Source organism: Mugil cephalus, chromosome 2, assembly GCF_022458985.1.
Source record: "Mugil cephalus isolate CIBA_MC_2020 chromosome 2, CIBA_Mcephalus_1.1, whole genome shotgun sequence".
Lineage (NCBI taxonomy): Eukaryota > Metazoa > Chordata > Actinopteri > Mugiliformes > Mugilidae > Mugil > Mugil cephalus.
Genome location: NC_061771.1, coordinates 10,225,587 through 10,510,555, shown reverse-complemented (window position 1 = coordinate 10,510,555; position 284,969 = coordinate 10,225,587). Strand labels below are relative to the sequence as shown.

Genomic DNA, 284,969 nt, shown 5'->3' with positions numbered 1-284,969 from the left:
CATATAATAGCTGCAACTACTTATTATTTACAAAGAAGTCGTTTTAAAGCTAAGTGTGGTGCCAATGAGCTTCGCCACCTTGGCAGTGCATAACTTCACCTAACTTTAACTCAGGAGTGGCCAAAGTGGTGGAGCTTGAGTGAAGGTAGCAAACAACCCCTGCAATTTGGAACAACACTGCACTGGTTTCATTTTTGTGCCTGGCTGTGGCCATCTCTTTTTAGTGCGCTCTTTAGGCTGTTGTGTATTGGTCTGCAGCACAGTTATAGGCGTAATGCAAGATACTTCAAAACCTTAAGCAAAACCCTCATTACGCTTCTTGAGAACTTGATTTCTGAAAACAAAAAACCCATCACCTGTTTAGTTAAATCCAATCTGGTTATTAATTTGCTACTTTGTGCATTTACCTCAGGACTTTTCTGTTCTTCAAGAGGAAACCTCATCTGCAAGACCGAGCCATGATTCTCCAGAATCTTGAGCAGATCGTAAAGACTTTTTTTTTTATTGAAGTGGTTATTCCATAATTTTTTTATATTTTCTGTACTTGCAGCTGTTTTTGATGTTCTGTTGGATTTTCTGAATTTGCTGCTCGAGTCAGTATCAGCCTTTTGTTGCCTTTTTCTGTACTTTCATCTTGTTGCAGGACTTTGTTTCACTGTATTGTTGTGTTTCTATTTATAGCTCGTTTCTGTATATTGTTGCATGTTTTCTTTACTTGCACCTAGTTTGCATATTTTCATGTACTTGCCGCTTTTTTTGTACTTTATTGTAGACAGACCTATTTTCTGTACTTGCATGTTATTGCAGTTTGCTTGTATTTATAACTCGTGTCTGCAACTCTGTATTTGGTTTTTAACTGATGCGTCTGCATTTTTTTTTTATAAACACCGATAAATGTTGTTTTCTTCACAATTGCCGTGCTCTCTGCGTGTGTTTTCTCTGAACCCTGCCTGCCAACCCGCGGAGCTCTCAGAGGTCGCAGGTGGAGGCCGCCCGGTCCTCTCCGGGAAGCTCCACTCCGTGTTTTCCGGGCGATTTTAGCGAGCTCCTCACAGCCTCTAGCTGGTTTTTACTCAACTCCTGTCCTGATATCACTCCGCTGCCATGGTGGAGAAGCGGACCTGATTATTGTGATGGTGGCAGGCGGCAGCCAGTGACTACAGACTTCCGCCACCGCTTCCCATATCCGCGTTTTGCGCCGTCTGCGCTTCTCTAGTTGCCTCACAACCGGACTACCGAGGGCGCTTGTGCTCTTTCCCCAACTCAACAACATCTTCACCGGGATTTCTTTCAAACCAAAACCATATGAGATGCAAGTTCACTGGGAAACTCCGGAACCCGTTCGGTTTAGGCAGCAAAACTTTTTCTCAAAGGACAACACGGTAAAACGGCGACCGGACTGTCGCTGCCGCCGCCGCCGCTGCTCCTCCGCGGGACGGGTGGTGTGTATATGACCGCTGGGTGCCTGCTATCGGTCATACCTTCCGCCGTGTATTGTTGTTTTTTTTTTTTTTTTTTTTTTTTTTTCTCAACCCGAGGAGTTGTTGTTGTTAGCAGCGTGGCAGCGGCTTTATAGTTGAATCCGGCCCGGGTCTCGGTCGGGCTGCGAGTTATTTTGTGTTTGTTTGGTGGCGAGGAAAGGAGCAGAGACGGTCAGCCGCGACCCCTGAGCCTCATGACCGCCGGGCTCGCAGCCCTTTAAACCTCCCCCGGTTGTCACAGCAGCTGCTCTCGGTCGCACCTTCCGCCCGCTGCCCGGCTGCTCGGGACCTTTCCCCGAGGAGGACGCACACACAGAGAGGACACTAGGTGGTGGAGGTGGAGGTGGCTGCAGGAGGAGGTGGTGGTGGTGGTGGTGGAGGTGGCGGCGGTGGCGGTGACTGGGAGAAAAGTTCTTCCAAAATAGCAGCCACTCGGCCCAGTGATGGGGGACTTCGCCTCCCCCGCTGCCGGACCCAACGGCAGTATCTGCATCAACAACAGCATGAACCCGGCCGCCGGGAGCGTGGTGCCCGCCGGGGCGGTGGGCATACCTAAACACAGCACGGTGGTGGAGAGGCTGAGGCAGCGGATAGAGGGCTGCAGGAGGCACCACGTAAACTGCGAGAGCAGGTACCAGCAAGCCCACGCCGAGCAGCTGGAGATAGAGCGCAGGGAGACGGTCAGCCTGTACCAGCGGAGTCTGGAGCAGAGGGCCAAGAAGTCCGCCGGCGGCAGCAGCAAGCAGCCGCAGAGCAAGCAGCCGGACCCGGACTCAGCCTCGTCCACGGAGCAGAGGAATAACACGCTCATAGCGGTAAGGACGAGCCCTCGCGGGCACACTTCACCACACATTAGCCGTCCATCCATTCTGCACAACTCCTCCAATGCCGATCAGCGTGAAAACTTGTTGAGAGCACTTCGCTGCGTGCTGGCGACTGCTTGGAGAAACGCACACTTGTTATGGGAGAGTGCCAACTAGTGCTTTTGTTTACAAAGAAGTTCAGCCGCTCGTCGGGGGCGACGGGCTTCTGGTTGGAGCTCGAGTTGTGCAGGATATGGAAATGACAGCTACTAATCGAGCTTTTTTTTTTTTTTTTTTTTTTACATTACAAGTTAGATCAATGCAGCTTTACGCACAAAGGAAAGTTTTTGAAGCCACTGCTCGTGGTGAGGTTGTGATTTCAGAAACTTGTAACCAACTTCTGGAGTATGGTCCATATTTTGCACCAAAAAACAACTTCTCCTTTTGTCACGCTTTGTGTTTTTGTGTGTGGAAATGTCTCTGCAAGACAGACAGGCAGGCATTGGCGTTGCAACACTGCTTCCTCGCTGTCAGCAGCAGTTTGTGTTCCAGCCGGCACTGTAACCTTTGTAACATACTGTGAGAATCAACAGTCGGTGCCTACAGTGTTGCAAACATCTAATCTCAGCCACCTACTTTCTGAGACAACCTGCCTTCAGACGACTGCAGCCGGCAGTAGTTCCTGAACATTTCTAGCCCCCTGCTTCATTCTTCAGATTCACTCCACACATCACATGACACATTTTACAAGAGGGCGCCACCGCTACCAAAGAGAAATACTACCAAAAGAATAAAAAATAAAAAATAAAACTACATGTCCCGGTTGAAACCTCGCATGCATGTCTCGGGAAATAGAAATTCTCTAAGTCGACGGAGTCTCAGATGGTTTTGCAGGAATGCCACATTGATTTCCTGTTGGTAGGGGGCAGTGGTAACATATGGAGGACTGTTGAGTTTCGCATGGCTGTCCTGTGAGCTTTCTGCTGATGCACAGGTCTGCAGATTACGTTTTGATTTCCAGCGTTCGGCTGCTGGTTGCAGGAGAGAGGCAGTGTGCGGTGTCTGCCCTCCGCTCAACGCCGCGTCTCCTGTGGGCAAGCTCCAGCTTCCTTCAGAATAGACCAAAGGGATACATGTCGGGAATGTCAACATTGTTATCCCTTTTGTTGCGGCAATGAGCCCAGTTCCTCTCGCCTTTTGAAATGCAAAATCAGAGGCGTCTTTTAATTTTCCGAGGGAGCCCTGCTCGGTATTTAAGAAGACACACAAGCCGCAGCAGCTCCGGCTGGAGAGAGTGACTGTGATTTCTCTTTTCTTTTTTTTTTTTTTAATAGTGCAGGAGCTCCCAGTGGTCCTTGTGGACATTAAACTGAACCGCCCATTAGATGGCCGGCAACAAATGCTCTGAGAACGGATTAGAGCTTAAAGATATAGTGGCATCCCTCTCACTGTCCCCCTCTGCTCCTTGAAGGCGACACCTTGTATGCAAACACAGCATTCTGTAGTGTGTTTGTAGCCGTCTCATGCTACGGCGTACGGTCTTGGCGACGTGTAGGTACGAACTGTAAATGAAAGGAAAGGAGAGAACAGCGTGCCACCCGTCTCCGGTTTTTCCCCTCAGAAGAACGGAGCTGCAGCTAGATGGCTGCATGTAGTCGCTTCAGAAGTAGGCATTCTAGGAAAGCCGATGCTGCTGACGATACGTCGCGACGCAGACACGCGTGCACAAATTCCCGAAGGGCCTTAATCTGTAGGGTCTACTTTACAGGCCGTCCCTGGGTGAGGATGCCTTTGAATACAGCTTCACTTAAACGGTGCAGCGGCGGCAAATCTGCTCGTGGCCTGATTTAGACGGAGATGAAAAGTTCACGGTGCAAAACGACGCAAATAAACTCTGGCTGTGAAATGTGTGTGCTCCACTACGGGTTGTCTTTCAGTGTCAATGCGGTAATTGCCGGTTTGAAAAATGTCAGGAATGGCTGCGATGTGCTAAGAACCAAATAGATGCAATATGTAAAAAAATAAGTGTTTGCAATCAGTTCAGTACGTTCAAATGCAAATAATGTATTTCCATAGGCATAGTGCAAACTGTTACATCCTTAAACATTTTTGTATTGTCATTTGCATCCTGGTAGTGCGCTGTGCTTCGGTCCGAGGGTTCTCAGACACACCCATTTCATGTCGGGGGCAAGCCTGTAATTATGGAAAGTGTGTGTTTGTGTTTATAGGCTGACTATTAGTGAGACTGAAGCAGGACGAGACATCGAGAACGCTTTCAGTATTTCCGAACCATTTCTCTGACAGCTTTTATGGATTGTATAGCAGCCAACTGAAGCCACAGATAAAGGTGGCGACTCCGTACGTGATGGCCTGAAAAGCGAGCCTGAGAAGCAGCCATCTGTTGTGTGTCTGGAGATTCACTTTCACAAGATGGACACTTTCAAACTTATAATTATCAGACAGGTTGCTTTCTGTTGATGTGTCGTGTTTCATGAACTCTGGACTCATTTACACAATAAGAACCAGTGCGGTGTACAAACTGTACACTCAGCTGCTGTGATGGTCGAGAAACTAGACTTCGCATGTTTCGTGGAAAGGTTTCAGATCAAATGGGTAATCACACATTGAAAGTCAATAATTATAGTTTCTTGAGGAATATTGAATGTCAGGTTACAGTAGCTCTCTCTGTGGTTATTACATCAACACAAAAACACTTTCAGCTGATTGTCATCAGTATATTTACATTTATATCCTCAGCGCTCAGGTGACGCGTATGACTACATCATTGTTGGCTGTTCTGTTCGTCATCCGGGCAGATATTTGTCGGAGCCTGATCCGCTCCCAGTAGAGGTGTCCCAGACTAGGTTTGCCTCAAAAGTTTTTTTGGCAGGGATCTTCTTCTGGTGGTCTGCCTTGGGTCTACTACAAGACTGAATGAAATTTTTATTTTCGTCATGAATTCAAAATGATCTGGTCAAGAATGTTTTCCCGCTTTGAAGTGAAACCTGTAAGCTGGCGGTTACGACGAGGGAAGTTGTGTACACAAAGTGCTCGGTGTTCACGTGGTAACATCAGCCTTAAAGCTCGGTTTATACTCCAGCAAGCGGGGTACAGTGGTGCAGGCATTTATATCTCTGTGTTTTCAAGCCAGCCCGCATCATTGGCTTGTGAGCTGTGTTAGGTTTCTTTGTGTGCTTCACCTTAGCGCAGAAAAGGAAGAAGACATGTGGAGGAGGAAATGCATTTTGCATCTGTTGTGGTCTGCGCAATGTCTAGTTACGTTTCTGGGGAGGTGCGCGTCATGTTGTGGCCAGGAGTGTGACGTAGAAGTGAGGCGCAACCATAAATCAGACCTAAATCAAGAGAGAACCAGTGATAGGAGACTGTCGACATCTAGAAGCAACCAACGGCAGTAGGTAGCAAACCTACCGGCCGGGTACCCTAACGAAGGAAATGCAAAGTCATAATGAAAGGATGAAGCCATTTCCTCAACATGTTATAAAATTACAAACTATATATGACTGAATTATTTATACTTGCCAACCTCCTCCCCCACTGCACTCACACCGTACGAACTATATTAAGTTTTGTCGAACAGTGTTTTATGAAATGCCAAACATTATCTGGCTCAAGTGTCTGAAATGTGAGGATTTTCTTTTGATCACATGTGAAAATATATGGATTGTCTTTTGGTTTATGTGACTTTGCTGCAGCAGAAAGAAGATGTCACAAAGAGCATTACTTCTCCGTGTTTCTTCTGTTTGAGGTTTTGCAGGCTAAACTGTTGCTCAGCAGACTAATTGATCATGGAACTAATTGTTAGCTGCAGGCCCGGCGTACGGCAGTTACGTTTATTGAATGTCTGCGTAGGCGATTCTCGGCGTGTATAGTCAGCACATGCAGCCTATAGGGTCATACATTTTCCTACCGTCCTCTCAGGCACGAGCAGACAACGACTACTTCGACACGTAAACACATCGCTAGGGTGCAAGAGGTAACGGTAGGGTACACGCATCCGTCAGAAGACAACAGCGCTTCAAACCGTTGTTTTCATCCTGTTAAAGTAACTTGAATGTTTGATTTTTGGACCTTTGCACAGATGTTTGGGGACATTTCTGATCTGGTCTTTGCTGACTTGTGCTGACTTGAAGAAAGTGGGTCCCAATGTCCTGAATGTACCAACTTACATGTGGTTTATTTACTGGTTGTTATACTTACCACTCGGGATTAAAGCTTAGACGTCTGTTCATTGTCTTCTCCTAGAGTTTTAATTGCTAATGGTAATTATCCCCAGTCAGAATGAACTAGGTCTGGCTGTTGCTCCCGATTTCATTTCTCAAGCTCTAGATTCGATTCAGTTCAATATTAATCCATTTAGAGATAATTCAATTTTTTAAGAATTTTACTTAAACAAAACTATTGTTGTCCTTGGTTTCAGACATTTGTGGTACTTCCACAATAGTTTACTGCTGCACATCTCTCCTCTGTCATACTTTTTATATCCAATCAGGTTCCTTCATTTTTATCAGCCTCTGATGATCCCTGTGATGCCCTGTATTTGTGTGTGTTTAACCACCCACAGTGGGAACTTAAACATTACACTACCGGTGAAAAGTTTTAGAACATGCCAATATTTCATTTCTGTTAATGTTGCAGAAGTTCCCAGAAATGTGTGGCACTTGTAGGGAGCTTTGCTTTCACTCATCTGTCCAGTTCATCACAAACCAGCTCCATGGGGTTAAAGTCTAGAGACCGGGCCGTCCACTCCGTGTTTTCAAGCTTTCCATCTTGTTCCTATCCTGAGGTAGTTCTGGTAGAGCTGGGACTAAAGCTTTGGGTCATTATCTTGCTGTAGACAAACTATACCAGAGGATACTGCGTGCTGTTAAAAACTTCTGACCGGTGGTGGATATGTATTTGTGGAGAGAGAATTTGTGACGGTAATTCAGACTTGTTGATGCACATATTGGTGTGTTTTCGTCTTTACTGTTTTTTTTTTCTTGGTACTCAAAGTTGCATGCGGTTCATACTAAGCAAGCAACAGCCAAACCCGGCTTTTGATCACCTTTGTCCCAATCCAACGACTTAACACGACCTTCAGTTACTTCTAAACACACAACACAACGTGCTCCCCAGCGGCTGTCGTGATTTAACAGTGTTTTGCTGAGAGCCTCGTCGGGATTCGACCCGTCACCTTTTTGGCTGCAGGCACGTGTCTCTCGACCCACTGGGCCCGCGATGCCGCACGGGAACAGAACCGTGACCCGCGCCTCGTGTGACCAAACATCCAGTCAGGTCTGATTACCTAATAGCTAACAAGTCTAGAGCCGGGAGGCCGAGGTGCACAGCGAGGGGCTCGTTAGTTCCAGTAAAACACAGTAGCACAGGACAGTCTGTCTTCAGCTCGCTCATTGGCATCCACCTTGCAGAGGAATGTCTCGCACACACACTCTCACACTCGCGCACGCACTGTTGTCCTACTCAACTCTTGACAGGAGAGGCCGGAGTGTGGGCGGCTGAGTTTTCATGAATCTGAGGCCTTCCCTGTTCCCTCCCTTCCTCTCTTCGTCTCCCTCCTTCCCTCCCTCCCTCCCTCCCTCCCTCCTGTTTAACACTTCTCCGGTTGCAGCGTTAATACAGCGCTAATGTAGTGTGGACCGCCCTGGTAGCTATAGCATTGTTAAAGTCAGCTGGGACTGTTGCCCACTCGCTATATTTAAACCACTGGGGTGGCGTGAAACTGACACTCGGCAGCGCGCGCACGCAGAGTGTGACGTCGACGGACGCCCGTGACATCACAGGCATGCTGCTTTTGACTCATTACACACTGCTTTCACAGGCGATGCGTTCAAATATTTGTCACCCATGTCACACACACACAAACTTGTCTTCCTACCGTTAAAAGGACTTTGCGTTAATATAATGCATTCCTTAGACTCTGATCCTTAAGATCCTCAGATCCAGCTAAGCCTAACCCTAAACATTAACCTAATTTTGACATTCACCCTAAAAATGAAGTATTAACAGGTTTTAACAGTCGGAGTTGTGGCCCCGCAGCGTTGGTATTCTGTTTGGCCCCCACAACTTAACAAAAACAGGAGCGCACAGGCACACACGCACAAGCTCTGGATGTTTTTGATTTGGGGCGGCTGCGACCACATTCCCTTCCTCCCACGCTTGTTCACATGTTCTACAGGAACACACACAAACGCTCGGCTTGGACCCTCGAATGAGCGAGGGAGCAGTTTTCTCCGGCTCTTCGTGCAGCTCTGAATCTTCTGGTTGCTCGGAACAAAAGGAAGGAATTTCAAAATAAAGCTCATAGCTAATCACGCTGGTAATCAATCATTCTCAGCGAGACTTCTTCCTCTTTCATGCGCATACTCACTTGGAAAGTCGTTCGACCCGTTTCTCCTTTTTAAGGGCTTGGAAATTAACAATGTACCTTATTCATAATCTGACACAATTAAGAGAAGAAGAAGAAGACGATTAGTTGTCAATGAAAAAGTGTTGCATATACACCACCAGTCAAAAGTTTGGACACACTTTCTCACTCGGTTCAGTGAGAGGGTGTGTCCAAACGTTTGACTGGTGTATTTAACCTCCAGCTTCTCGTATTGCTGCTAGTCATCGCTATATGTAACTGAACTAAGATTGTTCGTCTGAATGCTGTAAATTTGCTCCTGCAGCCTAGTCAACAAAGTTAGCTTAGCTTTAGTCTGTTGTCCGTTTGCAACAAAAGACACACATTGGAACGGCATATGAGTCAGCCAACGCATCAAATCCCCAAAACTGGTATTTGGACGCATTAGGGATTTTTGCTTTCTTGTTGAATGGAGCCACTGTTGCAATCCCTTGTTCACTTGTCAGGCTGTGTGTGCGTCCACACCTTTAGGGTGGTAGCTCTGATTAGTGTAACTCTTGGTCTTCATCTCCTTGTAACCGTTTCATCACAACGTTTGATGGGTTTTCACTATTCCACTTGAGGATGCGTTTGAAGGATGGGAGTTTTTCTGCGCTGCCTGACCTTAATGCCTTAAAGTAATGATGGACTGTCGTTTGTCTTTACTTAGTTGAGTGGTTCTGGCCTTAATGTGGATTACGACGGCCGTAGAATAGGGCTATTCACAATCCTGCAATTGTTGCTAATTATTTTTCTCTGACTTTTCTCTGCCGGTGCCAGTGTTACACTTTAAGCCATTATCCTCTACCGGCAGAGGTTACACAACCTCACAAAGTAAGCACATGAACTACTTTAGTATCTTAGCCGTATCCTTTGTTATCTTATCCCTCTGGTCCTTCGTTATTGTTTGGATTCTTTATGAAGTCTGCTGGGCTCTTCTCCATACAACGGTTAGTGTTAAAGAACCATCTGAGTGGCAGTTTAGATTCTGCATTATTGATGGCAGAAAGGCGGGATGCCATCTTTGTTGCTTTTACCCCCTCATGTACTCGCACAAACAGTGACATGGTAAAATATAGATGAGGTAGTTATCAGAGATGCCTGGGCCCTCTCTGATCTACCTCTCACTATGTGTGAGAAATGTAATGTGCATGTTTTTTTTTTTTGTTTTTTTTTACTCCCACAGTTAAATCTGAGTGAGCAATTTTATCATCTAACATGTTGCATCTGACCTGTTAATTTCATTTACACACACACAGCAGCAGCAGCAGCAGCAGCAGCAGCAGCAGCAGCAGCAGCAGAGCTAAATTAAAAACAGTCTCTGCCAAGTGGTTGTTAATTTTGGCTGTGTTTTTTTTTTTTTCTGAAATACCAGCACTTTGCGAGGTAAGTGACCTCCAGTTAGGAAACCATTCTGCAGCAGTGCTGCTAAAATAACGACGTTCACAAGTGAGCCCGAGAAACGACCACCCGCTGTCAAAAAAACTTTAAGACATAGTGTACTTGTCCTAATGGATAGATTTGTGCGCTCATTATCCATAACATTATGACCACCTGCCTAATATTGTGAGGTCTCCCTTTTGCCAGCAAAACCTGACCCACTGAGGCAGGGACTCGTCTGGAACTCTGAAGGTGTTTGTGGTATCTGACACCAAGATGATGACAGCAGATCCTTTAAGACCTGTAAGTTGAGAGGTGAGGCCTATATGGATCAGACTAGTTTGTCCAGCACATCCCACAGATGCTGTATTGGATTGAGATCTTGGGAATCCGGGCGCCAAGTGAACTCATTGTTGTGTTCCTCAAACCATTCCTGGACCATCAGGGAATAAAATGTGTACATGGTCTCAAACGATGCTCTGGTGGTACTTGTTAAAGCATCGATATGAAATCTGGATTGAAATACTCAAGTAGCATCTCAGCATTACTTAAATCTGGGATTCAAATGTAAGGGAATTATAATTTGTCTAATTTATTTGTCTAACTTATAATTTGTCCATATGAAAAGTGCTTTATAAATCAAGTTTGATTTAACTGATCTGTTTGAAACATCTTCGTCAATATTTTGTTTGTATTTCATGAGCAGTGAGCAAAACTATTTAATTATGAGGCAGTGTCGCTTCATCTTGGACTCACACTTTTCCCGTGGTGTTCATCTGTTTAAACCCAGGGTCAGTCAGGATCAAACGCTCAAAAATCATATTTGTCCCTCCACCGTTCCTTTATTTCCACTCTAACACACATTGACCCTGGCTAATTCCTGGCTGATCCTTTTCCTGTTTTCCTTTCTGCTTCATCTTCCCTGTCCTTCTCACTAGTCGGTTCCTACCTCCATTTGACCTTTCGTTTTCCTTCACATAATCTGCCCTACCTCGTTTCCTTTCGATCATTCAGACCCAACCGCGCTTTTCTTTTCAATCCCTCCCTCCATCTCTTTGCTCCTTGTCTCCGCTGATCCCTGGTTCAGTCTCAGCTAGCAGGCTTAGCGTTCTAAAGCTCTCTCAGCGCAGGTCAGTGGCAGAGAGAAATCCTGTGCTAAGAGGGAATTACCTACCACAGTGACTCCTGCAACACACACAGCCTGGGTTTTACTGTACGTCCACGTATCTACCAACTCAACCTGATGCGTTCATTTGTATCAGTTGTTCTGCTTCGTGTTGCCTGACAGCGTCAAACCTGTATCGCCTGCCTCTTACCCCTTTTGTTAGATGACATTTGTTGTTCTTTCTAGGGCTGGCCAGATCCCCCGCACCTTCCTATTGAACCAGCGTCATGAATTTTTTATGAATGTTTGTGTGTGTGCAAGTGTGTGTGTGTGTGTGTGTGTGTGTGTGTGTGTGTGTTTGGGGGGGGGGCCCTCAGCTGCATCAATAGCCATTAGTGCAGCAGCTGGGGTAATTGTGCCACAGTGGCTGCAGTGCAGGAGGAAAAAAAAAAACACATTATCTGATAATACTGCAGAGGGCAATAAGGAGGAAAAGATGGAGCGAAGGCCCGGAGAGGGAAAGCAGGGCAGAGGGATGATGTTAACTGTGTGGTGGTAAAGTTAGCGACATGGTTGCCATGGTACTGCGTGCTAACAGTGGTGTACCAGGTGATTGTAGGCTATAAGTCTTGTACAGTGGTACAGCAGCGGGACCCACTTATACTAAATATACTCCATATATGACGTTGACAACTCAAGGTCGGATGATGTGTGTCGGCTGGTTTATAGTGTCCCACTAAATGACTGACTTGACAAAAATATCTTGTTATTTGAGCGGCATAGTAAAATAGATTTCCTACATCAAAGTAAGAATGTTTAGCTAAAGATCATGCTACTGACGTGAGACCCTGTCCTCAGAGTCTGGTCCTAAGCCTTCAGCTATGTGCTTAGACCAATCCAGTTGTCCCAAATCTTGGTAAAATGTGTTGTGATTAGGGCAATACTCACCAGGTCGACTGGTCAATTGGTCGGTCGATAAGCTCTTGTCCAACTCAAATCCTCATTGTTGCACAATCACCTGTGTTATTTTCATAAAGAGAAAAGTGTTCTCCCTGTCAATACCGGAGTACGCGTCCAGGATAAGGCTATTATTATCGGCAGCTGCCGGGATTGACACGCACCACTATGAATTTATGAAACCGAATAGAGACTGCTTGGTTTCTGGGGTATGTCGGCGAAAGCAGTTCATGTCTTAATATGAACGGATGATAATGTCTTTCAGGAGTAGTTACACAGCTGTTAAGAGTCAGTGTCTGCGTCAAGGCGAGCTGTCACTTGGTTACTTTGTGCCATTGTTTCGTAGCCTGTGTTTGTGTAACTTGGGCTAACATGTCAAGACGAGTTCCTGCTGTTTTAGTTTGGCTAGCATTAGCGTGTTTTCTGAACCTAATTGAATTAAGCTAACATGTTTTGCTAAAATGTTAGGTTCCAATCTTGTGGTTAGTTTAGTCCAACAAGTTTGGCTAGTGCACCAAAGGACCAGGACCGAAGACAAAAGAGGCTGCATCACGTCCGTGCCCTGTCTCTTGTAGTGCAACCATCTCGAACAGGGACTCCCACCCATTATGTATGGCTGGCATGGGCCCTAAATATGCCCCTGCCCCATTAGCTGACATGCAAGGACGAAAATTGGAGACAAGGTTGAGAGTACAGGTAGGCAACATACAGGACCCATGTCTGCTGACAACCTCTACCAAAGACTCCAACATTCATCACACGCAAGCCACAGGGACGTGGGAAACTGGTTTGTTGCAATTAATGTTTCTGACGCATATTTTCACTTAATTTCAGGATATTTCTCAAGTTTCCTTATAAAGACAGCCCACTAGTTTCAAAAAATCCCTATCGTTATTGTCTATCTATCATTAGCCCTAAGAGTATTCAGCGAAGGCAGCACTTGAGAAACAGTGGCATCAGAAAATTCTCATATCTAGACAAATAATTAATATGCTCCTGCTCACCGGCGCAAGCGGGCAAAGTTTCCAGTGTGGTGTTAAGTTATCTGGGATCTCAGATTCAAAATAATCTGGCAAAAAGTTGGAGTCTGCATAATACATACATTTTTTAGGGCTTAACATAAACTCTTTCTCTTATTGCATTACGCTATCGGAGAAATGAATAATGTCTTCCATGCAGTCTCAGGTTATTCATCTGGATAATGTTGGATCTTTTAGATTGTGCCTTCGCCTTCTTGGGTTCATGGCTTCAGTCATATCTGTGGTACATTTAGGTTCTTCTCACGATGAGGGGTTTTCAGCATTGGGTTGTGTCCATAATGTCGTATTACATTGCCGCTTACATTGATGGGCAAAGCAGTAAAGAGTGTTTGGTCCAAGGGGATGGCTCAATCTCACATAAATGTGTTGGAGCTACAAGTGTTTTTATTGCCTTGAGACATTTTCTGCCCTGTCTCAGCGGTTGTCATGTTTTTGTGAAGATGGACAACTCTAGTAACTCTAGTAACTGTAAGTCAACCATCAGGTTGACACGTGCTGGCCAGGGGGAACTGTATGGGCAAAGGAGACTTCATCCACAGTTTGTGGAGCAGATATGGCAGAGATTCGGTTGCCCACCCATGACCAAACGTCCTGCTTTACGCTTTCCCATCACCACCCCAGAGTGAGAGAGAAGTACTTGTTTCTGATTGTGACAGCTCCTCGATTTCCATCCAGACATTGGGTAGGTGTGTTGTATTTCCTGCAAGAGTTCATGGACAAAGGGACACAGTTAAGATCTCCTTTTAATCTAAATTTCATTTGACCGTGTGGGTGTTGGTGACGGGCTGGTTGGCCAGCACCATCTGGTTTGTTGTTTCATGAGAGACACTTTCCGTAAGCTCCCAGTTTCTTGGCTCTTGGGGCAGTGGGCATGAGATTTATCGTTCAAGACCGCTTTGCTTTTGAGCTGCCCGTAACCTAATCTGACTTTAGTTCTTAAGATGTTGGTATCATTATACAGACTCACCACCATGGACATGTTGGCCTTTCACCTTCCCTGTTCTCTTCAAAAGAACAAATAGCTTAACATGTTGTGACCCTCTTTGAAGACCAGGAATGTACACGGATAGGAGTTGTTTCCTGTTTCCTGGGATCCTCCTCACTGGGACAGACCATTGACCCACCAAATCTTGGTAAAATGGGAACGGGAATTGTGAACCGTAGTCTCAAGGGTCCACTGGTCAGTACGGTTGGTTGTTGATCATTGTTTTTAATTTCAGGAAAAGGCTACATCAGTAGGATACAGCGGTGGGAGAAACTCGTGTTCTCAAATGTTGAACTTCACCGGCCTAATGGTGACTGTGGAGTCCAACTTGCTCAACTCACTCGGAGTCTTCTTCTCTGTTGGTGCTATTGGGTAGAGTACACACTTTAGAGATAATGTAGACGTAGTCTTCCCCCTGTAACCAATCAGTTAGTTGAAGAGTAGGTACGATTTAAGTCGGCCAAGATCTTCTGTGGTTGACTCCAACCCTTGTTGTGGTTGTACATGTTTCACTCAGGTTGCTGAATGTATGCATCCCTTAGTTTCCTACCAAAACTGAGGTATTCACCAGCACGGTTTACTATAGTTCTCATGGGGTGGCAGTAGGAGTGGAACAGGGAAGACGGTATGAAATCAGTATCCAAGGTCTATAACGGTGCTGTCACAGCTTTCTCATTTAATTGTGGATATGTTTGATTCTAACTGTTCAGATGGATAACACATATCAACTCTGCTCGATCAAATGTCTGCTGATAAACAACTCGTTCTTCCAACCACTTTCACAAAGTAAAGATTAGGAAAAAATTACTGATGTGAAGGTCCAGATGTGCTGAATTCTTTTTCTGCCTTCTTCTCTCTATTGTCTCCTCGCTACATTCAGTAGTGCTTGTTTTGATTCGTGATGAGTTGAGCTTTGTTTGGTGGAGCCTGAATACTCAGTCAGCAGCCTGTCTGTAGATCACTTCCTGAATGGTTCCTAAAATAGCAGCAACAACGATCACAACCAAGGAAACATGCCAGCTGCTCTTTTCAAAACCACACTCACTTTCTGCCCCGTCTCCCCCTGTGGTTGAGTATCATTGGTATTTTATCAATAGATGCCAGTGTTCTACACGGTTAGCTAAGAATTATTCATCCATGTTTGCTTTGCCTTTTTCTTAGCTTGTTTGAATTGTGACTATTCACTTATTGGACGATTTCAGAGGAGTTTGAGGAGCTGATATCACAGAAACTGCCCACAAGTTTTGTGGTACCTTTGCAGGAAAATATGTTAAACATGACCCTTTCCAGCTCCGCTTCATAAAACTACATGGAAAATAAAGCACCCTTTTGTTTATTGCCATTGGTTTGTTGCCTTCAGACGCTCAACAAAGAACTACAGCATTTAAAACGAATAACAACTCCCAGAATAGTGATGGGTACTACAGAAAAGTGGACTTGTTTTAGCCAGAAATATCATGATTGTAGTGGCCCAAAGTCACATTATTGTTTTATCAGTTACACAGTCGGTTAGTGGTTTTGTTAAACAACTGTTTCATGCAACTCCTAGATGTAAACCAGATATTCAGTAAAACACAAGCTATTTATTGAAACTTAATATAATTTCCTCCTTGTCAATAAAGTTTGTTCAGACTTTTACATGCTTCAGTGGTTCTGTCATGATAACAATGCAGAGAATGTAAACAGACTGGTGCATAGCTGCATTCCTGATAGATACAGTGACCTGTCTGGACTGTTGTGGAGCCGCCTAATATCTTATTGTGCAGTTTAATGGCAATGAATATGACACATGGTATTGTTTGTCCTACAAGTTTTTTGTCTGATTCAGTATCTGAGAAGTTTTTGTTCTATGCTTCTTCTTCAAATAACATGACTTTTCTTCTTTGTCTTCGACACTTTTAACAATGTGTCTTTGGAGTTTCTTTTTCCAGGCTGTCATTTTTCCTCTGGGGAGCTCAGTCTTTCTGTTTTCAGCTGTTGCATATCCCACCATCTTCTACCGCTCCTCCTCCTCTTTCTGTAACCAGCTCTTTCTCCTTTTCTGCCTCCTCGTCTCCTCTGGCACAAACTGTGGACTCTGCTGCGGAGACAAGATCAGCAGATGTTTACTCTGCTCTCTGCTGTCACAAACTGTTCACTTCAGTGTGTCACGCAACTCACTGGAACTCATCGGATGAGTAGTAAAAATAGCCAAGAAAAACTGCATTTCCCTGAAGATTTGGACCAGATTTGGGTCAGATGTGGTGTGATTCTTGTCAAGCGAGCTTTATGGACTTAGCAGCTTAAAGCTCAGTTGAAACTCTTTGGTGATAATGCCCTAAGTCTTGCCCTAACGGTTTTAAAACTGCACTTCTACAGAACGCTGGGAAGAGCAGTGATTATGCTTCTTTCAAGCTTTGTAATTGTCACTTTGCGCAGTTCATGAAAACAGCAAGTCTGAGATTCTTGTTCTATTTTTGGCTTGTTGACAGTTATGGAGCCATTGAGTTTTTTAATGGATGCTTAATGACTGCAGCACAAAACATAACAAAGAAAACCCCTCGAGGATCCCAACTGTCTGCGAGGTCCCTGGAGACGCGGAAAAGACCTAATCTTTGTCATGCACATACGCTAAATATTTTGGAACATTAACAGTATATTTTCCACACCATTGCTTTTCCAGTTCATTACACCTGTGTGCTAAGCAAATGGGTTTGGGGGGGGTGGGGGGGGACAACAAAGCTTTTTGTTTCAAATGTCAAAAGCTTTAAGTGAGCAGAGAGATAAATACCAAAAGAAATGCATTCTCTTACGTTTCTCGAGCTGTGTTGGAGTCAGACTGTGAGAATAGACCTCAGGGTTTCAAACGCCGCTAAGATGTGGAGTCACAATATAAAGCGCTCTTTATATCTCAGCTGCATGTTCGCGGAGTGAATGTAAGCACGTTGGCCTCTGCTGAAGGTTTAACTACTTTGCAGTTATTCTGATACACTGTGATCCGCATTGATTTTTACTTCCTCCGTCTACCAACCAGTCTCAATTATGAGAACATTGATGATCTGATCTAACTTCAGGAGTGACACTTTTCCTGTATATAACAGAAGACGAACCCTTCGTGATGTCTCTCAGGGCTGGATATCGATACTTATTTCCTCCATCAATTCAAATCCAGTTTACAAGTTCCTGATGTGGGTGTTGTTCAGTTTGGAAGCGCATGGTTTTGGAGATTTGTGGTATTCACCCCAATATTGTGACTCTAGTTGTAGCACCTTGCATATGGCTTTGCCTTGGTCCCGCTCTGTCATCGTACTTGAAATGATCCAAAATGCTGCCACATGTCAGCGCTCAGTGGGAGCTCCGGTCATGCTTTGGGTCTTCCTCACACATGAACTAATCTCGTTTTGCTCTTGCAAAGACTAGTCATGTGAAACCAGTTTCACTAGATCACATTGAGATTTCTAAGCAGACGATGCAGAAATAGCGGAGGAGCACAAGAAGTGTTTGGCTAAAATAAAGGCTGACTTTAGCTAAACGCCGCTCGACATTCTTCATTTGGGACAGTGCACCTCATTTTGATAATACAACAACGATAACTGGTGTTCACTCCTTGTCCTCTGAGCCTTATCATTCATTACCTGTTGATCTTCTGATCTATTACGGTTTCCTGAAGCTCTATGTGACATCTTACGACTTTTGTGCAGGAACCAAAAACATTTTACTTTCAAATAAAATCAGGAAGGCTTTAATTTTTATTTTAAAAATGTCCCCCCATTAGAATTGGTTCGGTTTTCAATAATTCTTTTACAATGCTGTGTAATATTTCTTGCAAGAGTAGAGCCGTTAGAGTTGAGAATGTTTCTCCTGAAGTCTGTGCTGGGAAATACAAATTTAATTATTTGTTAATTGTCAAAGATTGTGCTGACGCGGAAAAGATGCAATGGTGCCTAAAAGTTAAAGTTTGAGTAAATGTGCAATAAAAAACACTGATGCCCTTTTATGTGGCCACAGAAACCGTAGTTGATGTTGTATGTACTGGATTGTGACACAGATGAATCAGTCTTATCTCTTAAACCTAAAGGCCAGTCGGAAGGGACCCTAATGACAACATGCACTTTTCAAAATGCGTCTCCGTGGGCATTGGCTGCCTTAGATCTCAGTGGTCAAGGCAGTCACGCTCTCTGTTATGGAGCCCTTTCACTGTGCAGCATAATCTGGACTGATTATCAGACTTGAATGCCCCAAGCATCAGAAGCATCCAGCTGATGTTTGTGCTGTGAGCCAACCCTGCACCGTGTCATGTGTGAGGCAGGGGTTGCACAACTTCAGGTTTTTTTTTTCAAGTCGACTGTTATGTGACGAAGGTCAAGCGGACGCCGACTACTCACTGATGACGCCACTAATAAAAACACAGTAGAAAGTGAAGCTCTGCAACAATTAAAATAATAAATATGGTGAGAACAGACGGCTCATGTGCTACATACTGTGTGATACAGATATGTATAGCCTGTATGAAAACAGGCAGCAACTCTGTATCAGTATCATTTAATAGTTCTGCATGTTTCAAAGGTGGTATAGTTTAACCGAGTTTTAAAAAACGCTGTATTATTCAGAAGCCTTCTCCATGTACTGCAGCTAAAGGTCTAATTAATAACTTTAATAACAACGGATAGTTGACATGCAGCCTTCATTTCTCTGTTACCACAGGTTGTTGGTGAAGTTAATTAACTATTGTCGAGAGGATTTGGATTGTTCCTCTGCTAGCGTTTTGCAGTGTGGGTTACAGTAGTACCTTTGTTGGATTTCAGGATGTATTTTGCATGTCACTGTCGTACAGGCTTCATCTTTACTGAAGTATTTCCACACGACAAATGAACCTCTGCTAGTTTGTTTGGCCCTCTGAGCTCCTCTCCTGTCTTCTAGGAGGCGTCCATCTTGTTATTGTCATGTGATCAGTGACCATTGACGATGATGCTTAATGCATCAGGCAGAGCAGTGAAGTTGACAAACTGACTAGTGGGCTAGCCGGTACAACCCCTGGTGTGGACTAGTGTAAAGTCAGAAGGGGTGTTTGTATCAGATTTGTCCTCGTTGTTATTTCGACATTTTTGCTCTCTGAACATGCTGATCTCTGACTCTCACACGCCACAGAGAAATGTTCTGGTGAGAATAAGTGCGATCCTGTTTGTGAGATGTTTTCTTTTTCCTTGCGAGGAAAGGTGGAGGAAACAGAGTTGGGAATCAGGTGGAGAAATGGCACGCAGCCGGAGCTGGTACAGCTGCATGTACACACCAGCTTCCCAGTAGCCCCCCCCTCTCCCCTTCCCTCTCTCCCTCTCTCTCTCTGTCTTTGTCTGTCTCTGTCTCTCTTTACCCCCTCCTCCCAACGAGTGGCTGTTTTTGTGGATTGTTCTCCTGCCGTTGTCATAGCGACTGTGATGCAGACAGCCCGAACAGGCTGCCTGTCTGCTTGGATATGTCAAGTGTGTGTGTGTCTGTGTGTGTGCGTGCGTGTGAGTGTGTGTGTGCGTGCCTGATAAAATGCAAGAGTGCTCTCGGCTTAGAGAGGAAGTGTTTGGAGAATTATGTAATGTCCTCTTTTTTTTTCTCTTTTATTAAAAAAAAGGGGGAAAAGAAGAAGAAGAAGTAAAAGGAAATCCTATCTGTCCATCTGTATATCTCTATCTGCCTTTGTCACCGAACCAGAGGAGAATAAATACCTCACAGATTTCTTTTCGGTGGTTACATTTTGTCTTTAGTGTCTCCGTTTCTAAGTAGAAAGCGGTTTTAAAACGCGCTGTCAGGCTGTCGGGGGGGTGACACGAGGCTCTTTCCTGTGCGTAAAGTTTCCACTGAAGCCGTGGGCTCCGTGCCAGCAGCCCCTCTGTATAGACAAAGGAGGGGAAGGGGGCAGAAAGGAGGAGGAGAACACAACGATGGGATGGGAGGAGAAAGCAAAAGAGGAGAGGGAGAGGGTGGGATGAACTTCAACGGTGAGACGGAAAGGAAAGGGAGGCAGGGAGGGAGGTTGGGCTCAGCGCCAAGTGGGAGGTGTGTGAATTGTCGTGACGCTGCCATTCTCCGGCAGAGAGCCCTGTTATTGGACATCATGGGGGGGGGGGGGGGGTCCTATAAATAGGACCCTAATCTGTGAAAGGGAGAGCTAAAAATAGAGAGACACAGAGACACAAACATTGAAAGAGAGGGATCAAGAGAGGTAACACTGAGTAGTTTAACGACAGAGATTTTAACGGGGGAGGAAAGTTTTGAAAAGTCACCAGGGACCAAGCTAGTGGCAGTTTATCTGCTAACTACCTTCCACTTTGGAAACACCCCATAGGTTTTACCGAAAACTTTTCTTGGTGGTGCATTCAAGGAAGCGCTGATATCGTAGCGTCGTTGTTTTTTCAGTGTGGTTTTATTTACTTGTTTTAATTGAACAGATTTTTTTTTTCTCTACAAACACTTTAGCTTCTAATGAGTTTAAATGAACAATAATTAAATGTGTGTAAAACGCTACACTGTTGAGGCAACAGTTGGTTCTTGTAGTTCTTTCTCTCGGAGAAGTTTTTGACTTTTATTACCCCTCTGATTATCTTTGGGGTTAATTTAATGTCTTTAAATATATAATAACATAATTTTTTTCGTATTTAATGACTTTTCCTAATTTAATGGGGACACTGACGCGGTCACCGGCTCCCACATAATGTATGTCATTATTCTTGATAATAGTTTTTCATACCAGATGTTGCAGATAACAAGAATCTGTACTTGGAAATCTTTCTCCAGAGGCATGTAACAGGTATTCTGGGTGGAGAATTGGTTTTAGTTAAAGACCGTTTTAGATATTGTTTATGTACAATGTCTAATGCATCTTTTGTTATTTTATTCCCCAGTGCTGCCTGCCCTTGTTGACCTTTTTTCTGTCCCTTCCCTGTCCAGTCACAAATAATAAAATGGTCTCCCGTCCTACGAGAATCCCACATGAATCCCACATGAATCCCATGACCTACAGGAAAACCCAGAAAGTTGTTCTTGTGTCGACCGGAACAATGTGCTGAGGAGACGCTGTCCGCGATGAAGAGGGTTTTGACGACACCCTCCTCCTCTTCGCAACTGCATTTAGATTTTCCAGCTCCACTCACAGGGCTGAACCGACCTTCTGAATCAATTTCAGGCTTTTTTCCCTCAACATACCACAGTGTAGCAAACGACACTGGCCAGCACAGACTCGTAAAACATCCACAGCCTGGTGCCACAGATGGTGGGAGGCTGCAGCCACCGCAGGGAAAAAGTAGACTGATCTTTCTTGTAGAGCGCTGCAGAGTTTCTGATACGGCCCAGTATCAAAATGGACTCCTAGTTTATTTGTATTCCTGAACCATGTCCACCATCATTCCCTAATGGAAAAAATAACAGTAGCAGTGGGTCCTGGGTCCACCACTAGACCACAAAACTCCACTCCACCACAGTCCTCTGGTAGTTCTGGAGGTGGAAGGTCTCCTTTTCGTACATAAAGGCTGAGGTGTGTGCAAAGCTGTAAGTGCTACCCATGGAAAACCATGCTAGCCATTAGCATCTGCTCTTGCATCAACGATCAGACAAAGGCCACATTTACACGGATGCCATTTTTGTGTGAAACCGTACATTTCTACTGGCCGTCCATGATGGATCCGGGTCTTTCTGTGACCGGAACCACACGTTTCTGAATCCAGGTCCCAGAGTGAAAAAGAAAAATACGGAGCCTGTGCAGGTTCTTTTTTTTTTTTTTTCAAACGTGTGGACTTCTGGGTACTAACACAATGATGTCATCGCCTCGCCCCTTGCCCACCTACACCCGTAGTCTCATAACAACAAGCCTCAACTCACTTCTTCCTTTTTTGGCTGAGTTCTGTAGCAGAAACAGCGCCACGCATTGTTCCTGGGATATGTACTGCAGCGTTTCTGCAACTAGATTTAGACGGTTTTCAGTGGATTCGTCTTTACAGAGAAATTCCCAACATGACAGCAAAGAAAACTGGAGAAGGAAAGAATTGTGTGAACATACCCTATTATTGCCGGTATAGAAAGCCGGTCACGGAGGTAAAAAGTAGGTAAACAGAGCCGGTGGAAGAACCGCCTTAGAGATGTTGTTGTTTGAAATGCTGGTCTGCCCCATGAACGACTCTTGTTTATTATATGACGTATTAGGTCAACTGGAAAGGGGGCCGTATTAACATGGTGTTAACCCACTTACAAGATGCATATCGCCACCTAGTGTGGAGGAGGAGGACTTGTTCCCGTCAGTTATTCGATTGTCTCCGTTGCATGTAAACTGGGACAAGGACTGCACTCACTGTCCGAATACCCAGATACTTTATTTAGTTTCAATTCTATAAAGCGGTAACTTCATCGTCTTTGGGGATTTCAGCAGTTTTGAGCTATTGGTCGTATTACTACCATCTGCAGGATGAAAATATGTCCAATGACGAGCCTCCCTCTAGCGTCAGGTCTCTGCTTAATGAATTTCCTCACTTTAGACATTTGAGTAATGTTTTTTTTTTCTATGAGTTTAACTTTGTGCTGCATTTGTCCCTGCCAAAGCAACGTCTTCATCAAACACCCAGCCGCGGCGATAACGATAGGAACAAGCTAATCCCTGCTTTCCATCCTTCACAAACATGTTGTGAAACCAATCATGTCGTTTAGGTATTTCCTTCAATAATAGGTTGCTCGCTCTGACAGCATCAGATGTTTATTGTGATGGATCGCCAGTGTCAAGCAAGACTCCTGTGTCCATAAGTCATGTGTGGCTCGGTTTAAATCTGAAAGCTGCTGCGAGGAAACATCGGCCCAAAAGCGAAGAGCTACAAGAAAACTGTATGAAGTTTCCTTCTATCTTTAACTCTTAAGATAAACTTTTTAAACTTCTAATCTCTTCTCCGACTTACCCCCCTCCCCCCGGTCTCCCCACTCATTCATAGCTTTCTGAAGTCTTTAATTATGTTCTCTTGCTGAGTGAGCTGGGAGGGTGGGAGAGCATGTGTGTACTCTACAGTCGCCCGCATGTTTAAGCCTGTAATTAGTGCTCTTTAAGATGACAAAAATTCTGCGAAAATGTTGAAAAGAGCAGGCCGAGGCGTGTGCACGGACATGCACACGGGCCCAGCGAAGAGAGGCTACAGTCGGGAAGGAGGGCTGCTCCACGGGCCTCTTTTAAAACAATATTTCTTCTCCAGGAAGAAGGGTCACGGAAATGTTGCAGCAGAGGGGGGGAAAAAAAAAAAAAAAAGAAATAATTTGTCATAAATTAGTGCACGCCTATGTGTTCGTCAGGACTTAAAAGGGAACGGCTGGCTGGTTACAGACAGAGTGGTGGACTCGCTGTGAATTTGAGAATAATGAGTCTATATTTAAAGTTGTGCGTGTGCGTGCTTGTGCCTGTGTGTTTTAGAAAGTGACTCATCTTTTGTATTTGTGCACGTACAGTAACCCAACACCCAACCCAACCCAGTGAAGCACCAGAGCAACACTTATTATTCTCCCTGCCTCTCACTGGGGTTGCCCTTTCCTTTTAGTGCTTATGAGTGTTCTTTTCTTGTTTTTCTTGGAACTTATAGGGCAGCCATCTTGTCTCATCTGCCATGTTTTTTTGTCTCCTTTTCTGTATTTTTTAAGCCGCGTTTTTCGTTTGCTTTTGTTCCTTGCGCTTCCTTCAGCCTCGCACTCATCAGCCTCCCGTGTGTTTTCAGAGCTGGGAGGATTGTGTATCTGCTTTATCACTGAGTGAAACCTCTTCACATCACTTCCCCCTCAGCTTCAGGTCATGTGAGGTCTCCCCGGCACCGTGTCGAGTTGCGCCGAACAAAACTCTGTAATCCCCACTAATTCAAAATGTTTTAAAAGCGGCAGTCTTACGAGGGAAATGCACCTCGTTGTCCAGCATAGAGACATTTCATGTTGGTCCTTTAGGTGTGCATTTGTTTGTTCGTTTGTCTTGAGCACACGTCTGTTTTCAACTCCATTTCCAGTTACAATAGGCTCCGGAGTCCTGTGCAGTTCACATAAGAAGAAAACAAACACATCAGTATTTGTCTGTCACCATTCATTTCACATTTTTTCCCCCTTTTTTTGTTGTGTAGCTGTTGACGGAAAGAAAGCAAACACACAATATTTCTACATTAAATGTCCAAAGAATAGAAAGAAAATTCGTTCTAGTAGAACGGTCCTAGACTAAATCCTCCTTCATGATTGTTCTAATGTTTAGCTGAATGTTGAAACAGCTTCAGAAAGCTAAAGCGTTTCTGTTTTCTAGCCTAGCCCACAATGGGTGCAGTGTTGGTGCAACACACGACGATTCAATAACAGAATAAAATTAAAAGACGCAGTTGACTCAACAGCTCTCTCAGTTGTTTTAAACCTTCATAAGAAAATCTACTAAATAGTGAATTTATTCTCACTGGTGAACCGAATAAAGTGGCAAACGACCGTATGTTTTGGTAGTTTGACGTATGACCTAGTCGGCTTTAGTCACTACGCTGCTGCTCCAAAACCAGAACGACCGTCCTCTTGTGCGTCAGGATCAAAGTCTGAACTGCCAAGTGCACAAGACCAGTGGCACGTATGACTAACACGCTGTTACTCCCACAATGACTTGGACAGGCACATTTTAATCGGAGGATAATCAGTTCCCAACGGAGCGACTCCAGACCAACTTTCCAGCACAGAAGTTTTTTGGAAGTCAGGCTGAGTTCCAGGTCTGGTTTGGCCTAAAAGTAGTCGTACATTGTGCCGTGACAAAAAATGAGATTTAGATACAAGTCTAAAACATGTTGAGGGAACATATGTTGTTTAGGTTGTTTCAGCAGCGTGTAGATAGAAGAAAAATAAAGATTTTTTTCTATGTAACGATAGAATAATACGTGGATTTGCTTTGTAATGTTGAAAAGATGACAGGTGAGGTAAGGGCAGAGGTACATTAAGATGGCCACTGCTTGTTTTTATGTAATCATTTAACCAGGAGAGACAGTCTGTGAAATGTCTCTTCCTGTCCGTCCTCCTTTCCCCCTCTCTCGCTGCTTCCCTTCTCCGACTGTCATTCCACATTTATGACCGGCTGGTGATGTGTACCCAAGACCGATGGGGCACGGCAAGATGGCCACTGTTGCCCTGGCAACAGAGTGGAGAGCAAGAGGAGAGACATTTTCTCTCTCTCTCTCTCTCTCTCTCTCTCTCTCTCTCTCTCTTTTTTTGGTTGGATGTCGAGGTTAGCGGAGGGGAGATGGAGATCATGCAAAGAGGGCAGCGGCAGCTTCAAGCAGCGCCTCCAATCGCTACCTGTTTGCATCGTAGTAAAAAATAGTTTAGTGAGTGATTGAGCGCAGGCCCTTACGTCTGGCACCGTGAGTCTGTCCGACTCCAGGAGCAGGTGTGTGTTGGTGTGGAAGGCAGCGCTGGTTGTGGTTTTCTGCTGTCTTCCTTGATGCGGCGCAGGATTAGAGGGGTTACATAATGTGCTCTGAGCTTCAAGCAGCATACGCTAAGAGGATTACCACAAGTCTACTAAAGACACTGGTCCACAAACACACTTTGCGCGCACACACACACACACACACAGCTCTAAAATATAGTGTCCACCTACAGTATGTGTGAAAGCGAGCGCACACATAAACAGAAGTCCAATCTTGTGTACACCCTGAGTCATTTGTTTGGGTGCACACGGATACAAATGGAGACAGACGCACACAGAGTACCTCGGACTGTTATGTAATCGTGGGCCTCTCATCTCACTCATCTGCTTTTTAGGGGCCAACACACTTTGGTTTATATCCACCAGCTGCAGCGACCGAAGCTTGAAACTAGAAACCACCATTTTCCCCTCACATCTGAGATAAAGCGACGGTGCATTCAAGGAACTTGTGAAAGCCAAAGTTTACCTTACCTGGTGGGTTTGATCACAATCACGCACCGCGTCTCGAACGTGTGCCATATATGGAAAGACAAACACATGTGCAAGAGAGAGGTGCGAACGCCGTAGATGTCACTGTTGCTCGCACAGTTGTCACCACGGCAACCACACCTCTGACCTTGTCTAATTGGAGTCGTCCTTCTCTCGTCAGACGGGTCTTTGCGGTGCAGGCCTTGAGAGGAGGCACAGGATGTGTCTATAAGGTGCCAACACCAGCGTTGTCTGATGATTTTTGGGACGAGGCACGGGCGCGTGTGTGAATCATTCTGATCAGAAACTTCAACTTTACTGTCTACATGGACGTTGAATAAAAGGATCTGATCAGATATTTGTGTTTACACGCCCCAGTACATTGACAGTAGTTGCGCCAGCTGTGGACCTGCCAGCTGCTCTTCTTTGCGTCTTTGTTTCCGTCCCTTCTGGAAGTCATCACCCGACGTGTAGCCTTCGTGGAACAAACATGTTCAGAAAGAGTGGATTTTATTCTCTGTAGAGAGAAACCTTCAGATCAAGTGATTACTTGGTTATTGAGAGGTCTTATTATCGTCGGCCCCGTCAATCTGTTGAATCACACCGTCTGGTCTGGTTGAGTTGGTTACATGAGGAATTTATTCTGACTATTCGTGGAAAAGTAATCCATGCTGAAGCAGCAGTTGTCAGTAGAAATCCTCTAGACACGATCTGTACTGGTTTACGTTTCTATAGTATTTTGTCTTGGTTTAAGAGGACGGTAAAGTTGATTTGAGTGTGGGATAGAGGGGGTGTTTCTAGCTTTTGATTACTGGTGCACAGTAAATCTGATTGCTGACTTGCCTCTGTGAATGTGAATGCCACTGTACATGCAGCCATGACAGGCGCTGATGTATGGAGACTATGTGCATTGAAGGTGATGGCTTGGAAAAGGGTCAGAGCGCTTGAATAGGGAAGAAGAAGAAGAAGGGGGGGGTGGGGGTCCTTGGAGCATCTCTGGCGTTTTTATAGGTGCGTAAAGAGGGACCCTGAAGGAAGGAACTAATGACAGGCCATACCTTCCCCCACCTTTGTGCATGTGAACACACTCGCTCTCCATTTCCTGCAGTAATTGACCCATCTTTCTCTTCTGTCCTTTATCCCTGCAATTAGACCATCTTTACCCACTCACGCACACACACACATATACAATCGATGACCATTCTTTGACCTGTCACCACATGCGAGCGAGAGAGGCAGACGAGAGCAAAAGAGAGATGTTGAGCGTGGGCGGGGGGGTGGAATGGGGGTAAAGAAGGCTTGAATCCCTTGAGATGAAGTACTCGGTACAGGAAGTAGAATCTGCATCACTCCTTTTGGTGAAATGTGTGAGTGTGATGTGTTGTGTGGGGGAACTTTTCATGTCTTTACATTCAAAATAGAGCTGGAAAACTACAAAGTGGCGCATTGCTGCCACCATCTGCTGAGGAGTTTGGTTCCAATATGAACCTGAGTGACAAAATAAAAAAAAAAAAACAATTATGAATTCTCTTCCTGCTCTTAGCACAGATTTGGTGTTTTTGCACAGATAGTCTCACATGATCTACAACCCTAACCCACAATCCACAGTAGAGTAGGGATTGAGGGAAGCATAGACCTGCAGAGATGGACTCACTTTTGATTTCTTTTAAAAATAAAGCATAACTTGTGTGCAAATGTATTTAGCTTGTTTGTCTGCAAAAGTCAAATGGAAGATTCTGCCACATTATGTGTGCATGTCCAACCAGTTCTGACAGTGATTGTAGTCAATTACGGCAATAAATTCCACAATGCACTGCGCTCAAGCACCAGACTCTCAACCCACAAATCCTCCTAAAAGCCAGTGAAGCTCGTGGAGGTATGCATTTCAAAACCCGTTGGCTCCGTGTTCGAAAGTAAAGGCAAATGAAATAACTCTACCACGCTGGTCATCAAAGAAGCCCCCGAAAAGACACATATTGAGTAGCGTCTGCATCTAGTTCAATTGAAACATCTTGAGAAAACGCAGCCATGTATCTCTGAACTGGCCTGCAGATATTAATTTGCATGTATCAATGGCCGAGTGAGGAGTTAAACTTTCTTGCATTTTATGGTAAGAACACCCCGGCTCCCTTGGTGCTGGCATCAGTAACCGCATCCAATAAATACAGCCGATGCTTACAGTCATGCCACTACAGTAATTCAGTTTCTGTTGGCGCTGGAGAGCAACTTGAGCAAAGGAACCACCGGTCGCTGTCTCTTCTCTGCAGCTCAGTTGCTGGACCAGGCGCATACTCTGGCACGGCTAATGCAGCTGCAGCCCTGACTGCTCTCGGTTGAATTTGTCCTTTCTCTCTACGCTGGCTGACTATCCAAGTTACCCAGTGGCACCGGAGCGGCAGATTACCAGGGGCAGAGGCTGCATAAGTACATAAAAGACATTGAGACTATTAATGAAATGACTTTATTCTTGCGTAGTCACGTATCACGGCTTATTGCCCAGGAGCCGTGAATGACTGTATACTTGCTTCGTCTTTCCCATATGAAGTGTAGCTCTGTTTAGTCACTGAGACTAAACCAAACAGGTCGTCTGATCCTCTAGTCACCTCACTTCAACTCAAATCCTCAGTCCCAGAGAGCACGAATGTAACTCTGTGATTAACGGTCATTACCCAAATTTCATGTTTGCATATTTGTTTCACCAACCCGTTAAGGTGCTTAAAACATGTTATGATGCAAAAGCCCTCACTATCAACAGATGATGTGAGGACCCATGATTAGCAGGTAATTAATACTTAACTAGTAACTTATTGGCCTTTTTGACAGCGTTCATAAATCTTTCCTCTCTGGGTTTCCATTTCTTCTCATAGTGTCCCCTTCTCGTTTGTTTCCCCCTCATTGCTTTCACCATGTGCCTATTTCAGCTAATGTAGATGTGACGAGAAAAGAAAACTTTCTTCTTGCCAGTCTGTGCCTCTCCACGTTCAGAGTTTCCCTTTTTATTTCCTTCCCTGCCTTACCTGAGGGACTCCGGCGCTAAGAAGCATCAAATAAAGCAAAAGGGAAAGTGGGTGGGTTGGAGGGTTGAACTCTAGCAGCAGGTAACGTTTGGCACTTTTGCTGTGGCTTTTCTCTCGTTAATACGTTCCCTCACTCCTGGTTTCTGTGAAGCTTTCTTGTCGTTTAATTTCCTCTGGTTGATCTCCGTCTTTATTTTCTATTTTTTTTAAACTTCTTGCAAATTACCTACAAGCTTTTGCTTTGCTCTCTGTTTCTCAGTCTCTGCTGGTCTCCTCTGTGTCTCATTCTGTCTTTCTCCCTGTCTCATTCTGTCTCGCTCTCTGTCTTTCTCTCTTTCTCTCTGTCTCTCTGTCTCTCTCGCTCTGCACCCAGCCAGCCACAGGAATGTATCTCGAGGAACGCCTGGCGAGACGAACTGGATCAAACGAGTTCAGAGCAGTGCTGGAGCCCGGCTGTCTCTTTACTCTCTCCCAGCTTCCATCTCTCCCCGTCTCCCTCCTCTGCACTCCTCCTCCCGTTCCTCGGTCTCCCGCTCCATGTTTTCCCTCCGTCTTTCTCCCCCCCTCCGCCTTCAGGTCCCCCTCTTTCCTCCTTGCTTTCCTGCAAACCCTTTTGCTGCTCTTTTTCCTCCTCTCTCTTTTTTTTTTCTCCCTTTCTCTCCTCTACTTCTCTGGCACGATAGAGGGACAAAGAGATCTTTTGAATGCCTTCGCGTGTAGGAGGTGGACCTCAAGGGAGGGGATCGTGTGGATGTTTGCCCTGTGTGTGTGTGTGTGTGTGTGCGTTAGATTCTGTTTATGTGCACATATTAGAGCCCTTTGCTCCCCTCTCATAGCGAAGGCTATTGCAATTTGACGCACACACATTCTCCACATCAGACAGCGAGCCGTGTCGCACTCTCCACCCTGTCCGTCCGTCCGTCAGTCAGTCAGTCAGTCAGTCAGTCAGTCAGTCAGTCAGTCAGGCGGCACTCATAATTGGCTTATAATGCCCTTGTTACCATTGAGGGACCCTTTTGCCCCACCCCCACTTCTGTCTGCTAGCCTGTTCAAAATAGGCCGTCAAGCATGGGGGTGGATTAATATCCGTGTGTGTTTGTGAGTGCATTCATGTGGAGGCTAAGGGGTGGGTGCAGAATCAGGTCTCCCCCAGGGGCACTCGCACAGGGATGCACTCCCATCTTTGTCTGGGGGACAATAGGGAGCTTTGCGGGTTCATTGACATCCACACGGCCGTGGTTCAGATCTCTGTTTTTTTGCGCTGCGGCTTGTGTGACGGTGTGTGTGCACACAGATAATTAGTGTCTCATTTGTGTATTAGACTGGTGACTCCTAACAGATTCCAAGGTCATTATGTGCTAGCTAAATGCTAGCAGACGTTAACTTGCTGCATCGGATAAACGGCGCGGCTGTATACGTGTGATTAAATCTGTGCCTTTGCATTGGGTAAACTTATTTAAACTGAATAACACAGCGTCAGTGATATTGATCCAAATTTATCTCTTCATAACTTCAAAACTGTGATATATGATATGTATGGTTCTGACATAAGAGAAATGTGAAAAAAAATCTGAAACAAAATAAGTGCTACCAGTACGTTCATTAATGTGGCATTCATTTCAAATCACGATGCTGTTGTGGCTTTTAACATGTTACCAAACAGTTCTCACATCTAATAGTGACAAAGAAAAGAAAATAACATAATTGCGATTCGGTCCAAGATTCAGGATGTTTTGTTGTCCACCAGGTGCTGAGTTAAGTGTCCGTCTCCGCAGTTATTGGCAGTTAAATGACAACAGTGACTTAAATACTGCAGCTTCAGGTGATAAATCACTGTGTCTTTTGAAGGATGACTACAGACTACTGCCACCTGCTGGTGTGGATGATTGTGTCCTCGTTCATAGCCGCTGACGTATGTACCTGCTGGTGGTTGGCTGTTTTCTTTGTGGTGTCTTCAGCTTTTTGGTTGAGACGCAGTTGACGTGAGACGTTGTCGATCTTTGATGGGGGTTTTTTCTGTCCATACATTGTCCTAAGGGTGCTATATATTTTGGAAAATCAAAATTTCTTTACTAAAAGAAAAGGCTTTTGCTGCATGTCTCTCCTCTGCTCTTTCTCCAGACATTTCCTGTCCATCTTTGTCTTCTATTTTGTTTAAGCTGTAATTAGAAACATTTTGCCTTTAGGTGTAAAGAGTTATACATTAAAGTGTGGTACACTTCTCAGATACATAACTGTTTATTGAGCTGGGTTAAATTAACAGATGCCCACTTGTTCAGAGCAAAGGCAGCTTTGTGTAACTGGAATATTCATGTTTTCTTTGTATGCATTTCAGTCGACCTGTTTTCCTCTCTGTGTGTAAAAGTCCGTGCCTCTTTAAACCACACGCATTTTGAAACAAGGAAGTTCCTTGCCAGCCTCTCATTGGCAGCTTTGGGCCGGATGTGGGTGGGCTTTAGTCGCTGCGACCGAGCAGGGTATAAAAGCGGAGGCAGCTTCTGAGCCGAGGCTCTGAGTTTCCAGATCATCTCCTGACGGCAGACACCCTTGAGAACATCGGTGTGATGGCGATAAGTGATCTGTGTGGGTCAACAGGCGGAAAGACAACAGAGATGAAGCAAAAATTGAACAGGGAGGGGAGGGATAGAAAGCTTGGACGCAGAGGCGGAGGGTAGCGTATGAAGAAAAACAGGGGGGCGATGATGAGAGTCAGGGAGGAGGGAAATTGGAGATGTGAATTTAAATGTGAATTGAAAGTGGAAAGGAAAGACGTCGAAGGCACTATGAAAATGAGGGAGGCATGAGGAGAGATGTCACAGCCGGAGTGAACGACAGGGAGGACAGAGGAGGAGAGGAGGAACGGCACATGTGACTGGGGAGAGAAGGAGCGATGTGGGAGGGGAGGAGGAGAAGAGCGGCGTATGTCAGCCGGAGAACAATAAGAGGCGTTCAAGACGCGTCTCCAGGGGTATCGAATCAATGGGTTCCTCCTAATAGGAGCTAAAATAATTAATAACTTCCTCTAACGCACACATCAGCTCTCTCCTCCTCTTCGCACACAGGGGTCCGTTCAGGCACCGCACATACTAACACTGCACACACTTGCACACTGGTGAGTCGAGAGCAACGTCCTGTAGTTAAGATGGAGGGACAGATACAGGGAGGGAGACTCCTGTTCTAATGTTCACTCACATGAATAAGTGATGGTGTTAAAAAGCGACAGTGTGGGTGGGTGGGAGGGCACTCGTGTGTGTGTGTGTGTGTGTCTGTGTGTGTGTCTGTGTGTGTGTGTACGCAGGCACACACTTATTTTTGTGCATGAACGGTTCCTCAGGACCTCAGAACCAACTCTCTGGAACAAAGCCCACCACTGGTGTTCCTCAGTGTCAGTGATGTGTGTGTGTGTGTGTGTGTGTGTGTGCGCGTGTGTGTGTGTGCGTGTGTGTGCGTGCTCATTGTGTTCCATGGCATGTGTGTGACATGCGGATGTTTATGGCCCGGGGGCACGAGGGGAGAGAGCGAGTAGGAGGAGGAAAAGGCAGAGCCACAGATAGAGAGGGAGGGGAGGACCAGCGAGGAGAACAGGGTGAGAGAGAGCCGAGCGTATGTAGTCATTGAGATGTTGAAAGCGAGCCGCAGGCAGTCTGTGTGCTCTCTCTCTTTAATTCTCCCCACCCCTCTCTTTTCTCTCGCTCTCTCCTCTTTGTGAGTCTGGAGAGCAGATAAAAGCTGTCCTAGTCTTGAGGACAATAACGGCCATCACGGCTCTGCAGCAGTCAGCGGCGCCTTACCTGCCTCCTCTTGTCTTTGTGGCATCAGAAAGCGTCGGCCGCGCTGCACGCAAACGCCGGGCGTCTGCCGACCGTGTACCTGAGCTCAGTCTTGTGTCACCCTAAGCTCTTCCACCCCCTTATGTTCCGCACATAAGCTCCTTGTGCTTGCAGCTGCATCGGTGCAGGAGTTAGGTCGTCTTTGTTCACACGTCGACAGTGTGGTTCCAGACAGAGGAGTCATTTTCGTTATGTTTATTTATTGTTCAGAAAGAGCAGCAGCCACCTGGAACAAACTAAATAATAGCTAACTAACTACTCATCCACTACCAATAAATATCAATGATGTGCATTAAATTCATATTTCTCTTGGGTTTAAATACTCTATTAAAGGTGTGGATACGATGAACTAACATCAACAGTGTCTGAGTCAAAAAGAACAGCCGGCTGGTACATACACCGATCAGCCACAACATTACAACCACTGACAGGAGGAGTCAATAACATTAACCCTCTTGTGACATGGACCACCCACCCAGACCCCCACCCCATAGCGATGACACTCATTAATGGCAGCAGTGATCACCAGCAGGACGCAGCCTCACACAGACACACACACAAAAACAGTTGCTCAGGTATCTGTGGGATGATCCGCAGAGGCCCCTCCCCTCAACTCAGAGAACCCAAAGAACCCACTAACAACTTTCTGTTACCAGACACCACAGGGCACCCTCAAAAGGCTCATGTCACAACTGATCTGGAGACACAAAGGCAACCTACACAATATTCGACTACAGTCTTCCATACAAAGCTGGCATCTCCTGAACCAAGAAGCACTCATCTGCTCCATCCTTTGATATCAGAACAGCCCCATTTACTTTCTTTCAGTTTCAAACAGCACCAGGTTTGAGTCGCTGTGTTTCTTCATAAAGTGGCGGTTAACGTGTATAGTCACTACAACCTTAACCAGAGGCGTACAGATGAAAAAAAGGAGCTCCCTCCTGACGACAAAAGACAACACAGCAGCAAACGAACGCGCTATCTCTTTCACCGGAATCGGTCATTACCAGAAATGTCTGTTATTCTGAGTAGCTGAATGTTGATAATGTTTCTACAGTAGACGTGTGCATGTGAAGCACGCCACTGCAGGTCTCTCCACATCAGTAACCATTAGTAAAAGCAACAGTAATTATTTGAAGTGTAACCTAATTCTGGCTTTCGACTCACCTATCAATCTGCCACCGCTGTGTTTTTGTGTTGCATTTGCCGCGCGGCATTTGCAGGTGTTTATTTTTCCTCCTATCCTCCTATCCTGCAGCATTAAACCCCATCACAACCTTCAGTGTGTGTGTGTATGTGGGGATATTTTTAAATGCTACGGTGTGTGATATGTGAGTTTTTTTTGTGTGCACAATGTGAAATTCTGATGCACATATCATATTTGCTTGTGTGTGTAGCTACATTAGCAGATGTGTTTGGGTGGAAGTCATTTATATGGTAATGATGTCATTTACCTCTGAAATGCATCTTCCTCAACGCTGCCAAATAGGGCTTATCCATACAGGCAAAGCTGTGCGAGTGTGTGTGTGTGTGTGTGTGTTTGCTTTTGGAAGGATAGTGTTTGGTTGCAACATCTGTATCGTGCAATATATCAAGATAAATTGAATCTGCATGTGTTTTGTGTGTCTGCGTGAGTGTGTGTGCGCGCGCGTGTGTTTGAGGCCGGGGTGGTTCGTTTACCGTATGTTGATAGGAATGTGAAATTGCCAGGTTTTGGGGAAATGCAGAAGTCATTTGTCCAGAGTGAGTCAAAGCCCACAGCTGTGCAGCATCACTTCCTTTTTTTTTTTTTTTTCGGTTTTCTGAGGGGCAGCAGCGTGGCCGCACATGCACAGACAAACAACACACTTATGTCTGTATCAGGCAACATGCAATCCCAGACTCCCCTCGTGAGAGTTCCTCAAATATGGCAGCCGCCGAGCGTAGATGTTTTGTACACACACTCGCACACGCCTCGACCGCCGTCCCGGGGAGATAACGAAGACGTGTGTGAGCCCGCGGACGCTCATTTTTATGACAGACAGACAGCAGGAAGCGAGCGTCTCTGCAGATTTGACCCAACGAGGCCCAGAGCAGCGCTCACCCTCATTAGAAACACCACCCTGCTGCCATCCTACCCCGTAACTCGCGTGTGTCTTGTTTGTTTGTATCCGTGTGTGTTCGGCGCTGCCAGCCTCTAGCTGGTATCCACGGGCCTGGAATAACCGCACAGAGCCTGTCACTTTGGCGATAACTATTATTAACATGCTGATTACGGGTCTGAGCGTCTTAAAATAACACACGCACACTGGGGTAGTGGATCAATACTTGCATGCTGGGGTAATGATGGGTCTGCCTGCCCTGCACAGATGAGAGAGATGATGCATTACACGGGGTGGAAGAGATGTAGAGAGACTCGGTGACGGACGGATGGAGAGGAGGCGGGGAAAGGCATTCAAAGGGATGTTAAAGGAGTGTAAAAAGTCGGTTTGATTTGGTGTAAAGAAAAAAACGCGGGGAGGGCGGACGCACAAATAAAACCGCAGAGAAACAAAAATCACAGCGCGGAGTTGTTGTTGCATTAAATGAAGATCAGTGTGCCATGAGATGGGATCAATGGGATGAAAGAGTGAGAGAGAGGGAGAGGCAGAGACGGATGAGGAGATGTATTGTAGAGGTCATGATAGATTAGTATTTCTGGCTTCTGTCTTCCCTCCTGATTTCTGCCCACACATGTCAGGCTCCAACAGAGAGATCCATTTACAGTGTACATTGGTAGAGCAATTAGTCAAAACCTTCACAAAGCAAAGCATACTGGAAGGCTATCTGAAAAATAAACAGGCATCATGTGAGCATCGCGGCCGTAACTGATGGGAAATCAATTTTCCTGAAAATTCTGTTGGTGCAAAAAAACAACAACAAACAAACAAACAAACATAGATGTGGCGGCAACAGCTAAAGACCATTATTAAAGAGCATGTAGTGCTAACAAGCAACCTTCACCTGAATAAAAATACACCCACCTCCCCACAAATGTATTAATTATTAATCTTCCTTTTTTGTTGCGGTGCATTGCTGTAGTAACGCCAAACAAGCCGCTCTAATTGTTGTCTATGGGTGTTTTCGCACCTAGTTTGTAGTACCAGAACCTGGTTCCTCTTAGCTCGTGGAGACAAGGTTTTGTTGTGGAACAAATCAACCTACCTCGCAAGCACTCCCCAAAAATGGTTTGTTTGCAGTGTGAACACACGTTGAGGATTCTGTGAATTGATCTTTCGAACGAAGATCGATTTGAGCTAGAAAACAGATTCATTCTTTTAACCCAGCCGCATTGTTCACATGCAGAGCGCCGATACCTGAACCAGTAATAAATACCAGGGTGCTCCATTTTTCATTCGATAACATCCTATTTTCCTTTAATTGAGATCGAAACGGTTTGCAAGTGTGTCGAGCTGAAGGTGCCGTCAGGACTTTGTGTCAGATTGAACAGACTAAAGTTAGATGCAATTACTCTCTGAACTGGAACAGAATATAGGTGTGAAAGTTAAAACAACAGCAATCACCTTTCCTCCAAGAGGCTTCTTGAGCTGAATCACCTTCAAGCTTTGTTTCAGATGTATGATGACCAGGATGGCCGACAGTGTTCAAACATACCACTGTAATCTGGAGTTTTCCATCATTACATTCCTCCTTCTTCCCACTCGACCTGAACTCTACATGAACATGGAATGAATTTCGACTGCATTACCTACTGTTAATTATGATGGCAGTTCTCAGACTCGGTGTTCGTACTAAAGTATAAAGAAAAATGTGAGCACACACCGTTTTGCAGGTATACTGCCTCCTCCACACACCAGCCCGTTATAAAGGGCATAAATTATCTCCGTGCTGCTTACCCACCATGTTGTTGTGCACGTACTTGGATCTTTTTTTGTTTCCTGAATGCACGCACACCGGGTTGGACTTTGTTCTTTCCAGGTCTGGTTGAAATGTGTGTTTAGGCTGTGTAAATACATGCGTACGCACACATTCAAAGAAACACAGTGGCGAGACAACAGCAGCCTACTACTGCATGACCTAGTTATGCACACAGAAAACCGAGAGAGAGAGCGGACGGGCACAACAGCGTTTTATTCGACAAACATCCTGCCCGTATCTCAACAGGTAATGTGTTTTGGCGGAAGTGATGAGGCCAGTTGATCCCCTGATTGGTCGGCCCGCAGGAAGCGAGAGTCGGGCCTCGGTTATACAAGACACCGAGGGGGGAATAAGGAGACGGGTGTCGTGACTCGAGTTAGCGGGATGTGCTCTCTTGTGGCCATCGATCTGCACGACTGAGGACATCTGGAGCACAGAGCACAAGCGCACACACACACGACGGCGGCTCAGTGGGCTCATTCCTCCCGGGGAGGCTCGCACACATCACCGCTCAGCCTGCACTCCGGTCAACACACTCGACGCACACTCACTCACGGCGATGCATGTGTGCAGCCAGTGATATTCTGGCGTTGCCGCCAAGTAACCATCAGGGCCCCTCCACTCGCTGCCACGGTGATCTGTTACCATAGCAGCCCCCCCCCCCCTCCCCCCGTCTCCTCCTCCAGCTCAGAGGCAAACAGTGTAGAGAGCGAAAACTGGTGAAAGAGAGGGAAAAAAGCCCTCGCTCCTAATACGAGTGTGTGTGTGTGTGTGTGCGCACCAGTCTGCCCTCACGACAGGCTCTGGCAGAGGCAAAAGCCGACTGGGTTTTGACGCAGCCAATCCCGCTCTCGCCTTCCGTGGCACATTGCCTGACCGAGCCAATCAGAGAATCCTCCCGCGAGACGCACACACAAAGACGCACGCGAAACGCACAACCACAGAGGTGTGCTAGCATCGCACACAAACATATCCGGAGGCCGCTGTTGTCGTCATCCTTGTGTGGGATAATGCAGCAGAGCTCTGTTTAGAGAAGGAATTGCGGCGATCTTCCCGCTGATGTCTCACCTGTCTCGCCGCACCTGTCCACTTCCTGTGGGTCACTTCCTGTCTTCTCCTCCACCCCCCCCCCCCCCCCCCCCCCCCATGTCTCTCCCCTCCTTTATGGTTCCCTCTCTGTGTGTTTGATGTCGCCCGTGTTGAGTCGAGCCGGCCTTTCTCGCTCGCCCTTTTGCCGTTGTTATCCAGGGAGGACAGGTGTTGGACACAATCTGTCCCTATCGCTCTCTCTCTCTTACACACACACACATACACACACACAGCTGTCGAGCCCATCCTGGTGACCATCTGGCCACGAAGCCAGTAGTCCCCCCCCCACACCCTACCCCCTCCTCCTAGGACTATTTCCTTCACTTCACGCTCTTCCTGGTCTTTTTTATACAGTAAATGCTGGCAGGACTCGTACTGGATCCATTACTGGGTAGTGACATATAGACAATAACTGGCAACACAGTGTGATCAGATTAAAGGGACCTGAACAGTGACTCACACGTGACATTTCTACTCTTACATGAAACAACTCACACGCCAGATTAGTGAACTCAAGTCACTTTACAGACGTCTGGCGGCTAATTAGGATCTAAACCAAGAAAATGAATATGTAATTATACAAATGGAGACGCAAGAGTCCTCCTGAGTCTCTTGTATCAAGAAAGTTTGGACGGGGTTTGTTCAGACGTGAACAAAAGCCCAAACAAAACACTCAGACTCAATTAACTGTGTTAAAAATAGAATCCTAAACTGGCTGTTCATTTTTTATCTGGAAGTCGACCAGTGAGAATGACCAGCAGCTCCCTCTGTTTGTCGGGAAACCTCTAGCTCACTCTACGCCAATCAGGCATAACATTATGACCAGTGACGAGGGAATGGCACTGATTACGCGCTCATCGTCATGAACATTTTGTCCACAAAGTTGATCGACTTTGACGAGGACCAACTCAGAGTCAGAGCGTCTCAGAAGTGGAAGTGATGCAGCCAAGAATCACTGGTGCACATGAGGAGAAAAGGCTGAGCCGTGTGCTCCGATCCAGCAGACGAGCTGCTGTGGCTCAGATTTCTAAAAAAAGTTGGTGGTGGTTCAGATTGTTCGCTCCTTCAATAGCGGGACTGCAGAATGGCTACTGCTTATCTTAGTAGTCCTATCAGTCAAATGTGAAATGGATGTGCCAACCAGTAAAACAACCAAGAGTAATCCCATAAAATAACGTTTCAGTTTCCTAGTATTAGCAGAAAGTGTTTCAGATTCTCCTGAACATCCTGTCGAGAGGCACTGGAAGAGTGTAGAGAGAACCGTTAAGCCTTTGCAGACTTTAAGTGGGCGGGTACCATGCTGAACTCATCTCAACTTTGTGGTGACGACCAGTGGGAGTGACTGATACAGTTGACTGACTTATGACGCTCAGTTTCTCAACTGTTTATCTCAAGGAGACGACGTCCATCAACTTTCTCGATGCTGATAGCAATCAACAGTCACCAAGCTGTGGTGGCGGAGGAGTTGTTGACGGCATTTACTTGTTAAAGAGACGACGCCGTTGGCAAGAAGAGCTACCTCCATCCATCCATTAGCAATGTTTGTATATAACTTAGCAATGTAGCTTGTTTCTCTCTAAAACGTTTGGTGACTAGCAACCAGTGTGAAGCATCATTAAGAACCGTCTACGCCGTTCGAATAGCAGGACTTTAAAGGTATTTTATCAAGACTAATAGCATTTGAAATAATACGTAGTCTTTTCACTCGGCAAATACACTTGTGAACAAATACAGTTCAGTGAGAAGGATGCTATGCTAACATTTAGCCGTATACTGCATGTGGTTCAAGTCCAAATACTATTAAAACGGACAAAGGTATAAAAGAAATATTTTCACACGTGGACAGTAGAGTATCTGGGACACACGTTATCCAAGTATCGTCCTCAGATCTAAAAGACTGGTGTCTTTAAGAGTTGGGTTTGTAACAGATTGGTGAGTGAAATTCACATGACGTCCAGATACTTTAGAGGAGGAATCTGTTTAGACCCGCATTTCTCTCTCTAATGAATAGTACTGAAGACTCCCTAAAAGTCCGCTTTTGCTTTTGTTTCAACTTGTTTGTCCCTTGGCCAAGGGGCTGATTGTCCACCTCTGTATCAATGAGTCTGTCCTTTTGTGTTGAATCTCAGTTTGATTTGCTGCAATGGAAAAACAAGGTCTCACTCTCACAGTTACATGTTTTTTTTTTTTTCTTTTCTTTTAGTTATTTTTTTTTTTATAAAGGTAACAGCTCAACAGTTGGTGCTTATAAGCTCTGTTATTTGTTGTCAGCAATCATCTCCACAGTTTTATGTATCATCCAGCAGCAGCAGAACTTTCAGCATGAACACACGAAAATATCCCACTAATTACGCTTTAGCGTTCTTTAGTTCTGTATCTTTCTTTCCCCGGTTCCTGCTTCTCTGGTGTGTAGTTTTGTTCGTAGCTGCTGAGCTGAGCCCATGTTGTTGAGTAAGAGAGGGAGGGGGAGGAAGAAGGGATGGGGGGAGAGGAGGGGGAGAAAGAGAGAGGGAAAGAGAGGGGTTGGATCTGTTGATTTACTAAAGACTCAAACATGACCAGTCTCCCCTCCCACACACCCACTCGCACTTCCTCCCTCTCCTCACCTCTCCCTTTCCCTCTCTCTCTCTCTCTCTCTCTCTCTCTCTCTCCGTCTCTCTCTGGGTCTCTCTCTCTCTCACCCCCACCCCCTCCTGGCGTGATGGTACAGCTCCAGAAACAGGAAGGAGCCGCAGCTCTATAAATAGAGGAGCTGCTCAGCCAGGAACCACACAAAAACACACACACACACACACACACACACACACACACACACACACACACAAATGCGTACAGTCCTTGACTCGGAAGACAATTAGTCGTGCGTTTAATGCTAATGGTTTGTAAAAGTGTCTGTTAACACACGCTGCTCCTTAGCCTCGCTCGCTCGTACCTTTTTTCCTTCCCTTCACTCCTCTTCTCTCTCTTTTTGTCTCTCTCTCTCTCTTTCTGTCTCTCTCCCTGTGTGTGTCTCTCTCTCACAAACAAACACACACACACATTAAGGTCTCTGTTATTGAGTCAGGGATGGAGGGATGGAGGAAAGGGTGGTGGATGGGGGAAAGAAAAAAAGTGATGGTTTTTCTGTGGCCTCTAGGTTTTTGTGTCAGCTCAGCAGGTTTGAAACTGCTGATGACACACGAACATGTGCACACTCTTTTCTTTATTTCTGAACGTGTGCAGGCACACACGCGACGGATCGCATGTAGGAGAAAGAGCTGCAATGAGCTGCATCGCGTAGTGTTAATTGTGTTTTGCCATATGTGTGTAACTCTTACGTCTGCAGCGGATCTCAGAATTTCCCTCAACTCGGAGTCATGTTTCACTGCTGGCTGTGTGCACAACGCAGATACAGCTAGAAGTGCATTGTTGCATTTAGTTTTTAGTTTTGCCTAAAAGCGAGAGAAGCATTATTTCCAACCAAAACAAAAAAAAAAAGTAAACCCACTGGTTGGAAAACTGGGTTCATTTGCAAAATGGGAAGAGGCCAAAATTTAAGGTGTTGTTGTTTAGAGGATTGTGTGTGTGTGTGTGTGTGTGTGTGTGTGTGTGTGTGTGTGTGTGTGTGTGTGTGTGTGTGTGTGTGTGTGTGTGTGTGTGTGTGTGTGTGTCAGGGGTGTATAAGACCCCTGTGTACAGGAGGCAGACTGGCAGGCGCTTTCTCACACATACACCCTTCTCTGGGACGGCAGCCAAATGTTTCTTTTGTTTGTACCTTCCTCTTGTCACTTGGAGTTTTCTGTCCTTCACTCCCACAGACTCTTTTGTTTTTAAGGTCTGTCCTCTTATTGCTCAATTTTCAGGGATCTGGTGAGGGAAAACGCGGGGCCGTCTGAAAAGGTTGATATTCAAGAAGGAGGTCTTACAGCTTGAAACCGACTTACCTCTTTGCCTCGATGTGAGAATACTACAGAGACGCGCGCTGGCTGTTTCCTTTCGTTTCCACTCCTCATGCTATTCTAAGCCAACTGTCTCCGGGCTACCTAACTGACATGAGAGACATCAGTCGGTTTTAAAACTTGTTCTGGGCGATCTGATTTCAACCGTCCAGCTCCACGTACCTGTGCGTTAAAATGCGTCTCCAAATGCGTCCCCAGCCACCACTTGAGATCTGATCCTAATTTTGTGCTCCGGACGCAAATAAACACTGACGCCATTTGGGGCCCGACATATTATTCTAAAATCTGCTGCCTCTAGTGTACCTACCACTGTATCAGAACCACGAACAGCTGTTTGTTGGACACATGATAACTCGAACCCTCAACGTGTCTATGTGCAGAGTAATGTCACCGCTGCACTGTTTGTGTGCGTTAGACCTGTGCTTAATGTTGGCCACTTGCGATCGGATCACAGAGAACAGATGTTAACGCGGGGCCTGAACAAGGTCTTCATCTCCCTTTCTGTCTTCTACAAGTTGGAATTCCTTTGTGGTACTAGTCCAGTAAAGACCCATTATAATGTTCCAGAGTCATACTCGAGTCCCTTACTATCGACAGGTGCTCCTCGTCTCTTGTCAGGACGCAGACCTCGCCTGTCGGCATCATTTACATAAAGGCCCTCCCGCCTCCGTGCTTCAGTGTCTTGCTCAAGGACACTTCAGCAGGATGAATGTTTGCTGACGTGTGCTCGAACCGGTCTCCTTGAGTTGAAGGACAGACTATCTGATGCTCCCCGCCTGTTTTTCTTTTTTGAGTTACAGTCAGACGTTCCTTTTCTTTGCTCTGAGACGACTTCTGCAGTAAAAAAGAAAAAAGCTGCATATCATTCAAGCTGACTGACACTATAACTGACTTTCAGCCTTGTTGCACACCAACCTCAAAACCCTTCTTCACTTTGCCTCTGGTCACACAGATCATGGGATTGTAAGATATATAGTGCACTAACTTCTTAATCATGTATTCTCCCGGTGTCTTTTAAAATCAGCCAGGGGCTACATTTAAATGGACACTGATGTTCCACTAATAATCCGAATAAAACTACCTCATGTAAGCACCGCAGTCAGAACAGACTGGCCTCATTAGACTGAGAGGTGGTTTAAACCTTTGAGAATCTCTTCAATAGTAAAATATTAGCTCCTAACAACTATGTAAAGACTTCATCTCTTTGGCTGGACTTTATCCATATGGGGTCACTGAAATGATGAGCAAAGTCAGAATCTATGTGAACAGCAACTTTTAAAACGTTCGTCTTAATGATCGATTTTGACGTTTTCCAAGACGTTGGGAAAACACGGTTGTGCGTTTTGTTCTCACAGATTTTACTCTATGGAGCATCGGAACCAGTTTGTCAGTAACGTTCTGTAGCGACTGATGTTTTGGGTCCTATAAACACATGTGTCTGATCAGACAGTTTTATTTAGCGTCCACATAAACAATTAATCTGGTTTAAAAACAACAAATAGTGAACATAGCAATACATTGAAGTCACACGAGGAATGTGAAAAACTAAACGCAGAAAAACACGACGAGATAACAAAGTCGACGGGTGCTTTTCTGTCATCATCTGTGCCGTCTCCTTCACAAGACGCCCGGGGAAATAATTCCTCACAACTAATAAACTCAAAGACATTTCCTAAACCATGATAACTAGCGGCAGCTTCTTCAACACACCTTTATATTGCTTATACGTTAGAGACCCTCAGCTATACAACAGGCAGGTTTAAATAGGTGGTCACCATCTCTACAGCCACCACCAGTCTCACAGACACACACACAGACACACACACACATTCACTTATTAAAGACCTGTTTGATTTAATTGACTCATTTCACAGTCTAGTGGGCCAGACCAAGAACAACCACACACAAAACACACACAGTATCGTACTTAGTGGCCAGCACAGAGGAAACCAAATGAAATTATGATTTTGTCTGTGTCCACGTGTTTGTGTCCGTCCCTGAATGCTTAGCTGACTGTATTTGCTTCACTTTCAGTAGTTTATCGTTGACAGAAGAAAACATTGACCCCGTCTCTGACAGATAAACTCCCTCGTTCTTTTTTGTGGCAGTGAAATTGAAATCAGTGATAATGTCGACAATCAAAGGCTTGTGGTCTAGATGGTTGATGCTGATGGTTTCACTAAAGCCACAAGCACATCTACAGGGCTGTGGTCTTCATGTTGCCATTAAACCTCTGCCCTTTGTAAATATGTTTCAATTAAACATTGTTACTTTTTTCAACCCTGCTGCTGCTGAGTTGGTAAAAGTGTTGTACCCTTTCTGTCTTTTACTTCCCGTTTGACTGATCAACAAACCAACAGTATTGGCGTACAGCATGTTATACACTATTATAAAGCTTAGTATCTTGGTGTGGGCGCTGCCATCTTGGCTAGTGAAGAATCAGGAGTCTTTATTATCATCATGAGAACATTACAAAATTGTGTAGAGATCTCCGGCTTAAAGGCACACATACATACACGGACATTTAATTAACACTTGTGAATAGAAAAGCTAGTGATGTCATTTCCCCTCCAATGTGGCTGATGCCCAGTTGGAACCAAGATCAGTCTATGCGGTAAAGTAGCTCATGTGCTGCTAGCTAGTCAGACAACTAGCAATCAAGATGGTGAAGTCCAAGGAGGGTGTGTTCATACTGTTCGTGTAGTCGCATGTCCCATCATTTCTTACCTACTGCTGGTGGCTAGGCTAATTAGCTGGATGATTCAGACTTTTGGCATCACCAAAAGAAAATGGTATCTCCCATCTCCACAGCGTTTTGGGAGTACAGGGGGAAGAAGTGATGAAGCATCGTCCATCTTTGTGTAGGGTTTATAGTAGGAAGGGTTATGGTTTAGTTTACTGAGTCAGGTTTTAACATCAAATAAAAAATACCTTTCAAATTACATAATGTGACATATTTGTCTGGTGAGAAGCCGGAAACAGTCATTTTTAAGGACGGTTGATAAATTAATCAACGTTATGGTTGAACAATTCATTCTGACAACCTGCTGAGAAACAGATGAAAAGTTACCAAATACTGATGAAAATACCTTTTAAACCGGCTTCACAAGCTATGAGGCTCAGTGTGTCAGTGTCTCCTAAAACCTTTAATTGGGGCTCTGTGATATCTGAATGACGTCTCCAGAAAAGAGTCACTTCTGTTGAACTACAGAAACTGTCAACACAATATATAAATCAGAAACCTGCACGTTGTCATCATTGGCCTTTGCCAATTAAACATGCAAAAGTTTCCCATCTCTCTCTTGAACCGTCTCGTATCTGACATCCTTCCTGTTATTGGCAGCGCTGTGCCCTGCAGTCAGAACACAGAAAAGAGTGCAGAGAAAAGGATAAAAGGAGGTAAACTGAACAGTAAAGGAGGGCATGGGGAATGGCTGCGTGGCATTGATTGATGTGTTGCCAGAATCTTTGCAGAAGACAACACTCTGTGTGTGTCTGTGTGCGTGTGTGTGTGTGTGTGTGTTGCAGGGTGTTTTCAAGCTGCACAGGATTCATTTCATAGATAAAGGCTTTCCGTGTTGGCCATTATCCTCATACTGTCGACCAGATACCCCACATGAAGTTTGCGGTGTGGAAAAAAAACTGTCTCAACACATCCCCTAGTAGTTGTATTATTCTCAACCTTTCAAGAGGCAAATAAAGGAGAGGAGGCAGAGAGGTGAAGGAGGGGAAGGGAGGAAGGGGGAGGGAGAGAAAGAAGGCAGGCAGGCAGGGTGTCGGAGAGTGAGTAAGTCAGCGAGAGGAGGAGGAGGAGGAGGAAGAGGAAGGAGAAGAAGAAGGATGCAGCGCACAAAGCAGCAGAGCAGCAGGTTGCTATAACAACAGCACCTTAGTGGTTCCGTCTCTCTTCTCTGCCTCCTTCTCCCTCTCTGATCACCCTCTCATCGTTTGCTCCCTGCTGTCATTTGGCGCGCTATGCCTTTCCATCAAGCCACCTATCTCCTCCTTCACCCCCCCCCCCCCCCCCCCACCTCCCACCTCCTCCTCCCCTCCCCTCCCCCCACCTTCTCCTCTCTCGTCCTCTTCATCTTCATGTTCTGGTAGCTCCTCCACTCAAAGGGAAAAAAGACCATCTGCCTGACAAATAAATCCCTTCTTCCTCTTTGCGCGTGTGTCTCTCCCTCACCTTTGTCTCCCTTTGTCTTTGTCGTTCCCTCTGTCTGTCTGTGTGTTGTGCTAGCAGGCAGAGGAGCAGTCAGCAGGTGTTTATGTCAAAGAATACACAGAGAGAGAGATGCAGGAGGGGAAACGAGCAGCTCTCTCTTCCATTTCCTCCCTCCTCTCCCGCTCTGCCGTCTACGCTCTTTTACATCCTCCCGTCCTCTCTGCTCTGTTCTCGCTAAGCACTCCAGCTTGATTTAACTACTTCACAACTCTTTGTCTCCCGCTCTCGTCGTCTTCTCCCCCCGTTGCCCGGCTCCGAGTCTTCGTGCCGCTTGTGCAAACACCCTCAGTTCATTTCACTTCAAATCCGCCTCGTTGCCTCGATTGTCGAAACCAATGAAAATATTGTCCGGTGCGTGACAGGTGTGTTACTGTAATTCAGAGCTGTAATTAGGTTGCTAATTGTGCTAAAAGAAACAAATGATTAATCAGCCGTCGTTTAATATAAAGTGTTTTGCAGCTGGTCACGGTTTTTGTCATTCATCCCGTCACGTTACCTTCGGGCTACGACGTGCTGACTCATGCAGCACCGAGCAGACGGAACCGCGGTCCTCCGGTCTCTCTGTCTGGGCTGCCGGTGTTTGAGAATTTTATCGGGGAAGGTTAAACGGGTAGCTTTCCTTTGCGGCGGGGCGTGCAGCCAGAACCCGTGTGGGAGGGTTCTGCAATTCACCTGGATAATTATGGGAGTTTTTATAGGTGGGCTTTGAAAGACGAGTCTGTTATTATCAACGTGAGTCACTGGCATTTGAGGGGAAAGCCTGCGCACGCACGCACACACACACACACACACACACACACACACACACACACACACACACACACAGGAGACTTGCATTATTTAAACCCATTGATTGCAGGACCACACGCACAAACACACAGGGTTGGTTGAGCCGTGTCGTGACAGTGGAGTTTTGTGGTGGTGTTGGTGGTTGAGAAGGGTTCTCACTTGTTTCTTTAAAGGCTACACGCACATAAGAGTTCAAGCCACACACACACACACACACAGACACACTGTAAGTTTGGCTGTCAATACTAATAGCGTTTATCATGTCATAAAGATAATTAGGATGGCTGTCAGTCAACTTAGAGAACAGAGAAGGAAGCCAACCTGACAGCCCCGCCCCACACGTACACACACATTCACACTCCAATAACCCAAGAAAGTAAAAAAAAAAGAAAAGAGGAGGATTTTTGAGCTGCTGTTGTACTGTGTGTGTGTGTGTGTGTGTGTGTGTGTGTGTGTTTCTGCCAGCTTGAGTGGGTCCACCTCAGGGTCAGAATACAATCTGAATATATTTTGTCGGTTGTTCCATCTGAATAACAAAGAGCCAAGTGTGCATTTGCACACATCCATGTATCTGTGGCGCTTCCTGTGTTTGTGTGTGCGTGTGCATTTGACTCTTTCACATGTGACAGCTGAGTGTGTGGATTTTACAAAATATTTCACTGCTTCCAAGCTCTTTTTCTTCTTCTTCTTCTTTTTTTTTTACGAGAGGCTGCTTGAAATGTAGATGTGCAGGAGACACGTGCTGTATAAATAACTTGGTATTGGTCCTCATCAGCGTAGATTTGTGAGACTTCTTTGCATTCGTATCGTTTCTTTGCTTGCGTTTCTTGAAGGGAGCGATCGAGGGAGGTTTCAGTGTGAGAAGGCGGCCGGTGCATTGCTTTGTGTTTTTCTTGTCTTTTGCAAATTTGCAACCACGTTATAAAACATTAGTGCAATTTGTAACATTTCACTTGATGTATTGAGGTCAACTCCTTATAGAATCTCTCGAGAATGTTTTCATCAAAGAAATTAAGCATTAAGAAATGGTTCAGGTAATTTAGCATCACACATTTTTGTCAAGGTCTTCTTACATCATCTAACAATGAAAAAAGTCATCCATCCTTTGTGCGATGGAATTAATATTTGCACTAAAAGATGATCTTTTTATTTGAATCTCGCACTTTGGCTTGGATTGGTTTTGGAGCGTAAAATTTGAACCTTTCATAAATGAGGTCCCTGCTTCCCATCAGTCTGTTTAATAGCATCTGCTATTTCTCTGCCAAATTCATTAGGGTTGGAAATTAACAGGAGTTGGAAGTGAAATTGAGCCCCAGAGTTTATTAAATCGCACAGAAATTGCACAGTAACCAAAATCATTATACACCATTTTATTTTCCCCCACCATCAAGTTGTTGCGTTGTCCCATTGTTTACCGGAGTCTCGGTAACTGCATCTACCCTTGTTATTGTTGTAATTTCGTCCAAACTTTTCTGACAGCATAAATCTACACTGGCAGTTTTTTGCATATTGCGTGGGTACATATTGTCACCAACATATTTTCAATAATAAAAGTATCATCACCGCACATGTAACGCCTTGTATCATCAGTCCGGCGTAATTGTTGGCTCTCTGTAAAGTGTTCACCTGTTTAGTGAAGCTTAAAGGTCAGATTTCCATGTTGCCATCATGTTACTAGGCTCCAATACCTATTTTCTCTCCCTCCTGTGTCCCTTGTCATGTCTTAGTGTCTGTTTGCTGTCCCTCCATACCTCCTCTCCTCTCCTGCACGGGTCTATGACAGTGATTACCTTAACTCTCAGCCAGCTTTCGTTAGTAGCCTAGTCATTATCTCGTCTCTCGCAGAGACAGCGAGACAGTTCAGCTCCGAGGACAGTGCGATGGCTGCCTAGTGTACGGCTAAGAATGGGGTGTGGATTCAGACGAGGCAGCTCATTGGCCCCTCGGCTAATGCTAATGACGGGGAGAATGCTACAGCTGTTCCTTTGATCCTTCCTTCCCTTCTTAGAATACCACATGTCCATGCTGCTGCACACATGCATGCGTGCGTAGTAGTGTACAGTATAAGATACACACAAGATGCACCTGAGAACTCTCTGGTGTGGCCATTACTTCAGCCTGATTTAATCCAGACTTCACTGGTTTGTCTTAGTGACACCTCATGACGGTCCATAGTGTAGAGAAGGAGCTGTGATTATTGGGATTATTGATTATTGTTGTTTTTGTCATTATCGCCCACACAAAGAAGACCACACAAAAGTTAATACTGCTGGCATGTTTCGTCTCTGGTATCTCCTAGTCTAAACATGTCTTTATTTTGTTGTCTGTTGCAGCTCCAGGAAACTGTTAAGAGGAAACTGGACAGTGCGCGATCGCCCCTCAATGGAGACCAGAACGGCATCTGTGACGGAGGCAGCTACTCACCGACCACCAAACGGGTACGGAAGGAAGGCTTGGACTCGCTCGCGGGACTCCCTAACAACAACAGTGGCAACAACGTGCCGCCGATCTCTCCACTGCATCACCAAATGGACATTAAACCTTTACTCGGCGGACCCAACACTTCTACCGGAAACAACACTACAAACAGCAATGGCACCCATGTAGGCCAGGCGTCGGATGATCTGGGGAAGAACGGAGGCAGCCATCTTCCAGACATGAAGCTGAATGGCTCGTTAGACTTGGAGGACAGCTTTGGCCTCTTGAAGGACCTGAAACAGGAGCCGCTGGATGACCCGGGAGGAATGGAGTCCTCCGACCCCCAATCTCTGTCCAATCAGAGACTGTTCTCCGACATCAACCTCAATGACCAGGAGTGGCAGGAGCTCATCGACGAGCTGGCAAATACTGTGCCAGAGGACGATATGCACGACCTCTTCAACGAGGACTTTGAGGACAAGAAAGAGGCAGAGTTTGGTAGACCGGCAAACAATCAGACCCCGGGCCCACAGGAAACAGCTGGGAATACGACGGCAGGTGGAGGAGGGGCAGCGCCAACGGCAGCACTGCCTCCTCCTCCACAGCCTCCCCAGGGAACTCCACAGGGTCCCATGGATTCACCACTACAGGTCAGTGATAAGAGGGTCAACATGATACCCTGTGGCAGGGGAATTTAAATCATATCCCTCCCGTTTGTAACCAGCGTAGATGATTCCATGGTATATATTTGTCGTATATTCCTCCTAATGTAATATTTGTTTGTGCTTTATTAACTTTTCATAGACCAGTTTAAATTTCTGTTTCCTTGTAACAGACACAGCTGATCAACATGGCGTTAGAAATAATTCATAAACCATTTATAATCGCAAGCACTGTAATTTACAAATCATTTTTTTGTAATTGTTTCTGATACCGTTTTCTTTGGGAGGTAGATAAATTTATGTGAATGAACCTGCAGACAATGTCCACATTAAGAAAGCGGCGTCACACTTCACACAAGCAGCTTCCAGCACACTAAATCTCTACACTTTGTTTTCTGTAGTGAGTGTCATGATGTCATTATTCTAAACAGAGGGTTATGTTTATGTAGAGTCACTCGCTACTTCAAAAACAGTCCAACTAAGTAATCACACAGAACAGTAAAGTCAAAAATATTAGTTTTGGGGAAATTATGGGCTGTTCCGGACTATTTCTTGATAAACAGTGGTTTATTTTTCTGTGTCTGTGGTAGTGAGCACAGACTTGATCGTACCAAACCTTGGGAGAACAAGACTCAAGGAACACTGGACTCCTTGTCCAGTGTTTTTTTTTTTTTTGAACTTTAAATCATACAGGATTGCAGTTTTACTGGTTCAATTATGTACGCTAAGTTAATGTAAGTCAGCATTGTGTTTTCTAAAGATTTTGTTTAGTTAAACTCTTTTGTGTTTTCTTGCCTCCTCCTAGGTGCGTCCATCATCGTCCGGCCCTCAGTTTGCCACCACTGCCAATGGAACACCTCCTCAGCAACCTTTGCAGCAGTCTCCAGCCGTTGCCATGGCGTCGGGGTCGCCACTGCACAACTGTGTGGCTCGCTCGCCTCAAACTCCGACCCAGGCTCAGACGCAAGCAGTGTCCAGGCCTGGGAACGGATACATGATGAACCCAGGCCCGGGGGTCAGTCAGGCGGGCACAGGACCTGGTGCAGCTGGGGTCGCCCCCGGAGGTCAGTCTGTAGGGCCGGTGACGAATGAACTTTCTCCAGCAGAGCAGCTAAAAGCAATGGCTCAGCAACGTGCTAAACTGATTCAGCAGAAGCAGCAGCAGCAGCAACAAGCAGCTAACTGGTCCCCTGCAGGCGCTCCAACAAGTCCCTATAACTCTGGTCCCTTTAACCAGGACAAACCCAACAGTCCCATGATGTACCCACCGCAAGCCTTTAACACACCGCAGGGCCCCCTAGTGGCTGGGATGGCCCCCAACAATGGGCCTAAGACCCCCATGAACAACTACCTCCCTCACAACCACATGGGCATGATGGGCCAGCAACAACCAAACAGCATAAACCAGAACACCCTGTCCAAACAGCAGCAGCAACAGCAGCAGCAAACGGCAGCCATGTTGTCTTACAACAACACCAAACCGCTCAGTCACTTCAGTGGCGCTGGGGTGGATCACATGGGTCAAAGGATGACGCCGCCCATGGGAGGAAACAGCCAGGTCAAGAACCCCATGATGCCTCCTTACATGGGTGGTGCGGGAGGTGGCGGCCAGGGGGCAGGGCCCGGGCAGACGCAGGGACCAATCCCAGGACAGACAGCCCATCTGAGCGAGGAGCAGAAGAGGATGTTGCTGATGAAGCAGAAAGTGTTGAACCAGAACATGCCCTACAGCACCATGCAGCCTCACGGACAGGTAAGAGAACAGTTTGGTGCTCTTGGTCAATGCTGGTTGGACGCCACCACTGTAGTTCAAGTGGAGTCCAGTCGGTGTCGTCACTTCTACGCTGTTCAAGGAAACACGTTTGTAGCTTCAGATTTTCAACAGAAAATAAAAATAAAAACAACTACCATAGCAATGAATACTTGTTCAGAGGATGGGCGTTACAGGACACTCAACCCATAACCTTGGGAGGAGTAACACCCTACAATTTTAGCTTTCAGCCAGTGGAGAGCGATATGAAACACTGGTTGTCCACTGAAGGTTGTATATTAAATTAACTCAATCTTTACCCATTGAATTTCCCAGTGGCAACGGTTCAGAAATAAAATATTGGCGGTGCGATTATTTGATGGCCGTTTTATTAGATCTTTCAGAGGAGCAGCCAGGGAAGGTAAAATGGCGGTAGTTGCCCCAGCAACAAGCCAGGGCTGGGAATAGGCATAGGAAAATGGCCTGTCGAGAGTGTATTGATGCCTCTGCAACACTAGCAGCACTGATAGCAACCCCCCCTCCCCACCATCAGCTCCTCCTCCGGACACACCAGCGCATTGCCTCACACACCACAGCAAACACCAAAGCTAAACGACTCCTTAGCTCATATCCCCAATCTGTCACAGTTGACTGATGGCTGAGATTGGACCACTAAGCCTAGCTAGCTGCTGTCATTACTAAAAGCCCACCTCAGGCAGTTTGTTTCCTGAGCCCAGCGACCAGCCCACAGCCCACTCTGAACGCTCCAGTGGTTCAGCCAGGTGTCAGGTGTCCTTAATAATCCACCGGACGGAGGACGTTACAGTGTGGGCGGACTGGTACAGTTTTGTAACAAATAAACACCCACACAAGTCAAATCTGACACTTGTGCGCTTCGGGTGTTGCTCATTATCTCAGGGCTGCTGCGCGATTGTCAATCGAAATTGCGTCCACGTGTTGATGATGCACTTGTCCTTTTCCCTTTATCTCTCCGTCTCTCTTCTTCTGCTTGCCTCGTGCTGATGATATGGCTACAGTCAGCCAGTCAGTCACCTCCTCCTCCCCTCGGGTGATCTCTGCGTCTCCTGTCCTGCTCCTCCTCCTCCCTCCCCCTCTCCTCCCTCTTTCTCTCTCTTTCTCCCTCTGCCAGAGACACTCAGCACCAATAAAGGAGCAGATTTATTAATATGAGGCCTTTGTGGCTGCTGCCTGGAGGGCTGTGTGTTTGTGTGCGCGAGCGAATGCGAGTCTGCGCACATGTATGTTTGAGTGTGTTTCATAGATTTGGGTGGGGTGGGGTGGGGTGGGGTGGGGGGGGGCGTGCGAGTGGAAGAGGAGGGTGGAGAGATTTATTTGAGTGAGCCGAGGAGAATTGGAGACCGAGAGGAGAGAGATGTGCAGAGAAGGAAAAGAAAGGAGAAAGGCAAATGCAGAAAGCAGGAGATTTATTGTAGAGTGGGGAAGGAGCATATTAAAAAGAAAGTCAAAGGCCTAGAACAAGAGGAATAAGAGAGTCAGAAACGCCAACCATTCGACATGCAGCGAGCCCAATTGTAATTACTCTGTAACTACTAAGACGGTGTATTTTTATTAAACAGTGGCAAACCATATAACATAAGGCCAGGGTTGTATTTTTACGTCTCCTTTACATCATTTTTTTTTTTTGCATGATGCAGACAACTAATTGTGCCACTTAAAGGGGAATTCCACTAATCTCACACAGTAAGATCAGTTTACATGCTCCGTGCTCACGCTCAGAGAACAGTTGTATCATATTTTGTCGTTGCCCGGGAGGAGCTTTTCTTAACGCAGCCTCCGTCAGATCACCGGATCTATCAAGAATCTCCAGAGTAATTTAATTATAATCTCTGTTGTGGAGTTGGGGTCACATTGAATTGAATGCCAAAAAACAGTCTGGCAGTCAGCTCTTTAATATTGGTGTTTTCCAACCATCTGTGTCCAAAATGTAGGCGCAGTCGACAAAAAGCTGCAAAATTCTACAGTATGTCAAGGTGAGAAATGTTGAAAATAATGACAACGTGTGCCAAATTCAACAAACAAGTGGTTTCAGAAGAGTGAGGCACTTCTTTCCCCAAATTGGGTCTGAACAATGGATGAATGGCCTTTATTGTCATTGTTGTGGAAACAATGAAAGACCTGTCAGTGCTACATACAAACTGATTAAGACAAAGTTGAGAAAATGCAGCACACGTTGGAATAGTAGTTGTCCCGTTATACTAGTTTCTATACAGCAAAGGATGTCGTGCTGTTTCTTTATAACATGATAGATATGTTATAGTTATACTCTATTAAAACAAAGCTGAAACAAAAGTAACTGAACTTGTTGAGTTTCTTCATGACATTTCCTGCAGCTTCTTCAGGTCTAACGAGTTGTGGAGAGTTGTTTCTTTTTTTTCTTTTTCTTTTTTTTTTTTTTTCAGGAACATCTGTAAATGTAGCTGAAATTCACATGACTAGGTTTTGTAACAAGTAGATACTCACCCGTAGTTGGAGGTAGTTTTGATTGATTAATGGCCAGAAACTTCAGCCTTGGGTCGGCACAGGCTGGCACTGGGCACCACCCACAGATTGTTGTTTTTTTCCTAGTAAAACTCCCCACCAGTATTTTATAACTGAAGGAGGTACTTCAATGGGTGGGAATGTGTCTTCAAGAAACTCAGTTTCTTTTGTTTCAGCTTTGTTTTTAAGTAAAAGATTAAAAAGGAAGAACGTGAAAACAAAATCTTTGGGTTCTAATACAAAACCTTAATTACCGTGTGCAGCAGGTCAGAGAGGAACAGATACTGTGGTGGTGGTGGTGCACTTTGTTCTGTTGACAACCCAACACTCACCTGTTGCTAGAGGATATTGTTGAGACTGTATTTTAACAGGCTTTAACTGATGTCTCAGAGGACCTCCGCAGTTCAGAGAGAAGGTTTTTTTTTTTCAGTTTACATAGATGGCAGTGTTTCCAACAAGATTTTGTGATTCATGTATTTTATTATTATTTATTTTTTGCATCAGGGAGGTTATACTTTCTAACATCTAATCTAATGTCTAATAAATACACTAATTATGATGCTATCCCATCTAATAAAACGAGTTATACAGTATGTGAAATGTCCGCACAATAAGATCATGTGTTTTGTTTCAGTCTGTCTCTAAACGAAGGAAATGAAGTGGATATTGAAGCAGCCAATACTAAATATAAGCTACTGAGACGTCTCATTCTATGAACAAATTGAATTTATAGCAAACGGTTGAGTTTCAGTTTAAGTTTGCTAGCTAGCTCTTATAAAGTTCGTGTTACATCTAGAGTCATTTTGACCAGCTCTCTATGAAATAAGTGTAAATCTCCCCTTTAAATAGTCTAAAAATTCAAGAGCAGAAACAGGGTTTTAAAAAGTTGCTTTAATATTTATTAGTGCACAAATAGCTGGCAACACAAATAGCTTCACATGCTACCTGAGTTGGTGAGCCGTCAGGTTAAGCAAACAACAGGCTTTCAGGACCAATAAGAAAAATGCAAAATATAGGTCTGATTCTTAATGAGACCAGAGTGGACTATGGTCTACCCCGGTGGGCTGCCATAGTGTTTGTACATTGTACGGGAAACCCTTGTCGACGTCAGTTAGCTTCAATAATCCAAAAACAAGCTGAAACACGTGCAACTGTGACCCGGATGACTGAGGACTTTCACAACAGCCCAAACACCAATTAGCCTCTGTCATTGCTGGAGGCCAAGTCTGAGACTCCTTAAAATTTTTACATGCAATGATTTACTTAAAGTTTATAGAAATAGCAGCTGGAGAAAATCTTTTTAATATAATTTCCTACAAGGGTATATTTGCTACTTCTCTCTCCAAACAGTCAATAAAATATGTAATGTGCCTCAGGGGGCCCAAACTTTTCGCATACAACTGTGTGATGTGTGATGTGTTGTGATTTTTGCTGATACGCGGGGACCTGCTCCTAAGTGTTTGTTTGTGTTTGGTGATGTGATCCTAGCTGTGTTTAAATTCAGTTGCCTTTGTCTGCATTAGCGCACGTGTACATTAGTCTTTGCCGTTGTGTGTGTGTGTGTGTGTGTGTGTGTTGTCTCACAGGTGGTGCTTAAGCATCACTGTCTCCGTGTCTCCTCTCTCTCCCTCTCTCTGTGTAGGCTAATCCAGTTAGCAGCTGCTCGGGGAAACTTCAGCCTCGCTCCTCAAAAGCTCGTTAGTCAAGCTTTAATTGTTGCTCCCTCGCTTTGCATATTGCCGTGACGCTAATTTATGCCCGTTGTCGCGGTTACTGTCGCCACGGTGGTGGATGTCTCAGTGGAAGCAGCAAGTGGGGGAGCGGAGCCTCGTGCGTGAGCCCGTGGAAGATGTTAGTGTGGTTGTCTGTGTCTGACGGCTGGTGTGGGTGCCATCCGTGTGTTTGCGCGTCTTTATCACTTTATGGGGACCAAAGTCTTGCAGAGCACTGGAGTTGGGGGGTCATCTCGTCTTTGTGGGTCCAACACGTTCTGAGGGTTAAGGCCTTTTAAGGCTTAGCTTCAGGGTGAAAGCTACAATTAGGTTATGGTTAGGCATTTGCTTGAGATGGTTAGGGTTAGGGAATGCATTATGTCAATGGAAAGTCCTTTCAAACATAGAAACGCTTGTGTGTGTGTGAGACGGAGTGATTGTGAGACGGATGTGGCTTGTTGCACAAGCGTGTGTGCAGCTGTGTGAAGCTAGTGGCTCGTGGGCGGGTCTCTGGGGCTGTCTGAGTAATGATTGGATGAGGGTGGATTGACAGGTGTTAGCCTCAGAGGAGGGCTTCTGGTGTCATACTGATAAATTGAAGCGGGAGGTTTGACTGTGCGTGTGTGGATGAGTGTGTGTGTGTGTGTGTGTGTGTGTGTGTGTGTAGGAGATCATGGTGTCGTACACTAACGGTGGTGCATGAAGGAGAAGGCTGATAGCCCTGTGAGTCACGACACCAGCCCCCTCGCAGATGCACACACACACACACACACACACACACACGGATTCAACAGATAAACAGGTTTTCAAAGACACCCACAGGCGTGCACACTCTGATGGAGCCACTCCACCCCTCTTTATTTCCAGAGGTGAAGCCTCTCTCATCATTCTCCCCGTCTCCTTTTCTTTCTCTGTCTTCTCCAACATTAATACACACACACAGCCTGATTCCCATGTGATGCCTCACGTCTGCTCAACTAGAACCCAAAGAGTGGGTCCGTGGTTATTGGCTCATTGTGTCTCACAACAAACACCTCGATCTGGCATAACTTTATGACCACCTTTCTAATATTGTCCCAACTCCACTAGACCCCTGATGGTGTGCTGTGGTGTCTGCCTCCAGAACAGTAGCAGCAGATCCATTAAGTCCAGATAAGTTGCATGAAGGCGCCTCCATAGACCAGGCTGGTTTATCGAGCACATCCCACAGATGCTAGACTGGACTGAGATCTTGGGCATTTGGAGGTCACATCAGCACCTTAAGCTCAGTGCTGTGCTCCTCAAACCATCCCTGTACATTATCCTACTGAAAGAAGATCATCATTGAGCCTTAGCTGTCTTTCTTAGAGGTGTCTATCTTAGGTTTTGTTCACTTCACCTGTCAGCGGTCATAATGTTATGACTGATTGTTGTATATTGGATCATATCTCAGGTGTTTGACAGTTCAATGTTTCTCCATTTTCCGTCGTTGGCTCGCTAAGTGAGCAGCTCTTCTGGAGGTTTGTAGCTCTTCATAGCCTCCCAGCTAATAGTTCCTGTTTCCCCTTTTGACACATGAATGCAGACTCCTGCCACCAGCCCCCACCAATACTATGATGCTATGAGTCATTTTAACTTCTACTCCAAGGTAGCCACGGTTTTGTTTCATTTTGTTCAATGACAAAGTCTAATGTTTATTTCCTCTAAGAGCCAGTTCATATGTAACAGCTGTTTGTTGGCTATATTCTTTGTTGTGTGTTTAAGGGCAACTTTGGCAGCGCCACATAAAGATCAGCCAATCAGGAAATCTTTACTGGAGCAGCATCAGTTTGAGACAGAGATAATTTATTTAACTAATTTGTAGTAGTATTTATTTTTCAAATTTTATAGAATAAATGTGGTTAATTCAGGGATTTTAGGGCGTTACGTTACACTTTAATCCTAAATATTGTTATTGGCCTAAAGACTCCAAAGATGAAAGATGGAGGGAAGGGACAAAAAGACAAGTGAAGAAGTGGGGACAGCTCCACCACATTTCACTCTCACCGCCTTTCCTCCATCTATTCCCAGGAGCAGGACATATTACCTTCCCTCCCTCCTTTTCGCTCAAATACACATTTTATCTCTCGCTCTCTCTGTCACCCCCCAACACACACACACACACACACACGCACACACACACACTCACACACACCTCACTTTCCTCCATCTCTCTCACACGTGTCAGGGCTTGAGCTGAGCTGCTCTCAGATCCTGTAGAGAGACTCTGTAGATGGGGGGGTGGTGTTGGTTGTGAAGAGGTGTTTGGGTGGAGCGTTGTGTGTGTGTTTGTCCGTGGAGCTCGGTGGAGATTTCTGTTCTGGTGTGTATTTGCTCTCTCTCTGTCCTCTGAGATGCTTCCTGTTAAGACAAACACAAGACAAACGTCTCTCTCTCTGTCTCTCTCTCCCTGCTCCTGCAGTCCATTTTTTCCTCTCGCATTTTCTCCGTCTCTCTTTCTGCTGTCACCGTTCCTCTCCCCTCCACCTCTTCCTCGCCTCCTTAAACACTCTACCTCTGCTGTGCGTGGAGGGGCCAGTTAGCGTTGAGCTCCAGTCCACTGCTGTCGATCAATAACGTGTCATCGCTGGTGTGTTATTAATATACACGTGTATGTGAGTGCATGTGGAGTTTGTGAATACAACAAAGATGGGAAGACTGCATACATACATATATATGTATATATATGTATGTCTGGCTGATAGTGAGTTTATTATGCAAATGCATCGAGATAAGTGTAGTGTGTGTGTGTGAGCAGTGGGAGAGAAAACGTTTCCCACACACCACCACAAGTGTTTGCTTCGCCTTGACAGCGCCAGAGAAAACACACTGAGACAGACCATCTCCACCCATTCGACACGCCCTGGGGGTGTGAATACAGGGCCGGGGTGGAAATATCAATACTCACCTTCACCAACAGGCTGCTTTCCTTCCAAGGAATGTCACCGCGAGGCCGCGTGTTTATTACCAGTGTGCGTCTGTAATCAGGCCGTCTCTGATATTAACCTCATCTGCAGCGCTGACCCGGAGGCCTCACTGTGAGGCAAAGCAGTCGTGACACAATGTGTCTGCAGGCACATGCTGTCTCAGTGTGTGTGACTCTAAGAGAGTGCATATGTAGTGTAACCGCAGCCAAGTGTGCGTTTGTGTGCGTGTTCATGGGGGAATAGGGTGAGGAGTGGGGGGGGGGGCATTCTTATGATGCGTCTGTGGGCCAGAGGGAGGGAGGAAGGGAGATGCAGTCAGAAGGCTGCATACTAAACAGACTGCTGTCACCCCGCCAGCACCTCACACACACACACACACACACGCACACACACACACAAACACACAAACACACACAGACATAAGTGCATGCTTGGTTGCTCTACCTCTTATACACACACACACTTGCAAACAGTCTGCACACACACACACACACACTCTCTCCTCTTGCCAGCTCAAAGTTTGGCTGCCTTGCTCGGCTGCCGGTTACCATGGCAACCGTTGCCCACAGCACTTTGCAGCCCAAATCAATGGCTTCTCCAAGATGAGGGTAGGCTTGTGCATGCGCGCGTGTGTGTGTATGCGTGTGTGCGCGCTACAGCCTGTCTGTGTCCAAACGTTTGAGGCTGTAGGCCGGTTGTACTGGTGTATAGATCTGTGATAAATGTGGCTGCAAGTTGCATCAGCAGCACACGATCGGTGTTGCTCAAACCGGATTTAAGCCCGCAAGGACACCGAATGCAGTCTTTTTCCAGACACATTAGCTCGGTGGGGAGAAAAAAAAAGAAAAAAAAATCTCTTAGAAATAGCGACGGGTCAGGTGGTTTCATTTGGAGTAAATGATGTGTTTGCCTCCCTCCGCTAATCACCTTGTTTGTGTTGATGGCTCGAAACGCGCTCTGCTGTGCCAAGCGACGCACAAAGACAAATGCGAGGGATGACACAGATGTGACCCCGCCCTTGTCCCCAAAATGCACCCTGTCCACCCCATCTGCTCCGTCAGATGCTAACGCACACACCACTTACCATTAACACAGTTCGCCACTGTTTATGACAGACTCACACGAGACACACACACACACACACACACACACAGCTAAACAGCAAGTATTGCAAAGCGCCCCCCGCCTCACCCATCCCACAGGTCTATCACGGCTCCACTCTTCATCACTTTACTCTGTTAAAAGAAGGAGGCAGAGTTGGGAGATGGCTGACAGAGGAGGTGCGGTAAGACTCTTTGAGGATTAGGTAGAGAATTCTGACTCTGTCTTACAGAGGAGGGAGGAGGTGGAGATGGTGGTGGTGGAGGTGGTGGTAGCAGCGGTAGAGGGAGAGGGGGTAGATCGACTCCTCGGAGCAATTTACCTCAAACGGCTCCGACACAGCTAATCCGCTCTTAAAGGAGCCTAATCCAACAGTCTTGTACCTGATACTGAGAAAAGAGAGTGGCAGGAGGAAGACGGGAAAACTGAGAGAAAAAGGTGGGAGGATGTCGGAGAAGCATAACTGCAGTGAGAGAGAGAGAGAGAGAGAGAGAGAGTTGTCCGTAAACTCCAAACAAACTCAGTGTTTAGTCATAAATGATGGTTAATTCGTAATTGCAACACAATGCCGGATTGATTTCATGTGGATTTGCACTGTGTGGACGACTTGGCCAGACAGACTTTAGTCAAGAGCTCTGAGCCTCTTGACTCATGGTTTATGTTTGGGTTTTGAGAGCATCTCATTCACATCTGCTACTGTGAGAGATTCTGTCTGGCACGAACACCATTCAGTAGATTTAAACACTGTATAGGCACTAACTGTCTGACTGCAGTTTACCGTTTCTGTCTCTATTTAGAGGTCTTTACAACAACACAAAGCATTTCTTAATGTGCTTTCATTCATTACTTTCCCCTAACCTCCAGCCTGTGCCAGCTGTTATTGGGCTATCACAGGGCTAACACAAAGCCTCAGCGCTAACCTGCATCCCTGTGCCGCCTTGTCTTCAGGTCTCATTGGACGACTTTAACTGGTGACTTCTCTAGTGTGGATTAACACCACAACATGTTGGTGGTCCTACGCATGGATTATCTGTGCCTTAGTTGACGGGAGTGAACAGCTGCACCCGCCCTCGTCATCCAGGTCGTAGTACATCCAAAAAACTAGCAGAAACAAAGGCAACAGAACTGGTTTCTTGAGGAAGTTTCATCCAAATAGCTTCTTCAGTTCAAAGAGATCATCTATTCAGGCGTCTTCAACCTTCATCTGCTCAGTCCCAGCTCATCATTGTTTAAAGCATCTGGATAAACTCAAGTTAAACTCAGCTTTCTTTTATAAATGAAGTCCTGAATCTTTAGGGGTCAGCCTGTATTGAACAGCCCGTGTCAAGTCAAGTAACAACTTTGATTAAATATATAAATAAAAAGTGCTGCAACTTTCTCCATTTCTCCCAACACACCAGAAGACTTGGTGTGCTGCTAGAGACTAAACTGCAAACATGTTAGCAAACCCTGCTAACGGGGATAAAGAAGACCCGATCAACTTGTTAAAAAGATGCAGGGCATTTGATTTGTGCCATTTACTCCTGCCACCTTTTGTTTAAGTAATCATTGAAAAAGCAATAACGCGGCTAATAATGTAGCTTCCACTTGCTTTGGACCTCCTGACTGTCCTTGAAGAATAAAAGCCATAGAAACATAGTGCCAAGGAAATGAAGAAAAGATGAGAGCCTTGCGTGATGCAAGTTAACACTGGGAGAGAATACACGAGCTGGATGGAAAGAAGGAATCGTGAGTCACATGCTAGTAGGGCAACAAGACACGGAGAAATGGGCTGCACTGGAAAAAGAGAACTGGATGAGAACATGGGGACGATAGACTCATGGATTGTATGTTTTTATAGGTCAGAGGAGGTAGAGAGCGATGGAAACTGATTATAAAATGAGACGCTCATACAGGGGAGGAAAATAAAGAGACAGAGTAACCTACATACAGCTGTCCAAACTGTTATGAAGTGTGACGGCAGCACAGGTGGAGAGCAGGGGGACGGAGCGGTGATTGAGGAGACGGAGGACGGAGGGAGCTCTGGTCTCTCATTAGAGCTCGGAGACGGGCTGCGGACCCAGAGGTAGAGAAAACACACACCTCCGTACGCGTCTCACTTCTCCCCCTTCTATAGATTTATGTGTTTACGTGTTAGGATTTGGGGTTAGTTAACGTTCCTGGTTTGGTCCACACACAAACCGTCTGTGCACTGTTTCTGAATGTGTTTGTGTACTCGCAGATGCATTTTTAACCCTTGTTTCTCTGTTCACAACTCTTCTCCATCTCCTTCAGTTCCCTCCCTCCTTTCCTCCCTCCTAGGTGCCTCCTCCCCTGTGCTGTTTTCCCTCCCTCTCTCTCCATCCCCCAGCTCCTCTCCCTCTGCTGTGTATATCAAAGAAAAATGAAGCCAAATAAACTTGAACCCCAAGAAGGTGATTGATGGTTGCACAAAGCTCCCTCTCTCCGTCTCTTTCCTTTCTCTCCATCTTTATTCCCACACTTCCTCACTCCTCCCCCTCCTCCCCTCCCCTCCCCTCCCCTCCCCTCCCCCCACTGGTGGCTTCATCTCATTCACTCTGAGTTTGTATAGTTTGATGAATTATTTGGGTCTACGGGGCACGGCTATGATTGTGTAAGTCATTTTTATGCACTGGAGTGTTTGCTGTGAGATGCACGCTGATTCAAGTTGTTGCTCATATTAATAATAAAAAAAAACAACAACATGCTTAGTCGGTAACCGGCTGCAATGTTTGCTCATAAATAAATGTTCGTTTTGCTGCTGCCCTCACGCGCTTAACGGTTCACGAGCAGGCAAGAGCGCCACCTACAGCCTGGACCGTAGCCTCCAGAAAAAAATATGGATTCATTCCAGCTGAGACTGGGAGACGCGTCTGGACGCCGAGTCTCCACTTAAAGCGGTTGTTGAAGTTTAGGGATTCGAACCCAAAGACAGAGAGCCCTGCTCCGTTTGCCACCATTTGTGCTGTACCTGTCCACTGGTGGCTGTGTGTGTGTGTTTGTGTGTGTGTGTGTGTGTGCGACTGGACCAGCCATCTATCAGCCGGCGTGACAGCGGCGGTGGAGGGAGGCTGTGTTATCAGGCATGGCACAGGACACCTATCAGGGGTCCTGCTGTCTCGTCTGCCGTGATAAGACACACAGAGAGAAAGATGAGGGATGGGAGAGGTTTGTTGCGGGCAAACTGTGATGCTGATGAGTCCTCTCTCACGCACGCACAGACACACACACACACACATCAGTGTCTCAAATCAGATGAGGGAGCCGTTGTTGTCTTCCTGATTTTGCTCTGATTAGGGAAAAAATGACACCCGTCCTTTATGATGATTCATGTCTGTTGCCGGTGGGACTGTTTGATCTTACAGTGCAGTTGTAGACCTTTCTTGAAGCGGTGTTATTTCCTCCTTATCAGAGGTGTGTGTATTTATTTGTGTTAGCGCCCCCCTCCCCTGTCCGTCCTCAGGGTTATATCGCTGTTTCTCAAGCTTCCCAGCATCCTTTCCATCTGCACAAATAAACACACACACACCCTCTTACCCGGAAAGATGTGCTGTCACACTAATTCCGGGACACACTGATACACAAACTTTAGCGAGCCAACACACACAGACACACACAGCGCGGCGAGGCAGCCTCAGCCAGCCAAAGATAATTCACTTTAGACAGAGAGTTTCAATTTAACGGCGCTGAGCGTCAGTCTCACATGTGTCACTCTCTGCTGCTCTTTGCAGCAGCGAAATCCATTTGCTTGCTTTTTGTGTGTGTGTGTGTGTGTGTGTGTGTGTGTTGTGGGGGAGTTAAATGGGTTTGCAGCCATGTTTGACTCATTTCAATGTGCTTGTTTGAAGTTGGAGTGGAAAATGTGACTTGCGTTTCTATACTATCTGCTGTAGATATGAATGATCGGAGGGGATAACTGTCGGTAGTTTCTCTTTTCGTTTCTCTGGTTTCCTGGTCTGTTTCTTTCATGCCAACCAGTTGCCAATTACACTTGGTCAACCATCCGCCATAGCTCTGACATTTGTGAACAGCAGTTGCACAACATTTGGTTTCGGCGGCCTGTGAAACTGCACCGACTGAATAAAAAGCAGACGTGTCTCAAACGGCGGCGACATCGAGTCCAGTGTTGGAGAGCGGCTTCGCAACTTCCGCCGCGCACTGTGACATCTCTCTGTGCGATGTGTACACTTTCACAGAACAAATCGCCGTGATTTGGATTTATTTAGATTTTTATTTTGACAGCTTTTAGCTAGCATCTTTCTAATCTGTTGAAACATGTGAAAGCGATGCTCCTCCGCGGCCCGCTAAGCACTTCATTTAAGTCTCTATCTTGTAGATTATCATATTTTATCGGCGGCTCCGTCGACTTTCAAGCCTTTGTATTGGAAATGTGAAGCGTCTTCGGACTCCGATATGCAAAGTCAAGATTTTCATAAAAGGCTGCAGTGCTTTTGTTATTCATATTTTACAAATACTGATATGTCAGTCCGCTGAATGATTTAACTCATGTTCCTTCTTTTGTTTGAGTGTGAATCCAGGACAGAGCAGAGCCTGTGTTGAGATCGGCTCAGTGCGGGCGTGTTGCTACATGATTTAGATCTACCTGTGAGTGGCATAAAGTAGAGCAGAGAGATCTCACCTTCCTCATATACTTTCTGACCTTTTTCACTCGTCTCCCATCAATTTCTTATAGGCTAGCACTAGAGCACATTGTCATTCTCCTTATTCCTCCTTTTCTCCCTCTGCCTTCCCTTTCCTCCTACTTCCGTCCTCCCCTCCCTCCTCCTCTGCTCCCTCCCACCCACTCTCCGTTATTGTAGTTTTTGCGCAAGAAGGCAGAAAATCTGCTTACCCCACACACAGGGATGTTTGCCAGTCCCACACAAAGTTCAAACTGCTTGGGAAAGCACAGCTTTACCTGCACCATCAATTGCAGACCCGTGTGTGTGTGTGTGTGTGTGTGCGCGCGCGCATGTGTGTGTGTGTTTATACTCTACGTGCATGCATGTTCTCTTCAGTGCTCGGCTCTGTGTGTGTGTGTACAGTAAACAATAGCTGTACATATTTGCCTCTGTATAAACAGAATAGGTTTCTTCTTCCTTGAGGGCATGCACCTTCAAATGGGAACATTCAATGCGCTATTAGCACATTTTCCCGGAGATCAGATTTATTCATTGACGGTGCAGCTCAGTTAACTTTCCTCTGGAACGCTGCACAGAGCATGTTGTTACATAAAGTGCTGCTGTCGTCTGTATTGTTGAGTGTGATTAGGTGAAAGTAAGAAGTAAGAATATCATGCAATAAATTAGAAAGTAGCTTCACAGAGTATATTTAACGGGACAATACTTATTAAGTTGTTCGGTTTTTGGGGTGTTTTCCTTTAATATGTGACATCTCCGAGAAGGCCAAGAGGAACAGAAAGTGTGGTGCCAAGCAAAGAAAAGTCACAATGGACAAACAACAGCAGAATTTAGTGCCGACCTTCCTAAAATAATCTCGACGCGTAGGCCAGCAAATCCCTCGACGTCGGAGATCGTGTTCTGTCATTGTTAGCAGTGGAAATCATGCCCGTCAGCATTTGTGCGGCGGCGAGCACCCCGGACAGCTCCCGCATCCCTGGTGGTCCCCGGATCAGCACCCCGGACAGCAGCTACGACGCAACGAATGAATGATCCACCTGAGCTTAACACAGACGATGGTTAGTTAACCCGCTGGAACGTGAACAAATGATATTTTAATTTAAAACGAACAAAAAAAAAGTCCAAAAGCTTAAATTGGAAAATTGGCTCGTTAACAGTTTCCATCCTGCTCTGTTGAGCAACTTTTACTGAAATGATGGTAATTAACTGTAAAACTGCTTTCTGTTCCACTGTACTGTTGTGGTGTGAAAGTGGCTGTTGTGCGATGCAACATAATCACGTAGTGGATTTATACTCAGGTAGCAAAACAGCAATTATGATCACACCACTCACTGTCCTGGTGAGTGTGTGTGTGTGTGTGTGTGTGTGTGTGTTGTGGGAGTGGTGCTACGCTGGACTCGGTGGGGGAAGAAGAGGGCGTAGCTTTAGGCACGCTGCAGAGATATGAAAGGCAAGGAACATAATGAGATACCTCTACCAGGCCACCTGATTGGAAATGATGGAGGTTAGTATTCTCTGGACCACTTGAGCAACATACCAGCCGTCAGTTTGAAATTCCTTCCTGGTACAGTGTTCGGTTTTTCTGGTGAATTTCAGAAGCACAGCGTGTTCTCCCACACTGGTTGAAAGCAGAGCAGCTGCCTTAGAAATGATAAGTACCGTACCTGCAGTACATCCTTTAATACGTGTGTGGTTATGTAGGCTAATCCACAGTCCAATGTTATATTTCTGCTCAGCGGTAGCCAGCACGCTGCCTGGCCCTTAATAGACCACAGATCACACTGACAGTATCATTCACAAGACTATTTCTGGCCATTAGAGGTTACATGTTTCTGTTTTGGGAGACACAACGCACGCACACAGGAACAAGAATGGACTACCATCCGTCTTCAGCAACCGTTTGACACCTGGGCTCTTGGCTGACTGCTATATTTTGCATCACACACAAGGGCATTTGGGTCTCTTTTGGCTCGTTTTTGGACAGTGATGTGTGGTAGAAGTACACGCACACACACACACACCCTTCAATCCATGCATCATAATTTCATCCTTAAATTCCTCAAGTAGAAATATTGCTGGAGGAAATGCTGACCAAGTGTCACATGGTTGGTGGTACAAGTAGAAAAATGGCACCAGATGTGATCTGATGTGGTATTATGCACAGACCAGTAACCAGTTTGCGTCAGATGTTGTATCAGTGAGTCGCCTTATCATCACTACACCTGCCAAAGGAAGTAGGAAGTGTGTCTCTGGGAAACCCCAAAAAGAAACAGAACTGGCTGGGAGACACTTGTTGCTCAAAGCTTTGGGAGTTACTGTGGTTTGCTTCTTGTTAGCGGTGTTGGAATTAGCTTTTATTTAGGGATCTTCAGTTAAGGTCATATGATGAAATACACATCGTTTGACCGCGTTTTAAGCATTGAGAGACAGAAGACAGCAACGTGGTTCAGTTTGTTTACCACAAAGTGGCTCTGATTGGTTGGAGGAGTTGCATACAGAGGTGTTCTCTGCTGCTGTCGAAACATGACCCACAACAAAATCCAAATGGCGCGTTACCAGTACTCTACGACACTGAATTAACCTTTATTTATTTTGACCTCCCTTTTTTAATATTTTTGTTGCTGGTGTTGTGAGTATTGTTTTGTCAAACTGAATCAGTTTTTTTTTTTTGATTGACCTGCATTTTGTCTACGTCTGTGTCGTCTCTTAAGCTGCAGTGCTTTGAGCCCTCTGAGCCACCGTATAATTGAATGTGTGTCAGAGGTAGAAGTCAAAGAGAGGTGGAGCGGGTCGCACTCAAGATTAGCAAGACATTCGAACACACACATCTACACCCTTATTGTCGCACTGATTACTGGAGGTAGATGGAAAAAAAAAATAAAATAAAATAAAGCACCCTACTGTGTGTCTCCTGACAGTTATTCAGAGTCACTGCTCACCGGACCAGTGGTTCTCTACCCGCACATCTATTTGTTTTGCTACTCCATTTCACCTTGACATGGACGGCAGCCATGGGTTTATGACATTGTGCATGCGTGTGTGTGTGTGTGTGTGTGTGTGTGTTTGTGTGGGTTATGCTGGTATATGTTTTTCTCTTGTGGAAAGCAATCTCCCAGGTTGAGCTCATAAATCAAGGTGGGGGATGGGAGTGAACACTGTGTGTGTGTGTGTGTGTGTGTGTGTGTGTGTGTGTGTGTGTGTGTGTGTGTGTGTGACTCTATGCCGAGCTCATCCCTGTCGTTAGCTTGGGACTGAGCATCTCCTCCGATGGTGTATTTGCTTTTCTTGACATTAACCTGGCGTTAGCCTCTTTGTCCATGACATGACCGATCTCTCTCGGTCCTTCCTCTGAGGTTTCCCTTTTTCCTCCACGCGGTGGGACTTGAGCACAGGGAGGCCACACTGAAAATGAACAGCTATCTAGGAAACTAATGAGCTGTAATGAACAATGTGCCCCGGTAACATCGTCACTCACAAGAAACTCCTCCCCAGCCCTCTCCTAAGGGTGAGATGAGAGCTGATGACAGTGAGGTGACCTGCCTGCTTTGTGTTTCCTCTCTCCGTCTCCACCAGCCCATGTCGTGTCCTGTTGCCTTTGCATTTCAGCCGTATATGACAGTCTGAAGTGAGCAGACGATGTGACGTGAAACTCAACAGACTAGATCAGTATATGTGCTGAAAACAAGGAGGCTGTCAGGTCGTCTGTGACCCTAGTTTTCTTTGTGTGTCTTTACATACATCGGATCACGTTATGAAAGACAAAGACCAAGCACACAGAGAAAGTCAACACAACAGGACTAGCAGCTGACTAGTGTTACTGTGTACACATGCTTGCACAGCAGTAGCCTCCTATGGTGAATCTGTCCCGACCTGACCTGTTACTGAAGTGTACTGGGTAAAGTTAGCACCAACAACTGAGGGACTGAGTTAACCTGGTGAAGTGCGTGTTATCAGATCTTGGGTCTGGATTTTATTAAGGTGCAAGTTTCAACCGATACAGAGAAAACCTCTGGATAGTCCCACAATCAATCAGGGCAACAAAGTACATGACGATAAGATGTTAAAGCATTCAGGCCTTAAATGAGGCCTGTTTCTTCACTGGACGCCATATTGTTGCAGACAAAATTCAACTCCACTGTGTTGAGGTGTGACTACATGGTTGTTACTCCTCTGTCCGATTTGATTGGCTCAGCAGATCTTTGCTGAAGTGTGATCATTTCCCAGTGGAGCGTCTTTCAGAGCAACTTTCTTCCCCAAAACATTTGCAGTAAGAGGACGGAGGTCAGACTTTGAGGCTGGGAATACAAAGCAGCAACAACGATGCTGGAAAAGAGCAACAGACAGTTACTGCTCAGTGCTAAAATTCATCCGATGTATTTATCGTGACTTCATCATCCTCGTCTTCAGAAGTGGAGCTGAAATGTAACACCCACCGTGATGTGAACCACCTGTCAGCTCATCCTGCCGCGACGTGTCAATCCAAGGAGCAAACATGATAAAGTGCTTTTCTGAAGAGCTGCGGTGTTGTCAACACCTTGAAATAGGGGCCGATGAATCCTGATCCGTGCGGCCGTTAGATAATACCACGGAGGACGTCCTGAATTTGAAGAACAATCCTCGAAGTTACAGCAACCGGCCCCCGAACACAACATCACGGAGTCGGTCTGTGACTGCATGAGACAGAAAGAGGTTACCAGACAGAAATATTGACACCACACATTTATTTGATTTACTGTTGCGAATTGTAGTTTGAATCTGACTATTTATTCAGCGCTTGTCATATTTATTTTAGGAATTTCCTTCTAGTTAATCTCCTCGCATGCTACTTTTCTGGTAACTGTCACTTAAATAGAGGCACCGTCCTGCTGCCGTGGTCCCGTGTTGTGTTCTCTCTGTTGTTTTTGGAGTCTGTGTACGGTGACCTAGCCTGACTCGACCTAATGGAAACCAGCTCTTATTGGCCCGTACCTCAGTTGGGTTTCCTTTTTTCTCCCCTGAGCTGCTGCTGCTGCTGCTGCATTCTCCAGGCTGCAGGTTAGCAGCAGCAGCAGCAGCAGCAGCTCTCAGCTTGAAGGATGCTTGTGTACGGTTTGTCTGGCTTAATACAATGTAAGCTCTCCTGTCTCACCATTGTCAAGGAGTCTTAGGAATGCTTCTTATCCAAATGCTACACCACTGAGCTGATTAGGGAGGAAGTCTGCATGAGTGTGTGTACTCGTTTGTTTGCGCAAATGCGTGTTTGTCAATCTGCCTTTACATCGTGTTAGCTTAGCGTGTGTGTGTGTGTGTGCGTGTGCGCGTGAAAAGCCTCACTCCTCTAACAACGGTGTTTCACTATGTCTCCGTGTGTGTGTGTGTGTGTACGTGTAAGTGTGCGCCTGTGTGTGTGTGTGTGTGTGTGTGTGTGTGTTTTAGTGTGTTAGTGTGCGTCTTTTGAGGCTTCTCAAAAGCTGCCTTTTCCCTCTCATGTGGCTTCTCTGGTATGTTTGGTATTTCACAAAGCCTCAGATCTGCCTCTACTCAACTGCTGGGGGAGGTGTGTGTAAGTGTGTGTGTGTGTGTGTTGTGTATTAGAGAATGAGAGAAACATGCTGGCCAACACACATCCACGCAGACCCGTAGATCTTAAGTGTCATTTCTCTGCCTTGTGTGTGAGGAGGGAGGTGGGGTTGTAAGGGGGTCTGCATGACACTGTGATTAACACACACACACACACACACACACACACACACACACACACACACACACACACAGGGGCTCCGTCGCTCCAAGTTCTTTCCTTGTTAGCGTGCATGGAAGGGATTTCTTGGTTGGCTGGAGAGACAGCGGTTGTGTGTTTATATGCGCATATGCAGCGTGTGGGTGTGAGTGTGTGTGTGCGTGTGTGGGTGCGTGGGTGTGAGTGTGTGTCTAAGGAGACCAGGATGTAATTAGACACAATGGCAGTAGCTAATGGAACAGCTGCCTCTTTGTAAATGTTGTTTGCTGCTGCCATGTGGACGCACAAACACACGCACACACACTTATGTGACCCACCAGTAGCTCAGAGCTTCTCCCTCTTCTTTATCTCTCTGTTTTTCTCTCTCTGTTTATTTATTTCTTGATCTCTTTCTTTCCGTCTTTCTTTCTTGTCCTCACCTCTCTGTCATCTCTGCGTCCACTCCCGCCATCTTTTTTATTAGCTTGTGTTTTAACATCTCTCTCTCTCTCTCTCTGAGCGTCTACACAAAGAGCACTCTCCCCTCCTTACATCCCCCTCTCCTTCCACTCTTTCGCTCCCTTTCCCTTTCTGCCCTCTTTTTTTCTCCTGGCCACCTCTCTCCTTCCCTCTCTTTGTGTCTGCCGTGTTCCTTTGTATGGTGCTATGTCTCTATCTCTGCTTCACTTTTCCTTTTCCCCTCTCGCCCTCCCTCCCTCCCTCTCTCCCTCCCTCCCTCCCTCTCTCCCTCCCTCCCTCTCTCCCTCCCTCCCTTTTTCTTGGCTATCAGACCATTTTTCCAGCAATGAGACTCGTCACCCCTCCCCCTTTCTGTCCTCTCCCTCCGTCCCCTCCCTCTCTCCTCTTGTGGCAGAGCTCCTATCAGAGAAATGATAACACTACGTCACTCTGTAATCTGGCAGAGGAGGGCTGCAGCACACACACACACACACACACACACACACACACACACACACACACACACACACACACACACACTGAGCTCCCTACTCTCCATCACTGCTCTAGCAAAGACCAAATCTGTCTTGTTTTCCATCTGTCATTCTCCCTTGTCCCCCCCCCCTGTTTTTTTTTTTTTTTTTTTTGCTCCTGTCCCACCCTATTCCTATCTTTCGCTCTCTGGACCTGAGACCTTGACGTGTGCGTCCGTGTCCGCGCCTTCGACGTCACGCTGATGTAAAGTCGCCACAGAAACGTGACCTTGCCCATCGCAGCCCTCCATCTCATCCACGTTTCCATCTTTCATCTCTCCTTCTTTCAGTCTTGCGTTCCTCTGACAAGCACCTGTCTGCTCCAATTGATACGGAGGTAAATCTCTGTTTGACCTCGTCGTGGGCGCGTCATGCGCTGCCGTCGCTCTGCCTCGGAGAGGATGAGGCTGTTTGTCCACATAACTAATAGGTCACCAGCACACGCTCGTATTATCCCACCATACTTTCACCAAACCTTCAATCAGCGCTGCCATTTAACCACGAGGGAACGAATCTCCAGACCCTGTTCAGACCTGATATTAACCACACGTGTCCAGCTTTAAGCGTGTGTCTGTGTAAACATCTGGCATTAAAATATCAGCTGCACTTCAGAGCAGATCTCAGCTTTATGCAATTAACTCGGGAGAATATTGTGCAAACACCTGCCGTCTCAAAAACAATGACCCTCTATCAACCTCTGTTTCAGAACCATGAACGGTGCCGTTTGTTGGTTGTGCGTCCCAGCGTGGGGATGTGACACAAGCTGTGGCGTATGACAAACTAAAAAACCTCTCTGTCTCAATGAAAGCACTCATTATAATTTTATTTTCCCTCCCTGATGTTAGTTATTGTGTTTCAAGGCTTCCACATGCAGAATAATGTTACTGCCGCGCTGTTGGCAGCGAACGAAAAGTCTCCACCAACAGAGGCAAATAAAGACAGTGGTGTCTTCTGAGAAAACACACAACTTAAGTCCACACGTCTACCTCACTTACATCCACGGGAACACGTCGCTAACTGACCTTATACCGACACGTTTCTCTAATCTCACACAGTGTTCTCACGTTCAGTCCTTTCATTTGTCAGGATTTATTTATTTAGACACAACAACACAATTCGTTTAATGGGCTGTCATTACTAATGAACACACGCTTTTTGCTGAAAACTGATTTTGGATTGTTTTTTTTCCTGAGCCAATGAGCAAAGCTTTCTATGAGGAGACGTTGGTCGGTGACGCAGTCCATCAGTATGGACAAGACCACCTCTAAATGTGGTTTGATCGGATCCCAAGTGAGTCCTCAGTGCATGAACCACCCAAGACGCACATCAGTCTGTGTCTCATCAGGGAAGGAGAACTGAGCCGTCATTTGATCGTGACGTCCTGGAGCTGTTGATGGTTTAATGTCTGCCACTGACATGTCACCCTGGCCTGGGAAAAAAAAAAAGCACAAACAGTTTCTCCTTGGTTTGCACAAACTTGCCCTGTACTTCATGGTTAATGGCCTTGACCATTGTCTCTTTTCCGTGTTGCTCTCTTTCTCGCCTGTTCGCACACTTGTTCTGCGCCGCTCAATGAGTTAATACAACAGTTGGCTGCATTATCTTTTTGTCACCCTACCACTTGAGCTCGGTTGTGTCGTGTTAACAGTGGATTCTTAAAGGATACTCCTTGTTCGGCGTTCAGCGAAGGCAGCAACAGTGACTTGGCAAGAATAAAGAGAAGAAATTGTCTTTTTTACTGACACGTAGATGAGGAGATTGATATCACCAGTGTTCAGTGTGTGTGCGTGTGACTCGAGCTAGAAGATGATTAGCATATGTTAGCATAAAGGCTGGAAGACGGGGGAAACAGACAGCCTGGTTATGTTGGTTGGTTAAAATAATAATAATAATAACTTTCCATTTAGTAACATAATAAATGTTATTTTTTAAATCCCTGTAAAACAGACAACCAGTGGAAATCCCTCTGAGAACACAAATAGATGTTTTTACACTTCTCAGTCCATACAGATGAAACAAATCAAATGTTCACATTTGAGCTTCAAGGCTATTGATTATTGTGTTTCTGGGCTAAGCTGGTGGCTTTAGCTGCGTGCTGTATGTTGCTTATTGTCATGACAGTGATATTGATCCTCTCTCAGGCAGAAGGCTTTTCCTATTTCTTTAAGCAAACCGCAATATATGCCACACCTAACAGATGTATGCAAAAATAGTAGCTTGCTACTTTGATCTCGTCCTAGTCATGTATTACTTTACTGACTTTCAGTTTTACCTCAGACTGAAACGGTGCTAACCCGTCCGTCCCATCTGACGCCCTGAGTGCACTTTTACCTCCCTTTAAGTTCTCTCCTTAGATTAATAAATTAATTAACCAGAATTATTAAAACAAGAGTGTGTGTTTGCGTGTAGTCAGATAATTTCAACTGGAACTGTTTGTCGGATGATGGCATCCTCTGCTTTCTCTCTTTTTTTTTTTTTTTTGGAAACCATAGATATGCAAACTTATTCGCAGACGCACGGTGACAGATAAAGGCCACTTGTAACACACCTCACCACACCTACAGCAGCTGTTCTGATGTGAGCAGATACCTGGTGGGTCACACAGCCCAAGCTGTGCGACTGGTCATGTGTGACTAGGAGGCTCAGCAGCAACATAGTGGCTCTGCTACAGTATACTTATTTCTGTGTACTCGTACAGGCAGGAATGGGAGCATGTCTTCATATTTTTAATCTTCTCCTCTGCTGCCTCCCTCCCTCCAACCCTCCCTCCTTTCCTTCTCTCCACTTTACTTCCAAGATCTTTCTCTCCGCACATTCCTCCCCCTCTCTCACCTCCCTGCCTCCCTGTGGAGAAGGTCAGGGATATGAGGACGAGCAGAGAACCACACGATGGTGTCACAGAAACTCTGAAAACTTCCTCATTCACCGGCCAAAACGGTGGACGGAAGCTCTTCATAAGGCAGCGCTGCTTCCTAACGGGAGAGAGCATCTGAGACACTCTTTGGTATCTTATTGTCTTCGGTTGAGTGCTTTATGTGTTTAAAGGCCTGTAAAATGCATAGGATCATCATCGTCCCTGCATATCCCCCTTTCCCACTCCTAATCCCTCTCCGTCTCTTCCTCCAGCAGCAGCAGCGGCACCAGCAGCAGGAGGAGGAGGAGGAGGAGGAGGAGGAAACAGTATTATTCTTCTCTGGAATGTCGCATCGGGCTAAATTTAGAGCCTTAGTTTCCGTTCTTCCTTCTCCTCCCCTGCCGCTCCTCCTCTCCTGCTCCTCCTTTTCTATCTCCTTGCAGATGAGACCGAAATAGCCGACGTTGTGTCTTGAGACTCACCTGGGAATACGAGCCCTAAACGTTCCCGCTGCCAACCTCCATATCCGCGTCCCCAGCGCGGATACTGACCTTGCCGTGTTGTCACGTTCACCTGACGCCTCGCACCGTTCCACCAAATAATTTGCTCCGTATACTGATCGTAAACACGTCTTTTAGTTTCCGTCAGGAGAAATTCGTAATCAGATTACAGGTAAATAGTCGATATATCCTCATGTAACATATCAGAATTCTGCGGCGTGAAATACAGCCTTAATGAGTTTTCTTACCTGGACGGATTAACCCAGTAAAACAATATTTTGACGAACATTTCATTTCTCTCATCCTCCTGCAAATATGTTTCAGTCATGTTCTGCTTCGGGCAGTGAAAAAATCCGTCTCCTTTTTCTGTGAGTTCAAACGCTGCATGGAAGCTGCAGCCCTCTCCTCCATTTCTCTGAGCTCTGGCACAGTGACATGCAGCCGTTTTTGTACAAAAGGTGCAAGGTCGCTTGGCAGTGAAGTTGAAATTCACCCAACTATTGTGAGTCTTGTGCAATTTCCCGTATTAAATTAGGTGGAATGTTTCTTGGTACCAGATAACCCATTGATCTTTTTACTCAAACCAGCTTTTTGGTCTGGACGCGTGTCGAGAACTACTAAGGAAAAAAAAGAAGTAAGAGGATGATCGCGGTACGGCCAACAAACTAAGTTAAAAGACGGGCAACTGGACTCGTTGGGTTAGAGATTTCACCACTAACCCAAGTAGCGTGGAAGAGGAACATCTGGTGGATGTTCCCAATCACAACCTAAACCAGTCGAACCGACTGAAGAAGCTGCTTGGATGAAGTGAAAGGAAATTCAAACGAGTCCGGCCGTCTTTGTTGCCTGGTGTCAGCTCCATGAACAGCCCTCGGAGATGCTTTGTACATGCGTGGCCTCTAATTGTATTTTTCTCCGTGCCGTGTATTTGTGTGTAGGTGCTTAAAAAAAAAAAAAAACGGGCAGCAATTCATCAATACGACCCCACTCTTGGAGCCATTACCATGGATTCATGCCTCGCTCCTAATGGTCAAATCATTAAAATTATTTAGACCACAGGCTGCTTGTAGATGTGTGTGCCTCCCTCCCTCCATGTACGCCCGTGGAGTAACGTTTGTGTGCGCGCGTTATTTATGTGTGCCATTTTGCATGTGTGTGTTTTCCGACTGTCCTTAGGCCGCTCTCGGTATCGATCCCCATATGGTCAATGAGCAAGGCTAACAACGCTACGCTACGCCCAACCCCCAATCAATCTCGGCAGCCACCGGACAAATGGGCCTCTCCGGTCTGTGAAAGGACGTGACGCATTAGCCCGGCACACATTAGCCAGCGCTAATGAACACCTCCAGGTCTGAGAGGCACTGTCACTGGTGAGGATTAGCAGATAGCTGCGCACGTTTTTTTTATAACAGTAGCAACAAATCATTGTGTTATCGCTGCGAGGAGGATGTGCAAATAACCGCCGGCTAACGTAAACATTCATAAACTTCACAAATTCGCACTGACGCCGCATGCCGCAAACCACCACATACATCGGATTTCCAAGGTAGAAGGGTAGTGTTGTCATTGATTTCTCTGCAGCAGAAACTGGAGGCATAACATTAGTCTCCCAGGACAAACTCTCACACACACATGCGCACAGAGAAATGTGGAACGTATCAATACGCCTGGTCAATAATCTGGGATATCTCATCTGTTTAAAGACGCAGCTGTTTGCGCCGTGTAGCAGGGAAAGAAGGATGGAAAGTCACAGGCGAGGAGGAGAGAGACGAGGTGCAGGGATGTCCCTTCTTCTTCCTTTTCGCCGCATGCTCCTCTCCTCCTGCGTCTCAAGAGGCTCCACGCGAGCCAGAGGAGCAGAAACGGAGTGAAATCAAGAGAATGAGAGATATTGCTCGCGCACTGGTAGCATTACCTTCCCCGTTGGTCCCTGCAGATTTCCCTATCACTCACTAACACCAGTACTGCACAGTTAAACACTTACACGCTCAGTGAGTCACTCACTGCACTTTTTTTTCTTTTTTTTTTACTCCCCCATCCCCCCCCCGCCCACTCTTTCTCTCTCTCTTTTCCTCTAACTGTTTGAGGTCTAAATCCCTCCATACTCAGCGACTTAACCCCTCTCTTTCATTGCGCCCCCTTCACTCGTGCTCAGATCTACCAGCAACCATTAGCTGCAGCGCGTGTGTATGTGATCAGTAAACTAATGCTTTGTCGAGCGCCACGTTCCCGGCACGTGGCGAGCCTCGCTGCCGGAGTAAAACTGCAAATGAGCCTCTCAGCATAAGCTGAAACACACACACTCCCTCTTCCTCTTTAACATGTCTCTTCCTCTTTTTCTCTCTCTCACACACCACCGTAAAGCCACATCTATGATTAGGTAGCAGGCACATGAGTCGAGCACTCCGCAGCCAAACTGTACTCAATACTGTACTCGGCTCGAATACCAGGCGTCAGAATCGCCGTATTTTCTGGGAATTCTCCGCAAAATCCGTCTGTCCTTCTGAGGGGAACCGTCTGTAGGAGCCCGGGGTTTGTAGCATGAGAAAGTGGACGAGGAAGTGCAAAATCCGGGAACCAAAAACTAACGGTGATACCTGTATGTCGCTGCCCTCACATGCTGAGCAGCATTCAAACATTTAAGTGCAGAAAATAGTCCCGGAGACGCAACGAAACACTTCCTCACTCCAAGAAACAACACGGCGTGATGGCTGCGTGCAGCATATGTTCCTTTGCGGCCATTGCATGCAGCATTAACTCCATTTCTGTTAAATAAAGATAGCATCAAATGGTTTGCATATGGTATTCGTCTGCCTCCAGAATTCAAGCATTAGCAGTCGTGCCAAAGCGCAGTCGGCCTGACTGAGTTCTAAACTCCCTCCAAGTTGAAGCAGTTTGTGCCAGAATTCACTGAGAATGATATTTTTTTTTTATCTCAATAGCTTGAAGTGTTTTGTCTGTTTTTAGTGCATTTCCTGAAAGTGCAAAAGTGGTGGTCAGCTAACGTAGTTCACATAGAAGAATTTGGATTACATTGGTGTAGGTTGGGACCAACAATGAGTTTCATTAAATTGTGTCTGAAAACCCAATGAAAAATAACACGACTGTGTGTCCCTGCCAATCTGCTGTTCAGAAAATAGAGGTGAAAACCAACACTGGCCTTTTGTTCTGCCACATAAGAGGCAAAACATCACTCCGTCTGATGGACAACTGCATATTTATATGCAGTACGACTCTACAGCAACGCTAACTGGTGTGGTCAGGCGATTTGAAGAAGCACCGTTTATAATCGATTATCTGCACTTCTGCGTTTAAAACTGCACGGGGAAAGCTTCTGTGTTTTCTGCGTAGCCCGTTATCAGATTACAGCCGGTGTTTAAAGACGACTTCCCCCTCGCTGACGTTCTGCTCGGCGGTGAGAGGCTGAATGAGGCTTTTTAATTGTTGGTTTATGTAAAGGCTGCTCCACGCATGGGTAAACAGACGTCACAGGTTTTTCTCCCCCGGGCTTCGGCTCCTCTTCCCTCTAAGTTGATGGAGTGGTTTTAGATAACTCCAGGCCCACATCCCTGCCACCTACTCACCCCTCTCACCCCCTCCCATCCACCTCCCTCCTCCTCCTCCGTTCTCCCGTCCATCTCCATTGATTTGTCACTGCCTCTCTCTCTCTTTCTCCCCCCTCCTCACCCTCCTCCTCCTCTCTCGCTCTCTTCTCCAGTCCCACCCACCCGGGCCGTCAGGGTAGCGCGAATCCTTTAGTAAACGTCTAGTGCCTTGCAGAGCTTGTCAGTAAAGCCAGAGCTAATTAGCGGAATCACAGAATAATTAGTTTTTCTTCTTGTCGTTTAATTCCCACCACCCCTCATCACCCCTTCCCTTCTCCTCCCATTGCGCGTTCATTCCTGCGCTGTCAACAGTCAGCGCCGTCACTAAGCTACAGGACGTTTCTGGGCTCGCGTACCTTCAATCAGCCTCGAAACAATGAGCGTTGTTGTGATTTTCATTTCTCTCGCTCATCTGTTTGTCTCCGCACCGCTCTTAATCTCTAGACGTCTCCTCTCCTCTCCTCCTCTCCGTCTCTCTCTACGTCTCACCCTGCCTGTTTCCCTTGTACATCTGTCTCCTCTCTCCCAGTGGAGTGTTTTCCCGCCCACACCTTTTTCTCTATTGAGGTTTCTCCTGCCGTTGTTGACTTTAAACACATGGTCGAGCTTGTTTTCTCGCTCCGTGCCGTCCTCCCACTCCGCTTCCATCTTCTCCTCCCTCTTTTCTTTCTCTCTCCTCCTCCTCCTCCCCGGCTCGCTCTGTTTATCCGTGCAGCCAGTATTTGTTTACACATCTATTTCTCCCTCTAGGTTGGCCGACAGTCCACTCCTTCAAAAACGATTTCCCCCTATATATCCCTCCCCCCCTGCTCCCTCCCCTTCCCTTCATCTCCTCGGGGTGGCTCTTTGCTCCCTTCCTTTATCAACAGCTTTCCTTCCATCCGTCCCCACGCCATACCACCACCCACCCTTCACTCGGCTCTCTCCCTCCCTCTCAGCCGCTCCTCGATTGCTCTTGTTTTGTTGAAACGATAAGGCGGCGGGAGGGAGAAGAGGTCTCTGGTCACAGCCGAGGTAATTGGCGCTTTATGGCTCCGGTTTAGTCTTACGTCGTGTCAGCCAAATCACAAAGAAAACCTGCTGTTGTCTGCACAGATAGACTTTCAAAAATGTAAGGAACGTGTTCGTGTAAATGAATAAAAGATGGATCCTGTTTTGATGAGTGGGTCTGGTTACACTTTGCGCTTCATCGTAGGCACAAAATGCACGATTTCAATCAATTATTCAACATAAATAACAATAGCCCATTTAACAGGTCTCCATAATCGTCTTCCAGTCTCTCACTCTGGTGCAACTTCATCTTTCAGACCTACGGCCTCAGGTCATCTTCATGCAGTGATATGATGCAGAAACCATAGTGGAGTGAATGATTGTAAGCTGACTCCATGACTGGACTGTTACTGAAGCCTAACGACTCAATCTGAGATTCATCCAGAGCATGTTATTCTAACAGGTCTGGTCTCTGCCTCCTGTTCACCAACAAACCTTTGGTCTGATGCAGCACTAGTTCTAATCTGCATTAGTTTTCATTTTTATGACAATAGTGTTTCTGCAGCATCTTCACTCTGCAGGGACAAATCCACAACAAAGTGTGTTGCTAGCTGGTGAACACAAAACAAACGAAACCAGTGTTGGGTGACTGTTTGCTAACATTTTAGCCATAGCCTTACATAGGTGCTGGTGCTATACACCGTTACCCCAGGTGAACAAAAAGATGAACAACTGATAAAGCATTTTGCTGTTATGATAGTGGGATTGTGCTATTTTTGAAAATTAAATGGGCAGTACTTCTTATTAGCATTTAAGAAAACTATGTTCAGACTTTTTTTTTTCTATTGACACAGACGACCCCGTCGGTCAAAACTTAATTGGGTTCAAGTAGGATATTTATGGTTCTGTTTCAGACCATTATTTCATACAGTACAACGAGAGGAGGTCAACGTCACCCTTTGCAAAACTTGTAAAAAGTGTGATACTTACTAAACTTACTAAAGCTAGATTTTTGCTTATTATTAGTTATATACACTGTGGCCTGACACCTCCACAGAAATGTAACTACAGCTGACTTGGTTTAGTTGACTCAGTCCCTATCAGAATATGAGGCTGATCACACGCCATTTAAATTTCATTATGCAGCATTTTTTGACCGAAGAGTTAGACAGTCAACAACCAGATACATTGTGTTGCAAACAAAACCAACTCCGCAGCACCACGAAACGACCTGATTGGTTCCCCCGATCTTTGCCACATCATCACTTCCCAGCAGGGCGACTTTAAACCAACTTTCTGCCACAAACGTTTTGTGATCGGAGGAAGTTGGGCTGGTTTCCAGGTCGGAAGCGTATGTTCCTGTTCTTGTGTCGCCTCTATGCTACCGGACAAGCGCAGAAAACTGTCCCTCCTTCTGTCTTCTTCCTTATTCTGTGCATTTTGGGAAATATAATTATGGTTTAACAATTATTAGTTCCAACTCGTACCTGAGTCTCTCAGTTTGAAGTGCAGAAAGAATCTCAACCCAGTTGCCTAGCGTTTTAGCGGCATAATTACGGGATGATGGCGGCTCATCGGAACACAAACAAAGACGCCTACAGCAGTGCAGATTCTGCAAAGATCTGTTGCAAAAGCCTAAACCAAGCTTAATGCTGTTGGTGCTGCAGGAAGAGACGAACACATGTACACTTTGTTAATGGGACTTGTTTACCAGAACAGGTCTGTTCTCACAACCTGATCAACACAGTTGTGTTCCAGGCTATGGAGAACATCTGCACAGCTGCAGGCGAGGTGGACGTGTTGGTGCAGTCTTTGAAGATACAGATGTATATAAGGAGACACCGTGATTCACAGCTTTAAAGATCACTCAGACAATATATTGGCTCTCAGCATCTTGCGTTGAACACCTACAGACATGATTACATTGGCCTTTTGTTCTATCTACTACAGTGTACCTCCCCCCCCCCCCCCCCCCCCCCCTCCTCTCTGTCCATCTGTTCTGCTGAGTCGTGCGATCGGGAGAGGGTTTATACATCACCTCTCCACCTCCCTCGGGACAACGCAGTGGAGGAGGGGAGAGAAACCGGACCGGTGCTCATTCTCTCCCTGTTTTAAACACACACACACACACACACACACACACACACCAGCAGCAGATGTTAGCAATGACTGCAAATTGTTTTCCCTGCACCTATTCGCGGCGCGCTGCTGATCACTAGGTGTGTCCGCGTGCATGCACAGTGATGCACAGTGACATCCATGTCAGTCCCTCCACATGAAGCGCACCCTTGAACAGGATTAACGTTTCAGCCGCATTAGGAAGCGACTGAGACCAACACTTAGTTTAATGGAATTTCCATTTTCTACTTTTAGAGAGCACGGTGTTATCTGCAGACGGATCGACGCGTCCGCTCATCGAGAGTCACATAGACGGCGAGAGAGAGAGAGAGAGAGAGAGCGATTAAGAGACAGAGGGAGGAAGTGAGAGACGAGGAAAACCGATAGATGGAAACAGACAGTGTGTGACTGATGGAGGGAGGGGTATCACCAAACAAGCAGGGAGAAAGAGACAAACAGAGTGAAATGAAGAGAATTTAGAGAAAGTAATGCACCGAATGTGGGAGGGAGGGCGGCAGACACGCAGAGAGATGAGTAGAATGCAATAATGTGATAAAGCAGCTGAGGAATGGAGGTTTTTCTACACTCTGACGCTTTTAGTCCCATTTCTACTTTTTACGGCAGATTTCATCATATTACCAAAGGCCATTTTGGCTCTATTGTGGATAATAGGCTGCTGTGGAATTATTGGAGATGCTGGCTTAGATAATGGTCATTCTCTCTCTCTCTCTCTCTCTCTCTCTCTTTCTCTCTCTGTCTCCCCTGCCTCTGAGAGAGGGAGAGGGAGAGAGGGAGAGGGGTAAGGCAGAGGAAGTAAAGGAGGAGGAGGTGGAGGAGGAGAGAGATTAATGGCATACAAAGATGGGCAGAGTCGGGGGGCGATGGAGATAGCAGAAGGTGCAGCACATGGAAAGGCAGCTAAATGTGTAAGACAAAAGCAGACAAAGATAGGTTGTGCTCCGTAGATAGCATTTGTGTGCGTGCTCAGACTGATTTGTGAATGTTTGCCTCTAATACAATAACTGGATAAGGAAATCGGATTAATTTGTCATTATACCTTTTATCCAGAGCAAGAAAAACACCAGAAATATCCTTCCGAAGGCTTACAGTCTGTTGAGTCTCCTTCTTGTGCTGATCTTATCCATGCAGTGTCTGTGAGGCAGCTTTCTGAGAGAGCTGTGGCGGCAAATTTGATCAAAACAAAAATAATCCGCAGACATTTTTGATGAAAAGATTAATTGTTTTGAATTTTTTCTTTTTGTGAAAAATTCAGCATGTTGGTTCATGGAAAAACCCTGCTTGTTATTAATGAGAAGATAATTTGATTATACACATTGTAAATAGAAAAAGTAAAAAATGCCTGTTTGTTTTTATAATTATTATTTATTATTATTATAACACCAAAGCCTCAAAACGTCCGTCTGGATTTTTAACAACAGTGACTTTAAAGCACAACATCTTAGAAACCATTGGAATTTTTCCAGTAGCACAAATTATGATAACCCAAAAGGCACATGCGCATTCTTGCCACCACGGACACGTTCAGTTTGAAAGAATTATGTAATAAATTAGTGGATTCAGCTTCTCCGACAACAATTTGTATCTTTCTCGATATAAGCAGTGGTCTGGATTTTTTTTTGGAGAACAAACATTATAGTTAGTGAAAAATTGGTTACACTTGAACTTCACTGCAAAAACTACAGCCAACTGGTACATGGTGGATATCGATATATCGATATGGCAATATATCGTGATATTTTTTCTTCCAATACAATATCGATTTTGAATGTTTCAATATAATAAGACAAGTCATGTTTTGGGTCGATCGTGAAAGACTTCTGCACCTCCACCACCACGTTTTTATTCAAGTAGAATATGTAGAATATTGAAATATATCGCGATCATATCATAATATCGCAATAATGTATCGTATCATGACTCAAGTATCGTGATGCATATCCTATCTAGAAGTAATACTGTCTGCATCTGTAGAAGAGGAAATAACTCTTCATCCCAGAAGGGGAAACTATAAAGAGCTACACGGCACCATACAGATCCAACCGCTCGTACAATTTATTAATTTTAGATGAACATGTGGTTGTGTATTGTATGTATTTGAATGTTGAGTTTAGATGAAGATGTAAAACAGGAAAGGTGTTGAGTGTGCTTCATCGCTTTGTTCACTTTGCCAACTAAAATTTTTCTTCTGGAGCTCTGGTTGTCTAAGTGAAACTAAATCCTATTCTGCGCCAATTCAAGGCGCTGAATTGTGGGAACAGCAGGCGTCAGGGATCCAATTTGAACCAACGGGGACCTACCAGAAAAACTAGGCCTGATACCGGAAAACTGCTGACAGCTGACTGTGTGTGCAAACTATGTGTCTGCACGAATAGCGTTGAAACCAATGGCAGGAACATTGCTCTTTAGCGCTGCTAGTGGTCAAACACTCCACGTCGTAGCTTTAAACTGAACATCTTGGGGGTTTGGTCGTAATGAACCAAACACCACAGTATGTTAATGAGTAATGAATGTAGGTTTATTGCTCTTATGTGTAGCAGCTGGTTCTAAATCGTGGAAAAGTTTACGTTCTTGAACCTGACAGTATGATTTACTGCAAATACATATCAGCGTGTGTGTGTTTCGCCGCCCCTCCACGGACCGCAATGGAGCCACAGAACAGTATATTTATACAATATAGAATATATACAAGCCTACAGCTATAGAAGTCTATCTCACTGGAATACCGTGGGATGGAGGGAAAGGTGGGGGTAGTTAGAGGGGTGGAGGAATCAAGATGGAGGTGAGGCAAAGGGAGTCGGAGGATGTGAAGTCGGGAGGAGGAGGGGGCCGCCTAAAGAAACACAGGAAAAGAGGGATGGAGAGAGTGAAGAGGAATGACAGAGGGAAGGAGGGAAGGGAAGGGGAAACCTATTGCCCTGAGACTACAGCAGAGAGTGAAAAGAGAAGGAGAGAGCAAAAGAGTGATAGCCTTACAGCAGCACCTAATGGCTTCTCTGGAGAGAGGGAGAAAGCAAGAGCGGGAGGGAGAGGGCATAATGAGGGGGCTATGACAGAGGCAGAGATAGATTTAGAGAGGTAGATGGAGGGAGAGACAAAGAGAGGTGGAGGTTATGCGGCCGTTCGGCAGGGATGGAGTCAAAGAAAACAGAAGAAGAGATTGAAAAATGGTAAACGACGGCGAGAGGGAGGAGGGGGGGTGATGATGGCCGCTGAGGCGAGGGTGGTGGGGGGGGCACGGACGCAGACGTTAAATGAGCAACGGCGAAAATAAAGATGGATGAGAGTGGATGAGGAAAAACAAATGTGGAACGGGTAGAAAAACAAATGGAAGCAGGAGAAATGGTGGAGCTGTTGAGCGAGTGAGGCAGACGAGAGAGGGGTGAACAAAGGAGGAAGGAACGAGGGGAAGATGGATGGAGATGAAGGCTGAATAGAGAACAAGGGAGGAAGGGTGGTGGAGGAGGAGGAGGAGTGTGAGAACGGTGGAAAAGCCGTCGGACGGAGGAGAGGAGATGGAGACGGAGCAGAAAGAGAGCGGAGGAAATTGAAGAGGAGGTCGTTCAGAGAGACTGGACGGATAAAAAGGCGGTTTACTGTCATAACGAGAGGCAGGGAGGGAGGGAGGGAGGGAGGTAAACAGAGATGGGAGGATGGACGGACGTGTGGAATGTCTCCTCACCTCTGTTAACAGCCGTGTAATAGCTCTGATCGCAGCTGTGAATAATTCAAAGACTCTAGTTGGGAATTCTCTGTACGCGCCATGATAGCCGTACATACACACTCGCTGCATTTCACATACGAACACATGAGTAATACAGGCTGCTGTGATATAAGGGACATAAGAGAAGGCGCCGTCCACCTGCTGTGTCTCCAACCTGTCATTCAGATGTTCCACATTCAGCCGCCATGATTAGATTACACAGAAGCACATCAGTCTCTTTACCGGTTTAGTGCGCGCACATTTACATTTACACACACACACACACACACGTCGTCGGACACAGCCGTCCTCCACCGTGCGGGCGCCTGCCCCGTTGTGTCTTTAAGGTCTCCATGGCGACCGTTACCAGGGTGATTTACTGTAGCACCTGGTCCCTCTCAGGGTGGTACACTCGTCTGCTCGCCTCAATCACTCCCCGGCCACCAATGATCTCATCCCTCCGCTCCGCTCACACTCCCTCCTCGTCTTCCTGCTCCTGCCTCGACGCCGTGGACATGATTTACTCGCGTCGTCTGTCCTCTCATCATACTCTGCTGTCCGTGACCGTTTATCCACCTTACATAAAGTGCGGTGGCGATGCGGGGCTGGTAATAGAGGCATTTCTAGGCAGGAGCTCTTCAGATTAGGTCGTTAAAATGTTTTACAGGAGCCACTAAAACCGGGCTAACACTGGAGATTTAATGCAATAATTAACTGATGAGCTGATCAACAGACTAATTAATAAAGGAGAAACACAACTAATTGCTGGTTACGTCTCCGCGGTTGTTATGGATGTTTTAGTTTTGGGATCTTTTATTGTGAAAGCTCGTACACACAGCTTCTTGATGTCAGGTGAGCAGAAGGGAAATATCCTAAACCTTTTAATTCCTTTCGAGCTTTAGACATTCAGCCGGCAAGTGGTGGCCGACTTTCACATTTAAATATTATTGATGGACATCAGGTACAGAATAGATCCTCCATCAAGATGATCAATTAGTTATACACAGGCAAAAATATCCAGGGCTGAAAATAGAAGCAAACACACACACACACACGAGTGCCTACTGCTGTTCCTCAAAAGCCATTTGAGTCTGTCTTCAAAAAGTGATTTCCATGTTAAAATGTCCAACTTAACAGAAAAAAACTGAGCTCTGAGGCTCAGCATGTCCTTCAGTTGTTTGCCTTAAAGCATCACGTAGCAGACTCCGTCCTTCTTGTTTGTTGGATCCAGAATTCCGAAACCAACACACACTTTGTAATGTTTCCCACCCCCCAAAACGACACACACCTATTACAGAGCAGTCAATCACAGTCTGGCTGAAATCTATATGCACATCTACAATCCTGCACTAAGAAGTCCTTTAGAGTGGCTACTATCAAATGTGTTGAGTTTAGTTTGGGGTATGAATGTGTATATATGATATATGCCGTGCTCACTTCCAACTGAAAGTATTTTTTGTCGCAGAAATCAGACGTTTTTTAACAATTTCACACTCCGTGATTGTAAATGAGCGTGAAGTGACATTCCCGGCTCCACGCTGTCTGTGGGTGGCATCCTGTGACTGCGGAGAAATCCCTTGGTTAATCACAGGACTCATTTACTTTAACTGATTGACTCCTTCACGGCATCGTGTCACCTCAGCTAAAGGATGATCCCAAGATATTAATCCACTCCATTTATTTTTGAGACTTTGCGGGGTCCGACTGTGTTTTGCTTTGACGTTGCCCCTCGATTTTTACTACTTGTGTGAGTGTAGATTAGATTCAGAAGATTCAGAAATAGGCCAGTTAGGTTTAGAGCAGAGAGATGTTAGAGATTAAACAGACCTCTGTGGGGAGCAAGACTCCTCTCCAGCAGTTTAAATATAACTCTCTTCTGGGAGGAACTGAGTAAGTGTGTGTTTGAGGGGGTGGGGGTGGGGTAGGTAGGTGGGTGGGTATGTTGTTCCACACATGAAAAACGTGCGGCCTCGACTCTTCAGCCTAACCGTGTTTCAGTGTGTGTGTATTTGCCTGTAATGTGGGGATTACATGCGTTTACATGGTGACATTTTGGGGAGTCTGCACTGTAAAACATTTTAGAAGGAAACTTAACGTGACTGCGTATTTATACGTGTACATTTATCTGTGTATAACTATGAGGACCAGCATGAGCTTTAGATTAAAGTGGATTCTCACACCACTTGAAAGTAGTTTCTGAAGGTTAGGAACTGGTTTTAGCATTAGATTAGGGGAAGAGTTAGAGCTGGTTCGTCGTTACTAAAGATTAATGGTTGAGTTGTTGATACACCGAGCACCCACGGTCGACCTTTTTCAAGTGTTTCAAGGTTTTTGCGTTGCGTCCTGCCCCGTTGGATTAGTCGGATCCTCGCTCTTCATCTAACCTCAGTATTTAAACACATAAATGTTTCCACGACAGCACGATTATCTAGGCTGAATAAACTGCAGGTACGGAGGTTTGTACCTCTAGTTTCCTTGCCTCCCAGCTTAGAGTAGCTCTTCCTGTTTTCCCTTTTTGAATGACGAGTAGTGACTACTGCCCCCTCCTGGAACATTATTTACATGGGTGCAGATTGTACGTTCTAGCTCCAAACACGTCGGTAGTTCTTTGACGTTGGTTTGTCTGTACTTTGAGGAGCTAGGAATTGAAATATCTTAATAAACGTCTTCACAGAGATGGGTGACGTGTTTGTGTGTGTCAAAGTAATCTCTTCTTTTCCTGTGGTGCTATGGGATAGATCTGACTCACCATCTGCTTGGAGTGTACGTATGTTTTTGGATGTGCATGTGACTTCATGAATCAGTGAGCAGGTGCTGCATCACATGCATCATACTTCTGTTTTTACTACGAGCGCCTATATACACATATGTGCGTTTGGGTTTTTCCACGACCCATCAGTGGTCACAGAGAATGAATGACTGAATGTGCTCTATCAGCCGTGGTTGAACGTATGCAGGAAGTCACTTACCTGTGTGGTGAATCCAAACAAGTTGTGAGGACTTAATTATTCCATCTGATTGTTATCATTTGGAATAAAACAGTTTCCTTTCTCCTGCATATGAACAGCTGGATGAAGCAAACAAAATTTAGCATTTGAGGTTTGATATGTGCTCTTGTAATGACGTTGTTGTTCCCCGATCTCCTGCTATGGTTAAACGGCACATGATGTTCCTGGCTCGTTACACCCATAAACCAAACATCTATTAGCACAGTGTTTTGATCCTCTGTACTGGAGTGCTCGGCACTACCAGTAATGGATCTCTATCCTGTTATTTAACTAAAACTCGGAACAAGGGAAACAACAGCACAGAGGAAGATGAAGCTGCCAAGGAGATGGATGTTCTCAGGAGTCTTATGTTCTGGTTTTAGTTTTATTCACCTGAAATTTTGAGGCGATTTAACAAAACAAAACAAACAAAGAAAATCACATTTTCTATGATCTGGGTACAGCTGAATAAAAGTGCTTTTGGGACTGAGGGCAGGAGGCTGGTGTCATATGGATGAACCTCAATGATATGTGCATTTAGGGGGATGATGTCTCTTACCTGAATCCACGTCTAAGCACATTTTGAGCTTTTTTGGAGGTTAGCGCACAATTTTAGGATTTTTAGTTACTGTCTTACTTACTTATAAAGCACACATGTCTCTGCTGTATGAGGCCATGTTCCTGGATTTTTAAACATAATTTCATCTTCTGCATCTTCCAATGGTACTTGCATCTGCGTCTCTATCCATTGAGACTGTAGCCGTTGAAAATGCCGTTGAGTGCAGCTCCATTCAAGCAACCAGACGTGCTCTGTACATACATTAGTCATGCATGTTGCATTGCATGTTTTTTACACCTCTGAAGCATCAGCTGAGGGGTCAGAGTGTGAGGTGAGCTCCGGGCTGTGAAAGGGATCCGTGACCTTCAGCCGGACATAGTTAGCAGAGACCCGGCTTAAACGCACGTCCCTGCTGCTGTACCCAGACCATCGCATCGCTCACCTGAACGCAAAACATAATGCAGACGGATTCACTTCCTGGTCACTGCCTGAGCTCGATTGTAGCGCTGTGCGCTCTGCGTCTCCTCTCTCCTCACCCTTCTCTTATACAAGTGGGCACACAGACGCCCGGCGCTCTGCCGCCAGGCGCCACTGCTCTTATAGACTCTGTGTGCTAATGTTTGTGTTTCTTTCTGCTGTAACAGTGTGTCTGTCTGTGTTTGTCTTTCCAGTGTGGCTGTATGCATTTAGCCGTATGTGTGTTGTTTCATAGTAGCAAGTGCAGCCTTTAATCTCGCTGCGGCGCAGTCACAGATGGGAGAGCGGATGATCAAACCGATGTATGCAGATGAACCTTTAAAGATAAAATTAATACAGTTAACACGTGCAGTTAGGTCCACATGCATTTGGACACTGACACAAGTTTTGTCATATTAGCTGTTAAAGGTACAGTTATATGCTCAGTATGGGCTTAAAGTGCAGACTCCCAGCTGTAATTTGAGGGTATTTACATCCAAATTAGAGGAAGGGTTTAGGAATTAAAACTCTTTAATATGTAGCTGCCTCTTTTTCAAGGGACATTATTACATGGGCTGCATGGGCTATTCCCTTATTAGTCCTTCATCATTTATGCAGGTAAAAAGCCTGGAGTTGATTCCAGGTGTGGCATTTGCAGTTGGAAGCTTTAACTGTGAACCAACAACATGGAGTCAAAGGAGATCTCAATGAAAGTGTAACAGACGATCCTTCGGTTGAAAAAAAAAAGACGAGATCCGTCAGAGAGATAGCTGTCAAAAAAAAAAAAACCTGGACGTCTAGAGAAGACAACAGTGGTGGCTAAGGCTAAGAGGTGGAATATTCTGCAATGATATGGTCAACCAGATCTCAACCCAGTCGAGCATGCATTCGACTTTCTTAACACAAGGCAGAAAGACCAACAAACGAGCAACAACTGAGACAGGAGCTGCGAAGGATTAAAAAAATGCACATTTTATTCATCGTAACGTTAATTTGTCCAGTTACCTTTTGAGCCCCTGAAACGAGGAGACTTTAAAATGGTTGTAATTCCTAAACATTTCATAGGATATTTTCCTTTAACCACTTGAATTAAACCTGAAAGTCTGCTCTTCCACTGCATCTCAGTCGCTTAATTTCAAATCCAGTGTGGTGGCATGCGGAGCCCAAATCATGAAGATTGTCTCACTGTCCAAATATTTCGGGGCCTAACTGTATTTCTGTTACATGAGTCACGGACCGTCCCTCTGACCATCCCTCTGTCTCACTGTCTCTGTCTCTCCCTCTCCCTCTCTCGCTCTTACATGCACGCACACATTTCCGCTGGCTTCACGTGTAATGTAATCACCTGGGCTCTCCATGCCTCTTAACCCAATAAAGCTGACAGTGTCCAACACACACGCATGGACATTCACACACAAATACAAACACACACATCCTCTGGAGCGACCTGTAATGCATTCAGCTCTCCTTTCATTTATTCCTCTCTTTCCTGCCACAGGTCGGCCGAGTATTAACTTACAGCTGCTGTTGCAGTGTCAGACTGCAGCCACTGACGGAGTCCTTGCAGTAGAACAGCAGCAAAGCGTCGCGGCTCTTTAGCTGCTGACCCATTTCTCTGTCAGTTTGGGGAGGGACTCAAGCCGGTCCGAGATGCCAGAATAAAGACAGTGAGAGCTGGACGGACAGGGGTAGAAGAGAAGACTCTGGATGCTCTTTGTTACATTCTTAAACAGCGTTCGTCCATGAGGACAGAGAGAACGGACGATAGGCTGGTGAACAGACAGAGGAAAGGTCTTATAAATATTGTGCGCTCTACACTATATGTGCGATGCGCTCGGGTCTGCCCGGTGTTGCGGAGGGTGACCATGCGCGGCGGCCATGACTGCCATCTGCTCCTCGCCGCAGCAACTGTTGCCAGGGTACCTGCCCTCCTCTCCTCCCCTCCATCCCACCTTTTACTCCTCCTCCTCCTCCTCTTTTGGCTCATCACCTCCTCGCTTCCTCTTGCTTTTCTCCCGTAACAAGATCGACGCGCTAACTCGCCTTTCCTGCCTCTTTCCCTCTCCGCGCTCGCGCTCTCCCCTCCAATTAATTTAATTTGCTTTTTCATTCTGAAGAGGTTACCTGCTTTCTATTCAGCGGCATTTATTGGCGTGATATTCAATTCGCTGATTATTAGCGACGCTTCAAAGGGGTACTAATAACAGTAAAATAAGACTGATACTGCTGCTAATTCATTCACGCTCTCTTCGCGTGCCTTTTTCTTCTGTTTTTTAACAAAATACATGCGGCGTGCAGAAGTTAACGTAGCTCCCACCGTGGTGCCTCGAGAACCGTTTCTCCCCTGCAACACACACACACACGCACACACACACACCGCCTCCACCAAAGTCTTTAATTCTCTGAGACTTTTCCTCTCCTCTTTCCTTTCTAATCCATCTTTCTTCCGTTCCTTTGCGATTGTGTGGACATGACTCAGGGCCCCCTGTCTACTGGGAGGAGGGAGGGAGAGAGGGAAGCAGAGAAAGAGTAGAGAAAGGAGTTTGATGGGAGGGTTTTTAGAGAGAAGGAAAGAAAAGAGGTAGAGTGAGAGGGGGAGAGGGAGAGATCGTAGATCAGAACCGTCATGATTGAGCCATCTGCTGAGAGGAGGCCAGTGAGACTCACACACACACACACATGCGCACGCACTCACGTACAATTGTGCTTACAGATCACCACTGCCACCCGTTGGTCATTTCCTAACACTGCGCCTTCTTCCCCTCTCCGCTCCTTCTCTCGCATCGCCCGAGTAGCTCTCCTCTGCCATCAGGGCACAAACATGCCAGCCGGAGATGAGGCACGTAGCTCCGGACATTGATCAGTCTGGCCGGGCTGTCTGCTGAGCCGGGCTTGAGCGGCCGATTTGGTGCGCTCAGAGGGGTGTTTTTGTGCTTTAATATATGAGGTTTATCTCCACCTAACTCCTTACTAAGAAGAGCAGAGACCTCGCTACGGATTATGAGGCTTTGGTTCTTTCAAAATATATTGAGTATGGTGGTATGTTACGGGCTGTAGCCAGCGTTATGAACTATAATCCTGCTTTTGCGGTTTCATCCTTGCCCTGCAGTTAAATGTAATCTATCTACGCTTCCATGTGTTTTTCACATTGCTTTTCAACTTACACGCCCAGATCTTTCTTTCCTCTCCTCTCGTTGCCAATGTGCCTACCCGATGTCCCCTGTCGTTCAGCTGTCTAACCTTTAATAGATCCATAAACGCTTCCCTCCCATTGGCCAGAGCAGGCCATTTCATCCTATTAGAGATTAGCATACGGCTGAGTGGAGGAGGAAGTGCTCTTTATATGCTAATGAGGAGATAATGTATGCAGCGAGGACAAACCGGTGCCCCATTGGGAGGACTCAGGGTGGCCCAACGAGCTGGATCTTGAGGCTGTTCTGTCTTTATCTTGTTTTCGCTCTCTTTCACAGACAGCTGGTTTGTGTCTTTGTGAGTTAAAATACATCATAACGCTTGGCTGCGGCGCTCTTTCTGAAACAGCCTGTTTAAATCTGTCACTGTCAATTCTCCAGGAGTGTATCGAATATGTCTTCCTTCTGTAGTTGATGTAATTGTGCGGCATTCACTGGTGATGAAGAGCAGAAACAATGACACACTGAGGAGGAGGTTTTCATTGTCTGGAATGTCTTTGTTAGATGCTGAGAAGCTAATTTAGCTATTTTTTGTTTTTCCTCTGCCACTTTAACGACACAAATATTATTTAACGTAGGCCTCACAGGAACACCTCAACTTTAAGGGGAGATATACTCTTCTTGCTGGGAGTTAAACGAGAATATCGTTACGTCTGTACAGTAAACACAGTCTTTCTGCTTGGAGTCCATTAGCTTAACACAAACTCCACAAAAAGTAAGTTGGTATATAAAGATGGACAAATCCTCTCTGATGTCATCCATGGGATTCCTGAAGAGCAGCTCTGAAGCTCAGTGTGGTGTCTATGGCTGTCACCATCTTGGCAATTCAAAAACTGAACATGAATGGAGTAGGCATGGGCAGCTGAGGCCTAGACAGACAGCTAGGCAGCCTGAGCCTTCACCTACCTATCACGTGGAGTACCCACACCCCAAACATGCATGCAAATACTTTTAGGCTGTACTGTTGTATTGATTGGATAAGTTAGCTGTTTTCGGCTCGAGTTTGGAGACGCCCTCAAGTGGCCATTTGAGGAATTGTGGAATTGCAGTTTTCGGCACTTCTGTGTTAGCTTTTGTGTACAAGACACCAGTAAACTGATCAACCAAGGTGCAGTTTTAGAGGTGCAAATAGGTGGATTTTGTTAGTTTTGAACAAAGAAAGGCTAGCTGTTATCCATTACTGCTGGTTGTCATTTAATGGACAGTTATCAGTGGTACAGTACTTGATTGATTGACCAGTTACAATAGTGTTTTTAATGAGATCCTCCTCTCTGTCTTTCCAGGAACAGGGTGTGGTGGGAATGTCGAGACCGCCTGGTGCCATACCACCTCCTCACCCTGCTGGGGGCGTGGCCTCTGGGGTGGGCCCAAACCAGGGGTCGGGTCCCCCTCCGGGCTACGTGGGAAACCAGCAGCAGGCGGCCATGATGAAGCAGATGATGGCGATAGAGCAGGAGAAGAGGGTGCAGATGCACATGATGGAGCAGCAGAAACAGCAGCTTTTACGAGAGCAGAGACAACAGCAACAACAACAACAACTACTGGCTGAACAGGTGAGTTTATACTCATTTGGCTCACGGCAAAATACCTTGTGATGTATGTGTGATTCAACTGTCGCGCGTGAATTTATAATTTGGGTGCGTGCGTCTTGTTCGTTCTCGCAGGCATGTACATATCTCAGCTCTAACAAGAGCAGCTCATCCTCTCCTCTTCCTCACTGTTGTCTGGTTGCATGTATAATTACCCTCAACCAGCCCCCTCTTCACTACTTCCTTTTCATCTCTGCAGTGTGTGTGCGTGTGTATGTGTGTGTTTTTGCCATATGCCGCCTGCTGTGATAATGTGGTGTTTTCTTTTTATTTCGCTCTCTGTGAAGGAATCAAGTGTTAAAGAGTTCTGAACTCTGAAGTCACCACCCACCATGTTGGTTTTAATTGGATCTGCAAAAACATACACAGACACACAAATATAGGTGGCTGAAAGGAAACGCATCCTGCTGGGGTTTAGTGTATGTTGTTAACTGGATCTGATACCTTTGTTTAAATAAACCACCGGTCTAGGAGTTGCTTTGATGCAGCACGGACCCAGTCTGATTATTAATGACAAAACCTTTTAGGTTTACACATTAAATTATTGATACCTGCAGGACCGCTGCGGCTGTAACATAACACACACACAGCACACAGTTTTGATACTGTGTGTGTAGGAGATCGTTATGCAAGTACTGTAGACTAAAGTAACAGCACATCTGTTTAGGTATAGATATACCCGACATCTGTCTAACCACAACTGTGCCAATATCTGCCTATACTCCACTATACTGTTCTGTACACATCTGTCTCAATTGCACCAACATCTGTCTCGGTGCTCGACTGTACCAAATATCTGTTGGTACAGTACAGATGGTGCTCCAGAGTAGCACCATCTGTCACTACTGTACAAAACATCTCTTTCCTTTGTGTCAAATCACTTTCTAATCTCAACTGTACCAACATCCATGTGTGAAGCATACCAACATCTGTCTCTACTGTACCAACATCTGTCTAATAGTCACAGTACCAACATCTGTCTCTATTGTACCAACATCTGTCTAATAGTCACAGTACAAACATCTGTCTAATAGTCACAATACCAACATCTGTCTCTACTGTACCAACATCTAATAGTCACAGTACCAACATCTGTCTCTACTGTACCAACATCAGTCTAAAAGTCGCAGTACAAACATCTGTCTAATAGTCACAGTACCAACATCTGTCTAATAGTCACAGTACCAACATATGTCTCTACAGTACCAACATCTGTCTAATAGTCACAGTACCAACATCTGTCTCTACTGTACCAACATCTGTCTAATAGTCACAGTACCAACATCTGTCTCTACTGTACCAACATCTGTCTAATAGTCGCAGTACAAACATCTGTCTAATAGTCGCAGTACCAACATCTGTCTCTACTGTACCAACATCTGTCTAATAGTCACAGTACCAACATCTGTCTCTACTGTACCAACATCTGTCTAACAGTCACAGTACCAGCCTCTGCCTCTACTCTACCAAACATTCGTCTAATTTTCAAAGAATCAAATCTTGTGTCAACATCTGCCTTGCCTCAAAGGTACCAGCACCTATCTGTAGTGTGAAAAACACAACCCTTTCCGATCATGACAGTACCAACATCTATCTCTACCATACCAAACATCTGTCAACATCTGTCTAACCTTTAAAGTGCCAACATCTGTCTCTACTGTACCAAACAAGTGTCTTACACCAAAGTACCAGCATCAGTTTGCAGTGTATGAAACATCCGTCTGATCTTGACAGTAGATGTTTTCATTCTCTCGGTGATCATTTCCTGTATCTACTGAAACCAATGCTGCTTTCATTCCGCCACATTAAAGTCGCTTCTTTTCTCATGTAATATGTGACTAACAACCGGAAAAAAATCAATTTGAGTTGTTGAAATGTCTGATTCTCCTGCTGACTGATTAATCTAAATGACAATTTATTAATTTAGGTTCTCTGTCCTCTAATAAGTTTAGCCACTGATTAGTGTATTACCTTAAGAAAATACTGTGAAATTAAAGCTTCTTGATCCACATGATGCTTCAGTTGTGTGAGTATCTTTTTGTGAACCACCAGTTTATCATTATAAAGGCCATAAAGCCCGCTTCTCCCCACTGGCTATTACTAAATCATGAATTCATGGAAAAGCTATGGGGAGAATTAAACATGGTAACAAAGAACATGTCTAACAATTTGTCTCGGTCTGTGTCTGTAGCTCCAACAGCAGCAACACCTCCCCAGACAGATGGGCCAGGGCCAGAGGAATCCATATCCCCAAGTCAATCAGTACCAAGGTGAGTCGCACAAACGCATGCATTCATCTCAACTGTCTACCAATGCATACAATGTATGCAAAAACACAAGTCTGTTAGCACCTCAATGGATTTTCTGATAAACAAAGCAAGACCTGACAAATCCCTCAGCTTTTTATTGATGACCACGTTAAGAAATGGATTTGTAGGTAAATAAGCTTTCAGATATTTGTGTAGAATCCAGATGGATGCGTGCATGTTTGGTCCTCAACAAGCATAGTATACACGGTGGAGACCAAGACATTTGAGCGTTAAACAGATTTTACGGATCACTCTGTGCCACATGCGCAGACAGATATGTGTGCAAACAGCAGCGCTGAGTGAACATCACCCCGAAACCAAACCTCATCCTCTCTGTCTGTCTCTGTCAGATACATCAGTTGGCGTTCTGATGCTCTTCAGCCTCTTTCTCTCTCGTCTCTCTCATAAAAAAAAAAAGAAAAAAAAGAAAATTCTTGCTCTGCCTGTTACCACGGCAACTTGTCTGTCCTGGATCCCCCAGAGTTCCGGTGAAGTCAGAGAGATGGATGAGGAGAGGGAAGCGGGAGAGAGAAGGAGTTGGGGGGCTGGCAGCAAGAGGACGAGGTAGATGGTCTGTTAGGCAGGGAGGGAGGTTGGGAAGGAAGAAAGAGTGAGAGAGAGATGAGTGGGCGAGAGGATGATGAAGAGATGAAGAAAATACAAAGAGGGAGGAGGAGAGTTAAGTCGAAAGCCATTTATAGCCATCTGTCTGTCTGCACGTCTAGGAGATAATGTGGAGAGGAAGAGGGGGCATCAGCATGAAGCCCTGGCCTATAAATTTACCCATAAGTTCGACTCTTCTTCAGTGTGGCAGTGATTTAAAGGCATTATTGTGCTGCTATCACCTCACCTGCAGTACTTGAGATTTCAAATTTGCGGACTGTAAATGGCTGGCAATGCAGTGTTTCTTCCTTCCTGTGAGCCTGGAGTGTGTGGTCCTCCTCATTCTCACTCCTCTGTTACATTTCCAGCCTGAGCTGCGAGGTGAGGGATTAGTGGAATGATGTCAGAAGTGGGTTTATTAGAGGATTTAGAGCCATTTCCATGCTACCAGACCTCCTTAGTTCTGCTACTACTGAGTGTCTAATAGGAAAATGCCAAGAAGTGAGATGTTGCTGCTTTAGTGTGTTCAGTTTTATTTCGGTGTGGTAGGATTTGGACAAAATGAAATGGAAAGGATTTGTTTCCGGAGTAAGCAAGCTGTCGTGGTAAATAAATCAGACCTATCCTATGTGTCATTTGGTGATTTGACTACGGGTTCCAGAGAGAGATTTTTTTAGAAGTCCAGTTAAAATCTCCTTCTTCTTATTCCTCAGTGACTCGCTGTTCTCTTGGCTAAACTCATCTCGTTTTCTGCTCGTAGGTTCTGCTCAAGACTTGGCAACCAGGAATCAAGCCCTCCAGAACATTCGGGCCGCCCGTCTCCTACAACAACAGCAGCAAAACCAGCAGCAAATGGTCCAGATGGGTTCTGTTCAGGGCCAGGGAGGCTCTGTGGGACCCCAGACTGAAATGGGACTACCCTATGGTAACCAGGGGTCCAACCAGGGTTCACTGTACGGGCTCAACCCCTCCATGAGCCAAATGATGCACCAGCAGCAGCACCAGAGCCAAAGCGTCCAAGCCACCATGGGTATTCCACCGCAGCACAACCCAGCCGCAGGACCGCCTCGGCAAACAGGTGCAGGCCCTGGGGTTGGAGGTATGCCTGGAGGCCCGGGAGGTGGCGGAGCTGGAGGGTATGGAGGACAAGGGATGTTGATGAACTCCATGACCCAACAAACCCTCAAAGGTCCCCCTAACGCCAAAGCCCAAGCACAGAGACTGCAAAGCATGCTGGGAGCAGGAGGAGGAGGCGGCGGCGGAATGGGGGCAGGTGGCTGGCCACAGCAGCAAGGACAAAGTTTGCAGGCCATGGGGGGCGGAGTTGGAAGGACTACAGGAGGAGGGGGAGGAGACATAGTGGGTTTCAGTTCTGCCCAGGGCTACGGGATGCAGCCAGGCCAACCGCCACGCATGGCCAAGCAACACTTTCAGGGCCCAGGACAGGGGATGAGTCAGGGGATGGACCCCAGGGTGGGCAACCCGGCTGCGGGTATGGGTGGCCCAATGATGGGCCCTCACATGGGTGGTCAGCCCAGGACCAACCAGCCCCGGCCCATGGTCATGAGCCAGGGGATGAACCAGGGGGTGATGGGCCAGGGAATGAGCGGAATGGGGGGCTTTGGGCCTGGCCCCGGGGGACCCGGAATAAGTGGAGGGGGAGGAGGAGGTGGACCCTATGGACCAGGGGGAGTCGGGGTTGGAGGTCAGCCACAGGGCTACCAGAGGACAGCCAATCAGGACATGTCATCCTATGGGTATGGGGGCGGGCCCTCAGGTGGAGGAGCCTTTGGATTGGGCGATGGCTCAGGGGCAGAGCTGGACTCAAGCGATGGCTGGATGGAGGAGTTTTTCCAGAGCCAATAGCCAACGGGGAAACTTTTTACGGGATGAACATTAAAGTAGGACAAATGTTAAAACCTGAGAAAGTAAAACAGAAAAGATGACACGAAGTGGACTGACATGTTTTTGTTTTGTAAAACATAAGCAAGGTTATAAATGAGTTCTCGTGTTACGTTTCGTGGGTATGAATGTGTGTGAGTGTGTGAGATGGAGAGAGAGATCACGTCTTGTGCATATTAATGAAAAACCAATATAGAGATTAAGAGGTGTGTTTCATTAGTTTCCCTTTTTCTCCAGGGAATGAATATCTCTCATGTTTCATTGTTTGAAAGTGATTTCATTTACACAGCAGCATCTTTGAGCCCGGGCTTCAGAAGGGGCTGATTGAAAACCACAGACTGATGAAGGGGAAGGAAGACTTATTCTCGAGACAGCAATTTATTTGTATTTGTGTGTTTGTGCCACCCAGCTCAGTGCTTCAGATCTCTCGCAACTCTGCGAGGAGCTGAGGGGAGTAGAAAGCACTCTCAGCGCTCCCATTTCCTCTCTTAGATTTGTTCCCCCTATTTTCACACACAAACACACAAATCTGTCTCCCTCACACTCTCTCACTCTCTTCACTTGATCTCTTTCTTTGTCATCCTCCTCCTTCCCTCTCTCCTCCCGTCTCTGTCTTTCCCACCCGCTCTCCAGAGACTCGTTCTTTGCTCTTGAAACTCCTTTTTCTGTTTAAATTGTGCACATCGCAACAGAACAAATGACGTTCCTCTATTGTGCCACACAAGCGCACTCTGCCCTCTAGTGCTTTTGCTAGGCAACCGACTTGGGTGGCGTTTTTTTTTTTCTTTTCTTTTCTTTTTTTTAATTTTATTTCTGGGTGGTGCGGGGTTTCATTTCCTGTGTTGTGTTGCTGTGGATGACAGGTGTGCATGAAGAGGAAGACAAAGGGAGTGAAAAGCAGAGGAAGGGGTTGAAAGTAGGCAGCTAAAGCAAGCACTTGGACTTGTACACACACACACGCATATATACAACAACAAATAGACAAACAAGCATCCATGCGGAAGGATGTGCAGATGTAGCAGGCAGCTAACAGAGCTAATATTACATGAAACGTTCTGCCTGTGCGACACAAACCACATCACATGCATCAGGCTGACAAAAAGCAAAACGATCGCTGGGCACTGAATGTATTCAAGCACCACAAGTGACTTCTTCTTTTTAAGGACAAAGAAAAAGCTCTTTGAAAGACCACCCACATTGTTTTGTTTGTTGCTGTGTGTTATCTCTAACAATGATTTCTAGTTGTGACAATTAAAAGAGAGGGGGGAAGTTTAAATTAGCCTTCTTTTAGTCCGTCTTTTGAAAATCAGTCTGTCTGCCTCAGCGCAGCCTTCTCCTGGTTGTCAGTCAGTGTAGCTCTGCTTTACATCTCGTGGCTCTTCTTGTTCTGCAGCTATAGAACGCCCTCGCTCCAAACTAGAACGTAAACTGTGCTATACTGTAACACTACTGTGAAGAAATTGCCCCCTTCCAGCGCTTTACAAGGAAAATGAACCACTGCTAAAGCCTTGAGTTTGTTTTAAAGGCATCGGAGAAAACTTCAGCGGGCGATTGGGCGTAAAGGGTGACCACGGATAGCACCAGTTAGCATCAGTGCTTCCTCTGAGGTCAGTCGCTGCCTTCAAATGGTGTCACTTTTCTGTGTTCACAAGGAGTTCTCAACGAAAACAACAACATTTAAAAATATGAGTCTGATAACACTCTGTTTGAAATTCGTTATGAGGCATGTTTCAGCCGCTATAGAAGAAAAAATACCTGTGCACGCAATTGTCCTCCAACCAATCAGAGCCAATTTGTTGGAAACGAATTCAACTCTGGAGACATGTTTGATTAGTTCGCCATTATTCTTGTGTCAAACCATTGCATTGGCTCAGCAGGATTTAGCTTCCCAACGGAGAGACTCCAGACCAACTGTCTGGAAGTTCGGGCGTTTCAGATTCAAATTTCTGATAAGATCCTCGTTCGCCAGTTGTGCACACGGCCTCTTGTGTAACAACCATGAGCTCCGTTTGAAGGCAACAGGTGTCTCCCTTGTAGAAAACTGCAGGCTTTACTCCAGGCTGTGTCCGCTCCTTTGCCCCGATGTTTGAGTAATAAATATGTGTCAAATAGGTTTTAATACAGTAGCTGTTGGTAACACCTTACATCTCTAACTGTTTTGTAATCTTGGTCTAAAGATGAATGAAAGCGTGTCTGTACGTGCATTTCTTTGTATTTAGCTCATCAGAGTGAACGTTCGGAGGATGATGCTGTAATCAACAAAACCAAAAAGCCTTCTTCTCTGTAAACTAACTCCTCGTCATCATCTGTTCTCATGGCTGTTGGTGTTGTATAATCCAACCCTTTAAATACAAACTTTAATCACCGCGCCCGTCGTCCTATGAGCGTTAGGTTCTGTACTTGTTTTTTTTTTTTTGTCATGTTTGGGGAGAGGACGTCCTCCTTCTCACTGTGCTGGTGAGTTTTGAAGGTCGGGGGTGGACAGATGCGCGGGGTTGTAGCATTCCCCGGTTTTAACAGGGGAAGTTGGTGAAATAATTAGACCCCTGTGTCACTGGATAAACTCTTGCATTGTTGAGCCTGCCTCGTGCAGCGGAAACAATGGAGCGCTCACAGTTGCAGGGGCTCCGGCGGCTCCACTGCTCATGCTTCCAAAACTTTCACACCAGTCCAGTACTGCCAGCAGGCTCACGCGTACACCCAGAGCGTTGGATCAGTGTGTAGGTAAACATCTGAGGTCAACCACTCCGAAGTGGAGGCAGGAAAGCATGGAAACACTTCTCAGTGTACAGGTCGCAGCCTTCGTGACCTTTCTGTCCTCTCAAAAGTGAGTTTCTGGTTTGAAATCCCTTCAGGAAGAGAAAGGAAGCTTCCTCCAAATATCATTATGTACCGGGACCAAGTCTGTAGACAACATTTTAGCAAAAATTGTTGTTATTGATGTTCTTTGTTTTATTTTTATTATTATTATTATTTTTATTTTTTTTTTTTACTGGTGCTGACATATATGTGATAATGAGAAAAAGTATATAAAAGATAATGGCTATTTGTAAATATGTTTTTACAGGTTTAAATACATCAGATAATACAGTCTCTACTCTGTAAAGAATTTACTGTTTGTTGGAAAATAGAGAAGTATTTTTATTTTGAAGTTTTTTGGTTTCACTTTTAACCCATCTGAGCTATGCCATTGCACTTCAGACAATGTCTTACTACTAATTTGTATTGTAAACCTCCTCTCTTTTTTGGAATTTTTTTCATTTGTTTTTTTTTTTTTTTTTTCTAGTTTGGTTCTTAAGCAGTGCTTATTTCTTTTTATCCTGTACAGAATTCTGAAATGTTAACAAAAGAGAATTACAGAAGACTTTTTTTTGTTTGTTTTTCAAAAAGATACAATAAAGAGAGAATGTTCTCGCTGATCATATTAAATGAAAGTTTCTGTTTTCTCTTTCATTGGCTTCCTTTACATCGATAACAGGACAGCTGTGGAGCTCCGGCACCAACAACAGGTATATACAAACTGAAACAGTAAATGTACACAAGGAGGGCCGTGACAAAAGTTGAAAGTTGGCCGTACTTAGTGCGTTTACATGCACGTGAAAAAAACTAATTATTGCCTTAATCGGACTGTAGCTGGACAACATAAGTGCATATGTTACTAAAATCTGAGTTTTCCGACTTCTCTGACTAAGACACCCAGATAAAGCGATTGGAATTTGTTTTTCTCCGGTGTGTATATGGTTAATCCGTCTACGACAGGATAATGTGTGTGTGTATGCTCCACAGCCACTGCGCTGGCGTATGACCCCTGAACAGAAACATCCAAGAAAGCCGGTCACAGAAGACAAAGGTAAACAGAGCCGGTAAAAGCACCACCTGAGGAATAGCGCATATCTCATCTGCACACATTTTGAGATTAAATAAAGCCGAAGTATTATTCATGTGTTGTTTGAAATCCCAGTCCGCACTATGAACAACTCTTGTTTATTATATGACGTAATGGGTCAACTGTAAAGGGGGCCGTATTAACATGGTGTTAACCCACTGAAAAGACACATATCGCCACCTAGTGTGAAGGAGGAGGACATGTTCCCGTCAGTTATTCGATTTTCTCCACTGCATGTAAACTGGGACAAGGACTGTAGTCAGAAAGTCAAATTTCAAGCATAGCTCGATTAAGCTGTGCATGTAAACACAGCGTTGAACCCTCTCTGTCTATGACCCTGGTTTTGTAGTTTTGGCTACTGTATGTCTACCACACAAATCGGACTTCGTCACCAGATTTTAGTCTGATGCCACCAAATTGCTGGTGGAAGGAGTCAGTCAGAGAGATTCCACTATTTGGATGTTCAGCTGATAGAACCGGAGCTCAGTGAACAGCACAGAAAGCTGCTCTCGTTTTTCATCTTCTTCTCATATACAATCATGTTATTTTACAACAACATGATCTTCTAGAATAAATAAACTAGAGACAAACTCTGGAGAGGCAATCTCTGTACGATGTTTGTAGCTCTTCCAGTTAATAGAAGGTCTTCCTGTTTCACAGAAGGGTTATTTTCTTTCACACAGGTGTAGAACATTGGCTGTAGTCTAAGGGCTACGGCTACAGGTACATGCAGCATAAGATGACATTACAGTCAGGGCTCCTTGTCAGTAGTTCTTTGATATCTGTTTGGTATGTCCATACCTTTAATTGTTTGTTTAGTTAAAGGTTCAACCCTTTTAGGTTCCAGTGGCATCTAGTGGTCGGTTTGAAAGTTGCAACCAGATGAATATCTTTCACTTCACCCAAGCATGTAGGAGAACACACATCGGCAGCTTATAACACAAGACACTCTCCAGAATCAGTTCAGGTTTCTTTGTGCTTTTTGTTCTTTTGTTTGGCTACTCGAGAAATGTGGGGCCTGTGGAAAAGTACTTACTGTAGAGACTATGAAGGGGGTATTTTAAGCTTACAACAAGACATTGGTTGTTATTTTCACATTAGCCCGTGAAGACATAGCTATGGAAATTGTAGTCTATATTTGCAAATAAACATCTCTAGATCTCAGACACTGGGCAGCCTGGTACTAAATACATACACCATGTGCTTCTAAAATAGAGCAGCAGTTCATTCTGCACATAACACCATCCAGTTGGGCATAAGAAACCTGAATGTTTGCTTCCCTTAGACACACTGTGTTGGACTCCAGGTCATGTGCTTTGTACTTTATGGTAATTTTCAAGTTGCCATGAGGTTGAGATCAGGTGTCACAACACCTGGATGGTCAGAAGCCTCTGCTACAACCTTTGCAGATACACAACATAACAGGTTTACACCGACCAGCCACAGCATTTCAACCACCAAACTCACACGTTCCAAGCACGTGTCAGTGAATCTTGACTGTCCATGAGCCCTTTAATATGTGCTCAGTGCTGCAGACCCGTAACAGATGCTCAGAACCAGTCGTCTCGTCTTTACGTTACGGCTAATCACTGTTTATACGTATGACACATTCTGAACATTGTAAAGAAAAAGAAGTGAACCAATCAATTAATTAAAAACAGAAAAATACAGTTTTTAATGGAGACTATGAGCTGAGGCTTTTGGTCCATTCCAGGGCTCCATATACATTACATTACAATTATCCTGTTAGCTGACAGGCGTGACGGAGACAAATGGACAAACAATCATGTAGCGTCTAAATCAGACTGGCTAACTGCTGCAGTAATGTTTTGTCTAACACACTTGATTTGCATAATTAAACCGGCATATGCTGAAGAGCAGAGCCTTAATTCTGTCTGGTCGTAATGGTGACAATGAATCATTGGCTGGTGTCAGCAGACAGACACACAGACGGACCACACGCAGGGACAGACCTCTCTGCTGTAATTCTTCCTTTCTCACAATCCTCCCCCTCCAAACTCCTCCTCATCCTCCGCACAGCCACACCTCTTTTCTTCATCTCCCCTGTTCCTCGTGGCCACCTTCCGCTACCTCCTCTCATATTTCTGCTACATCTTTTCCTTCGCCTTTCCCTGGCCGCCTTGTTTCTCCTCCACTCTCTACCCCCAACCCGCCATCACCAGCACACATATCCACCACACACTGACATTGATAAATGGAGACTTACGGGGATGACAGCATCATTACTCATGTTCAGTAGCAACACCACCTAGGACAGAAAAAAAAAAGAAAAGAAAAAAACGAGAATAAGAGGGAGGATGAAGGACGGGACAGAAGGAAAATGGGGAGTGAAGAAGGCGGCGCTGCAGCTGGAAGTGTTTGCTGCAATCTCAAGCTTTAACACCTTTACATCTCCAGAGAGCACGGTGGTGAGATGTTCATTGCTGGCTTAAAAAAAAAAAGTAGTGTTGATGGGAACTAATCAGACTTGAAGAGCTGCAGGGTTTCATTAACAAGGATTTTCTCTTAATCTAGAGCCTCTTCAATTCAATCATTTGCTGTATAAATGTCAGCAATAATGGCTAGTGCCTATTAGACATTAGCAGAGCTCTGAGGAATTCATTCTAACTGAATGTGATTTGAAATGAAAATCACATCTGGGAAGGGAAACAAGCTGCCTTCTCGTATTTTTACTTGGCATCTGTCGGTGGGTGGGATACGTTAGACGGCAAGTGAACATTTTGTCCTCAAAGTTGATGCGTAATCACAGGCACATAGGCTGGTCTGTGATTACTCTCCGCTGCCAACAGCATCTACAATTGGTATGTGAGCATCAGTTCTGGACCACTGAGTAATGGAAGAAGGTTGCCTGGTCTGATGAATCAGTTTTTCTTTTACCTCACATGAATGGTGCATGTACCACCAACCTAAACCATTGTTGCAGAACAGCATTCTCTGACGTCAGTGGCCTTTTATGGCAGGATAATGCTCCCTGCCACAAAGCAACAATGGTTCAGGGATGGTTTGAGGAGCACAACAACGACTTCAAGGTGTTCACTTAAAATCACTGTGCATCTTGACTTGTCGTCTTCTCCAGTAAAACAGATAGTGCCATCATCTTCACCCACGCAACAGTATGTGATGAGGAGTCCAATCTTCTTCTAGATATAGCGCACAATTAAAGTTGACTGGTTTGCGAGATACTGGAGACGTGACAGCGGTAATTCTGACACAAAAGGGATTCTCCGTTCAGATTTCTTGGGCCTGTCGAGCACAGATGCAGCTTTAATCACTGGTTTCTTATCGATGCATTCTCAATATTTATCCGGCTTTGAAAAGGCTCGACTCAGGAATAAAATACTGCAAAATGTCATGGAAACCAATACTGACTCAGGTTTAGCCCTCCAGTTTCATCCCAGCGTGGCGATGTGTTGCTGTTATACAAAGGAGCGTTGTGGCTGTCTGCTGCAGTTTCAAAAATGTGGAACAACTGGAAATGGTGGCTTTTTACGTGTTTGCGTTGTTGTTGGTTCTTCAGCTCTGCGGTCGTTGTGGAGGGTAAGCGAGTTTTAATGTGAAGCCAAAGTCTGGGCCTCCTTCTAGTTTGCACTTCTTTGTTCTTCGGTTTTGTTGTCGTTATTTACACCTCTACTTATGGACTCTTCTCTTGGCATCGCTCTTCCAGTTGGTTAACCTACAGACAGGACTAGTGATGTCACGTGTAGATGGAGACCAACACAAACAAGATCAGTGTTTAGCCATATGTCATTTTCTTGGATTTTTTGAGATTTCCAAATGGATTCTAAAACTATGGAGAAGCTCGTCAGCAATGATTTTGGTGTGAAGGTATAAATGTGTTTATTTCAGCAACATGTGGCACTTTGGGTGCTCCATAATTAAAGACCCTGGGAGGGTTGTTTTGCTCAATGAATGAGTGATAACTGAAGTACATTTTTTATGGTAACCTTTACAGTATGTTCCCTACAGTCATAATGAATTTCATACTAAATTATTCATGCTGTTCACAATTTTTTTTATTATTATCATTGTTTGCCAATAGTGTTCTGAGTAAAACATTTGAAAGAACCTTTGCATTGACCAGTGAATAAAAAATGCTTTAAATTTAAATTAGACGTGTGAAAAAAGAAACGAAAATAAGGCAATGTTGACTTTAATTTGATTTATTTTTTTGTTTTGAAACCCCAAACTCCTAAACTAAAGAAATCGAAAAGAAAACAACACACACCGCGATAGCTGTTTAGGTTTCAAGCTAAATGAAAGGTGTTTTTTTTTTTTTAATTCTTCATCAGTGCCAATGAAAACCCTCAGTTGTAGAATGAGTCAAGTATAGTTTAGGCTACAGGTTGACAAATTAAAGATCTGACCTGACGCTACAGTAAAGTTAAGGCTCTTTGTAGTCGCAGCTGTCAGAGGATCAAACAACCATCCACAATTACATCCACAGTCGGTTTAGAATATGCTCTCCAAGGAGCACATGCACCTCTGTCAGATTTTTCATTGTCAAGACCTAAAAAGTCAGAGATTAATCCTCCTAGAACCATGAACGTCTACGCTGAATGCAGAGGTGCAGCTTAGGAACATGTAAGGCGTGCAGTTGCTTGGGGAGTAAGGGACCGCCAAGAGTGTTTGACAATCCTGGTAATGTGCTTAGTTTTCAATGACAGAAGAAGAACTTCTTAGGCCCCCCCACCTGATGCAACTCTGCACATTCAATCCTGATATAGGTCGTGTGCACAAATCTTTAAAGTAGTTAAGTATGACGACACTCAGCTCTAAATGAAAAGAAGTTATCCCTCTGGGAGTGAAAAAGGACTGACAAAGAAAGATATTGGTTAAAATGATGGTTCGAGAGCTTTGCTAGAAGTTTTTGCCAAGGGCCCCAATATAGTCGAGAATCTCATTTAAGTTTCATGGCAATCCCTCCAGTACTTGTGAAGAGATTTTAGTCTCAAACAAATGTAAGCAAGATGTGCTCCATGAGCGATATTACTAAAAAAAAAAATAAAAGTTTCACTTTTGGGAAGCTTACCTCAGCTAATTTTATTACTGCACAGGGAACGTGGCCGGCAGAAGGCCTCTCGAACTCACACGCGAATGTGTTTCCTCTGTAGCACAGACAACGAGTTAATGACAGACAGTTTCCTCCTGGAGCCAAACGCTTACAGACGCACCGCTGGCCTGGCACACACTCCAGAGGCACTGTTATGGGCTCTAATCAGAGCGACAAATGATGTGTCACAAAGAGTGGGAGACGAGTTAGGAGAATCATTCACTCTGCTCCTCTCAGCGAGTAATAAGGTGAAGAAACGTGGCTGCAGAAACGCGGAGTGGAAAGACATATGGAGGGGAAAGGGGGAACAGAGGATGGGGTAGTGTGGCGTGAGAGGGAGAAAAGTGTGTGTGTGGTGTCAAGCTGATAAATGTGGTAGCAGGAGTCATTGTGGTGGTGGAAGAGCAGGAGGCCACCAGATAACAACAATGCAAGGTTTAAGCTGTCTCACGCCATGAATAAAACACCTCCCTTCTCTCTCTCTCACACACACACGCACGCGCACGCGCACACACACACACACACACACTTAATTACTTTTTGTTTGAAACCAATTATCTTTCTGTTCTACTGAGTTATTTAAATGGAAGTAACCAGACATGCACATGCATCCTGTAAATATACACACAGCTTGTTCAATTACTCCCTCCACTTTAGAGTAGTAGTTTACTGGCAAACAAACACCAAATTGTCTGATCGAGATCAAGGTTCCCCTCTTTTCTATCAAAATGGCACCCTCTAGTGGCTCTAATGGGATATACGCTACTACACAACTTCATTAATTAGCCCAATTTGTAGTAAAACGACAGTCTGCTTTTTAAGCGTCCAATAAACATCAGTTGTGTACAAACATTGTTGCATCTGCTTGTGGCATTGTGTTGTTGACAGAAAAATGTCTTATTTGTCACATACTGATCCAATAACACGGATTTTCTTTCTTTCTTTTTTTTTTTTTTTTTAGTTTGAAGTACGTAGACATTTAGCATATTATTAGGAATATCTGCAAGTGGTGCCCACCTGAAACTCACATGACCAGGGTCTGTATCAAACAGATACTCAGTTGGAGGATTTTGTTTTGTTTTGATCCTTTTTTTTTTTTTTTTTTTTTGGTGGTGTCTATTTCTGTATGAATATACTCTATACCTTTTTTCATGAGGGTGCACTTCATGTTCGATGAAATTTGATGTCACATGAGCTATTTCATGTGACTTGGTCATGTACTTACAATACAACGCTGTTTTCTTATGATGCTCCATTTAATCTAAACTTAAATGCCCCCTACACATTTGTACATTCAAGATTTTCAGTTTGGAAATACGAATCTATAACTGAAATGATAATAATAGTAATTGCTATTATTACTACTATTACAATAATAATAATGACAATAATAATAATAATAATAATAATAATAATAATAATAATAATAATAATAATAATAATAATAATAATCCCTTAATCGTATGTACCACAACAGTGCACAGGATGAACGCCTCGGCCGCCATTTTGAAAGGTGTCGGATCTTCCGTCACCCACGAGGAGGAGGAAGTGGCTGAAGAAAGAAAACGGAGCAATCGAGCGGAGTGGCTGAGGCAGCCGAGCCAGGAGTAGTACCATCACCACCACCACTCAACCACTCCACTCTACTCGTCTGGACTACCGGGGCTAACTTTAGCTACATGTGCTGAGGTCGAAGGGGAAACTGATCCCAACTGTAACAATGCCGACAGTTACTTTGCCGCCAAAAGAGAACGCTCTCTTCAAGAGGATTTTGGTGAGTTGGATGATAAAGAGCTGCACCGGCATAGCCCCGGACAGCTGCCGACTTTAGAGCCTCCATCCGCGGCTCTCTTGGCTGTCACTTTAGCATGTTAGCATTAGCGTGTTAGCATTAGCATGTTAGCAAAATGGCATCATTGAATGGGTCAGCTAGCCCGGCCCCGATATGCGCTGTCACTATAACGTAAAGGCAAAATGGCTCCTCGTGCTTTGTTGTTCTTTTTGCCAAACGTTTTAATAGTATTACAATTAAAACACGGTGCTGCTAATAAGTACGTCGGGCTAAATAGCAAGAGTTACCCGCTTGGTTGCGACAGACACAACACACAGAGAGACAGCGCTAGGATGCTAACCTGTTAGCCGGTAGAAAAGCCGTACGTGTGAGCTGCTAAGCTATCTTAGACTTACTCTACGGGTTATGCAGGCTGTGGCATTTATTTTCTTCTTAGCCGAATGCAACCTCTGTGTTTTTAAAGCAACACTTATATCGTCAGACGTGTGCCATGCTAACCCGCCGCTTGCCGCGACTTAATCGGCCAACACTAGCCTCCTGGGTTAACTTGATTTATACAAGAGTGTAGATCCATGCCAGGAGCTCGACCTGCACACATGGCTTTTTTGGGCATGTGTTATATTAGCCCAAACCAAGAGTCTGCATGTGTGACAACGAGAGGAAGTTGAGAAAGTGTCGGTGGTATTGTGTCAGCAAATATGCAGCTGCCTCAGGCCTGGTAGCCAGTTATTCATCCATCTATCCGTCCATCCTTTTCTCCCGTGTTTGCATCTGTCCACCACCACCCCGCTCTTTTATCTGCACATTCACTTTTATGTGGGGCAGAGGAGCTGCGAGCAGGAGCGGATTTCATGAAGTCATATTTGTCCACACACTTTTCTACCTGTTAAAAAGTTCTCTCCACTTCTCCCTGCCATGTGCATTGTTTATTGATAAACATCCCTGCATGGGTATCTAGGAACATACTTTCCACTAATTGTGTAGAGCTGTGGCCATTGACCGCTTCAGCGTCACAAGCTTGTTCAGATAAACATCAGTGTTGAAAGGAAAGGCCAGCGCTCCACTGGGACTGAGTGTATGTTTATGTGAACATTGGCAGAAGTTGGCATTCGGTCGCTGCACTTCTGGCAGCGAAAACAGACCTGTGACCTGCACCTGATCTTGAAACATTTAGAGAGCCAGTGTTTGCTGCGTGCCTCAGAGGGCGTGTTGTTTTTCCTCAAAACGTAATGTGACTATATAGTTAAATATGCTGCATCCAAGATTATCCTCCCACTAAGTTCCTATGCAACATGTAGAATTTGTAGTAGAAAAGACCTAAAATTAGATTATTACGTTTGTGAGGTGTAATTTTTTTCTGTGATGACAATGTAGGAAACCTATAAAATATACTCCTCATCAGTATATTTGATACCAACGTGTTTAATTGCATGCGCCCCTTAGTATTACTGCAGTCTGCTGTTTGTTTTCACTTTGTGTACACTTATAGCACTGTTATGAAGTAAGGTAAACGGTGAGTTAAGAATAACTGTGATATCATTTCTTGGCTATCGATGGTGTTTGATTTGACTGGGAAAACCCAGAACAGTGTTCAGGCTGTTAACCTTTCTGTAAGTTTGCATGTGAAATGAGACTGGAAACGGTTTACCTCTGGTTTTAGTCAGGAGCAGCTCACACCCCCTCTTTAGATTGAGAGTTGTTCTCAATCAAACAGCGTTTTTTATTAGTACTTGATTACAGTAGTGTCAGTGAATGGAAGATATCATCTTGCACTTGAATTATCAGAGTGCATTAGCCTCCTCTAAGTTCTCTCTCTAAGCTGCATTAACAAATAACAAAACTATTACAGATAAATGGGTAAAATAAAAAAAAGTCATGCGGAAATTTGATATTCATTCAAACATGTGTGCCATTTGTTGCACGTACAGTGCCGTAGTAACTTCCATTTCTAGGCGCTGTTGCAACTCCTTTCTACAGGTATAAACTGTGACACAAAGGTAATGGGATGTAAGAACTGGGCTTAAACTGAACTGAAGGTATTTTCTTTAATATAACCAATACATGTAGCAGCACGTCCACCCCAGGAGCTTCTTGTGTGTCTTGTTGAGCGAACAGCTTAGCCGTGACAGGTTCAGTAGAGCTCCTCCTCATTGTAGGAGTAGACTGTCTATATGTTTGGGCTAGTGTGGCACAAAGCACCAGGCTAAACTATTGTTTAGTGAGATTACAAATGTTTCCTTTGTCCTCGCGGCTCAGATGTGCATGATTAATTTATAGGGATTAGACAAAATGCTTATGAATATGGAATAAAAAAACTTCTCTCTGGTAAAGGTTAGATCAACGCCCAAGCACTGAGTGAAAAGTCACCAATTATGTAAACACCTGTGAGTTACAACCACAAGAATCTTCCTCATCAGTGCCTTCCTCCCACCATGCTGTGAGTGTGGCATCAGCTCTTGGAGACAAGCTTGAAATGTTTTCCCTTAATCTAAACGTGGGCACTTAAAGCTCCTCACAGGGAGCCCTGCAGCTTAGAGCCGCTGCTTCGACATGCTGGATAAGCACAGCTGGTGGTGTTGGTGTTAAACTGCTAAAATATAGCACCTCTATACTTGGAGAGTAACTTGTCATGAACCGGCTCATGTCGTATTGACGTGTGTCATTTAAAGCAACAGTAAAACTACTTGTAAAACATTGGGAATAGGGACTCTAACTTAAATAATGGTTTGAAAGTTACGTAGCAGCACTTTGACTGTACTGTAAGTTTACTGGAACGAGCCGCTCGGTGTTTAATCCCCCACTTTAGTCTGCCATGGGAAGCCTAATGCATTTTTGGCATTTTTTTCTCCAACTACACACTGTGAAATTCACTCTGGCTCATGTTGTATGCCATCTTTTCTCTGTCGCCTTTCCAGTACCAATATAGTTTCACTGGTAGGCATGTACTAGGTTTCTGTGCACAGAAAGCAGGAGTTCAGGCTTTGTTGGACAATAAGTTATTGAATACCCACGATAAAGCAGAGACCTGTGTGTGTAGCTGTGTCTTGTGTTACATGGTGAATAATGTTTAGGCCATGATGCACATATAAAGGCTGGTTTCACTTAACGTGTAGCCAAATTATTCCCCATTAGCCATTTTTGCCCCTGAACAGACGGCACATTCACAACCATACATTTCTTTTTTTCTGCAGCAGCATGTGCAATTTAGTGTCTCTCTTGGCCTTAATACTGTTCAGTCATGAGTTCAGGTAGAGTACAGTATGAACATGAAGTGGCACAGCCTTTTTCTTCTCTCTTCCAGCTGTATGCCTCAGCTAGCAGTGTAATTCTCCACTGAGTTCAACAGTGAATTACTTAATTTCATAACAGGCCGAGGCACCCATATGTGAAGCTGACGTCATCCTTTTTTTTCTCACCATTACCAAAGCTGACGGTGGGACATCAACAAGCCATCTGCCAGCTTAACTCTTCCCTCACACACACACACACACACACACACACACACTCACTCCACTAAATCAGCTGAAGAACATAGGTGGTTTACTGTTGAGCAACTGAATACTAAAATATAACTTTAGGGCAAAGAAGTGGTAATTTTTTCAGCTCCAGTTTTTGTAGCAGAGGGTTTTAATAAGTCCCTCAGTCCCTCACTGAATCTGTGACCACAGCTTTTAAGTGCAGAGTTTGTTCATTGTTTTTTTTTTTTTTCCCTCGTGCACTCAGCAGAAGGCTGGAACCTAAAGACGTTGGTATTGTTCACCACTGTGAGTCACAGAAGAGGAAATAAAGCTCTTGTTTAGACATTGTATTAACGTCTGCTTCGAGCAGTCTGATCACAACCGGCATCACTGGCTACATACGGCACAAGCGTGAGCACGCCCACGGTGCATTTGAGTGATCAAGTCTCAGACCACTTCTGAAGGTCTGAAGGTGGTGTGAGTTGCGATCGAATCACAGAGAACGCATTTTTAAACAAGGTCTCAGTAAGGCCCATGAGGCAAGAAGGGGTTTATCAGTAGATCCTGCTAAGTTGAACCAATTAAGAACTGGGGCAAATTCAAAGTTCAGGATGAGTTCTTACATGAAAAATGAATGAAAATATCTTCTGTGTTCATTCTAATGTGAGATCTCTTTTCTTCCTTTTGACAGCGCTGTTACGAACACAAACAGTACAGAAATGGGCTCAAGTTCTGCAAACAAATCTTGTCCAACCCCAAGTTTGCTGAGCATGGAGGTAAGCAGCTAAAGTGCAGATGTGTGGAAAATGTCATCGTTTCATTGGATGCATTCCTCACTGTCTACTGTTTCATTTTCTTGCTGCAGAGACCCTGGCAATGAAGGGCCTGACCCTGAACTGTCTAGGGAAGAAGGAGGAGGCCTACGACCTGGTTAGAAGAGGCCTGCGCAACGACCTAAAGAGCCATGTCTGTATCCTTAAACATGACACCACGCAGTTCACCAAGAGCTGTTGTCACATTCAGCACTGTCTCTGTGGCTTGTGGTTGAGTATTTGTGTGTGATGTAACAGGACCTTGAGATGTGACTTTTTGTGTGTAAAAGAGCTCTTGTCTCTGTGGAGCACCGTCAGCACATCCTCTCTCTAACGCTCTCTTTCTCTGACTCCTGGGCCCGACTCAAATCTGTGCTCATTTCCAGCAGATAATGGCGATGTCAGCCTCAGTCCTGCCTAAAGTCACCACACAGTATCTCTGAGCAGACGCGCTGCTATCTTCTTAGGAGCTCCAGTCGCTCCTTATCTTGGGTTTGTTGCTGTATGTAGAGTGAAATACACTCTGTATACAGCAGCATAGGGAGATATAGAGACAATCATATATATTTAATGAATGTTATCTTATGTAAAGCTGTTGTGAGAGTTAATAAGTTTATTTAGTTTTTCTTGTCTTATACTATAAAAAGAATAAGATAAGTGAGGGCTAAAGAATAGATTTATTCCAGCCATGAAGAAACAGATCAAGTGCTAATATGGTTAGTGGGAGCAAATACTTTGGATTATCAAAGTTTTTACTCCATCCATCTTAATCTGATTGAAAACTCCTTATTCTGATTGAAGTGATGCATCTGGCATTTTTATTCTGATTATAGGTGAAATAAATACAGCGTACACACATACAGTGTGTGGGTAAATACAGCAAGTGGCAACTTGCACAAAGAAGCATTAAGCATTAACACAGAGGGATGATTAAGTTAAGTCAAATCACTTACTTAAAGAGGTTTCTTGGGTTTTGCCGCTCCCCACTGAATGCCCTTAAGTACTATTTATAAAAAATAAATAAATAAACGGATGAGATTATACAGAGAAGCTGTGTATGTCCCTTAACTACACCTGCGTCACAGGTTGGCATGTATACGGCTTACTGCAGCGCTCGGATAAGAAGTACGACGAGGCCATCAAGTGTTACCGCAACGCTCTGAAGTGGGACAAAGACAACCTGCAGATCCTTCGAGACTTGTCCCTCCTGCAGATCCAGATGAGAGACCTGGAGGGCTACAGGGTGAGGACTGATGGAGGGACTCTGGAAATGTTGCTTATTTAATATCGTATCAAGACTTTGAACGGCTGAATGCTAAGTATTGGATCGGAGGGTTAAAAACACTTGATCGGGGCATGCCATGCTAAATAGTAGTTGTGATGAAAAATCGGCGGGTTGTGTTAATGATCTATTCACTCAGTCACCACTTGGGCTTTGTAACCGTTGTGGGAACCAGATTTTTAGAAATGTGTGAACTCTCATACATGAAAACACAGCAGACCTCAGATACTTTGTGGGCAATGAACTTTCCTGAATACACACAGTCCCATCTGTCGCCTCGCCTCGTCCAGGACGCAGTGTGTCTCCGATTTGGAGAGGACCAAAAGAATCAGCAGGCGGTTATCAGGTTGAAGTCGGTCTTCACTATGTAGAACAGCTCTCCTGGGACACAGCCTGGGATTTAGATGCTTATTTATAAATACAATAAAAATGAAGAGATAAAAGACTGGTTGAAAGGATTAAAATTGTGGGTGTGTGAGGACAGGGGTGGGCTCTGAGTCAAAGTGTATCAGGGGTTTATTTTAGTTCTCCCTGAGCGAGCTCGCAGCTTCCTGGCGTCCGTTCCATGAGTCAGCAGAAATTATTTTCTCTGCCTTGTCCTTCCAAGCATCCCTTCACTGTGTCCTGGTGTATCGCCGCAACCATACATCAAGTTTTAAAAACTTTACACGGCACAGATAAACACTAAACTGAGAACATCATTTTTTTATTATTATTATTGTTATTGGACCTGAATAAACATATGTTCACATTCTGTTCTGTAGGAGACGCGGTACCAGCTCCTGCAGCTGCGTCCGGCCCAGCGGGCCTCCTGGATCGGCTATGCCATCGCCTACCACCTCCTGGAAGACTACGAGATGGCAGCAAAGATCATCGAGGAGTTCAGGAAAACACAACAGGTTAGACACAGTTGTTACCTAAACATGGACAACACGTCTTTGACCTCATGTTTACATGGATGCAACGTGAAATAATTTGATCTGATACACGGGTTTACATGAACCACAACGTCAGTCACTGTGGAGATTTGCTGACGAATTCTGCTGGAAATATAATAGAAGAGTTTTGTCTCTGTATTGGTTCCTAACCAACGTGGCTTAATGTCTTTCTCTCTGGCTCACTTCTGATAAGACCAGTCTGCTTCCTGCCTTTGTGCCATCTGTGTAGCACAACAAACTGGTGTGACTCGGCAAAAGCCCATACATTTACACAAAGAGTGATTCAGTGTTTCCTGAACAGCGCAGACACAGACGTCCACCCAGCAACTCCAGGAGCCTGTGCAAAATGTTAATGAAGCGCACATGTGCCTGTGCTCTGTGTGTTGTTTTCAGACGTCTCCAGACAAAGTGGACTACGAGTACAGCGAGCTGCTGCTGTACCAGAACCAGGTCTTGAGAGAAGCAGGTCTGCACAAGAAGGCCCTCGACCATCTAACCAACTATGAGAAGCAGATTTGTGACAAGCTGGCAGTGGAGGAGACACGAGGTGGGTCTGCACTTTGGTACACGGGCTGCGGTAGTACAGGTGCTGTAGTTGTCGATTTATGTCCCAGCCCAGCTGGTTAGTGACTGAAAGAATGACTTTGTGGAAAAAGCAGCTGCAAATGAGAGCTTAGAGGGGTTGGGACGTCCGTAGGGAGCTCGGAGTAGAGCTGCTGCTTCTTGGCATTGAAAGGGCAACTCCCTTAGGGGGGTTTACAGGGTAGGTCCAGAATTTGCTGGAGGGATTATGTATCTCAGCTGGAGTGGGAACACCCAGGGGTCCCCAGGGAAAACTGGCATGCCTTGCAGGGGAGAGGGACATGTTGGACAGGCGGACGACAATGAATGAAGGAATGGATGGATGATTAAAACATATATATATTGGAGTCTCGATTTTACTAATGTATATGTGATCATGTTTGAGCTGCATTATTAAAATGTCTTTTAATTTTATTCACTATGTTTGATCTTCTGACTCGTCTCCATTTCACTTGATTTGATTTTAAAGGAGAGTTACTGTTGAAGTTGGAGCGTCTCGATGAGGCGACAGAAGTTTACCGACGTCTGCAAGAGAGGAACCCAGAGAACTGGTCCTACTACCACGGCCTCGAGAACGCCCTAAAACCAAGTACGACACCGGGCTCTTTCTATTAGACGAAACACCACCTTCACCACAATCACTACGAAACTATCCAGATTTGTTATAGTGGCTACAGCGGTATAGTAGTAAATTCTTATATCTTTCAGGCAGCGTAGAGGAGAGACAAAAGATCTACGAAGACGCTTGGGAGAAGTTTCCCAAAGGACTGGTTCCTCGTCGACTGCCCCTCAACTTCCTCTCTGGTATGTCCAATAATATGTATCATCTTAACTCAAACATGGGAAACCCTCCATCCAATTCCTTTATTTTTTTTTTTTCAGAATACTTTTCTAGCTTGAATGTTGCCTCCTTATGATCTGTTCCCCGTTTCTCTGCAGGTGAGAAATTCAGGGATTGTCTGGACAGGTACCTGAGGATGAACTTCAGCAAGGGCTGCCCGCCTGTCTTCACCACACTCAAATCGCTGTACAACGACAAAGAAAAGGTGACAGCACTGCCGCTAGAGATGTCAGCTTGCGGATCTAAATCTTAATGACACTTTGAACCATCTTGCGTAATACGCTGGAAAAAGTGAGGTCAAAATGAGGGAATGGTTTTTCGTATATCGGATACTCCCTCAAAAATGGAAAGTCCATGCTCCAGATGATGATCTTCTTTCTCTTTGCAGGTGGCAATAATAGAGGAGCTGGTGGTCGGCTACGAAACCTCATTAAAAAGCTGTAGGATGTTCAGCCAGAATGGTGAGTTTCGTATTGTAGTCGTAGTAAAAAGTTTAAACCTGTTGACAGTCTAACGAAAGTATGTGCTTGAACTGCCACAGATGACGGTAAAGAGGAGCCTCCGACCACGTTGCTCTGGGTGCAGTACTTCCTAGCGCAGCACTTCGACATGATCGACCAGCACCCACTGGCTCTAGAATACATCAACGCAGCCATCGAGAGCACGCCTACACTCATCGAACTCTTCCTTATCAAGGCAAAGATTTACAAGGTAGCCACACATGCCACACATTTGTCCAGCTGTTTACACAATGAGAAGAGCATCATTACTGGGCTGGCGTGTCGAGCGTTGACCTTTTCTTTTCCTGCAGCATGCTGGGAACATCAAAGAGGCTGCCCAGTGGATGGATGAGGCCCAGGCTCTGGACACTGCCGACAGATTCATCAACTCCAAGTGTGCCAAGTACATGCTGAAGGCGGGCATGATCAAGGAGGCAGAGGAAATGTGCTCCAAGTTCACACGGGTGAGAAAAACTGCACGCACTTGTGTTTGCACACTGGCAGCTGACAGGCCGAGGAGAACCTTTTAAAATGTCAAAGCAAAATCTGGGATGTAATGGCTGTTAAATCTGTCAGCAGAGCATTAGAACAACATGATGTGGCCCATGTGGTCTATGTTACTGTCCTGAAGATGGGTAGTAAATGATTATATGAAAACAGCCTGCAGGCACATTCACATTCACATCACCAGGGATCGATGTGCTGCTCAAAGACGCTTTGGATCAAACTATCAGATCTCTGGTTTGTAAGCAACCTACTGAAAAACAGTGACGTTTACTACAACAGAAAAGAGAGAAGACGTCTGAGTAGATGGTTTGTTTGGAGCAGAATGAGGGAGAATTTTCTGTGCTTGTCTAGACACTGAGCGATGTGGATGAAGAAATACATTTTGGATCAATAACAGCTGTTGCAGTCTGTGTGCGTGTTACATTTCTCGGAAGGTGCATGTCAATCCATTTAATTATTCCAGGCTTCAATAGTTCCAGACCAGTGACAACACTAAACAATTTGTAGCCATAATAATTTATCGTGTTCCATCTTTATTATTCACTGTTCTCATGTGTCTGTGTCCCTGTGTTTGTTCAGGAAGGAGCATCTGCAGTGGAGAACCTGAACGAGATGCAGTGCATGTGGTTTCAGACCGAGTGTGCACTCGCCTACAAATCCATGAACAAGCTCGGAGAGGCTCTCAAGAAGTGCCACGAGATAGAAAGGGTGAGTTTCAACTGTCAGGAGTTACACTCTGTGTTTGAATGAAACTTGTGTATTCAAATCTCATTCCTGTCATCAGCATTTTGTGGAGATCACGGACGACCAGTTCGATTTCCACACCTACTGCATGAGGAAGATGACGCTGCGCTCTTACGTGGACCTACTGAAGCTAGAGGATGTTCTCCGGATGCATCCCTTCTACTACAAGGCTGCCATCACGGCCATCCAGATCTACCTGAGCCTCCACAACAATCCCCTGACTGACGATAGCAAAGAACTGCAGGCTGATACTGGTGAGTGAGGCAGAGTGAAGATGAATGTCTGTGTTCAACATCGAAGAACTTGAGTATCCTTTGTTTCACTGAGTTGTCCAATCGCGCACATTTCTAAGCTTTCCTTATAATATTGGGTCAGTATATAATCGTGGGACTTTTAGAGTTTAACATAATTGACATTTTGGTTGTTCAGGCCTAAAATCAACGTGGCTGCCTATAGCCAATTGCCACATAAATTGAAAGTTATTCATAAATATATCGTAGTAACACTGTTGACTTGCGATAAATTCACACTTGACTCACACACTGCTTTATATTGACTAACTAGGGACGAGGAGAAGGAACATACCTTGGAGCAGGTCATGTGATTTGGGTTTAACACATTTCCTTGAGAAGTGGAATGTGATGTGTATCTTAGTTGAAAATGATTTCTTGGACACAGAAACAATTTGTTATTTTCCATATAAAAATTTGATATATTGCCAAAAAAGAAATATCTGTCATGATTATCTCAACAAGAAGAACAAATTTTGAATGAATTTTATTGTTGTTTAGCTAATTAGAAGGTTACTAGTTGACAGACGGACAGTTATTGATTGGATTCGTTGTGATATTTAGTCAGTTTTTATTAATAACTGATTGTTTCAATAATAAATAATTATGGATTTGTAAAGACATAATGAACATTAAAAAACTTTTTTTTACTTTTAATAAAAATGTATGCAAGATATATCCCACAGACTTCAAAAGTCCCTCAGTTATGTAGTGATCCAAATGATCTTTTGATCAGAGGAATTTAGTAGTTTAGTTAAGTAGTAAGTAACACCACACTTCTGCCCGGTCTTCTCCAGCTAACCTCTCGGACAAAGAGCTTAAGAAGCTGAGGAACAAACAGCGAAGGGCCCAGAAGAAGGCTCAGCTGGAGGAAGAGAAGAAGAACGCAGAGAAGGAGAAGCTGCTGAAGAACCAGAAGAAGAAGAAGGAGGATGACGACGAGGAGATCGGGGGGCCCAAAGAGGAGCTCATTCCTGACAAACTGGTCAAGGTTAGTATGAGGGAACCATGAAGCAAGCAGGTCGGACAAGTCACAAAAATAGAAGCATCATGTGAAGTGTTTTGTCCTCCGTTTCCAGGTAGAAAATCCACTGGAAGAAGCTGTCAAGTTCCTGATGCCTCTCAAACATCTGGTCAAAGACAAAATCGACACACACCTTCTGGCCTTTGAGATCTACTTCAGGAAAGGTTGGGAAGCACACAATCCATTACAACGCACTCATGACGCATAGCCATTTTTTCTACTTCACAAACTCACAACCTGTGCTCTCCTTTCAGAAAAATATCTGTTGATGCTCCAGTCGGTGAAAAGAGCGTTGGCCATTGATCCAGACCACCCATGGCTACACCAGTGTCTAGTGCGCTTCTTTAAAGGAGGTATGATGCTGTCGCACCTAACGAATCCACCTCTCTTCATGATCCTCATGAAGAGAGGTGGATCCTGCTCGTCTTCTGCCTCCACCACAAACTGACCTCATCTTTTTCTACTCTCTCATTTCAGTTTCAGAGAGCAAGGATTTGCCAGAGGTGGTCAGGACGGTGCTGAAGCAGGAGATCTCCCGGCTGTTTGGAGACAGCAACGCCAAGAGCTTCAACCAGGCCTACCTCACCAAGCACTCCAACTCCATACCACACCGATTGGCTGGTGAGTCTTTTTGGCTCACGCACACACACAAATGATGATGCCAGGACAAGAACGAATACTTTGGCAAAAAGTTCAAGTAACAACATGCAGAGTGTCTAAAAAAAGCAGTAGTTGTGTCAGGGAAGTTTGGACTGTAACACAAGGTGTTTGTTTTTTGGTTGTGGTTTGGTGTTTTAGGGAAGTTGCTAAAGATGACAGACAGCCAAACAAGTAAAATTATTGTATGTGGAGAAATTTTGGAACAAAATGCCTGGCACGTCCACACTCGAAGGCACTCAGTGACAGAATGTATTCCCAGTCCTCAATAACAATAATTACAGCTACACTCTGACCCTTTTCCCATCCTGAACCTGATATCCAAATTTTAACAATAATTTACAATGATTTAATAATTTTATTTATTTTTTTTCTCCACACAAACATAGAATCATTAAAACACATTTTCTGTCGGACTCAATCTTTCTCTTTACCTGCAGCTGCTAAGATGATGGTGTATCTGGACTCGTCAACGGAAACGAAAGCAGCAGAACTGGCCACTGCGCTGGATGAGTCTCTGACCAACAGAACCATACAGGTGTGTAGTCACGGCATAACTGGAGCCTGGATTACCTGGGAGAGGACATTGAATAGAATTATAAACAATATTATTACAATATTAACTTAAAATATAATGATACAAGAATAATAAACAGATGAGACAGAAAACTGTCACTTTAGAAAACAATTGAATGCCTCCGATGTGATCTGTTCTACCATGCTCACAACATGACGTCTGACACTTTGATAAGAATTAATTGTAATGAATAATGAATGGAGTAAAAATGACATAGCCTGCCTTTAAGCAGATGGTCCAGTCTGCATGCCTGTGTTTAGGCTATATTTTTATTTTATTAGTCTTATTAATTATTATTATTTTAATTATTAGTTTTGCTTTATATCTTCTTATTTTGCCTCTTCTCATGGACAGATTTGCACCGAAGTCCTGGAGTGTCTTCGTAGCGGCATCCTGGGCGACTGTAAGGAACAAGCGGAGTCGTACCGTGCAGAGTGTCACAAGCTTTACCCCTACACGTTAGCTTTCAGGCCCCCTGGTTACGAGGAGAACACCAAGCTCGCCAACGGAGACGTTTCCACAGAAACGGAGGAGCTAGCCAATGAGATGTGAGCGTGACAGAACAACAGCGGATGCGAAAAGGAATTGGGCCGAGCACGGAGCCTTGTGGTACGCCTGGCAGCCATTTTGTAGAGCCAGACAACGGGAAGCGAAATTTGGTGTTTCGTCCTTGGGCTCAGCTTAATTGGATCTGACCTGGCTTGGCTTGGCTCTCTCCCACATGGGTGAAAATCAGGACTGTGTGTGTGTGTGTTAAGGGCCTGTGTGTTTGTGTGTGGGCATGTGTGTGTATATTTGTGAGAAAGAGGGGGGAAAAGAGGAAGATAACAGAACGGCCATTTTAATTTTTTGTTGTTGTTTTTTTTTTTTTTTTTTAAACGGCAGACAATGCTGAATATGAAACTAATTGGCAAACTGTCAGGAGAAACTGTGACGGACGGACAAAGACTGCTGCATTTCTCTGAGGTGGCAGGACCTACTCAAGTTCGACTGAGTTCTACTCCGACATATGTCTATCACATACTGTGTTCCCCTTATTTTAAAAGAAAAGCAAATTTGACACATCTGTCACTTGGGGCCGGGAGACTGAGGAGAGTGGATCTGATCTGACAGCTCTGTAGGAAGCTGAGCAGGAAGAGCGACCGAGGACATCCAGCAGCATCCACAGGTGTATCTTCAGTGACACTCGCTCCAGTTTACTGCTGATGTACATTGGGGTGGACTGTGTGTGGAGGGCCTGAAACCAGAGCGGACGCCGAGACAGCGGCCTCACACGTGAACAGTTTCCTGATCAGAATGTGCTTCCCTCACAGTTTCTGGCTCAACATGGGAATAACATAATCCTGTTCATATGGAGCACACTGTAGCACAGAATTAAAAACTGTAAAGGTGATGTGTTGTGCTCCATCTCAAATACACTGCTAACTTTTTTACATAGCTCTGAGAGAGATGGATAGATCTAAGCAATACCATAGACACCTTCCTGTCCACAATGGACCAATAAAACTCTTTATGTAATAATTTCTAGAGCTGGTTGAGTATGAGCCTTCAGGCAGAGTGGCTTGTTTCGTTGCTTTTGTTACTGTTAAAATCTGCATGGACAGGGACTCTCATCATTCAAAGTGGAAACAAGCCTCTAGTACATCTTACTGCAGACCGACCTTCTATTCTGCTAACGGAAACCTCAAAAGGTCAGAAATCAGCATCAAAGCCCGTTGCCCGGGTGACAGGCGTCAAAGTGTTACAAGGCGAGTTATCGTACAGGCATCTTTAAGCAATTTTATTTCTTCTGTTCCCCTTTTATTTTATTTTTTTTTCAATGATCTCTTTTCTTCCCCTTTTTCCTCTAATTTGGGTTCTAATGTGAAAGATGAAATCTGAGATGGCGATGTATGATATCTCTGGATTTTTGTATTAAAACCAAATGGGGAAAAAAAAAAGCGTTGACATTTGTATAATTTCCTTCAATAGAGTGAGCTGCCACGGTTCAAGTCAACTTAATGCAATTGGGTTTAGGTTACCAAACCACCCATGGTCCTCGGAAAGGTTCACTTCATATAAAGGTAAAGCAAATCTGATTTTGAGTTGAGGTTAAAGGTCACTTGTTCTCATGCGTTGTCTAGTATGAAGTGGTTCTTTAGGTGTAAATTAATTCTGTTGAGCAGAACTGGCTTCTCTCTTCTAGATCACTACTTTGAAAAGTGGCCTCAGCGTCTGTGGCTGCATCAGATCTATATCATTACCTGTAATATCGTTCCATCTCTTGACACAAACTCCTTCACAGCAATTTGAAACGTTGTAATTTCGTACAGTACCCACCACTCATGCAGCTTGAAAGGTTTGTGTAATAATGGGTTTGAGGATGAAGGTATAGTTGCAGGTTTTAGTGAATCAGAATTGCACCATAGCAGATTCAGTTAAGATTACTGTGTTATTGTGATTATGAGGTCACAATACACCCATATTGTTAATGTTGAGAGGAAAAGGGGGGCGGCCTGGACGCCACAGGACACCATCGCAACTGTGAGGCACAGGGGTGGCAGCATCATGCTGTGCTTTGCTGCAGGAGGAACTGGTGCACTTCAGAGATTAGATGGAGTGTTTCCACTCAGTGTAATGAGACTCAAGTGTCATTCATTGTTTTCAATAGTCTGAAAGTTCACAAAGAAATCCAGGGTGACTTCACAGTTGTTTATGTTCATGAATCCACCATCAGGACAAGACTGAGCACCCATGATGTACATGTTAGAGCAGCAAGGACAAAGCCACTCTCTAAAAAATATAAACATTCTGCCCATCCGCAGTTTCCTAAACATTATGTGGACAGGTTAAAAAAAAAATAGGAAAATGTTTTGTGAACAAATGAAACCAAACCTGGTCTGACTTGGTCTGGAGGGTAAACAACACTGCACTCCAGCATCAGGTCCTCATCCCATCTGTGAAACATGGAGATGGTAATGTCCTTGTTTGGGTCTGTTTTTTGAGACGGCTTGCCATCATACCCTGGATGGATGGATGGATGAGTAAATCCTAAATTATATCAGTGAATAATCTGTTCATGAGCTCACAACCTAAAGAGACCCCTGGGACATGCAGCAAGACAATGAGCCTGAGAACACAAGTCATTCTACAAAATATAATGTTTCATAATAAGTCCTGACCTTAAACCAATAGAAAAGTGGTGGACCTGAAGCAACCTGTTCATGTTAGGAAACCCATAGACAAACCAAAATGCTGAAGGGTGTAGATAGATCCACAAGGTGGAGATTATGTCAAAGAGAAGGACAAGAAAACGGAGGAACACCGGAGTAGATTTACCACCAGGAGGCGTCATCGAGCCTCTTCTCTGATGAGAGAGCTGCCGTGTTCCTGAGTATTTGGTGGATCCCTGTATGATTTGTTGCCATGTCTGTAAAGTTGTTTCTTTATGCTAAAAGTATTTGGGGGGTCTGACATCAGTCATCAACAGAAAAATACGGCAGACACCTGCGGATCCACCCAACTCCTGAACATCTGTACGCATTATAAAATATTTGAAATAAATGTGTTTTTGACAAATTACTCGAGGCTAAAATATTTGCGCAGGAATGCATCCATCCTTTGTGTGCCTCGAAACTAATATGATAATGCGAATATGATGATCTCTCCACCCTCAGTCTCAAATCATGACCACACTGTCAAATGAAAGCAGACAGGGAAACGCCACGGCCTCCCTCTCCACCTCATTTCACACCCACTCTCGTCTGCGCTCGGGAGAGGAGAGGTTACACGGAGTCATCTACAGAAGTCGAGTGGTTCCAGTGAAAGGCGGTGAAACCAAGCGCAGATCTCTCTGTACTTTTTTTTTTTTTTAATTTTGCACTTTATTTATTTTATTATTATTATTATTTTTTTTACCGTTAACGCCGAGTAAATGGAGTCATCCCTCGAGTTTTCCAGCTCTCTGGGGAGCGTGTCCTCGCTGCTGCTAAGCCGCTGTCGCACATTTAAGGTGCTTGTGATTGGAGACTCCGGGGTGGGGAAGACCTGCCTCACGCACCGACTGTGCGCCGGAGAGTTCCCCAGCAGAGTGGAGGCCACCATCGGGGTGGACTTCCGCGAGAGAGTGCTTGATATTGATGGAGAAAGAATTAAGGTAAGTTCAAGCATAACTTGAAAAGCAATGCATAAACACAAAGGCACGAATTCGGTGCTTAAGACGCCGGGGTTTCCCAATGATTTCATTTAGCAGTGTGTGAGTTTAGCTGAATAATCAGTCTGATCAGCAAAATAAAAACCACCATTTCCACGTGGGAAAGCACACTCTTTCTCGCTTTTAAAGAAGTATGTCATTACTTGTCAGGGTTTATTTTCTCATAAATCTCCCCTGCTATCTCTAAATATTCCTGGCAGCTCTGTTATGTGAGGCCTACTCTGCTGAAATAACACATAGCCGATTGTCTCTGACTGAATGACTGGAGATTCTCTGGATGGCTAAAAAAAAAAAAAAAAAAAAAAAAAAAATGAACAGCTTGTGTTTGTGGACATAAATCACAGATCTTTAGTGGACTCGGAGCCACAGAGAGGATTTTAATCCGGGTCAGATTTTATGCACAGGAAGATTTATTTATGGTTTCACAAAAAGTTGTGGTTTTGTTGTTGTCATTGTTTTATTTCTGTTTTTTACTGTTTTATTTTATGTGTGGACCCCAGGAAGATTAGCTGGACAGCAGCTAATGGGGATCCCAATAAACACAATAAACACAATATTCATATGATAATGACTTGGTCTGAGTGCCTGTGTTCTATACGATATCTGTGGCTCTTAGTTGGCCTCGGCTGTTTCCTGGGTGTTTTGAAATGACCACATGACAGAGGAAGTGTCTGTCAGAGGTGACTGAGGGTTTCTTTCTAACCACAGGGGGATCCGTTTAGATTCAACTTTATGGTCGTTGCACAGGAACCAAGAACTAAAAGATGAGTTGGGGATGAAAGCTGTTAAAAATGGTGCTTGAATTAATAACGACTGTGGCCTCTTTCTGTCACCAACAAGCCCCTGACCCCTCGAGATGTGCTGTGGTATCTTGAACCAAGATGTCAGTAGCAGAACATTTAAATCACAAGAGTTATCTGACTCGTTTGTTCAGCACATCCCACGGATGCTGGATTGGACTGAGATCTTAGAATTCCTGAACCATTCCTGTTTGGTGACAGAGTGCAGTGACAGGATGCACATGATCCGTAACAGTGCGAGGTGGTACATGCCAAGGTTAACCAGCACAACATTACCAAAAGCATCGCACTGTCTCCACCGGGTTACCCTTCCCTTCATGATGCATCTTAGTGCCACGTGTTCCTCAGTGGTGCACACATGTATCCAGCCCCTCTACGTGATGTAGAAAACCTGATACACCAGACCAGGCCGCCTTCTTCCATTTCTCTGTGGTCCAGTTCCGATGCTCACAGGCTCATTGGAGGATCTTTCATCAGTGGTCAGCAATGACACCCTATTGGTCTGCAGCTACTCAGCCCCAAACAAAACAAGCTGCAATCCGCTGTGTGTCCTGACATCTTTTTATCGGAACCAGCGCTAACTTTGTCAGCTTTTTGAGTTCTGTTGTGGGCGGCGCAGTGTCTCTGTGGTTGGCACTGGTGCCTCCCAGCGAGGAGCTCTGGGTCTTTCTGGGTGGAGTTTGCATGTTCTTCCTGTATCTGCGTGGGTTTCGTCCAACCCTCCAAAGACATCTTATTATATTAATTGGTGGTTCTAAATTGACCCTTGGTGTGAGTGTGAATGGTTGTTTGTCTGTCAGTATGAGCCCTATGATAGACTGACGACCTGTCCAGGGTGTACCCCGCCTCTTGCCTGATGACAGCTGGGATAGGCTTCAGAAACCCTCGAGACCCCAGTGAGGATAAGAGGTAGTAGATGCAACAACAAGCCTCGGCTGGTTAAACACTTTTTTCTTCCTTGGACCACTTTTGATAAGAACTGACCTCTGCAGACCAGGAACACCCCACTAGAGCTGCAGATGCTGTGACTCAGTTGTCCAGACCAATGTGGTCCTTGTTAAAGTCTCCTTCCACTTGTCCACTTTCCTGCTTCTAACATCAGCTCTGAGAACAAAACCTTCTCCAATATCCTCATCTATCAAATCAGGAAAAGTTTAAGTCTTTAGTCTAACAGGTCTGAAGACAAGAGTACGCGCTCAAATAAAGTCCTTGTAAGTTCATTATAAGTAGTTTGAAAGGTCAGGGAGTGTTGTGATTTTTGTTTTTATGCGTTTGTTATTTTTATGGTAGAGTCACATGCTCGCTTTTATTCAAGGAAATGAGCTCGACGAGATATCCGACTTTCTACTGATCAGATCGACTTGTTTATCCTTTCTCTTTGTTCCCCCTCAGAGATGAGTCATCCTGTGTCTTTGTGCATGTTACTTTGTGTGTGTGTGCGCGCGTGCCTCGTTCTAGCTATTTCAACACATGATTTCTTTTCCTCTGTGTGCAGTCCGTTTTCATTTGCTTCCTCTTTATCGTACTTGCAGTCCTGCCACCTTTTCCTCAGTGCCAGCCGTTGAAAATCAACCCTTTTGTCTTTTGCTTCCCTTCCTCACGCTCAGCTCCAGCTGTGGGACACGGCGGGACAGGAGCGCTTTCGGAAGTCCATGGTGCAGCACTACTACCGTAACCTCCACGCGGTGCTCTTTGTTTATGACGTCACCAGCCCCGCAAGCTTCCGCGGCCTGGCTGCCTGGGTAGAAGAGTGCCGGCAAAACTGCCCGGGACAGGAAGTACCCAGGTGATGCCGCAGAGCTTTAGTTTCAGTTGCACTGAACGTTTTCTGAATCCCTCGACGTGCCATGAACGTAACGTCTTTCGTCACTTCCTCTCCTCCGTCCAGGTTCTTGGTGGGGAATAAGAGTGACCTCCGTGACCCGAGCAGGACTGACAGCCAGGTGAGCCAGGAGCGCGCGCTGAGCTTCGCCAAAGCTCACGGCATGACGTTTTTCGAGACGTCCGCCAAAAAACCACCAAAGAAACACACGGATGGACGACAGTGTGACGGAGAGGTGCACTATCAGCAGGACAAAGTGGAGGACATCGTCTCCGCCGTCGGCGCCAGGCTGAAGAGACAAAAGAAGCCGTCGTTGGCAAACCCCCCTGCGTACGGTGGCTCATTTAAAGTCTGCAACAAGAAAAGACAAGAGAAAGAGGTGTGGAGCTGCTGCTGACGCAAGGAGCTGTGACTTTTGATGAATGTTTGCTTGAATTAACGTCAAGATAAAATGCCAAACGTCTACTCGTGTACTTTTGCCATGTGAAATAGAGCCACTTCCCAACAGAACTTTCATTTTTATACTCTTAAACATGTGATATATGAAATGTTGTGTACATATGTGATCGCGTTGTTTACAAATAAAATACTGTGAATGTTAACTTTCAGTAAATTTCAGGCCGTTGGAATCGTAGGATGTGGGTCATGATCCCACGCTTGAATTGTTGTAGTGTAACCGTGGTTTGTCACAAGGCGTTCCGCTGCAGCATGACACCTGGCAGGGCTTCGTCACAGCATTTAAACTCAATTGGATACAGAGCTGATCACATTACGGGGCAAACACGGTCCAATAGCAATCCAAGCTATTAGTTTGGATTTATCTACCTCCAAGTACAAACTTTGGCTCGGATGTAAAGGAGTTTAGAGATCATCTTATTTAAACTGAAACTGAAAAAGTCATGGTTTTGACTGGGCTGACTTCATCAGAGCGGCCACAGTGAAGTGTCAGCTACAACCTACAACATGACCGTGTTTGTCCCCAACGTTTCATTCAGTGGATATCATGAGGAAGTGAAGAGCAAAAGTGAATAATTTAGAATCAGATCAGAAGTGTCACCAAAGTTCCCGATGGAAGTGTCTGTTCATAGAGAGGTTCCCAAAGTCTAGTGGCTGCTGGGGGTGGAGAAGAAAAAAAAAAGACAGTCTTAAATGCAGAATGATGGCATCACAACAAACTGGTTTGGAAGCTTTTTAATAGAGACAATGAAATTGAAAATGAAGGGATTTCTGATCACACGAATAAAGCAGAAGTGACAAAAAAGAATGGAGCAGGAAAACCCCCAAAATGGAGGGATAGAAACAGAACATAGAAATCTTCCTTCTTGAAACCTTTGGCAAAGCTTTATTTTTTATTTACTGGGTCATTATTAAAATGTGTCACCTCATGTATGTTGAGTGGTCACTTTTCAGGGGACCACTGTTCTGAAGTACTTTTAAAGTGTGATGTGAAATTGTGGAATAGAATGAATTAAGTGAAACTTAATTCTTATAGTAGACATCAGTTCAGTAGGCGGTCCATCCGTGTGGCCAGGACACGCTGTGTGTTCATACTGCTGTAAGAATGAGTTACAGTTACCAGTTTGTTTTTGTCACTTTTGTGTTGACATCATCTTTCGTCCTCGGGGTTTTACAGGGTGCTACACTTTGACACTGTGAAACCACAGTGTCAAAGTGGTCCTACAATCAACACGTCACTGACGGCTACAATGTTCATGGTGCACAATTCCCCTACACACAGAGGAAGTCGACTAAAGCCACAAACATGCAGAATATTTTTAAGAAAACCAGAGCTGATTCACTCGCTTTTAAAAACATCTGTCCGGACTGTGTTTCATCCTGGCTACTCAGAGTTTCCTCACAGCAGGGCCGTGTCCAGATAGAGCACACACCGTCGCTGTCATGCAGTGGTCTTGTGCGCCGTGTGGGTGGTGGAAAACTGCATCACATGTGCTTCTGTGATTGTTGTGTCTAATTGATGATTCAGAGGTTGTCACACGATTAAGGCAAACAGGCCGGAGTTCTGCATATCGTGCAGCACTCTGGAGGAATGCTCAGCTGAAGTGTGTGTGCACGTGAAAATGACACAGTGGTGCAACATTCAACAGCCGAATGATGCCTTTGTCTCAACCGAAGGAAGACGAGACACCACAGCCGTTGCTCTGTGTTTCTTTGTCATGAAGAAAATTGACAAAATCGCGTGTGAAATGGGACATTCCACTAATTCTACACATGAATATCAATTTATGATTTTAAGACATCTATTGACAGGAACTGGTTATATGCAGATTTTATGGTTTTGCTGATGACTCAGTGGCCTCGCGGCTCTGGAACTACCTCTTTGAGGAAAACTGGTCAGTAACCTCCTTTAAGTTCCCCCTTAATGCTAACATATGCTGATACTTCCATTTACTTCCTTTAAAATCAAAATGCATTATGGGAATTGTAGGACACAGTAGTTTTATAGCTTTACTCACACCACATAAAACATGTTTACCTGTTCTGTGATTCGTATGTAACTGTTCTTTAGAGTGATGTGCCTGCTGTTGACCAGTTGCTTCTTGTGATGGTTCCTACTGATTCCAAATCGTGATGTCTAGACGTCTGGGTCAGAACATCTTCAGGATAACCTGCAGCTGTTGTGGTTTGTTCCTGGTCTGGTGGCCAGTTCTCCAAGGAAGGAAAGAGGATATTACTTTGATACATACCACCCACCTGATCGTGGCTTCAGACCATGCACCACCTTTCTTGTAAACTTCATCAAAGTTTGTTTTGTTTGGGACTGTGTAGCTGCAGACCAGTCAGGGTGTCCATGTTGACACCTGTTAACTGTCAAATACGTCCTGATATTCTTGATGATATAATATGTAATAATATAATATTACCCTATGACGTACCACCTACAGCAGACCGTGTATACATCCTTTCATGGAAACAGTATTCCCATAATGCTTCCTGCCACATATCAGCAGTGGTTCAGGAATGGGTTGAGGGACACAACAACGAGTTCAAGGTGTTGACTTGTCCTCAGCTGTGGGATGTGCAAGACAAACAAGTCTGATCCACGGAGGCCTGACTCTCAACTTGTACGAATTAAAGGATCTCCTGCTGTACTCTAAAAAATAACCTAACCCATAGTAGAGTTGATCCACGATGGGACAGAACACGTTTTTAAGACAAATATATTGAAGTTTAGATCAAAACAACATTTTGAAATAAAAAAACTAAATTCACTCACTCCCAAACACTCTTTAGACCAGGGGGTTCAAACTCATTTTAGTTAAAGGGCCACATTCAGCCCAGTTCAATCTCAAGGGTTCAGACCAGTAACACAATTGCATCCTACTTCTTCCTCCTCCACTCCAGCGTTTTTACTCATCATCACATATCCATCGTTTCTGTTGAAATCATATGACAAATGTAATATGATAACTAGCGCTAGCTAATGTGAATTGTACTGTTTATTGTACGTGATTACGTACAATGGAATAGTTAAGAAAAATGATGATGACTACACCCTGAACCACTAAACATTAAGTTGTGAAATTCAAAGGGCTATTGTTATAGTTAGCTAGAGAATGTTAGCTTAATTTAGCTAGTAAAACAGTCGCTAGCTTAACTTTGTAAATAAATGTCAAAGAATAAAAAAACATTAAACTCACTTATGAACCATGACTGTGAATTATATTAAGAAAGACGAAAATGTAAGTATTCAATTTAACCTACCAGAAAAATCTTGTGTCTGTGGTGCTCTTCAGTCTCCGTCTGTACAGTCACTTGTATCCAGCAGGAAAATGAATGAACCAGGAGTTGGGTCAAATTATCCCAACCAGGTGTTCAGCTATAAATGAACCCCCTTCAACCCTATTGACCCAGCAAAGTGTTTATAGTATCTCATATAACCCAGAAATATGACCTAGCATCAACAACCCAAAAAGTGCGCTTTGCATACACTGGGGCCTAATTTTGTTAATGGAAAATCATTTATTTACCCACCAGTGACTCAGTGTGTATGCAACGGAGACAGTCAAAAAATTGTAGAGAAATGTCCACGAATGAATGTGTGAATAAACAACAAAAACAAACTAAGATAATACTAAATGCTAAAATATTTTACAACTTCAGAATTCAAAATCTGAAATGCATTTTGAAGTCGTTCCATCTTCTCACCTGTAGGGGGCGTCCCAGTGGCGTGTCAGCTATTAGAATAGGGGGTGTGCTCTTTTCCATCAGTGCTTGAGAGAAGCTGAGCTCTCTCAATCATTCATCGTCCAAACCTGCAGGAAACACACGCACCGGTTCACCTGCCGCTGACACCAGAGTAAACATGTTCTTCAGACGGGCATGGCAGAGAGTCGGGCCGCTGGCACGGAGGGTTTTCAGACCGGTGTCCAGGGACGGTGAGTCAGGCTGTTCACTGTGACCGTCTAAAGTTAATTGGAGCAATTAATAAATGAATGAGCGGGATTCACATTGATGGAACTGCTAAACAGTGTTATAACTTATTCATCTGTAAGAGTCGGCTAAGTGCGTGTGAACAGTGACTCTAAACATTTTTGGCTGCATCGAGGACTTAAAAAAGCGACAGTTGCTTAGAGAGGCGCTTTCTAAGCTTTCCAGTGTAGCTGAAAAAAAAGGAGGCGTGTCCTACTTTGGGAACACACAGTTCTGCACTGACATTATGAAAGAGCTAAATAAATTTCTCAAATTTAATTATTTTAACCAATCTGGACCAAATGCACAGTTCTGTTATATGTTTCATAAACATAAATTGCTGTGCTGCACAGGAATAATTTAAAAGTGACTTTTTTGTTGCCTTTGTTACACTTTGTTCCAGGAGTTTTTACAAGCCTATAGCTTCAGACCCCTGAGTCTGAAAGTCATGTGCAAAATGTCATTTAGATAACCTAGATTATTTAAAAGCCACCACTGATCTGTTTATGCATTTATATCCCTAACCTCACTTTGGAGCGTTCGCACTGACGCTGACGGGGATTTGATGTGTTTCTCTTTTCACGCATGCATGCCTGCTCACACTGATCATTGGGATCTGAGCATGTGGAATTCAGCCTGAGGGCAAGCTGCTGGTTTAATTTCCTGTTTAGAAACGTGTAGTTAAATGCTGACCAGTGCTGCAGAGCAGAAAGATGCAACTTTGCATCATGTGCAGCTGATGTTAGAATGAAAGCAGATGCTGTAGGCCGTATTCTCTAATTGCTCGCACGCCGTGTAGCCTCTAGACAGCACCTACGTGCAGTAGTCAGGGCCACGCCAGGCCTGTCCTGTTCGTTTGGCATGTTCTCCTCCCTCATTCTGCACTGGGGAGCACGTGGCAGCTAAAAAGCCACAGACACATATGTCAATGCCGTCCTGTATGTTGTTGCCTGACATGCGTGTCCATGTTTACAGGCTTGAACCTGGCAGTGGGATTAACTGATTACCTGTATAAATAACCTGTACTTGGCGTTGTCCATGCATGGTGCTGCTGCTGTGTCATGGGTATTAGAGCTAGAGGGAGGACTTACAGCCACACTGCAGCATCACACTAATGTGTTCCTCACAGAGTGTTGCTATCCTGCTCGGCTTTGATCAGCTGATACTGAGCTGCATGAAATAATGTGCAACACCATCACCGTGATGCTTCTTGCCATACAAGGCTCTGTACAACAGTGGTTTTATGGGTATTTCTGGTAGAAACTTTCCAAAAAATTTAACACAAAGCCCCCTTGTAAAACCACAATGTGTTGTTTTTATACTTACTTTTGCACATGCAGCGATGAAGATGAAGCAGCGAGCGAAGGTAGCCAACTGTCTCCCAACAACCGCAGATAATTCCTGTTTAAACCCCAACTCCACATCAGTCTTTTTACATGGGACAAGCCAGTTGGGCTACAAATTGATTGGACAAAGAAATATTATGATGATGGATATTCACATTACAAATAAATATTTAAACTTGAAATACTGGATTTTTTAATTTTTTTTTTTTTTTGGCCATTTGAAGGTGCAGGTTTAAATGACAGCGTCTCTATATTATTTCCTTTGAAGCGGATATGGGTGACGTCACTCTCTTTCCGCTCTATTTTAATCTCCCCCTTAACAATTTTCCTTGACATTCACCAACCTGCTTCTCCGACCTGTTGGGTTTGTGTAATTGTTTTGGCTAGATGCAGATGTAAAGTTGTGAGGGTAAAGTGAAAGTGGCTTTTACACAATTATTGTTTTTTTTTTTAGCCTGGAAGCCAGACACACTTCCCCGTCCACATACTTTCTGTGGTGTCAAGTTGCTCTGGAGTCTTTGGGAACTGATTATACTCCAGGGAACATCTGCAGGGACAGTCAAATTTGATAGTTTACTTTTCTTTGTGTCAGATGAAACAAGGCACATAATGAAGTTGTGTTACCAAACTCATAATCTGATAAGTGTGGCTATAACAGACTAACAGGCTTGTTTTTTTTTTTTATGAGATGAAAACCAATTGAACTCTAATTTTCATCCAATTTAAACATCCTTAACTGAGTAAACCAGTTTTAATCTTAATCCTGTAATTTGTTGTGATTTTTCTGAACACACAAAGTAAAGCGGAAAAGGGGCGTGTTTTGCCGAACATTGTGTTCTTTCACTACTTCAGATGGCCTGAGCAAACCGTGTGCATGTGCGCACACAAGTGTAAATCAAGCCCCGTGTGTTGTGATGGGAAGAGATTAGGCTGAGGCAGTGTTTAGGATGCAGGATGGTTGTATTTATGGCCTCCTCTGCATGCACCACTGGCAATCCTTTAAACACCAGCAAATCTTTTTAAAGCCAATCCGCCAGTGCCACAACAAAAGCCTGTCAAGGACCCTTTGACACGGTCATTGTCGCTCCTGATACACGTGAAAGGAACTAAAGGACTAGTGTGTGATAATTCAAGTCCAGTGGATCATTTTGGAAATGTTTGTTTTGATGCAAATCTGAGATGGTTAAGCAGGAAGTGTTTCAGTGTTTGTGTGTGTGTGTGTGTGTGTCTGGAGGGGGGGTGGTTTAAGGGACAATTCAGTGTTTAGCTTGGCTGCTGCTAAATCTTTCCATCTCCTCTGCTGCAAATGACCAGAGCTGTATTGTGTAACCGGATTAAAGGATGGAGACATGTTGACGCTGACAGAATGCAGTGTTCTCTGTTCAAAGTCGTACTTGTCACGGTGCTTATTGTTTTATTTTCATTACACAAAAAGTGATGTTCAATCAGTGGTTTAAAAGCAGCACAAATACACTGTTTAGACTGAATCTTTCCCCTGTATGTCTTGTTTTTTTTTTATTTTGATTTCCCTACTAAACCTAAAACTCTTTCCTCAGCTGTCCCAGTGCGACACATGGCCTTTGGAGGGTTTCCCGGAGGCTCCACCAACATGACATACTTTGTTTTGTGCGGAGGAGGCCTCACTGCTGCTGTCGTCTATGTGAGTATCACAGATCAGCTGCTCTCCTCTCTTTTCCTTTTCTGTCTGTTTTCATTTAGACATACAGTAATATTCAAAACATATAACTGATTCAGAATCGAAGATATCACAGACTCATCTCACATATTTATCTAAAAAAACAAAGAAAAAACAAAACAAAACAAAGCTAACTGGACTTCTTGGATGGGTTTTTGTTTGGAACGCCGGTGGGTGGTGCACACAGGTTTGTCTTTCCTGTGTTCTTCAGGTCAGAACTCAGTAGTCCACCTGCACCTGGAGGACAAGGGAGATTTAGCCAGAGATTGTTTGAAAGAGCAGTAAAAGATGCCCTCTACGTAAAACTTAACTTGGTGTTAACTTGGTGAAACTTGGTGTGTTCAATAATTACATTTTATGAGTGCAGAGTGACCTTATAAAACAATCTGGATATTGGATGGTGCTTTGAACTGTTTTGGTTTTACCAGGCTATTGGTTTTTATCCATTGTTAGCGCGACATGGGCTTGTAGTTTCCATATAACATATGAAAAAGTTAAATTACACTATAACAGCATTTCAACATACGTATGGTGAAAAGTACTGTCTGTACAACCAATTTAATGCAACAAAAACTAATCAAAAGTGCTAATAAATGGACCATTACAGGAGCTTCTAATCACTGTTTACACATGGGCGGCCATCTTGGTAACTCAGCTAAGGGGTAGTAAGGATTCTACGACTTTTTGAGCAGAAAATCAGTCTTGGGTTGGGCAGACTTGGATGTTCCAGTGGAAAAATCCAACTCAGAACTCGGAAATCCTGACTTCTGAGTACAAATGGAACGCACCATTAGCATCTGTCAACCAAAAAGGGAACCACTTATGGTGGGAAAAAGACACCACCCAGGTTAAACTGAACAGATTACTATAATTGCATAATTGCAAGTCCAATCATTTGAGTTTCAAGTATGCATCACATACAGATGTGCCTTTGTTTTAGCTTTGTATTTGGATATACCATATCTGAATCAGACAACATATGTATGTGTGACAATGAAGGTCAAAAAGTGCAGAAACATTCTGATATGTTGAGGTAAATACCGTTTTTTCTGCACACTTTGTCTTTGGTTGCAGATGATGTGTTTAGAGCACAACACCTGTGCTGATTAAAATGAAACTTTGGCAATATATATGCGGATGCGCTGAAGTCTGCTGCAGTAAAGTCCCGGCAAAGAATCACTGAGGAGGAAGCTCATGAGTTTCAGACTTCAGACTATTCAGTCAATATCTGAAAGTGATTCTGGACAAAGTACTTTCAGTCTTTAATTTTTGTATATGTTAAATAAGTTAAAGTTAAATAATTCCTGTGCCTGTATTGAAGGTATGTGGACACTGCACTTTAAGCCTGTATCCCTTTAACTATGTGTATGTTTTGATAAACATGTAAAATAATAAAAACGCAGAAAGTAAAACAGCTAGTAATACTTTCTGCCTTTATGAAATGCAAAGACATAACTGATTACAAAATAAAACAGAACATGCAAGGAAACTGAACGATATATAACAAACAGCACCAAACTTGGTACGATAAAACACACATAGTACACATAGTTTTTTATTTATTTTTTATTCCAAATCACAGAATACTGCAAATAACCCAGATCCAGATAATGTGAAGTTTTGCAGGGTGGTCTAAGCTGTGAGGCAGCTAACGTGCTGCCTGCAGACTCACTGGACTGCAGACATCACCACAGCTCAGACACCAGAGGGAACAGAAGGTTCTTTGAGTTTTCTGACAAGCTGCCACTCACAGCCATTGTCTGGACACACTTGTTCATTGTTTAGTGTCGACTGTATTTCAGCTGTGTTGGTTCACGTTTGACAAAATGTCAGTGTGAGGTGACATTTTGTAATGCTGTTTTATGCTGTTATCACTGGCTGTGTGCTGGAATGTGATAAATGCATATCTGTGCTCTTTCTCTCAGGCCTACAAGACGGTCAATGGTGATACTGAGCGCTATGAGGAGCGGCTCGCCAGCATGGGCTCCACAGAAACAGGTCAGCTGCTTGCATGCTCGCAACGAACCTCACAGCTCCATGCTACACTTGTGGCTCATTGTATAAACCACAAAATTAGAATTCAAGATATGTAATTCTGCTGCGGATTCTAGACAAAGTTCATTATAAACTGTGGTACCTGGTCACTTCCCATCTTTGTCCTGCCACAAATCCACAAATGAGCGTCTGTGGCCCTATTGTGGTGATACGCCCTGCACCATTGGTACTAGTTAGACCTCTGTCGCATGCTTTTCCGCCACTTCAGCCTGTTGAAACTGAGTTGGTCAGACAGAGACCTCTTCCTGAAGAGACAGAGGTTACCATGATCATCTAGAGTAAATGAACTGTAGACTAGGGCTGCACGGTAAATCATTAAAAAATCGCGATCTCGATTCACACATACACGTGATCTAATTTCGAAACACAACGATTCTTAAGCATTTTATTTCACGAGCGGCATCACAAACAAATGCTCCCATTTCTTCCCGGATTTTTTCAAGCGCCCCTAAAGGCAGCACTCCTCCCTCTACTTATGGTAAAGCGTCTTTACAACATGTGATTCGATCAGTGGAGGAGGCCCGCCTGCAGTTGAGTGTGTGGAAACAGTGAGTGAGAGAAGCAAAGAGAAGTCAGTGGTAAAGAGAGTTAAATGGATGGTGAAGAAACCCCAGGTGGTAGTGGGGAGAGTCACCCACAGACCTGAACCGAACACATAAGGAAATCTCAATGTTTGATACTCTACTTGAATGACGATTTGGATGTTTATTTTTTTGTTCAAGTTCATCAGTGCAATAAACATTTTTGTAAAAAAAATCGTGCAAAAGAATCGTGATCTCAATTCTAAGCAAAAAAATCTTGATTCACATATTTTTCCAGAATCGTGCAGCCCTAGTGTAGACCAAGCGATCAACATGATACAGGAGAAGCTAGCTTCTCAGCTAAATAACAAATACAGACCTATACATACATGGACATAGCTGTAGTCTTTGCGGTGTGTTCACTTGCAACTGTGCAAATGTTAATTTGTATGTCTGTATGCTAAGGTTTAGGGGTGTTTTGCTGACGTTGGCATCAACATGCAGGTCTAGTGTGGTCAAATTCTGCTTGAGCTTCATAAAAATGATCACCAAAGTACAATTCATCTTGTGGAGACCATGATTGACGGTACCATAGACAGTTATTATTTTTCCGTCTTTGTTCAACCTATTTATTGATTGCCACGTAATTGTAGATGTACTAAAAAAAACTGCAGTGTGTTATATATATAATGTACAGTATAAAGAATATATAAAATGCCTGGTAACAAAAAAAATGACTTTAGGTACTTTAGGTATTCAACAGGGGGTCCGCCAACGTGGTCGCAAAGTCTTTGGGGGGTTAGCCATTTTTCATGTATTTTTTTAATTTTCCCCCCAAAAACTTACATTTGCTTAAATGTTCATTAACATGAATCCAACATATTTTAGTGAAGGGATAAATGGAGGCGTTATCTCTCAGTCAGCCCTTATTCATCGATACAGGAGCTGTCTCAACAGAGCACAGTTTCACACAGAGCGCCACACTAGCTGAGACCTGTCAATTTAAGCCTCCAGTTGATGAGCCAATCACGAGGCAACATGTTACAGTCCCAAAGTGAGATCCAGCTGCACGCTGCAGAAGAGAAGCTAACAGTGCAGCTCGCTCCCATCACACTGTCACACTGTCCCTACTGCATTTAGCTAATTCAAAGGTAATGATATGTATGTTTATGGCAGTTACACCGCCACCCTACTGTTGCACATGTTTGTAATTTGAACATGTGTTATTTGAACAGTTTAATATTAAATGCAAAATGATAATAATAATGTATATTTATAAATTTAAAAATGTTGAAGTCCGCTTTAGATAAAGAAGAAATTACTTAGAATAATAACTGACTTTGGTGTGAATGAACTGTAGTAACATTCAATAATGTGTCCGAATATTTTCCTTTCCCCCCCACAGCTCTCACAATCGATTTCCATTGAATATTTTGGACACGTTCAACCTCAAACATCTGATGTACTTGGAGCCATGTTGTTGCGTAATAGACACAAAGTCTGTGCAGCGTATTGATGAATTAAACAGTTTTAAGAGGGAGAGAAGGCAGCGATGAGAGCTCAGTGAGGGGGAAGATAGAAGATGTGGGTGTATTTCAGGGCTGATTCAGGCTGCGCCACACAAACATCACGCATGGTAGAATGATCACTCTCAATAGCTTAATCGTGCCTGTCTGTTGTGATTTCTGTCTGCGAATCATTCGTCTGCTCAGCCCGTACAGCTCATGGCTCTGCGCCCAGAGCTGCTCACAGTCTGTAAAAGGGTTAAGCAGCTGGCTGTCACTGCTTCAGTTGCATGCATGCAGTCTGGAAGTGTTACATTTGTTCAAGGATAGAGAGAGTACCACTTTGACCTTTAACCCTCTCATCATTTAATCAATCTAGTATTTACATTTGTTTAATATAAAACTCACGGGATTGTTATTGTATCTTAATTCTAACCTGTGAGAAGATGTTTTTTTAAGGGCATGAAGAACATGGAGTTAATCTACAGGATGAGTCTGGCACAACAAACAAAAATACAGGAGACCATCTCTATGCTCCCTTACCCCACAGACCAGACAAGAGAAAACAGAGTGAAAGTAAAGACATTTTCTAGTTAGTTACAGGTATAGCCACACGGGGTACGTGAAACTAAGAGATGTAGGACGCAAACACATGGTTATCAGCTGCACAGTCTTGTCGGGACACAGGAAAATAATCTATCTTGGATTAGATTAGATTGCTTCTCCACAAAGGTCTTTTTTTAAGAGTGTTTCCCTTCTTCACAGCTCCAGCTGAGTATTTATCCAGCACATTTTTAGAGTTTACATTTCATTCCCAGTGCATTCATTTGTTTTCCAGGTTTAAACCTTTTGAAATTGCTGCACATATGTTTTTGAAAGGGTTTTTGAAAGCTTGAAACTTACGTTTTGAAAAGGTGAAATTTTCTTTTGAAACTTTGAAGAGTATATATTTGCGGTGCTGACTGTGCAACAACTACTTTTCAGATATTTACGGTACACTCCTGAGCTCTCACGTAAAAAAAAAAGGGAGGTGGAGACATTTGCTGTAAAGCTTTTAGTTACTCTTCAGGTGAGACTGAAAAAAACTGGCTCTACCAGACGTTTGTCGCTGTTTCAGATATTGTTCTGATTTTGATCCTATAGAACGAAAGTCTGTCCATTTGTTAATCTCTTAATCATCATGTCTTTCAGCCAAGGCCGCACCAGAGGCAGCAGCTCCTGCAGCTGAGCCCATCGCAAAGGAGTTGGAAGCACCTGCCGCCGAGGCAGCCATCGAGTCGGTCTCTGCTCCTGCAGAACCAGTAGCAGAGACGTCCGCCGAGCCTGTTGTTGAAGCCTCGCCTGAAGAAGAATCAGCCGGTGCGGCCTCTGAATCGATTGTCACTGAAGCTGCAGCAGAGCCGGCCGTCACGGACGATGCTGCTCCTCCTGCGGCGCTAGAGGAGCTTCCTGAAGCTGCTGTGGAAGTCGCCGCCACAGTGGAGACGCTCGCGGAGGCCCCTGCAGCAGAGAGCGCTGGTACGGCAGCAGTAGACGAGGTCCCTCCCTGTCCCCCCGCTGAGGCCAAAGCTGAGGCCGAGGTCACTCCTGCTGCAGAGGCGGCTGCATAAGGCTGTGATGACTCGGTAGAGTTCACCTATAGGATGGCTAGGAGTTAGATGTGCTGCGCCCCGTTCCCCTGGCCTCAAGAAAAAGGACTCATGAACCCCTTTTTTGATGCACGGTTAAAACATACCTAGTTTTATCTTCCAGTCTGTGAATGAATACCATTTAGGGGTTCATCAGTCCAGTTTTCAGGTATCTCCTTTCCCTCATTTCTCCCCAGTAGTTTGTGTGCTTGGAGTCAGAACTCAACCAAATCCAAACTATGGTTTAGCTTTTGACAGTAAAAAGAGGAGTTATAAAACTCGGTGATGTAAGAAATAGAGCTGAGTTTCTAACAAAGCGCTCGGTGTAAAATAGTGTTTGAAGTGGCCTTAAAAAAGGACAGTCTTCACATTGTTCCTTTACTTATCTGAAAACATCAGAGTTGTTCAAACTTTCCTCTCTGCCTCACTGTGAAGTGTGACCAAAAACAGTTAGCTCTCTTTTGGCAACTCCTCTCAGAGCGAACCGTAGTTAAAATGTCTTCTTCATTCACTTGATGCAATGGACGTGTTTCTGTGTTGTTACAGTTTATTTCCCAGATTTCTCTTAAGCCTTTTTAGTCTTTTTGTGTGTTTAATGCACGTCTGCTCATAAAACACTGCAAGAAATGTGTTCTCTATGTCTGGGCATTGAAACTTGCCATTATGATTAATACCGTTAATAACTGAAGTAATAAAACATCGCTGAATGTTATTAAAGTTAAGAGTGTTTCAATAAAGTTTCAATTGTCAAATACTGTAGTTTTTTTTTTTACTATGGGTTTAATTATTTTAAGCTCTGACATATATATCAATTGTTTGACATTTCACATACAAATGTTAACATTGGTGATTGATTTGTAGTTGTTTGCCTTTGCTTGATGCTCCAAAATATGCAGAGATGCCCACTTCCTTTAAAAATTCTCCCGTTCCTGAAGAGCCCGCGTGCCGTGTTCATGCTCCCATCAGCCTCCTGTTCATCAGCTCAACTGTCATCCAAGTTGATCATTTTTCTGACCTGATAAGAACTGATCGGTTTAAATACATTGAAAACATTGTGCAACGAGCTGAGAAAATGGCTGAGAAAGACAGATGTGGAACATCCTGCTTAACAAGTTTGATGGAAATTAAATTGGATTTAAAAACGTGAGTGGCACCACCTGTATAAAGATCCTCTTGAATATTTTCCATGTGTTTGATTGCTATGTCATTTCTTTGAAGTCTTGATTGTGACAGTTGTGGTTTAAAGCAGCCTCACAGGCAGGTTAAGACTAATCCAAGATTAAATTGCTCATTTTAGGGCATTCTGGTGAGTTGCCAGGTCAAGCAGACGGCTCAGGGGTGACTTTACAGTGTTTACTCTTCGGCACGCAAATGTCACATGACTAAACCTTGGAATTTCATTTAGAGGTTAAAAAATGGACATCTAGGGTGATTACACATAGGCTCAACTGTATGCAATGCTCCTAAAACAATTGTCTGCAATAATAAGTGTGTCATAAGTGCTCTACACATCGTCTTTTGTTTAAGATGTTTCAGGACTTTCTAAAGGGCAACAGGAGCATGAACTGGGCAGGTAGTTTCCCCTAGAGTGCTTGAATCTGTGGTGACTGTAGCATCCTATGATAGACCCCTGGTCAAGGTAAGTGGACTGGATACAAATTGCACAACATGTCATTTTAAAGAAGAAGAAAGTAAAATTTAAGATACATAGTTACACAAAGACCAGTCATGGCTGTTGTATAGTGCTTAAAGTAGATATAAAAATATTGATATTAAAATAAATTTACTGGAAAATTCTGTATGAAATGAAATTCGTTCCTGTCTCCCTTCCATCAATCAGAGCCCATGCCAGATCTGCTGACAGCCGTGAAGATCTTGGCCAACTCCACAGTTGAGATTGCAGCGGCTTCCGTTGGTGAGACAGATCTGGTGAAAGCTGTCCTTGAAATTGAAGCAGACGGAAAAGGACCGGACTCCACACAGGAGGTGTCTGAACCAGAGGCCCTGGAGGCGGCGACAGAGTCAGAAGCTAAGGAAGCGCCTGAAGATGCCCCTGTAGCAGAGATCGAGGAGGAGCTGAGGTCTGCTGAGCCAGAGGAAGAGGCTGGAGCAGAAGATGGACAGGCTCCGGCTGTTGAAGAAGCGATGGCAGAGGAGACACCTGCTTCTGCTGAGGCAGAGGAGGAAGAGAAGGCCTCTTCAGCCCCGACATTAGAGGAGGTGGAAGATCAGGCCTCGCACCCTGAAACTGCTTCTGAGGAGGGTGTCTCCTGCGCTGAAGATGCTGTTCCTGCTGAGGAAGCTACACCTGCTGCAGAAGCCACTCTGTCAGATGAGATGGCAGCAGCAGAGGAGGCAGCAGCCAAAGCTGCAACAGAGGGGACAGTTGGAGCAGCTGTTGATACCGATCAGCTGGCAGCAGCCTCCACCGGGTCGGACCTAGAGGCCCTCTCAGCTGCAGTTTCAGAAGCTACTTTGGAGGCTCCAGTGCAGGAGGCTAAACACTGCCACTCCTGTCACTCTGCCCCATCATCAGGAGAGGAGGTGGCGCCACCTGCTGCCTTGGGAGAGGAGCTGGTCACTGAGGAAGCAGTGGATATTGCACACGAAACCAAAGAAGAGGTTTCACAGATGGAAGGACAAAGTAAGAACATTTACACTGACAAATTTTATTTGTTTTGGCATGAAATTTAATTTGTTAAGATTAGATTAGAATCAAGTTTGTTGTCATTGTAGATTACGGGCACAGAGTTGATAAAATAGAGTTAGCATCTAACCAGAAGTGCAAAGAAGATATTATTTCTAGAACGTGCATGTGTATAGAGATGTGACAGTACTAGAGCTAAGTGGTGCTTTCTCGTATAGTTGGAGAAGTATGTACAGCTGGGTTATGTAGAGAATGCACACTATGTAGCATTATAGATTAATGCTACATAGTGTGCAGTCCTCCAAGTCCTCCTTCATAACTTATAATGTTGTTAGTTTATGCTGAAACCATGTCAGAAAGGTGACAATTCAACTGGATGATCATTGAGGAAGACGTAGTTTGCAGTGCTGTTAAACTGGATTGGATTAAACAGTGAAGTCTTTCTGTTATTTAGTTAAGCCCACTGACTAAAATGGGGTTGTCCAAATTACAGAAACATCTGTCAGCTCAATGCGTTACAATTCAATAGTACTATGCAATAAAAAAAATAGTTGACTCAAAAACTGTCTCATTTATTTGAAACATATGGAGACTAAATGTAGTCTACTACATGTAACTTTTGTCCAAGGTTTACTTTAAAAATCAGAAGGTGATGCAGTGTAGTCTTGCTTTTATTTGACTCTGAACCATTGTATTTCTGACGGTATCCACAGAGCACAGGCATTGATAAACAATGCCAGAGCTAGAGATAGTACAATGGATAAACATTTGCCCATTTTAGATGCTCAGGGAGGACTTGGCCAGTGGAACATAAAAACGTCGCTTTTTTTTAACCCCATTTCCACCAGCACATATTATAACCAGTTCTATAATAAAGTTGTACAAGAAATGCCCATTCTGCTTATTTAAACTCAAGAATATGTATGATGCATGACGAGTGTTGTGTTTGTTTCAGCCATTGAGTCTGTGGTGGTGGTGACGGTCTAGACATGACTCAACAGACAGTGTGCCTTCCACAACAGCCGCCTATCGTTCAGTCAAACCAGGATGACTGATGGAAGATAGACTTGACCAATGTGTAATTTCTGAAATACAGTATGTTTCTTGGCTGTGCAATCTGTACTAGCGTGTGTGGAATGATTCTCAGTATGTCCACTAGATGTCTCTGTTGCACACACTCTTTAATGATAAGTCTATTTAAAGGCATTGCGGTAGGTATGGCAAATGTTTCTGTAATACTGTGATAGACTGCACTTTATACCAAGATATCAATCGGGGGCTCACCTCCTATATTTGTCATTTACCTGTTCATATCAGCTGACACAACAGTCTATAGGATTTGCATTTATGTCTCATAATACAAATCCAAGTGCAAAAGTATTGAAAGTGATGAATTCCTAGAGAAAAAAGAAACGTGATGAAATTGAATTTGGTGCGTGCACATTTTCTATTTTTCTAGTGTTGTTGCTGAATATATTTTACCCTCTGCAAGAACATTTTAATTTAATCTTAAACAATTCTGTCTGTGAAGGTACCAGTCTTCCGGGTCAGGGTAATCCAAAAGGCATTTAAAAACAAGCAAATGGTAGAGTCCAGCTGTAAATAACTATTTTTTTTTAAATTCCTTTTGAATATTATTGATTCCATTACATCATTTAACATTGACAATTATATTAAATATTAATGCTACATCAGGGCAGAATTTTGCAAGCATAAAAAGGCTCCACTGTGATTTGCAGAAAAAAAAAAGATATCAAAGTGTTGAATTTGAATGTTGGTAGGAACCAAGAATTAATAAAATGAAAAGAAACGAAATAATAAAAACAAATATATATTTGTGTGTCTATACATTTGCATGTGTGATATTAGTGATTTTAGTACTATGCAAAAGTCATCTGTGTTGTCATGATAATGTCCTCGCGTTTCAAATAAAGTGATTTAAACAAAGTCAGTTTTGCTGTTCCTTAATTAAATAAACGCACAACAAGGGGTGGTGTGTGTCAGGAGGGAGTGTTGAGAGTGTGTGTGTGAATAATAATAATAATAATAATAATAATAATAATAATAATAATAATAATAATAATAATAATAATAGGCATTTCATGAGTTTGAACGCAAAGAGAAAAAAATGATTAAAACTAAAAATTTACGTTCCGTTGTTTCGTGTTCGTGGAGCCCAACCGGATGCGCGTTTTACAACCACAGAAGAAGAAAGCCTGTCAAAATAAAAGCACTGAACGTCTGCTTGGGGGAGGTCGAGTTGTTTATTGTATGACCTGACGTCACGGACTGGATTTGCCTGAACCAGCGGAGAAACTGACAACCGATCACCCAGGAAGCCTCCCCCCGTGAGCACCGAGCCAACCACCGGTCACGACCTCAAACGGCCTCCTCTTTGCCCGTTTACTGTTATTACTACTCACCGGACTTGAGGTGGCTCTGGGGCCGCTCATCGTGAAAGCTAAGAGCTAACGTTAGCCGTCAGCAGCGGGACTCCTCTCTCTCTTGTCAGCCTGACAGTGGAGGGTGAGGACAGGGGAGGAGAGGGGAGGTTGTTGGTTGTTGGTTGGCACACACTCTGTAAACTCTAATTAGCCAACAAGCTAACACCTCAACGAAGAAGAAGACCCCGGTAAGTTGGCTGACCTGCCATTAGCCCGCACTAGTAACAGGCTTTGTTTGTTGTGTTTATTTCCTGACAGCGTTGTTTTTATCCGAGAACTAACTTGGCTAGATGGCGTTAGCCAAGTTAGTGCTCAGTGTCTGGCTGTGACTCTGAAAATGTAAATTTTTTTCTTTTTGACATTTTTAATGTCCAGCTCGGCTCTCAGTGACCTGCATGTCACATTAAGCGACAGCACTGGAGAGCAAAGGTGGCATTGCAGCAACACGTTTACTCCTCCGATTAAGGTCATAATCTTAATAAACCGTGATCTGACCTCGCTGCTTTTTATGAGTCAGACGTAACCAGCAGATTGGTGTCAGCACCGTGGATCTAAGTTGAAGAAAACAGGGGGTAATAATGGACATTTTTATTAGTTAACAGTAAGTGTAAGTGAGTTACATTTTTCTCCTGTATTTAGGGAAATTAAAAACACAAATGAATTGACACTGCGTTGATATCGATGTCTGACACTGTTGTATTTCAAGGTGTCCACCAGCTTTGGGGAATCTATAGTTTTGATTGTTGTGCTGCTATATCCAGTGTCAGTTGAATGTTAGGGTCTGTGTTTTGTGTTTGTAAATGATTGACCAACCTGCCTTTTTTGCTCAACTGGTATATCCCGCAGTTGATCTGTAGCCCCGGGTTGTTGTCTGGATGTTCTGCATCAGGGCTAAGTCGTGAGAGGTCAGACAGAGGATGGGTCCTGCAGGCACTGCATGATTTGGTTTGTGGTTCTGCTTAGATGTGCAGAGTGAAGGATTATAGGAATTCAGCCAGGATGCTACTGTGTTGTACTTTGGTTACAACACAGGAAAACAAAGACAAAACCTTTGACCTTCAAGCGGTAGCATCGGCAGTAGGTCATGAAAACACTGCTGCTAGACAGCTGTTGACATCCTAGCTCCACCCCTGCTAATAGTTTGCAAGCTAACACCTGGGCACCTCAATATATGAAATGCAAAAGACACTTCTATGAAGGAGCTTCTGTAAAACTAAAGTGTGCTTCTGCAACAGGTCTAAAGAGAGCATACAGTGAAGGGGCTACTCTGGTGTGTCTGCATTGTTCTGTAATTACGCCACTACAACACGAGCCAGCTGTCTTCAACTTCTCTTTGTATTTAAAAAAAAAAAAAAAAAAAAGGCAACTGTAAGTGAGCAACAGACAGGTTTGGAGTTGGAGCTAATAAATGATGACAAACTTTCCCAGAAATCGCTGCAACAGAGAAGGGAGAAGTTCTGGCTTTAGTTGCAACCTGTCGACGCACCGTCCTAGTACGTCATCTCCGAAAAGCGTCAGGTAACGCGTCTCAACCCGTTCAACCCAGACCTCATCTAAGATGTCCAGTTATGGGATTTGTGAATGCCACAAGAGGGCACCGTTATTATGGGCGCTTTTTCGATAACTTGACAAACACGGCCCTGTATGAACGCAGCAAGAGACACAGCTGCGTGTTGTCCTCCAACAAGTCTACGGTTCTTTGCCCCGGCTGATGAAGTCGAAAATGCTGATTTGTTGAAATGTTGCCTTAAACCACAAAAGGGAAAAAACTGAGAAGACTCAACAATGGCTGAAATTAAAACTCACTTTCACTACAAAGACATTCGTTGTCCATTCTTGTCCAACTGCGGGGGCAAAGCTTCACGGACTGAGTGTTGAATGTGCAGCTTTAACACATGATGAAGCTTCATGGCTACATGCAAATTCTTTGCAGCAGAGTGTGTGACTATGAATAGTGTTTGGGTGGATGTCAAGTAAATCCTGAGGTCATACTTGCTGTATATTCGCTCCTTGTGTCATCACTGTGTGTGTGTGTTTGTGGAGAGCAAGCAGGACACAAGGCAGGGCGTTGTATCCAGACCAGCAGCCCCAGTTCCTTCGAACAAAAGCTCGGCTGTTGAAAGATCATGTGACTCTGTGTGTGTGTGTGTGTGTGTGTGTGTCTGTGTGTGCGCGCGCGTGTGTGTGTGGGTGTGTGTTCGTTCCACCCTTGTCATGTGATGTGAGCTCAGGGCAGGGTCTGAGAAGTGCTGAGTCGTTCTGAGAGATTCTTTCCAGTCAGGGAGCAGACAGTCGGCATGCGTGCAGGGAGGCGGCAGACGGATAGGTGAACTGATGGATGGATGTGGGACGAAGGAGAGGAATGGCCGAGAGTCGGAGAAAGACGGCAAGAGAGCAGCGAGTCCTTCTCTCGGACTCCTCGTGTCTTTGTGGATTTCTAAACTGCAGACATGTGAAGATGAACTTTTCTGTGGCGAGGCAGGTTTGGTTTTCTCTTACTTCATTTTTGATGCCTTCATTGGGATTGTGTGGAGGGGAAATTATCTTGTAAGCATGACTCTGCATATCTGCTCTTATCTTATCGTAAGATTAAAGTGGGCTGAAGACCTGTAGCTCTTATCCAGACAAATATTTCTTGAAATACCAACATGATTAACAGCGATCCGTAAGCATCGAAAAGGAAACATTTGCAGCTTTTGACTTGAAATATTTTTTCCTGTGTAAACTTTCTTAATGATTTGTTCATTTGAGAAGGCAGCCACGTGTTCCTCGGTCGTCCTGCACGTCCCGTAATTCTTGTTTGAATTGCTCAAGTCGGCTCTTAACATGCATTTGTTTTGTGTGTGTTAGCACTTCAGTTTAATCCTCTGTGGAAGTCGCCCTGCGGCGTTTGTCGACTTTCAATATACTTTCAATAGAAGTAATGTTTTTTTTTTTCTCTAAAATATCCTGTTATTTTGTTCTCAGGTCATTCTGTTGACCAAGTAAACATACAGCGCTCACATGTACAGGACTCTGCACTTTGACACACCCTTTCGCTCAATCTCTTTCTCATTGACTTTTCTAAAGGACAGAGGTGCCGTAGATCAACCGGACAAATTACAAACGCCACAGCATGTCACAATCTCCGACTCTTCCACGAACTTACATAATAACTTCTGTCAGTTTAACAGCAGAATAACGGCGCCTGCACACACCTACATTTTGTTAGCCCGTTGCTTTGTCAGAAGGCATGACACAACAAGTGAAGAATGGAAGAAAAAAAAAAAGCTAGACTGCGAAGAGATGCACACTGAGGGGAGTTGGTTCAATAATCTGAAACAAACCGTTTTGTAGAACTGTGAGCGTACTGTAAATCTAAATTAACCTTTTAAGGACAACGTGGACACGTCTGCCGATTGTGCTGAATAATTAAGCAGATGATTTCTAACCAAGTTACTAGTACGTGGGTAGTGGAGGGGGGGGGGCAGTGCGTCATGGCTCATCCATAATATAGTAGCTAAAGTAACTGAGCGTGTTCTAATAGCCTCCTAGATTGTGTGATAGAGGACCTTGTGCTGTCAGGTGCTCTTTTTTTCAGTACGTATCAGTGTTACGTTAAAATATGCATGCATTAAAAATACGGTCAAATTAAAGCATAAGTGAATAAGTCGTAGCACTGCGGGCTCTCTTAGCTGGACAGATGGGGAGATGTGCAGGAGTGTGTGAGTTAGTAACTATCCACATTCTTTACAGAGCCCAGAGCCTGACCGGGCTGGTTGAAAAGCCAAGCTACAACTGAAATGACGCAGCCTTTCAGACGGCCCCTCCTGATTCATATGTGAAGCCTGGAAAAATTGAGTTTGCTGGGAGAAATTCAAACCTTGTCTCTACAGTTGCTGCAATTACGCAGACGCCAGCGTTTTGCTAATAATCGCAAAGAAAATGTCTCATGTAACCACTGACATCAGATGGAGAGGGGTGGTGCAAACCTCACGTTCAACTGAAAAGAGTCTGAGCTGCTAATAACCACGAAAACACTTGATCTGAGGGTTTCTCTCTAGTTCTTATACGTAGTACGTTCTTTCTGCTCACCTGCTCATCAGGTTATGAGTTTCTAGAAGGAACAGAAACATGGACGGAGCAAAACAACCCATTGTTCAAACAAGTGTTTCAGAAGGTGAACAAAGCTGGAACTGATGTTGAAAATTTCTTCTACTGTATCAGTTCAGTGCTGTCAATAAAATTGGGTGGAAACAAATATTTTTCCTTTAAATGTCCAGCAGATGTGATGCTCCGTAGTAGACTGAACAACTTTGTCAAAATGTTTTGCTCTAAACGTGTACAGTGTCACTCAGAAGTATTTGTGCCCTTCTAAAGTTTCACATATTTTGAAAGTAGACAAGGAGGCCCAGTTAAACACTTGTTTATTTAAGAAGTTTCAGTATATGGTGCGACTCTCGTGCTGAACATAACTTCTGATCAGTCATCTACAGCTGCTAAAGGAATTTTAGCCCATTCCTCAGGGCAGGACGGCTTCAGTTCTGAGATGCTGGTTGATATTCTCACATGAACTGTTTGCTTCAAGTCCTTCCACAACATTTGTATTGGATTAAGTTCAGGACTTCTGTAACCAGGATAATTGTCTTGCCCCATGACCCGATTCATCTTACGATTCATCTCATGGACAGATGGCCTGACATTTTCTTATGAAATTCGTCGGTATATTTCAGAATTCATTGCTTCGTCAATGATGGTAACGCATCCTGGCAAAGATGCAGCAAAACAGACCCAAGCAAGAACATAATCATCCCCATGTTTCACGGACGGGATGAGGTTCTGGTGCTAGAGTGCAGTGCGACATCTTCAGATATTTAAACCAAATAATTCTCCTTGGTTTCATCCATCCACGCGTTTGTCCACATGTTTATAAAGCTGCAGAAAAGCAGAAATGTTCTTTTTGGAGAGCAGTGGCTTTGTCCTTGCCACTCACTCACACCGTGGGTGTTCAGTGTTCTCCTGATGGTGGACTCATGAACACTGACATTAGCTAATATGAGACTGAGACTATAGTATATATATAATCTTTTTTGGTCGACCACCTCTGTGGAGGTCAGCGGTCGTCATAACCCTCCTTCATGTGTTTACAATCTGTCTGACTGTTGATTTGTTGACTCCAAACTCCTTAGAGACGGTTTCTAACATTTTCTAGTCTGGTGATCAACAACAACTCTTTTTCTGAGCTACCCAGAAAGCTCCTTTGCCCGTTCCACGAACACATGAAGATGGGATTGTGAACAGGACACTGATGACACCTGAGTCTCACTACATTGACTGGAAACACGACTGAACAGATGTGCTGTAATTTGACCTTAAAATTAACCTGTAATCATAGAGGTGTTGAAATGTACACATTGCTTAGAGGTGCAAATACTATTAAGCATCACTATACATCCATTTAGCACCCATGTAAACAGTAAATGTTTAATAGTGATTACTTCAGTCAGGTTAAAACACAAGTAAGTAACACAAGTAGGTGTCAGCAGAGTATAAACGTGTTTAACAGGTCTTGAAACGTTTAAACGCAGACAAATAAATTTGTGTTTTTGTTTGTTTTGTTGCCTATCGCTGCCCTGGAGAGCAGCACAGAGCGGGAAGTGAGGGCCCGCTGGTTCTTAGCAACAGTTGCCATGGCTCCTGTCCACCCTGCCTCAGTCCTTGTACTGGACACTGTGTGTGTGTGTGTGTGTGTGTGTTTGTTGGAGGAATTATTTGGCCTGCAGTGAGTGTGTCTCTTCCTGTAATAACAGACGGCAACTTCCTGCAGGCCAAAGCCAGGAGGGAAGAGATGGTAGAGATGAGGCCTCAGCACTTGGTGATATTTAAGTGCACAGCTGAGAGAAGGTGTAGTTAATTGTGCGATATTTTGTGGAGCGTGAGCAGTATTGATGTGCCGCGCTTTCTTTTCATGGATTTAAATAAGAGTAAGAGAAGGAGACTGATGCTACCCTGACATCTGAGAGGTAAATATGTAACCACAGCTAACATCCTGTTAGCTTAGCCTAGCATAGAGACTGGAAACCGGGAGAAAGAACTAGTCTGTCTAAAACTAAACCGAAAAATTGACATCTTTAAATCTCGGTAATCGCTGTTGAGAATCTGGTTACGATTAAATAATGCCCTTTGGGATAGCCAAGGGAAATGTTATTGTTGAATGCCCACCACTCGAACTCGAAGGAATTCAGCGATCAAGGATATCAGTGAAAAGTAAAGTTTTGTTTACCAGGCTAAATTAACCCCCTCGCACACACAAAGAGACCCTATGTAATAGGTATATATAATAGATATATTTCACCTATGTAAGTCACTATACGCACACACAGTCAGTGTTTGTGTATTAATACTATACTATAATAATAATACTATTTGTCCACTCCCTCACGCTTTTTGCACATTCAAGTACTTGTGTTTCGTTCGCTCTGCTCCAAATGTACTCACTGCTGTGTGAGCATTTCAAAGTAAAACTATAATTTCTCCATGAGAGGTTTAAGAAAGTAAATAAAGTAAAAATTAGGTTGTATTAAATTGTTGTATATTGTTTCTTATTTTTCAGGGGCCATTCTTCGCCACACGGGTGGAGGCCACCAGGCAGAGACGCTGTGTGAGACACTTGACGTGAGCGCTGATCCCTGAGGAGCATGAGTCATGACCTCAGTGGTGCTGGTTGACACCGGTGGGAGAGTGGTGGAGTACGTCACAGCTGACGAGGACCCACAGCAGGTGTGTTTGACGCCCGAGTTCCTGTTGAACATCTTGCTTTCTTCCCTCGTTTCCATGCGCGTATTTTGACCGCTTTGCTGTCTTCCGACCCTCGCCTGGTTTCCCTAGCCGGAGGGAGAGTGTGAGGTGGACCTGGAGCTGGAAGGAGAGGTGGAAGGCGAGTGTGAAGCCGAGGAGACCTATGAAGAGGTACAGGAGAGAGAGGAGGCCGGAGACTACCCAGCAGTCATCGTGGAAGAGGTGCCGAGCGCCGGACTGACGGAGGAGCAAGCTTACTCAGCCCAGGTGGTGGTGTACGACGATGAGGCGTATCTCATGCAGGAAGTGGGCGATGAGCAAGAGGTGGAGACAGAAGGGGAAGCAGGTGAGACTTAAATGTTCCTATGTTTCTATGTCTCCATAACCTGTGCCATGATCTTCCCATTGACGCTCTAACGCAGTGTGCCAGATGATCACGGGGTATTCTGGCTAGCATGGTGATGGTGTCTTGCAAACGAAACTCTGAGTAAACTGGAGTCATTCTGATTTACATTCCGTTAACTTGACTATTGTACTTTGCGCTTTTGCTGTAGTAAAGATTGAAACAAAAAATACTACATTGGGGCGAAAAGTTCCACTGTAGGTAGGTTTCCAAATATGTATTATTTTATTTAAATATTAGTTTTTCAAACACAGGCGTTAGCTGCCCTGCTAACTGCTTCAGGACGACTTTTATTTTAGTTGGTGTTTTCATCCTGCTTCATGCTGGTTGCAGATATGAGGCGGACTTTCTGGAAACTGGAAACAGATTAAGCATCCTAGCCGATTACAGGACTATTGAAAATTTTAGCATGATACACAGAGCCACAATAGACTCTTACTGGGAAATATGCAGAGTTTAAATAAACTGAAATGATTCTTTATTTTACCCTTGTTACTCTATTTGATCTCCTGTAACCATTACTGTTTCAGTTACCTCTGGGACACTTATTAAGTATTTTATTACAGCAGCAGAAACGCCTTTTCCTCTTGTTGTGCTGGTTCTAAACTAATGAAAAATTTATATTTTTAACTCATTTATATGAACTTCACCCTCAGTGTAAATAGCCTTCAAGTCACACAGATCTCTGTGTCTATACACTGCCACCTTGTGGAAATTTTAAGTCAGTTAGTATTTAATGGATTGCAAATGTTTCCATTATTGACTCATTAATCATGAATAAGTCCAGTGGAACATTCTTAAATCCATTTAAATCTAAATCAGAAGCATCTTCAAGCAGAACGAAGAGTGTAGAATAATTGCTGAAATGGCACGGTAATACTTTTTTAATATTCTGTCAAATAATAAGTAGTAAATAATAATAAGTAAAATAGTTTACTAGTCATAAGGTGAGCTAGGTGCTGCCGGGGCTGTGAAACATGAAGGGGACAAAAAGAGCAGATAGAGCAAAAACACATTAGAATATGACACATTTCCAAAATAAAAGCATATAGGTAGTATGTGTGCTGCAGGAGTAGCACAATAGAAGGAGTTTGTACATGTTTGGTCTTAACTGACTCGTCTGATTAACCCAAGTTTTCTGTCAGACCTTGAACTTACATTTTTAACCACTGAATTCTCACTCAAAATGTAATCGTATAGCCAATCAGTCACAACAAAACGCTTATTTACGACCTAATATAACACTTTTTTTATTATGCAGTTGTACTTAATGTAGAATTAGTTAAATCTGATTTTTTTACTGATTAATATAAATGTTTGAGTTCACCTGGCTGATTCAAAATCAAATTAAACCTCCAAACTAAATATTATGTAAGGTAATTCTAATCCGCAGTTAAATCGGAGCCACAAACATTGCATTGTTCATTGTTGTGAACTGGAATGCCTTAGACTCTGTCTCTTGTTAGATTTTTTTTATTTTTTTTTTATCTTGTTGTTAAAATCGTAAATCGTCTAAATTGTTTTCCGAAAAGTTTGTTTTTAAAACGGCGAGCAGCTTTATTTGACGTCCTCACTACGCAATAGAAGGAGGGCGAAGGAAGGATTTCCTGTGTCGGGAGGCGGAGGGATACCTCTCTGCCGTCGTAATGCGCCCCGTTGAATTCAAAGAGATTTCCCCGTTAGCAGCGGAATGATACGAGCTAGTAGCTTCCCATACAACTCAGTTAGAAGTCAATGTGAATCTGCAGCAAGAGGAAAACATGGCGACTTCACAGCATGAGGGGCACGCTAACCAGCTCGATCTGCTCATCAGAGCCGGTAACGTATATTGAAGAACTCATAACCTCGACTCGGGAGCTAACGTCAACGCGCGGCTTTTGTTTTCAACCTCGACCGCTGAGCCTCGGCCCGCGGAGTAGTGTGGTGAAGCAATGGAGGGCAATCAGGAAGTGATCACCTTGGTTAGCAACCTGCATGGCGTTGCTACACGGCATATCAAGTCCGGTTTAAGAGGTCGAAAGCGTCCACTGGACCTATCAATCAGTGCATTTAGATAAATATCTGCATGAAGTGTGTTTTGCATGTTGAGTCGAGTTTTCTCGGGGTAGCAGTCAAATGAAGAATAACGGTTTGCAGATCGGCTCTGCACAACCAGGAAGTGTAACGATGTTGTCTTTCCTACGTCTTTGCCACGCTGTCTCAATCGGAAGGACATGTGGGTTTATTTTTACTGGCACAGATCTGGTACACAGCGTCAAATGTAACGGATATTTAATGTGATTGGCGGCTGTTGTCGTATTAAGTTGATGTGTTTATTTGCTTCAGTTTGTTTGAATAATCTGCAGGGACAGTCTCCGTACCACGAATAAACGTCTCACGTTGACATGAAAAATTATATCAGTGTTATTTTTGAAAGTTTTAGACGTGATTTTTGTGTTGTCTTCTCTGAAAGGGTCACGGGTTCTGCTGGTTTTATTTCACTGTTTTCCCCATCGTGTAGTGCAGCCTATTATTGAAGCGTGGGGCGGCCTGGCTCTCGCTTTCTTCCGTGTAGTTGTTGTGAGCGTGGCTTCAGCCTTCGACCGCACCGACCTGCTGATGCCCATTTTGTGTGATTTCACCCGTGTGCCGTGCGACTGGTTCCACAGGCGCCGTGTTGTGAAGACATTGGGTCGTTTCCGTTTGTATTTAATTAACATTTTAAAGTATTTTTGACTCTTTCCGATAGCGGAAGCGTTGTTGATGGGAGAGGGCGGGGCATATCCTCGATTGACTTCCGTTAGTCCAGTAACGTGTGCAGTAGTTTGAAACGTCAGTAGGTGTCCAATCAGATTTGAGCAGGGGCGGGCCTCGAAGTTCAGGCTCAGCCAATAGGAGAGGAGGAGGGCGTTGAGTGACAAGAGGATTTGTGAGCTTCTTCGAAGAGAACTGGAGGGAAAGGATGAGGAGTGTAAACACGGAAGTCATCAGAGGCGGCACTACTTTTTGTCGGACCTGCTTCTATTATTGGCGCCGTTACATAGCGGTACGAGTTAACAAAAAGTTTTTAAACTAAGTATTTTATATGTATACCAACACATTAAGCACATTTGTCGAAGCCATTTTGAGATAGATATATACACACATATTACAATAATGAAGACTTGTTAAAATTTCTATCAATATAAACATGCTTCAAATGTCCCAAGTATTTTTATGTATGTGTAGTTATATAGGTCAAGCCCAGCTGCAGCTTGGTGACCTTCCACCTCCTGGTAGTCTTGTTTCAGCACAAGCGCCTGTTTTCAAGGACAGCTCAGCAGGCTGCAGGGTCTCTGCTGACAGTGACCAGCATGTCCTGTTAGTTTCAGCGAGGTACTGAATGAGAGGGACAGTCTAAAGATAGACAATTTCTCTCCCCCTATGAAGTGTCCATTGCTTCGGTGGGATAGCCAAACATGGACAGCGCCGGGTGTAACAGGATCTTGTGTTTCCCACCGGTGATTGACAACAACAGCAGGTGCACTGGGTTACTTCTCAGGCTCCCAGAAGAGGGCACATGCAATTTCTCTTACAAGAGGTTAAATTCCATTTCTGAATAAAACCGTATTGTCTTCTCATAGACCAAGCAGTAATCAAGGTCTACATTTAGGGTACTGTGTGCTGACACTGGAAGAACGCTATGTGTTACTTTAGACCACTTTATTTTTGAGATTGTTTTCCCTCTTCACTAGTACAATGTCTGAAACATAGTAATTTTTTTGATGCTGAAAATGTCTCATTAGTTACCCTTAAAATGCAGATCTTTCACTAGGGGGCGCCACACATGTGAGCTTTTTGAGATCAGATAAAACTTTATTGATCCACAAAAGGTAATTAAGGCGTTATAACAACTGGGCAGAGTGGTGCCAAAATACAAGTTGGATAATAACAATTGAATAAGACAAGAAAATAAGAACTGACTATATCAAAGGCCCAAAGCCATACCAAGCTTAGGTGACTAACCAAAGTAAAGTGGTAAAACAATGTTGGGAGTTGCACTTGGGGATCAGAACAGTTAATATTGTACAGAATGACAAACTATATAATTATATTTCCTGAGTTAGTGGCAGATATTGTCAAAAGAATATTTGTGGTCTTTTAGGAAACTGCAGGATGTGCAGCGCTGTGTTTAATAATGTGAAAGAGGTGGCAGTTGGATGAAGAACGTTTGTTCAACCTGTGTTTTATTTAGGAAAATATTATGTTGGACATGCAAACACACAAACTGTGCCATAGAAATAGATATATTTCACTAAGTTGGATGACTGATGGGATTGGAGGTCATCCAGGTTTTGGATTGTACTTGGTCAGGTGGTACTTAGAATTAAAACAGCACTTGGACAGTGACTGATGGCGTTCCTCAAATCCACAAGAAAACATTGAAAAAGGAAGGGTGTTAACAGACCTATGGCCTTTGTCCTCACCTCTTTAGGTGGTCGACTAGGGCCATAGATCCTTTGTTGGTGTTCTGATTGGACTGCTGACCACCAACCTTTGGACTGTTTCCCTTTAAATCCTGACGTTCTTTATTGTTTTTACTTGTAGTTAGATTAGACAGAAATGGAGCAGCCAGAGATACTTGCACTGCACTGACACACTCACAGTCTAGCATTGGACCTTATTCCTTAATCTTGTATTTGCTAATTGATTCTGTGTATTTGTGTGTTGCAGTGGAGGCCTCTGTTCACAGCACCAGTGTCCACTGCTCTGATAAAACTATTGAAGCAGCAGAGGCTCTGCTGCGAATGGACTCACCTTCAAGTCTTCGAGAAGATCGTAGCCCAGGTAACACACACCAAGTATACTCAGAAGACATGATTGACTCAGATTAGAGAGACTTCTAGACCACGATAAACCAAAACATTGATTTGATTGATCTTCTAACAAAATGTAATGCTCATGGTCCTCTTCAACCAAACTTTACCAATGCTTCTTTCCAGAAGCTTTTGTCCCACCATGCATAGCAACACCAGACTTCCTCCACGCTGCCATGCGTCCTGACATGATTACAGGGACAGAGGTGGAGATATCGACAGAAGACTGCTGCGAGGAGGAAGACGAGGAAATGGTCACCCTGCTGGAGGAGCCGGAGCCAGAGCCTGACCACGAGCCTGTTAGAAAGAAGCGAGGTACTACACACACACAAAAAAAAAACTGCTGGGAATTTAAGTTTCTGTTATACAAGGAGAGACAAAGCTGAGGATACAGCACAGGATATTTTTGGAGCTTTTATTTCATTCAGGGTTCATTCACTATCATGAACATGCGGGGGGTTGGTTAAACCCTGGAAAAAAGGATTTGGAAGGTGGAAACTAAGTGGCAGCTCTGTGATTAACTTTACTTCACAGACTGATCCCTAAACCCCAAACAAAAGCAGCTGAAAACAGAGCGATGTCATCCAAGAGCTCCATCTAGTGGACAGCTTGCATTGTTTAAAATGTTTCATTTTATTGCAGCTGGACGGAAACCAAAGCCACATCAGACAGCTTTTTCCAACGGCTCACCGGATCTCGGCATCAAGAAGAAACCAAGAGAAGGGAAAGGTATCTAACAGCTGTGACGATAATGCCGTTCGGTCTAAATGTTGTCTTATTTATTTACTCCTCTGATGATGGTAGATTAGTATTTAGCATTGCATTAAACTACTTTGATTTCCAGCAGGGAGCACCACCTACCTCTGGGAGTTCCTGCTGGACCTCCTGCAGGATAAGAACACCTGTCCCAGGTACATCAAGTGGACCCAGAGGGAGAAGGGCATCTTCAAACTGGTGGACTCAAAGGCTGTGTCCAAACTGTGGGGGAAACACAAGAACAAGCCAGACATGAACTACGAGACCATGGGACGGGCGCTCAGGTAAAGAGTGTGTGCGGCCAAAGGAGATTTTACATTGTTTTTGTTCATCTTCAAAATCTTAACTCCTGCTCATCTTTTCGTTCAGATATTACTACCAGCGGGGCATTCTCGCTAAAGTAGAGGGTCAGCGGCTGGTTTACCAGTTCAAAGAGATGCCCAAAAACATCGTCATCATTGACGACGACAAGGTGGACCTGCCCACCTCAGACAGTCTGATGGGCTCAGACACCGTTGCGTCCTATGAGCGCGTGCCTCTGACGTCGGACGTTCTGCTCCATGCCGCCGAGCTGTCTTCCTCCAAGAAGCCCAACATCCTGCGGGGTGCTAGAGCCAATGTGGTCCCGTCTCCTGTCACTATAGCCAGCAAACCGACAGGAGGTGGAGCAGTGTCGCCGGGGATGCAGAGGATAGTGACGGTCTCGGCGGCAGCAGACGGGAGCCAGACTCAGCAGACTCAGACCACCGCCACCGCCAACGCCGCAGCTCCAAGGTCAGATTCCTCGAGATATGTGTGGGCATTGAAGAGCGTCAGTGCTAAACCAAATATGTTGACATGTGTTCTCAACTCTTGTGCGCAGGACTGTCCGGGTGGCTATGCAGGTGCCCGTAGTCATGACAACATCACTAGGTCAGAAGATCTCCACGGTTGCTGTGCAGCAGCCTGCAGGAACCACGGGAGCCGCCGGACACAGCACGCTCCTCACCAACACCGCAGCTGGCAACACCAACTCACAACAGAAGGTGAGAAAACAAATGGTAAATGAGACTTATCATATTCGAACAGGGTGACAACAGAGTTTACACTTTAAACTTTAGTGAAACTTAAAAATGATACGACAATGTTCAAAAGCCTCTTTAACTAATTTATGTGTTTTCCTGCATCTTAATGGAACATTAGTTTATCGGGCAGGAGTTAAAAATACATTTTGAAGTCAGTATTCATTTGAAGCATTCAATATGGATCTCTTAAGTCTATAAGATAAATATTTAAAAACGTCCTCTTGTTAGAAACCTCTTTACAGTCTCACAGGTTTTGTGTAACCAGCCTTGTTAGGTAACATTGACCATCTTGTGACAGTACAATGTTCTGCTGGGAAACGTTTGGACCTGGCATTCATGCAGATGTTACTTAGACATGTACAACCCACCTAGACTAGACCAGACACACCCACCCCATAACAATGACACCGCCTGACCCAGACACACACACACACAGAAAAGGTTCAGGAACAACTAAAAAATAAAAGCACGAAGAGCAGCACAAGGTGTTGACCTGGCCTCCAATTTCACTAGATCCCAAACTGATTAAGTATCTGTGGGATGATCCACAGAGGAACCAACAACACCACTAACAACATTAGGTTGCCAGACACCACAGGACACCCTCAGAAGACACATGTCCATTCTCTGAGTTTTGGAGGCACAAGGGAGATATACACAATATTATGAAGGTGGTCATAATGTTATGGTGGATCAATGTACACCACTGAACAGATCATGAAAATCTGATATTTTCCCCACTGATTTACTAACTTTGTGCAGTAAGCGTTTAAAACAGGTATTAGATAGTAAAAATGTGTTGGTGAAGCAGAGTAATTGTACGGGCTCATCATGTTAAAATATAATAACCATGTAGCTTTCCATCTGTGTAACTGTGTCTGCTTTTGGTTAGGTTGTGATCCAGACCATCCCCACGATGGTTCCAGCCACTGCAGAAAACGGAGACAAGATCACCGTCCAGCTGGCCAAGATCATCACCATCCCAGCCCATCAGTTTGCTCAGTGTCAGCTCCAGACCTCCACGGGCACGAACAAGCCCAGCGTGGGAGCCTCCCCGGCGGGCATCAGCCTCCTGGGCAGCCCCCTGACGGTCCGCGCCCTGGCGCCCGTCAGCGTCGCGTCCGGAACACAGGTGATGAGACTCACTGTGCCAGCGCAGGCGCCGCAACAGACTCTGGTGGTGTCCCAGCCGGGAAGCGCGGCGGGCGTGGTCACGGTGTCGACGGCCAATCAGACGGTGACGGCTCAGCCTCGTATCATTAGCGGCGTCATCAGTGGCTCGGAGCTGGTGATCGGAGGAGGCGGAGGACTGGCAGCAGATAAGCTGAAAGGCGCTGGCGTGCGCGTCCAGCCTGTGCAGGCGCCTGTGGCGGTCCAACAGAACCAGGCGAACCCCAAAAGCGTCCTGAACGTCAAACCAGATGCCGTGGACACTGAGGTGGTTAGCAAACTGGAAACTCCTGGCTCAAAGACAGAAGAGCCAGAGGTTTAAACATATCAAACCAGCTCCTCCTCCTCCTCTGCCAGAGGTTAGTTTGTACATTTCTGAGGTCATTTTTACTTGTACTTGTAATAACCAGCAGCAGTCTGAGAGACTTTAAAGACTCGTGAGTCATGAACCCGTCTTCACATCTTCCCTGTTGCTGCCTAGAACTTGACTGGACTGAACCGGTCTCCCTCAGAACCACACTGAAACCTGCACGGAGCCCAGCGACGTAGGGTCACACACAGACTCTATGAGGATTGGTTGGGAAAAGTAAAGGGACCAACTTTGATCACTACAGTTAATGCCTTCTAAACAGATCGCTGTCAAAGACTCAAATCAGGAGGAATCCTGAAACTGAAACACTACAAAAGACAAAACAAGGTAGATGACACGTGTGCGGTCAGACACAGCGGAAGGTGTAACACAGCTTTTTGTAGATTTTTGCCTCTACAAATTTTGAAACCAGCATTTTTATTTTATTTTTTTTGAAACTTGTGTCACTGTGCAGATGAAGTGTGGGTGGTGCTACGAGAGTGTTTAGAGAAAGAAAGAAAGAAAGCAGAGCTGCATGAAGCTCTCGCAATGAACGATGTTGGACAGAAGATGATCATGTATGTACATATATATATATCTACTATACAGTTTACGGAGCTAACGTTAACAGCCTTAGATTTAATTTTGACATTTATGTATTGTCTGAACAGTAAGCCCTTTTTTTTTGTGTGCGTGTGTGTGTGTGTGTGTACCAAGCACAGTATTATTGAAACCTCCAGGACTCATATTTGTATTATCATCAGTTCCTCTGCCTCCAGAAGGTTATATCAAAGGCCGGATTGCTTCTCATCGTCTCTAAAGGGGAAAAAAAAATCACCAATCTTAAAAAGATCTGGATTTTTTTTTTCTTTTCTTTTTTCAGACAGATTTGTTTTTCACAAGCCTGCAGTCCAGCTGTGTGCACACGCAAATGAATATGACTGAGCAGATGCATGCGGCCACAAAAAAAAGAATGAAAATAGGAATGTAACAGGAATGGTTGTTTTATTGTATAGAAAATGTCACGTTTAAGCAAAACGGCTGCAGATCCCAGGTCACTTTAACTATTGTTTCAAAGTCTGCCATGTTGGCCCCACCATTTCATTGTTTTGTTTTTTAATCTGAAAAAGAGGGAAGATGGAGAAGAAGTGTTCAGACTGAACTGTTTGTATATTCAACATTTGAAGTATATTCTATTTTGTTGTACTCTTGTTTCAAAGTGTATTAAAGTAGATTTTACTGAAATATAGGAAGACATTTGAAAGCTGACCTTTGGTGTGAATGTTTGTGTCAAGGACTTCGTTTTACTATGTCTTAGAGTCTTAGAGACATGTGGACCTTACGTCGATCAACCACATTATAAACTAATATTAAGTAGGTCTCCCCTTTGTCAGCAGAACAGCCCTGGCCCATCAAAGCATCGACTCCTCTAGACCTCTGAATGTGTGCTGTGGTGTCTGCCACCAAGATGTTAGCAGTAGATCCTTTAAGTCCTGTAAGTGGAGTTCCTGTACCATTGCTGCTATGTGGCATGGTGCACTATCCTGCTGAAGGAGGCCATAGTCATCAGAGAATGCGGTTTCCATGAAGGGGTGTACATGTTTGGCAACAACTCTTTAGCACGTGGTACGTGTTAAAGTAACATCCAAATGAATGGCGGGACTCAACGTCTCCCATCAGAACATTACCCAAAACCCTCACACTGCTTCTGCTGGATGGCCTTGTTTTAGGCAGTGGACTGGGGTCGGCTAGTTGCTCTATTTCTTGCCCTTTCAGACAGAGTATGGTCTCTCAAAACTTGCACACGTTAAAAAGAATTTCTTCCCGAAACAACATTTTAATTCACACGTCTAATGGATGATGACAGAAACAGAAATCCCTATTTTCGGTCTGTGGTACATTCACAATATGAAACACAACACCAACTACGGTCAAGTACAGTTCTGACTGGTTTGAGTACAGACAAAAGTACACAACAGTGGCCTAGTGTAGAGTACTGGGGAGATAGAGCGTGTTTGTTGCTGCGTCTTCAGACACATTTACTAAACTCCACGCTGCCTCTCTCTTGGCCTCTTCACCGTTTTGCTCGCACATAGTGTCACGTCATGTGAAGTAAACCTGTGCTGGCCGGCATCGACTCTTTAGTGTTGTCATCACTATGTGCTCGTTCACCACGACTCTTTCACTCCTTCTCCTTAAAGTGGAAGTCACAAACCAGAGAGAGGTGGTCAGACGGATAGCTAAAAGATGGAAGTCTGTTCGGCCCAATCTGTTCCTCTGTGGGCATGTCCAAAACCGCATCCACTCTCAGTGAGTCCTGGCTGTACCATATATAGTCCAGAGTGGTGCAACATTCCCCCGTCGGCCGAATCTTCCACGTTGTGTATTCTGGCTCGGTCAAACCGTCCTGGCTGAGTTTCTTATAGGCCGACTCCAAACCGAGCGGAGACGCGGTGAAACGCCGGTACACCTCTTCGTTTGGGACAGCGTTGAAGTCTCCACATATAAGCAGAGGAATGTCTGCCGTGGGGTCGTCTGCAGGGCCGCTGCCGTGCTTCTGGACCAGAGTCTGGAGCTGTCGAAGGAGGTCCGAGCCCTGAGCGCTGCGGAGCCACTCCCAGCCAGAGCGAGCCTTTAGGTGGGTCACAGCAACGCACACGTACCTTCCTGTACTGCGACAACGCAGCATCGTCACCACCGCAACCTGTGCCAAGAGAGCTTGGTGTCAGAAGTGCTCAATAGCAGCTTTTTTTTTTTTTTTTTTTTTTTCAAATGTAAGGAAGTTAATTTGTACCCACCTGGTTGGTTGGAATCCTCATAGCAGAGAGTCGTAAGCTCATGTTGTCCAGGAGCTCGAATCGTGACTGGTCGAAGAACAGTGCACAGCCGTCTGGGCCGTTGTTTCCCTCCACGTCCAGACACGGAGACCAGGGCTTTGGGCAGAAGTTGCTGCTGTAACCCAAGCCAGCCAAGACCGGCTGGAAGGTGTCATAGTAGTGATCGACCTCCTGCAGACACAGGATGTGAGGCCGGTAGGTGAGGACTTCCTCTAAGATCAGGTACTTCCTTCGGGCCCAGCTCAGTGCTTCCAGGGGACACTGGACAAAACTGTCAAGTCCTTCACCCAGAGCTGAAGAACAAGAAAAAGCGAGGTCTTATATAGGTATATAGTGTATCACAAGTCACATGTACCATGAAACTAAATGCTCATCAGCCACAACATTATAAACAATAACAACGTTCTTCATCGTTAACTTCATCTGTAGGGTCGACATTATATTTCTGCTCTCAGGTCTGTGACAGGACCAACACACAATCTATTTAAAGTCAAGTTACACTCAAGTTTCATATCCACTGATTTCGTAACAGACTGATGAAGTTGTTATTTTAGACCAATCTATTTACTAGCATAAAAAAAAAAACAGGACTGACGTATGTATATTTCACTTTTTGATCATGCATTAGAAAACAACTGTTCAGTTACACTCACTGGCCAGTTTATTAGGTACACCAGAGAAAGTGAATAGATTAATCCAACGGCCCTGCATTAATGCCCATTCATGATTGTTCTAATGTTCAGTGGATGTTGAAACTGCTTCAGAAAGATGCTGATTCAACTAGATGATCATTGTAGAGGATTTTATGAGGAGTTTATGGTGCTGTTAAACTGGACTGAATTTAAAACTGAACCGTGAAATGAAAACACAGCTGAATCAAAAACTCTTTGTTATTTTAAATTAATGCTGAATACCAGAAAATTCAAGAGGATAAGATTTAGTGCTGCACTGTTAAATCACATTAGTTTTCACTAGTGTACCTGATGAACTGGCAAGTTAGTGTATTTCAGACATGAACAGGTCAAAACTATCCACCAACTCATCAGCTGAAGCATTTTTATTCTGCTGGCTATGTTTCCATTAGTTGCCAACATTGGGTGCTTTTCCATTCAGAGTTCAAATTGGTTAAACTGTTGAAATTTTCAATTCTGACTTGGCTAGCAGTGTGAGTGAACCAGAACATTAAAGTTGCAGACAGTAAATCAAACCAATGGCATGGAAGATCCAAATGTTTGTAGAGCTGAGGAGTTGAATCATTTTCATTAGCTGATCAACTGTTAATATAAAAACACTGACTAGTTCAGGCTTAATTTGCACGAATAAGAAGCGGCGCTTCTTTCCTCAGAACTCACAGCACCGTCCACAATCAAGTCTGGAGGTATCTGCACGGACAGTTTGAAGTGATGTGACGTCACACGGTCTTAAACGGTTTACCTTGGGCGAGTATGTTCCACTGCATCACCCTGATAGGGCTGCTGGGGGCACTGTCTCCATCACTGAGATGAACGAACGTCCTGTGGAAGCGAGACGGTCGATCGCTGAGGGCCTCCTTACACTGTCGGAGCAGCTCCACTCTATCAGGGGGACACCCAGAGGACCCCTAGTGATCCAGAGAGAGAGAACTTTGACGTTTAGGGTTTATATTGGTACATCTCACAGACAAATGCAGTCTTAACAGAAGATGAAGACCCACCTGGCAGAAGTCTGGATCCAGGTTTGTGTCTGCAGGCTGGTGGGACGGAGGGAGGGGGAGAGGAGAGCTGCCGAGAGTCTGAGTCAGGGTGCCGTACAGCCGGGTGGCACCTCCACCCATCGGACACACTGGTGAAGAGAGAAAAAAAACACAAAGAGGATGAGATGTCAGATATTACTTTATTTACTGTTCCTTTGCCGCAGGTTGATAAAGAAGGATGTGACCACCTCAGAGAGGAAACAGCCGACTGTGACACAAATCCCTATTTTTATAATTCACACATTAACTGCCTCGGAAACGTGTCACATAATGACCACATGGCTGCAGCTCAGTTCTCTTTTTGTCCTCTTTCAAAAACATCTGCGGGCTCACCCGTGAGCTGCATCACTAATGAAAACTAAAAATAGCAAGGGGGCTTCCCTGGGATCACCACAGACTAATGCCGAGTCACAAACATTAAGAGGAGAGCAAATGTTTTCCAGTTAATGGCCTCCAAAGTCAGATCTCAGTGTACTCCAGCATCTGTGGGATATGCCAGACAAACAAGTTATTAATAGACGCCCCACCCCACAGGACTGAAAAGATCTGCTGCTTGTGTCTTGGTGATGATAACCAGCTACCTGCTAACGTTGGTGCTCAGCTAAACACGTAGCATGCACAGCAGCTACATCTGGAGCTTGAGCAGACTGAATCACAACAATGAGATCAAAGCGAAAACAAAAAGAGCTTAAGTCGTTGGGAAAGGCTCACCAATAATAATAAGCACTGTTGCATGAGCATACCATCTGTTTTTCTAGTTCATGCCTTTATGTGTATTGAACATGGACTGCTGCCTTTACTGAATGTTGAACTGCAGCAGGTCAAACTGGTTGTGGTTTTGTTAAGGGGCGGGAAACAGTTCATTTCTCAAAGCAGCAGACGATAAACAATACCGATCAAATGATTGTTTTGTTTACATTTTACAAACAGCATTAAACCTCCAGCTGTTTTAAGTTGTACCAAGACCATTACAGATATCTCTGTGAGCTATTTTTTTTTTTTTTAATTTTCTGGGGTCAGACATAAATTCCTGCCAGTTTTGTGGCAGCCAGATGTCCTCCATAGAGAATTTATACAAATTACATGATGGTACACTTCAGCTAATTTCAACAATAAAAATGTGCATCTTAAATGTGCACATATTCTAGACTGACCTCTGCAAGAACCATCCAAATTGCACTGGGATGAACCTGAGCCAGTGTTGCCGCCAGTGCAAACATTATACCGTGTATTGATAATTACTATTACTATTAATAATACATTAAATTTACATTTGATTTATATATTATATTATATTATATTATATTATATTATATTATATTATATTATATTATATTATATTATATTATATCCTGAGGGCTGTCAAAATTAACGCGTTGACGCAAATTCCACGTCGCGATTAACGCACGCACGTTCGGGGATTATGAACCACCATTCGACCCGTAGAGATAGCGAGCAATCCGGAAGCGTTTAAAAGAGCGCCGTGGAAAGCAAGCAGAAACAAACCTCTTTGAGCAGAAATGGCTAAAGGAAAGCGTATTTTGAACGGCAGTTTCACCTTCAAAGTCCTGCCAGATGGTTCTCTGGACAATAGCAAAGTCATTTGCATTTACTGTCGATGTGAAATGAGCTACCATCGGAGTACGTCGAGTCTCAAATACCACTTGCGGGCCAAGCACACCGCTGATACAAAGGACTCCCCTCCCCCACGGCAAAGGAAAACCAGGCACACACGGGACAGTCTGCCACAAAGACGTCTGGACAGCTTCGTCGGTAAGCGTACCGCGTCACTTCCTGCTCCTGCACTGTGCGCCCCTTGATTATTGTCTTACAGATCGCCTTAAGCTCCTCTAACATCACCAATGTCTGTATATAGTCGGCAAATACAACAAAAGAAGACTAAATAGTAGTTTATAATTAACACACACAAAAAACCAAAACACCTATTTAGTTCCTTTATTCACCCCAAACTGGGAAATTTAACAGTTGCAGCAGCAACACTATACATAATATATAATTAAATAATTAAAATAAACGATATTATTATCAAAAAAAATCACAACGTACTGTATACACAATGTTTACTAGAATTGTGAAATAAGTGAATACAATAAGAAATTAAATTGCAGTGGCTCACTCCAATTTATTTATTTTTTAAATCCTGCAACTAAACAAAGTTCTGATTAATTTTAAAGACTTAATCTCTCACATCCAAAAAAAAACTCTTGAGTTTTTAACCGAACTGTGATTGAGTGCTTAGAATGGTTGAAGTCATTATAGGTGACTTTAACACCCATGAAGGTGACATCAGTGACAGCCACAGCTCTTTATTTACTTCACTATTAGACTCAACTGTCTTTCCTCAGAACAGATTAAGTCTTTCATTGTTTTAATCACACTTCAGATCTTGTCCTGACGTACAGCATAGAAACTATCTTTAGTATTTTCTTCAGTGTTACATGCCAATACTATTAATATTATTGTTTTAGGCCCTCACTATCTGATAACATAGTTTGTCTGGATTCCTGACCTTGGCCTCCAGTGCTACTGTGAGAAACCTCTGTGTTACATTTGACCAGGATATGCCCTTTAATTCACTCATGATGCAAGTGACCAAGGCTGCTTTCATTCACCTGCGTAATATTGTCAAAATTAGGAACAACCCGTCTCAAAGTCGTGCTGAAAAACTAGTCCATGCATTTGTGTCTTCCTGGCTGGATTTCTGTAATTCATTACTGTGTGTTTGTCCTTTAAATAACCTCCAATTGATTCAAAATGCCACAGCGAGAGAGATCATATCACTCCAGTTTTAGCTTCTCTTCACTCCGTGTAAAATCTAGAATTGAATTTAAAATCCTCCTCACCTCGAGCCCCATCATATCTGACAGACCTTATTGTACCATATCACCCCAACAGAACAATTCAATCTCAGCAAGTTTGCTTTAATAAAGCCTATAGCAAGGGCTGAACTGAACATGAACTTTTTCCTGTCTCTCTCTCTCTGACCGGTCTCAAACAGATGGGTCTCCCTTTAACGATTAGGGTTCTTCCAGATAAAAGGAAGTTTTCCTTGCCAGTGTCAGTGTTTGCTCTGGGGGTCTCATGCCCTGGTTTCTGTACAGCATCATGAGACAAGTTGTTGTTGTATGAATAGAACTGAACTGAATTAAAACAACAGACTCTCAACAGTGATATAAAAATGGGTTTCTGGCTTATTCTGGACAATATTCTCGTCATTGTTTTGAATTTTGAAATGAATAATAACATACATTGACATAAAGCAATCACATTTGTCCACTCCCATGTTGATAATAGTAATAAAAAAATAAATGAAAAATATCAAGCGTTAACTAAAGAAATCATGCTATTAAATATGTGAATCTACTGACAGCACTAATTAATATATTAACACAGATGGTAGTTTACCCACATACATGTCTGTATCAGATAGTGTAGATAAATAAATCCACACAAAATATTAAAAAAAAACGTCATCTCAACCTTTTCTCTATATGGTTTAGCATCTGCCTTACCAATCAGCTTCTGAACCCCGTTCCATCTACATTAAGACAAAGAACATCTGCCTCTTACCCATGGTCTCCATCACTGTCCTCAGTTTTGTCCGCTCAAGTTAAATGTCCTTAAAGCCTCCTTTTTAATTTTACTGTCACCGGAACAGATACGTTAGTTGTCAGCTGACTGGAGTCTCCTTGGTAAGCTGAAAGCCTTTTCAGTGGAGACAGATGTGTCTCTGTGTAGGAATACAGACATCTGACTTCTCAGTGCTGCCTATAAAGCCTCAGAGAGAGAGAGAGAGTGAGAGAGAGATTAGGAATCACAAACGTCACCAGGCCATATGCACGTGAGAGCGAGAGAGAGAGAGAGAGAGAGAGAGAGACACAGAGAGGGAGAGAGATTGATTATACTGACTCGGCACTTCCTCACCTCAACGCAAACAGAGCAAAAGTGCCTAAACACGTCCTCACACCCTACCCGATGAAATACCAAAATGGCAGAATCACCACGGGAATGTTTCAGTGTTAAGCTAATCAATAACTGCTGTACAAACGCAAAACCGTGACCTAAGGAGTGCTACAATGTGTAAGGATTTTGTAACTTCCTGTTTGCCCGTGTTTCTCCATTAACAGTATCACTAGAATCTTGCAATTCACCAATGTTGCGTAGGCGTTATTTTCCGAGTAGCACGCTGTACTTTTCCAGACTCATAAAACTACAGTAAACTTAATTGCATTGAGGTTGCATAATGTAGATATAAACGCAGAGGTCATGAGATGTGACCTATTCCACCCTGAAGATCAAATAAGCGAGATCATATTGTTTTGCACAAAATGTTCCATCAAGTTTCCAGAGACTGTGGCTTTGCACAAATTGTGTTATTAATATGTTACTAAACCTTCCACCAAAACAGTACACACAGCTATCATACTGGACCATGCTGTCCTGTTGGAGTGGTTGTGGTTGACCTCTGTCAAACAAAGACGCAAAATAAAATCCGCTTCATTTATAGATGTACTGTACCAGTCAAAGGTTTTAAATGTTTTTTTTCTTTATTTTTTATAATTTCTACATAGATTAACACCAAAGACTTCAAAACTTTAAAGGAAAACATGTGGAACTGTGTTGTTAACTAAAAAGAATCTTCTACTGAGAGCACCTTTAGCTGTTGGTGACAGCTTTGTACTCTCAGCCAGCTTCATGAGGTAGTCATCACCTGGAATGATTTTCCCACAGGTCGCAGAGGTGTTGACCACCTGTCGGCTGCTTTGCCTCCACTCTGTGATCCAGCGCATCCTAAACCATCACAGCTGGGGTTAAGTTGGGCGACTGTGGGAGCCAGGTCAGCTGACAGCAGGCTGCTGCAGCGTGCCGTGTTAGCCACGCTGGTTAACCATTGAAAGAGGGAGTGTGTCCAAACTTTTGACTGGTACCGTGTTTAACCCGTCCAAGCTCTCAGCGATCAAACAGTCAGACTAGACTCTGCTGTTTTAAATGGCACCATTCAGAATCTCAGGTTGACCAGATGTTAGAGTGACAACGCTGAATCTAGATGAAACACATTTTGGGTCGTCTGCATTATTCCGTGACACAGATCTTCCACCGGTGCAACCAAGACACTGCAGCTAATCGAGCCGTCCCAGGCTCGTGAACGTTAGGACAAAGCGATATCAGGCGTCTCTATTTACATCCCTTACTCAATAACATGGAGTCTAGGAGTGTGGCTGATGCACTGATCACACAGTGCTGTGTGACACCTTAAAGTCCTGCTGATTCATGACACATGACTCGTGTTTGTGGACGGAAACCGCACAATAGCCCCACGTGTACCACGGCTACTTTCAGTGCATTTGTTTTGAGAGGGAGAGGCTCTATGTAAACCTGTGAGTGAACAGTATCTCTGATCGAGGGAGCGTCACCGTATCCTTTAGTGGCATATTGACATTTCCACATTGAAGGGCAGCTGCCTCATTACATTACAGCGCTCGAGTGGGTCTTTTTTTGTGCCAGCTGCAACACTTTCTCTGTGAGTGCCACAAGTAAGAGCATCTGTCTCGATGAATCATGTGGCAGATCCATCGCTGTTGCTATTTCTGTACTCTTATCTACAATGACGGTGTCATTTGTTTTTATAAAGCCAATTTAAAAACAACAAACGTGTGTTAGTGTTAGTGTTTTTACTCACAGTCTTAGTGCTAATTAGCAAATGTTGGCTTTGCTTTTAAACCCAAACACCTGAAGTTATTATCACAAATCTTATCTTATGCCACCCTGAATGAAATCCCAAAGCATCAGTCAATGAGAAAATCTGTCAGAGGACGGGGCAGAAAGGGTGATTTACTATCAACTAACCAAAATGGCCTAAACGTTTGAGCCACACACAAGAAAGAGGGTTGAGAGACCCATTTTTCCAGAGGATGGAGGAGAGTCAGCGGCTCTGGATGGAGACGGCAGCGAAGAGAGGCTTGGCAACACTTCATGGTGGCTGGTCAGATGATCAAAAGTTTAAGACCGTAGCTCAACAAAACCTGAAAAGCCCCTCAGAACAGAAACGTGTCCAAAAACGTCTCAGTAAAGAGTAGCTCCTCCATTCTCTAACCCTAACCCATTCTTAAACTTTTGATCAGCCTATTTCAGTTAAATTGTTGTTTTCAATAAATTGCCTGCTCAAAATTTTTGGTCTCTTGCTCCCATTTCTTGTGCAAACAGTGCAAATTCCAATTCAAGATTGTTCCTTTAGAGTGCAGCTAGAACAGGTGGTGGAAATGAACAGGTTCCTCTCAGTCTTTAACTTAATAAAACTCATGTTAACATCTAGGAGCAATGCAAAACGTGCCTCTTTTAATTGGTTATGTAATCTGCTCCTGTTTCCCTGTCATTTTCAATGTGTATGTATTTGCTCAGTGCGGCCGCGAGCTTGACAGGTTGAGACAACCACTACAATGAGGTCATGTACAGGGACACAACAGCAATGGCGCCGCCCTGTGTTTTAACAGTGAAATTTAAATGGAAAGATTTTGAAAATTCTTTCACCATCAATGTTAAAACTTCTTTAAATGATCATAACTACGTTTAGTGTTTCATGTCCTCTTAAGCGATTACCCTCTTATCTTGACCTCTATCTTGTGGTTCATGACCTATTTCCACCAACTGTGGACGGGTCAACTGACCCACTTTACTGGTAGAATTAAAATATGACATTATGTATTTTGCAGACAAAATGTCTTTTAAGTTTGCCTACATTTGTGGCATTTGTGGCACATTCACATGCACTCAGGAATCCATTAAAGGGATTTTGAACAGGCTGCTAAAAGTGACGAAGTTCTGCGTGACACTTTTCTCGTTTTACAACTGAATATTCAAAGACACATTATTTCCACAACCACTGAATCACATGATCATCTATGAGTAAACTGTGGACGTGATTCAGGAGATGCCAGCTCTGTGCGACAGTTCTCTGTAGCTCTTTGTATGGTAGCAAAGCACTCAGCACAAAATTATATAATTCACTCAATTCTTACTTTAGTTCTCCTCCCTTAGGCCTCTTCTCGACCTATCTTTATTGAACTGACTGTAGACTGGTCAACTGACCCACTTTACTGTTAGCACAGTAAATAATAATGACGTCTGTCATGTGTTTTGCAGACAGAACACATGACAGTGTCTTAAGTGTGTGTTCATTTGTAATGCACTAAGGAATCCAGTAACACAGGCCTTGAATTGCAGGAACCTCAATCAGACATCTCAACACTGACACATATGCAGACATGAATACATAAGCGTAACATTTTGTGGACTCCAAAGGGCACGTCATGTATGTTATCTAGTCGGTGGTATTAAATTGCTGCTTTACTCTTTGACCTTAAGAGAGGGAGGCTCCCCCGATACACGGTGTAGCAAACTACAACATGGAACGAAATAGTAATAATGGAGCCAGTTTGTTTTATTTTTGTGAGACATATGAGCCGCTGCATTGATCACACACTGTGTCTTTCATGACATTACGGAATTTCAAGACGCCATTAGAGTTTTATCCGACTGGTTGATCTGTATTTTGTTAAAAGTAGACTTTGTTCTCAAGCGAGATGATGCTGTGTACATGTGAGAATCAATTTAGCGAAGAACAAAATAATTCAGTCACTACTAAACATCAGAACGTTGAACGAGGCTGGTATGCCTCCAAGACAAGTCTTTACGCAGCGTTGTGGGTCTTTAAAACAATAAATTTGCTGTTGTAAAGAAGGACAATAAATGAATGATTTCCTTGTCCTGCATCCTCAGTGTGCAGCCCTAAAGTCTTTTCTCAATAATAGTTTTCAAAGCTCTCATCTCTGTAAAAGGAAAGTTAGCAGAACTGCATTACTAACGATAGTAATAAAGTAAAATATGAAGGCAAACATGTTAGTGCTCAGCTTTAAAAACCCATCCAAGACAATCTAAATATTTGTCTGACATATTTCATCAGAAAAATAAAAGACTGAACTGAATTAAAATTAAAAACAAGAGATGCCAGAATTAATGCAATAATAATACGTTAACGCATTATGCTTTAAAAGTTTTTTGTTTTTTGTTACATTCTGTTTTAAATAGTAAACACTACCAGATGGTATTCTCGACGACAAAAACTAGAAATTATGAAAAATGTAATCTACATTTAGTGTCGACATCAACTGAACCACCACCTGAGCATATAAAATCTCAAACGCACACAACCAGGGCAGAAAATCCTCTCTCTCCAAAGGCAGACAAGTCGAACTACCCATGACAAGCTGTATGTTTTGAAGACAGCTGTATTTTCTGCATTTTGGACAATGTTTCTCATTAGTTTTGGATCGTTGCACTGATAATAACTTCCATTTGCCTAAAGCAAGTATTTTTGTCCACTCCCATGTTAACAGGAGTAAAACATGGAAATAGATTATTTCATGGTACATTTAGAAGAGTAAAAACATCGACAATCTAATGCTGTTAATTGCAAGTAAATACTTTTCTTGATTGGGAACCCTGTTAAAAACGCAAAGCTACGTGGCCAGTACAGGCATCATACCTTCAAAATTCAAACTTTACTTTAGACTGAGCGCTATATAGCTGATCAAATATTTGTGCAAGTTTTACAGTTTAAGTTACAAAACAGAAAAGTTCTCATATTACGACACCAACAAAATGTAGCGATGAACAAACGTTTTGTGATGCAACGTCTCAACTGAAGAGAACTACTTGACATCGACTTCAAGCAGACATAACAATGACATGAAATGACTGATATGGCAGAGACTGTTAGATGGAGGGCATAATTCTGAGCACACTATAACATAAAGCTAAAGATAGTACACTTACCTTCTTTACCAGAATAAGAAATGATCGTCTTCCAACTCGTCCGAGGCTGACGCCTTGTTCTCAACTTGCTTAATCAGTATAAACGCCAGTGTGTGTGTGACACATAACGCAGTGACGTGCCTCCACATGAATGCGAGCCTGTTCCTGTTCAGAGGGAGGTAGTCTATCAGACGCTGGCTGGTTGACCCTATAACTGCAGGGCAAGGTCACAGCAGAGAGAAACACGGTCCCTACTGCCATCTGCTGGTAGAAGTCACGCAGGACAGGAGGACTTATCATTACTAACTTTCATGTCATGCCTGAAATAGGAAAGTTGATGGTTGGTTTGGTTTGCTTAAAGTAGGGTGACAGAAGACTGAGTAAGGAGCCGGTGATCACTGAAAAAATAACTCCCTGTGGTTATTTTTTTTCAATATTCACCAGCTCCCTATACAGTTTCCCCGGTTAGATACTAAATTGTTCAAAGTAGCAGAGTGTACGACGTTCTCTAAACTTCTGGAGGCTGTTCTCTTTTTTTTTTTTTACTGATAGATCTAAATTAATTCACCACTTCTTCTTCCGTCTTTGCTGTTAACGCTGTGAGGCACTGTGGCCGCTTCGAGTACAAAGGTTTAAACACTGTGACGTCGCTTATGATTCCTCAAACTCTTCAATACTCGATTGTGGTTGGTCACTCGCTGGTATTCAGCGGAGATTATTCCTCGATAGACCACTGTTGCCCCTGGCAGCGGGATAGACTAAGGAAATGGAGTATTATTTTCCGAATACGACATCTAATTTAGTTGGAGAGAACAAAACACTGGATACAGGGCTCAAGAATGACATGTCCCCGGCAAAGAAGAAGGATAAAGAAGAAAACAGCGCAGAAAGGCTAAGAGAGGAGAAAAGGCACAAACAACTGAATGAGAAACCGATTGACCAAATCGAGGAGGACAGACATGAAAAAGACTCTAAGAAGAACACAGCCTGGGCCATGAACGTGTTGAAAAACTGGTTAGAGGAGAAGAAAATGGCAACAGATTATGACAGATATGATGCCCAGAGCCTAAATGTTCATTTTATGCATCAGTGCAGAATGCCACCGACAAACCCTACTCTGTGGCCAGTTACATCGCTCTCCGTTCTGGGACATCCCACTACTTCCCAAAGCTTGACATCCTGAAAAGTCCTCCTTTCACATCCAGCAAGGTGTTCAAATCGGTCATTAAAACTCTCTGGAGAACAGGGCAAGATGTGAGCCAGCACCACACCCTCATCTCAGCCACAGACCTGCAGCTCATCAGAGCATTAGAGGCGCTGTCTCAAAACACAGCGTGCGGACTGGTGAAAAAAGTGTGGTTTGAAGTCCGAAAGCATCTGGCGAGACGTGGCAGAGAAGGGAACCGGGATCTAACAAGGGATGCATTCGAACTGAAACAGGACGAAAATGGAAAAGAACATTTAACGCTTGCCTACAACCCGGAGACAAAAAGAACACACAAAGATGCTGGAGATCCGTGTAAACAGAACAACAGGGTATGCATATTCGCGGAACCAAACTATCCAAATCGTCCCGTTGCCTGTATCAAAAAATATTTATCTCTTTGCCCCCAAGACACAAAGTCATTTTATCTGCACCCTTTGAAGAAAGACCAAGCTGTCCTAAACAGAGAGGTGGTTTGGTACTCCCGGGAGCCCATGGGCCATAATTATCTCGGCCAAATGCTCCCTGCCATCAGCCAGGCCGCCGGGCTCTCTCGCAGATACACCAACCACAGCCTGAGGAGCACAGCTGTACAGCTGCTCTCCCAGGCTGGTCTGGAGACCAGGGACATAATGTCAGTCACTGGATACAGGTGCGAGACCAGCATACGCAGCTACTGCGCTCCAGGCATCACGGACCAGGAGAAGTGGAGCAAAATCCTGTCCGCCGCTCATCTGGTGAGCGCCTCCTATTTTAATAGTAACTATCAGTAGTAGTTGTTATCAGTTGTGAGATTCGTCACGAAACTACGTTTAGTGTTCATTCAATTATGTAAATACCTATGAAAGTCTTTTGATTTCATTCATGGATCTGTGACCAATCGTTAGCATAACTGCCCAGCAGTAAAAGTACCAATGTGCTTGCTTAAAATTGCCTTTTTTCTTGTTTCCGAAAGAAAATATGACGTAGGCAATTAAGTCAGGCTGACGAAATGGTGCTGATCTTTAATTAAAAAGGATACTGGTCTTGTTCTCCTCATTGTTTATTGAGAAAACAAAGTCCCAAAGTTTTGTTTGTTTAAACACCACTAAAATGTAGCAGTTACAGCAGACAGAAATTAAAGAAATGTATAGTGTAAATGCCAGACTTGATCAATAAATAAAGCAACAAATAAAGGTGTGTTGTGTTTTAAAGGTGCTTTTATAAAGGAGAGAAGCATAGCGCAAACACTAAGTTCTGAGATCACTGCTGCTTGGAAAACTGTTGGTGTCTAGAAGCCACGAGGCAAAGGATTTAGTAAGCTAACTTAATGAAGCTGTGAGAAATAGTGACATTTTCCTCAAACATGTTGTGTGAATAACCTACAATGTATTAACTTACCAACCCCCTCCAAATCGTCAGCCAATAAGTCAAAACTCGTGAACTTAACGTTGCAGAGAATTTATAGGTAACTGCTACAAGGACAAGATATTTTAAAAGTGCCTCCTGTAGGAGCCATGAATATTCATGCACGTGCCATGTGTGTGCACATCGTGTTGGCACTCGGGTAGAGGTGTGTCACTATGGATGTTTACACGGAAGCTGAGTAATCGCACCCACCTGTTCACCTGGGCTGGTTTTAATCAGGGGTAGGTGAACATGGGAGTGAAATTCTGTTGACCACATTAATGTGTTTGTTTTCTTTCGAGTTCTTGCCTTTATTTCTTTGCACAAACGAGTGGAAACAACTGTAAGCGAGTCGGTTGTGCAGTGTTGTGATACAGAATGAAGGAGTCAAACTGAGCCTCGAATTGAAGTGCAGTCTTTAGCGTACGCATCATCAGTTTAGCTTCTCCTGTGTTTAGCCTACCGCGGTTTATGTGTTTTTTGTGGTCACCAGTCAGTCACGATACCTCCCTGCTAATGAACAGACAACATTTAATGTTAGCCTGGAAGCAAGACCAACTGCTCTGGCCTTCTTTGCAGCAGACATCATCTGAGTAGGAAGTCCATCAATGCGGCCCAGCGCAGTGTGTTAACACTACTAAAGGGATGTGGTTATAAGTGACCCAGTCTGTGCGATTGGTTCTAAAATGTGTCCTTAACGTGTCTTTGTTCTATTCGCATCTTTAGTCAAAGCTGCTCCATATGATTTCATCAGTCTCTGGAATCATGTTAATACCAGGTACTTAACCACAGTATCTTTTCCATGTCTAAGTCAGACCTATAGTAATTACCATTTAAGCGAATAACTCCCACTTATGATTTTAAGTAACAGTTCTCTGACCCCAACAATTGTGTTGCATGGTGGGTAATGAGGAGGTCAGCATTTTGAACTGCTCAGACTCAGGACAGGTAAAGTTGAAGATTCATCTTTTAATACGACAGCCTCATCTCCATGCTGCAGGTATATTTATTATAAATTAACGCCAATCTAAAATTAATGTACACAACTTATCTGAAGTCACAACTAACACTGATTTGCTTTCTGAAATATGCCTGTCAGCTATGCTGTTGTTTTATCTCCCAGTCGTTTGCTGAAGTTCAACATCTGCTGGTGCAGAACACTGACATCTCCTAACTGTTGTCTCCTGTTCTTCAGACGATTCAACAAAGAACTCAGTGACACCAGCAGGACATCATCGCTGCTCTGACAATCCTGAGTAAGCAGTAAATCGTCTCTCCAGGCCTCCTGTAAACTCTCACATAAAGCCTCTGTGACCTGGTCAAACTGCTGACTCTCCCTCCGGCATCGATCTTTGTGTTGCTTGGCTCTGTGAACGTCCTCTGTCATCTGGTTGATATAGAGATGCAGCCTGCTGTTCTCCATGTTGACCTGCTCCAGTTTCACACTATTGTTATAGATGCTCACCTCCACAGCTCTGAGCTCTGCCGCCTGTTTGTCAAGCAACTCGATGTACTGTGTTCGAGCTTCCGCCAACTCGGCCTTCTTGTCTTCTTTGGGCTGAAGCAGCAAGCTGGTTTCCACCTTCACCTTCTGAATAGACCGCTCTAGCTCAGTCCTCTTGGTGCTCAGCTTGTGAGTGAGTAGCTTCATTTTCTTGTGTCGACTTTGCTCTTCGGTCCACTTGGCTTCCACCTCCTTCAACATCTTCTCTTTGTCTTCCACCTCCTTCTGCTTCTCCTCGTTGCTCTCCATGATGCTCTCAGTCTCCGTAGAGCACTGCTTTAATTCCTGGTGGTGTATAATCTCTGTTTGTCTGAACTCCACCTCAGACTGAGACACGTGGCTCATCAGCAAATCGGCATCGACACTCTTGGGCTGCCGCTGCAGGAGAGCATCCTCTTCTTGTCGCAGCTCCTCGTATCTGTTTCTCAAGTTAATAGTATCAGATGTCATTTTCTTGACATGCTCCTCCTGCTTCCTCTTCGCCTCCTCCAGGAGCTGACTCAGCTGCATCTTCTCCTCCTCCAACTGGCTGATGTTCCTCTTCTCTGTGTCCACATTGCCAGACAACTCTTGCTGATTCCTCTCAAACATGCGCCTGTGGATTGTGTCTGCTTCCACCAGTTCTCTGATCTGCTTGTCCATTTCTTTGATTTCCTTGCTCTGTTTGACTATGGAGGCGATGCGCTCTTCCAGCTGCAGCTTGGACCGCTCCAGCTGCTGAGAGGCTTGGAAGTGCTCAGCCCTTACCTCAGTTTCCTCAGCGTGCTGATGCTTGTACAGCTCATAGATCTGAGCCAAGGAGTCAAGAAAGAGCTGCTTTGATGCATGACCCTCCTCTAATTTACCTTCCACTGTGGCAATTTCCTCTTGAAGCTGTTCGACTTCAAGCCTGAAAGCTTCCCCCAAGTCACTCAACTCCTTCTTTAGCATTTCTTTACGTTTCCTCAGTTCTTGATGTTTTTGAGCTTCCCCCTCAAGTTGTTTCTCATACTGGCACCGACAAGCCACCAGTCTTTGCAGGTTGCCTTCCAGGACAGCCATTTCAATCATGAGTTCATCGAGGCGGACATTAATTTCTCCTCTCTTGTCATTAACTCTCTCCAGCTGTCTTCTTGCCTTCCTGATTGCTTGTTTCTGCTGCTTAATTTCACCCTCGGTGTGATCCACCTCTCTGGACAGGTTGTCTTTTTTCACAGAGAAAGCGTCTTTCTCCAGTGACATGTTCAGCTGCAGTGTTTTTCTGTCCTGTTCAACAGCAGCAATGCAAGTCTTTAGCTCCTCTATCAGCTCCTGCGTTTGATCCAGTTGCATCTTCAAGCTGTATTTCAGGTTTATTTGATCATTCAGAGAGGCAACAATGGCTTCATGTTCAGCCTTGGCCTGTTCCCGCTCTGGGTAGAGTGCTTGGTTTTCCCTCAGAAGTGCTTGGTGCCTCTTCACAGCCTCTTCTTGCAGCAGAGAAGCTGCACCCAGGTCTTTGCGCAGCTGCTCTATCTCTTCAGCATTAGATGCCCGTGCTGCTGCTACATCAGCTATTATTTCCTCGCTAATTCGTTCACGGATATCATTAATTTGGTGTCTCAGCTTGCTGTTTTCTATGCTCTCCACCTCTAAATGTTCATGAGCAACGCTCCTGTCCGCCTCCAGTCCGGTGACTGCAGCCGTGATCTCTGCCAGGTGGAGGCTGGCTTCGGGCGCGAATGCTAATCCCTCTTCTGTCAGGAGCTTGTCCAGCTCCTTTAGGTGCTCGATAGCCACCATGACGGCGGGGAAGTAAGGGACCAAGCACGAAGCCATGTTGATGTGTTTTAGCACCGCTGTTGCTAACTTTAGAGTGGGGGTCGCCATGACAACAGCCTCTCGACCACGCAGAGGAGGGCGCTGTACGGCAAGCCGCAGAGGCCATAAGGTTTAAAGCAGAGGCTAACCCTTAGCTAAGGGCTAACAGCGAAATCGTACGGTTATTGTAACCAGTATGGAGCCACTTGCTTAAAACCTTTTAAATTGTCGACGGAAGGTTTTGTGCTTACCTTACAGGTGTTGCGAGTAGATGTTTAGGTCCAATCCAACCAAGATTTATGATTTAGGAAGTCAGGGGTGTGTGACTTAACGACAAACTGTAACGGACGAGCCTGTGTGTTGCCAGATTTGAAGATTTAACGTAAGTCGATTAATATATAACTAACTTTGACACCCTTAACTCTTAAGACTCTGTCACTGTCGAAAGTAAACTCCACATGACATTTTATTATATTTTGCTATGGGCCCCAGAAACTGCAAAAATTCTAAATAAAGCCAAATCTGTCATTTAGAGCTGCTGCTGCTGCTCTGTGTCATTTAGTTGTATTGTGAAAAATGTTATTTTATCTAAGCATATGTAGGTAGTTGTTGTCCTTGAGGGGAATTATTTTTCTCAAACTGGACATCGACTTTGCATGTCATGAAGAAGCAGAGAAACAGTTACAGCTTCACAATAACATACATGAGACGCAACATGAAGCATGTGGGGTCGACATGACTTGAATGGAAACCATGTGTTTCACCCTCTTGCATGGTGCTATGGCTGCAGAATCTGGCCATCCTATACCCGTGCCATGAGGGCAGGATGTGTTGTGTGCAGTGTTATGATTACAAAACTATTTGATGGTATTGTTACAGAGTTCTGATGAGTGTGGTATTGGGAGCTTGTTAGCATTGTTGGCTATATCTGTGAGTCTGGACCAGTTTCATACAGGTGGAGTTGTAGACCAAGCTTGCACAGTTTTTTGACATTAACTGTATATGTGGCATGCCGGGAGGTAAAATACAAGAGCCACATTTGGTCTATATACAGTTGCTGGTAGTATTTAGGGGTCCATGTTACTGAGCTAATATTAAGTTAATCACATTTTCAAATACTAATGGCACATAATAAACCTTTATTATTTTCTTTCAATTTTGAAAGAGAGAGACATCAAAAAGAAGACATTGCTGGAAAGGACGGGGGCTATGAAAATTTAAAAACGATTTATTTATTTTTTTGTTTTAATATGAATTTGAAATGCAACAGCATGTCCTTTTTTCATATATCTTTGTATATATTTTCTTGAAAGAAATATTTGTTGTGGTGTTCAGTCGCTGGTGTGTCGCAACACGACCTGGCAACCCTTCCCGTCGCAGCGTGTTGTCGTTGGTCGACAAATAAAGACGTACAAATCATAGAAACGCAGAAAATAGATTGTACCACCAATATAACTGAGTTAGGGATAAATATTGGAGAATTTTACGTGTGTGTGAGGGAGCTATAGATAAATACGTTTGTTGAAAGAAATATATATGAATAAATGTATTTACCTCAAACGAAATCTCTATTTGTTTGTTGATGGCAAAAGCAAGACTGAACATAATTGTTATGGTGTTCATTTTGTTTTCTGAAGAAACAGCGAAAGTTATATACTATGCAACATATATGATTACTATTCAAGGAAGAAAGTGTAAATAATTTTTAGCTCAATCAGACACATCTTCCAAGTTGTTGATTCACGATATACATTAGTCATATTTCAAATAATAAATGTTTTGAAATTTTGAATAATTGCAGGTGTTTTTTTCTGAACTAGTATGTCTTATATATTTGTAAATTATGCTAACAACTATATATATATATATATATATATGTATATATATATATATATATATATATAAAATTAGAGCTAACAACAACAGAACGAAAACATAGGATGAGAAAACAGAGCGTGTTCTCTATCCGCTCCAGATCTATCCGTGGTGCTGCAGCCCGTGGACAACCTGCGGTAAAGCAGAAACATGGATCTTATCAGTAAACCAAGAGGAAAGTCTACCGTGTGGTTGTATTTTGGCTTAAAAGCAGATGAAAAAGGACAGCCTTTGGACTCTGGCGGGGCCATTTGTCGCCTATGCCGAAAGGTAGTGCTGGCAAAAGGTGGAAATACCACGAATTTAAGAAGTCACCTAAGGCGTCGACACCGTGCTGATTTTTTTGAGACCACTTCCTCCACGACCTCCGGAGCTTTGTTTGATGCTCAAGGTGATTCTTACACCAAATTGCATGCACACATGATGCAATGAAGAAAAAAAAACGTACCACATTTATGTTTTGTGACTCTTGAAATGTTCAGGAGTGGTTCTCTGCTTTGAGGGCTTAGAAGTTGCATTTCAGTCTCGGAAAAATAGTCCCCGACTCTTTATAAGCAACATATTAATGTAGCATATACTGATGTGGTAAAACTACAGACTAAGTATAAAAAAAGGTTATACCTACGAATAATCACACACACTTATGACCAGCTAGTTTAAAGTTTAAAGCTTGCATTTGAATGAGAGGTTTCTTATTGGATTTATATAAATGAATTCTTTATTTTAATGTCTTATTCTGTGACATTTTTAAGTTGTACTCTTTTAAAACAAAGCAGCGTGTACAATTTACCCAGGAAATGTGCAACATCTTAAAGGGATTGTACGCATGCGCAGATAGAACACGTTCTCACACGCATCTTGTCGCCATGGTAGCTGCCAAACAGTCACGCGGGTGTTCATTTTTTTTTTTTTTTTAATACTGTTTGCTTCGGAAAGCATATTTTTTTTTTTTTTTTTTTTTAACCACTGGTGTAAAAAAACAAAACAAAACAAAAAAAACATCCACGGGTGGTGTAATGACTGGGCTGTCATCTTTATCGTTTTCTTTAATACAAGCTGATATTATGATCACCGTAAAGCACAGGACCTCTAGCTTATAGTCCAGATCCCACCACTTTTGACAAATATTAATACTAGACTGATCTGTTAAGACACCCGGACAATGGAGTTTAACATTACGAATGCATCTCTTATGTATTCTGGGAAAATATGTCTAAACCTGACATGACTATAGTCACACAACTCGGAGTCATGCCACTTGCAGAAGTTCATCAACAACACTGCAATTGTGGGACATATCAAGGATGTACGGGAGCAAGAGTGCAGGAACCTGTTGAACAATTTAGTTTCATGGCGCAGAGCCTAAGCTAAACGTGCAACTGAGAAAAGGAGAGCTGTATGGGATTAGTAGTTACGTCGCTCTAAGTGCTGGAGTAAATTGTTCATTTAAAGAGCTCCCCTTGGTGCCCAGTGTGTCAACTGAGAGATGCCAAGTTTGCCTTCACCAGCATTGTGTTCTTGGGAGTCATCAAGAAAATTAAGAAGTCCGGTGGAGACAAAATGTCACATCATCGGGCATTGTCTCCTGATGATATCCGCATCCTCAGAAGCTCAGCTGTACTAGACGCCAACAGTCTAAGAGCAGTTTCTAATCAGAAAAGACAAAGAGGAACAAGATACTGCACATTATCTTTTGGAGATGAGACTTGAATTCCTAACAGTAGAGGCTACTCAGTGTTCGAGAAGCCAGGCGCCCAGTTCTGCCCCATTATCTCTCCCTTAAAGTATCTCCGCAAGCTGCCACCCGACGCTTTACTTCTAGCCCAAGAAGGAGCTAGCAGATAAAAACTGGCTCTCCCATGTCCCAATGGGAGTCAGTTGTCAGGGGTGGATGTTTACTTGCATGTGTAATGATCTTTACAAATCACTGCATCACTGCACTCCTGTCAATGTGAACAGGTATGAGAAACATATTCACCTGTTGCAGTCTTTTTTCTACATTACTGTAACAATTATGAAAGGGTCCTCCAAGCTCACCAGGAAACTTGCCAGAGAGCAGTTCAGCCAGCCCAGCAGGACAAGTGGGCACCTCTGTCAGAATGCTAGAAGTTCATCCACTCATGCAGCATTCCTGCAATGGATTTATTATTTCAGTAATTAATAAAAGATTTAGGCTTGCACTTTTTTTCTCTGTCGTGAATAGAATAAAACTAATTAAAACAAAGTAAAAGCTTCTGTTTTTGTTGTAAATAACACATGTATATAACATGTATAAATTATGATGTCTAATGTTGAATACTTCAAAAGATCTTCCTGTATTGGTGAATTCTATCCTTCCAGTTTGATCTCATAAAAAAAAGCTCATCCTCTGGATCATCAACAATGTCTCACATTAACTACATATCTGACTAATAAAAAACTCCGTTATATATACTTGTCTCCAGGCTTGGACCTCAACCATGAAGACTTGTTTGAGGACGTTCCATTTCTCCAGACAGCTTCGAACCAGAACTACGTCCCGGATGCGGTGCTGCCACCTGGAGAGCCATGGCTCCATGGGGGCCCTTCCCGAGCAATGCTGTCCCTGCCTTCCTGTCTGTGTTTACGTGGGGGCATTGGGTCTGGAGCATCTGGATCTTCTGGCGATGAGTCGACAAATGAGATGAAGGTGTACGCCAAGTGTCATCTTCAGCAAGGCGTTATGTTTGGGCCTTTTGTAGGAGAGGTTTGCCAGGGACAAATGCCCAACAACCTCAAATATGCCTGGGCTGTAAGTAGATAAATATACTAAATCATTGTTAATTGTATTTAAAAGAGGATGGTGTAGTCCTATTTTAACTTGTGACATATGTTGATTGAAAGGGTTTAGCAGAGACCCAACCTATAGGTCACAAAAATCGTTGACCTGCAAAAAGAGAGTTTTGACCGATAATTACACCTAAATGTCTACAGAGCTGTGTGAGCTATTTCCAAACATAACTTAAAATGGTCTCATGCTGGTAACCATACCCATCACTGATGCCTAGATACATTCATGCAAGATCTGAAACCTCTATGAGAATCTACTCTGACAGTCATAATATTCTGTTTTGTGACTGACTAGTTCTTAAAGTCTGTGAACAAAAAGTGTTGACAACAAATACGTCCTCTTCCTCCAGATCAGGGACGATGCTGCTTTCATCTATGTGGAAGCTACTGATGAAAACAAATCTAACTGGATGAGGTGGACAAATATTATCTTTTAGTCTGAACGCCCTTGCCTCTCTCGTCACAGCATACGTATGGTAACGTATTTGTTTGCGGTATGTTTCAGGTATGTAACTTATACCAGCAATGAGGAGGAACACAACATGGTTGTTTTCCAGTTTTATCGCCACATCTACTACAGGGTTTCCCAGCCCATCTCGGAGGGAGCTGAGCTCAAAGTCTGGATCGGCAAGGATTACGCCACCCTCTTGGGCCTGGGGACGGGTAAGTGCTGACAGTCCTATTGGGTTTCTGCCATGTGTGGGATACCAGAAAGTGAATCCGTGCTGGTTTTAGTCTGGCATAACAGACCATTTGGATTTCAACGTTTGGCGTGTGTCAACCGATAAAGAGAAAAAATATCTTTGCATGCAACTGAATAACTCAGTCCCGCAACCAATCAGTCATTTTGTTACGAATATTCAACATCACGGTGCTCAAAATATGTGTATGACAACGACGCTGCAAGGGTTGGGCATCGATCTGGTCCAAGTCATCAATGTCATTAGCCTTCATGCTTATCGATGCCCCTTATCGATTCTTTCGGACTAATCCTAACATCGAAACACGTCATGCACGTCACATGACGCTCACGTGACGATGAGGCAATGGCGGAGAGAAAGAAACGGTCCAAAGCCTGGCTTCACTTTACGAAAATGGACTGTAAAAGCGCAACATGCAATCTATGCAACACCGGGATTTCAAGCAAGGGAGGCAACACCACCAACATGCTGAAGCATCTGTCGACGTTGCACGGCATTAAATACCGAGGGCGCCGTGGGTTCTGCAATCTCCGGTCAAAGAGAGGAGCTGCCGCTAAGTCTAAGCAGAGTATTGATTGTGAGGATCCAGTGATCAATTTTCTATTTATTTACTTACGCAAGCTCTTACCTCTTACTCAGAATTTCTGTTGATAACGGGAAATCACGAACGCCTACTTTTTCTTAACCAAAAATTCACAGGAGCAATTAATAAGAGAATCGATAAAGAATCGGGGTGATAAGCAGAATCTATAATTGAATTGGTATCAATAAAATCTTATGAGTACCCATCCCCAGAGGCTGTTACCTTTTTATCAATAGTCTATAAAGCCTGTCCAAACAATTTGATTCCCGACATAGAGAATACAGTTGAACCAAAAAAAATGTGTTGGTCCGGCTTCCAGCCTAAGTTGGTTTCTCTTTCATTTTCAATAGACAATGTATTTATTTAAAAGTCTCAAACTGCAATTGTAGCTTGTTTTGTATTGTTTGGAACACAGGTGACAATGTGAAATGTGAAGTTGGAGACAAGGAGACAGCCCTGCGCCTCCTTCAAGACATCCAGTTGGTCACCCTACCAGAGTCAAGCAGCATTTCCCATTGGTCAGACCAAAGCCAATCTCAGAGCCCTATGCCTGTCATCAGTGATGTGACAACGATGTCACACCGGGAAGCAGCAAGTGATCCAGCACTGATGTGTGGCTCTGCCCTTACTTCAACCTCCCTGGTCTCTTTTCCATCCCCTAACTCTCATTTGATGGAAAAGTACGATTTTCTCCCTGGAACAGAAAAACTGCTCAGTAACCCAACGGCCACGCAAGCCAACCCGTGGTACTTCTTTGGATTTGAGTCTGACCCAACCGGTAGGCCTCTGGACCGGAGTATTGCGGTGTGCAAGCTGTGTGTGGAGCATGTGAGCTGTGCAGGTGGAACAGTGGATCTTCAAAACCATCTCACCAACAAGCACCACATCAGACCACGTGATAACAAGGATCGGACTCTGACTTTAGGTAACTAAGGGTCTCCAGCCTTTGTTTATGTTGTACAATAGATAACACTGTGTCAAAGTGACAAGGTTAAAAGAATGTTTGATCCATCTGAAGGTTAACTTCATTCTCCCAGAGTTTATCATCATGTCTATCAGACATAATGGCCTTTTACTGACCAGAATAGGAGCACAGACGCGTTTCTACAACAAAGTGCAAAAGATGAGCAGTCACACAGGTTAAAAAAGAACCAAGAATTTAACCAAATTATGTAAACCAATTACTTAAGAAATAAAAATAAGCACCGCTAAAATGTTAGTACTCCCTCATTCTTTTGAAAAACAGTTTGCAAACAACTATGAACAGTGACAGATATATGTTACTGTGGTTTATTTCTTGTAAAAAGAAAATAGATGTACAGGTTTGCCTAATTAACTGATACTTGATGTTTTTTTAAAGCTCTTTGTTCTTTGTCACAACAGCTCAACAACGCTCTCAGCCAGCGATGTTGACCAGTGGTTTGGTCAGCACTTTTCCTCTCCTGATGTCTGCCCAAGTAACCGATGCCATCACCAACTTCCTCGTCATGGATCTCCAGGCTCCAGTTCTAGTAGAAGGCGAAGGCTTCAAAAAGCTGATCCATACACTCCTGCCCTCCTGCAAGGAGCTGCCTTCGCCTTGTCAGCTTGAGAGCCTCCTGAAAGACTACCACACCAAAGGCAAGGCGAGCCTAGCTAAACACCTGAGAAAGAAAACGGGAGGCATTGACAACGACGAGATAAGTGATTACACTGCTCCACTTGACTTTGAGCCCAGAAAACGTGGCCGAGTTCCCAGCAGTCGAAAGGAAGTCACTCACTGTGTCACATTAAGTGTAGATATTTGGGTCCACAATTGGCAGGGACACACAGAGAGGTACCTCACCCTTTGGGCACACTACATAGATGGTAATTTCAGTTTTCAGAACCTGGCCCTTGTAACCCAAAGACTGACCGAGACTGGAACAAATGACCTTAGAGCAGTGGAGGCTCAGGTTAGAGTAATGGCAAAAGAGTGGGGAATCTTCCAGCCTAATCTGGTGTTGCTGGGAGGAGAGGGGAAAAACAAAATGAGGCTGGTGCCGATAAAGAGCGAGAAGGGTGGAGATATCCCTCACCCAAACTCAACAACATTTCTTGAGAGGGACGACTCTGTTTCACCTGAAGAGCCACATGCCTTGGAGCATGGCCATGCTAGTGAAGGACTTTTGTCGGTCCCGTGTTTTTTCAGTGCTGTGCAGGCCTGTATTGAGGAAGTGATGTCACACCCCGTCATCTCCAAAACCCTAAACCAGTTCCAGGGTATTCTCTCCACCCTGTTCCTGCCACCTTCTCAGAACAAAGGCTCGTATCAGCAGAGCCTAATGCAGGGTCTGACAAAACAAGAACAAGCAGGACTGAAGTCATGGGCTCACAGCCGGCCAACCTGGAATACGCTCTACCCTTTATTGAACACTCTCATCAGATATAGAAGCCTTCTATGTGACGTGATAAATGAAATCAAAGACGAAGGCATGTCAAAAGAATGTACTGCTTCAGAGTCTTGCTCACCTGGCTTCTACCACTCAAACTCCACCTCGTACAGGTCCTCGGCAAGCATCCTTACTTTGCATTCTGAATGGAAAGTTCTGGAGGAGCTGTGTTTGGTCCTCAAACCTCTTGATGTGGCTTGTCGAACTCTTGCCAAAGAGGTCTTTCCCCGTCTGTCGCTCATCAAACCCATTCTCACCGGTTTGCTGTCACGCCACCTTGTGTCCCGTCCAGGCGATCCATCGTCCATCTCGAAGGAGGTAAAGAGGATGATGCGGCAGAACTTGGCAAGATGTTATGACAACCCCGCTGTAAACAGGGCTCTGAGTGTGGCATGTTCCCTGGACCCCCAGTTCCATGGTCTTGGGTTCATGGAGGAGAAGGTCAGTAGTTAAAGTGCTGGTAGTAGTTCCTTTGCCTTATTTAAGCTGTGGTCATTGCTGATAACACTATCTACTCTCATATATATCAAGCTTGTAATTTTGTGATTGCTCAATTTGCTAAAATATTTTTCTCCCGATAACTTCATAGGAGCAGATAGACACTTTTGATTGGTTGAAGAAAGAGGCTGTGAGGATTGTGAAGGAGGACAGGAGGAAGAGCCAAGGTAAGAAGCATAGCAAGAGAAGCCCCTCTCCCGAGTCACCAGAGTCAGAGAGTGACGTCCTACGTAGAAGCAAGCGCCTCAAAGAATCTGGCCCAATCAACTTCAGAGAAATTGAGGATGTTGAGAGTGACATAGAAGAGGCAGACGAGAGCGAGTTGGCAGACCAAAGCTCTCAGGCAGGGCTCTCTGGTATGGAGTTTCTGCTGGGAGACCTGTTCTGCCCTGCTCCCAAGAGCAGACAGAGCTCTGTGGAGGAGTCAGTTGACATGGAGATGTCCGTCTTCAGGGCCGACAAGGGGGCCTCGTTGGGAGTGGAGCCCCTGCAGTGGTGGAGGACAAAGGCAGTGCAGTTTCCACTGTTGGCCATGGTGGCCCGCACCTACCTGGCTGCTCCAGCAGTGGCAGGTAACGCTGCACAGGACTTTGTGCAGGAAGGAGTCTCAGCAGCTTTCAGGAAGAGATCAAACATTCCACCAGAAAATTTGGATGCTATTCTTTTTCTGCATCACAATCACATGCCCAAAAGTGAGAGCGTGGAGACGGCAGCTAGGAATGATGACAAGACCTGCGGGAGTGAAAAAGTCCAATAAACCCTCAAACATCCATTTATGTACATATTCTTTTGTGTCATGTGCATTTTGTTTTCAGTAGCGTTTGAAGGAAACCTCTCCACAAGGTTGATCATTTTACGGACAAGAAATACAATATTTCATCAGTTGTTGTGATCAACTTGTGAATCAACTTCAATCGGACTCATTTTAGGAGGATTCTAGGAAAAAAATACTGTCACGTCGTAGATGAAAGTAGCAGAAAAAAGTTTACTCCTTGTTACTGTGGGTGTAGAAAATAAACTGTATTATCCCCAAATGTGACACCCTTGATTCTTTGTTGACTGTACTCTTGTAACTCTTGGCCACAATGTGGATTAGAACGGCAGTAAAATAGGACCAACATCCATTAAAAATATGGTCATGTTTATTTTCCAGTGAAAAAACAATCATAAAGAGTCAACAAGATTATAAAAGTAGAAATGCAAAACACTAAAAGACTTGTTTGAACTTCCATCTACAGTTTGGTTTCAACTGCAGATTCAGTCTTGGCCTTTTTCTCCCGGGAACGAGCTTGTTTTCTACAGTGAGCGAAGACGTAAGCGGGATGGATGAACGCCAGCAGAGTGAGGAGAGTGAGTGCAACGTCCACCTGGAACAGATAAGGAAAACAACTTAACATTTATCGGAACTGAGTGATTGAAGAGTGTTATAAATATTGGATTGATATCTTGGACAATGTTGAAAACTTGCATAAAAGGGGTCTCCGCCCAGAACTCCTTTGACCAGGGTGAAGCAGGGGTACTGCAGCAGGGAAAAGACGGCTGACAGGGACAACACCAGGCCGTACATCTTCCCAAAGTGTCTGGCTGGAAAACTGAGACGTGAAGACCAAACCAAAAATATAATGTTAGAAAAAGCTTGTTATAAAGTCAGCAGCAGCCCTGCAGTAATTGAAATTTTTGTGATACTTGGTTGCATCTACTTCTGAAAAGTACAAGAGGTGATTGCTGATAATTTCAGACAGCATCGCGTATTCATAAAGCCTGACAGGTTGGAGATAAGAAAAGTAATCTTCAGAGGTCAATATATTCCGGGCAGTTAGCCAAAACATCATGCCCCAGCTAAATAATGTTGTGTTTTGTTAAGCGTGTGAATCACAGTGAAGTGAATCACTCGTTGTACAATAAAATGTACAACGAGTGATTCATTAAATTTGACGTCATTGCATCGGAAATACACATCAGCACTGAAGCAGTATTTTACTGTTGGTAAAAACTGCTAGAAGTGAAGGTGATTTTATATATTTATATATACACACGCATACATATATCACTAACCAGGGGCAGTTGCCACAAGGACAGACTTCCGTTATGGGTTGCACTTAACTTGCTCAAAATGATTTATCCTCCACCCTTTTAGGTCCCTATGAATTTTGGGTAAATGAAGACAAAGATTGATTTGATGGAACAATGGCTAAAAAAGACCTTGAGAATTGTTGCGAAGAACAGCTGAGAAACATACATTATCAAATAAAAACACATAAAAGTCTTCCAGACGGTGAGAATAATTGCACCTTCTTTTTGCACAAACTAAATTATGACCAAACTAAACGTAACAATAGTTATGAGGCCATGTTACAGGACATCTAGCCTTTAGCCTGCAGGTGGCATGGCAGAATTTGTAGGCTTAGCATTCATTTAATCTGTCCTTTTTTCCTTTTTTAAAACCATCTAACTTACAGTCAACTAAAAGCAAACACAGCCAGCTGAAATTGCAACATAGTTTACCCAAGGAAAGCACCACAGACTTTCAACTTCCTCCTGTCAGTGTGGGGTAGCGACTCACGCGATGCTAATGAAGGCTGCGTTTCCCCCGTAGAGGAAGGAGCGGTTGATGACTTGTAGGACAAAGGTGAGATACTGCAGTGGGAGGACAGGGATGGAGGTGCACACAGAGAAGAGCAGGCACTGCAGCGCGGTCAGGAACAGAGACAGGGAGCAGGAGCGCAGGTCGGCCTCCTGCTCGGTTTCCCCTACAGCGGGAGGAAGAAATGAGGTTGCTTTGTTGCGCACACTAACATGGAGTCACAGTGGCAGTCACCAATTTACCAGGAGCCAGAGGTTTTCCCTTGTGTCGGTCCAGGATGAGTCCATTCCAGGGAGCGCACAGCACTCCAAACAGCTGCGTCATGGCAAAAGCATTGGTGTACTGACTCACTGAGGGGCACGGAGGACAATGACAAGAAGGAAATTAAAAGATCAGTTTCAAAGTCTGTTTAATAAAAGTCGTGAAGAGGGTTTAAAGGGTTACCCAGGCTGGGCTCATCGTTGGCCAGACGGTTGAGCATGGGGTTGAGCGTGCCGATGAAGAGGTAGTGTCTCAGCTGCATTATGGACAGCCACAACAGATGCCACAGGAAGAACCAGGACGAGACACAGCTCCGGAAACTTGCCACTAAACACAGGAAAAAAAATTACATTTAGTATCAGTGATGCTTGTAATAAACTGATTATTTTCTGTCTATGATATAAATTGAGAATGGCCCATTTATTTGATGCCCATTGAAATTTATATTTATAATGCATTTTCTGTTTCCTTGTTGTTCCTTTCAAACTCCATCTTATCTACTGCGGCAGAAAATGTCCATTAGTGCTGATTAAGATTAAATAATCAACTCACTTTTTCTGTGTAAAAAAAAACAAATATTCTCTAATTTTCACTCAGCTCAATGAATATTTATTAATTTTCATTGAAAAATCTTTAGAGGAAACAAGCTAAATCAGTCATAAATTAGATGAAGACTGGACAATGATTTACGGCCTGTGTCTCTATTATGGTGGAAAACAATGAAAATAAATCAGAAAATGCCTCACAATTATTGATAATATTGCATAAGTCACTTCTGGATGCTTTTGAATGAATGAATGAATTTTTTTTTTTTTTAAAACACATCACATAATGATTTTTGCATTGATCAATCCAGTTCACCCAATCCTTGTCCTAAATATTAAGATGATGGTAACAGTAAAATACTGACCTGTGTCCTGGGGCTCAGGTGTTGTGTTGTCTTCCTCAGTTGTACTGTCCCTTGTCTGCTCAGCGTTGGAAGAGCCAGTTTGTCCACAACTCACTCTGAGCATTAGAAAAGGTGTATGTCAGGTCATTAAAAAGATTCTGGAGCAGTTCCAGACCATCTTTCTACCGCAAACCAAACAGATTTGTGGCCAGGGACTTCCCAGGCGTTCATAAATTAGATAAAGACTGTATGGCTTCCAGACTAGGACATAAATACTATTAAGAAAACTAACGCATGTAAAGGCTCTGTTCTTACCCATAGGTGTAGCACGGAGGCAGGGTGTAGGGGATGTGGGTCCTTGGCATCAACAGGAAAGTCCTGACCAAATGTATGATGCTGCAAAGGGATAAGATGAGGAAGGAGGTCTGGAGAGAGATTCCCTGTTCATACAGAACCTGTTAAAATATGGATTAGATAAATACAAGGTATATATGAAATAAGCACGAAAACTAAACTAAATTTGATATGGAAACTGAATCTCTTATCTACTAAGTCCATGGCTATGGCTCCAGACTGAAGTGTATCTACAGTACAATCCCAAAAGTCACACATCATTTGTCTGGACAATATCAAGCCGTGAAGTCCAAGGGACTCTCTGTTGACCGTGAAAAACTGTAGCAAGGCACGTATCAGAGCAAGGGTACAGAATGATGATTGTAAATTTGACTTGACCACTAGAACCCTTCATAGTGTTGGCCAGATGAGTTACTGATCATTGTATCAGAGCCTGTGTCTTCTACTGTCCAATGCAGTATTTAAATGACTAAGTGCATGGGGGAAAAGATTCTCCAGTCCAATTTTCTCTGATAAACATTGAACTCTCTGATAGGAACTCTGTGCTCGATGTCAATTGGCAATTCCACACCTACACTGATCAGGCTTAACATTATGACCACCTTCCTAATATTGCCTAGGTCTCCGCTGTGCCTCCAACAGTTGTAAATCATCAGAGAATGGATATGGGCCTTAGGGTGGGGGGCCTTTGGGTCATCTTTTACATGTTTTTTTAGTTGTTCCTAAACTGTTCGTGTGTGTGTGTCTGTGTCAGACTCCATCCTGTCTTTGCTATGGGGTGGGAGTGCCTGGTCTGGTCTAGGTGTTTGGTACATGTCTAAGTAACATCCAAATGAATACCAGGTCCAAAAGCTTCCCTGTAGAACACTGAAATGTCACAAGATGGTCAATGATATTTAATTCTCCTGTCAGTGGTCATAATGTTATGCCTGATTGTGTATGGTTAAACATGGTGGTAGAAGCATCATGCTATGTGAACTTCTTGGCATCAGGATGTAGAAAGAGGCTTCAAGGAAGGTCTCTTCCTACTGTTCTTGATACTAAAGCCCAGACTTCAAGTCTAATAACATCAAGTCTTATCTGACCAAACAGAATCTGACAGGATTTGTTTGGATGAATATAATGAACCTGTGTAATATTTCAAACAGACTTTCACAATAAAAGTTGAAACTGCTGCCAGTTCAATTTGGAATAATTACAAACATTTTTCAGTGTAGATCATGATTCTCATGTCATTCATGGTCTTTAACTATTGTGATATATAACGTAATATAACGAGTTGTTGATTTTTTACTGTGCTTTCTGTTCCTTTAAATCATTTATATTGTTGAGCAAATCCCTGTTGTTTTTAAATTTGCAGTATAAATAAAGGCGATTTGATGTGACTAGACTGAGGCAGAAAAAATGGCAATTTAACTTAAACTTACAAGTAAGCAAAGTGTGCAAAACACGAAAGGATCTGCTGAAGTGACATTGACTTGATAATGGCTGCACGGTTTTACCTTAATAATAAGAAACACAGCTGCAGAGGAGTCATAGGCGCCATTGTAGAGGGTGATGATGGTGGAACGATGAGCAGGAAACAGGTTGCCCACCTTATCGTGACACAAATAGTCCATCAGCGCAAAGCGTATGGGTTATTTTAAAGTTATGGAGAGAGAGAATTGTTTGGGACATACAGTTTGCTTCAATGCTAAATATTTATAGAGGAATACAGAGGTGTCTTTACCTGCATGTTAGTTAGAAGGAACACAATCCCCCCCACAGCGATGCAGGACAGGGCTGGAAAGAGCAGCTGTGAAAGTGCTGCAGGACAGTTGAAGACAATCTTTAGACAATCTTTTCTCTTCAGTTATGACACAATGTTAAGCTCGTGCAGTCTATGATTCCAGGGACACGGCTTCTTCAGGTCAGCAGAAATGTGGGGTGTTTATTTAACAATAAAACGTCTGTTATAAAAACTATTACCCCACTTAAAATACATTTCAAGATATGATCACTAATGAAATATGGGTTCAGTATGATTATAGAATGAATTACACACTTTTGGGGTATCAAGTAGATTTATATTTAGGATAATCTCATACATTTAGGACATCCCTGCTGTCTGACTATGAAAGTATTTATAGATTTATTCATGCATAATTTTAAACTACAGTACCTGTACACGTGTAGTGACAGCTACAAAAGATAAAATGAATTAAAAGGGCAATCATTGTGGCTGATCAGTAGTTACACATGATGACGACGAAAATGATTTTCACATAAGATGTATTTAAGACACAACAACATGCAGAGAGCAGTAACAGCATAAGTGTTTCATTTAACAGGCTGAGCAGAGCTAATCACTGGGTAAGCAAGTATGTATGTTTTAAATGCGACTGGACACTGTAGGGAAAAAATTAAAAATGATGATGTAGCAGTGAAATGTTTGCTATTTTATTTCCCTAATCTTCATTACAATGTATATGCTGCAATCTAATATTAAAATGATCTGTCTGTGTATGCTTCTTTGTGCACTTACATGCACCGGAGAAGGTCACGAGAATGGTTCCAGTGGTGTATAAACATCTGGAGAGAGATAAATCAGTATTCATTCATCATTAATCCACCAGCTGTACACACATATTTTCAGACGTTTAAATGTTTTAAACGTTTTTCTTTGTCCGAGTCTTCACGGTGGGATTCTTTAACTAGATTTCTGGCAAGCTATGCCCTTCGCAACAAATATGTAACTTAGAGATTCTTTATAAGTCCTTTCTGCAGGAACAAAAAAGAAAGGTACACAGATTATTTCATGTTGTGCTTTAAATGGGACAGGATTCGAGAACATCATATTTTTAATGAACTGAGTCTGTGGTCGAATGATGTGAGCTCTTCTTGAGTGTAATCTCTCAGCCTCTGTCTGACACTCCCAACTTTTTTATCTCCGTTAACCTTACTGACCTTACTTTATCCTAACCGTAAGCCAAAGAAATAACTGAACTACAAACTGAAATATTAAGGCTCAGTAGTAACTCATTTCAGATCTGTGCTGAAACCGACTGGAGGCTTTGAATTTCCTAAACATTTGTCTCTCTCTGGTATCGGAGTTCTGACTAAAGTCTCCTGGGGTTTGTTGATTGAAATAAATTTGAACGATAAACAATATAATGTACTGTGCCTATAAAATTTTCACCCCATTGGATTTTTTCCCCTGTATAGTATCTAATAAATATACTCATGGTTTGGTCAGTATCTTTACTATCCAATGTGAAAACAGATTTCTACAAATAAAATATGTCATGCAAAATAGGTGATTCTATATGTACTCTGTTATATCTAATGGGGTGAATATTTTCATAGGCACTTTATAAAGAACATTTGAAAAACCAATGGATTTTGTGTTTTTGTCGAGTCTGGCGTAGCTTGTTGATCTGGTGATTTCATTTTGAGGCTTGTTCCAACCGATATGGAGAGAAAAGAACGGTGTTGTAGCTAATTGGATACACTCAATCAGACTAATTTGGTTGTAAACTAGACCAGCTGAGTGTGGTGCTCAGATGCATGTACAGTCAAAGTGACAGTCACTGTCACTCTTCTGTCCTTCGTAATTAATCATTTGTATGTTCCCAACAAACTGACTCCAGATCAACTTTCCTCCACAAAATAACTTTGGGCTGAGGAAGGTCGGTCCAGCTTTCAGACTACTCTTCTAACTGCAGCCTGGAGAAGGATTGTTGACTCACATTCCCAGCAGTCTGGTCACCATGGTGCCAAAGCGATCAAACAGGTAGCCATTGACAATATTCAGGAAGTTGTTCAGGAATGAGGCTATTGTGAAGACCAGAGAGAACTGCTCATCCTGTCTCCTGCAACCTGTAAGAAAATGAAACAAGCAGGAACTGAAAGATGGAACCGCCTTCACATGCTGCAAGTCCAAACCTAAACTCCAGAGATGCTCACCTGAGACCTGACCTGTACCATTCTGGCTGCTGTAGCTGTTTGGGTCGCTGGCACACAGATCACTGAAGTACCCGATGTCCTTCAACACAAACACCAGGGAGGCATAGCCAAACACCACGCCAGCAAAGCACAGACACTCCACCACCCCCGTAGCCAGAGTCAGCCAGTAGCGGAGCCGGTTAGTAACCTCACACCCCTGCATGATTTGCTTCCTCTCTCGTGATCCTCCCAAGGGCAAACAGAACTTCCAGTTTGAGTTTCTTCCTCAAAGAAGGTTTTCGTTTGTTTTTTGAGTTTTCTGTTCTTATAATTACTCCTTCGGCAACTTATCCTTCTGCTAGTTTAGAAACAGGTCCTTATCTGTAATAAAAAACACAGCGTTTACTTATTGCTCTTGGTTCAGTTACACCATCCAAAAAGCTCTTAAAAAAGGGCAAGTGGCAACTCAAAGGCAACTCATCTGAGTGGTTAGTTCAGTTCTAAGGGACTAGTGGGAAGTTTGAGGTTTAAATAGGAAACTGTGTGCGTATAACCCAACAGAAACATGCTTGACTTTTTCTGTTAATGACCAGAAACTGGCACATCTAGCTTCCATTATTGGCTGGATGTTTACCTGTAGAGCCAACCTCACCCCAGACCAGAAGCCTGCATGTTGCTCGACCTGACTACCTGCACATATATACAATTAGAAGTGTGCAGGGATTACAGTGATTCATATACTGCGTTCTTTCAGTTTTAAAAGATAACCACGACCAAGAGAAGACAGATGGTTTGAGAGACACTAGATGTGCCAGTTTCTGGTTAGGAAAGAATGATGTTATGAGTGTTGTGAGTTTTGTATTATATTTTTATAATACCAGAGAATTGTTGTGATTAATAAATTGTTATGAGTAATAAAGTAAAGTAATCAAATAATCAAGTAATAAAGTAATCAAAATTGCGAAATCAAACACAAAGTGTGTTTTGAAAGGTTGTGGCTATGAAAGCGCTTATTGAGATTACATTGGCATATCTGGATTTCCCAGTGTAAGAACTACATTCAAACAAATAAAATTTAGACCACATTGTTGTTGGAATACCCTACAAAGCAAAAATCAGCGTAAAGTGCCTATGTACGTCCACACCACAGAGTGTTTACTGTTTTTATATTTAAAATGTAACACTTCTTAGGACTAACCAATATGTCAGTGAAGGTTCTCAGTCATCCAGGTCATGGTAATCCAAAGGCAACTGGACTTGTAGAATTTCTTGCAGACGTTTCACCACTCATTCGAGTAGCTTCTTCAGTTCTGATAGACTAGCGGGAATTTGAGGTTAAAATAGGAAAACTCTGTGAATACACCCACCAGAAACTTGGAGAATTTCTTGAAGACACCAGTGTACAGAATGTAATGTTAAACGTAGTCCAACCTGATGTTTGGGAACAAAGTCTCTGGAGGGTTTGATGTAAAGTGGCGTCTAATGTCTTGTACCAACAGTTATATGATTTAAATGTATTTTGTATGTTTAGTTTGTATTTGTTACTGTGGTGTATTTTAAAATAAATGTTTTAAGGTGAACTCTTTATTTCATCATAATTTAAGTTACATGTAACCAGAAAAAAATATTTACACCATACAGTGTCGATATGGAGTCAACACCTGTAAAAGTTAACTATTGACACTACGAGGAATTTGATGTCTAACACTATACACTAGTGTTGGTAGGTTAGTGTTGAGAAGTGTTAATTTTTAACTATAAGTAGAGTCAATAATAACACATTGGGAGTGTTAACATACCGACACTTCAAGTCAAATTAACACTTTGTGGTGAGGATCCATGTAGACACTTTAAAAGTATTGAGATTAACTCTGATGGTGTTGATTTGGGATCAGCACTGTGACAATTGCAATTTTAGTCACTTTTGCACAATTGCAGTCACTAAAACTAAATTTTCTTTACAAATGTATATATTGTTTAAAATTTCCTATTGGGATTATAGGATTTTATTTATTTATGTATTCATATTTTACTTTAAAACGTCGCTTATCTTTTTCTGTCCCATATTAAACATGTGGACAGCAGGCAGGACAGACAGCGTGGCCGTTATCGCCAGGCGGTGCTCACTGTGTAAGCCTGATTAGTTCATGCGTAATGACACATGGCACAGCGTGATCACAAAAGCCGACACAAAAGCACTTCGACATAGCCCCCTTAAACTTTCGATTAAAACAGGTTCTAATAGCATTTTTGCGTTACACATTGGTAAACATTTAATGTCGCAGAAATGAGCAAATATCTAAACTACATTGTGTTGCAACGGTGAAAGGACTGACCTGGGTATTGGGTACGCAGTTATTTCAGTCAAGCTAAGCAGCATTCCGTGGGAATCGATGTACCTACATTTCTTACAGATGTTTGCCTTGAAATTCCCAGGTGAAGCAACAATTGCGGTCCGCCTGTGCAGGGTCCCTGGAGGGAAGTGATGCACCTTGCACCAAGACGCAGCGTCTAATGCGCAGAGCGCCTCAGTGTCTGCCTCCCTCCGTTCAGAGATCCAGTAATCCAGTAATCTCAGACAGAAAAAAGACCCGGGACATGAAGCCTCATTAACACGTGTGTTTCATTGACTGTGTAATCTTTAAACGCACATTAAAGACACTACATTTTATTTTACGATGATTACATAAAACAATTTCATTTTGTATTGCTCTTTTAGGGTTATTCTCTCTCTCTCTCTCTCTCTCTCTCTCTCTCTCTCTCTTCATATATATATAATACTAAAAAAATTATATTCTGTACACGTACATGTATTACTCACATGATAATAGCAACAATTCTAGTGAATGAAAGTGATTGAAAAATGCAAGAAGAGCAGAAATGAAAACGTACTCACCAAACATTACACAGAGTTTTTGATAAACTGGGTTAGCATAATTTATTACAACTAGAGAGATAACTGTCTAAATACCGGGACTCACTCTTAGACTTAGACAGACATTAATGAGGGAAATTGCTTGGTCCTAGTAGCTTAGTTGTTACAAAAAAAAGAGAGCGGAACAGTTGAGAAGAAGAGCTGTTACACAGCTGGATACCGTAGAGTATAAAAGAAGTTGTGTAGCATTCACTGCGGGAGCGGAGATGAATCAGTCTGCTGGAAAATGAGCCCCTCTGACCCTCTAATGTTTGGTGTAGAGCAGTGGTTCTCAACCTTTTTCCCGTGATGTACTCTCTGTGAAATATTTTTTTCAGTAAAGTACCCCTTAAACCAGAGAAAAGCTGGTGTAGAGGATGGGAAGGATTGTCCTTATTGCTTGTCCATTGTCCTCCTGTCCCAACTCCAAATCCCTACTGATCAAATGTCCAGCCTTTTGGATCAATTTGTTGATCCTACTGATGTCTTTTTTTTTCTTTTTTTTTTTGCTGGTACTACTCCCCGAACAAAGTACAGCAAAGTACAGGGAGGGCACTCGTATAATCGTTGCGGTTAAGATGTTATCAAAACAGTACATGACAACTCTTTGCAAGCAGTTTGTGGTGATTTTCATAACTCAGCCTTCCCACATTGTTCACAGTTAATTCCCTGGAGTGTGAAAGTCTTCCACACAAGCCCAGGAATTCATTCATAAACATCAGCTCATCTCAGCACTGTAAGCGTCCCCTGACTGCTGTACGTAGGCCTTTGCTGTCCTCTCGAGGTTCATTGCAGAAGTGTGTTCAGCTACACACTGACAGAGGTGGGTTCAGAGGGGGTCACAAGAAATTACAGGACATGGATGTTAATGCTGTATTATTTTAGAAATAATATTGTTTTGTCATTCTCATGGGCTGAAAGAATGCTGCGTTCAGTCCCTCTTTGTGACAAAAATTGCCTTCTGTACACTAAAGAAGTGTTGAGGCCTCCCGATTAGCCTAGTTCACAAGCCAAAGTGACACCTGAAAAGATAAGAGTCAATCAAGTTAATGTGTGTCATATCTGATCTGATCAGGTTTCTGCAGATAGTTTATTCCTCAATATTTTCCTCTTCTCCATCTGATCTGGTTGCAGATCCCCTCTACCTCCATGCCTGATTTGTCCTTGAGGAAGACAAGGAAATATGACTTCAAGTAAATCTGTGGATATATTGATATGAGGCTTTGGGAAATCACTTTCTCCCCAGATACAATACCACCTACTTCTTGTTTAAGTGAAATGCAATATCAAATAAAGACTGCCAGTAATTACTTTTTATTTGAATCTATTTATTTTTTAAATTATTATTTGTGACATTTATCATGCATTCAAAAGAAAGATGTTTGTGTAGAAGGTACAGTGACAGTAAATCAAATTATCTGTTCAGTTTGAGTAACCTTTATCTGCTTGGGCATCACATTAGCAATCTAACCACAGTCACTATGCTGTAGCATCTATATTAAATCATAATTCAGTTCAGAATTTTGTAAACAATTATGTTACAAATATCTTTATCAAGAGTCCAATAAAAGTCACATTATGGAATAAAAATAACCTTGAGAAATTGTGAGTAAATGAAGCGTTAAGTGCAGGACTGTTATATTAGAATGTAGTCGTTTTATTAAGTGGCAAATAAGGGCATGTATACAGAAAATATACAATACAGTATAAATACAGTACATGATTGAGATTAATCATACACCGATAAGAAAAATACACTTTTGCTAAATAACTACATTTCGTTGTGAAATAATAAAAAGCAAACAAATGAACGCAGGGATTTGTAGTCGAAACGTGCTCAACATGCGGCCAGGATATGAACATTATGACCACGCGAGGGCAATATTGGATCTCTAAAGATGGCAGGAGGATATTTCCATATAATGTTGTTATAATAATAATAATAATAATAATAATAATAATAATAATAACATGTGAGGTGTTCTCTTTATTGCTGGACTAAAAAAGAAATAAATTAAAAAGTACATGTACATGAGTGCAGATAGGATTAATCAATGCATCAGAATCAATCAGAAGGATAAAAAGTAGCCTTTTCCTCTATGGTGCAAGAAGGTAAATTAAACATAATTAAATTTATGTTTTTTTTCCTGCCATTAAATTAAAGTTTTTGCGATAAAACAACAATTTAAACAACGCACAAACTCAGGAAATGACACAATTCGTTAGCCTGTCAACCAAAGATATGAGACAAACATGTAAAACCGAATGAAGATAATTTTACTGGAGATAACCTGACCAGCCTGTGCTATTCTGCAGGTTTCTAGCCTCTTCTGTTCTGCTCTCTTATCTCAGCCCAGGGCTCACCGCCTCCTCCTCTCCCTCCAGCGGAGAGGAAGAGAGAGGAGACTAGACAGCGAACAACAAGCCGAGGAGAGGAAGATAGGACGTTGCATAGGTGGGTGTTTCTCCCTCTTCGTTGTGAGAGCTCTCGCCTTTTAAAGTGGACAGTCCCGCTGCTGTGTTGTTGTTTGTTTTCACCGTGTTTGTTAGACTTCGCCACGGCGTTTTTGTGGTCTCATCACAACTCTTCTCCCGAGCCTGTCTGCTTTTGGATCGTGTCAGCCCAGTGGCAGAAGAAGAAGGAGCAGCAGCAGCAGCAGGCTAGGCTAGGCTAGGCCGGAATCCACAAACACTTATGGACTTTGAAAAACAAAGCTAAACCCGTCGCCAGAATCGGTAATGGTCCGCCTTTTGGTGTAATTTATTCGCCGCAGCTGCTTGTGAATTGTAAATAGGCGGGAAGAGGAGCGACTTTTAATTTTGTGAACTTGTGAACGCAGCGTTAGCATGCTAGCAGCGTTAGCATGCAGCATTGGTCTCTGTCTGTGCGTGTGTGTGTGTGAGAGAGAGATTAATAGGTTATCCAGAGTAAGACTTGGGGAAAAGTTTAACCAAAAGTTAAATCATATTGATGTAGAGGTAGCCTAAACACAAACACGAGGCTAGCCGGCTATCATTTTATAACGCCGAGGAGGTGGGATGGATGTGTGACATGACGCGCTGATCCCAAGGTGTTTTTATTACATTTAAAGTAGATGTTGGAAAGCATTTCCGCCACTTCTGTGCGAGCTGGGGGGTATTCAGGACAGGTGAGAGTACACGGAAGTGACCGGCCACCTCACAGCGTCATAGACCGTAAGTTTGGAGTCAAAGTCCAGTCCGGGCTTATCTATTTCCTTTTATGAGTTGTACCTGAAACGCCCACTCTCCGTGGACAGTAACGGTGCTCTCAGGTGACTATGCTCCTTTTTTTTTTTTTTCTTTTGGTGTTTGACTTTTGTGCATTTTTGTGTGTTAAAAGTCTTTTGTGAGAGCTCATTGTTAAACGTTTCAGCATGTGTCCTCTGATGTGGTAGAGGAGGGAGACTGGATGTGTAGTAGTAGTGGTGGTTGCACACAAAAGCAAGAACCTGTTGTGTGGGTCTGGACTGGGGTGTGGTAAGGTGGCAGGCGCGTTGGTTGCTTCATTATTCGGTCCCTTGTGTGGAGGATTGCAGTGCTGACACCTTCTCACTTTACACTCCATTCAGCGTGAACAGAAGCTGGATTACTTCGGTGGATTTCACTCGTGGAGCTGTTTTCATGATGTGAAAAAGTTTTCTTTTTTTAAAAAAAAAAAAAAAACAGCAAGTGCATTTGACCGTTTGTGAAAGGTAAGGCGTCTTTTTATCTGTCTTGATTCAGTCAGCTGATCAGGGCAGTATGGACATGCCTGGCATATTCTTGTAAATACCCTGCAGACATATTTCCTTTGACCTGCCGGAGCAAAGATGGAAGTGATTGTGAGCAAGTTTGGACAAGCCGTGTTCTCGGAAATGTCCCCTGTATAAGATGTAAAAGGGAGGAGGAGGAGGAGGGGAAAAAAAAAAAAGTCGGACATTTCTTTTGCCTTGCCTAGAATTTGTTCCTAGCCATGTCGTCTCTGGGCGCTGAAGTCTTGCTGCTCAGCCAGTTGTTTTAACCAGGCCTATCATTTGTGAGCCTCTGTAATGATGGGCTTTCAGAGCACACCACGGGTGTGTCCCTCTGACACACAGGCGCTGGGGTTTTCTTACATTCGCTCCTCCTTTCTGTCTTTCTCCTCTCCATTTATCTGGCTGCCTCACTCTACTTGCAACAGTTACACCTGCGGTTTTGTTTTTATTTGAACTTTGAGCACGTCGGCCGGCCGTGCGTGTAAAAAGGTGCGCGATAATATACGGGGAGTGAAATCAAAGTGCACAGATTCATGAGGCGGTGAAGTGAAACCGCCCTGCAGCGCCATTCCTCAGTCGTCGTGGTTCACTTCTTGGACAGGTTGAGTGTCAGTCTTGACTTTAACAGCAGCAGTTTAACCAGCTCCCTTGTTAGGAAGTGGTCACACTCACTTCACTGGTGGTAAACATTCCTTGATAGTTTTCTAGTTTTTGTGACCACTTTTCAAGTCGGGTTTTTACGTTCTGAATGTTTCTGATAACGTCCTGTCATTCTCTGAAGTCGAAGGCTGAGATCAAGTATGAATGGAGATGCATTTACTCGCCAGTTCACAAGGAACACCAGTGTAAACCGCTGTACTCTAATATAATAAGGTTATGGTATTCAGCGTTAGTTTAAAATGACGGAGAGAGAGACACTGATTCAACAGTGTTTTCATTTTGTAGCACTATTTGATTGTATTGTCTTCTACTCACACATGCTCATATTATTTTGACATACCAGTGTAAACGTTAAGGCTAAATAACAGAATCACTTTAGAGTTTAACAGGACCAAAGAACTACATCCTGTAAAATGATCATCCTCTTGAATTAACACCTTTTCTGATGCTGTTTCAACTTAACATTAGAAAAAGAGTCATGAAGGAGTGTACATAATGAACTGGCGTGTGAGTTGTTATTGACTCTAGCTTTGCATGGTCACACAGCTGGGCGACAGCTATGATCATTTGATGACTTTCACAGAACTCATAAATGCATACACACATAAAGAACAATTGACTTACAAAATGTAGTTGTTGAACTTTGTGAATGCCTGCTTTCAGGACCCTGTTTTATTGGCTGTGAGTACATTTATTGCCAATGGATGTGATGGCCAAGCAGACAAAGGTCACTCACCCAGAACAGGAAAGTGTATTTACTGCCACTGTGCCTTAAACAGAAAGTGTGTTTTATTTTTCGAATGCATGATAAACGTCACAAATATGTCACGGCTGGTTAAATAATGAAAATAATCAGCCCTTTTGCGGCGCTTGATAACTTGATAACTGTGTTATACCTGAACAAGAAGCGACCTGTTGCGCCAGTGCCAGCGTCGAACTCATTGGTTCATTTTTCGGCTGCGCACGTCGTTTCCCACTAAGAATAGTAAGCTGGAGTTGTGTGGGTTAGACAGCTGGCCTTCCCTGAATCCCTGAAAACTCTGCGTGGACTGATGTAGCGAATGTTAGTGTATGTGGGCGTGTATGAATTTGCGCTCTTTCTGCTGCTACCACACTCTGCTCATGCTTTAGACCACATGGGTGTGTGTCTGTGTGTGTGTGTGTGTGTGTGGGGGGGGGTGCCATGGTTTCAATTCAGGATGCTTGGATGTGGGCCAAGGCTAACACACAAAACGCACAACGCACAGACACACAGCCCAAATGTCTGTGTGACCATTGAAGTGAGGCTGAGTCAGCGCAGCTCTTGGCCAATCCACAACTGCATTTTGCCACAGCTTCACCTCAGCTGTGAGTGTGTGCGTGCAGACCGGGACAGAATACATGTCTTCAATGAGGAAATACACTGCAGCCATAACTCTGGGTGATACGGATACAAATTGTGAGTAAGTTTTCATCAGGGTGTCCCAGTCAAGTCGCTTTAAACATGGCTGGATTAAGCACAGAGCTGAGCTCTTTGTTTTTCTTTACGTCTGCCGTAAATCAAAACCGTGAAGGAATGTAACTAAACATGTCTGCTGTGTGGAAACACTTTGCAGAACTGAGGAGAGATTTCTGTTGTGCGGTTTTATAAAGCTCGGCTTAGAAGAATTGTCATTTAGCATTTGTTGGGTCAGTGTGAATTTTCAAGTTGAGCTGTTTATCAACATATTGAAGCTTGTTAGATGCTAATTTATTTCATTGACCCAGTGTTTTATCCAATAAGGGACAATATTTTAGTTTCTTTACTGTTTGTGTTAAAAAATCTTTCTTGTTACGTATAAAATAAGGTGAACATCTTTTAGGAATACCCTGGAGAGAGGTATTTGTTTCCCCGATGTATTGTAGAGCTTTATAGTTGTCCATATAGGCTTGTAGTAGTGATTTTGGAGTTTATTGTTGTTAGTACAGTTGCAGAGTTCGTATGCAATCTAAGAAGATCAAGATAAGAAGACAAGAGAAAGAGAAAACCTTTATGAATCTCCAGAAGAGAGGAGGAAATTTTATTTGCAAAATGTGTTTAAAAAAAAGGGGGCAATTAATTCAAAAATGGGTAGATCAGCTCAGATCAGCCAAAGCTCAATATCAAATTATAGATCATAAAATATAAACTATATAACAAACTTGATGAGGACATTCTCAGATTTCGTTTCCAGTGAGTTGTGAACACAAACAATGCGCACACGTGTGTTGTGAGGTTACTCGGGGAAGTAAGCAGCATTATTCAGGGCTATCCCATTAGCAGATATCATTTAGACCTGTTTGCTAATGGTCTTACAGCATTCTGATGACTAATGCCCTGGCTTTAAGTGGCAAAAGCCATTTAAAACTTTCACAAGGAATTGCACCCTGCCGCAGGAATGTTGTGGTGGTTGGACTTTGATAGCTGTAGGCGGTTGTGTGGGTCTGACAGTCTATCGCACAAGGGCACAAAAAGCTGTCGTCTTTGCTCGTAAAAAGTGCTTCTGACACAGCGGCAAAGAACATCTCACACAGTGACATGTTGACTTATCTGGTGTCTGCTGCTTCATTGTTGAGTTGATTTTCATGGCTTCCTCTGCAGAGCTGCTACAGGCGCCTTCATGACACAGCAGGCGTTAGATCGCTGACACATTTCTCTGTTTGTTTCTTTGTCGGGAAACGACTGAAAATGTTGTTTTAAGGCATTATACACAGGACAGCATTGCACTGGAGTTAGATTAGAATGGGGTTTAAAAATATGTGCCTTTTCCAGTTTCCTGCATTTTCTGATTAGAAATCTCGCTGCGGTCTTGTGAGACTCTTTGCAGTTAAAGGTAAAATATTGTCTTCGTAATTGACGAACAGTTAGTTTTGTGAAAATCTGTTTCATAACAGAGCGAAATAATATAAAAAACCTCGCAGAATAAATCGACATTGAATCCAGTCAAATCAAATCCGTTCAGGTAATCTGTGCCAATACCCTGCCCTAGATAATATATCGTTAAACTAATGGCATAATTGCGTAAGTCGTTATTTCACTGACAGTTAGAATATCAGTAAAAATACCAGCGTGCTGCTAAAAATGTTGTTTTTTCATGTCACGTTCCAAGATAACTTGGGCGATTATGCCACTTTAACGATTTAACCACTTGAGATCTTTTAAAGCCATCTCTCATTGTGCGAGTGCCCTGATTGGTTAAGAACAAACAGCGTTGGCCTCTTGCCATCTCCAGGATTGAAGTGTAAAGAAAAAAATGCTGCAGCACAATGAAAGACTGAAGGGCTCCCTTATTAGGACAGCTTCCAACAGCTGAGACAGGATATGACACGCTAAATCTCACAGTGGAATGTATGACAATGGTGGTATGCGTGTGTGTGTTTTTGTGCAGCTCGTGTGTCTTCAGATGTTTTCCACACACACAGAGAGGAATCGGTGGCAGCAGCCACAAATCTGTTTCAGTATTCAAGGATAAAAGCAGCCGCACACACTTGCCACCTTTATTTAGTCTCTACATAGACAATCACTCACCGTCACACAGATGTGAACACACACTCACACGCTGGTGTGTGTGCGCTCTCAGACTCAATACAGGAGTCTTTGTTCACTGGGCGCAGACAGATTTGAAATACATGAGTCGGTTAACTTTGAAGCAGAAAGTGGTTTTTATCCTGGTTTGGAGCTGAGCCACGTTCATGTCATCCCATTATGAGACAGATGCTGCTGAGGACCTTTTCCACGGATTCCTCATTCCTTCATCATCGCTGTCTCTGCCGAGGGTGGAAACCTGACAAAAAGCCCCTCGTCATTATCTTCACTCATGTTGGAGTGAAATTTACTTTTTACCTCTGTTTTCTGTGACGTGTCTTTAGATCTCGTTTCCTTCCAAAAGGTCCAGTTGGTGATTTGAAAAAACAATTTATGGCTCTTAAACCTCTGCATGCCTCCCCGCATCCTCTCCATGGGCGTATATTTAATACACTTATGCTGGTATGTAGAAAAGAAAGTTAAAAACTAGAGGATAAGGCAATTTCTACTTCCTTACTTTAAGCAAAAGTCCAAATATCAACTTTTACTGAATCAACTCAATGTTTCATAGATGAGGTCAGATTGCGTTAACCAGATGAAGAAGAAGTTGAGTTCTGAAATGTCAGGACACTGTAACTTTTGACATTCCCTTTGTTTTGACATTCCCTGTAATGTTTGTGGTCCCGCAAAGTTGTGCGATGCAGCCTCGACAATCATTTACCGAACATCATCTGTGATCTTAATCTCGTCCCATTCCAGAGTCAAATGGCATCTTTGCCATTTGAGTGTTTTCATTTTTTAGTTTACGGCAGCACGTTTTTATTGGTTGGATATTATTTATTGATGCGTTAATGTGTTCGTCACATCCTGTAAAGGCTCCTGGCACTGTTTTAAAAGCTGCCAGGCAGTTTGTAGTCTGATCACTTAATGGTTTATTTAAGAAAAAAAAGTGTCTCTCGAAAGAAACGGTTGTAACTGAATCTCCCGTTACAGGTGACGTATCATATCTGTCAGTGTCTAATAGCTAGACAATAAAGTTTCTAGATTCAAGTTAATCTGCTTTTAAACACATGAAATAAAACCTTGTGGCTCTTGCTGCTGAGGAGAGCGCACTTTCACATTTCCAAACACCTCTGGCTCCGATTTGACGCTGTCTCATGATCGCTGCTCTCGTGCGCTTCGTTCTCCTCCTTCTTTTCTCACTTTCGCTGCATTTTGGAACAGAAAAGTGTTAACAAGCCTCACACTCTGCTAACATGCTGTAATTGTCTCTCGTCATGTCATCTCACCCTCTATTTTTAACCTCGCGTGACAGTAGGTGAAAGAATTGTTTAAAAAAAAAAAAAAAAAAGTGACGCTAACTTGCACCAAGTCTTGCTTCTCTGCTCCTCCCTCGGCCTCAACTGTGAAACTGCTTCAAGATTTTTTAGAAGAATTTTCAAGTAGGAAGCTGCTTCCTTCCTTTTTCAGTCCATTAACTGCTCTTGCAGAGTTTCCAGCTCTTGTTCTAACTTTTTTATATCTCTTGCACTTCCTGTCCTATTATTAATCAGCTCCGTTAACCTCTAAATACCAGCTTCATTAGCGCGTCTTCACCGTGCATTCCCAGCCGTGCGCCGATCTTTACATCTCTGTATACTCGCGGGTGTTTCTGTCTGTCCTCAGATAAATGTTGGTGTTGGTTGAATCTTTTCTTGCTCTCTGGTGTTGACCCTGTCCCGTCCTGTCCTCTCCTCTCCTGTGCTCTGCTCTCAGCGTGTGAATGGAGCAGTGTGCGAGTACGGCCTCCCTGCTGGCCTCGGTGCGGGAGCAGGAGAGGCAGTTTGAGATGCTGAGCCGAGCTTTGGAGGAGGAGCGGAGGTCGTGTGCCGGCACCTTGCCCCGCCCCCTCCCCAACATGCAGGTAACACGGAACGACCCCTGTCGCTGTCATCACCACCACCACCACCACCACCACCGCCGCCACCCACCCTCATGCATACTTTCCATCCAAATTTCGCTCGGATTCTGCCCTTACCCAAGCATGTTCCATCCATCCATCGACGTGGTTGTCGCCTCCCTCCTCATGTGTGTGACTGTCTGGAGAACAGAGTAATTCTGGACTCTTGCTTGACTCCGCTTCTCGTTTTCCGAAAGTTAAACGCTGAGTCGCTAAAAGTGACTGAAACACTTTTCAGCGACGTGTTCCCGAGGAGGTAATCCTCACCCTCTGTTTTGTCCTCGCAGCTTTCGATCGTGCACTTTGCAATCTTTCACGCTCCTTCTCATTAACCGTCCGCGTTCGAAATAAGCCTTCCCATGGTTCTCATCGTATCACTTCAAGCCTAACAACCCATCACGTTTGTCTCAACATGTCCGTGGGTGTTGCATGCACAGAGATGTCTTTTATTTTTTTTAATGCTTGTTGTGATGTCTTTTATTATTAAGAGTTTAGTTTTGTATCACAGTATGTCGGCCGGATGCTTTACAATGCATATAAATAATTAATTTATGTCTGACTGGATGTGTTTCCCGGATGAGGAGGCCGTCTTTCTGCTTTTTCATTGAGTCACGGTCCGTTAAATGAAGCAAAGTTTCAGTCAGACTACTTTTATCAGATGAATTCTCAGTAAGTCTCTTTCTTTCTGAGGCGGTTCGATATCCAAAGTGTATTGCTCTATTTGCTTTCACACCCTCTTTATCATGCGTGAGTCAGTTACCTGCAGAAACGAGTGACCTCATTCACACATGCAGGCTTATACGCCTACGCTCGCTCATTCTTTCGCTTTCTCCTAATGGTATACATGGCTGTGCGCACGCTATTCCTCCGAAGCAACGGTTGCAACATGCTAATAAGCAATCAGTCTCTCGCACTCGCTCACTTTCCTTCTTTCGTTTGTCGCTGTTGAGCTCAGACATACCTTCACCAGGACGCGGTCCCAGGTGGCTGATAAGAAGCAGAAATGTATACAATGTGTGTTATGGTGAGAGCAGGACAAGAAATGTAGCCTGTGCAGGTTTCTTATCACCGATGTGTTTACATAGCCCAAAGGCTTCAACATGCCTCTGCCAGTCTCCCAAAGCAGCGCAACACGACCTCAGTTGTTCACACAGGTTCCAACATGTTCACATCTGCCTGGTACTTTCTACTGTTCTCTCTCCCTGAGCCCCAATAAGACTTGAAGATCAAGTTAATTGGCTTAATTTGTGTTGACTTGGTCTGGGCAGGCTGCCGTCACATCTCCTACCTGTACTATTTTGAGCTTTCAGCAGACTATTTCTGTTTGAGTTTGAATGCAGCATTTTTTGTCAGTATGAGCCAATGGCATGTCATTTTGGAATCAGTGTTGAGCAATTGCCTCTGGCTGTCCCACTTTTGTCCCGGTAGTAGCGGAGGTTAAGCTCAGTAGAGATAGAGCTCCCTCTGTGGCTGGAACGGGAATTGCACCACACCCTTCTCCACTCCTAAGCAGACAATGCGGGTAGTGTTGACATACCGTATGAGAGCAGGCGTTTGTGTCTCCGGGTTTGTGTCATTGTGTCGGCCATTTTTCCTTTCATTGCCGACTAATTCGTCTTTTCATGCTGCCACCACAGTCCATTCATACACTGGTGGGGTGTTTACGTACCCTGGAAGCGCAGACTAAAACTCTACGTGCTCTGCCACCACTGATCGTTTAAAACGGTATGCTTCATGAAGTAGCAATTAAGTCACTGTAACTATAAGACAGGAAAAACTAGAGCTCCATGTTCTAGTAGCAGAGGATCGTGCCATTAAAATGAAAGATGAGGACTTGAGTTGCTTGTTTCCTCAGTGTCTGGAGCGGTTCAGGTGCTCAGTCAGTGGCGTGGTGCCGTGTATTTGTTCATGAATACATATTTACTCGCTCATTGTCAGCGGCTCGTTTGACCGTGTGTTGCATCTCCTCACGGGTTCTTTCTCTCCGCAGAACGGCCGCGCTCCTTGTGATGCAGACATAGAGAGGTTGACACTGAACGAGGGTTACATTAACGGGACACATCACGTAAGTACCTTTCAGAGCCCTCCGTTTAATCTAGATTAAAATTGGTTCATTAGGAACGCTGCAGTCTACTGGTGGCCCAGGTGGCTCTTTGGTGGTTATTTGTTTTAGCTCCGACACAAACTGAAACCACATTCCTGTAGCGTCAAAACAGCTTCTTTTTAAACGAAGCTGTCAGAATTCCTAGAAGTAGTAGAAGAAGAAGACCCACATGACTAAACATGTCTGCTCTGTGGAATTACTTTTCTTAATGACTTAATTTTCCAGAGTAATTTCTCAATTACGCAATGTGGATGTTTTCAGCTTGATTCAACATCTGCCTCTGTATTTCGAAGAAAAGAAGCATCAAGATGAAAAATATGACAGAGTAGCTGGATCCATGATTCAAGCTACGCTCTCAACATTACATGTCAGCCACTGCTCTACTTGAACTTTACAACAGGAGTTTGGGTTAAGACGTTATCATCACGTTAACTTTGAAAGCTCTGTTTGTTGTTGTCAATGCAGAGAAGAAGTAATATAAGATAAGAATACCATTTATGAATCTCCATGAGAGGAAATTCTGTTTATTAAAGATCGGATCATGACTCGCATGGGGTGATACTTAACATTAAACGAGTGGGTTTAAATAAAGTGTTTAATTCACAGACCACATCCTCTAAAATGGCTCATCCAACTCCATTACAACTAAACATTAGAACAATAATAAAGGGGCATTTAGTGCAGGACTTTTAGAGTCGAACCGATCGTTTGTTCCTATGTGAGTGTTTAGAGTTTTATGCTGGTATTTGTTTGCAGTTCAGGATGGAGCCTGGCCGGGTGATGCAGGAGTCATACACAGTGGAGGAGGACCCCCAGCTCTCACTACCTGTAGTCTCCATGGAGACCAACGAAGATGGGAGCACGCGGCGCACAGAAACCACGGTAATGATGACACACGGTTGAGTCCTTTTACCGTTATGATTTGCTTCATGCATAGATATTTCCGTGCTTATAAATATTCAGTGTTGATGTCTCATGTCTTTCCTCACTTGTTTTCCTCTATAAGGTTAAGAAAGTAGTAAAGACGACCACCACTCGCACAGTCATCCCCTCTGTGTCAGACACACTTTCTATGGACGGTGGAGGTTCTGTGACGGGTATGGGAGGCTACACTACACCCATGGACCCACGGGTCTACAGACAGGTCCCTGGAGGTGGCACACCCATGGACCACCCCACTTACACAGTGCCCCGCAACTACCACTATGGACCTCCAGGGGGCTACGACGAGTATCACGGTACACCGCCCAACTACACAAGCCTTAGCAGGGGAGCCCATATGGATGATCGCTACAGGTGCAGTGTTTTCAGAAGTTCGTGGTTATTTCAGAACAGCTTCTCGATCATTTAGGATTTCTTAACCGTCTTCCTCTCCACAGACCGGTGCACCAGGACGGCTACAGAACTTTGGACCCAAACTACAGAGCCCCCAGCAGGAACCAGCTGGACCCCTACGCTGCTCAGCCACAGGTACGTTCAACATTATTTCAGTTACTACATTGCCTTATAAAATATATATTGATGTCATAATGTTGCCGTGGAGTTGGTTACAGCGCCAGTTATCTGGAGTAATGATCCCTGTCTCTGTGTAGGTTGGGAGGATGGGAAGTGCTATGGAGCTGTCCTCCATTCCCAGGTTTGTTGCAGAGCCGTACGGTCTGGAGGACGACCAGCGCAGCATGGGCTACGATGAGCCTGACTACGGCATGGGTCACCCAGTGCACTACGGCACTGTGCCCCGCAGCCACCATGCTTTCCCTCATGGCCCCCCTCGCCGAACTGCGTAAGTAGCTATTGTTGTGACTCATCTGTGTATAAAGGATGAATGAAGAACATGTCAAAGTAGTTGTTCCTCTTTTTGCTTCGGGCCATGCTATTGTAACTATAATATCACTCTTCTAAGTAATTGCAGGGTAAAACCTGGTCAGTGTGTCATCGTACATTCACTCCTCTTTCCCTGCGACGCTCTTTTTCTTCAGGAGTTATGAAGGAACCTTGGATGCCGACATGAGCGGCCCAGGGGACATGTACTATTGGGGTGGAGGAGCACCGCTGGCCCAAGGTGAAAAGGGGAGCATGGCGTCGTTGGACAGCACTCTCAGGAAAGGTCCCGGCCCCAGCGGCTGGCGTCAGCCAGAGCTGCCCGAGGTCATCGCCATGCTCAGTTACAGGCTGGACCCCGTCAAGAGCAACGCAGCTGCATACCTGCAGCATCTCACCTATAAGAATGATAAAGTAAGGGATCCACTCGTGCACAGTCTTTATGTTTTCATTCAAAGCTTGTATCGCGTGCTTGTTTCTCAGAGATGGCTTCAAATAATAGCTGAATGTCTATTATGTGTCTTTAGGTTTGACTGAGGCATGTGATTTATGGTTATTTTTAATTATTCTATAAGATTGTGTCATCTGGTATTTGATTTCCTATCGGCTGAATCCACTTAGTTGTTAGTGAGAAGAGTTTTTGATTTGCATGTGGGTCAACATTGCTGATTAAAAATTGTCAGCACACATGTGTGTTTACAGTAGCATGGACAAACATTACGTGTGTCTGTGAACAGGGTCAGCATGTACCATTGGAGGGAAAACGGTTGTTCTGTACTTTTAATTAGATTTCACTTTGTACCTTATTTTTCTGGGTGGGTTAAATTTACTAAAGTTACTAGTTCTAGTTTCTAGTTGCGCTGCATTGTATTTATACAAATGTGTACTGTATGTTTGCAAACATACAGTACACATTTGTGTTCTTGTTACTCCACTATGCATGCTGTTAATGGACATGATGCAATATGGATGCTGCATAAGTGGTAATATATTATTTATGTATAGTAATGGACTCAAATATCTTTATTGACATTGACCCATGATCCCTTTTTTATTTTAAGATATAAACCAATTACAGACCACCACCAAAAGTTAACCCTGTAGCTAAGCCTCACTCAGTTTGTCTTGGTAAAATAAAGGCTAATCATTTTGCCTTTCATTACATGTTGATTTTAGTTGCGTATTTAAGCTTTTATTTTTTATGGATCGTTTCTTTGCTGTTTTGATCAACACATGTTATTGAATATTTAATATTCATTCTCTTGCTTGGCAGGTAAAAGCTGACGTACGTCGTCTGAAAGGAATTCCATCGCTGGTTTCGTTGCTTGACAACCCCAACAGAGAGGTCAGTCTGCACATTTTCTACATGACTCCCCTGTTCTCTCTTTACTGGTCCACAGGTGTGTTGTGATTCACTTACGGGGCTTATAGGATGTAGGGTACTTCTTATGAAATGTGCTAAGATGGGTCGTTCTCCTGAGTCACGTTCACTCATTAGACCAAATGAATGAGAAATTAAAATAAGCTTTACAAATTTTAGTTCTCTCGGTCAACCCTGGAGGTCAACATTTGTGCTAAATATGGCTTCAGCCGACATTCTGCGGTTCGTCTTCCGCTCCCTTTCATTTAGGCCCAGCCGTGGCCAAAATTTGCTGATGTTTGCATGGGCACTACCAGACAAACCACATCATGCATTCCACTCTTGATGCAGGGAAGCATCTTAATTTCGCATTTCGGAGAAGTTAGAAATCTGGAGCCTATCAGATGACTTGCTGACTTGAGAAATGGGTCAGACAGCGACTGCATCCTACTAAAGAACTGCAAAAGCTCAATAGTGAAATTATGAATGAAATGTGGCTATTATGTTTACCATGACACTGTTTCCTGCTACTATTTTCCAGTTAAATCCATGCGTGTGAAATCACTGCTGTCTTAACGTGACGCTCCATCATGTCAGATCACTAATGTGATTGTTGTTGTATGTGTGTTACAGGTTCATTATGCAGCCTGTGGGGCTCTAAAGAACATCTCATATGGCAAAGAACCAGACAATAAGATTGCTATCAAGAACTGTGATGGAGTGCCGGCTCTGATCAGGCTGCTGAGGAAGACCCGCAACCTGGACCTCACTGAAATTATCACAGGTTAGAGCCCAATGCACATGCAACACACAGGTGTTGCTGCCAACAGCCTGAACCCATTAAGTCTTCAATCCTACAAAATCATAGCAGAGACAAACAAAACGAAGGGACTTGACCAGCAGTCAAGCAGCTGTATACTGGTGTAATGTATACTGGTCAGAATTATTATTATTTTTCTCTGTGGCCACTTTAAAACAGACAAACAAAAGAGCATTTTAAGCCTAAATGATGAACATATGATGATAATTATAGCATTGGTTGTTATCAGACATTAGCTGCTTCTCTTCCCTTGCCTGATTCATTGCACTTTGAACATCATGATACAAAAACAGTTGTAAAATATTATCACTGGAAATGTGAAATCAACTAAAGTATCAATTATACATCATATTGTTTTATTTTTTTACAGCCTTTGACTGGATTCAAAATTTGTCACGTCGTCATAAATTTACCATCAGGAAATCTGGACATCTGTCCGTCATTCATTTTCTTTGGCCCATTTTAGGTTTAAGATGAATGGAAGGAGGATAAGTTAGTGACTGAAGGCACATTTTTTTATTTTGTGTCACACCCAGGGACACTGTGGAACCTGTCGTCTCACGACTCTGTGAAAATGGAGATCGTGGACCACGCGCTGCACGCCTTGTCAGACGAGGTGATGGTCCCCCACTCAGGCTGGGAGCGAGGCACCAACGGAGCAGGAGGAGGGGAGGAAACCTGCAAGCCAAGACATCTTGAGTGGGAGATGGCCCTCACCAACACAGCCGGCTGTCTGAGGTACGGAAGCATCGCTGAGGGTTAATGAAGACGGGTTAATGCAGACGGGAAAGGAAAGTGGAAGGTTGCCACTTCAACAGACCGACGAGAGCAGTGGGATGTGTGAGGGAGGGAGGAAGCAATGACGAGCTAACAGAGCAGAGGAGCAGGAAATGCATCACGGAGTGGTCTCAGTGACGGTAGAAAATTAAAACACGCCCACCATGTCATCCTCAATACATCCTCTTATTCCAATGAACCAAAATAACTTTAGTTTAAGCTTTGAAGTATTTCTGAATGGAGGATTTGATGTGTGGATTTTTTAGCAGTAAACGTACAGTCATATTTTAGTGCTTTATTTTAATGTCGCTGGGTGAAGTGAGAGATCAGGAGTGTGGCAAGAAGGGAATTTCAGAGTTTATGAGTAAGGGATTAGCAGAGGACGACAGCAGGGCAGTGACTTACACAGTGTATAAACACCATGGCTCTGTTATCTGTGCACTCTCCTCGACCGCTTGGCTAATTACGGAGTTCACTCGTGGGTGTAGAAAAGTATGTGTTGATAAGAATTATAGATGAGCTGCAAAGTAATTTAAAAGTATTTTAATGTTTAACATCATGTCGAGCTGGAACCGTTGATCACGTTTTCATAGTTTCACATTTAACCAGAATCATTCAGATAAAATGTTACAACCACAAAAACAAAAAAAATCTTGAATCTGGAAAAAAGTAATTTACCTGAAGTGAAGTAATGCCTCGTCTTCTCTAGTGGAAACAGTGAATAAACAAGCTCTTAGTAACACATTTAAGAGAACCAGATGATGTTTTAATGGCTGTCAGAGTCAGTGCAACAAGTTTTAGACACATGCCAATTAAAACCAATTCACCACCCATTCATTTTTGATGCCCAGTTAAAACGATGCACAGTTTGAACTTTTAAATTCTGCTAAATTGTTCCATCGACGAGACCAAAGTTATTTTCATTTCCATCAAGCCTTCCTGTCCCTCACAAAACCTACAGTTTGCATAATAGACGCAGCATATTTTTGGTGCATGCAGAAACATTGAGGTCATGCTGTAGAAAATTCCGGGCAGTATTTACATCTTTTAGGAAAGCCGCATTTATAATAACCTATATTTGCGTGAAGTACTCATATTTGTCCACTCAATCTTTAACAGTATCCCTTTAAGATACATCTAAAGCGGATTGAAAAAATGTGATTAAATGTTTGTTAAACATGGACAATCGTGCAATTAAATATTTTAACTGATTAACAGATCTAGTTTTTACTAAAGAGATCAGAATTTAAAGGTAAAAGGAGCCAACGTAACGCTTTGATTTTAACATCTTTAGCGTTTTAATTTAATGTGAGCTGCCATTGGAAACAACGTAGGGATAAGAACGAAAGCTATTTTATCTAATCTTCAATGGCTCCAAATGGCAGATGGCAACTGAAGTTTATGGCTTCAGCAATGATTTAACGCCGAGCTTACCTGTTCAGATGGTCTCCTGCTGCTTGATATCAAAGGTTAGTAAACAGGCAAAACGTCTAACACTGATTAATCCATCGTACACCGATTTGAGCACGCACTTGCTCCGGTTTCTGTGTTGCCCTCTACCTGCGCACAGAGACCATGATTTCATTTGAAACGACTGCTCTCTGTTTTTTTTTAAAATGTTTTTTTTGTTTTGTTTTTTGACACAGTCTTAATTGGATTTAAGCTTTGTTTTTTTTACTGTGTATATTTGCCTTGAGCAGCATGTAAATGCGCTTCCTGAACTCTGCAGTGAAGTGAAGTCTGTGACCCCTTACAGTGAAAGGGAATGCGTCCTGCTATTGTATGAGAGGGCGTGTCTGTCACTAGGAAAAACAGGCTCGCACAAAGGCCAAGACTGAAGGCACTACCACGGTGTTTCTGCCTCCGTGTTACTTCCTTTACATTCCTCCTAGTGTCGGCTTTCCATTACTTCAGTTGTTTCAGATCTGTAAATGGCACTGAGTCAGAGAGCAATTCACGAAAATTGGTCCAGAGATGTAACTGGATCTTGTCGGACTGTACACTCTTTGTAAACCAGTCGATTTCACAGCACTTTCATTCAAACGGCTCTCGGGGGTGTGTCCGAGCATTATGTGCTGGAATCCTTTTGTGGTCACTAAAACGAACTCTCTCCTCTCCCCTTTAACCTCGTAAGTGCCTTGTGCATTTCTCCATCCGCTCGCAGTGCTAATCCCCTCGGTGTTTCTTCCCCTGTCATCTTTCCTCAAAAGAAACGTGAGCTCGGAGCGAATCGAGGCGAGGAGGAAGCTGAGGGAGTGCACAGGATTGGTCGACTCGCTCATGTACATCGTCCAGTCCCAGATTAACTGTAAAGATGTGGACAACAAGGTATGCGGACAAACTTGTTTTTTTTTGTTTGGTTTGAGATTTATTCGTAATCAGGTTGAGCTTTTGCATTTCGATAATTCCTCGCTCTCTCTCGCCTCATCTTTGCAGTTGATAGAGAACTGCGTGTGTCTGCTGAGGAACTTGTCCTATCAGGTGCACCGTGAGATCCCCGGCTTCGAGCGATACCAGGAGGCTGTGACCGCCACCCAGGGCTCCGCCCAGTCCCGCCAGAAGGGCGGCTGCTTCAGTTCCCGCAAGAGCAAAGGTCCGTGTCGCAGGCAGAGAGACATTACACACAGGGTTTGGCTTGGCTGCTATCAGGAGCGATGTCAGTGTTGACATCACCGTCTCTCACTTACACAAACAAAATCCCTGGCTGTCACAGGAATGTTAATAACCCAGGGACTGTTTGTGTTTCACCGAGAGTATTGATTTGTTTGCTTTGAGCTGTGATCGCTGTGGTTTTAACAGCAGTCTGTGCAGAAGACATGTGGCGTGCTGTAATTGTATATGGTGCTCAAGGAGACTTATCAGCTTAGTGGTTAAGTCATTTTCTATGTATTTATATTGCTTAGATGTTTGTAAATGCTCAGTGGATGATGCACAGAGCGGCGCGTGTCCTTCCATTCGCTTTATTTGGCCTTCATGACCGGCATGTCACATTGCTGATTCTGGATGGTGGCCGGGGTGTAAGCAGATGTTAACTGGGTGGCTCAGTTGTGGCTGCTTTCCTCTTACTTAAATATCTCTCCTCCTTCTGTTCCGCCACTCTCTTTTCCCCCTTCTCTTTCTCCTCCCTGCTCTCGGTCCTGTTCGGCTGGGCTACAGATGAGTGGTTTTCCAAAGGTAAGCCTTTCTTTACCTCTAATACTGAACTGTGCTTCTACTGCCCGTTGTTGTCTGGAGTAGTTGTTCATTAGCTGAGCTAACAGGTGGACTGCTGTATCAGTACTAACACACACAACTTCCTGTCGCTGCGAAGGAGCTGCAGCGCAAAGCTCAGCAGAGAACACGCTGCTCTGGGTGTTTGCTCCTGACAGCCTACGTCTGACTAAACAACAACAAGTGTACTAACAGTGGAGCCATCGCTCTAAAATGTATACGTACACTGGTCAGCCACAACATTAAAACCTCCACTGTGTGAAGTGAATAACGTTAGGATGTGAAGTTCTTTCGGGAAACCAGGATCCCTCCACTCATGTAGATATTACTTTCATACGGGCCACCGCCATCTGAACATTGTGGCCGACCAAGCACACGCCCGTCCCCAAAGTAAAGGGGGTGTTCCTTCCACTGTGGTCATATATGTTCCACCGCAAAGTGACACACAAGAACCCAGCCATCAACGTGATGTAAAAGAAAACACATCAGACCTTCTTCTATTGGTCCATTAGTTCTGATGCTCTGGTGTGAGATGCTCTCAGCAGTGGACAGGGGTCAGTCTGAACATCCCGACTACTCTGCAGCTACTCAGACCCAAACAAAACAAACTGCGATGCAGCTGTGTGTTCTGACACCTTCCCGTCAGAACCGGCATCAACTTTTTCTGCCTTTGAGCTGCAGTGGCTCGTCTGTCAGGTCAGACCTCACTCTCCAGCCTTTTCTCTGCTGGCTTCAATGAGCCTCGGCTTCAGTGAGTCTTGATTTTCCTTCCGTGGACCATGTTTGATAGGAACTGACAACTATACACTGGGAACACCACACGAGAGCTGCTGTGTTGCAGATACTATAGACATCAAGATGTGGTTCTTGTCAAAGTCGCTCAAATTCTTCCATTTGTCCATTTTTTCTGCTTCTAACATCAAGGACAAAAACCACTTGCTGCCTAATATATCACACGCCCCTAACAGATGTCATGATGATGACATAATCAACATTATTCACTTCACATAATGTTATGGCTGATCAGTACATGTATAATCAGAAATTGTGCGTTTGCTTAGATTGAAATATTGATGTTTGATTTCAGGAAGGAGAGATGAGGAGGCAGAAATGGATAAAATCGACATTCCAGTGAGGGCCACACCGGCTAAAGGTGAGGTATTTATTGTATTCAAAGGAAAGCATTCATTTAGTCATAGCCATCGCATTCAGGATTATTGTTTTACAGTTCATGCTGACACACTTGCTGACTCTCCTCCTAGGCTATGAGCTGTTGTTCCAGCCAGAGGTGGTTCGCGTCTACATCTCTCTTCTCAAAGAGTCCAAGAACCCCACCGTGCTAGAAGCTGCGGCTGGAGCCGTCCAGAACCTGTGCGCCGGACGCTGGACTGTAAGGGCCGCCGTCTACTCCGTGCATTGAATCAATATTGAAAACCATATTGTGCACAGGTTCTTGAGTCATGAAAGAGAGCTTGTCTCGTAGCGGAGAGTAAGGCTGCCTCACATAATGTGATGAAGTAGGAGTTAGTATGCTAGCGGAGCGCCTTTTGGAAATGACCTCCACTATAAATACAGATTACAGTAACATTAGGCAGCTCTAGGACAAACACTGTAAAATAAATGCACTGTATCATCATATTGCCGGATTTTTATAAATATATTAAAGAGATAAGTAGGAGTATTAGTAAGAAATTGGTCGAATCCTTTGCAAAATTGCTAGAAGGTATAAAAGGCAGTATTGTGCGTTGACAAGAAGCGTGTCCTGATTCTGTAAAAATATCGTGTGTGTGTTTTAGTATGGGTCATACATCCGTGGCATGGTGCGCAAGGAGAAAGGTCTGCACATGATAACGGACCATCTTGCCCACGGCAACGACAGAGTGGTCCGTGCCATGTCCGGCGCCCTCCGCAACCTGGCTGTGGATACACGCAACAGAGAACTACTAGGTGAGACTGAGCCACTGATGGGGCAGAAATGAGAAAGGAGGAAGTTCAGTTTGAAGGGTTTTATTTCAGCAGGCAGACTGAGATGTGACCTTTCTTGAGCTGGTCAGGAGGAGACTTTTATATCCACTTCTTCTCCCCCTGCTTTAAAAAAAACACCACCTCACTTTTCCCGTAAAGCATATTGTAAAGTGTAACTTGTCTCCGTCAGGTAAACACGCGATGCCTTACCTGGTGGCCGACCTGCCCAGTGGAGGTCACAGTCAGCCGGTGCGAGCGCTGTCAGAAGAGACGGTGGTGTCCATACTGAGCACGCTCCAGGAGGTGCTGATCTCCAGTGTGGACGCAGCCAAGAACCTCAGGGAATCGCAAGGAATTGAGAGACTGGTGCTCATCAACAAGGACGGGTGAGACCGACGCGGACGTTTTCGTCTTTTTGAAACTGCAGGTTTGAGCGACTTGCTCACATAATGTCCATGTCTTCTTCCTGTGTCCTCTGGGAAAACCAGTCACCGTTCAGAGCGGGAGGTGCGTGGAGCCGGTCAGGTGCTGCAGACAGTGTGGGGCTACAAGGAGCTGCGTCGCACTTTGGAGAAGGATGGTTGGAAGAAGACCGACTTCATGGTCAACTTAAACCCTCCCACCGGCAGTAACAACAGGGCCAACGGAGGATACGATGACAGCACTGCACCGCTGTTAGACAAAGGTCAGGAAGCATAAAGCTTCTCTAAGCGTACTGTGCTAATATATATATAACACCTACAGTATGTTTTTTAATTTCTAATTACACACCTACATGCCCAGTGATTTCTCTGCTTTTTGTTCCATGTTGCAGTTCATTCCCTCGAACATATAATATGATAATAGGTTAGAAATAGACTAAATAAGAGTTGTTTTGTGTCCTATATATTTTAAGATTATTTTGACATTATTCTGAAGAACCTATAAGCCGTGTGACACTGATTTCAAAGTTTCCAAACTCCACCCACTGTACACAAAGCGTATATGTAGATCACACAAAACCCTCAGGCTCCTACACACTGCTGTGTTTGTTTGCAGATAGACTGGCTGCTGACTCTGAAGAACCTTTAACACTATAGAGAAACCATTATGTTTACACTGTGTTTCTTTTTGTGCACAGGTGGAAAAGGGGAACGGGAAATGATTCCAATGAATGACATGGGACCAGGCAAGTGAAAACACAAAATACAAACACACCTGACCGTTGCCACAACAGACGGACCGGTTGTTGACATGTGCATCGGCTAAAATGAATGAAAGGATTTGTGTGGCCTTAACATCACATACAATACAAATATTTGCATGAATTAAAACCTGTCACTACTCTTCAGATGCCTACTCCACACTGGACCAGAGAGGGAGAAGGAACACTCTGGATAACACACTCGAACCTGCTGACAAGGATGCAGTACAGGTAAACCACTTCTTTCCATGCATGACTGCGCCATAATGAGAATCGGCTCTGCTACAAATTTCCTACATCTGTCTTAGGGTTCCGATCTGATACTGGTATTGGTATCAGTCCTGTTATTGATTAAATTCTATCGGGTATCGGTGACAGTGAGTCCGATCCGTATCGTTAGATCTGTTCTATGCTGTCGACGTCTGAAGCTAGTTTCAATGCGCTAGTGCCGACATAGCTACCGCGACGCTCACATTGTTTTCAAAGTGGAGCACGCGAAAAGATCAGCCATTTCGAACTGTATCCCACTACCTCAGTCAATAGACATGACGGCTACGTAGAGTAACCGTACAGTGAATGTTGGAGCGTTGAACTGAATAAATAACGAGGAGGCGGTATGAAGCAGCTAACTTTGAAGGAGATGAAGGAAAGAGGTGAAAAGCTTCCACCTAATAGTTTCACAGGCAACAGAAATCACAATTTCTGCTCCTTTATTTATTATTTTACATTGGATTTTGAATTCCTGATTACACTGACTGAACCATTCCAGAGGTTTAGTTCCTGTTTATTTTTACTTGTTGTTTGACTGAACCAGGAGAGGTTCTGTTATGTATTTTTTTCACATGTTTGACAAAACTAGTGGAGCTGTTAGTTTATTCCGTTGCTTTTGTAATGGATTTTAAATTCCTATTTCCACTAAACCATTGCAAAGAGCTGATTACTGTTTATTTTGAATGTCTACCAACCGAGATCAACTTTTTCCTCCTCAATCTAAGCGCCTTTATTATTTATTTTCATTGCACTTTTACATTGCACTAATTGCACTGGGTGAACCAGGAGAAGTTTTATCATATTTTTTATGTGGTTGACCAAACTTGTGAAGCGATTGGTTAATTTAAGTTGGCTCAGTTAATTCAGTTCAGTTAATTTATATCTGTTTATTTTTTAAAAAACAGGAAAATTAGGAAAGAAATGTTTAAGTGAAGTCTGATGTTGAATGATCCCAGTCTTTTCCACACAATAGTGTCTGTATCGGTATCGGATCGGTATTGGCCGATACTAAAAGTCAGATATCGGTATTGGAAGTGAAAAAAGTGGATCGGTGCATCCCTCATCTCTCTGACCCCACTTACACCTCCACCTCCACTGATTTCAGGAGGACACGTCAGTGCTGAGTGCTGTGAGAGCTGAGACGTTTAGATAAGACCGTAAATACGATTGAATGTGAAAAATATAGGGAAAAATGATTAATCATGCGCAGCACACTTACCGATTCTGAGCTCCCAGAGCGCTGTCGTGCGAATGAACATGTTCTCACACACACCCACAGACAGCATGTTGATGCACGTCTTGCTAAAAGCTCAGTGGTGATTCTGTATCTTACACATAAATTCTCACCGATGTCTTTTTTTTTTTCTTTAACCCTGAAACATGAACTAACAGACAACTAATATTTTGTAACCCTTCTTTCTTTCTTTCCTGATCCTTGTTCCTCTCCACTTTCCTTCACGTGTTTTGGACATTTTTCTACTCACCTGAACCCTCTTTATTATCACTTTATTCACCCTTCTCCCCGTGTGTGTGTGTGTGTGTGTGTGTGTGTGTGTGTGTGTGTGTGTGTGTGTGTGTGTGTGTGTGTGTGTGTGTGTGTGTGTGTGTTCTCTATGAATCTTGTTTGTGCTCCTTCTTCTTCTGCCCCTTTCTCTGTCACATACCTCCTCTCCTTATCTCTCTTTCTGTCTCTCAGGGAGGGATGTATGGGGAGAGGCAGGCCTCCTTGCCTCTAATGGATTCTTATGATGGTTAGGCCACACCCACTGTCACATTGCATGTCCGCGCATGGTATGTGTGTCCCAACCGGCTGCTTCTCTCTCAACTCACTGCATGGCCTAATATCAAAGTTGATTTTTAAGAACTGTGTACTATTTTATGTATTTGGTAACGTTGTTAATGTTGTTAATGAGCTGCCATTGTAAAAAAAAAACGTTGTGCTCCCCCTGCTGTTGAAAAGTGTCATTTATTTTTCCCCTCATGCACAGTTTATTTTTGTTGAACTTGTGGTGAATTTGTTGCCCCGGAGCCACTGTTGTGTGTTGTATTTTGGACAGTTTATGTTTGTTTTTGTTTTTTTTCTGTGTATTTGAAATGCAAATATGCAATTCTTCCCACCTGAACGTCTCACGTTAGCTGCTCCGCTTGATCACTTCCTGCCCTCCTCTTCTCTTGCAGAAAAACTAATTGTGTGCATCACAAGACGACAGCCTCCTCCCACCTACTGCCCTTGCTGAACTGACAATGGGGGACCACTCCACTACCGATGGGACTAAGACGCCAAGCTTTCACATTCACTCTTCTTCCCTTTTCTCTCTTTCTCTCTGTTACATTCCTCCATTGCAGCTGACAAACTAATGAAACCAAGCTGACGTGGACAACCGGATGTGACACTATGACCACTCAATGCTCCGTCGTGTCCCTGTGCTCCAAAAACACTAACCACTCCAACGACACGCCGTGGCCTCGACACTACATCTCCGTGCAACAACGCTGCAACTTTCTGGACAACACTAACACAGTGACCGCGAATTTCTGGAGGTCGGAGCATTGACTAATTAAAATAATTCATCTGTTGGGATCAGAGCAGGACACCTGACATTCTGTTTTGAAGAAATAGTGGAAATGTGTCTTTTTTTTTTTTCTTCTCTGATGCTTAAACACTACAAGAAAATGATTTCCTACCACTGACAATGTTTATGAACCTAATTAGATATATGTAAAGCTTCTGCTTCAGTTTTGGTAGTGGTTGTTCTTCTGCTTTCTTTTCACCGCTCCATTAGTTATGTTCCTGTGCCAAATGACACACTACTGCTGCGACTGCCAACGCTCAATTGAACTCAAGAAACTTCATTATCATCCAAAAAAAAATAATAATAATAATAATTGTCACCTGCTTTGTATTTTGTATGCAGTTTTTGTCAGTGGCAGCCCATTGCCAATGGAGCACAGGGGTTTCTGCATTTTCTGTATTTGATTGTGATGCAGAACTACCTGATATGGATGTTTGCACAGACGGTTATAAAGCAGAGAAACGATTCCCCCCCTCTTTGGAATATACAGTCCAGGCTTTTGAATCTGATCCCCTTACTTTAGTAAAATCCTTGGGAGATATCATGAGAGTCAGTGGGTTCTTTTCCATGTATATCTTATGAATGTGTACATACATACAAGACTGTACCAGTGGGCTTAACTGGAGTGCCTCGCTCATTCAGGACAGGTGTCATGGGTGTGTCCAGCGTGACCTGGTGAAAGCTGTGTGACTCGGGCAGTTTTCAATTGTTTTGTTCTTATCATTCTTGGATTTATTTTATTTTGAAAGACTTTTTTTAAAGTCAAAATTTTTTCGAGTTCTGTGTTATTTACTGCTTCACAAACCCATAGCCTGACCGGTTGTTCTGTAGAAGAATGTGTAGTGCCGAGTGAGATGTAGACACTTACCAAGTGGACCATTAAAAAAGAAGCACTACGGGGGTATGATGTGTGTTTTTTATTTTTATTTTTTTTTTTATTTCTTTTTTAACTGTTCCTTTGTTTTCCATACATGACAGAGGGAGCCTAATTTTCTCTCAAACGAGTTGCCTTTAAGAGTGGACTGACTGAATGAGGAGAGGAGAGCAGCAGGAAGATTTTTGCGTAAGGAGGCATAGACCAGATTTTGATATTAGGTAAAGTGGAGGAAAAAATAAAAGCACATTTAAACTATATATACAAGAGAATATTTGTTAATTTTAATGGTTTTATGTATTTTTTTTTATATTGATTTGGGTGCTCTGGGTGAATGCATATGCAATCAGTTTTTTTCTTATGTTTTGATTGTCTTAATCAAAAGAAAACCAAGTTAGCTGAGCAAAATAATAACAATAAAAAATCCCTCAACATCAGATACTGGAACACTAATGGAAAAGTCAGATTGTGGATTACACCTTAATCTCTTTGCCTTGGCTCTTAAAGTTGCACATTCGCATTTATGAATGAATTCTGTAACTAGCAATAATGTTTTTAATAAAAAAGAAAATGATTTGTCAGAGTCTTTGTTTTGTGTTTTTGTGTGTTATCGATTGTGGAGGAGTTACACTTCCATGTTTATGTGCGCACAGTGTTGTTTCACCAAGCGGCCACAAGGTGTCGCTGTCACGTCAAGACTTTCTATCGGGAGGCGACATTAAGAGTGTGACACGAGACACGTTTAATGGCTTCAATTTCAGCAATTAGCGCTTGTTGAAAAGTTTATAATGCATAAATATATCAGTAAACTTTAACCGATTATAGCGCTTACATACTTCTACAAAAAAACGGTAAGTGTATTTTAAAGCTAATGCTAATTCATTTTAGCCAGTGTGTGAAGTCAGACTAGAGTTGGCTAAACGCCGTACAACAAGCAAAGAGCAAATTATGAGAAAGCTCAATTGTAATTACTACATTACTAAATAATTGTCTGTATATGACGCGGTAGACGTTTGTGTTATTTATTATGTTTATATTTTTACGGTCAACGTAGCTAGCTCCTTCGCTAACTGGCCACATGTTGGAAGTTCATGACGCTTTGATCGTCAAAATCTTGGAGCGAATATTTTTGAAAAAAGAAAATATATATGTGACAGAGATGCAAACTTAAATTCACATATACAATTTGATTAGTATTGATAATTTGGTAAAACAAACAAAAAAAAAAGATGAAAATAATGAAACGTGAAGTTCACCAAATGAATCTCGCGAGATTGCGCCCACATGTGCTGCCTGCTAGCAGCTGCCAAAATGAGAAAAGGAAACCAAAGGCCCACAAAAACGTGACCCATATCTATACGTGGTTTGTCTTTACAGAGAAGCTTATTTTTTTCATGTTGCTGCTAAACTGTGACGGCACAGTGTTGTGACGGAGGCACATAGGTTGCATTTAAACTTTGTCGTTCAAGCCTTCTTCTTTTGCTCCCAGCATTCATGTGAACATGCATAGGTTCCGGTGGCCAAGTTATGGGACGCAGCTTCTTGGTGAGCTGCAGAGACAACAAAACAGCGCCCAGTTCTGTGATACCCTGCTGCAAACTGAGGGTGAGATGGGAATACGTACACCTTGATCATTAGATTCAACTGAGTCAAACTCACAGTAAACTTATCCAGCTTCTCCTTTCCGTGAAGGTATCTCAGTCCCGACACACAGCTGTGTCCTTGCAGCCCTGAGCCCTTATTTATCTCAGAAGCTGTCAGTCTCTCCATCTCCTCCATGCGGACACAAACGCCAGCTCCAGCTCCGGACCGTGAATGCCCAGACCTTGCTGAAGCTGGTCGGCCTGCTGTACTCCGGGGAGCTGGTGGTAAAAGGAAGCAACGAGCAGGTGGAGGTGCTGGCCGCTGCGCACCAGTTTGGAATCACAGACCTCGTAGAGGGACAGAATGAGGAAGAGCTCCAGGTGAAGTTGGTTGAAAGTCTCAGGGACAGGTTTGAAAGCCTTAAAATGCACGACGCGCAAGTTCAGGTCAACATGGCTGAAAGAGACGATAGAAATTCTGCCGTCAAGAAGAAAAGTGTTGCATCTGTAGGCACGCAGACAGCTTGTCAAAAGTCAGTGGGCTGTTCTGTTTGTGATTCTGGTCAAAACAAACGTCCAAATCCGGAGGCTGCATCTCAGAGTTTGGATTTGTCAATCTCTTTGCAACCTCAAAACATCACATTCGAGCAGCAGCTTACCTTCACCACTTGCCCAAATATTTCCAGAGATGCAAAGTTCACATTAATGAATCCCACATCGACCTCAGCTCTGCCCAGTGACACGGAGACTTTACCCGCTTCCTTTACTGATGATTCGCAGAGAGCTCAGGAAGACGCCACGTGCCAGGAGTCCTCCGAGTCTGGAGTGGACACGCAGGTGTTGGCCAAGGGAGGGAGATGGTCAGAGGATGGAAGAACAAACGGCAAGACCCCGGACAATGAAGGAAACGCAGAGCAGCCGAGTCTGGTCAACAGAGACGGGATATTAAGAGAGGACAACTATGTAGAGAAGAGGCGCGCGCATACAGTGGGGAAGAGCGTGGACAGGATGAAACAGATGATGGAGACAGCACAGATTTCCATCAAGGTAAAGTGAAGTAGAAAATTTTGCCACACAAGAACAGACCATAGTCTGTATAAACTATAGTCTAGATTAGGTGAGATTACACATAGATCTTGAGTTTCTCAGATTAGCTCTGTCAATGTTTTTTATTTTAAAATTCAGAAAATCACCATCAGTGCTGCTACTGTGTCGTGTAGTTCTCATTCTCATCTGGGGTACACACTGGACAGGTCTCCAGTCTCATGTGGTGTCGTTGTTCCTTACAATATGACGCTAGGAGAGATTATAGTATGTGGTTAATACGTTTATAATTAGTTTTCTCCTATGCAGATTCCTCAAGGCGTTGTCAGCTATTATTGCAACAAAATTGGAGATGAACTCAGCCCCCCGTCTATGTGCCAACACATGTTAAACACTGACGGAAAGCTGAATATCTTGAGATTAGAATGATGCCATTTCAGGATACAATCTTAACTGTAGCCTCAGTAAACACAAGAAACTACAGACGTTTCAGAAACTGCGTATCTGTTGCCACTTCACTTCCTTAAAGAATGTAATGAAAGCCACAAGCTTTGCCTTGACCTTTCTTTGACGCAGTCCCAACTTTAAAACGACTTCTACCTCGAACAAACGCAGAATGGAAAGAGAAGAATGTGTGAAGAGTCACTTAATGAAAGGGTCGTTGAATGACGTGTTTACTGCTCGGACTGTCATAACAGATTTGTGGGAAGGCATTCGAGTTAATCCTTTGTGTCATATTTTCCCTCCTCTGTGCAGGTGAAGCTGAGGAGGAGGACTACCGGGGAAGTGTGGGAGGTGGTGAACATGCAAGAACAGGATGAGACGTCAACTGTGAAACAGGTAGATGTGTAGAAGCGCGAGGGTATCATCAAGTTCATTTAACTGCTGTTTTGAAGTAGCTGTTTAACTAATTATGCAAGCAGCTGGGTTACAAGAACATAATGCTAATTAGCTACAGCCACTGCTTTGGATGCAGACTCTGACGAGCACAAAGAAATACTATGTATGTCTTTGTCAGAACTCCGGCTGTGGAAAGAAAGTGTTCAGAGAGAGGAATATGCCAGCGGCAAATTTATTATGCAACACACAGAGACAGTGATCCAAAACTACCGGACGTTGCTTTGATCTATAGTTGATGGGGTTCTCTGGGGAGTAGAGCGGGCTGAAGAGGAGGTGGTGCATGTGGACAGGCTGTCGGTTTGGTGAGCTGTTGAAGCTCACGTTGTAGACTGGGAGCAGTGAAAGTCAAAGAAGAGAAATGACGCAAACGTTGGGTAAAATCAAAACTTCGGTCTAGACCTGCTGTTGCCTCAGGCTTTGATAGACAGCGGGTCTGTTTCATCATCAGCTCCACCTGAAATCAGCAGCATCACAATCTTTGTTTAGTTTTCCATTCATGAGCCTTCCTTATAGGTCTGTTGAATTATTTTCTGCGTTTACCGAGGAGTGTATGAAGAATGAAAGACGGAAATAGAGGCTGATATATCTTCAGAATGAAAATGAAAGCTTGGCTAAGTTGGCAGTGATATCAGTACAAACAATGCAGTGAAATGTCAGAGCAACCATTGTTGTGTTTACATTGACACGAGTATTCCACTAATTATCAGAGTAAAAAAGCCTCCTCTATGACTGACCTTATCAGGAGGAGCGTTCACTAGCACAATATGACCCCTAACAACCACATAAACACTTGATCTGACGCTTAAATCCATTCTTTATGAGCATGTTTGCTCCATGAGTAGCGTAGGTAGGTAGGTAGGGAGGGTAAACATTAGAAGATGAGTTCCCATCAGGGACAGATTGGCGGAGGTAGCAAAACAGCCAGTTGTTCGAACAAGTGTTGAAAAGATGAATGAAGCCAGAATACAGCTATGTTAGACATGTCATGGTCATCTTATTCAGTTCAGCCACTTGAGCAGTTAAATTGGATATTGTCCATGTAAGTGTAGCCACTGTCTGCATTTTCTGAATTATTTCATAGTTATCATGAATTGAATTTTACCAGAAATGTGGCCTGTTATTCGTCTTCCAGTCTCATGGCTCCTACTACAACAAACCACAGACACACTCTAAAGAAGTCCACCTGTTCCCTCCTCAGAAACCAGAGATCCAACACCATCGGGCTGCTACCGCCGCCTTCCCCGGACAACTAAACCACCTAAACACCACCTCCGACTCGCTGTCATCCTCCAGCGGCTCCTTCACCTCAAACCAAAGCAGTGATCTAAGCGAGTCCGCGCCTCAGCTTCAGCTTCAGGGCTCTGTAGAGGAGTCTGATGAGCAGATCCAGAGGCTGTTGGAGGACATCATGATGGGCCTGAACATCCTGCCCAGCTTAGAGAGAGACGGTGAGAAGTCACAGCCGAGCAACGACGGAGCAGCTGACATTTGCCGAATCCCAGGTTCAGAGCCTCACCCCAACCAGAGCCGGCTGCGCACAGTGTGTGTGTTCTGCCAGGATGTGGTGACACCAAGTGGCCACTCAACAAGAGATGCAGGTAGGACATTTTTTATCTTCATAGAAATCTTACAGAAAAAAATGATAATATAAAGAAGGATTGTTACTGTGATTTTACGTTCTTTAGTTCAAGTTTAAGTCATTGTGCAGCCATGTTTGGATTATTATCAGATTAAGTTGTCTGCAACCTGAGAGAAGCAAGTTCCTTTAGATCAGCGCTTCTCAAACCTTTTTGGCCATTCCCCACTTTGAACAAGGGGAAATTTATTTTAAAGCCCCGTCTGCCCCAGTCCCTCCAACAAAAATCCTGACAGGTAACACATTTTTAAATTTATTGAAGTAACGCTAAGTAATGCTTCATCAAAAATCAATAGCAACAAATGACACACAACACGTTTAAAAGCAAGTAGAAGTGCAGTTGTGCCATCACTTCAAAAACTTCAAAAAACAAATGTACAAGTACAATAAGTATATAAAATAATGAAACATTGTTTTAGTCATTTGCAATAAAGAAACACAAAACAACAATTAGTGGCTGCAGTGAGCGAGTTTTCCACTGCACATATTTTCAAAACAGGGTAACAAGCTCGACACTGCCTCTTAAATCGTGCACAATGTTAAACTGGGATCTGGGATTTTGGATCCGCGGTTACAGTCAACAAAGAATGCGCATTAAATTGAATATTTCCTGCCTTGTGTCACAACTAAGTCTTCCAGTGAAGTTTTTTCTTATATCCATGATTTAATTTCTTTTTGATTCTCCATATACTAATATGGGCCAATACAAAGTGAGTAATGAGAAATGATGAGATTGTTTCTTCTGCTTATGATTCAGTTGTTTGATTCCTGATCAGTTTAGTCTTACACGGTTTTTAGCATCAAACCAGCTGTTCCAGAAACTTACAGTTCACACCATGAAAATATGATGATAAATATTCTAACTTGTCAGTCAGTAGTGTTCACATCACTACCAATTAATGTCAAGAAACCTCCTGTGGAGCAATTAATGTCAAGCCTTCCACTCATGGCATCCGGCGTAATTTTCATCTCGTTTCGTAAAATGTAGCGAAGCTTTAAGTTGCTTTTTCCTTGATTCCACGTTAAAGCGCCTCACAGTTGGAGAGTGGGATGTCGGGTCGTGAGTGGGAGTCTTGTTTAGAGGAATCTGTAACAATGGATGGATACAAATCCCATGGATCGTAAAAAAAATCATTTAACTGATCATTAAAATACTGTAATTGCAGTTTAATCTGGTTTCTGGTTATAGTCTGCAAATGTGAGCAAGTGCAGAATCAAACTTGGACCTTCATAGTTTTTTTCATTGTAGAACTTTGTTTGTTTGATCCCACCATGAATTCATGGTCCTCTCCCCTCCTGTTGCATAGGTACGCATTGTTGTTTTGCAGTTCAGAACCAGCCCAGCTGCATGAGCCTCTCGGCTGCACGGCCCGATGCTTTGATCCAGCAGCAGCGCTCTCCTTGGTATGACTCATCCGTCAATTCGTTGGGGCAAAGCGATGAAATGAGCTGCAGAAGTGAGCTGCTGTGCACAAGTCAAGATGCTCTACATCCTGAAACATCCACGACACGATCAGCCGTGTCGTCGGCTGTCTGCTCCAGCGGACAGGAGCTACACCGCACAGCGATTCAGCAGTCGCCATCACAAGGAAACGAGCATGTTCTTGAGTTTTTACCTCAGTCTCACAGAAGCGAGGCACAGTCTTTCTGCGAACCTTTCATAGATGATATGCGACTTCCCCGGTGTCTGTCTCCGTTACAGTCGTGTACCTCCACAAGGAAACATCAGCCTCCCCTCAACACCTCAGCGAACCCTGGCAAAGACATCCAGCAGCAGCAGCAGCAGCAGCAGCTGCTAGATGGACGTCCCTGGCTCACAGAAAACCCTGGGATGCTGCAGTTTCCACTCAGCACCATAAGTTACAAAGAAAAGAAAGCTGAGTCTCAACCACAGGAGTTGAATGCAACAAATGGGACGACCTGTGAAGAAATGGTGAATAGTGTTAGAGAGATGAAAACAAATTCAGCAGCCAAGCTGAGATCTGACCCAGAGATGATGAAGGAAAGTTTAAAACATAAACACGATGATGCTAAAGGGGGCGCTGTAGCTCTTAGAGGGATGAAGAGAAAGCGCGCAAATATTCCACAGGACGCCGACGGTTCTTTTTTGACATACAAACATTCCAAAGTCAGTGATGGAGCGAAGGACTCTTATTCAGCGAGATTGTTGAGCGACTCTCCAGACGTGCCGTGCAGATTGTCGAGCAACACGCAAGGCGTGAAAAGGAGAAACAGACGCTCTTGGAATCCCACTGCTGATCAGACTCGGATCAGGACCAGAGGCTTTGTGAAAAAATGTGAAGAGGCAGTGGAGAACAAGATTCCCGCTAGTTTTTCAGTCGCAAAACCTGCAGTCTGCAGAGCCACGCTTGTGAATGAGCAAGGAGCACCGCCTCCGAGAAGGAAACCCGGAAGGCCGCGGAAAACCAAGCCTGAAGAGAAGCCTGCAGATGGTGTTCCTGCCATCATGGAAAACAAAAGTGTGAAAAGGGAGTTGCAAAATGAGGAGGAGGTGAATGTGAGAACAAAGAGAAGGTGCAGAAAACTGAGGAGAAATCAGAGTGAAGTGAAGATGAATCCACTGAAGGATGCTGTAGGTGCCGAGTGCACTGGCAAGGCTGAGGAAGACGGTAGTAATCACATCAGAAAGCTCGGCACACCAACCCCACGACGGATGGTCTCTCTGAAGGAGTTTCAGAAACTTATCAAACAGCAGCACTTAAAAATTAGGAAGTACATAGAAAGCAAAGAAAGAAGTGAACCTGGAGGAGGTGAAGAAAGTGAAGCTGCCAAGAAAACATCTGCTGAAGAGGCAAAGAGCAGAGAGACGGAAAAAGATAAAAACAACAATGAGATGTGCAACGTATCGTCAGGTCACGAGAGCAAAACACACGGAGGTGATACAAACAGGGCTGCTAATGAGGTGACTAGTTTACTCATTAGTGAAGACCGTCCTGCGTCTTCTTGTGATGCCCTGGGTAAAGGGATGGTCAAGCCTCCAGTGGAGGAGAGGGAGTCTCTGAAGAATCCTAATGAAGGTATTTATAAATGCGTCTTGTTTCCATTTCACAGTATGTTTACACTGTATAAATGACAGTGAGTGAAGCAGCAGACCACAACTTGAGATTCAAACTTTTAGAAGCAGAACATCAAACTATGTCTTTGAATTTAAAAGAAGCGTGTTTCATCAGCACTCACAGTAAGTTCAGTAGTTTCCCAGCTGTTTCGTTTTCTTTGTTCGTTACATTGTGAGTGAGCCACTAGCACGACTGTTAAAGCATTTGCCAGAATGTGATGTAGATTTGAGACACGCTACTGGAGTCTACAGTCGTACTAGTGACTCCGCCTTGCTTCTATATTTTCTTGCAGTAATAACTTGTAGGTATTTATTATAGGTCTGCCATAAACCAAAACCACATCCCTGTAGTTTCAATACGACTGCTTCTTCTTCTGTTTTGATGGTGGTTGGCTAACATCAAAGCTGCGAAAAATAAGTCAACAGCTTTTTGTAAGTCATGTGGTGAGGTAGCATTAGCAGATTCACCTTGAAACCTACACTGAACGCTGCATTTAAAAAAAAAAAAGAGTTTTTTGAGCATCAAGGAGAAAAATATTTCTGAGAGACAGTAGGTTTATCACTTTAGATAATAATCCCATTTCTCCAGTAGAGGTTCTGGAGAAAAGGCCTTAAGCTGCCCTCTGGACTACATTTAATGTGATGACCCTATTCATTTTTGCATAAGTCGCACATGTGACCTTACACAGAATACATGTTAGACAACAAAAGCCTTATGAATCTCCAGGGGAGGACATTTTATTTGAGACAGAGACAGAACTCTGGTTGACCCGTACTCAAACTTAAATGATCAGTATTGGATTGGGGGGGTAATAAAACTCAATCGGGACATTCCTAATGATTGTATTGCCTTGGAAAATTCCCCCAACCCTCTCTTTTACCTTTGTTTTTGTAGATGTCAAGCGAGCTTTCTGATATCTGCGGCTGCAATTCATGCCAAAACCACGACTATGGACAGTGCCCAAAGAATTAAAGATAAAGCAAAACAGTCTTTGTGTAAACAAAAGCTCAGTTGCTCTGTATATACTTTGCCTTTTGTTTTCAGGATTCTGGTGTGGAGGATCAGTTTCAGTGTCTGCCGTCAGCAGCGATTCCTCTCATAGTGACACCCACCTGTTCCAGGAAAACAGGACGACTTCAGACCAAAACCTGAACCCACAGAGCTCTGAGAAAACAGATCTACTTTTGTCAGAAGCTGATGGAATCAGCAAGACCTCGGGCTGCGGCCAAGGACAGGAGGAAGAAGAGGAAGAGGAGGTGGATGTTCTGCTGTACTCCCCTGACAAAGTGCCTCTGACTACAGAGTGTGAGGAGAGTGTGATCATGGATGTAACTCCAGAGGAAGAGGAGGAGGAGGAAGACGTGGACGTGATTGATGTGACTGAGGATGATGCAGAGTAAACGTAGTGTTGCTTTCTTAGCACGTTGTTATTTTTGGTCTGATGTTGTTCTGGTTTTAATTTTGTTTAAAGATATGCCAGATCAATTTAGCTGTCTCTGATGTTTTCACCGTCAGTCACTTTCAGGCAAATGTCAATGTGCAAGAGTCGCTACCATTCATTTGGTTGAGTTTATTAGGGTCACGTTGAAGTTTAATTTGCATTAACTTTGTACTGTTGAAAATGGTTCTTAATGTTATACATGTTTAACGTTTTATTTGTCAATAATTTTATACAATGTACAGAATCAGTGACATTTAAATAGACCGATTAAGCATTTCTGTGGAAAAAAATTCAGTTTGCATTTGTGAAGCACATATGTTTTCATTTAAAGTAAATAATTACGGTTGATTAAAAACTGTTCATATTTCATGCCAAGGCCTTTTCTTTTCTTGGTAAAACGTGTGTTCATGATATAGACTTATATATGCCTTTAGGGGGCGCGCTTCTCGTGTCACCATTTTCCGTGTTTGAATCCAACTTTATTGACACCGGAAGTGTCGGAGGAAACGGTATACACGTGTTTTCTTGCAGGTTTTGAAGGTTACTGAAGAAGCAGCGGGTAGGCTCCTTGTCGTGCTGTCCGCTACAGAGTGTCCCCGGGACGGCGTGTTTGTGGTCAAGGCCCCGTGAGAGCAGCACGAGGAGGCGGACATGGATCCCATGAAGGCGCAGCAGCTGGCGGCGGAGCTGGAGGTGGAGATGATGGCTGACATGTACAACCGGTAAATCCAAAACAAGCTCGGCTAGCTGTTCCCCTCATTTAAACTACAGGGTTTGTAAGCGATCGTAGCCTTCACGTGTCTAACTTAAATTAATTTCCTTTACGCGGTTTGTTATAATAACACATAAATATTATTATATACGTTTAAGAACAAATGTGCCTGAAGCGATAGCATCGATGCTAGCAACATTGAAGATTAAAAGAACGGGTCTAGTACTTAAAACTTCTATGGACCTGTTATTTATTATTTTTCTTTTTATTTATTTTTTTCAAATTATAAAATGAAATGACTGGAAATTAATTACACGTCTCATATTTGATATCGTTTTTGCAGTAGTTTTTAGTGCTTCACATTAACTTTACGATACCAGGGCTAAAGTAAGATGAGGTAGAATCGGTTACACAGGTTTAATACAGTATATTGTATACATCATTTCCAGATACATCTTCGTCCTTTAATTTAATTTCAGCAACAAGATATGTTTTTGGCTGGTCTTTTTTACTATTCATTCATTCATTCATTCATTTGCTGTAACCGCTTGTCCTCTGGAGGGTCACGGGTGGGGGGCTCTGGAGCCCATCCCATCTGTCATAGGTTTAGAGGCGGAGTATATCCTGGACAAGTCTCCTGTCTAACAGAGGGACCAACAACGAGACAGACAGGACAGACAAGCAAGCACATTACAACTATTGTATATTAAAAGCTCTTGACTTGCAAACATATGTCATGTCATTAACCTGTAATAATAGGAACAATTAAATCTTATGTTTTGTCTGTTTGGCAACAACCAAATAATCTGTGCCTTTTCATAGACAAATGCTTTCATGAGTTTATGAGTGAATAATTACTTAATATAGCTAAGTTAAATTGCATCATCTTTTAGCCTTTTAAAAAGTCCTCTTTGACTTTCTAGTGTCTTTGGGTCTTTATTTCCAAACTCTTGGAAAGAACAGTGAGACTAATCTTCATCCAGGACATACGTCTGATGCCGTCACATGTACCTGGTTTTAGTGATGCCAGTGGAGAGTGGCACAAGTGTAACATGATACAGACCATGGAGAGAAAAAAACTGAGGTGGTTTGAACATAAGAGGAAGAGCTGCAGATCAAGATAAGATTATTATGTGTTAAAACAAGAAGTTCAATAAAAAGCTGTCTGAAAGCACAACTAAGCAGTAATCATCTGTGATGATGATGGGTGCATCAATCTTTATAACAGCAGGTTGTATGAATTAGTCTTTTTCAGTGACACCTGCTGTGTAACTGTCTAAACCTATTGAAATAGAAGAGAGTGGAAAGAGAAATGACGGATAATAAACAATATCATATCACATGGAAATAATGAGTTTTAACTTGTCTCCCTCTTGACTGTGTCCTCTTGCTGCAGCCTCTTCTTCTACTATGGTTTAAATGCACTTATTTGAAAGGTTGGCACCACCTACTGTTTTTCAACAACTGATATTTGCAACATAGTATTTGAAACAAGTTTTGGAAGAGCGTTGGTGCCAAAGCAATCTAATCCACTAGCCTGGTCATAAACGTGACTTTTACTATTTCCAGTTTTTGTTGGCATAAGGAGATAAACATTTATCATTGGGTCTTTGGCATAATGGACTGTGTTGCATCGAAAAATGTTCCTAAAAAGTTGCCTGCTCCATTACTCCATGTATATAAAGGGCGTGTGATATTTGGAAGTGTATAGGTAGAATAATTAGAGACAGCTGTTATGTTATGGGACCTCATTAAGATGCTCAGGCACTTTTTTTGCATGTAATATCTGAAGCATCAGACTGACTCCTGGCTTCCTTCCCTTTCAGAATGACCAATGCCTGCCACAGGAAGTGCGTACCGCCCCATTACAAAGAGGCAGAGCTGACCAAAGGCGAGTCTGTGTGTCTGGACCGCTGCGTGGCCAAATACCTGGATCTTCATGAGAGGCTGGGCCGTAAACTGACGGAGCTCTCCGTACAGGATGAGGAAGTGATGAGAAAGGCAGCTGTCGGAAGCGGATAGAGACCTGATGAAGTGGACATTGTGGGGGATTACAAGCTTGTGGGATGGATTAGTGTGTGTAGTTTCTTTCATTTCAGTGACTCATGTTTTAGTTGGGCAATCACAAAATGTTTAGTTTATGCTGTTGAGGGTCCACTGAGAGAAACTGTCTCGTCTTCCACGTTAGAAGACCAGAGCACATCCTGAAACTGCTCACAGTGCTCCAGCAGCCTCTCTGGATCCGTTACTTCACATCCAACTTTCAAGAAGTCGCATGACTGGAAAGGAGGAAGTCCTTGGACATTATTACTAAGTTGTTCCAGTTTCTTGCTTTCAGCTGTCTGGAGTCTTAATAACCCAAATATATTATTCTTCATGATGAGTATTCATTGTACCAAATCTGTTAAATTTCAACCCAAGTCATCCTTTGAACTTGGGTGATTTTTTTTTTTTTTTTTTTTTTGAAAGCAAAAGTAAATATAGTCTCTTCTCACAGGGTTGCAACACAACATTCGGGTAGAGAAATGGTGTTCACCGTACAAGCTGGTGTAGCCAGACTTGATGCTTATAAGAAGATGAGTCTGGTGACACTGATTTCATTTTGGCCATATTTCAACTCTGCATTCAGTTGCTTAATCCTTTAACCAGTCAAAGACCTTTAGTTGTAAACAAACTCAACTCAGCGCTCAGATGACGTGTATGACTGTGTTGCTGTTACTCTCTTATCCATCACTACATAAAGCCTGCCTCAGTGATGAAGTCATCACCAGACCAACTTTCTGCCTCAAAAAAAAAAAAAAAAAAATGTTGGTTGGTGAAGAAATGTGGTCTGACTTCCAGGCGAGAACTGAAGCTGTAAATCTTTATTTATGCTTCTGTGCTGGTACGCTGTAGCTTTGTACTCTGAAACAATGGCAACAGTGACCGCTGTTCAACATTTATTAACTCGAATGTGAACCATTCAGTTCGGATCACCAACTCAAGTTCATTAGCACAGTCACAGAACAAAGCTGACCAACAAGCTAGAGTCCGTTTTCAGTGCATCAATATGAAGTGTTAAACTAAAGGCCGACACATTTCATATTCTGCTACATATTATAGTGGAGTTGTCTCCAATGACGCTTATATAAATGGCACGATACCACCAGTAGCATCAATGAGTGCTGACCATGTTACTGATTAGATTTTTCTTTTCACAGCCTTATTACAAACCAATACTGACAAACCAGCTAATAGTATAAACCAAGCACACATAAATAGCTCTACACAAAGCCAACACTAGCCTACATAAGTGTTCTAAGAGCGGGGACAATTCATATTTTTGCATCGAGTCAGCATCGTTGTGTAATTATGCTAATAAACTTGAGTTGTTGAGCAGAACTGCATGGCTCATGTTGGAGTTAATGAACAACAGTTAATTTAGTGAGATCACAGAAACACGAGAAGACATCCGAGTAGATGGGGTGTTAGGTGACCTTTCTGTTTTTGTGTTTGAGAGACGTTGTTCATCTGCCTCGCTGGAAAATATTACATTTCTGTGGAGGTGCATGACCGGCAAACATAAACCTGGCTTAAGTCTGGAAAACACAGCTGCGTGGCAATGGTTAGCTTTGAGACAGTTTCAAGCAAACTGCTGGTGAACGTTAATGTCATACTGAGAAGAAGAAGCATTTTCCTTGGATATTTTAAAAAAAACCTAAATTACATCACAGCTCTTGTACTCTGGCCTTATTGGAGTTGTCCACTTACTAGAGGGGCCTGTTCTCGTGGACGTGACCTCATTTGAACGCAGCAGTAGTTGCACAACGCCCTGAAACAGAGTAAACCAGACATCAATGCACTGAAACACTTGACGTCTGAGCCAAAATGTGTTTTTCCTGTTTACTGTTCCTGGACGCTGCTGTTGTCTCAAACAGCTCCAATTCAGACGGCTTGGACTTTGCCCGCTTCTTGTGTATACTGTTGTGTTCATCATGTTTGTTTTATGCTCTATGACAGCTTTTTATTTGTGTAACAGAGAAACTGAAGAAAATGTTGTTACTAATTCCTCTAATAAAACAATGTCATCCTTTATATTAACACCACGTCTCTGAGGAGGTCTTTAAAGTTGTGTGTAGATGCGGGAGGAGTGGGCGGGGCCTGCTAAAAATGTGCGCCTGTACCTTTAAGAGAAGCAGCACGGCACCAGTGAGGAAGTGAAGATGACAAACTTTCGTTTCCTCCGTGAAACTTTTAATTATTTCTGCACCTTGTTTGTCGGAAAGGGGAACTGACAGCAGCCGAGACCCACAGACGGAGGTGTCCGAGTTTTTCTGACTCTCAGGTGGACGAAGTCTTCTTTGTGCTTCAGCCCCGCGCGGATCAAGGTAAGTGACAGTCAGCATGTCTCCAGGTGGCAGAGGAAGGGCGTGTAGACATGTAGGTGTGTTTGAATTATTACCCGATACGCTCCGTTTTACCACAGAGCTCAAGCAAACAAACCTGCGACGTGCGTCCGCCAATGACATGTCAAACTAAAACTAGAACTACAGCACCCAATAAATGTAGGTGTGTGAGGATTTAAGGTGTGGTAGCTGAGAGCACACAAACTGCATTTAGACTTGTAAATGTCTAAGCTATAGTGAGAAAAATGTGAGGAATGATGGCCACGCAGCTTCTGAGATTTTAGAGAACACGACTCAGATCCTCTTTTAAAACAAGATGGTCGTTCAGTTAAAATAAAGGACATACAAGTGAGTGTGCACACCGTAAATGAAACTTAAGCACAGATGAATGGATCCAATAAACTGTGAGCCAGTAAAAATGGTCAAACTGGACACAATAGTTATTAGAAGAGGAGGGGCGTCAGAATGGGGAGGGTATTAATTAATAAGGATTGCTCACTATTTATTTATTTTTATCACTATTTATTTAATGTATATGCCTTAGGAAAGGCTAACGAGTGTGGTTTATTTAATTGAATTAAACTCTAATTAAATTAATTCGTTTATTTTAAGAAACAACACATATATAGGCTTTGTTTCATCTGCACTGAAGGGCTGGTTTTTATGGCTCACCTGGATGTCCATTGGGGACATCTGGACAGGATATATGACGTGTACTTAACATTTATTAATGTTTATTTAGCTGCTTTTAGATTATTTTCAAAAAATATGTACACCATTATTGTTTTTTTCGTATTTATTAATAGATTTACAGCTACAATAACAATCATCCTGATTATCTATTTATGCAATAGTCGTTTTAACTGTTACCAGCCGTATGTGAAATGTCTGCATTTTTTTAACTTACTTTAAAAAAAAAAGGCAGAATAAAAATAATAATACGCCTGTTTGACAACACATTAGGTACATGAGTGAGAAGAGATGCGTTCGTAACCTAACAGTCCTGCAGTAAATCTCCTTTTACGACTCTTCTAATGCTCAGTTGATGTTGAAGCTGTGTCATAAAGGTGTTGAGCTGCGTTGAATTATAAACACTAAATGGTTTCTATTTTTAATATTAGTCAAAATACAAACAAACTCCTCAAAATAACAGCAACATGTATCAGTACAACATAATACAATTCAACAGTGAGTTTAGTTGCTAATTGTCATTTAATTTGTTAACAGTCAAGGTATTTCTTGTCAGAAACATATTTTGATATATTGTGGGAAAATATATTTCTGATTTGCCCCAACAAGTGTCATGCAGCCTCTTATCCAGGAAATGGATACAACCACATATAACTGTTTTAGTGTACATGACATTTAAGGGATGGTTTAAATAAGTTTAGCAAGGATATAACATGACTCCCCTTCTTTATAATTAATCCTTTATAATGTAATTATGATTAAATACTATGTTTCTGTGCACACTAAGAACTTTAAAGCCGCAGGTGCTTTAACTTAAACTGTTCTGTGTAAATTTGCCCTTACTTTTTTAAAATGCTGCTATACCGTATCAGTCCACTGTTCTATATCAATGTCATATTCATTCACCACTGTACCAGTTACATTCAGTTATGCAATTATGTGCGCTTTTGTTGTATTGTAGGTTTTATTGTGTATTGCTGCTATAGTCTTTATTTTTATTGCTTCTGGACCAGGTAGCTTCTAAACAGTATTTCGTCGAAAAATACAACAAAATCTCATCTTAGTCTGAGATTTGATCCTGAATTATTCATCTTGTTTGTACTGTGAGAAATCCTTTAGACGCATCTATTTCACTCATGTCTGATGGTTTGACAACAACCGCAGTGATTGACTGGTTTGGATGACACCAGGCACTTCAGTGAACTCCGTATCTGGTGTTCTGCTCCTTTTGGTCACCAGATGGAGGCAGCTGACGGAGGAGAGGTGGTCCAGGATTCTGATCTGCTTGTACGTCCTGATGTCAGGCAGAACGAACTGCTCCATGTCGGACAAGAAAACAACGTGCAGGGCCAGGTGTGTAAATCAAAATCTTTAATGAAACTTGTGGAAACATCACAGACTTTGCTCTTGTCGAACACTTGCATAATTGTCTTTTTTTTTTTTTTTTTTTTCCCTTCCTTTCTCAGATGGAGGATTTCTTGGGCCCACAGCCGGAGTACAATGAGGAGGAGGAGGAGAGAAAATACTACAGAAGAAAGAGGCTGGGAGTCATCAAGAATGTTGTTGCAGCCAGTGTTGGAGCTATGATGGTGTACAGCGTGTACATGGGTGAGACCGATTGGAGAAAACGCACAAAAAACAGACACAAAGACAGACAGGCGGACAGACAGACAGGCAGGCGGACTTGCAGATAATTGGCGTAACTTTATTTTACAGGCCTTCTGCAGATGCAGCTCATCCTCCATTACGATATGACGTACCGTGAGGTGAAGTACAGCAACCTCGGTCTTGAGGACATCGACCGGAAGATGCTCATGGGCATCAATGTCACTCCAATCATAGGCCTCCTGTACACCCCCGTACTCATCAGGTAGAGTCTCTCACAGGAATACTGGAAGCCTTCATTTATCTGAATACCACTGCTGTTTTATAACAACTCTCTCTGACACTCAGGTTTCTAGGTACTAAGTGGATGATGTTCCTGGCTTCGGGAATCTACGCACTCTTTGTTTCAACCAACTACTGGGAGCGTTATTACACCCTAGTCCCATCAGCCGTAGCGATCGGCGTGGCCATCGTGCCGTTCTGGGCCTCGTTGGGAAACTACATCACAAGGTGAGAAATGGAATGTGGGTGGAAATGTCTCCTCGCTGCTCATGGTGTAGCAGCTCATACAGAAAACGGAAGCTCAAATGAATTGAGCCGAGTTCTCAGTGAATAATCTCTCGCTGTGTTTACATGGGCACCAATGTTCAGAGTAAAATGCCCCGCGTGCCCATCTCAATCACAACAGACTGGCCTGATCAGAAGGAAGGAACCGCTCAAGAGGGCTGGTGTAAACCTTCGATAATCTGTTTAACAGGAAAATCTGATCTCCTAATAACCACGTACACACTCGATCTGATGGGTTCTCTCTGGTTGGAATAAATCCATTCGTTTCTGAGCGTGTTTGCTCCACGTAGGGTAAACATCAGGTGATGCGTCTCCAGGAGGAACAGAAACATGGAGGTAGAAAAAGAAGCAGGTGTTCAAACAAGTGTTTGATAAGATGAACGAGGCCAGACTATAGCAACAGAGGAAATGTGCTCGGTCGTCTTCCTCTGTTTAATGAATAGATGTTGTTCAGTTGTTTGAAAGAATTAATATCTTTTTTTTTTTTTTTTTTGATATTCTGCTTTCAGAAAACATTCATCATGTAAGTCTATTGATATTCAATAACCCTTAGAGAGCCGTTGAATTTGAGGCCAAGGGCAGTTTTGACTGAGTGATGCTGCCTGTGAATTAACTCTGTGCTAATCCCTAAAATCTAAAAGCAACTAATACTGCTCATGTCCTTGACCTTTAATGCTGGCATGATTCAAAACTAATTTGAAAAGTCTAGTCATGGAGCCAGTGGTTGTTCGTTGAGCCATCGCTGCCACTTTAAGACATTAAATGTTTCTGAAATGTTTTTACACTTAATAATGGACTTCTCTTGGAAGACCGTATAGTAGATGAGAGACTGTTTGTGCTGACTTACTGTGTCAGTCAGTAACAATGAAAAACTCTCAGATAACTGCTCCATTTCATGTCTGTTGACAAAGAGGTGCACCGTTGTCTTGTATTGTTCAGTTCAGTGTGAGGCACCAAAACAATTTGTCAAATAATGTCTCTGTGAAGCTGAGACAGAAACAAGAAGTTGCACATTGCACTTCCTCTGTGCGTTTCATAATGCAGAGCTGTACTTGATGATGATGATGATGATGATGATGATGATGATGATGATGACGGTGACGTTGTTAATTTAGTTGATGTCTTATCACACCACACACACCCAGGATGGCACAGCAATACTACGAGTACGCCAACTACAAAGAAGAGCACGTGCAGGAGCAGAAGAAACTTCCAAAGGGAGCGTGCCACAGATACATCATCATCTTCCAGTCGGTCTTCAACATCATCTTCAGTGTGAGGCCTCAGTCATGTTTTGCTCACTGAATAGTAAATGAATGGCCAAAATGGATAAACACGCATTCTTCTCTTTATCTCCACATCAGCTGAGCTTTGTCTTCGCTGAGTTTCCCATGCGCCTCGTCCTCCATGAGGACCTGCACGAGAACGACCACACTCTGTTCAACGTGAAAAAATGTGGTAAGAACGCCACAGTCTCTTCTATATATAGATAGATAAAGTGCATATACCACTGAAGGGACTGCTCAGCATTTTGGGAAACTTTCTTTCTGCCTCAAAGACAAATATGAAGCTATGTGCCAAGATGTTAGCTCGGTTTAGCATTGGGACAGGAAACAGCTGGCCTGGCCCAGACAAAGATAAGAAAAATTTACCTACCATCACCTCAGTAATTAACATACAAAAAAGTAAAACGAATTCACTGCAAATAAAGGGTGAAAAGAACAGTTGTTTTTATGTGCTGGACTATTTCTTATCCGGGCCTAGTAGCTTCCAAGAGTCCAGTTAAAAAGGTTTGTGCCAGGTCAAACTGCCTTGTAATTAATGCACATCCATTGTGACATATATACATATAAAAAGAGTGGCAAGTCAGGTGGCCAACTTCAAAATATGTTTCTTCTTCAGCTTTGAACGTTCAGTTTATATTGTTTGCTTCTGCTCTCTAACATTAATATATATCTCATTGTCATTGTCAAATACTTTTCATGGTTAACTTAAGTTAGAGGAAGCTGAACTGTAGAGAGGTTCACTCTCCACCCCCGCAAACACGGATTCACCGTCTGATGGCCCAACCTTCCTTTTTCTCCATCAGGTGCTGATATAAGTGGAATAATCCCCGGCTTCAACACCACCGTGTTGACCAGGCTGCCACGCTCCATGCTGCTCATCCAGGTGGAGAGCGTCCTCATGGGTTTTGCCTTCCTCTCCATGATTGTTGTAAGACCTCACAGACACTTACACTTACACGCCGACTCCCTCTGTGACTCCCAGTGTGGTTTAGGTAGTTGGGTTTAATGTGTGTTGTTTTACACAGTTTCAGGAGAGCTTCCTGCAAAATATGACACGATTTTCACTTGAACTGTACTAAACCAAAACAAGGAGTCATTTGCTCCTTGTTTTTCATACCTCACATTTTGTTGAAATAAATCCTCAATGATGCTACATTTAATTTCAGACAACGGAGTCTTACTCTGAATTAAAAGAAAAATATTTTTTTTCGAATTACATTTTTTTTACCATAATCTTTCTACCAAACTAATAGAAGTTATTAGAGTTGCTCTTTTTTCTGACATGGTCGGAAACAAAACAAATCACATGAATAATAATAATAAATAATCCCTGAAAGAAAATGTGCATACGGCAAAAGCGTATTCGAAAGCATGGGATTCATTGTAAATGATTCAGAGTAACTTTATTTGCGTGTGCTGCTGCCTTCAGTTCCTCTTGCTGTGCGGTGCTGCCTACCGCCCCACAGAAGAGATCGACCTTCGCAGTATCGGCTGGGGAAACATCTTCCAGCTTCCTTTCAAACACCTGAGGGACTACCGCCTACGACTGCTGTGCCCCTTCTTCGTCTACAGTGGATTTGAAGTGTTGTTTGCCGTGACCGGATTCTCCCTGGTACTGCACTGCTAGACGTAGATCATACAGCGTGTTAAAAATGTGTTGATACTTGTCTAGTTGAAAGGCATGGATTCTGTGTGTAATTGTACGCGTCTCTAGTTCATTCTCTGCTCCTCCACAGTCGTACGGTGTGTGCGTTTTGGGCCTGAAGCAGCTGTGGCTTCTCATCGTGGTCTACGGCCTCTCCTGCTCCGTGTTTTCCTCGCTCTCTCTCAGCCTCTTGCGCCTTCCACGCTGGGTGTGTTTGGTCAGTGGCGCCGTCGTGCACGTGGTGCTGCTGGTGGTTCTCCTGTCACTTTCTATAGACTCCAAAGCGCCAGGGTATCTGGTCCCTCTGCTCGTCATCTCTGCTCTGTGGGGACTCGGCACAGCCCTGAACAAGACGGGCGTCAGCAGTGAGTATCATCTTTGATCGTCTCTGTGTTGTACTCCAGCCGTGACGTGTGTCAGCCTGAACGCCTCTATGTGTGTGTGTGTGTTAGCCCTGCTCGGTATACTGTACGCTGAGGAAAAAGAGCGTTTGGACTTCATCTACACCATCTATCACTGGTGCCAGGCCATCGCCATCTTTATAGTCTACCTCTGGTCCCACTTACCGATGAGGGTATGTAACTGTTTCTGTGATGTGCGTTTGTGTTCTCGTTCCCTCCTCTAACCCTACTCGTCTGCCCTTACTCTCAAGGCCAAGCTCTCCATCCTTCTCGTCACATTATTGCTGGCATGCTACTGCTACTGGGTGATGGAGCGCCGCCTGGCCAACAGAATACCGTTCAGACTGCCTCGCATCCCTCGGCCACGGCACAAGGTAACCGCACTGTTAGGAAGAATGGCATAAGTATGGACAGTTTGCGTTTGTTTTGGTTTTGAAAACAATGAAACAAACAGAACATGTGCTTTCTTTCACTCACAGAACACAGGTAGTAAGTTTGTGTCATCAAGTCCATTCTTAAATGAATTCAAAGTCATTTAAAACTTGGTTTATTTTTGTTTATTGCAGCACAGAACAGATGTGCTGTTGCCATGGTTACCTACAGTTTATTCTGCATGGTGCACAGTTTGGTTTAAGTTGTTGTGTATGCAGTCAATTAGAAACAAATACCACTTCATTAGGTACGCTAGTGAAGACTAATGTGTTCACATATAACAGTCACTGAGTGTCGTCTTCTTTAGCACAGGATGTTATATGAGAATGTTTTAGTTTTCACTGGTGTACCCCACTGCGTTATATTGTGCGTCCTGTGCTTTTAAATGTTTGCTGCCTTAGTGTCCTTGCCCAGTGGATAAAAAGGAACAAAAACAGGCTGTATAAAAAAAACTATTCCAGTCCATTATTTTATCCAAATAGCTTTTTGAAAAGCCACCATATGATGCACAATGCTGCAGCAACAACAATGATGGCAAATAGCAGGAGAGATCACACTACTCCAGTATTAGCTTGGCTCCCTTTAAAATGCAGAATATTTTCTTCTCCTTACACAAAGGCCCTTAAAGGCCTCATAGTACCATCTCATCCCCGCTGATTGCTTCACTCCCAAAGGTGTGAGTTCTTGTGGCTCCAAGAGTTTCAAAAAGCAGAATGGGAGGTAGAGCCTTCAGCATCAGTGAAATTGCAGTGCAAGTAAACTTGTTCCAGTTTCTGTATTTATCACTATGTTTATTGACTGGACAGAATAAGAAGGAAGAAGTAGGGACCCACCGCCATCAAGCTTTCAATACATTCTCCTCTTATACTCAAAAAGCTAAAACAATAAATTCAGCAGCTGACTGAAATCTGACTAACACACAGCCACAGCTTTATGTATTTTCTAAATTTACACTTATAAAGTTTTTTTATTATTTATTTATTTTTTTTTTTGGAAGAATAAATTCTAAAGCTTTATTCCCGACTGTCTTATGTTGTGAAATAATTAAGCATAGATCATAACGATCTGTGCATGTGCTGTGTCTTCCTCACAACTTTATTGTAAAATGTCTAACTGGTGACTAAAAGGCCACAACAAAACATATTTTGACCTCACAGTGACTTTTCTTTTTTCCACAGGTTAAAGGCTACCGCTACCTGGAAGAGGACAACTCCGACGAGTCAGACTCAGAGAAGAGCGAGGAGGACGAGGAGGATGATGAAGAGGGAGAGGAGGAGCACGGGGAGCATTTGGAGGAGGAGCTGGGAGCAGATGACAGGGAGGAGGAGGAGGAGGAGGAGGGCCAAGGCGACCAGGACCTGAGAGCTGACTCACCCTGAGCCAGGAGGAGGGAGGCCAAGGGTCACTGGCACAGACGGGAGGATGCCCATGTGAAGGAGGGAGAGTGGGAAGAGTGAGGGGGAGGGTGAGACAGGACAAAGTCGGGAAGATGGGGGACAGATGACAGAGATGAGTCAAAGATACATTGGACACTGTTGGGTTCATGACTACATTCATGTTTTTACGGGTATTTAACCTTAATGTCTTTCCTCCGCGTTACATGAAACGGTACAAAGTTTAATTCAAAAGCTATAATTTACTGTTCAGCTGTAATTACAATCCAAAAAAAGGCAAAAAACTATTTTACATCTTTCTCAAGAGTAAAAGACACAAGAGTATAAAGAGAATAATTTAGTTTTTTTTGTCACTACACACCTTGTAGCTTATTCTTGCTAATTGCAAAGGGTATTTTAGTCGCTGTTGTCCTTTGTTATTTAGAAAACATGTCTGGTTTAAATTATAAGGAGCACTTATCTGCAAAGAAATAAACTGAAATTAACAGAGAAAAATTAAGAATTGAATTGTTTAGTTGCAAAGTGAAGTGTCCTTTGATGGAAATGGGCATTATGCACATTTGTCACAGAAAACAAGTGTTCAGTTATGTTTCCGTTGCCCGAGGTGTCTCTAGGGTTGACTTAATGGGCTTTTTTTTTGTGAATGTATGTATAGTGTAACTTGATATGCAACAGGTACCAGGGGTCAGTTAATCAGCTGATGTCATTAAGGTACTTGTTTAATTGGAAGGCTATAATATTATAGTTACTGATATGAAGAATCTCTTACATGATTTTAATAAATTAATTTTCCAGTCAAGCAGTGACTCTAATAAAGATCACTGATTTGAGCTAAATACAACATTAGCATTAACATTAGCATGCTAACATGTAATCATCCAGGTGATGGTAAAGCTAAAACAGAGGCAAGTGATTTCTTGCAAGTTCTAAATCACTGGCTGGGGGGGTTTCATCAGAAACATCTGTGGGTGGTGCACACTTGAAACTCACATGACTAGTATCACGCTGAGCACGGGCACTGAACTGGTACATCTGAACATCTGTCCCCCAAAAATGTTCCATCCCCGTTCACACCTTGACTCTAGACAGCTAATTGGTTGTTGGAGAACCTGCAGTTGTGAAAAAACAGGACACCACCAAGTTATTCTGAAACCTCCTGAGTATCTGGTTGTTAAGGAGCCTAGTCACATGAGTGTCACGTGGAGAGCACCCACAGATGTGTCTAATAAAAACCTAAACTCCCCAGCTGTCATTTAGAACTGAAGAAGCTACTGGGATGAAACATTTTCAAGCAAACTCAAAGCGAGTCCCCTGTTTTAGCTCTGTTGTTTTATATGTATATATTTTGTTTGACATAGCTAAGCTAACATCCTCATCTCTGTTGTGGTTAATATACTAACAGCAACACATTCTACATTAATTATATTATTAACCAAAGTACTGCACACCAGAGTCATTAAAATTCATTCTGGACATTTCTGAACATGCATCATGCATAATTGTATTGCAACCCATTCAATATATCTATGAGCTTATCTGAAGTCCACGAAGAAAAAAAAAGCACAATCTAGAGTCTGAAACCAATTAAAACATCAGGTAGATTTGTAGGTAATGTGAAGGCGCTGTTAGGAATATCAACATTTTACTCATACATATTATGAAGAATTACGAAGAGGCCATGTGACTAAATGTTAACTTATCATCCACTCCTGGCATTTCTGCAAACGCACCACAGCTTGTGAACTACCACAGGAAGGTGCTGTGCTGTGGCAAAGTCTGTTTGAGTTTGAAGGCAGCATTTTAGATGACGCAGGACATTTTACTCAAACCATTCTCACTGTGGCAGTATTGGAAATTTCACATTGTCACCAAAGTCAGAAACCCGAGCAAGATCTTTTTTTTTTTTGGCTTTGTCAGCACTTGAGTGCCTTTTCTAAAAAGTTCCCCTTTCCACAGTGTGACATGTCAAAGTCGTAAAAATATAACAATAATTAGCTGCTTCTGCTTCAAGGTCCACGCGTCGTACGCACCAGTTCACCGTCACCCTGTTATGTCTTAATGGGACACAAGTAGGTCCATTGTTAACGCTAATAGATACACCTCTGCATTCCCTACTGTGACGTGTCAAAACTTATGTAGTGGATAAGGATTAGTCGAGACAAGCTGGCCGCTCTGGTCTGATTTCATTACATGAAAAATGAAAAAAGTCAGTTTCGAAGTGAAATCTGTTTGGATGTCACTAGTACTATTGTAGTACAGTGCAGAAAACCTACACAGTACGTTTTTCTTTTCCTATTGTGTCTAATTTTCTTGATGTAGTTAGTGAAGTAGTTACATTGCTGGCATGTCTTTTATTTTACTGTTTATTTGTGGTTCTCTCTGAAGCTACGTCCCATTCAGCTGAAAACAACCCAAACTTTTTGTCAGGACCCCGAGCTGTAATGTTATTGTTATGTTTGTTATATGTTTCCTATGATGTCAGAAGTAATCTGTATGGATTTACATTTAAGTCAGCATTAGAAGGAAGGGGTCCACATCCTGTAGCTTATAACCTTTAACATGGAAACCTCAGTTTATGCTGCTCCATCTGTCATGTTCACAGTAACATATTTCTCCCTTAAATGCACTGGCCCTTTAAACTAAAGATTGTTTTAAAGTCAGCCGCTGTCAGCTGTGATTGCGTTTCTCCTCGCAGGTGGGTGGTGTGTTGCCAAAGTCACAGACTTTTTCATTAAGGTAGCAGTGACGGGTGAACACCGATCGCCATGGAAACCTGAACACATAGCCTAATGGAAAGAATAGCAAGGAGTAAAGTAATACCCACACATTTAAAACCGTGGACGACTTCAAAGAAAGGATCTTTTGCTTACGCAGGAGTTGAGACGCAGTAACAACTCATTTCACAGTAAAAGTTAAAGCTTTAAAAAAACAACAAACAGCGCCGGATGCATGTTATGCTATGAGGTTATGACGCATATTTGAATTTGTTTTTCTAACCAATTAATGTGGCATTGAGTTATTAAACTGCATGTATACAGTACAATGACTTACTACTTGATTAGGGAGGTACACTATTGTCTACAGTCATGCACTCAAACTCATCTTCATGATGCTTATGGTATTTAGCATTATCTTAAAATAGCTACAGAGCTATAGATTGAACTTCATTTTGTAGAATTACTGAATTGCGTTGTGTTGTACCAAGACATGTTCCCATTACTTTAACGATCCAATTTTAGTCATTGGTCCTTAGGCTAAATAACATAAACACTTTAGTGTTTAATTCAATCCAATTTAACAGCACTACAAACTACATCCTCCATAATGATCATCCAGTTGAGTCACCACCTTCCTGATGCTGTTGAACATCAGAGCAGTCATGAAGGAGGATATAGCGAAGGACTGTTAAATTAGATTGGATTTGTTTTCACCAGTGTACCTAATGAACTGAAAAGTGAGCGTTTATATATTGTGTGTGTGTGTGTGTGTTCTTGTACGTGTTTGATTTTCTGCAGGGATCCTTGATTAGCACACACATACTGGAGTAAACGTTTTGCCATGAAATAAATACTCAAGCAGAGTTAATACCTCAAAAAGTCTCCCCCGTGTGTTGGTAAATGTGATTTGTTCAGTGCGTCCACATACAAGCTGATGAAAACTTCTCTCTGGATTAATAGCCCCGCACCCAGACTGATGTGTGATTATGATACGTGTACTGATCCGTAAATAACAAACTCTGTCCTGTATACACTCACACTCGCGCAAGGAGAGCACAGACATTTTTTTTTTCCTTTTCACATTCTTGATCTGAACTTTATTTCACTTGTACCAAAACAAAATACTCTTCATTATGAACAGAAGTATGTATATGTGCTGGGATAAAGAGGTAGCTGCTACATCACTGATGGTTTGTGTTGTAGTTGACAGTCCGAGCCCTAAGCTCGGAACCAAACTCAAAAGTTCAGGCTTTGCGTTGCTAACGTGCAACACACAGGTGTTAGCCTGAGCCCAGGCCGTGCTGCTGGTGCTGCCAGTCCAGGTCTCTGTGCTCTCAGTGCCTGATGCGCCTGATGGACTGGATCTTTGGAGTTTGGCAGTGGGAGCCCCAGTTCCTCCAGTGCTGGTAGTCTCCGCTGTGTCTTTCACACTCCATGATGTACTGCTGGCCTCGGTAGCCTGGGTACTCATAGCACACAAAGCTGTTGAAAGACAGACGCGGGAGCAGGACATTAATTAAGGTCCGTCACAATTAGCTTCACTGACAGAGAGACATGTATTATTTGATACAGTACACTGAGATGATTAAAGAATATGTCCATAACATCAGTTTAAAATCCACCTGTCAACATTATTTCTATACTGCAAACATTTTTCTGTTTCTCTACAGCTATATTTTGTTATTAGTCATACACTATGTGCCAATACAATCTGTGACAAGCTAATACCTTATGTCAAGAGTTTTTATTTAGACGCTTGCTGTGCAGCAAAAATACCAGCCGTCTCTTGATGAATACACTGTTTTCACTACAGTCATTTTGATACGTCTACGCTGCAGAAATTGATAGCTTTAATTATAACCTTTTTCCATTTAGGTGGCTAAGCCCTCTGGTACTGTGAACTCTGCTCACTGGGATGGTTTGACGCTCCAAATAGAAGAAGTTATTTTCATTACACCTGTGTTTAGCCTATTAACGTCAAGATGGCCGACTCTTTTTAAGTGATAGCTTCTATTTCTATTCGGCATTCAACCTAGTATAAAAAAAGTCCAAAAATGTAACTACTACAGTGACTTAAATGTTAAAATATAAGCGGCTGACACTGCGTCCACTTACAGTGTTCCTCAGGTAATTTTCGTGTGCCAAGTTCGCACCTTGTTTAGGGTTTTGACAAGTTAGCGCTTGGCTAATTAGAGAGCAAGGTTGACTGAAATGTGCATTTATTTTTTCCAGTTGGACTGAAATTCTCACAAAATTGAAATTGTTGGTTCTCTTAACAAGTTGTCGAGATGTTTCAGTCTTGATCAAAACAAATCCATGCGAAGCTTTTAGACTTTAAATAATGGGCTAATATTGGCTGGAGGAAATGTAGCTTCCTGTATAAAATAAGTACTTCCTATAAATAAGGGTTTTCGTTGCTGATGTTGCAACTCTGGCCTGTGCGATTCTTTAGTGTTCGATGGTTTTTGTTTCTGCTTTTTGTCTCTTTGAAGCCCAACGTGATGAAGAGCTCTTGAAGCGAAACCTGTTGTGATGCAGCTGTGACTTACGCTCCGCACTGCACGTGCATGGAGCCCACCTCGGGCCTGAACCAGCCCATGGCCTGCAGGGAGGGGTAGTCGTCGCACAGCTCGGTGCAGCGGCCCATGAAGTTCTCCCTCTCGAAGATCATCATACGGCTGCTGTGGTGGGACTGCGGAGGGCGTGGGACAGAGAGTCAGTGTTGGAGTCAGTGCTGGACCTGTCAGACAGTCGCTGAGTTGTCTCATTTCTATTTTTGGGCTTCTCAGTCACTCGCCGTGCGGCCGCCTCCACCTTCTGTCGCCCTGTCACTCACTAGCATCTCATTTGGATTTGTCCTAGCTTGCTCTTCCGCTGCCACATCTCGTCCCCCGCCCCCCGAACTGAACCCCTGCACCCCCGCGTCTACTCACAGCACAGTAGATGGGACGAAATGACATGAAGCGCTCGTTGTGGTAGGACAGGGAGCCGCAGTAGGATTCCCAGTTGGGGTACTCGCCCCTCTCAATGATGAACTGCTGGCCCTGGAAGTCATGGTGCTCAAAGCCCACCCAGCTGAAATAGCAAGTGAAGAGATCACAGGGGTGAGTGAACATGGCGAACAGTGCAGCAATCTCCCTGCTAGATGACATATTAAGTAGATGAATAAATAAAAAATAAAAAAAAAGCCACAGGACACTCCTTTAACTTTAGTTTTCAAACATACTGGAGGAAACGTGTCCCCTAATCCATTTCAACATGTTTTAAATGTCAGATCCGTCTCATATTTCACACAGACGCACACAATTCCTCTAATTTCATTGCTCTGAAATGTGATTCGTCAGTGGTTTTTAGTACGAAACCTCTGCTGCTTTTGACTCTTTGTGCAGAGAATCGGAGGTGAAGCGGTCATCTCTCTTGAAATCTTGACTCCTAACACAACCTGGGCACGTCTGCTATTTATCAGTCCATTCTATTAATACAGAAGAAAAGGCTGCTAGGAATACTTGCATTTCTTCTCCTTGCAATGTTTCTCTCATGAGACGGAGCTAAATCTGAGCGGCAATCAGCAGGTGTTTAGAGAGTCTGACTTTGGCAAGCTTTACACACCATGACTAAGGCCTGGGCTGTTGCGTATAGAGTCGCTCACAGTAAAGGTTTGATCTAAAGTGCGTCAAGATAGTGAGGGTGACACAAGTTCGCTCTCCCACAGAGTTGAGAATAAACTCGTACATAAATGTCCCTGAGTGTTAAAACTTGTTCCCTGTTGCTAAATTATTTGAGAGAGCTGAAAAGTTTCTCTGTTCCACTGAGTCAAAAGTAGGAGGCTGCATTATGTTTGCTAAGGATGAGACTATACACTTTACAGGCTTTTAGGACTAACAATTTCTATGAATCTAAAACTTACTGGACACAAACCAGTTACTATGAATTGTAAAAAAAAAAAAAAAAAATTGACATGACTTTTGGTACTTTTCTGATCACTGGAAGGAAAGGTTCAGCAGGATCACTTAGCTGTATAAAATCTTACTTTTGGCCATAGACATTCTTTTTTCTTTTTTATTGACACCACAATAATGGAAAACAGTAAAGGAAACAACCAAATTATGTATTACTCCTAATCCTTCAAGCAGTGGGTAAATTTGATATTCATGCACTGGGAAGCACATGATAAATCACATCATGTTATGTAGGCTAATGTGATATTTTAAATGAAAAATTGAGTTGTTGCCTAAATTTGCAGCTCCATTCAGTTTTATGGAGTTGGTAGCAAGTTTCGGAACTGATTGATTTACCAATAACTTTTGATGAAATCTCAGCAATGACTTTTCAAAATGCTACAATATCTAATTTTATGAAACTAATGTTTAAAGAAATTTCAATCAACTGAATGGCAAAAGGCAACCCGTGGAAAGACATGCAGTAGTAGCAGCATTAAAAGCGCAATAGCAGAAGGATTTTAAAACATGTTAGTCCCTGTAACTGGTCTTTCAATAAGTTTGGAGTTTGTGGTGTATTTCTGAGAGAAGAAATTAGAAAATTAAGGTTAAAATAATCTGTGTGGCCTCGATAAAGGCTTTCCAGCTGGTTAAAGACCTTTCTAGTTCCTGGTGTAACACTGAGGGTGAACACCGCATGGCCTCTGGGGCGACAGGCTTTACAGTGGGTGCCTGGACACTGCTTTCTCTCTTTGTACCTCACAGACAATTACATAAACATCCACGCACGCACACACAGAGTCAGTCAGCTGTCCACTGAGACTTGCAGGCGTACAGGCTGTGTGACTCACGCTCCACTCTCCACTCGGATGGAGCGGATGTTGTCCATGCCACATTCGTAGATGTTGCAGCACTCGGAGGTGAACTCCTGGCATTTGCCCTGGAAGTGCTCCTGCTCAAACACAGTCACCTGCACACAAAGGGGGGGACACACAGAAGAGGAGGCTGAGGAGGCTGAGCATGAGCTGACGGGCTACTTTGGCGTTTGCTGAAGGGGATGCGTGTGAATTTACCTTGAAGAAGGGGGCTGTACCCATGCCCATGCCAGGGAAATACATGGGGTAGGTCATGTGGGTTTTAGTGACTCTATTCATGTCTAGAGGTGAAAGGGGAAAAAAAGAGAGAGGACGGGAGCAAAATAACAAAGTGTGACAGGTGTGCTATGAGGAAATTTTAAAATCATAGTATTTGAAAACCAAAAAAATTAACAACAGTTTCAGTTTTACTTTTTGTATTTAACATATATACACATATATAAAAGCTAGCAACTAAAATAACAAACATTTAAGCCTTTAAATCCTTCCCGTTGGAAAGTTTTGGTTATCTTACCTGGATGCTCTCCTCGCGCTCCTCACACACCAAATCCTCTTCACGTGGACTTTTGTCTCCACCTGGACCTTCTGTTTTATATCGGCGTCCACGCGAGAGGCTCGTGCTCGCGCGCGTGCAAGTGCTGTCCCTGCTACGTTCTACTGATGCGAACGAGGCGGGGGGGGGGGGGGGGGGGGGGGGGGGGGGGGGGGGGTTAAAAGTTGTGTGAAGCTAGTCAGAATCACGACGGACACTTCCGGTTTAAGTCGTACAATATTAAACCAAACATACACGAATAAGTAATCCAAACAATAAAATAACAGTGTGTCTCTGCATTAAACAAAAGTATTTGTGCTGTTCAACTTTTTGCTCGTTAGCTTAGGTCTAATGCCAGTGTTTAGACAATTAGCGAAAAAATCAATTACTTTCTCAACTACTAAGTGTAAGCTGTTTAAATATGTTATCAAGTAAGGAAATGCGTCACAGTAGTAACATTTCATTCATTGGGAAGTTCATGATGCATTTAAGGCTTTTGTGTTATGTGTTACTGTACGTTTTAAGATGTTATGTTATGTTTTAACATAAGAATGTATCATTTACAAAAAAAAAGTATAGTCCAATTAACATGAAATGTGTCATAGACAAAACAAATCAGCCTTTAATTGATACAAAATAAGCAGAAAACACAACATTTCATTCGAAAGGTCGGTTGAAACAGACTTCCGGTATTTTACTGGCCAACTATGGCCAACTTGACCCAGGTGTGACCCGGAACGATCGTGCGCTCCTGCGTAAAACCGTTTGTGTACGCGCACCGGCGAGCCTGCCGCACGGCGCTCCGTCTCTTTCTCTCACTCTTTGTGACACTATGCGGCCTGTCGACTCAGCAGAACATATACAGCGCAGCCACAGAGGTGCGGGCGATGAATGCGGGGCTGCTTTTGGTCTATTCGTATAGGTCAGCAGTGCCATCGTATAGCGCAACAATGGCCGGGGCTATAGGCAGAGAATGAGGAGGATTTGGAGAGTCATCCGGGAAACCTGTTGAAATGGTGGCTTTCAAAATGTGGAAGTTTAAACGCAACAAGAACTCTCTCATTAACTCTTACTTAATTGTTTAAATGATAATAATAATCTGTGCAATTGGTGCAAAATAAAGCTACAATCCAAACACACACTGTTTTTTTTTCATGGATGTTGTTTTAGTATAAAATCCCCCAGTTCATCAGTTTGGACAATGGGGCACAGTTGCCACAGCAACATGTCACCTGATCTTTGGTGCTTGTCATCTCATTAGGAGAGCTGGAGGATGGCAGCAAATTCACCGTAACATGTTGACTTTCATAAACACCCACACACACCTCCACAACTACTACTACCGATTACCACTAACCTGGGCTGTCATACTACATGCGGATATAAGATAAGATAAGATAAGCAAATGTCAGTCTTCAATAGTTTGATGTATTAATGGACAAATGTTCTCATAAAGGGCTTGACTTGTGAATACATTTGTCAGCCATGGACGAGAAAAAAATGTGATGAAACTCAAAGATTTGAGACACACACATGAACTGATAAAATGTATTGTCGTGTCTCAGTCAAATAAGCCTGTATATGAATACATATATAGGTCAAACGTGAAATGATTTCTGATCTTGAAATCAAACAGTAAAGCTAAGTATGGCCTGACTTTATATCAACATATAAATGACACAACTCTAAAAACATAGTAGGATGGCAAATAGTCATATATGACTGAGCCGGAGAAAATGTTAATCCTACTCACGAGTCACGGGGATATAAAATAAAATATAGGTTTCCTGGTTTATAGAGAGGCTGGTTGAAGATCTTAAAAGTTGAAAAGTCTTAAGTTTTACACATAGCATTCCTTTGTTTTTAGTAATGTAGAGGTTTAAAATAACTGAGGATGTCATTACATTTCTGATCCTGTTTAATTTCCCTCTATATGAATGTTTAATCTCGTTTTATAGTTTGTATAAAGTATTTATTTTGATATTTTTTAACCTGCGAGGTAATTTATCTCAAATGTCACAAATCACAAATGTACCTGGTAACATTTCCCAAATCCTTTTCATGTCTAAGGCTAACAAAGTGGCTACCAATATTATTATAGTTAAGGTCTGTGTTGTACTTTGTGACAGAAGAAAGTCTTCCGGTCGGCCTCGAATTAAACCAGGTGACTTAATCTGTTTGTATAATGTGCGTGATTAACTGATGTGACCCCAGTGTGTTCTCTTTCCTCTTGCCTTTATCCACTTCCCATTTCTCTCCGTTCAACGTCACTCTGACCACATCCAGCAGTCACTGAGAGTGAAGTGTGGTTGATTCGTGGCCACTGACTCCAAGAACTTAGTGATCAGGATCTCATCTGGCACGCAGCTGCTCCTTTGGCGGCAAATGCCCACTTCAATATTTCATTCACCTACGCACACACGCACACACTAAAAAAGGCAGAGGGTTTTAATTTAATAGCTCTCCTGCTGTGATGAGGGGAGTGATTGAGGGTATTGTACATGCACACTATGAACCCAGAGGTGCAGGTAGATCTAAGATATTGCTTCTCGCTTATTGCTTTCCCTGTTATTGTTTGTCCCTCTGCCTCTTTATTACTGCACTGAAGGGAAAAGAAGGGTGTAATTTTGGGTCATGCTCTTAAATGTGAACATGGTCAGCCTGGATGTTGTTATTATGACTGTGCCTGTAGGGGTAAAAATACAGTGTATGTAACACAAATCGCATCTGTGCTGACATTTCTCTCTCAGTTGATGGATTCATAGTAAGATCAAGTTTTTATGACGTAACTGTCCTCATGTGTCATATGTTTTTTCCTTGTAGTCTTCTCTTCTTTCAACCAATATCATCTGCCTGTCTTTCTGCGTGTCTCCCCCTCTCTTTGATGATGGGGGTATTTCTATTCTGTGGGGGCTGTGAGCTCAGCGAGTTTGTTTCTGTGTCTATAATCCCTTCTCTCTGGGCGCCAGCATATAAAAGCGACGAGGGGCCCGGCGCACTCTCACACAGACCAACAGTCTCCGCCCTGAATCTACTCCTTTACGCACACACTGGTACAGGTAAGACAGTGGACAAACAACATACAGAAAAGACGGACGAGGTAGAAATCAAGAGTAGTTTGTGACAGGAAAACAGACATAGAGCTGAAGTCGTTTGTGAATTTCTTCTGTACGAATCCCATAGCTGTCAACGAATGGTCTGTGGCCTGTTCAGAATGAGCATCAGAGTTTATTCTGGAGTTTGAACACAACTTTTGTCTAATAGTTTTTTAAAAATGCGGCCCTGGAAATGCACATTTCAGCTTTATTCAGCTTCTTATTTTAGTCAGAGATACTTTTGATGTTTTTCAGTACAGTCAAGTTAAGTTTTTTAACCTGAGTGTTTATTTGTTAGAGACTGTAGAAACATGTCGTGTGGGTATCTATCTTTTCTATTGACGTTTTTTTGGAGAAGTGGAATTTAATCTGTTCTGATTGAATGTTATTTTAGAATTTCTAGAAACCATTTATTTCCTTTATTTTATCTGTGTTTTGCACCTTAGTAAATGGTTAAGTAAATTTATTTATTTATTTTAAAAATGGGAGAATTGTTAAAAAACAAAAAAAAGTTGCAGAAAAAAATAAAGAGCAGCTGGAATGTTCTAGTTTTCTTATGCTTTCCCCCAGTTTAGCTGTTGTTAATTTGAATCATTCAACTTTGATTTTTACAGTAATTACTAATTACTAATTTAATTGCTCGAGTTAACATAATAAGCTTTAATTATGTTAAAGTATTTGGTTCAGTTATGAGGTTCATCAGATTGTTGTAGTAGAGTGATTTGATACAACTTTTATTTCATTGCTGTATTATTGAGAAAATAAAACTGAAAGACGCCTTGCTTTTTAGTGGCGAATAGTTTAGCCCGATCCCCACCAGGATAATTTGAGTCTCCTAGCGTGACAGTTATAGACAAACTATAGCATCTTCTCTTCTCTTCATCTCAGTCATCATGTCTGCTGGAGGAGAGAAATCCAAGTCTGCTTCCCAGACTGATGGGAAGGCAGCTCAGAACAAGATGTCTGAGATGGGCATGATGTCCTACAAGGTATGGCACACACACACACACTCAACCGCACACCACACAGAGATCATGGGAGATGATCAAACATCTATAAACATATCACGCAGCCTTTCACACAGCGTGGAGCTGCTTGTTTCACACTCCTGTAACAGTTTACCTTCTGGGCTGGTGTCCATAGCCGCGACCTGCTGGTTCCTATCGCTCTGTGAGGGGGTGGCCGACATTTAGACCTGACAGAAAAACACCGTGTTAATCACTGTGGAGGCCGCAGCCAAAACAGCACAGCCGTTCTTATTTCTGCCCTTAAGACAGCCTTTGTGACCTCCTCTCCCATTCAGATGTGTGTGTACGACCAGGAGAACTTCCAGGGCCGCTGCATGGAGATCACTAACGAGTGCATGAACGTGTGTGACATGGGAATGGACAGGGTGCGCTCCCTGCGCGTCGACTGTGGGCCGTGAGTATCCCCACTGTGTGCAGCGAGCGACCACACATGTGAAGTGCTGTGCCCACACTCCTCTGAGCAAAGAGCAGCTGGTTTCACTGTGTTACCACTCCATTATGTGACATATCACACTTTCCATTGGAGAAGATGCTTTTATCTGCGGTAATTTGCAGAGAGTGCAGCAGAAGAGCGAACTACTCTTCCTAAAGTACTGACAAGCACAAAACGCGCAGCGGTGATGGGGATCACGTTATTGAAGCAGCTCCCTTTGATTAAATAATTCACATTTTAATGATGAGATTTCTTTTCAGAAAGCGGTGAAAGCTAACATCTTATGCGTCACGGCAGACAAGTTACAGAAATGGTTTCAATCAATACAACACAGGCCCAGATATTATCGATTTTATACACCCAGATCCTGCACTGATTGATCTCGATCTTCTGGGTATAATCTGTCGAGTGCGCTGTTAAAATGATCGTTAATGGCCCTCCTCTCCTCCTCAGATTTGTGGGCTTCGAGCAGATGAACTTCTGTGGTGAAATGTTCATCCTGGAGAAGGGAGAGTACCCCCGCTGGGACTCCTGGAGCAACTGCCAGAAGAACGACTACCTGCTCTCCTTCAGGCCTGTGCGCATGGTAAGCTTCAGCTCAAGTCCCTTTCATGGAAAATCTATAGAAGACGACTGCTACCCTACCACTTTCATTCATATTCTGCCTGTCCTCAATCTCGTCACCCTTTTCTTTGTCCACCACCTCGCAGGATCCTGAGAAGCACAAGATCTGCCTGTATGAGGTTGGAGAGTTCAAGGGTCGCAAGATGGAGATCATGGACGACGACGTCCCCAGCCTGTTCTCCTACGGTTTCACCGACAGGGTCGGCAGCATCATGGTCAGCTGTGGAACGTGAGTATTGCAGTAAAGTAACTGACAACACGTCAACGTGAAAAGAAGCTTACTGGGCTGAGAGGTAGATAAGGACAATGATACAACATCTGCATGATAAATGCAAATCTACAGCCAGCAATCAAATCTCCCTTTCACTAATCTACACATTTGCTTAATTCAAAAGCATCCTGCTACAAAAGTGCTTTCTACTCCTTTGCAGGGTTAAAGAACTTGTAAATGAACCTGTTAATGAATCTTTAACAGTGCAAGTAGGTGAGGAGGCAGAGGAGGACTAGTTGTTTCCAGCCTTTGTGCTATGCTAAGCTAACTGCTTGCTGGATGTAGCACAAGTCAATTTTTTCATCTAACTTACTGCAAGAAGGAGAATAAGTATTTTTCAGCAAAACATCTAAAACCCCTGCCTCTATTTTTGTTAGTGTCTGACTACGAATCTGAAATCCTGTCTGCTTTTGCTGCTTCCATTCGGCAAGTCATTTATTTTTCAGCACCAGACTCTGCTTTTGCAAAAGCTGCGTCAAGACCTCCACGCACAGCAGCGCGTGTCAGGCGGTTTTTTTTTTGTTATTTATTTTTTTTTTTTTTTCTTTTACATCTGTGACGTCAGTATAATCAACAACTCTCTGAGAGCTCTGTTTGCCGAGGAGTGAGTTTAGGGACGGAGGCTTTTTCATCATCAGCTAGCTGAGAGAGTCATGGACGTCAGCAGCTCTCGGTCTGAGCTCTTGGAGGCGTGGCAAACGACAAGCACTGCTTCTGCAGTGATTGCTTTATGTCTCCCTGCTGCCTGTAGCAAACAGCTGGGAGCCAGGCTGTCCTGCGATGTAGTGCCTGCAAAACACAGACGTACAGATAAATGTTTTTGCTCGTTAGATGTTTATCCTCTCTGATTTTCTCTGCATCTGTCTTTCTGGCACTTTCTTCCAAATTTCTCACCAGCCTCTTGCTCATCTTTCAGCCGTATGCCTCTCTGTTCTTGCATTCATTTTCTCGGTCGAATCACTCGTGTGCAACCTTGTGATCCTACATGTCTTTATTCCCTATCCTCCCCTCTTCTCTTTCCCTCCCCAGCTGGGTGGGCTACCAGTTCCCTGGCTACCGTGGCAGCCAGTATCTGCTCGAGAAGGGCGAATACAGGCATTTCAACGAGTACGGTGCTCGCTGCCCCCAGATGCAGTCCATGAGGCGCATTCGCGACATGCAGTGGCACCCACACGGCTGCTACACCATGTCCGCCAAGTGAAACCCGGCGAGGGCGAGGAAGAGAGGGATCGGAGGAGAGCCGGAGTCCGAGGGCGGGCACAGGGATGGAGCTGTAGGTGGAGGAGGGAGGGCAAAGAAAGAGAGGAGGAAGGAGAGGGTTTAATATTTTCTCTCCTACCCCAAAATCTCTAGGTGATTCGAATTCAGGACTCCAGTGGGTTATTATAATTAGTTTCGATCTAGTGACCAATGAAAAGTTAGACAAAGTTAAGGAGGATGATTACACAAACCACTTAGGCCCCATCTGATAATTAACTCTCTCCATATTTGTTCTTCCTCTCTCACTGTTTCTGTTCGTCAGCTCCCTGCTCCTCATGTTCCTCACGTTCCTCTTTCTCTCCTCCCCTCCCTGCCTCTCTCCCCCTCATCTACTTCACCACCGTTAGCCCTCACGCAAAGGGCCGATTGAGGGTGGTACCAGTGTGGCTTCGTGTTTGTCTGTGTGACGGGGGGAACTGAAGGCAGAGAAAATGCCACAGTAGGAACAATGGTGGCCGATTCTTTGTGCTCAGATCCTGCAGACACATCAAACCCTAAACCCCAATAAAGCATCTCATACCCTGCTCTGCTTGAAATGACGTTTTATTCAACAGATTTGGTCAGGATTCGCGTTTGCTTCATGTTTTTCAATTGCATACCTGAAGGGCTGTCCTGCTGGCGTCATGAGATGTTACTTTACATTTTTCCTGTAGCATTTATTGGAAAAAAAAAGAAGAAAAAAAAAAGGGTCAGAAGCTGCTAATGTTTTTTTAATTTAAAATTGAACAAAATAAAATGCGTAAATAAAAGGTGTTGCTCTCAGTGGAAAAACTTACAGAAAATGTTAAACTTTAAAGCATAGGTCTTCAAAAGCGACTCCAACAGGGAGGTATTGCATGGGGGTTGCAAAATTTTTTGGCTGATTAGACATTTACTATATACTTTTTTAATTTCCCCCCATAAATTTAAATTTCTTAAAATATACATTAACATGAATCCAGCATATTTTAGTAAAGGGTAAGGGATAGCTTAATACTGAATGCAAAATGATAATAATAATAATGTATATTTATAAATAGCACTAGGCCGAGTTTGGTATAGAACACATATAATGGGTGTGGGGTCCCTGCTTTAAAGGATCTTTTCGCTCATTGTTTTTTGAGGCTATTTGACAGTTATTTAACAACTCTCACAGTGTTGCTGCTTATTAGCTAGCTGCTGACCATGGAAGTGGATTTAATGGCTTAACAGACAAATATGACACTCAACAGAGCAGAGAGAGTGGCCAGTAATAAGCATTAGTCAGTATGTCTGTCTGTGTTTACTCCAAATTCAATCACTTGTTAACACATTCAATGCCTTAGTGTACCGTCATGGTTTGTTTCTGCTGCCACTGTGTGGCAAAAATAAATTACTAAAATTATTATGATTGATTATCCCATTAAATTTGGCTTTCAGGAATAATGAGTTGCTACCCCTGTGTCTTCAATATTGGAGTTGTACTGTGAGCATTGTCCATGTTACACGTCTTCCACTGATTCCTCTTCACAAACTTTTCAAAGAATGTTATAGATTTCTAGCAAACTGTCCTCTGGAACCTGTAGTACAGGTTATACAGTGTAAAGCTGCTCTGTGAGAGTATGACTCAACTTAATTACACAGTGGTAGACAAAACTAGATGAAATGGTAACGTACAGTGATGTTTTCAGATGAATCCAGTGAAAGTGAGAGGTTTCTCTGAGCTCACCTCAAATCTGAGTATTTGCAACATCTCAACAGATGTACAAGTGTCATGTGGCTCTGCATGAGGAGCTGTGGCCTAGTTGTTAGAGAAGCAGCTCTTGGACCATAAGGTCACCGGTTTGCATCCCCCTATGTTTAAGGGTGAGGTGCCTCGACCAAGGGCCCTAATCCATAAACACACACAGCTCACTGAGTGTCCACACAGCTGTGTGAATGAATGGATGGGTAAAACACAGAGGATTTAACTGTAACCCCATAAAGGACCAATACAAGAAGGAAAAAACACATAAAGGACATAATACGAAAAATAAACAACCCACTAACAATTTCCTTTCACTGTCATCTTTACAATGTTGCTCAACATTAATACTGTATATCTGCATATTGTGAAATTCTGCCTTTTTTTATCAAAAGAAAGTAATGCTTTATGTAAAAATATCTGGAGTGGATCTAAGGATCTAAAGTTTAACTTTAGACACTCAGCATCTCCTGCTACACTGAAAGTCCATCTGTGAGTGCGCACTGGAGGTCACGTTGCCACATCGCACTTTTACAAACTGGAACTTAAAAAAGTGTCAAAGTCTGCACACATTCTCTGCAGTGAAGCTCAAACAGTCAGATGTCATAACACAAAAACAACAACAAAAATATGGCGTCGCAATGAGACATGACAACAGCTGCTACTACAACACGAAGCTGTGGGTCTCCGATCTCTAGTGTGACAGCTGAAACAGTGTGACGCTCTGAGCTGCACGCTCAATAACACGCTCCGAAAGTCTGAAATGTAATCTTCTCCTCTAAAGTACAAATTGAAGTTTTATTGACTCCCTTCAAACTTCAAAGAACTTGAAAATGATTGGCTCAGTTGAATAGTCAATTTCAGAGCACATCTTGAGGTAATTTGCAAATTCTCCAGTCTACCTCACGGTGTACCCATGCTGCATGGACAGGCACAGATTCGATTTGTGCTGATGGAAAGCAATTTGGTCCAACATTGTTGATCTATGAAAGAAAAACACACTCCATCACTTCTACCAGAGCACTTTGTCTAAAACAGCACATTAAGCTTTCTATCATGCATTATTTATCTTTTTTTTCACCAAAGAGAATATTTTTTGTGATCAATTCTTTATTGAGGTGAAAGAGAAAGTATAAAATACACACACAGAATTTTTAACACCAACACCCCATAGGCGACAAATAAGAGCACCCCAGTAACAGTGGAGAGAGTGAGACCCCAACTCCAGGTATGTTGCCTAATGTATGACATTCAGCTACCCTTCGGCCTCTGTATAAAGGAGTCCAGGACACCAAATGGACATAGTTCACAATTGAGAGATGAAATTATTTTCATAGCCACTTTCTAGGTGTAAGGTACATCGTATGGACACTTGTTATGTATTAGTCGGTGATCTGGATTCTTAGACTAACTTTTTTTTCCATATTTTGTCCCAGAAAATATCGTAATTTATTGCAGATAGATCCCTGTACCATGTAGCTTCCACTGACTGTGACTTGCGGGAGTCAGAAATTAGTTTGTAGTAGTGTTTAGAAGCCACTCCCCATGTTGATCCATCTGAAAGTGATAACTTATGAAGAGGATGTGTAGGGAGCGCTGAGCCCCACGGGACACGTAAGACCGCATAGCTGGTCTGGAGGAAATGGATGCTCCTGGTAAATTGCATTCAGTCTGTAAGTCACTGAAAGCCCATATGCCACTATCAGCACACAGGTCTTTTAATACACGGACTCCACTGTTTTAACACTGTGGGAACGAGACTGATACATTGACAACATAGTGAGAAATTGTTGAACAGACAACATGTGTCTACGGTGAAGATCAAGACTGTGTGTTTAATTTGACCAATAACAATCCCACTAATGACTAATGACACTAATGACGTGTAAACTATTCACACTGACTCATAAATTAGATTCCATAAATGTGCTATAAACTTTGAAGAGGGCGTTGAACCGATTAAAATAGAAAATGAAGTGATTTCATTCAGTTCATTCACTCAAAACATTTGTGTGTTTCAACGAACTGTTTGAGAACGTCAGAACACTGCAAGGGACGGGAGAAGGTATAAATGAAGAACACCAAAGAATATTAACAACAAAAAACTTCAGTTTTGGCAAAATAGCCAACAGCCGACCACCTCCCCCAGACCCTTCTCCCATGTCTACACATAATCACTTTGAAATACTTTCCTGTATGGTAACAATTTCACCTTGAAGGGCAGTAGTTTGATCATCAGTCCGTTTTAAATCATAGCCGAGCGACCGGTTGGCTTAGCTAGCTCAGCTTACTCTAACTGACTCGCTGTCATTTGAATGAAAACATTGTTTACCGGTTGCTTTCCTTGAGCTTGAACCCACCTCGATGTGCAAAAAGTGGTCAAAGGCAAAAAGTCAGGCACAAGTTTGAAATTGTTATTAACAGAGCTCTCAAGATTTGAACTTTTTCTTTTTTTTTTTTTTAAGCAGGGCAAGTGTGAAATGTGTTTGAGATAATGTATCATTACATTAATCTAATAAAGGACAAACTCCTTTAAATCAAGTTCTAATTACGACTTTCAGGATGCAGTACTCGCATTCACGTGCATTTGTGGTACGCGTGATTGCGGCGCTGCTATGTCACCTGGCAACAAGAAATGCTATTTCCTGATTGGCTGATTGGTCGCTGATTCAAGCAGTCTGCCCTTTGCCCCATCTATTCATAGATCACTAATCTCTCTTATATACAGTCTGTGTTACTAAGGTTTATCACTTCTCAGTGTGGTGTGTGAACTTATTGAAATGCGTTTTTGTCTCACGACTTGGGAGCCCTTATTAAATTTTGGGGCGTGCCTGCAGCCGCATGGACAGAACCTCCAGAATACTGATGCACGGTGTGGTCTGACTCTGAAAACATCAGCACCAAAATAGACACAGCCACAATCGAGCATTCATGCTTTCAGTGTTAACGCCTGCTTCCTCCCCTGAGGCTTCTCAGATAATCAGAGAACTACATCATGTTTATCATGGCAGTCATCAGTATGACGCCAATAATGATCAGACTTTCATAGACAGATGTTTCAGGCTGCTGAGAGCACTTCGAATCATTCATATATAATTAGCTGAAATTCAGTAAATGGCATTAGAGTGTTATTCAATCATTGTTTGCCCAGAAATGACGAATACTCTACATAGTTATGATTCACTATGTCCCTACATTATTTTTTTCCCCCCTTTCCAACCTATTGACCACTCCTATTCAAGTATAACAAAAGATCATTATCGAAGCTGATGAAAAGAGGACACACTCCATTAATACTAAAGTGTCTAAATGTCCAACGTTACACAATTTCCCTCAGAAGCAGCTTAATGTTATCTTCTTATAAGAGTAATTTGTTACCTGCGGCAGTACAGTACGTCTCGTTGAAACAGCAAATACATTCCCTTTTACTCTCTCAGAAAAGAAGACTGACTATATTCCTGTAATAAGACCGACCGACCGACGGGAAGTTCTCACAACTCAAACACCTGCGCGGTCTGATGTAATGCAGATCAACGCCTCTGCAACATCACCGTTTGGAGCCTTCCACATTCAGCTGAGCTTGTTTGTGTGCCAGACAGACGTCAACACAATAGTGAGCCTGTTCGGGGTAACGACAGCGTCACTTCGTGTCTGCGTTCAAATCTCAATCAAATTTTGTTTCTAATGGAAGTTGTATAAACTAGTCATCTTTTTTTCTGATTTGTCAAAACACGACCTGGTTTTGATATACTGTCACCTGTGAGTTCATCAGATGCACTAGGGAAAATGAATCCATTTGAATGTATCAGTCCAGCTCTAAATATTATCGATTAAAGTTATGGTGTTCAGCACAGGTTTGAAATAGCTCAGAGAGCTGTTGACTCACCTGTGCCGATACTTGTATTATTTTTGCAACCTCATTGTAGTCAGTGTGCTAAGCTAAATAGTGTTTAATTCAATCCAGTTTAACAGCACCATGAACTACACCCACTAAAATGATCATCTGAGGGTCGTTTAACATCAACTGATCGTTAAAAGAGTCATAAAGGGAGAATCGGTGCAGGGCTGATACATTACAATACATTTGTTTCCACCAGTGTATCTAATGGTTTGTCAAATTAGTACCATTCTAAGTTTGGCCACGTACTGTAGACATCCCCGGAGTTCTCTCATCACAGCAGAACCTGTTGCCAGAAAAAGAAAATACATTTTGTGATTGTTTCAGCGTTCTCTTTCAGAAAGTTTGGTGAGTCTTTGATCCGGTAGAAAAGCACTGAAGCAGGGCTGCTCTGAGGACAGTACCTCAGTGAAAAGTATGACCACATTGTTTTTCATTGTATTGCAACAATAAACGATTGATTGCCAGAGCGCAGGGGCAGGGGAGCAGGGGCATTAATAATACATCAGCGATTCAAGCCTTTAAGTGTGTGTGTGAGCGACAAGACACTGAGCATAACATTCTCTTGGCAGCCCCTCTTAAGCCGAGCTGAATCCTCAGTCTATGTGCTGCAAACTCCTGTAAATAATGAATGGATTACGCATTTTACATGAGTTCATTGGCTGATTCTGGGTCAGAGTTGAAAGAATGCGGCAGCTTTCTGTATTTACAGGGAGCACAGCAGTCAAAGTTTTAGAACTCCTTGCAGTAAAAACAAAACAAAAAAACACTTAACTTTTAACCGAAGTCTGGATGCCATGATGGCATTTAAGTATTACTCCCCCATGGGCGATTCTAGGCTCAGAGCCCACACCCTCAAACTTAAAGACTTATAAAAGGTCAATAAAGAGAGGCAACATCAATCCATCCTTTGTCTCTCCTACTGGACTGAACAGACGCTGCAGACTCTAATCTATGTCACCTCACCTCCTCAGATATGTCATTTACTTTTCCATGCTTAACTCTCTCAATCTCCTCCTTCTCAATGGACATGACAGCTAGGTGCCGGAGTCTGCTTTGCATTTCCACATTAAAAATATTATGTTTAAACCACCTTCTTTTTACTATTGTGCTTATCTTTTTGTCATTTTATCAACAAGTGTTTAAAAAAACATGAAAATAACATTTTTTTTTCTTCTTTTATTTTTAGGGTTTCTGGGGCAAAGTTAAAAATGGGCTAGACACGCCTCTTGCGCCTCCTGCTGCTTACTCCTCTGGGGCAGCTTAACATCTGGGTTTACACGGACAGCAGAAATACACAATTTATGTGCCACTGATTGTGTCATTTAGCGTCCATGTGAATAGCTAAGTAAGAATAAATATCATCCCTGCAAACGCAATTGCCGATTACAACAAACTGAAGCTTTCAGTTATTTCTCAGAAGCCGTAACACAGTCATCACCACCACATCGACATGTAGGTGGACAGGGCAGCAAAAATAGCAAAACCAATAGGAAAAGGTCTTCCAGATGAGAAACTCTTGCCACTTAAAGAAAGTAACATGACGTGATAGCAGTTTACTATTCCTATCTGAGTCACTTGAGTTCTTTTAGCTGCCTTGGTTTTATTTGGACAGTTGACAAGAATTGGAAAAATGTGGACTCAAATTTGAGGAACTGTAGCAGCTGTTGTTTTTGTAAACAAGGTAAAAGTTAATTTACATGCCTGATGATGCACTATTTCTTGCACTTTCCCCATTATTTTTTCATCTCTCCCACTCAAAATACTGACTGTATCTGGAAACGGTGCTAAAAACCCATTTCTGTCAGAGCAGATTCCCCCACAGATCCGCTCCAGAAATAACCCTCGTCGGCTCTGCCCAGCCGTCTTCCTCCCCCCAAAGTAGCGAGGAGAAGGCACAACTCACCTGTCACACTGGCACTTAATTTAGTTTCAGTCTATAAATACATGGAGATAAGACACCTACAAGGTGTTATGAGCCCTCCTCACTATGCAGTAAATATGGATTGGGGGAGTATTGACGTCAGACTGACACACACATATACACACATTCAACTTAACACACACATATGGACGCTGGTGTGTGAGCAGACCAGAGCGCAAGCCGGCGTGCATGCACACACTCACTCGCGCACACACATTCACAAACGAGACTCTTATTTGCAGCTCTGCTTCTGATGTCATTCTGTGAATTGGGACTGTCTCAGCAGCGGGGCATTATGGGATATCTTATCAAAGCTTAATGATTCCTTGAGGTATGTTGCTGATAAATAATGGGCAGAGAGAAAGAAAGGCAGAGGTGGATTACATCTACACCGATACATCCTTATCCACCCAATCTCCTCCTTCTAACATCCAGTTCCAGACTTGCCCTGAATCCAGGGGGGGATTTAGTCTCCGACTGCCTGGTGGTCCTTCATTGGCAAAGACTTATCGGATTCATTCGAGGTTGATGGAGACGATTACATGTTTGCTCACGCATGCTTTATCAACTTCTGTTCCCCATTACATTTCCCCCAAGGGGCATGGTCGCCTGGGTACAGAGCCTGGTCTGTATAAAATAAAAGGGGAAGAGAGAAGAACTCCTTCCCTCTTCAGAAGTGTGCGTAGAAATTTAACTGGATGTAATTTCAGGAAGAGGACTTCAGTCTAGTCAGGTTTGTTTTCATAAAACCTTCAGAAATAAGGTCACATTTGCTTAGAGGTAATTCATTGTAAAAGGAAATTGAAATAATAATTAAACCAGAGTTGTGGTTCTCTATGGAGAGATGCTTCATGCATTACTACATCTGGCTTTTACGATAACAAACACGAGAGCGTAAAGTGATTAAAAAAAGAAAAAGAACCAAGGAAGGAATAAAGATAGAAATGTTCACATCTAATTTCATAATATTTACTGACATCTTAAATTCATATTTTTTTTCAACAGGCTTTTAATGTTTGAAAAATTAAACAGATCACACCCCAGTTCACAAAGCTGACAAAATACAATGTTTTATTTTGTCACTAAAATCAGTCCAAGAAGAAATATATTTTAGAAGACCCAAATTAGTCTTCCCAGGCTACATAGTGGACATTGAGGAAGACCTACAACATAATAATATTTATTTGTATAGCACTTTTCAAATCAACATTACAAAGTGCTGTCACCTTTTCTTTTTAGCCGTGACCCTGAGACAGACAGTAGGTCTCTGCCCGACAATCTCAAGGTACAGTATGCGTTGTTGGTCTGTGTGGTGCTGTAGCCGTGGCACAGCCAAGCCATAAAGAGCTTTAAAGTAATCAGTAGGTCGTTAAAGTGATTCTAAAACATACTGGGAGCCTTTGGAGATGGGCTAAAACTGTAGTGATATGATCTCTTTTCCTGGTTCTGGTTGAAAGTCTGGCAGCTGATTGCTGAACTGGAGTTACGAAATTGATTTATTGTTTTGATTGATGAAATAAAAGTATATAAAATAGTCTATGTGTCTTTAAAAGATAAAATGGTTCCAGATTATCGAAAGGTTTATCCTGTATTAAAAACAAGTTTGGATCAAATTAATAATATGGGGCTCAAAACTTAGACCAAACCAGACATTGAGGTTTTCACAACAGGACTGATGTTGTTGCAGAGGGAACCAACCAAGGATATAACTTGCTTTGCCAGTTGTTGCGGTTCAATTAAAATCATTTTGTTTGAAGTTGTTGCTCGTCCAGTTTTTGATGTCACAGAGACAGTTGTTCAATATACTCACATAAAAATGGAAGGAGACATCTTGCCTGTGAATTATGTGTCCACGAGGAAGCATATAAAAGCAAATACAGCTGGTCCTAAAACCGACCCCTGAGGAACACCATACATCACATACAGATGGATGATTGAAAATTATTCACAGCAGCATTAAACCAGTTGAGGGCTGTTATCGTGATCTGAGACACTTTATTGACCCCATCTGTTGTCCAGATGGGGTGGGGGATAGTTTAATTAAATGTCTAAATGTCTAATTAGAGCTGATGTACTAACAATACAGTAACCTACTTTTAAGCTAACGTTTTAATTACATTGTTAATTTTGTATTTGTCAATATGTATTGTATTGTATGCATGTATGTATTTGTATTTATTCTTATGTATTCTGTTGTATTTTAATATGTATTATTCAGTCTGTACGCTTTTTCCTGTACTTTTCCATCATGTTGTTTCCATCACATTTGGGCCTCCATATATTTAAAGGAAGTCATTATCTTCCCAGTAACTGTACTGTAACTGTTTCCCAGTTACGGGAAGATAAAATAAAAACCACAAAGCAGCTGATTCCCTGCACTGTTAATTGCTGCCACAGAAACAGATTTTTGCCTGCTCTCGGATGTGTCATCAGTACTAATTTTACTGTGATATTTGAATAATAAAGTCCTCTGTGGACCCTTATTAATCATTACAGTCGGCGGTAATTTGGATGCCTCCATTGTTGTGAGCAGGAATTGTGATGTATATGTTTGGAAACTTACAGTATGAAGACGTACAGTATGTTGTGTAGGAGTGTCCTAGTCACATTGTTCAATAATGAGTAATATGGACTCATTAATATACGTTGGAGGGAAACACGGGGTAAGGCATCAGACCAAGGAGGAAAAACTTTCCATTTCCTCTGTACTGTGTGAGTCTCTTAAGCCACTCGTTGTCTGCTTAAACTGGACCATTCACAAATACATGTCCACACTTTTCACACATGCATATGCAAACACACACACTGAGGCACGTTTATTTCAACCTGACAGTTGGTGTGCGTCATGTGGCCCATTCAGTGCCTCTATGAAAAGTCTCGGGCTGACTGTTGAGTGATGTAAGATTGATATATAACTCCTCTTCTTTCTGCTCACACAAATGAGTGGGTGTGCTGAGCTTTCAGGAAGATAGATCGGGTAAAGAGGCAGAAGGAAGATGTGGGAATAATAAAATGCTGATTATGTTTTGTTTTTTAAATAGATGTGTTGCTGGCAGGTGTTTCAGTGATGTGTGACAGGCGGCAAGTTTGAGCAAATCTGCCTGTTTATTTGTGAGTTGAGCGCAAAGCGAGGAACGACAACTATCTCACCACCTATCCCTCACCTCCGGTCTTTAAGTCTTTCTCCCAACATGTCTCTCTAATAAGACCCCCTGTGTCTGCCGCTTTTCGCATCAGTCGCTGTCTCTCCTCTCTTTTCCTGCGGCCCAGACCCTTCCCCTGTTTAGTGCACTGTGTCTGCATTACGTGCCCATCTGCGTCACACATGAGGCATGCCTGAGGGTTAAAAATAACGGATGAAAGGGGAACAGACGGATGCAAGCAAAGAGGTGAGGGGCACTGATGACTAGGGGAGAGGAGGGAGGAGGATTGCTTTAGAAGCAGCAGCCTGCAGGAGAGAACTAAGAAAATCCAAGCCCATCCATTAGTCGTTTGTTCATTTAAATGTGGAGCCTTCACAGGGACTGAATGCTGTCTGCCGGCGGTTGACACAGATCCTAATGAAAGCCACAGAGAGATGGGAGATAATGGGCAATATTCGCAATAACCCGAAATAGAGTATGGTGTGTGTCTCCTGGAAAGTGTGTGTGTGTATATTAGTATCTCTCAAGGGACCACCTTGGGAACCAAATTAAAAACAAGTTATTTCTGACTTATACTTCTGGTACTTTTGGTCACATATATATATATTTGGGATGATGTCTGGAATAACTTTCTGGAACTGATCATTAAAAGTCAAGCCAACTCCACACAGTGACGGTCTGGGTGTGTGGAGCTAGACAATAGTCATCCTTTTTTTTTTTATGAATGAAAAGTGAATGTGCCCACCCCCCCACCAGCCTACCTACAGTTATAACCGTCTATTCCTGCTGCTCTATTCTCTGCATCCCTACTGCTTTCCCACGCTGTCAAATTCACTCAGTTCTCAGTATCAGTGTCACTACTTATGTCCAATAATCCAATGTCGCGTTTTTCCCCCCGAGCCACTCACTCTCCACTGCTCTTCAGATTCATTATAATTCTGTCCCCTTTGCATTCACCCCATCCTGGCCGTCCTAAGGGTCTCCATCAGCCATGCTAACAAGCTCCTCTTGTCGAAATTCTTCTGCCATCTCAGTTTCAGTCAATTATCACGTCTTGCCAACTCTATGCACAAAGCTGTGGCTACGGACACAGCCGTTGTTGAGCGATTCACACATTTGCCTCATTCCGTGCAAACGTGGTGGGATTAGTCTGCTGGACCTTGTGAACTCATTTTTCTCTATTTGTGAAGTATGCTGTCACTGTCTGTATTGTATTGTTTGTCTTTGCTCTGTCTCCCGTATATTGCTCATTTTTATGCTCAGTCTCTTCTGTTGTACCTGGTCCTATGTCTTCTTGTTGCTGTATGGTCTTGAAGGAACGTCCTCTCATCTCACGATGCACTGCACCTGCTATGATTACCTTGACCTTTGACATGGTGGTTGATATTCCAAAGAAAAAAATTGCCCTTATTAATACAAACCACCTGATGCAATTTAGAGGTCTGGTGGTCCGTGAAGTACTGGGGCCCGAGTTAATCCACTTTGCCGTGTCTAAACGTGCCCAAGTTCTCAGTCTGATGTTGTGAATACTTTTGTAGTCCATAAAGCAGGTGTGTTTCTGAGGCACGCTGCTCCTTTAACATAATATATGAAAAATTAATCCTTTAATTTATCCCGTTGTTCATTTGCGTGTTAGCAGGAGTTATAGATGTGTCAGTGCTCTAGTGGACAGACGGGTGAACAGTTGCAGGGAGGCGACCGGTTGCTATCAAATTTTGTAATTGGCATGCTGTGCTTCTTAGCTGTCTTGCTTATTTAAGCTGCTGATAAGCCCACGTTTAGATATCGTCTGGTTTTGGAACATGTGTGAATCAGGGCAAGGACTGGATGCTAGGTGTTGACGATCCCTGCCACGTGCCAAACTCAAACCAGAAAAACTATCGCATTTTCACTAAAGCCCCCTCAGATTAAAAAAGGTAAGATTGTTGATTGAGAGGATCCAAAAGAAAGGGGGGCTGACGGGTGAAAGGGGGATGGGATGAATGAGGTGGGATGTGGGGACTGGGGATAAGAAAACCTAGAGAGAGTGACAGTTTTATCTAGAGCCTTATTTAGTGGTATTCAGGAGTAATGTAAATATATAAAGTGTAAACTTCCTGCAATTAAATTATATACAGTATATTACCATTTTCAGCAATAAGTTAGTTGTTGATGAGTGTTAGTAATGAGTGCTAGTTACTGCATTTTTTAATTGCAAATCATTTGTGTTTCTCTTTTATTGTGAGCTGCTCTGTGTATTACGTTATTAAAATGTGTGGTTCACAGTTGTGAATGTGGTGTCCTGCTGAGAGTGCCATGAATGGTTCCAGCACATATGCCAAATAAAGTAGCTCCAAATTATCCAATCTACTGCCAAAAGTCACTATAAAACAAACAAATCCTTTATGGGGCAATGAACCATTTATCTAATCTAAATCACATTTTAAATTGTGTTCCCGTGTCTCTCAGTGAGGTTAAGAAGCATGTGGTTTTCATTCGGCCAAACAGAAATGATCAAGGAAAAGGCCAAATGTGGTCCTCAAGGTCCAGCTCTGCAAGAATACTAGGCATAACTTATTTATTAGGTACCAAGAAGAACTGGCCTAATGTTGTCTAATGTGTATGTTGACAAGCCCCTGAATCAGCACTTCATGTTCTAATGAATGCCCTATATGGGGTTAAGTCAGACTCAAGCATCTACTTTTATCAAGACTTGATCCACGTGATGTTTTCTTTGTTCCATGTTGCATGGTTGCAGTGATTAAACTGCAGTGCAGTTTTTAAGCTGTGAAATTCCTCTGTGTCTCTGTGCGTCACATGACGTCAGTCCACTTGCCACTCACATATAAAATGTCTGATGGTCTGACCTATCTTGTTCTGCTCTCTTTCTCTATTCAGGCACCCAGCTAGCTTGCACCACTGAAGGATTTGTCCTGAGCTTTTCTCAGTTTCACAGGCTTTTTAGATATTACAGTCACAATGCGTATTGTCTGTAGCGGTTACCATTTCTTTTAAAGTATTTCCCTGCTCCAAATTGGATTATAGCCGGTTACTGTTGCAAAAGAGACACATCATTGTAATGAAGGGGAGAAAGAGGAGCGATAATAAAAAAAAAAGAAAAGTTTACACCTGGAAGAAGTGTTAATTAGAAAATATCTGTGCTGACGTACATGCCTTAAAATGCATAGGTGATGCAGGGAGAGATATGATTTGGAAGGAATGATGACGCAGAGCAAGTCTGTGTGAGAAATGTGAGAAAAGAGAAAAGCTCTGAACTTCAGCAGCTCCAGCCCTACAGAGCTTAAATGATGCCAGTCAGGCTTGAGTGAACTGGAAGAAACCGACCTGACAGACAGATGGGCACGAGAGACGATAGTGAAGCAAATCAAACACTGCAAGACATCACAGGAAAGAACAACACAAATGCGGTTTGATTTGATATAACCTGGCTGATCTGCCCTCTAGAGCCTGATCAAACACATGATGAGGCATCAGACTCCTTTTCAAATGACAAAGAATTGGCATGTGCTGACTGCATTAAACCCCAACACTCATCTGTGAAAGTCATTTCTCAGGACTGCAGGAAAAAGATAAAGCAAAGAAGCCACCGCCTGTATTTTACAAGACTGTGAGGCTTATAACAGAAAGATAGTCTCATGTTATCTTCCATACTGCTTAATCCTCACTAGTGTCGCAGGGGTTGTTGGAGCCTATCCCAGCTGGCATCATTGGCGGGGTACACCCTGGACAGGTCATCAGTCTATCACAGGGCCAACACAAAGACAAACAACCATTCACACTCACACACACACCTAGGGTCAATTTAGAACTACCAATCAACCTAAAGAGCATGTCTTTGGAGGTGGGAGGAAACCAGAGTTCCTGGAGAAAACCCACACAGAAATGAACCCAGCCCTTCTTGCTGGGAGGCATTAGTGCTAACCACAGAGCCACAGTGCAGCCCAGAAAGATGAAGATCAAATAACAACGCACTGGTTTTATATAGCGCTTTATCATTAGATGCTCAAAGTGAATACATTATTCATCCACTCATGCAGTCACACACACAGCTGCACTGAGGCACACTGGCAGAAACATGGCTGCCAATCTGTGCCAACCGCATCTCAGACCAGCACCAACATCACTCACTCACAATCACAGGGCTCCTGTTTAAACATCCAGTTGACGTCACTCCGGTGTGACTGGAATAGAAGTCACACATTGAAAATACGGGATACACATTGGGAGCACGGTGGCTCAAGGACACAACCGACCGGATATGGATAGGGCGAGATCAAACCAACAACCTTTCGGTTATTGGACGACCGCTCTACCTCCTGAGCTACTGCCACATATGTGGGCAGTCCGGTCCTGAACTGTCCCGTTTTGTTTTAATAGTGTCCTTCTTTGGCCACATCAGTCATGTGTTTTCAGGGTAAAACCATTAAAAGTGACCTTACACTGCCACTGCTCTAGTGGCCAATCAGTACCAAGGCCATTTTGTTCACTCTGACTAGCTATTGTTTGTATAAACACATTTATAATTGGGGTGTTGTTTATTGATGTGTTTTGAGTTTGGGTGAGGAATTAGGTTTTCATTCGAGATTTCATTTTTAGAGAGGACTCGGTCTATATGTTCAGTTTCGTTTTGTTTTATCAATTGCTTTGTTTTATTCAACACCCCTTGTCCAGCCTTAGTCCTGAGCTTTCACTTAATCTTAATCATTCACAATAAACCTCAACAAAAACCTATTCAGTCTGGTTTAACATTGTGTCCCTCATCTCCTAGCAGAGCTGGGTCGTAACAGGAACCAGGAAGGTTCTGGTACCAAAAGCGGGTCCATTACAACTACTTGGTGCTGGTGAAGGAACCAAGGGGCCAGAGCATCCCTCTACAGACCAAACCACAAACCAAAACCTGAAACACAAGCGAGTAAATATTTGACCTACATGTACCAGTAGACAGAGGTATGACTCCAAATCAATGGTAATCGCTCTGAGCCAGGTGTTCTGCTGAGCATTACAGCTTCTCAGTTTGTTGAGCTCAATGCTAAGTAAACATTTTTATTTTTAATATTTCCACCTCACCATCGTCTACAGCACAAATTGTGACATGCCCGACATGCTTTAGGTTGCCTGTCCACTGTTATGGATCATTGTGGAAGATGTGCAAAAGTATTACTGTTAGTCACTTCCTCTGGCTCTAGGATCAAGTGGTGTCAGTTGTGTATCTCACGGTGTGAATGAGCTTTAGGAAATCGTTCATGTTTTGGGTAATTGCAAGAAGAAACCATGAGTGGACCCTGAGCAGATTAGCTTTGAAGAGAAATGGACCGAATGAGTGGGCAACGTGAGAAGCGAATGTAAGAAAAGGAAGAGGAGGCAGAGTGTACAATATTGATCTGGACGCATGGAAACACATATGGCCCAGTGTTATACAACTGTTCTTCAGGAGGAGAAAGAAGAGGAAGCTGTACTGTTGAAGAACAAAAAAACAAAAAACAAACAAACAAAAAAAAAAACAGTAAAAACAAAAGTAAATAGTTTTCAGTGTTTTGACACTTAAATAATGGCTCCTGCATTTTAATGTTTTAAGTTTACAACAAGCTTGCATTGGGCATGTTCCTAGGGTTAGCCGCCCTATGTCCCCCAACGTGAAGCAGGGTATATGCGAGCTGCTTTGTGTAGTCTGCTTTTTGGTCTGTGCCTGACGGATACCGAGGGGCCTTCTTTAACCTCTCGGTACTACACCACAATACAGATCATGGAGACAAGGGTAGGTGCATTTTAAACAAGCAGTTTGAAGTATTTTTGTTATAAAAAAAGAAAAAAAAAAGAAAAAAAAGTAGTTGTCGAGACTTCACCCATACTCTGAAATCCTTATCTATTAAGTATGTTATACAGTGTTCAAATGCTGTACTCAATGAGTTAACTGAGCTTCTTTTATACAACTGACTAAGTAAAATGAGCAACAGGGTGTCATTGCCAAGTACAAAGGTAGTGGCTGCCCTTAGAAACTCAAAAAGACGAGCTGCCTTATAAGAAGAAGAAACGAACTCTCGTAGCCATTGTCTTGCTCATTGTGTGCCAGTGTGTGGAAAGACAGCAGTGGTATATGGTTAATCGGAAGTGGTGACGCCAAGGGACCAAACAAATGGAAGGCACTGGCGGCAAAAAGGGAGGGCGCACTGGCAGACAAAGAGAGAAGTGATGTAGGAGAGGGGAGGTGAGCAAGACGGGGAAGAATAGCATGCACAAGCGCCTTTTGTCTCTGACAAATGGGCAGACGCTGAAAGATGCTGGTGCCTCTGTGAATGCATGAGAGAGCAATGTGTAAAAACCAAGATGACATGCTGAGTCACCTTCAACAAGTTTATGTCCTGGCTCCTTTGTTTTACTATTTGTATGTGTGACACCGTGCTGCTTACTAGTTGTGTCTTTGTGTTGCCGACCGCGACTGTGGGCTTACAGGACGTAAAGACTGCGTACAGCCACAGACTATTGATTAAGTTTCCTGCTATTTCCCTCAGTCAGCGTCACTCGTCCTAATAAAGAGAAGAGAATATATCTCCTCTGTTTAATATCTTTATCACAGGCTTGTGTTGTTACCTTGGTTATAAACACAACTCTAGTGTAGCATCCCATTGCCCTCATTGACATACATCCTGATCACTGAGGCAGTGTGGACGTCACAGGAGAACAAACTGCACAGCCACACCTGGAGATGACGGCTCAGGAGGCCCACTTTTTGCAACCGATTGCAAGTCATTTTATTTCAGGCAGTCTCACGCCACAGAGGGTAAGATGCCATCATACCATGCAAGTGGATGCAGTGACGCACTCCTCAGTTGGTAACTAATGATGGATCAAAGCCGAGTAGAGAGCGAAAAAAAAAAGGGAGGTAGGTTTCAAAGAGAAAAAGACGAACGTACAGATGGACAGATAGACGGTCTGGCAGATGTGGTGGAGTGGGTGTAGGCCGGGGAAGCCTCGGTTGGTTTCTGTGTGGGGATAACACAAACACGACGTAGCAATCATCGCACTCGCAGAGAAGACTCTGCCTACACAGTATTGCGAACCTGCTGTGTGGGTGACTGGCACAACACTGACTGACTGCCATGCCGTGGTGGCATTTAGACAAAGTTTGCCTCAGCAGGCATGCAAACGTGCATATACAGAAAGACACTGGCACAGCTGGTACCGTGGGTGTGTGACAAGGGAAGCCTGTGAGGTGTTGGTCCCGGATGGCCAGTGGGCACTAACGCTTGTGTGCGTCCACAAATCCAGATAAGGACAAAGCAGAGGGTGTGAAGGAACAATAAAAAATAAAAAAACACAGTGTAATGGATCCCCTCAGTTACTCATTTGTTTATCAGGCTTCAGTTAAGCCTATGTGCAAAGTAATTTATATAACATGTGTGTATATACGTATTATATGCGGCCATACACATGTTGTGTGTGCCCTCCACAACGTCATGCACGCATCTGCACTCAACCGTACATTTCTGTGAATGAGTTTGCTGCTTCAGCTGTTCACATCCCGGCTCTCAGCCTGAGCTTTTTATCAGTGTCAGACATTCAGACATACAACGAAAGCAGGTATTATTCTTCAAGGTCAGCTCCAGTCTATTCTAACACTGCTCGGAGATGACTGCAGGTTATATTTTATTAATTAAGTGTTGCTTGCATTAGGTTACATTAAAAAAGGGCCCATAGTGTGCTACAGAAAATTCAAACCATATCTCCACTCTATATTTCTTTACACAAACATGTCTAAAATTAATTACAGACTCAAAACCCTATTAGATCGAACTAAAGCAAAAATGAGTCACGCATTAACGACAAAAAGATGTGCCAATTTAGAAAGACCTTAAAAGCTTGTGTAAGACTTTTCCAATAATTAAGGCTCATTAAGTCCATCCTGTTGACTGTTCGGCGTAGCTGTGATATTATGTTTTTCTTTTACATGCTTAGCCATTATTCTGGGGGTGTGTGATGTTTTAAACTGAACCTCTGCACTAGATACTTGACAATGTTCAGTGGCTTATATTTTTCTAATCCCTTGGATGTTGTGAGGTAATTTAAACACTGCATCGAATAAGATGAAGCTATTTACTGGGAAGTTGTCTTACAGCTGGCAGCAACGTAAGCAGTGACAGCTTGAGGCACAGACTTTAAGTGGCATGCACAGTGAGGTGTCTGGTGCGTTTTGCTGTCTTTCTGCTCTCACGATTCAATTGTAGTCAGTTTTCCCCCATACATTAACAACATTTGAAGTAGTGGAATGAAAACGGAGAAGTTAGCCATATAACTGAGAAAACTTTGACAAGTCGAATGAACATATTCCCACATATCTCAGAAACAGAAAGCCAGATTTCAAATGTCCACTCTTTCCTTGCTTACCTAATTGATACCACTTAACATTTTCATCATCAATAATTATGTCAGGAGCTATAATTAATGTTCACACAGCATGGCTGGAGCATGTCATAGATAACCTCCACAACAAATACTACTCAATCATGTTTTGAGTGACTCTCTCCTGGCACAGAGTTATCTCTTACGGTTGAATCATAATTCGGGGGCATCCTTCATTCCAAACACAGAACCATCTAAGCCCTTTTCTGTATCTTTCTGTCTGACTGCAGCGCGCCGGAAGCAGACCATAACGGTCTCTGTGCGCGCAAACCAGGAAACGAGCTGTGCGCTCTTCTCCTACCCGTCCTCCGCTCCTCCACAAAGCCCAGTCATCATTACCGGGCACCGTGCCTTGACTCGCTCCCTCC

The 284,969-nt window shown here is 43.5% G+C and overlaps 14 protein-coding genes across 38 annotated transcripts; 11 read left to right on the top strand and 3 right to left on the bottom strand.

The window, feature by feature from the left end:
• Window positions 1-559: 559 nt before the first annotated feature.
• maml3 (mastermind-like transcriptional coactivator 3) lies at window positions 560-102,088 on the top strand. The gene is made up of 6 exons (XM_047577758.1): window positions 560-2,296; window positions 49,166-49,900; window positions 50,718-51,665; window positions 93,535-93,804; window positions 96,032-96,110; window positions 97,513-102,088. The coding sequence occupies exons 1-6, from the start codon at window positions 1,925-1,927 to the stop codon at window positions 98,616-98,618; spliced, it is 3,510 nt and encodes a 1,169-aa protein (XP_047433714.1). The 5' UTR covers window positions 560-1,924; the 3' UTR covers window positions 98,619-102,088.
• Window positions 102,089-109,113: 7,025 nt separating this feature from the next.
• On the top strand, window positions 109,114-123,562 carry LOC125004102 (N-alpha-acetyltransferase 15, NatA auxiliary subunit-like). The gene is made up of 20 exons (XM_047578470.1): window positions 109,114-109,385; window positions 113,553-113,637; window positions 113,727-113,831; window positions 114,759-114,916; window positions 115,720-115,854; window positions 116,287-116,440; window positions 116,945-117,064; window positions 117,184-117,279; window positions 117,415-117,521; window positions 117,705-117,777; window positions 117,858-118,027; window positions 118,128-118,280; window positions 118,903-119,031; window positions 119,108-119,321; window positions 120,155-120,348; window positions 120,437-120,545; window positions 120,636-120,734; window positions 120,859-121,002; window positions 121,479-121,576; window positions 121,970-123,562. Exons 1-20 carry the CDS (start codon window positions 109,332-109,334, stop codon window positions 122,165-122,167), a joined length of 2,595 nt encoding a protein of 864 aa, XP_047434426.1. The 5' UTR covers window positions 109,114-109,331; the 3' UTR covers window positions 122,168-123,562.
• Window positions 123,563-125,325: 1,763 nt separating this feature from the next.
• LOC125004103 (ras-related protein Rab-33B-like) lies at window positions 125,326-129,031 on the top strand. The gene is made up of 3 exons (XM_047578471.1): window positions 125,326-125,750; window positions 128,215-128,393; window positions 128,496-129,031. The coding sequence occupies exons 1-3, from the start codon at window positions 125,529-125,531 to the stop codon at window positions 128,824-128,826; spliced, it is 732 nt and encodes a 243-aa protein (XP_047434427.1). The 5' UTR covers window positions 125,326-125,528; the 3' UTR covers window positions 128,827-129,031.
• A 3,612-nt stretch (window positions 129,032-132,643) lies between these two features.
• LOC125004734 (fibrous sheath CABYR-binding protein-like) lies at window positions 132,644-146,196 on the top strand. The gene is made up of 6 exons (XM_047579597.1): window positions 132,644-132,826; window positions 135,763-135,866; window positions 137,828-137,900; window positions 141,175-141,501; window positions 143,452-144,255; window positions 145,214-146,196. The coding sequence occupies exons 1-6, from the start codon at window positions 132,754-132,756 to the stop codon at window positions 145,243-145,245; spliced, it is 1,413 nt and encodes a 470-aa protein (XP_047435553.1). The 5' UTR covers window positions 132,644-132,753; the 3' UTR covers window positions 145,246-146,196.
• Window positions 146,197-146,535: 339 nt separating this feature from the next.
• Window positions 146,536-163,323, top strand: elf2b (E74-like factor 2b (ets domain transcription factor)). 8 transcript variants are annotated; one of them, XM_047578526.1, is made up of 11 exons: window positions 146,961-149,180; window positions 153,295-153,461; window positions 153,570-153,825; window positions 158,575-158,688; window positions 158,844-159,032; window positions 159,360-159,446; window positions 159,562-159,757; window positions 159,843-160,247; window positions 160,336-160,498; window positions 161,430-162,066; window positions 162,189-163,323. In XM_047578526.1, the coding sequence occupies exons 2-10, from the start codon at window positions 153,387-153,389 to the stop codon at window positions 162,027-162,029; spliced, it is 2,085 nt and encodes a 694-aa protein (XP_047434482.1). In that variant the 5' UTR covers window positions 146,961-149,180; window positions 153,295-153,386; the 3' UTR covers window positions 162,030-162,066; window positions 162,189-163,323. The 8 variants fall into 8 exon arrangements, with proteins under 8 accessions (XP_047434479.1, XP_047434482.1, XP_047434483.1 ...); XM_047578523.1 differs by lacking the exon at window positions 146,961-149,180 and adding an exon at window positions 146,536-146,890 and having other exon boundaries at window positions 161,430-163,323; XM_047578527.1 differs by having other exon boundaries at window positions 159,565-159,757; window positions 161,430-163,323.
• Window positions 162,750-181,696, bottom strand: LOC125004132 (nocturnin-like). 3 transcript variants are annotated; one of them, XM_047578533.1, is made up of 6 exons: window positions 175,479-175,603; window positions 170,217-170,423; window positions 166,587-166,714; window positions 166,328-166,493; window positions 164,855-165,186; window positions 162,750-164,760 (listed from the first exon to the last, which is right to left on the bottom strand). In XM_047578533.1, exons 2-6 carry the CDS (start codon window positions 170,227-170,229, stop codon window positions 164,239-164,241), a joined length of 1,161 nt encoding a protein of 386 aa, XP_047434489.1. In that variant the 5' UTR covers window positions 170,230-170,423; window positions 175,479-175,603; the 3' UTR covers window positions 162,750-164,238. The 3 variants fall into 3 exon arrangements, with proteins under 3 accessions (XP_047434489.1, XP_047434491.1, XP_047434490.1); XM_047578535.1 differs by lacking the exons at window positions 170,217-170,423; window positions 175,479-175,603 and adding an exon at window positions 181,582-181,696; XM_047578534.1 differs by lacking the exon at window positions 170,217-170,423 and having other exon boundaries at window positions 175,479-175,637.
• Window positions 166,702-191,240, top strand: LOC125004127. Of its 4 annotated transcripts, none has more exons than XM_047578517.1 (7): window positions 166,702-168,398; window positions 185,650-185,975; window positions 186,364-186,428; window positions 186,519-186,676; window positions 187,713-188,222; window positions 188,681-190,149; window positions 190,298-191,240. In XM_047578517.1, the coding sequence occupies exons 1-7, from the start codon at window positions 168,146-168,148 to the stop codon at window positions 190,961-190,963; spliced, it is 3,447 nt and encodes a 1,148-aa protein (XP_047434473.1). In that variant the 5' UTR covers window positions 166,702-168,145; the 3' UTR covers window positions 190,964-191,240. The 4 variants fall into 4 exon arrangements, with proteins under 4 accessions (XP_047434473.1, XP_047434475.1, XP_047434474.1 ...); XM_047578519.1 differs by lacking the exon at window positions 166,702-168,398 and adding an exon at window positions 181,596-181,712; XM_047578518.1 differs by lacking the exon at window positions 166,702-168,398 and adding an exon at window positions 183,298-183,596.
• A 90-nt stretch (window positions 191,241-191,330) lies between these two features.
• On the bottom strand, window positions 191,331-200,791 carry LOC125004130 (equilibrative nucleobase transporter 1-like). Of its 4 annotated transcripts, none has more exons than XM_047578530.1 (13): window positions 200,555-200,790; window positions 198,240-198,599; window positions 198,023-198,152; window positions 196,819-196,865; window positions 196,024-196,100; window positions 195,797-195,889; window positions 194,256-194,395; window positions 193,962-194,056; window positions 193,235-193,378; window positions 193,033-193,140; window positions 192,770-192,956; window positions 191,675-191,798; window positions 191,331-191,573 (listed from the first exon to the last, which is right to left on the bottom strand). In XM_047578530.1, the coding sequence occupies exons 2-13, from the start codon at window positions 198,439-198,441 to the stop codon at window positions 191,439-191,441; spliced, it is 1,482 nt and encodes a 493-aa protein (XP_047434486.1). In that variant the 5' UTR covers window positions 198,442-198,599; window positions 200,555-200,790; the 3' UTR covers window positions 191,331-191,438. The 4 variants fall into 4 exon arrangements, 3 of the variants coding, with proteins under 3 accessions (XP_047434486.1, XP_047434487.1, XP_047434488.1); XM_047578531.1 differs by having other exon boundaries at window positions 200,622-200,789; XM_047578532.1 differs by lacking the exon at window positions 200,555-200,790 and adding an exon at window positions 199,417-199,437.
• Window positions 200,792-203,438: 2,647 nt separating this feature from the next.
• Window positions 203,439-228,549, top strand: ctnnd1 (catenin (cadherin-associated protein), delta 1). 9 transcript variants are annotated; one of them, XM_047577739.1, is made up of 23 exons: window positions 203,439-203,587; window positions 210,826-210,973; window positions 213,000-213,074; window positions 213,870-213,995; window positions 214,120-214,409; window positions 214,493-214,583; window positions 214,706-214,896; window positions 215,093-215,348; window positions 216,208-216,279; window positions 216,928-217,078; window positions 217,651-217,852; window positions 220,102-220,219; window positions 220,328-220,484; window positions 221,048-221,065; window positions 222,189-222,254; window positions 222,364-222,491; window positions 222,898-223,048; window positions 223,257-223,452; window positions 223,555-223,751; window positions 224,187-224,234; window positions 224,398-224,480; window positions 226,216-226,270; window positions 226,698-228,549. In XM_047577739.1, exons 2-23 carry the CDS (start codon window positions 210,833-210,835, stop codon window positions 226,754-226,756), a joined length of 2,871 nt encoding a protein of 956 aa, XP_047433695.1. In that variant the 5' UTR covers window positions 203,439-203,587; window positions 210,826-210,832; the 3' UTR covers window positions 226,757-228,549. The 9 variants fall into 9 exon arrangements, with proteins under 9 accessions (XP_047433695.1, XP_047433698.1, XP_047433697.1 ...); XM_047577742.1 differs by having other exon boundaries at window positions 226,216-226,310; XM_047577740.1 differs by lacking the exon at window positions 203,439-203,587 and adding an exon at window positions 203,594-203,868.
• Window positions 228,550-228,674: 125 nt separating this feature from the next.
• On the top strand, window positions 228,675-237,898 carry LOC125004267. Of its 2 annotated transcripts, XM_047578758.1 has the most exons (8): window positions 228,675-228,817; window positions 229,456-229,571; window positions 229,659-229,930; window positions 230,330-230,596; window positions 231,350-231,433; window positions 232,692-233,091; window positions 234,437-236,167; window positions 237,251-237,898. In XM_047578758.1, the coding sequence occupies exons 2-8, from the start codon at window positions 229,469-229,471 to the stop codon at window positions 237,604-237,606; spliced, it is 3,213 nt and encodes a 1,070-aa protein (XP_047434714.1). In that variant the 5' UTR covers window positions 228,675-228,817; window positions 229,456-229,468; the 3' UTR covers window positions 237,607-237,898. The 2 variants fall into 2 exon arrangements, with proteins under 2 accessions (XP_047434714.1, XP_047434713.1); XM_047578757.1 differs by having other exon boundaries at window positions 229,659-230,596.
• A 241-nt stretch (window positions 237,899-238,139) lies between these two features.
• timm10 (translocase of inner mitochondrial membrane 10 homolog (yeast)) lies at window positions 238,140-242,439 on the top strand. The gene is made up of 2 exons (XM_047579016.1): window positions 238,140-238,369; window positions 240,186-242,439. The coding sequence occupies exons 1-2, from the start codon at window positions 238,299-238,301 to the stop codon at window positions 240,379-240,381; spliced, it is 267 nt and encodes an 88-aa protein (XP_047434972.1). The 5' UTR covers window positions 238,140-238,298; the 3' UTR covers window positions 240,382-242,439.
• Window positions 242,440-242,533: 94 nt separating this feature from the next.
• unc93b1 (unc-93 homolog B1, TLR signaling regulator) lies at window positions 242,534-251,563 on the top strand. The gene is made up of 13 exons (XM_047578163.1): window positions 242,534-242,726; window positions 244,674-244,787; window positions 244,901-245,042; window positions 245,151-245,304; window positions 245,388-245,549; window positions 246,752-246,881; window positions 246,971-247,064; window positions 247,696-247,820; window positions 248,322-248,504; window positions 248,629-248,902; window positions 248,990-249,111; window positions 249,190-249,312; window positions 250,549-251,563. The coding sequence occupies exons 2-13, from the start codon at window positions 244,674-244,676 to the stop codon at window positions 250,747-250,749; spliced, it is 1,824 nt and encodes a 607-aa protein (XP_047434119.1). The 5' UTR covers window positions 242,534-242,726; the 3' UTR covers window positions 250,750-251,563.
• A 1,482-nt stretch (window positions 251,564-253,045) lies between these two features.
• Window positions 253,046-258,889, bottom strand: LOC125003908 (beta-crystallin A1-like). The gene is made up of 6 exons (XM_047578166.1): window positions 258,809-258,889; window positions 258,493-258,575; window positions 258,271-258,389; window positions 256,415-256,556; window positions 256,031-256,173; window positions 253,046-254,963 (listed from the first exon to the last, which is right to left on the bottom strand). The coding sequence occupies exons 2-6, from the start codon at window positions 258,571-258,573 to the stop codon at window positions 254,816-254,818; spliced, it is 633 nt and encodes a 210-aa protein (XP_047434122.1). The 5' UTR covers window positions 258,574-258,575; window positions 258,809-258,889; the 3' UTR covers window positions 253,046-254,815.
• A 2,925-nt stretch (window positions 258,890-261,814) lies between these two features.
• Window positions 261,815-266,061, top strand: LOC125003907 (beta-crystallin B1-like). Its single transcript, XM_047578165.1, has 6 exons — window positions 261,815-261,885; window positions 262,810-262,910; window positions 263,225-263,343; window positions 263,836-263,968; window positions 264,093-264,235; window positions 265,307-266,061. Exons 2-6 carry the CDS (start codon window positions 262,815-262,817, stop codon window positions 265,476-265,478), a joined length of 663 nt encoding a protein of 220 aa, XP_047434121.1. The 5' UTR covers window positions 261,815-261,885; window positions 262,810-262,814; the 3' UTR covers window positions 265,479-266,061.
• Window positions 266,062-284,969: the final 18,908 nt, after the last annotated feature.

Excerpts from the sequence above, each read along its gene's own strand:
- LOC125003907 (XM_047578165.1), top strand. The coding sequence starts at position 262,815 with ATGTCTGCTGGAGGAGAGAAATCCAAGTCTGCTTCCCAGACTGATGGG. Across the intron at positions 263,344-263,835 it reads CTGCGCGTCGACTGTGGGCC|ATTTGTGGGCTTCGAGCAGA; the intron begins GTGAGTATCCCC and ends TCTCCTCCTCAG. Across the intron at positions 264,236-265,306 it reads ATCATGGTCAGCTGTGGAAC|CTGGGTGGGCTACCAGTTCC; the intron begins GTGAGTATTGCA and ends TTCCCTCCCCAG.
- LOC125004102 (XM_047578470.1), top strand. The coding sequence starts at position 109,332 with ATGCCGACAGTTACTTTGCCGCCAAAAGAGAACGCTCTCTTCAAGAGG. Across the intron at positions 117,065-117,183 it reads CGAGAACGCCCTAAAACCAA|GCAGCGTAGAGGAGAGACAA; the intron begins GTACGACACCGG and ends TATATCTTTCAG. Across the intron at positions 120,349-120,436 it reads TTCCTGACAAACTGGTCAAG|GTAGAAAATCCACTGGAAGA; the intron begins GTTAGTATGAGG and ends CTCCGTTTCCAG.
- LOC125004734 (XM_047579597.1), top strand. The coding sequence starts at position 132,754 with ATGTTCTTCAGACGGGCATGGCAGAGAGTCGGGCCGCTGGCACGGAGG. Across the intron at positions 135,867-137,827 it reads TCACTGCTGCTGTCGTCTAT|GCCTACAAGACGGTCAATGG; the intron begins GTGAGTATCACA and ends TCTTTCTCTCAG. Across the intron at positions 144,256-145,213 it reads TTCACAGATGGAAGGACAAA|CCATTGAGTCTGTGGTGGTG; the intron begins GTAAGAACATTT and ends TGTTTGTTTCAG.
- unc93b1 (XM_047578163.1), top strand. The coding sequence starts at position 244,674 with ATGGAGGCAGCTGACGGAGGAGAGGTGGTCCAGGATTCTGATCTGCTT. Across the intron at positions 245,550-246,751 it reads TTGGGAAACTACATCACAAG|GATGGCACAGCAATACTACG; the intron begins GTGAGAAATGGA and ends ACACACACCCAG. Across the intron at positions 249,112-249,189 it reads GGTCCCACTTACCGATGAGG|GCCAAGCTCTCCATCCTTCT; the intron begins GTATGTAACTGT and ends CTTACTCTCAAG.
- maml3 (XM_047577758.1), top strand. The coding sequence starts at position 1,925 with ATGGGGGACTTCGCCTCCCCCGCTGCCGGACCCAACGGCAGTATCTGC. Across the intron at positions 2,297-49,165 it reads GGAATAACACGCTCATAGCG|CTCCAGGAAACTGTTAAGAG; the intron begins GTAAGGACGAGC and ends TGTCTGTTGCAG. Across the intron at positions 93,805-96,031 it reads AACAACTACTGGCTGAACAG|CTCCAACAGCAGCAACACCT; the intron begins GTGAGTTTATAC and ends CTGTGTCTGTAG.
- LOC125004132 (XM_047578533.1), bottom strand. Across the intron at positions 165,187-166,327 it reads GTGGAACATACTCGCCCAAG|CTCTGGGTGAAGGACTTGAC; the intron begins GTAAACCGTTTA and ends CTTGTTCTTCAG. Across the intron at positions 164,761-164,854 it reads TGAGGATTCCAACCAACCAG|GTTGCGGTGGTGACGATGCT; the intron begins GTGGGTACAAAT and ends CTCTTGGCACAG.
- LOC125004103 (XM_047578471.1), top strand. The coding sequence starts at position 125,529 with ATGGAGTCATCCCTCGAGTTTTCCAGCTCTCTGGGGAGCGTGTCCTCG. Across the intron at positions 125,751-128,214 it reads TTGATGGAGAAAGAATTAAG|CTCCAGCTGTGGGACACGGC; the intron begins GTAAGTTCAAGC and ends CCTCACGCTCAG. Across the intron at positions 128,394-128,495 it reads CCGGGACAGGAAGTACCCAG|GTTCTTGGTGGGGAATAAGA; the intron begins GTGATGCCGCAG and ends TCCTCCGTCCAG.
- LOC125003908 (XM_047578166.1), bottom strand. The coding sequence starts at position 258,573 with ATGAATAGAGTCACTAAAACCCACATGACCTACCCCATGTATTTCCCT. Across the intron at positions 258,390-258,492 it reads GTACAGCCCCCTTCTTCAAG|GTGACTGTGTTTGAGCAGGA; the intron begins GTAAATTCACAC and ends CTTTGTGTGCAG. Across the intron at positions 256,174-256,414 it reads TTCGTCCCATCTACTGTGCT|TCCCACCACAGCAGCCGTAT; the intron begins GTGAGTAGACGC and ends CGCCCTCCGCAG.
- LOC125004127 (XM_047578517.1), top strand. The coding sequence starts at position 168,146 with ATGGCTAAAGGAAAGCGTATTTTGAACGGCAGTTTCACCTTCAAAGTC. Across the intron at positions 168,399-185,649 it reads ACGTCTGGACAGCTTCGTCG|GCTTGGACCTCAACCATGAA; the intron begins GTAAGCGTACCG and ends ACTTGTCTCCAG. Across the intron at positions 186,677-187,712 it reads CCTCTTGGGCCTGGGGACGG|GTGACAATGTGAAATGTGAA; the intron begins GTAAGTGCTGAC and ends TTTGGAACACAG.
- LOC125004267 (XM_047578757.1), top strand. The coding sequence starts at position 229,469 with ATGCATAGGTTCCGGTGGCCAAGTTATGGGACGCAGCTTCTTGGTGAG. Across the intron at positions 229,572-229,658 it reads TACCCTGCTGCAAACTGAGG|GTATCTCAGTCCCGACACAC; the intron begins GTGAGATGGGAA and ends CTTTCCGTGAAG. Across the intron at positions 236,168-237,250 it reads TCTGAAGAATCCTAATGAAG|GATTCTGGTGTGGAGGATCA; the intron begins GTATTTATAAAT and ends TTTTGTTTTCAG.
- elf2b (XM_047578523.1), top strand. The coding sequence starts at position 153,387 with ATGACCTCAGTGGTGCTGGTTGACACCGGTGGGAGAGTGGTGGAGTAC. Across the intron at positions 158,689-158,843 it reads TCGAGAAGATCGTAGCCCAG|AAGCTTTTGTCCCACCATGC; the intron begins GTAACACACACC and ends GCTTCTTTCCAG. Across the intron at positions 160,499-161,429 it reads ACACCAACTCACAACAGAAG|GTTGTGATCCAGACCATCCC; the intron begins GTGAGAAAACAA and ends GCTTTTGGTTAG.
- timm10 (XM_047579016.1), top strand. The coding sequence starts at position 238,299 with ATGGATCCCATGAAGGCGCAGCAGCTGGCGGCGGAGCTGGAGGTGGAG. Across the intron at positions 238,370-240,185 it reads ATGGCTGACATGTACAACCG|AATGACCAATGCCTGCCACA; the intron begins GTAAATCCAAAA and ends CTTCCCTTTCAG.
- ctnnd1 (XM_047577739.1), top strand. The coding sequence starts at position 210,833 with ATGGAGCAGTGTGCGAGTACGGCCTCCCTGCTGGCCTCGGTGCGGGAG. Across the intron at positions 214,410-214,492 it reads CATATGGATGATCGCTACAG|ACCGGTGCACCAGGACGGCT; the intron begins GTGCAGTGTTTT and ends TCCTCTCCACAG. Across the intron at positions 224,481-226,215 it reads CTGACAAGGATGCAGTACAG|GGAGGGATGTATGGGGAGAG; the intron begins GTAAACCACTTC and ends TCTGTCTCTCAG.
- LOC125004130 (XM_047578530.1), bottom strand. The coding sequence starts at position 198,441 with ATGCAGGGGTGTGAGGTTACTAACCGGCTCCGCTACTGGCTGACTCTG. Across the intron at positions 193,379-193,961 it reads ACCTGAGCCCCAGGACACAG|TGGCAAGTTTCCGGAGCTGT; the intron begins GTCAGTATTTTA and ends TCCTGTGTTTAG. Across the intron at positions 192,957-193,032 it reads GGGAAAACCTCTGGCTCCTG|GGGAAACCGAGCAGGAGGCC; the intron begins GTAAATTGGTGA and ends CTCCCGCTGTAG.